General features: G+C 40.2%; 3 protein-coding genes across 6 annotated transcripts in view; 1 reads left to right on the top strand and 2 right to left on the bottom strand.

The window, feature by feature from the left end:
• The window catches only part of LOC121327925 (homeobox protein PKNOX1-like), a 109,419-nt gene extending 12,823 nt beyond the window's left edge, over nt 1-96,596 (top strand). The window contains exons 1-11 of one of the 3 annotated variants that reach the window (XM_041272279.1): nt 21,003-21,019; nt 44,479-44,516; nt 53,885-53,991; nt 54,208-54,379; nt 56,045-56,215; nt 64,179-64,293; nt 69,328-69,425; nt 70,269-70,397; nt 78,054-78,130; nt 94,842-95,014; nt 95,562-96,596. In XM_041272279.1, coding sequence (XP_041128213.1) covers nt 53,885-53,991; nt 54,208-54,379; nt 56,045-56,215; nt 64,179-64,293; nt 69,328-69,425; nt 70,269-70,397; nt 78,054-78,130; nt 94,842-95,014; nt 95,562-95,752 — 1,233 coding nt within the window. In that variant the 5' untranslated portion in view covers nt 21,003-21,019; nt 44,479-44,516 and the 3' untranslated portion in view covers nt 95,753-96,596. Of the gene's footprint in view, nt 1-20,913; nt 21,020-44,478; nt 44,517-53,884; nt 53,992-54,207; nt 54,380-56,044; nt 56,216-64,178; nt 64,294-69,327; nt 69,426-70,268; nt 70,398-78,053; nt 78,131-94,841; nt 95,015-95,561 lie in introns of those variants that run through there. The other 2 variants (XM_041272280.1, XM_041272278.1) reach the window with 2 other exon arrangements.
• A 21,778-nt stretch (nt 96,597-118,374) lies between these two features.
• Nucleotides 118,375-239,130, bottom strand: LOC121327900 (cystathionine beta-synthase-like protein). Its single transcript, XM_041272224.1, has 16 exons — nt 239,029-239,130; nt 213,781-213,989; nt 213,091-213,197; nt 205,630-205,764; nt 195,755-195,834; nt 194,786-194,920; nt 191,206-191,275; nt 190,375-190,466; nt 187,126-187,251; nt 165,710-165,794; nt 157,675-157,780; nt 157,266-157,343; nt 156,784-156,918; nt 145,578-145,686; nt 131,845-131,929; nt 118,375-118,815 (listed from the first exon to the last, which is right to left on the bottom strand). The coding sequence occupies exons 2-16, from the start codon at nt 213,981-213,983 to the stop codon at nt 118,706-118,708; spliced, it is 1,656 nt and encodes a 551-aa protein (XP_041128158.1). The 5' UTR covers nt 213,984-213,989; nt 239,029-239,130; the 3' UTR covers nt 118,375-118,705.
• A 17,985-nt stretch (nt 239,131-257,115) lies between these two features.
• Nucleotides 257,116-280,904, bottom strand: LOC121327474 (serine/threonine-protein kinase SIK2-like). Of its 2 annotated transcripts, none has more exons than XM_041271543.1 (14): nt 280,717-280,904; nt 274,985-275,204; nt 274,710-274,826; nt 273,085-273,148; nt 272,825-272,986; nt 272,174-272,298; nt 270,424-270,547; nt 269,656-269,876; nt 269,216-269,368; nt 268,920-269,042; nt 268,541-268,766; nt 260,888-261,172; nt 258,912-259,143; nt 257,116-258,713 (listed from the first exon to the last, which is right to left on the bottom strand). In XM_041271543.1, exons 2-14 carry the CDS (start codon nt 275,135-275,137, stop codon nt 258,359-258,361), a joined length of 2,340 nt encoding a protein of 779 aa, XP_041127477.1. In that variant the 5' UTR covers nt 275,138-275,204; nt 280,717-280,904; the 3' UTR covers nt 257,116-258,358. The 2 variants fall into 2 exon arrangements, with proteins under 2 accessions (XP_041127477.1, XP_041127478.1); XM_041271544.1 differs by having other exon boundaries at nt 268,541-268,763.
• Between the last annotated feature and the right edge of the window lie 7,454 nt (nt 280,905-288,358).

Below are 288,358 nucleotides of genomic sequence, written 5' to 3'. Positions count from 1 at the left end.
TTCAATAAAGAAAAGGCCCAGGTTTAAAATAGTTAATTATAGCTTCATTAAAGGCAGGTAGCGTGGAAAGAAATAAATTAAAAAATAATGAAATACGCAATTAATTTAGCTTACGTACTCGGAAAGCTCCGCCTTGAGCGCAGTACCTTAGGTCTTAGTTTTTCAGCATAGAAGAATGCAGTGCTTTGCCATTGTTGCTGTCTTATTTGCGTTATTATTATTATTTCTTATTAATACTGGCATTATGATATTTAAGGATACTGACTCGTACATGATCACACGAATTACAGCAAAACTTATTTTTTTCTTCGTTGGAGCAGCCGCTATGTTGAGTTTCAGCAGAGACATGGAGTGAAGTCCCATGATGAATAAATTCGCAAAAAAATGAATAATAATCTGCATCATATGTCTTATTCAATTACTGTACACTTAAATGTGCATTTTTGACTAATGTACTGATTACATTATGTTTATGACTGGGCTCTGCACTAATGTGATGTGCATTTTTACAGAGGGAAATCAGAGAATCAGCTGCAAGACAGACACAAATATACTTATGTTAATGCTGTAAGAATGGTCTCAAAATAATAGGTTTACCTTGCGAGGCTGGAGGCTTGATTTGAGGTTGATATTTATGATAATAATTTGCGAAAGTTAGTAAACTGAGTGAAAAGGTTGTTGCCAGTTACTGTGAAAAATGCGCAAATTTTAGACTTAGAGGGAACGCTGCACTGGACAAGTTAATCTCTGGAATCATGAAATCAAGAACATTTATACCATGTTCTCAGCTTCTCCAAAATCAATCAATTGACACGTATGAGAGCTGCAAACAGGGGAACATTAACTAACAGAAAATAGTGTGCCAAAATAGACATGCTTAAATGTTCAAATAAAAAAACAACAACAAAAAAAAAACATTTCAATAAAAAGTGAATATAATACAATATTTAAGTCAAAAGTGCCTATTTAAATTGACATGATCAACCCCGCTACATTACGAGTTAAATTTCATACAAGAATATATTCAGTGTTATTAAAAATAATAGTTAGAAATAAAACACCAGGCAAGACATCGTAATGTAAACGTTTTTGTTGAATTATTAAAAAAATACATTAAAAAATCTTAACCTGTCTTGTTTGAATGAGAATTATAAATACGAACGGTTAATATATGTATATGTACACGCACATTATGTATTTTCTATGTAGAGTCTATCTTTTTACTCTGTGAGCAGGTCAGTGTTTTGAGCATTTAATATGCAGCCCTATAAGGGCAGTCGGGATTGGCTCATTGTGGGCAGCGTTACAAAGTACCATGTACTATACACTATACACTGATTGGCTATGTGCCAACACGTTGAATCAAAGGCATAAAATGGAAAATTGGTTATATGTTAGTAAGAAATCCACTATGCGTTGCATTTTAAAATAGGCATTGTGAAACAGTCACGTGATGAGAATGCTACCCTTTCATTGGCACTTTCACAAGACGCTGCCAAACTTTCTTACACGTTGTGTCAATACGTTTATGGCCCCGATGGCTTGCCATACACGTTTGCCTATGAGAGGATATTACGAGTGCGAAAAAAAAGAACTATCAATTAGGCATTGCACTTGGTGTTTTTTGTGTGCATTTGTATAAGACTGACTTTGTTAAAGAAGAACATTTTGGTGACGTTGGTGTTTTCGTGTTAAGACCGCCCACACAGCATTTGACAGGCTGCACAAAGTGTCAGTTTATCAACCGAGATGATTATTGGTTGTTAGTTGCTTTGAAAGTTAATTATATTCTGTAGTTACTTTGTAAAGCCCAGCCACGCAGCATTTCACAGGCTGCACAAAACGTGACAAAGTGCAGGTTTGTGAGATGATATTAAGAGAAGTAAAAATTCAAAGAACCTATGGTGCATGGCGAGTGGTTTTTGAAAAATGTGATATTATGTGATAATAAACGAGGTATGATATTAAGTGAAGTGATATAAAACGGGTTCATCTTTACTTGTGTCTGTTAACGTTATTCTATACATTGTTAAAGGTACAGTAAGTGTTATTAATACCTGTTCGATTATCCATGTAAATCGATTATACAAACCTGTATCGGTCCCAATTAGTTTGGATAATTGACTCTCTACTGCAGGGGTCTTCAACCCTGGTCCTGGAGAGCCCCTATCCAGCAGGTTTTGTAGGTGTCTTTACATCATCAGTGGCTAAAGATCTGGAACACCTGTTAGTCTTGACTAATTAAGCCAATAATTGGTTGAATTAAGTTGAAACGAAAACCAGCAGCCACAGTAGCTCTCCTGGACCGGGGTTGGAGACCCCTGCTCTACTGTATGAAGAAACTATTTACAGGAACATAAAAACAAACCAAAACAGAACTCTGGATGACGAAGCAAAAATAAGAAACATTTCTGGAGTAGACGGCTACTCAAACAACTAGTAATGCAGCTACAATTGGCTCCCTCACAACAAGGATACCATCTCAAACACTAGCCAGCCTACAGTGTTCCCCAGAAAAGTTTTATATACCCACCTAGTTCTGGATCCTCCCCTTTGGAGTAAACTAATACTAAAATAATTCAATTTAATTAATGAAGCTTCTTAACCTGATTCAGTGTTGCATATCTCTGCATCACTGATAAAATACCCTATTGATATAAGTAAATATTCCTGGTTTAAAATACATGTCATATGCATTCAAAATACTAAAAGGTATTGACTGTGTCGACCCAAGGGACTTTTTCAGCCTGAAAAAAGAAACAAGGACCAGGGGTCACAAATGGAGATTAGACAAAGGGGCATTTAGAACAGAAAATAGGAGGCATTTTTTTACACAGAGAATTGTGAGGGTCTGGAACCAACTCCACAGTAATGTTGTTGAAGTTGACACCCTGGGATCCTTCAAAAAGCTGCCTGATGAGATTCTGGGATCATTAAGCTACTTAGAACCAAACGAGCAAGATGGATCCTCTCGTTTGTAAACTTTCTTATGTTCTTAAAACTGGATAGGAACAGGTCGATATGTGGGGCATGTTGTCCATATCATCCATTGTAAAAACTAATCATTTAATATATTTTTTTCTCTTCGTCTATGATTTTGCCATTTGTATGTCTTAGACATTTTACCTCTTTTTTGAATGTTCTTTTCTGTTATAATATTGGAAAAGCTTTTTGGAATTTGTTTTAGCCCCCTTAGCAATGCTGATTTCTATCTCTTTTGGCCTTTCTAGCTTCCTTTTTGACTTGTGTTTGACTTGTGTTTGCAGCTCCAAGTACTCTTTCTGTGTACTTTGTTCTTGGTCCTTTTTAAACACTCTGTAAAGTGACTTTTTTCTCTGAATATTTTTTTTTAATTGATCTATTAAACCATTTTGGCAGTTTTGTTTTAGATTTAGATTTGTCTACTTTTGGGATGTAATTGTTTTGCGCCTCTAGTACTACGTTTTTAAAAACAGCCATCCTTTTTCTGTGGATGTTTTCTGAATTTTACTCCATTCTACTTCTGTTACTCTCTGTTTCATACCTTCATAGTTTGCCTTTCTAAAATTGTAAACCTTAGCTTTCGTCATTACTTTGTAGGTTTTAAAAAGCACTTCAAAGAGACCATGTGGTGAACTGAGTTTGCCAATGGTTTTCTGAAATCTGTTTTAGTTATTCTGTCTTCATTATTTGAAAAGACTAAATCAAGGCCTCCCCTCTAGTTGGTGCCTTGACAGATTGCGTTAGGAAGCAGTCATAAACAAAATAACAACAATATGTTTACAATTGTAGCAATATAATATAGATCACAACATAACATCAATAGATTTCAAAGCAGACGCACTTCAAACCCTCATTAATGCTACGTCTTTATCTAACACATACACATCAGAAAACATCATATTGTCATATACAGTATCTTCCCCAGTTTCAGGCACGGGTGTATAATAATAATAATAATAATAATAATAATAATAGTAATAATTATAAACCTTTATTTATATAGCGCAGTTCATGTACAATACAATTCAAAGCGCTTTACATAAAGAAAAAAACAATAATACAATAATAAACAGTAAGAAAAGAGTACAATTATAAAAACTGAAGTAACAATAAAATTCAGAATAAAACATAAAAATTAAATGGAAAAGCTATATTAAAAAGGTATGTTTTTAATCGAGATTTGAAGATTGCAATTGAAGGTGAATCTCTGATAAAAGGGGGTAAGGAGTTCCAGAGTGTCGGTTCATTAAAACAGAAAGCAGCCTCTTCCATCCTTTTACTATTCACCCTCGGAATACATAAAAGGCCAGCATTTGCAGATCTCAGAGTTCGTTCAGGCTGATAAGGAATTAGCATATCATTTAGATATTGTGGAGATAGCCCATTCAGTGCTTTAAAAACTAGTAATATAATTTTAAAATCAATTCTGTAATCCACAGAAAGCCAATGCAATGATGCCAACACAGACGTGTGAGCCCTTTTTTTTGTTCTAGTTAGCATTCTAACAGCAGCATTTTGCACTATCATAGCATGACTTGTAAGTCCAGAAAATAAGGCGTTACAGTAATCTAATCTAGAAAAAATAAAAGCATGTACTAATTTCTTTGCATCATCCAAGAACAAGAATGATCTAACTTTTGCAATGTTTCTTAAATGATAGAAGGACATAAGAACATAAGAACATAAGCTAGTAGACACTCTAGTAATGTATTTTATATGTGGTTCAAAGGGAAGTGCAGAATCAAAAATAACCTCCAGTTTTTTCACTTCAGATTTTACATTTGATTTTAGATTAGAAGCTAAAAGACTTCTGTCTTATCAGAATTTAACTGTAAGAAATTCTGCGACGTCCAGCTTCTAATATCGGCTAGGCATTTGAAAAGGACATTGATAGCTGTTGTGTCACCTGGTTTAACAGATATATAAATCTGTGTGTCATCTGCATGGCTGTGGAAATTCACCCCATGTTTACGAATAACCGCCCCGAGTGGCAGCATGTATAAAGAAAATAACATGGGACCAAGAATGGAACCCTGCGGAACACCACATGTAATATTAGCTAGTCCAGATGTTGATTCTCCTAAGGCAACAAAATACTGTCTATTCATTAAATAGGATATGAACCAGTTTAGGACATTACCAGAAGGGCCCACCCATTCTCTTAAGATGATTAATTAAAATGTTGTGATCCACAGTATCAAAAGCAGCACTCAGATCTAAAAGGATCAGTGCAGATAAACACTTAGAATCTATACTTACATGTAGATCATTTACCACTTTGACAAGTGCAGTCTCAGTGCTATGGTTAGTGCGAAATCCTGATTGAAATTTCTTGAAGATGTTATTATTTCCAAGGAAACTATTAATTTGTTTAAAAACGACTTTTTCTAGTACCTTTGATAAAAAAAGGAAGGTTTGAAATATGTCTAAAATTACTTAGAACTGAACTATCCAGATTCGATTTCTTAAGTAAGAAATCGAATCTGGATAGTTTTAATACTAATTACATTTTTTAATACTAATTACATTTTCAGTACATGCACCCCGGGTAAAAGAGAAAACATTTTTTTAAAGGGGGACAGTTACTATTTTTATAGGATGCACTGATTGTTTAATCTGCTTAGGTAACTGAGACCCAAACAATGGTCCACTGAGTCACAGATTGTTACAGTAATATCCAATGTTTTCTGTTACTCTTAGTAGCCCTTTCCAATTTGGGCGGAGACCATCTATTTTGAAGAACCCCGGTCTCTCCCAAAAACTATCCCAATTATCGATAAAACCCATTTTCTCAGATGTACACCATTTGGATAACCAACTATTTAGGGAAAATAGTCGACTAAATGCTTCACATCCTCTGTTAGTAACAGGTAAAGGTCCAGAGAAAATTACATTCTGACATAATGACTTAGCCTTTTGATACAGTGAAATGTATTTTTTCTTTAGAATCTCAGATTCTCTGAATCCTGTATCATTTGTTCCAGCATGAGTGATTAGTGTGGAAATCTGATTGTGATTTTCAGGTTGGCCTCAATATCAGAGGCCATTGCTCCTGGTAAGCAACATAATGCCACCTCCTGAGAATTTCTGAGGGTTAGGTTGACATTTCTAATAATAGAATCTCCCACTATGAGCATCTTGTTGTAAGGTGTCTCACAGTCCTCGTGTTGGTGAAGAGTTTGAAATCTTTTCCCAACTTCATCTGAAACATCCTCTAAGAGTGACTCATTTTTTTTGGAGGTAGTGGGCTCCTGATTGACTAGGGGCCCATTCTCTCCAATGTCCTCTGAACTGTCAGAGTCCAGATCAGTAACTAGTAAGGGCTGGTACTGATTGGACATGGCAAGTTCTGGAGAAGTCGCCCCTGTGCGGCATGCTCCTCCTTCCTGTCTGTTTTGGCCAACAGTCACCCATCTATCTCTCTCTGTCTGGTTGGAATCTCTCCTCCCTACTAGTGGCGTGCACACAATCTTTCTGTAGGTGTTTATTAAGTCTGCTAATTCTGCTAAATCTTCATTGAAGTACATGTCAGCCAATTGCTCCTCAAGGCCACTTATCCTGGATTCCGGGTGTTCTGTTAGTTGACATTGTTTACAAACAAAATCCCCTTGGAAATCTTCCTCTGAAAAGTCAATCATTCTGCAAACAATACACTACAATAGCCAAATTTTTTACAGTTTTGTTTTCCTTAGCCACTCAGTTGGAATATTAACCTATAGATTATGTTAATATTAGAAACCCAGGAATAAAATAATAAACAATTAAAATGCACAACAAACAATAGTAGCAAAATAATAAAATAAAATTAAAAATAAAGTTCCAGCCTTGCTTTTCAAGCGGTAAAACAGTCACTGAGTAGCTGTAGATGGTGGATTACAGGTCGCTGTAAGCCAGAGCTTTCCTGCCACCTGAAGCTGAAGGATCCTGGAAATAGAGGGGTGGATGGAGGTGGATTGCAGGCCTCTGCAAGCCCAGAGCTTTCCTTTCACTTGAGGCTGATGGATCCTGGAAATTGAGGGGTGGATGGAGGTGGATTGCAGGCCTCTGCAAGCCCACAGAACATAAGAAAGTTTACAAACGAGAGGAGGCCGTTCGGCCCATCTTGCTCGTTTGGTTGTTAGTAGCTTATTGATCCCAGAATCTCATCAGGCAGCTTGTTGAAGGATCCTAGGGTGTCAGCTTCAACAACATTACTGGGGAGTTGATTCCAGACCCTCACAATTCTCTGTGTAAAAAAGTGCCTCCTATTTTCTGTTCTGAATGGCCCTTTGTCTAATCTCCATTTGTGACCCCTGGTCCTTGTTTCTTTTTTCAGGTCAAAAAATTCCCTTGGGTCGACATTGTCAATACCTTTTAGAATTTTGAATGCTTGAATTAGGTCGCCGCGTAGTCTTCTTTGTTCAAGACTGAACAGATTCAATTCTTTTAGCCTGTCTGCATATGACATGCCTTTTAAACCTGGAATAATTCTGGTTGCTCTTCTTTGCACTCTTTCTAGAGCAGCAATATATAATTTATAGCGAGGTGACCAGAACTGAACACAATATTCAAGATGAGGTCTTACTGTACAGTTTTAACATTACTTCCCTTGATTTAAATTCAACACTTTAACCTTTGACCTAATACTGATCCCTGTGGTACATCACTGGTTACCACACTCCATTCTGAGGTTTTTCCTCTATTAAGTACTTTCTGTTTTCTACATGTTAACCACTCCTTAATCCATGTACATGCGTTTCGTTGAATCCCAACTGCGTTTAGTTTGAGAATTAATCTTTTGTGCGGGACTTTGTCAAAAGATTTCTGGAAATCTAAATAAACCATGTCATATGCTTTGCAATTATCCATTATCGATGTTGCATCCTCAAAAAAATCAAGCAAGTTAGTTAGACACGATCTCCCTTTCCTAAAACCATGTTGACTGTCTCCCAGTACCCTGTTACCATATAGGTAATTTTCCATTTTGGATCTTATTATAGTTTCCATAAGTTTGCATATAATAGAAGTCAGGCTTACTGGTCTGTACTTACCTGGTTCAGTTTTGTTTCCCTTTTTGTGGATCGGTATTACGTTTGCAATTTTCCAGTCTGTCGGTACAACCCCTGTGTCAAGAGACTGCTGCATGATCTTGGTTAGCGGTTTGTAAATAACTTCTTTCATTTCTTTGAGTACTACTGGGAGGATCTCATCCGGCCCAGGGGATTTGTTTATTTTAAGAGCTCCTAGTCCCTTTAACACTTCTGCCTCAGTTATGCTAAAGTTATTTAAAACTGGATAGGAACTGGATGACATGTGGGGCATGTTGTCAGTATCTTCCTTTGTAAAAACTTGTGAAAGTAATCATTTAATATATTTGCTATTTTTTTTTCTTCATCTACGATTTTGCCATTTGTATCTCTTAAACATTTAATGTCCTCTTTGAATGTTCGCTTGCTGTTGTAATATTGGAAAAACATTTTGGAATTGGTTTTAGCTCCCTTAGCAATGTTCATTTCTATTTCTCTCTTGGCCTTTCTAACTTCCTTTTTGACTTGCGTTTGCAGTTCTGTGTACTCTTTCTGCGTACTTTCTTTTTGGTCCTTTTTTAATGCTCTGTAAAGTGCCTTTTTTCGCTGAATTTTTTTTTAATTGATCTATTAAACCATTTTGGCAATTTAGTTTTACATTTAGATTTGTCTACTTTAGGGATGTAATTGTTTTGTGCCTCTAGTACTACATTTTTGAAGAACAACCATCCTTCTTCTGTGGGTGTTTTCTCTATTTTACTCCAATCTACTTCTGTTAGTCTCTGTTTCATACCTTCATAGTTTGCTTTTCTAAAATTGTAAACCTTAGCTTTAGTCATTACTTTTGGGGTTTTAAAAAACACTTCAAATGAGACCATGTTGTGGTCTGAGTTTGCCAGTGGTTCTCTGACCTCTGTTTTAGTTATTCTGTCTTCGTTATTTGAAAAGACTAAATCAAGGCATGCCTCCCCTCTAGTCGGTGCCTTGACAAATTGTGTTAGGAAGCAGTCATTTGTCATTTCCACCATTTCTATTTCATCCTTCGCGCTACCCACCGGGTTTTCCCATTTTATATGGGGGAAGTTGAAATCCCCCATTAGTATGGCTTCTCCTTTGCTACACGCATTTCTAATGTCATTGTATAACAGATTATTGTGCTCACCGTCTGAATCTGGCGGTCTATAGCATGCTCCTATTATTATGCCCTTTGAATTTTTGTCCGTTATTCTGACCCATATTGATTCGGCTTTATTTTCTTTGTCCAGGTTTAACACCTGGGCTTCAAGACTGTTTCTTATGTATAGTGCTACCCCTCCTCCTCTTCTGTCCTGCCTGTCTTTCCTATACAGTGTATACCCACAAATATTATATTCGTCCCCATCACTCTCAGACAACCACGTTTCTGTAACACCTATCACATCATAGTTACCTGTTAGTGCAGTAGCTTCAAGTTCTAGAATTTTGTTTCTGATACTTCTAGCATTTAGATAAATACATTTAATGGTTGTCTTACCTGAGTTGTTGTTCTTGTTTTGATGCGGTCTCCCTTCTGTTTTTTTGTTGATTTCTCCCCTCTTCCTTTCTAGTTTAAATGCTTCTGAACCTGCTCGAGGATCTTTTCTCCGAGTAGACTGGTTCCCTTGTTATTTAAATGCAGTCCATCCTGTCTATACAGATAGTCCTCGTTGTAGAATGTGGTCCAATGATCAAGATAGGTGAAGCCTTCCCGTGTGCACCACGTCTTCAGCCATGCGTTTTGATTAATTATTTCCAGCTGTCCATATGGTCCTTTGCAAGGTGCCGGTAGTATACCAGAAAATACCACAGTTTTGGTTTTCTCTTTTAATTTCCTTCCTAGCTCTCTGAATTTGTTTTGCAGGGATTTTGGTATGTCTCTTCCAATGTTGTTTGTACCGATGTGGACGACTACTACCGGTGGTCATCTCCTGTTCGTTCTAGGAGCCTGTCCACGTTCTCAGTGATGTGCTTGACTGATGCTCCCGGAAGGCAGCACACTGTTGTAGTAAGGGGGTCCAAACTGCGAATTGAACTTGCTGTGTTTCTCAATATGGAGTCCCCAACAATCATGACCTCCCTTCTTTTTGCTGTCTGGTCACCACTGTCAATGGGATCCTGGATGTTGTTCCTTTCATTCTCTTGTTGTTGGTTCTGCTCATCAAAATTCTGAAGTGACTCAAATTTGTTGGTTGTTTTGATTTCTGGAGGTTGTGTTTGATGAAGTTTCTTTTTTTCCCTGCTTCTGCCTACCTGAACCCAGCTGTTCTGACCTTCTATCTCCCTGGTGGCTTTCAGTCTGTTAGGGGTGATGCAGACTTTTCCACGCCTGTACATCTCCCACTCGCTGTCGCTTCCACTCGCTGTCGCTGGGAACACTGCCTCGTTTAACTGCCTTGTTCTGCTGTGCTGATGGCTCCTCCCCTCGCCCGTGTCTCAGAACGGCGCTGAATTTGAATCAGCTGCTCCGAGTTTCAGCTTGTTTGTTATCAGAAAAACACACGCGGAAATTGTGGGATAAGCTGAGTGGTTAACGGAACTTGTACACTGTTCTTATGGGAATGTGAAATACACGCTTTTTAGGTACACCCCATGGAATTATGCACAAATATCAAAATTCTGCAAAATTATTTTCTAAATTTAATTTTATGCTTCCAAAAAAAAATTAAAAAAAGACAAAATAAGATAACATATAATGCAGAAACAATGAGAAAAAAATGATGACATGACATGATTGAAAATTAAATAAGTAAACAAATAAATGTATAGGCTAAATCATCGTATTAGCATTACCTACAAGTGTACAGCATACAGTAAATGAACAAAAGTACCTGCATTAAATACAGGACTATATTGAAAGAGGAAAGAAGAAAATACATTAATAAATGCAAAAACTAAAGGGAAAGACTTTGGTCTCAGACTATTGCGAGAAAGTGTAGTCAACAATAATAGGAGTAAAGCCCGGCTTACACTGCATGATTTTTGCAATCGGGAGATGCAGCACCAATCACACTTACCAGTTGAGCTAAGATTTCTCACTGTAGATTGGGGATTGTAATCTACACACACTACACGAGATATCTTGTCGCGGACTGCGCCTATTTTCATTGTAGAAGCGTAGACACGTACAGTCATGCATTTTGAATAAGTACTATGTGTATATAATAGGACTGTGGATATTGCTAATTCCAGCATGAGAACTTATTCTTCAGGACCATAGACTGCACAAATGCTCAACATTGCGATAAAAAAACATTCATAACAGTTGTAATATTATAGCAATGCCAATATTTATTTCCTTGATGTCTGTGCTCTGAACCAACTCGAGTCGAGGTGCATTCAAAATAATAAAATCTAATCTGTTCAAAAAATGCAACACTCGCTTATGGTACAAAATATGTACTGATTCAGAGATTGGCGTGGGAGATTGACCGTCAAGCAGTCTTCATCAGAATATCAAATTCAGGTGAATAATTAGAAGATTTTTAAACTAATGAATATTTTGTACTACGAGCAAGTGATGCACTTTTGAACAGACTATACAACTTTAATAGTGGGCTACTACAAGTTTGTTATAGATTTAAATATGCAACAACGTGATCTACATTCTCTCTATTTCTCAAACACACAGATGTGCACCCCTCCTCGTATTTTGAATAAATTAGCAATACAAGCATACAGTAGTGGTTTGAAAGGGATATCGAATACGAGTGACTGTAGAAATTGATTGCCATGAGAGCACACACTACCACACACAGTATCTGCTTCGACGTTAACAAGTTATAACAATTATTTACTTACCAGGTACCTGAAGTTCCAAAGCAGTTTCCCTCCATCTTTGTTCCTTCACTGAGCGATCATGATAGAAAATGTCACTTATGTCAAAGAGACACGGGTGTTCCTGCCACATCTCCACCATCCTTTACTCAATTTTGAGGCTCCACACCTTGCAGGGAACAACCTTTCTCATCGTCGCCACTGTTGCTAGCTTGTCCTATTGCCTACTGGCAGCACTTGTCAAGAAATCGGCCCGTAGCCCCTCACACATTTCACGAATTGCTTTGTTGGGGACTAAAGTTTTTTGACATGTTAGAAATTTGTCAGGATGTCGTAAGAGCGTCATGAGATAACAGAAGCCATTAACAGGGCATCGTAGACCCTCTTACACTTATTGACCATTTTGTCCCAGATTTTAAGAAATTAGGCGCCGACTCCTCAGCTTGTTGGCGATCAGAAAAAAAGTGCAGTGTAAGCCCGGCGTTAAGAAGTGGGGGCTGTAAGTTTTAAGGTGTAAATCTGATTTTGAAGAATTGCATGGTGTCTCTAATCCAATGGACATGAAAGGGTGGGGCAGCCCTCCTCCAGTTAATCAAAGTAAGGCAGTGGGCCAAAAGAGATGTGAAAGCTAGAGTGCTGGATTGGAGTTTGGACAAAGGAAGCCCATCACATCAAATACCGCTGTCAGTGGTGTGGGGTTAGTCAGGTGCTATAAGTGGTGTGTGGTCAATGGTCAAATAAAAAATTTGGGAGAAGGACTCAAAGACATAGTTCCAAAATGCGGCTTGCCTGGGACAGGTCTAAAACATGTGGATCAATGAGGCTGGAGCCTGCTTACATATATCACATGTAGGATCAATATTAGGATAAATGTTTGCCAATTGGACCAGCGGGTAAAATCTTTTTTTTAATAAGTTCCAGTAAGTGGGTGAAATTAGATTTAAAGAGATCTATGTAGGACCTTGTTACAAAAATTGCTAGATATGTACATTTATCATGAGTAATTTTGAAAGGTAGATCAGCAAATTGAGTGTGTTGCAGCGGGATTGATTGGAAATAATTCAGTTTTATGTAAGTTGAATTTGTATCCAGAAAATTTACCAAATTGGTCCAGTGTAGACAGAACATGAGGAAGGGATGCTGAAAGGTCAGATAAAGAAGGGGATCATCAGCATACAAAGATACCTTTTGCTCCAATCCTCCGCGAACCACCCCACTAACACGCTGATTACTGCAAAGGGAAGCAGGAAGGAGCACAATTGCTATGGCAAATAATAGAGGGGATAGTGGTCATCCCTGACAAGTTCTACGATGCAAAGAAGAGTATCCCCGGTTCATATTGTTGGTACGAACCGAGGCAACGGGGGATGTATATTTATCCAAGAAATAAAGTTTTGACCAAATCCAAATTTTTGAAAGGTAGCAAAGACTTCTCAACGTCTACTGAAATAAGTACTTCAGGGTCCGGGTGAGTGGAAGATGTATATATAATATAAACAGACGTCTTAAGTTAAAAAAGGAGTGGCGGTTCTCGATGAAACCTGTCTGATCTAAAGAAAGAATAGAAGGAATAATTGATTCAAGCCTGCAAGCTAAAGCTTTAGCTAAAATCTTGACATCTGCATTAAGTAATGAAACTGGGCGGTACGCGCTGCCGGTAGAGAGGATCCTTATTCTTTTTTAACAGTAGGGATATTGCGGCTTGATAAAGTGTAGGTGGAAGAGGTTGTGACTTAATTGATTTGGCAGCATACTGCTGATCCAGCTGAAGAATAAGATCAGTTAGCTCTGGCAGTCTCTTCTTATAACGTTTGTTCTTTTGAGCAGTGAAAGAGATGATCTGACCATGCAGATAAGCTTTCATTGCCTCCCATACAGTTGTAATGGGGACTCCTGGGAAGTTATTCATATCAAAAAAATAAGTATGTTCTTATGTTCTTATGTTCTTATGAGCCAAAAATACAGAGGCTTTTGCATTACAAAAGAAAAAGCTACTGTTGGACAGAATTACATTTAAAACAAAAAGCCACAGTGTTGCATTTATTTAAGGTTTACAGCAGTAATAAACAGAGGTATTTAGTTACTGGGAAACTGTAGAGTTTAAAAGTGAAAGAATTAAAAGTCTGTCCCATTGTCGCAGGTGGCTTGAGTGATGCGTGTGTGGGTGGTGATGTCAGATTCAGGAAGGAACATACAGGCAGGCAGTACTGGGGTTGAAACTGAGACGCAATGGCTGCGCTCAGTGTTTTAATGAATGAAACAATTAAAACAAATTAAACAAAAACAGCACACAGCACTTGAGGTCAAAATAAATAGAAAAACAAAAGGACTAAGACTAAACAGTGGACGAACAAACAAACACAGTGAGTCAGAACAAACACACAAGTATCGTGCTGGTCCTTCTAGCATGAAATAGCAATTGTAATAGTTTAATTCTTATTTTTAATTCTGCTCTCTACACCCATTCTCCACTCATTGAACCCACAACCCCGAGTGAGTGAAACACTATCTTTTGTGCAGGTGTACTGAGACTCGATTGCTAATCATTCAATTTTGAATCTCGATACATCTGCATGTGAACTACTTTGTGCACTTCCCCGTGCTCACATACAAATACGCTTTTAATCTGCACATGAAGTAGACAATTGAGCTTTTCCCGACTGGGTGCCGCACACTGCTAACATGGTTTTAGGAAAGGGAGATCGTATCTAACTAACTTGCTTGATTTTTTTGAGGCTGCAACATTGATAATGGATAATTGCAAAGCATATGACATGGTTTATTTAGATTTCCAGAAATCTTTTGACAAAGTCCTGCACAAAAGATTAATTCTCAAACTAAACGCAGTTGGGATTCAAGGAAACACATGTACATGGATTAGGGAGTGGTTAACATGTAGAAAACAGAAAGTACTGATTAGAGGAAAAACCTCAGAATGGAGTGTGGTAACCAGTGGTGTACCACAGGGATCAGTATTAGGTCCTCTGCTATTCCTAATCTACATTAATGATTTAGATTCTGGTATAGTAAGCAAACTTGTTAAATTTGCAGACGACACAAAAGTAGGAGGAGTGGCAAACACTGTTGCAGCAGCAAAGGTCATTCAAAATGATCTAGACAAGATTCAGAACTGGGCAGACACATGGCAAATGACATTTAATAGAGAAAAGTGTAAGGTACTGCACGCAGGAAATAAAAATCTACATTATAAATATCATATGGGAGATACTGAAATTGGAGAAGGAATCCATGAAAAAGACCTAGGAGTTTTTGTTGACTCAGAAATGTCTTCATCTAGACAATGTGGGGAAGCTATAAAAAAGGCTAACAAGATGCTCGGATACATTGTGAAAAGTGTTGAATTTAAATCAAGGGAAGTAATGTTAAAACTGAACAATGCACTAGTAAGACCTCATCTTGAATATTGTGTGCAGTTCTGGTCACCTCGCTATAAAAAAGATATTGCTGCTCTAGAAAGAGTGCAAAGAAGAGCAACCAGAATTATTCCGGGCTTAAAAGGCATGTCATATGCAGACAAGCTAAAAGAATTGAATCTGTTCAGTCTTGAACAAAGAAGACTACGTGGCGACCTAATTCAAGCATTCAAAATTCTAAAAGGTATTGACAGTGTCGACCCAAGGGACTTTTTCAGCCTGAAAAAAGAAACAAGGACCTGGGGTCACAAATGGAGATTAGACAAAGGGGTATTCAGAACAGAAAATAGGACGCACTTTTTTACACAGAGAATTATGAGGGCCTGGAATCAACTCCCCAGTAATGTTGTTGAAGCTGACACCCTGGGATCCTTCAAGAAGCTGCTTGATGAGATTTTGGGATCAATAAGCTACTAACAACCAAACGAGCAAGATGGGCCGAATGGCCTCCTCTCATTTGTAAACTTTCTTATGTTCTTAAGTAATCTGTTCAGACATAAATTTTCATCAGAAAGTAGCAGGCTGCTAAACGCCAAGGAGCCCTGGGCATATCCTGATTCGGAAGATTTAGTTCTAATATGAAGGGGCGTGATCAGATAAAACTATGCTGTGATACGTACAAGAGCGAACAGAGAACAGCAGTTCATTATCCAGAAAAAAAGTAATCAATACGTGAGAATGTGTGGTGAACAGGAGAAAAAAAAAGATTATTGTTTACCTGTAGGAAATAAAAAGCACTTCTGGTCAGAAACCCTGTAATCTGAAAGAAAGGATCGGATGGCTAAAGCAGTTTTAGAAAGTGAGGTAGTTTTTGACAATCTAACGTAGGATTTAAGCAACAGTAAAGTCCCCACCCAAAAGTAAGTGATGTGTATTTAAATCATGAAGTTAATCAAGTGAAGTTAAACAGTGTGTAATAAAATCCTTGTCATCCCAGTTTGGGGCATAAACATTGGCCAAAATCATGGAAGTATTAGAAAGTCTGCCCACAACAACAACAAATGGTATGTTTTTTATGTACTAAAATTGCGTCATGTTTGAAAAATAAAAATAACTAATTAACATTTAAAAAAATACTGAAAGTCTGTCAAGTCTGCGCAGATAATTTGATACCCCGTGCCCGCGTTGAAAAAAAGGGGAGAAGAGAAAAGAGAAAAAAGAAATATATACACATGTATACAGTATAAACAAACAGACACGTAAATATACAAAATAAAAAACAATAATAAAAGGGAGTATTTAGCATCTAAAAATGACTGAAGATAGACAATCCGTATGTGTAACACAGTAACAGTTTGAAATATCCACAGTGGTACTAATAACGATATAGAAATAAGTAAGGTACGTTCTTAGAAGAATAATATTCTAGTTCACCTAATCATTTTCAAAAAATATATATTTTCATTGACCAAATAGTTAATTGTACTGTATATATAAGAAATGAAAAAAAAAAAGACATTTAAGTAAACTGCCAGGCAAACCGTGTGTTAGGCACTAAAACCAGGGCTTTTATAGAAAGCTTCAGCCTCCTGTTTGTACAGCCTTGTCTTTATGTCCTTAAAAGCTGCAGGGCTTCTGGCGACATCTGAGCTAAGGTCTGGAAATATAAAGATCTTTTGCTCCCGAAAGGTGAGGGTTTCCTGCTTCCTCGCCAAGCGGAAGACAAGCTCCTTGGTCTGACATCGATGGAAGTGGACGATCACGGGTCTGGGCATTAGCTGAGGAATCTGCTTCGGTGCTAGAGAGCGATAGGCCCGATCCAGCTCCGGAGCCGATCCCAGTGCCTCACCCCCAAGTAGCTCCAAAAAGTAATCAGACATAAACTTAGTAGGGGGCAAGCCCTTAGCCCCCTCTGGCAGACCGATGATTCGGAGAGTCTGACACCTACTACGATTTTCCAGATCCGACAACTTCTCCCTGATGTCAGCAATAAGTGTAGCACAGGAGGCCTTCAACTCAAAACCCGATCCCCAGTGTCGTCAGCTGAATGCTCGAAGCTATCAATGCGGTGGCCATGTGAAGTAACTGTGGTCTAAATGACATCGAGAGATGTTTTTAGAGGCAAACGAGTTGTGAAACTTTGCATAAGATGAGTGGGAAGGGCTGCGCGGCGCTTTTTTAGCTCGGAGACCACGATGCACATAGAAACCAGCGCGGGCTTGGCAGAATCAGCAGGCCCCGTGGTTGCGGAATCCAAAGATAAAGAATCTGTCATCCCACACTTAGGTTTTATTTGGCTTTGACATTGTATGGCCAGTGTACAAATAAGCCGAAATAACCGAAAATGGCTGTTTTGCCAAAACGTTCTTCTTTCTGTTGGAAATAATTACCTCTTAGTTACTGTGCAATGGTTTTCAATTATTAATCTGATTCTTAATTAGTTCTGTTACATCTTTATAGACTTTTAATATACAGTGGCTCTCAAAAGTGTTCACCCCCTTTCCACATTTTATTGTATTACAACATGGAATCAGAATGGATTTAAGGAGTTTTTGCCACTGATCAACACAAAAAAGTCCATAATGTCAAAGTGAAAAATAAAATTTACAAATTGTTCTAAATTAATTACAAATATAAAACAGAAAATAATTGATTGCATAAGTATTCACCCCCTTTGCTATGACGCACCTAAATAAGCTCTGGTGCAACCAATTGTCTTTAGAAGTCACATAATCAGTTGAATGGAGTCAACCTGTGTGCAATTAAGGTATTTCACATGATTTAATTGTTAAATACACCTGTCTCTGGTGGTGGGAGGTCCCACAGTTGGTTAGTACATTTAAAAAAGAAAGCCATTGTTGAAAAAAGCTCGCATCAAATCTTGGCTAGAGTTTGCCAGAAGGCATGTGGAAGACTCTGAGACCAAGTGGAAGAAGATTCTATGGTCTGATGAGACCAAAATAGAGCTTTTTGGCCTCAACACTAAGTGCTATGTTTGGCACAAGCCTAGCAACGCACATCATCCTGAGAACACCATCCCTAACATGAGCATGGTGGGGGCAGGACCTTTCTATGTCAGGACCTGGAAAGCTTGTGAAGATAGAGGGCAACATTGATGCAGCAAAGTACAGAGAAATCCTAGAGGAAAACCTGCTGAAGTCTGCAAGAGACCTGGGACTTGGGAGAAGATTCATCTTCCAGCAGGACAATGACCCCAAACATACAGCCAAAGCCACACTGGAGTGACTTAAAAACAAAAAGGTCAGTGTCCTGGAGTGGCCCAATCAGAGTGTGGACCTCAATCCAATTGAGAATATGTGGAAAGATTTGAAAATTGCTGTTTATCAAAGGTCCCCATACGACTTGACGGAGCTTGAGCAATTTTGCAAAGAAGAATGGGCAAAAATTGCAGTGTCCAGATGTGCAAAGCTGATAGAGACTTATCCAGATAGACTCATGGCTGTAATTGCTGCCAAAGGTGCCTCTACCAAATGTTGACTCAAGGGGGTGAATTCTTATGCAGTCAATTTCACTGAACAAAAATATTAACACAACATGCAACAGTTTCAAAGATTTTACTGAGTTATAGTTCATATAAGGAAATCATTCAATTGAAATAAATTCACTAGGCCCTAATCTGTGGATTTCACATGACTGGGAATACAGGTATGCATCTGTTGATCACAGATACCTTAAAAAAAGGTAGGGGCGTGGCTCAGAAAACCAGTCACTGGTGTGACCACCATTTGCCTCATGCAGCGCGACACATCTCCTTTGCATAGAGTTGATCAGGCTGTTGATTGTGGCCTGTGGAATGTTGTCCCACTCCTCTTCAATGGCTGTGCAAAGTTGCTGGATATTGGCGGAAACTGGAACACGCTGTCGTACACGTCGATCCAGAGCATCCCAAACATGGTTAATGGGTGACATGTCTGGTGGCTATGCAGGCCATGGAAGAACTGGGACATTTTCAGCTTCCAGGAATTGTGCACAGATTCTTGCGACATGGGGCCGTGCGTTATCATGCTGAAACACGAGGTGATGGCGGCGGATGAATGGTACAACAATGGGCCTCAGGATCTCGTCAAGTTATCTCTGCATTCAAATTGCCATTGATAAAATACAATTGTGTTTGTTGTCCGTAGCTTATGCCTGCCCATACCATAACCCCACCGCCACCATGGGGCACTCTGTTCACAACGTTGACATCAGCAAACCGCTTGCCCACACGATGCCATACACACTGTCCTCGCCAAGCGGAAGACAAGCTCCTTGGTCTGACATCGATGGAAGTGGACGATCACGGGTCTGGGCATTAGCTGAGGAATCTGCTTCGGTGCTAGAGAGCGATAGGCCCGATCCAGCTCCGGAGCCGATCCCAGTGCCTCGCCCCCAAGTAGCTCCATAAAGTAATCAGACATAAACTTAGTAGGGGGCAAGCCGGGATTCATCCGTGAAGAGCACACTTCTCCAGCGTGCCAGTGTCCATTGAAGGTGAGCATTTGCCCACTGAAGTCAGTTACTATGCCGAACTGCAGTCAGGTCAATACCCTGGTGAGGATGACAAGCATGCAAATGAGCTTCTCTGAGACGGTTTCTGACAGTTTGTGCAGAAATTCTTCGGTTGTGCAAACCCACAGTTTCATCAGCTGCCCGAATGGCTGGTCTCAGACAATCCCGCAGGTGAAGAAGCATGTGGTCTGCGGTTGTGAGGCCGGTTGGAGGTACTGCCAAATTCTCTAAAAAATTCTCTAAAACGATGTTGGAGGCGGCTTATGGTAGAGAAATGAACATTCAATTCGCTGGCAACATCTGTGGTGGACATTCCTGCAGTCAGCATGCATCTGTGGCATTGTGTTGTGTGACAAAACTGCACATTTTAGAGTGTCCTTTTATTGTCCCCAGCACAAGGTGCACCTGTGTAATGATCATGCTGTTTAATTAGCTTCTTGATATGCCACACCTGTGGATGGATTATCTTGGCAAAGGAGAAATGCTTACTAACAGGGATGTAAACAAATGTGTGCACAAACTTTGAGGGAAATAAGCTTTTTGTGCTTATGGAAAATTTCTGGGATCTTTTATTTCAGCTCATGAAACATAGGACCAACACTTTACATGTTGCGTTTATATTTTTGTTCAGTGTATTTTCTGTTTTATATTTGTAATTAATTTAAAAGAATTTGTAGATTTTATTTTTCACTTTGACATTATGGAATTTTATTTTAGTTGATCAGTGGCAAAAACTCCACTTAAATCCATTTTGATTCCATGTTGTAACACAATAAAATTTGGAAACGTCCAAGGGAGGTGAATACCTTTGAGAGCCTCTGTAAAGGTGCAAATACTATGTCATGAACAAATATTTTAAATAGCTTAAGTGCTCTTTTTTTGTTTTATAAAGATTGTTAAACTACCAGAAATTTCGTATTTTGGTCATTGTCATATTAATTAGTGGCTAATGTTCAGTAAATGCTTTTCTGAATTATATTAAGTGTTGGGTGCCAATACTTTTGTCTGCGACTGTATCCTTGTATCCAGAATAATATTGTATATTCTACCTTATGTATTCTGGTTAATGATATATACTGTTTAAAATGGAAAATGTTTTCTGAAATCAAGCGTGGCAAGTGTACAGAATACCAGTTAACCATGCATGTTAACATAGTCTGTTACTCTTTGTCAAGTATGATTATACTGTGCCTCTAAATCTATTTCCTAGATTTTATTGGTGTTTTTTTTATTTAATTTTTTTTCAGTATACGTGGTGTTCTACCTGATGATGCTTCAGTGTGCATAGTATCTTCAGTAACCATGATGGCAACACAGTCAGTATCCGTAGACAATTACCAGGAAGGGCAACCGGTAAGTTATATTTTCTGTCTTGTGCATATTTATATTATTAGAGAAGTTGAAGTAAGTGTAAAGTCATTTTACAAAAATATGGAGATTTATACTGGGTTACGACCCCGACTGAAGATGTCGTTAGCAAAGGGGGGGCTGGTTGTACTAACGAGGTCAAACACTAGACCACATTTTACTCAACATTTTAAAACTAATAAACAAACAATACCATAATGAACATTCTTGTAGTATGTTGCTTAAAACATAATAATACAATATATTCATAATAAAGTTGAGTTCTTATCTATAAACACTAACATGTTTAAAGCTTGGGACTTGCTGTCTGTAGCTTGGTGTTGTTTACATCATCGTCAGAATATTTTAAGTAACGAAGCTGAAAACCAGGATTGAATCACTGATAATAGGGTCACAGGCAGTGATTCCGTGAGCACTCTGGGGCTCAAGCACCAATTGGGGGAAAATAAGGTCCCACATAGTGCAAATAAATCACCTGTTCTGTCAAATTATAGTGTGGATGCTTCACAAGCAGAACTATTATTGCAGCATTTAAAAATATAAAATCCATTTATAGTCTCCCAGCTGCCTAGAAAAGCTCTGCGTTTCCCTCATTTTTCTTTTGTATTTGTTTTGCTATCGTTAGTATCTATAGTAGATACAGCGTCCGTCAGTTCTGGCAGATTCTACTGTACTTGCTGAAGTGTTTTTCTCCCACTGCTAATTAAAATAAATAAATAAATAGAAAATAGCCACCTAGCAAGTTCATCTACAGTAAAACGTACTGTCTTTAAATTGTGTGCGGGAGTACATTCTAGGGATGTGCTTTTAGTAAATTTTTATGAACGTTTAAACGCTTTGCAATGTAAGCGTTTAAACGTTTAAACCATATCTACACACACATACTCTTTATATTACATTCTGATACTGACAGCCCTGGTTAGTATTTTCTAAGATAGAGTTGTTAGAATAGTGCATTTCTTAAAGGTTCATGTAATAACAACAAAAAAGGAACATACTACGTTTTTTTGTAGATTTTTTTTTTGTTAAGTAAATGTACCAAAAATTATGTGGTTTAAAAAAAAAAAAAATGTAAAGAGAGACAAACATCACCCACTGTACAGCGCAAAAGCGAGTTGTGCTTACAATTGAAAAATACTTTCACTTCTGGAAAAGGTAATTGCCAGGGATAAAATAGCACAATATTTTGGAATTTTAAAGAGCACTGTGACTGATATTGAAAAGTCTGCCTCTGATTTAAAAGTTTGCGGGCTTAGCGGTGGGACTTTTGAGATCTATTGTTGCTGGAAACGAGTACTTGAGCATTACAATTTCCAAGTACTCATATCAAGCGCCACTCTTCTCTACATACTGTATTAGTGTACATAAACCTCCCAAACATTGCCACCAGTCATATTTTAAATGCCAAATTAACACAAAATCGAGTCATATATTAAGTAATTAATATAATGTTTGCTTTTTTGTGCAGTTAATTGTATATCGTAAAATATTCAAATTCAAAAGTAATAACCATTATATTGCTCTGTACGCAGTCAGAGACAGCATAGCAGCAGCAGCAGGGGGGCGTGGCCGTGGCCCCTGTATGTGTGCCATTATTTGATAGAAAAATATCCCAGGAGTAAAGAAAAAGTTGTGTAGCTCTTACTTTACCCCAGTGAATTCACTACAAAACAAAGGATGCCAAATGGCAGTTCAAGTTAAATGTTGTTTTTTTATTTGCCGAAATAAATAGTGCATAAAGTTGACAACACTTTTTTTTTTAATTCCTTGCCATTGCTGTTTCTTCACAGTAAACAGTGGCCATCAACACTTTTTCATAACGCAATAACATGAGGTTTACTTGTGCCTTTTTCTAGCCGAACAAGCAAATGAAAACTGAAATTTAACTTTAACACTTATGTGGCAGAGCTGGGTTTATTATGTTCAGGTGGCTGGGGTTGATTAAATGATTAACTTAATTAACGATCAATCAGCACCCAGCCACCTGACATAAAAGGAGGCCTATACTTCTCATTTGGGAGGAGGGAGCTGAGGAAGCAGGTTGGTGGTTTTTGGTGGTTTTTGGTGGTTTTTGGTGGTTTGTATTTTGGAAATTTTGAATCCAGTGAAGGCATTGCCCATCCTGGAAACCTTATTTTTTTGTGAGATTTGCTTTTTGGTCTTGCTTTATTTGTGTTTGAACCTTTTTGTTTTGTCTCTGGGCCTCTATCCACTCGCCAGCCTGCCACAACTTAAAATAAAACAAACGTGGAAATGGTATTGTAAAGTGAAGGGAAAAAACTCAACATTCTCGTTTATTACATCCCACGTAGAAAGTCGCCTTATAAAAATAATTTAAAAAACTAGAAGTACCAGGCAGTTTTACGGCTCCGAAGCCCCAGTATCAGAACCCGTCTAATCGTATTTACTTCTCAATGTGCCAAGTTTAAAATCAGCAAATTCAACAGTTCCACAGAAGATTTTAGAACATAAGAACATAAGAACATAAGAAAGTTTACAAAAGAGAAGAGGCCATTCAGCCCATCTTGCTCGTTTGGTTGTTAGTAGCTTATTGATCCCAGAATCTCATCAAGCAGCTTCTTGAAGGATCCCAGGGTGTCAGCTTCAGCAACATTACTGGGGAGTTGATTCCAGACCCTCACAATTCTCTGTGTAAAAAAGTGCCTCCTATTTTCTGTTCTGACCGAAGATAGAATAACTAAAATAGAGGTCAGAGAACCACTGGCAAACTCAAACCACAACATGGTCTCATTTGAAGTTTTTTAAAACCCCAAAAGTAATGACTAAAGCTAAGGTTTACAATTTTAGAAAAGCAAACTATGAAGGTATGAAACAAAGACTAACAGAAGTAGATTGGAGTAAAATAGAGAAAACATCCACAGAAAAAGGATGGTTGTTCTTCAAAAATGTAGTACTAGAGGTGCAAAACAATTACATCCCTAAAGTAGACAAATCTAAATGTAAAACTAAATTGCCAAAATGGTTTAATAGATCAATTAAAAAAAATATTCAGCGAAAAAAGGCACTTTACAGAGCATTAAAAAAGGACCAAAAAGAAAGTACGCAGAAAAAATACACAGAACTGCAAACGCAAGTCAAAAAGGAAGTTAGAAAGGCCAAGAGAGAAATAGAAATGAACATTGCTAAGGGAGCTAAAACCAATTCCAAAATGTTTTTCCAATATTACAACAGCAAGCGAACATTCAAAGAGGAGATTAAATGTTTAAGAGATACAAATGGCAAAATCGTAGATGAAGAAAAAAAATAGCAAATATATTAAATGATTACTTTTCACAAGTTTTTACAAAGGAAGATACTGACAACATGCCCCACATGTCATCCAGTTCCTATCCAGTTTTAAATAACTTTAGCATAACTGAGGCAGAAGTGTTAAAGGGACTAGGAGCTCTTAAAATAAACAAATCCCCTGGGCCGGACGAGATCCTCCCAGTAGTACTCAAAGAAATGAAAGAAGTTATTTACAAACCGCTAACCAAGATCATGCAGCAGTCTCTTGACACAGGGGTGGTACCGACAGACTGGAAAATTGCAAACGTAATACTGATCCACAAAAAGGGAAACAAAACTGAACCAGGTAACTACAGACCAGTAAGCCTGACTTCTATTATATGCAAACTTATGGAAACTATAATAAGATCCAAAATGGAAAATTACCTATATGGTAACAGGGTCCTGGGAGACAGTCAACATGGTTTTAGGAAAGGGAGATCGTGTCTAACTAACTTGCTTGATTTTTTTGAGGATGCAACATCGATAATGGATAATTGCAAAGCATATGACATGGTTTATTTAGATTTCCAGAAAGCTTTTGACAAAGTCCCGCACAAAAGATTAATTCTCAAACTGAACGCAGTAGGGATTCAAGGAAACACATGTACATGGATTAGGGAGTGGTTAACATGTAGAAAACAGAAAGTACTGATTAGAGGAAAAACCTCAGAATGGAGTGTGGTAACCAGCGGTGTACCACAGGGATCAGTATTAGGTCCTCTGCTATTCCTAATCTACATTAATGATTTAGATTCTGGTATAGTAAGCAAACTTGTTAAATTTGCAGACGACACAAAAGTAGGAGGAGTGGCAAACACTGTTGCAGTAGCAAAGGTCATTCAAAATGATCTAGACAAGATTCAGAACTGGGCAGACACATGGCAAATGACATTTAATAGAGAAAAGTGTAAGGTACTGCACGCAGGAAATAAAAATGTACATTATAAATATCATATGGGAGATACTGAAATTGGAGAAGGAATCTATAAAAAAGACCTAGGAGTTTTTGTTGACTCAGAAATGTCTTCATCTAGACAATGTGGGGAAGCTATAAAAAAAGGCTAAGAAGAAGCTCGGATACATTGTGAAAAGTGTTGAATTTAAATCAAGGGAAGTAATGTTAAAACTGTAAAATGCACTAGTAAGACCTCATCTTGAATATTGTGTGCAGTTCTGGTCACCTCGCTATAAAAAGATATTGCTGCTGTAGAAAGAGTGCAAAGAAGAGCGACCAGAATTATCCCGGGCTTAAAAGGCATGTCATATGCAGACAGGCTAAAAGAATTGAATCTGTTCAGTCTTGAACAAAGAAGACTACGTGGCGACCTAATTCAAGCATTCAAAATTCTAAAAGGTATTGACAGTGTCGACCCAAGGGACTTTTTCAGCCTGAAAAAAGAAACAAGGACCAGGGGTCACAAATGAAGATTAGACAAAGGGGCATTCAGAACAGAAAATAGGAGGCACTTTTTTACACAGAATTGTGAGGGTCTGGAATCAACTCCCCAGTAATGTTGTTGAAGCTGACACCCTGGGATCCTTCAAGAAGCTGCTTGATGAGATTTTGGTATCAATAAGCTACTAATAACCAAACGAGCAAGATGGGCCGAATGGCCTCCTCTCGTTTGTAAACTTTCTTATGTTCTTATGAATGCCCCTTTGTCTAATGAACCTTTTTTTTTTTTTTTTAAATGCATTAACAAACAAATGACATTTTTGAAAATGTAAATTTTACCGACACAGGCACGATGGTTTTCAAGTTTGGAGTTAAATCGGTTGAACCGTTTTTAAACTGAAGCAGTATTAAATATAAGAAGAAAATATCTGAGTGGCAGCCATATTATTTCATAAAACATAAGCATTTTGACATATTGTATTCTGCCATCACCGGAACGATGCCTACCAAGTTTGGAGTCTGTTGGTCAGATGGTTTTCAAATAAAAGCAGTCTGCTGTTAAGGGCTCATTTCGGTGAAATTTGTGGCAGCCATTTTGTATCAGCAAGCAGGTTTGTATGGTGACAATATATGCCAAGTGTCAGCTCAATCACTTCAACGGTTCCAAAGAAGAAGATTTCGTGAGGTTTCAAGAAGAAATACGTCTTACGGCCATTTTGGTTTAACACCAGTTTCTTAAAAGTCAGTTGTATTGCCACAGTGTCAAGGATGATGCTTGTGAAGTTTGGAGTTAGTCAAATAAACCGTTTGTCAACTGAGGCAGTTTTATATTTCAGACTGAAACATACACCTGACGGCCATCTTGTTTTGTAAAATAACCATTTTGACATATTTGTATTCCATTGTTACTGTGACAATGACTACCAAGTTTGGAGTTTGTTAGTCAAACTGTGTTCAAATAGCAGCAGTTTTTTGGTTCAGAAGGCAATTCTCACTCTTCTGGGATAAAGATGCTCTTTATGTCCAGACAAGCTATTGAGAATTATCTGTTATCAAGACAGCTAAATTTGGATTCTAGCCTTAAACGCAGAATGATAATTGCTTTATGAAACCCACATCAATTTGTATAAATCACGTACAAACAGTTACTATAGTGTTCATTAACTCAAAACATGAATTGAAAGCAGTAATACTTTTCTTACGTTCCACTTAAAACAAAACATTAATTTTACTTTAATAGTTCATAAGAGGATAAAAACACTACTCATTGAATACTTAACGGACGTGCGCTGCCTTCTCCAGCTGTTCCTTGTCTTCAACAATACAGGCGCTCGAGGGCTCTCCTGCTGGCAAGGATAGGTCCAGGTTCCGGGGTATGTCTTCCTCTCGCTTCGTCTCCACTTAAGGGGAAGGAAGAAAATGGCTTTGCAAAGAACAAGAGTCATTAACTATTTAGGTGTTTCACTGAAACAGCAATTCCTCCACCAGTTTCTGCGCTGTTCGTCCGCTTATGTCTGGGATTTTCCACTGCAAAACTCTGGCACTGCTAGCTCAATAAATTGAATATATTTCATAAGAACATAAGAACATAAGAAAGTTTACAAATGAGAGGAGGCCATTCGACCCGTCTTGCTCGTTTGGTTGTTAGCAGCTTATTGATCCCAGAATCTCATCAAGCAGCTTCTTGAAGGATCCCAGGGTGTCAGCTTCAACAACATTACTGGGGAGTTGATTCCAGACCCTCACAATTCTCTGTGTAAAAAAGTGCCTCCTATTTTCTGTTCTGAATGCCCCTTTGTCTAAACTCCATTTGTGACCCCTGGTCCTTGTTTCTTTTTTCAGGCTGAAAAAGTCCCTTGGGTCGACTCTGTCAATACCTTTTAGAATTTTGAATGCTTGAATTAAGTCGCCACGTAGTCTTCTTTGTTCAAGACTGAACAGATTCAGTTCTTTTAGCCTGTCTGCATATGACATGCCTTTTAAGCCCGGAATAATTCTGGTCGCTATTCTTTGCACTCTTTCTAGAGCAGCAATATCTTTTTTATAGCGTGGTGACCAGAACTGAACACAATATTCAAGATGAGGTCTTACTAGTGCATTGTACAGTTTTAACATTACTTCCCTTGATTTAAATTCAACACTTTTCACAGTGTATCCTAGCATCTTGTTAGCCTTTTTTATAGCTTCCCCACATTGTCTAGATGAAGACATTTCTGAGTCAACAAAAACTCCTAGGTCTTTTTCATAGATTCCTTCTCCAATTTCAGTATCTCCCATATGATATTTATAATGTACATTTTTATTTCCTGCATGCAGTACCTTACACTTTTCTCTATTAAATGTCATTTGCCATGTGTCTGCCCAGTTCTGAATCTTGTCTAGATCATTTTGAATGACCTTTGCTGCTGCAACAGTGTTTGCCACTCCTCCTACTTTTGTGTCGTCTGCAAATTTAACAAGTTTGCTTACTATACCAGAATCTAAATCATTAATGTAGATTAGGAATAGCAGAGGACCTAATACTGATCCCTGTGGTACACCACTGGTTACCACACTCCATTCTGAGGTTTTTCCTCTAATCAGTACTTTCTGTTTTCTACATGTTAACCACTCCCTAATCCATGTACATGCGTTTCCTTGAATCCCAACTGCGTTCAGTTTGAGAATTAATCTTTTGTGCAGGACTTTGTCAAAAGCTTTCTGGAAATCTAAATAAACCATGTCATATGCTTTGCAATTATCCATTATCGATGTTGCATCCTCAAAAAAATCAAGCAGGTTAGTTAGACACGATCTCCCTTTCCTAAAACCATGTTGACTGTCTCCCAGGACCCTGTTACCATATAGGTAATTTTTCCATTTTGGATCTTATTATAGTTTCCATAAGTTTGCATATAATAGAAGTCAGGCTTACTGGTCTGTAGTTACCTGGTTCAGTTTTGTTTCCCTTTTTGTGGATCGGTATTACGTTTGCAATTTTCCAGTCTGTCGGTACCACCCCTGTGTCAAGAGACTGCTGCATGATCTTGGTTAGCGGTTTGTAAATAACTTCTTTCATTTCTTTGAGTACTACTGGGAGGATCTCATCCGGCCCAGGGGATTTGTTTATTTTAAGAGCTCCTAGAACCTTTAACACTTCTGCCTCAGTTATGCTAAAGTTATTTAAAACTGGATAGGAACTGGATGACATGTGGGGCATGTTGTCAGTATCTTCCTTTGTAAAAACTTGTGAAAAGTAATCATTTAATATATTTCCTATTTTTTTTTCTTCATCTACGATTTTGCCATTTGTAGCTCTTAAACATTTAATGTCCTCTTTGAATGTTCGCTTGCTGTAGTAATATTGGAAAAACATTTTGGAATTGGTTTTAGCTCCCTTAGCAATGTTCATTTCTATTTCTCTCTTGGCCTTTCTAACTTCCTTTTTGACTTGCGTTTGCAGTTCTGTGTACTCTTTCTGCGTACTTTCTTTTTGGTCCCTTTTTAACGCTCTGTAAAGTGCCTTTTTTCGCTGAATATTTTTTTTAATTGATCTATTAAACCATTTTGGCAATTTAGTTTTACATTTAGATTTGTCTACTTTAGGGATATAATTGTTTTGTGCCTCTAGTACTACATTTTTGAAGAACAACCATCCTTTTTCTGTGGGTGTTTTCTCTATTTTACTCCAATCTACTTCTGCTAGTCTCTGTTCCATACCTTCATAGTTTGCTTTTCTAAAATTGTAAACCTTAGCTTTAGTCCTTACTTTTGGGGTTTTAAAAAACACTTCAAATGAGACCATGTTGTGGTCTGAGTTTGCCAGTGGTTCTCTGACCTCTGTTTTAGTTATTCTATCTTCGTTATTTGAAAAGACTAAATCAAGGCATGCCTCCCCTCTAGTCGGCGCCTTGACAAATTGTGTTAGGAAGCAGTCATTTGTCATTTCCACCATTTCTATTTCAACATTCGCGCTACCCACCGGGTTTTCCCATTTTATTTGGGGGAAGTTGAAATCCCCCATTAGTATGGCTTCTCCTTTGCTACACGCATTTCTAATGTCATTGTATAACAGATTATTGTGCTCACCGTCTGAATCTGGCGGTCTATAGTATGCTCCTATTATTATGCCCTTTGAATTTTTGTCCGTTATTCTGACCCATATTGATTCGGTTTTATTTTCTTTGTTTTCAATTTATATCGATTTCAAATGTTCATCCAACTCTTTCTCCGGTGATTAATCGGGGGTAAGTTAGAGATTTGATTACAAGTACTCTTAGGATTTTAGACGTCTTACGCAGTGGACTCCCACACTAAGGCAAATACTTGAATAGTTATCTCATATTGGAAGGTCCAAAAACTGTATTTCTGTCCAGCTGGTCACAGGCTGGATCTCCAGATTGTCACAGTTCAGAGACTGGTTTGTGTATCCAGAACCATGGATTTTATGTCGGGAGCCCTGTTTGAGTGTCTCGCTCATAATTTTGTAATGTTCTCTTTACCCCTGTGATTGGATAGTTTGGTTATTTTGGGCGGTGCCTGAGTCCACGTGGAGTGTTTTGTCATTGGTTGTTCTAATTCTGACACAGCTTCTTGTTCTCCATTGGTCCGCTATTCCGCCCCCTGTCGATTTATGTGATGGACTGCTTGCCATATTAAATTTGACTAAGTTTCCCCAGGAGCACACTTCCTGGGAAGACACTTTTTGAAGGGTGCTCAGAGGTTAAGACCGCCTAGAAAGGACCCTTTCTCTTGCTGGCGACTTAATATAGTGCTGGATGCACTTACAAAACTGCCATTTGAGCCCCTACATTGAGCAGATATGAGATTCCTGTCTTTAAAGAGCATTCCTGCTTGCTATTACCTCCATTAAGCGGGTAGGTGAAATGCAAGCATTCTCAATGGTGAAAACCTGAACTAAGGTTACTCTCTGCTCTAATCCTTGGTTTTCTCCCTAAAAGCATTTCTGCTTTCCGTATCAACCAGTCAGTGGAACCGAAGGCCTTCCATCCACCTCCTTTCTAGTCTGATAGGGACAGAAAGTTCCATACGTCTGTCCAGTTAAGGCACTGGCATATTATGTTGACCGCACCCAGAGTTGGCAGCAATCCGAGCAATTGTTTATTTGTTTTGTGTCCAAGTTCCACAGACAAGCCCTGTCTAAACAACAGCTGTCGAGGTGGATTGCAGATACGGTCAAGATTGCATACGATCCAGCCAACCTGCTCCCACCACAAAAGACCTTGCAACCTCTTGGGTGTTATTCCAGGGTGTCAACGCTGCAGTATGGGCCGTGCCTCAAATTCATATCAGGGGCCCTACCGACTGAATGTCGTAGATCAGCAGAACCCTCATTCTGCTCTTTAACACATTTTTATTATGTTCCACTTTAAGTCTGGGGTAGTTAGTCATACAGGCCTTTTAGGACACCCGTTTAGGACCCCTTGTGTTAAATGCTTAGGTTACTCAGTGTAACCTTGCAGCATATACACTGGATGAGGGTTCTCCCTCACTGTACTGTGGACTGTATGCAATGGACTCTTATCGGTCCTTAGGCAGAATGCTAAAGGCAGTCTGTTTCTTTTTAATACATCCCCATAACTCTGGCCTTTTGTGGCTCCCAAACGTAAAATTGTAAAGGAGAGGAGAAAGTTAATTTAGTTGTAATGCCCACAGATTGTGGAACTCGTTGCCCTGTTCTATTACAGGTGCTTCTTCGGTCAGTATTTTTACGTCATGATTAAAGACTTACTTTGTAGTTTAGCCTTTTTAACTTGACTTACAAATATAACCGTTTTCATCTATTTTATTTGCATTTTGTGTTTTATCATTCTTATTCATTTCTTGTTTTCTTCAATTGTTTTATTTAGATTTTTTTATTGTCATTATTTGTTATTATAATTCAAATTGAAGGACAGGGTTAAATATTTTTGTACATTTTGTAGTTTTAATTATAATGATGTACAACATTTAAAAGTGTAAATTATGTAAATTATGCAGAAACTGTGCTTTCTGCATACTGCACTTTTGTTTTAGTTCCTGTTAATAAAAAAAGCTTACTGAAGCCTGGTCGAATAGTACTGTAAATGTAATTTTTTTTTTACATATTGCATGAATTTTGGTATTATGTAGCATTATTTTTTGTCAGTGGCACTTTGATGTAAAATGTAAGTGTAATTGTTTTGTAAATTACATGCATATGATCATTAAAATACATTGTACAGTTCTTGGATAGAATTTAAACATGCTTTCAATCAAATTCATTGTTATTAAATCACATGCAGAAATCACTAGACCAGGGGTGTCCAATCCTGGTCCGGAGGGCTGGTGTCCCTCCTGGTTTTTGTTCTAGCTGTGTCCTAAATTGCTTAATTGGACCAATTATTGTTCTTATTAAGTAATTTAGGGCACAGTTGGAACAAAAACCAGGAGGGACACCGGCCCTCCAGTACCAGGATTGGACACCCCTGGTCTAGACAAAGGGAATAAGGATTAATAAGTTCCCTGTAACACATTTATGTAGGGACTATGGGGCAAAGTATGGCAGCAAATATTGTATGTTTAGCAGCATTCTCTCTAAGGCTAAAAATGCACGCATTTTTCACAGTAACTGGCAACAACCTTTGCACTCCGTTTATTAACATTCGCAAGTTATTATCATAAACATCAACTTCAGTCGAGCCTCCAGCCTTGCAAGGTAAACCTATTATTTTGAGACCACTCTTACAAAGCGTTAACATAAGCATATTTGTGTCTGTCTTGCAGCTGATTCTCTGATTTCCCTCTGTAAAAATGCACGTCACATTAGTGCAGAGCCCAGTTGTGACCAAAATGTAATCAGCACATTAGTCGAAAATACACATTTAAATGTCTAGTAATTGAATAAGACATACCATGCCGATTTTTTTTTGTTTTTTTTGTGAGTTTATTCATCATGTGACTTCACTCCATGTCTGTGCTGAAACTCATCATAGCGGCTGCTCCAATGAAGAAAAAAAGCAATGTTTCAGAAAGTCAGAGCTAAAAGAAATTGGATTATCTATATGAGGATGGTGTGATAGTATTCTTAAAGTTTTGCTGTAATTCGTGTGATCATGTACGAGTCAATACCATTAAATATCGTAAACATGCAGAGAATAAGAAAGCAAATAAGATGGTAACAATGGCAAAGCACTGCATTCTATGCTGAAAAACTGAGACCTAAGGTACTGTGCTCAAGGCGAAGCTTTCCTGAAGTAAGCTAAGTTATTTGTGTATTTCATTATTGTTTAGTTTATTTCTTTCCACGCTACCTGCCTTTAATGAAGCTATACTTAGCAGTTTTAAACCATGGCCGTTTCTTAATTGTATCATGTTTTCTGACGACAAAGAAATGAGCTTGAAACTATTTTTCTAGCTATACAGTCCTTAAAGGAAATTGATCACTTTACTGCGTAAAGGATCACTACACTACACACCGTTGGTTTCATAAAGGCATTCTGTTTGGAGACCCAACTCTTTTTAAATCTTGCTCTTCACTGCTTTCCAGACAGCGCAGGAGGAAACGTTTTGAGAACCTGACACCACTGATGGTAATTGGGAAACAACAGGCAGAGGCAGAAGCCCCTCGCGGTCTTTGTCATTGACCTCATTCCCCCCCCCCCCCCCCCCAGGGCGTAAGAAGGCTAGCTGCCACCATTCCCCATTCACGCTGGGCCATTTTTGAGCCCCCAAAAGGTGTGCAAATCCACCAAAGAGCTGGTTTGCTTGATGCCCAGGAAGGCTCCTCAAGCTAGGAAGCAAATGGCGCCCTAGGGCTCAGCAGCCCCAGACTCAGCAGCCTACAGTGCCTGCAGGTTGGGGGGGGGTTCCCACCAGAAGGGCGGGCAGACACAGAGGGGGCATCGCCGACCACCTTTTGTAGAAGGAGCAACTCACCGGCGGCTCAGCAGCAACCTTAGGGGTTTGCTGCCACAGGTCCAGGGCCCTTATTCAAGGAGCCACCTGGATTACTGGTGATCAAGCACCAGAGACAGCTGGGTGCTCACTACAATACAGTATGGCCCATTCTCGACCTCAGACAGCTCAATCTGTTCTTGAGGTGCAGGAAGTTCAAGATACTGACAATAAAACAGCTGTTGCGGTCAGTCAGACTGGATGACTGCGGTTTACCTGAAATGCAACTACTTCCATGTCACGATAAGACCCGGCCACAGGAAATATCTACGGTTCTCTTTTCAGGGACTGTTTACGAGTTCCATGTTCTGCCATTTGGCCTCTCTAGCTCCTCGCACCTTTTTGAAGTGCATGGAGGCTATCCTGGCCCCTCTGAGGCTACAAGGCATCAGAGTGCTCACCTACCTGAAGGACTGGCTCATATGTGCCCAATCTCCAGCAAAGGCAGTAGTCTGCACAGAACTGATTACCGCTCACCTCGAGAGGCTTGGCTTGATGGTGAACATGTGAAAGGCCAGCTGGTACCGTCTCAGGCTACCATCTACCTCGGAACCTGCTTGAACTCAAGCAGCATGATTGCCACTGTGTCAGAGGACAGAATCCAGAGGCTCCACACGTGCCTGAAGCTGTTGCAGCCTGGCGTGTCACAGGAGGTAGTCACTTCTAGAGGCTTCTGGGCCTGATGGCAGCAGCATCTCAGACTCTTCCATTGGGTCTTCTCTGTATGCGTCCTCTTCAAATGTGGTTCAATCGCAAGGTGAGTCAATTCCCCTTGCAACCACATCTCCGTCTGTTGGTGTCTCAAAACTCTATGGAGGCCTTCTCGTGGTGGAAATAGCCAGCTCACCTGTGTCTAGATGTGCCGTTGGGCGAGAGGTGATCACCACAGATGCCTCCAGTTCAGACTGGGGTGCGGTGTGGAACGGACAAGGAGCGCAAGGTGTGTGGCAGCCCCCTTGGGTGGGGATACACATAAATGTCCTTGAGCTGCAGGCAGTCTTTCTGGCCTTGCAGAGTTTATTCCAGGAGGTGAAGGGGAGACACGTGTTGGACAGGACAGACAACACAACCGTGATGGCCTACGTCAACCACCAGGGTGGTCTGCGCTCTCCCCGTCTCCATCGGTTAGCCCACAGAATCTTCTTGTGGGCTTACGAGCACCTGCTCTCCCTGAGAGCGATTACATCTGCCAGGAGCAGAAAATCACGCTGCAGACCTGTCAAGGAGAGTTCCGTGTGGCTCAGAGTGGAGGCTTCACAGGGAGGTAATGAGACTGATTTGGGAAAGGTTCAGGAGAGCAGAGGTCGACGTCTTTGCCTCCCTAGAATCCGCCCATTGTCCCCTCTGGTTCTCCATTCTGGGGAGCGGAGGTCCGTTAGGAGTCGACGTCCTCGCATGAGGACTCTTCTTTATGCCTTTCCACCGGAAGCATTGCTTCCGATGTGCCTGGAAAAGATCAGGGAGGAACGAGCCAGGGTGCTTTTAGTGGACCTGTATTGGCCCAAGAGAATGTGGTTCTCCATGCTGGTGCAGCTGTTGCAACACCAGCCTTGGCAATTGCCCATGTGTCGTGACCTGCTCAGCCAGGCGCAGGGGATGTTGTGGCACCCCGACCAATCGAGCTTACAGCTCTGGGTCTGGCCCCTGAACGGCTCCGGTTCAGCCAGTTAGGCTTGTCAGAGAGAGATGAAATTGCGAGAGCTGCTTCGACGTGTTCTCAGTATGGATACAAGTGGGGCGTGTTTCAAACTTGGTGTTTGCCCTGGATCCTCATAACCCTGATTTTAAAACCAGAGTGCTGACAGCGGCGTCTCAGCCGCATTCAGAAGCACATTCATGAGGTAATTATGCGTTCTGTAGACGTAAGGTTATTATCATAACCCTGGTTCCCTGAAATAGAAATGTATCCATTATAATTCTTTGGATGCTGCGTACATTCTATGCAGTAGGCTGAAAAAAGTTTATGGTGCTGAGCGCCATCTTGCACGCAGCTTTGTCTCCTGCGGGGGTGGAGACAAGCGTGCTGGCGTCGTGGGTGTAAGACGCTGCTTTGGTGGAGTGTGTTCAGTGGAATCGGGTGTAATAGGTTAACCCATGTGTAATGGATACATTTCTATTTTAGGGAACTATGGTTATGATAATAACCTTACATTTTCCTGCTTATTTTAATGCCAGCAATGAGCCAAGTGACGTCTATAAACATTATGACAGGTTTGAAGTGACTTTACTTACTATTACAGGAATAAGAGTCTGATTGAAAAAAAAAAAAAAAAGAATTGTGGTAATATTTATTAAGTTTACTTATTTTAACTACCAACATTATATGTATGTTCAAATGCCATATTTAATTATTAATACATTGATAAAAAATGGGAACAAATGAAAGTGGCCATTTTTGAAAATTGGAATTTGGTATTCCCAACAATGGAACAATTAGTAGCCCTAAAGATGGTTACTACTGAAGGCAGTGCAGATGCCAGTGTTTTATGCAGCAGTATAAAGCAATTTTATGCAGGCCACCAGTTAAGCATGCAGGCTATATCTATGATAACAACTGACAGGGCTGCATAGAATAAGAGGGTGATTCAAAATCAGAGGCAGAGTCACAATAAATGTCTTGTTTAAATTTAAAGTAAATTGTAAAATTATTGAGATACTTGTGTTGTTTCAAAATTGTATGATGCAACAAAAATATACTAAAAAAGTTAATGCGTGGCTGAAGGTTTCTCACTGATAATTGATCCTTTCTCAGTCAAAACAGCAAGTTCTCAGTATCTAAAAAGCTTAGAGGGAATGCTGATGTTTAGATTTGAAAAACCATTGTTATTTTTTATAGATGCGTTTTTTTAATAGATGCATTAAAATCTAGTTATGTTTTATATATAGGCCCTACCACAGGAGGGGAGGATAAAGTGGAGGCTTGAGTACATAGTCATGTTTCATTAACATTTTTACATTATAGTAATTGTGATGAAACATTGTAAGCTAAAGGTTATTGTAAGCTTTAACAATGGATAGACAATTTTATTTTTAAAACGCTTTAATCAAAATAGTAAACAAAGGTATTGATAATGACAAAAGAAAAGGATGCAGCTAACAGCTGACTCGGCTACTGGGGCCTGCTACTTTCTTTCAGGAAATGGCTTAGCATGATTCACTTGGATCACTCTTATTTGTCAACTCTTGCTGCCTACAGTAGCATGGGTCAATTGACAGCCATTAGTTATCAATACAATATTTACTTACATAAATCCTGAGTCCCGAACTCATGTCACCATTTTTTTATTATATCTTTCTAGTGTAAGTAACAAGATGGGCAATATATCACCCCTGAGAGTAAACACCAGTTGTACTAGAATGAAATGGCTGCAGTATTATTTTATATACCACTATTTGGGACCTTAGACTGGGTTATCAGCAGAAACACTTGCCTATATTGGCTATGATTTTTGGCAATGACTGGCCTCATTTTCTGAAACTATGAATGGTTATTTTTTCTGACTTGCTTTTGTGCTTATACAGTGAATGGAGGTCATGATCTTTTTTATCTGTTAAATATTTTCAGCCGTGGCAGGGAAGATGTAAGATTTAACATGCTTAAGTACATTCATAAAGACAAACACAGTAAATGTCACACTAATTTTACATAACAGTGCTGTCAAAATTGCCTTAGATAGGGGAGGTCTGAAAGTTTACAAAACCACCGGTTGGTTAATATGGCAAAAACGCTGGATTTGTTCTTAATGTTACCCGCGAGTCGTTTCCAGTAAAAGCCGTACATGTGTCATCAATGGGCAGCGCATGAAGCTCGCTTACTCGTCTGGCAGACATAATGGCTATTAAAAACGCCATCTTCAGGGAAACAGGGCGCAGCTCTGCTGACACCATGGGTGCAAAAGGGGGACCCATAAGGACCCGCAATAGCAGTTCCAGATCCCACTTGGAGACCATGCTTTTCATGGGAGGATGAAGCCTCCGAGCCCCTTTAAGAAATTGCACAGTTCCAGGAACTGTGCCCCAGGACACACAGAGTCAATTTTGTATACCTTCAGAGTGGACGCAGATTTTCCCGCATCAAACAGGTGTTGTAAGAAGGTTAATATTGTCTCAATAGGGCAAGTCACCGGATCGTGACCTTCAGCAATGTTTGGTAAACTTTCCATTTATATGAATACTAGGCTCTAGTGCTTGGCGCCCTAGCCGACTGTAGTGTCTCTATCACTGCATCTGGCAAACCTTGTCTGGATAGATGGCTCCATTCAATGGCCAGACCCAGAGTTGGAGCTGGGCTGGGTCTGGGTGCCATAATAGTCCCTCCGCTTGGCTCAGGAGGTCCTTGCGTAGCAGGAGCTGCCATGGTTGACCTGACAACATGTCGGAGAGGAGAGCAAACCAGGGGCGCCTCGGCCATCTGGGTGCAACCAGCAGAACCTGTCCTCTCTCATACATGAGCCCCTGTGGCCAGGGGTGACCTAGCGCCTCCACACCCAGGGGGCCCCCATCTCTCTCCATAGAGAACCATAGAGGACAGTGAGTGGACTCAGCTGTGGCAAAGACGTCGACTCATGCAGTACAAAACCTCTCCAAAATCTGTCACCACCAGAGGATGCAGTCTCCATTCCGAGCTGTCTGGAGCTCTTTTGGACAGGAGGTCTGCTGCCTTCTTATCCACACCGGGGAGGTGAACTGCCCTGATGGAACACAAGTTTCTGTGTGGCCAGGACAGGAGTCTGTGCGCTGCGTGCTGAAGGCCTGGTGAACGTAGGCTGCCCTGGTGGTTTATGTAGGCTACCACTGTAGTGTTGTCCATCCAGAACAGCACATGTTTGTGCGCTAGCTGCTGGCGAAAATGAGAAAGTGCCTTTGCTACTGCTTGCAGCTCTTGAGCATTTATATGCGCTTGCTGCCAATGTCCCTTCCACTGACCTCTTATTCCCCTCCCATTCCAGACCGCTCCCAAGCCCATGCTGGAGGCTTCTGTAGTGACCACTTCTCTTCTGTGAGCGGAGCCAAGGGGAGATTCGAGGCGCATATTGCCGGGACGGAGCCCCCACTCCAGTGTCTTCCGGCTTCGTCTGGACACTCGCACCAGGTGGTACCGGGTGCACCTTGAGCGTATTTAGTCAGGCTTGAAGCGGGCGCATTCTCAGCAACCCTAGTGGAAGGATTCTCGAGGCGGCTGCCATCAGCCCCAACAATCTTTGAAACATTCTGACCTGTAGAAGGCCATCCTCTCTGAATTAGGAGAGTGTGCTTTCCAACCACCTAATACTGTCTTCCGACAATGAGGCAAGCATGCTCACAGAGTTCAGTTTGATCCCTGTGGACTGAGATGGTACGAAGTTGCTGTTCTGTTGATGTATGTAGAGCCTTAGCTTCATCACATGATCTATGACCTGTTTGGCGTGTGCCTCGGCGCGTGCTTTGGAAAGCGTGCAAACTAGTCAATTGTCCAAATAGTTCAGGATCCCAATACCCTGCAGCCTGAGTGGAGCTAGTGCTGCATCCATGCACTTTGAAAATGTGCGGGGCGCCAGCGAGAGGTCAAATGGCAGTACGCAAAATTTGTACGCGTTGCCTTGAAAGGCGAAGTGCAGATACTTTATGTGCGCGGGACGGATCGGGACATAGAAGTCGATCGATGTGAACCAGTCGCCCGGCTGGACGGACTGGAGGATAAACTGTGCTGAGGGACATGTTGAGGACCCTGAGGTCCAGAATAGATCTGAAACCACCGTCTCTCTTGGGCACGAGGAAGTACCTGAAGTAGAAGCCACTGAGGACATCGCTTGGGTTTACCAGGTGCACAGTGCTCATCTGTTGAAGATTGGCGCTCTCCTATTGACGGTGATAAAGAGCACACCCTTGAAGGGTCTGGACATAAGCAGAATTGTAGAGTGTATCCATGTCTCATTGTTGATAGCACCCAGGAGTCCTGGGTCCAGCCTTGCCATGGGTCATGCCCGTTGGTCAGTCTAGCTGTGGGGGCTGGTGGCAGCCGGGGCCCCTCAGGGGCGGTCTCCTTTGGGTTTGGGTGGGGGCGGGTCTTTCTTAGGCCCCGGGCTCTGTCTCCAGCTGGAGAACCGGTTTCCTCTGGCCGGCGGTGGTCCCCTTCCGCCGGTTGTTCCTCTGTTTAGGGACAAATTCTGGATGTTCACCTAACCCCAAACAATTCAGCCTGTAAGCGCGTTGAGTTGAATCAAGGTTTTTATTGAAGGTTAACACACAGCCACAGAGGGCTCTGGAGATCCACTCAACCTGCACTTTATCAGTACCAGGAAAAGCGATCTGCCCGAGTTCCCTTTTACATTAGTATATATAGCATTCTCTATTCTTAACATTGCACCAATAATATTCTAGCATGCAGCAGTTAATTTCATAAGATACTTCCCTGTTTTAACCGGGAAAAACAACCCATATATGTCCCTCCCGCCAGACAAAGTTTTATGATCTGTTAATCGCCTTGTTCTGCTACATCGACATTCCTTGCAACCTCTCCCTATCCATCCTGCCCTTATCTTGTCACACCTTACAGTTCGCCCTTCTCCCCACACACTTCCACCGATTCACCCTGCACACCCCCATCGTAGCTTCATACTTTTATTTTAACCCCTTCTGTCTGCTTATTTGTTCTGGAGTGGGGGGCGGCGTTCAGGCCCAGTTGCCCCTGCAGGCTATGAAGGCCACCTTGGGTGCTGGCGGTAGGCAGGAAGGCACGAAAATTTCGAAGCGACCTCACGTGGCCTTGTGCGACCTCTCAAGGCTCACGTCAGTGGTCGCTCCGAATGTCTGCCCCGGTGTAATGGGTGCATCTAATAGTGCTACCTTCTTGGTCTCCACCACTTTGGCCTGGGTTAGCCAAAGGTGCCTTCTAGCGGCTACCAGCGCCGCTAGAGACCTGCCTGATGCCTGACCTAACTCTCCCATTAGGCCGGTTATCGTCCTCGTTACCGCCAGTAGTTCCCCTGTGTCCACCTCTGTTGCCTGCTCCTGCAGCCTCAGCCAACTGTGTCTGGTACGAGACCAGATTAGACCATCTCATCTCCCCTGAGAGGCACCTGCGCCTCTGCACCGGTGGTGGTGAAGGGGAGGGTGACCCAGGAGTACGGGGGAGCTCCCTGGTCACAGTAGCGGGAGGGGTTCCTTTGTGAAGGACCAAGGACCACCAATCTCATTCTCCCCTGACCCAAGGAGAGAGACTGCTGTCCTGTGTTTTAGTTCGTTTTGAGAACTTCTTGCATGGAGAGCAGTGCAGCTTGCCCGCCAGTGCCTTGGCCCGAGTGGTCTGGCCCCAAGCATCTGTCGCAGGACGAATGCTTGTCCTGCCTGGGAAGCTTCGCCACACACTGGACACACTGATGAAAACCAACTGATGACCCCATGGAGCGCACTGACATGGTGCAGGCATCGGTGCAGAGCTTTGGTTAGCGCAGGCGGTGCCGAATGTATCGGCGTCAGTGTTGAGAAAGTGCGATCGGAGCTGCGTAGTCGGTGCCTAGTTCAATCGGCATCGAGTCAATGCTGTTTAGAGTGCGGTCATTGCCGAACAGTGATGCGAGTCAATCGGTGTCAAGATCAGTGCTGAGTCAATCGGTGCCGAGGTCGGTGCCTTTAGGGAGCGCGGTCGGTGGCGAGCTGTATTCGGCGCCGAAGATGTTCTCACCGGTGCCGAGTCAATCGGAGCTGGGGTCGGCGCTTGAAGGTGTTCCAAGCCGGTGCCGAATAATTGGCGTCGGGGCCGAGAGCAAGCGCAGCCGCGTAGGAGAGCCTGAGGCTTGAGAGGGGCGTGTAGGCCCAAGCTGGAAGGTCGCTGAGGCCGAATAGTTGGCGTAGAGGACGATGCCGTGAGCCTGCAGGGTCACCCTGCAGCACCACAACAGCTCAAACAACGGTAACAAAGAACTGCACAAGGCAGTGAAAGGGAGAGAGTAATGGCTGCTTGCCAATCTCCAAGAGGAGTCGAAACCAGCTCTAATCAGTAAACTGATGCGAGACTAAGGCAAGAGCACTCTCAATAAACGCTTGAAAGCATGATTTTACCGTGTAGTTATATAATTTGAAGGTTTAGAACCAACAAGTTAGCCAAATTCAGACAAAGAGAGCATGAGACAATCTGTGACCTGTCTCTGTGAAGTGAGAGAGAAAATGGTGATATGCTACTGTGAGGATGACCCTCTTCACCAGGAGGTGGGAGGGACATCCTCCTCACAGCAGGTCCCTGATAAGGCAGCTTTTTTATATATGCTCAGTGATTGACGGTCAGTGAGGGCTCTTCCCATTCGGTAATGGTTGTCATTCCGTTGAAAGGGAACTTGATTGTGTTTAATGAGACAGATATATTAACATACTTGTACATTAATCTTAACCTCTAAGGAAGTCAGTTATCTTCCCACAGTAAATATCATGGGCTGCTTTTATATTTAACACACATAATAGAAACACAATTATTTAGATTACAAAACATCACTCTTGTACAATTGCAACAAAGTGCAAAAACATGTTTATTAAATTAATATTTCTACATTTGTAAGAATTGCGTAAGTTGAAAGGTAACAACATACCAGAAATGGGACTGTTTTATTTGTTTGCAGTAAAATTAGCATTTTTGTTGCATTCTTTCCAATACTACAACAGAATAACCGGGCAAATCATACGTTGCATTGTTCAGAAGATATAAAGCTTGATCTAAAGAAATCTAACGAGAGGAGGCCATTCGGCCCATCTTGCCTGTTTGGTTGTTAGTAGCTTATTGATCCCAGAATCTCATCAAGCAGTTTCTTGAAGGATCCCAGGGTGTCAGCTTCAACAACATTACTGGAGAGTTGGTTCCAGACCCTCATATTTTAAAAAAGTGCCTCCCATTTTCTGTTCTGAATGCCCCTTTGGCTAATCTCCATTTGTGACCCCTGGTCCTTGTTTCTTTTTTCAGTTTGGAAAAAGTCCCTTGGATCGACATTGTCAGTACCTTTCAGCTCACCACTACCACCCCTGCGCTTGACTCGGGAGAGGCGAAGACAAACACACGCTGTCCTCCGAAGCATGTGCTATTAGCCGCCCACTTTTTTACACGCTGCAGACTCACCGTGCAGCCACCCAGAGCTACAGCCCTGGAGGACAGTGCAACCCTGGGCAGCTTACACGCAAGCCCGCAGGCGCACGGCCAGATCACAGGGGTCGCTGGTGCGCGGTGAGCCGAGAACACTCTGGCTGACCTAACTCTCCCTCTCCCTGGGTGGCGCTTGGCCAATTGTGCGCCGTCCCTTCGGAGCTCTCATCCTCTGTCAGCAAAGGAATAGCCTGGACTCAAACCGGTGATGTTCAGACTATAGGGTGCTTCCTGCACTCCTGAGTGCTTTTACTGGATGCGCCACTTGGGAGCCCTCCACCTTTGGAGTTTTTTCCACAAACCTCTGCCAGTTATGGACCAAAAATATTTTAACTACAACCTACAGCATTCCAACATTTGTACATTAGATATTGGGAACTGTTTCATTTTATGACTACCCCTACCTCATATAGTATTCACTGTGTCGTGAGTTACCACCGCTGGTGTTACTGCAGTAACTCGAGTAAATCTGTACTAAGCAACCTGAAACTTAGTAGAAGGTCAGATAGAACTAGGAATGCACCGAATCCAAGTTTTTGAGATTCGGCCAAATACCGAATCTGTCTCGATAGATTCGGCCCAATACCGAACCGAATACCAAATCTACATAAACTGGCAAGAAAACTGAAGGAAACTGTGAATCTAAAACAGACTGGCAGCTACTAACAAGGGACGCGCATAATCTATAGTTTCAAACCTTTTAGTTTATAGTATTTTTATTACTGAATGGAAATATATCTGTGAATAAGATTTAATTTTGAAATTTACATAATTTGCCGCTAGCCCCCTCCCCCCACAATAGAAATGTCAAAATACAGAACTGTTTACCGTTACAAAAAAGGAGAGCACCATCGTTGCCATAACCAGTGGTGTATTCGAGCCGGAGCACTCCGGAAAAACATTCCGGTACTTTATTTCTATAAGCAGAATCTTGACTTAAGAATTAACTAAGAACATTTACCATTTGTTTTATGAAAATGCTTATATAGAGCCAGACCGCACTAATTTTAGTGGCAGGGCATCAATGAAGCGATATTTTCTATCTTTCCAAAAGCACTAGGAACAAATAAATCTGTGTCCGTGATTCCGTACATACCAGTTTTAATGGTACTTTCAGAATCCAAGTCTCTGAATAGCGCGTATTTTAAATGTGTGTAGTCAAATCTCCCACATAGTTGTCTGCACAATTGGAAAGGTTGTGGGGCCCTGGCTTCTAACTTGGCGCCTTTTTTTGATCGCTTCGCTCCACTTTATCACTCCACTTGAAATGCTCTTTGTATTACTTGAAGTGACTGAGACACACACACACACACACACTGAGACACAGAGGCAGACACACACACACACTGACACACACACACACTGAGAAACACACAGACACAATGAGAGTAATAAGTAGAGTAATAAGAGAAAATATTTGAAAGTAAAATAATGGTAGAAGGTACTTTTGGACAATATTGAAAATGTAAATCTTGTATTGTTTTAGTTGCAACTGTACATCCATGAATGGTGAAAACAATATGTCTGTTTTGATAGGTATTGATATATTGATATTTACGCAGGTACAAAACAACAGTGTTATGAATGATTAAAAAAGGTACAGATGCATGTCAGTGCTAAAGGGTAGTATACTAACACATTTGAACCCTTAGTGGTCCGTTTATTCAGCACTCGTCAGGCACGTCAGGTCCAATTTATTTTCACATGTGCTGTTTAAATTTTTTTTTTTTCCCACAGTAAAACAGGTTCAAAAGGCATTGAATCGCAAAAAAACAGTAAGTACGTATCTACAGCCAAGCCCCACCCCTTGTTTGCTGTATTTTTCACATACCTCTTTATAGACGATAATGGAAGATAACTGGTCATTCCTGTTGTCCACAGTAATTTTGCTCTTCTGCACAGCAGTAAACATGGCATTGTGACACTTTGTAACAGTACTGTCTGGTTTGCACTGCAATCATTCTTCCTGTTGACTGAATAAGTTCACTTATTGTGACTGAAACCATGCAAGATACTTGAGGATAAATTTCAGATAATTTGATGAGAAACTGCAACATCTTGGTGCTCATCTCTATTGAAGGATTCTCCTAAGAAGTGACAAATATCCCCAGTAGTTAGAGATGCAGTGCATGGCAAGTGATCATAGTGGTAAACAAAGCTCCTGATAGCCTCTTGTTGACTGTGTTTTAACGAATCCTTCAGAGGCTACAAGTGAAGAAGGAACTGCAATCTTGCATTTGTATAGCATGAGGTGAAGTTGGGGTTGCTCAAGCTTCTGAATGGATGTGTAAATGCAAGTGTTCTCTTAGAAGATTGAGGCTTTTGCTGATGCTCAACATTAGTGATGGCTCGGTGAATGAAATGCACTCAATCTTTTGCCTTGTGTTAAAGCTGTAACTCTGGAAAGTGCAACAAAACTTTGTCCATAGGAGGAAATGGAGTTAGCAAGATCCATCCTAACTGTTTTTAGGGTCTTACCCTGGCATTTGTGAATGGTGGATGAATGAGCACCAATGACTAAGAACTGCTCTCGAACAATGTAGAAACGTGATTTCAAATGTTGAGCGTAAACGTTCAAAGGTATGGGTGACTCCATTCTTAAATGAGTTTGGTTGGTTTCACTTGTCTCTGTGACTGTCTCTCCTGCACTGCTCTGTGCTGCTTGTCTGCTGAATCAGGAAGAGAGAGTGCACTCACACACGCAGTCCTTTTGTGCTGGTAAGCTGACCTCTGCCCTTTAGGGGGTGGAGCCGGGAGGATCATTAAAGTAGCAGTCCCTTTCATTTTAAACACATAGTAATGCAGCTAATAAGGACAATTAAATGGTATTCCTTTCTCAATGTACAAATACATTTTTTCATCTGCAATCGGAAAAAACAGCTAGTTTATTTTCTTATTTTTTATATATATATTAATATTATAATATCGTTTTGTCTGGATCGGGAGTGGAGTGGAATGAAAGAAAGAGCGGAGCAGAGCGGCGGATATTATTATGAGCGGTGAACGGAATTGTCACCACTCCGCTTCGCTCACATTCTCTGAACACAACGCAGACATTAAAATACATAGGGCCCGATTTTCCCCTTGGCGTAAACGTTCGCAAGTGCAGTGCAACACGTGCAAGGATGGGGAAAATACATTAGCACGCGCTGCCAGCACTTGCCCTCGTTCGCCTGGGGCATCCGATTTTACCCTGAAGGAGATGTGAGCTTGACAGTGTTTTCTCACGGTTTAATGAGCTAAAATGGGTGGAGTTTGAGGTATCGGTTTCAAAATGCTATTTTTGCCTCTCATCTGTGCGCTATTAAAAAGTGCAAGTAAGACACGATCACATCAGTCAGTCATGCTTTTCAAGATGTTTACATCAAGTAAATTGTGCATTGTTAAAAGTTTCCAGTGATTACATACGTTTCTCTGAAACCAGATACCAGCAAGAGCAAACAAAGAGATTTGTTTAATATTGCTGGTTTCCCACGCGTATTGGGTGCAATAGATTGTACTCATGTCCAAATATGTACACCTTCTGAAAATGCAGTAATTTACATTAACCTTAAAGGATTTCCTTCTTTAAATGTCCAGGTAGTATGTGATGGAAAAATATAATAACTAATGTGTTTGCAAATTAACCAGGATCTTGTCACTACTGTTTCATCCTTTCTCAGTCATCGATCGCAGTACTTTGAAGGACATGACATGTATGATAGCTTACTGATAGGTGATAATAGGTACGGTCTAAAAAAATGGCTGATTACACCAGTTCTTAGTCCACAAACAGCGGGTGAAAATGCATATAATGAAGCACACAGAAGAACTTGTAGTGCAATTGAAAGGACATTTGGAATGCTTAAAATGCGCTTTGGTGTTTGGACAGGAGAGGTGGTGCATTGCAATACAGTGCGAAGAAGGTTGCAGAAATATTTGTAGCATGTTGTGTACTACACAACATAGCAACTACCCGTGGATGCTTGTTAGAAATTAGTGAAACCAGGTTAAATGCCATAAATCAACAGGTGGTTGACTTTGATGAACCAGTAGCAGCTCCGGAAAGTGGCAGAAATGTACGCAACATTATCATTGCTGAGCACTTCACTGAAAATGAATAATGCTTAACAGTTGAAAATCAATCATGCAAATATTGAAACAGATATATTACACATTTGTTATAACGCAGCTCAGCGTTTTCTTGGTCGCCCTGGTCTTCTAAGCAGTAATGGGGCCTCAGCTTCATTCTGATCTTGAGCACAAGAAGTAGAAGCATTAGAAGTAAACAGGATAGGATCTGTGTTTGTTTCTGCGGTTACTTGTGTGCATGGTGGCCTTGAAGAATGTGATGCATAATATGTTCTCTCCAGATCTGACCTCTCTCTTTCAATTTTAACTTTTTCCCCCATAAGTTTTATGGAACTTTCCATATACAAGCACATTCTATTCAGTTTTTCATTTAGATATAGTAAATTCTTATTCACTTCAGCAAATCCTCTTTCCCTCATTGTTCATTTCCTCTATAGGTGAACGATCACGATCTGGGGAGGACTCAGCTGATAAATGAGAACCTATAGAATCATGCTCTTCTTCTGGCGTAATTGGACCTTGTTGGTCTGGCCCATTTTGAGAATCGTCTGCTCCAGTTGGGCTTCCAAGATGTTCAGATGATGCTGTAATATACTACCAAGTACAGTCAGTATGTAGCCTATGCCATTTGGTATTAGTAGCTATATTGTCACTTTAATTATTCAGTCCATATAGGTTAGCTAATGTTGTATCTGATCTACAGTATGATCTCCAAATGAAATAATTTATTATTACAGATTACACAGGATATGATACAAAATAATCAAAGTAGACGTGTGCACTCACTTTCAAACTGTAAACATACTTGTTTTCAATTGTTTCACAAATCTATAGTAAGTTTTACAGTAAGTGGCTGCTTACCTGACACGTGTGATAGGATTACACCAACATGCTTCCCACACCTGCAATGCTCTCCCGTGGAATATTGACTTCAGCGCATTCCACTTCTGCTGTTAATTGCAACGAGGTTGATGGTCCTCCACCTGTAGCCGCGCTCTCTGTTTATGAGAGCTAATTTTGACTTACTACGATACAAAATCTCATACTATCTTTTTCTACATTCTGACCAAGTCCGTTTAACAGTTGAAGTGGAATTTATTATTTTTGCAACCTCTTGCCAAGCTTTTTTTGCCGCCTTATAATTTGGACCTTCTTTACCAGAACCAAAATAAATCTGAACTACGATTCTGCATCTCCTCCAACAAAATTTCTACATCTCTCTCTAAATGTCTCTGCTTCCTTGTTCTCAACGTTATGTTCGCTGTGCCCTCTAAAGCCATTTTCCCTTTTGCACACGGATGCAGCGCTGTATCGACCATTTATGTATGTAAGTGCTTAATTACCATGTGATTGACTAAGTTTCAACCCCCGAGATTTGATTGGGAGGCGTTAATGTGCGAATGTGCAACTGCTGATTGCCCTGATGGGAAAATAGCGGGAGCTTGCAGATTCGCACACCGTGGGCAGCTTTGTGTGCGTTGCACACAGCTTTGCATCCGCACACGCTTTTGCACATGCCCTGGGAAAATCGGCCCCATTGTCTTTAACACAGGAGTAACACATCACAGGAGAGTTGAAGTGAGTAAACTTTGTATCCCTTATATGAGAAGTGTGTAAACAATATATTGCCCAAACTCACAGTGGGTAAACACCGTTTACCTGCATATGCCCTTGACGTACACCACTTAGTAAAACTCCATAGAAAAGTTTAAAGTACCTGCTATTGCAAGGCAGCCTCCCATCCAAATACTAACCATGCATGCATATTATTATTTTTTTAGCTGACACACTTATCCAACTTACAGTTGTGACATACATTGCCCATTTATACAGTTTGAGATATTTAACTGGACCAGCAGCAATGTGTCCCACACCTGTGATTGAACTCACAACCCTACAGTCAGAAGCACAGCACTTTAATTGCTACTCCACAGATGCTGCAAGCGAAGGATCATTAGTGTCTCGTTGTATAACTAAATCTCGGCAGTTTCCGACTAGTTTTTCTAACACGTATGAGGAACTAAAATTTATTTATTTATTTATTTTTTGCATAAACCTTGTACTTTGTATATAGGTATTGTGGCAGAGCAGAGCTCTGCCCTTTATAAATTGGCAGTTATGGGGTTAAATTCCCCTGCCTGCCTGGGTTTATTGTGTTCAGGTGGCTGGGGTTGATTAGAGTAATTAACGATCAATCAGCACCCAGCCACCTGACATAAAAGGAGGCCCCGGCTTCCCATTAGGGAGAGAAGGGAGCTGAGGAAGCAAGCTGGTGTTTGTGCTTACTGTTTTTTGGTTTTTTTTTTTTGTAGTTTCTGATCCAGTGAAGGCATCGCCTAGCCTGGAAACCTTTATTTTTGTAAGTCTTGTTCTGTGTCTTTCTATTTGTGCAGCGTTTTGGTTTTTTTGGGGTAATTTTTTTTATCCTAAAAAACCAAAACGCTGCAGTACTGCTCTGAGCCTCCTGGAGGCGCTATATCTCACTTCTGACACCAAGTGTGATAGGCTTGCGAGTGGATATAGGCCCAGTAACAGACTGCAGTTCAAAAAAACAATACTTTTATTAACAATTTAACGCAAAATAAAAGGGCACAAGGGCCAAAACAAAGGTATTTAAGCACAAATAGAAAGACACAGAACAAGACTTACAAAAATAAAGGTTTCCAGGCTGGGCGATGCCTTCACTGGATTAGAAACTACAAAAAAACCACAGAACAGCAAACACCAGCTTGCTTCCTCAGCTCCCTCCTCTCTCTAATAGGAAGCTGAGGCCTCCTTTTATGTCAGGTGGCTGGGTGCTGATTGATCGTTAATTACTCTAATCAACCCCAGCCACCTGAACATAATAAACCCAGGCAGGTAGGGGAATTTAACCCCATAACTGCCAATTTATAAAGGGCAGAGCTCTGCTCTCCCGCAGCTATATACATGTCAATTGCTGTGGATAAATGCATCACCCAAATCAATTAATATGACATTTTTCTAGCTTGCTATTTCTTAATTTATTTATATATTTATAATACTGTAGCAAGCATGAGAATTGTTGGAGACAGATACAAAGAAACTCGCATTTAATGCAGTTTATTATGCAGCTAACAGCAAATCAGCACCACACACACCCACATAGACACAGACAACCTTTCCCCACCCCAGAGCACTACTCTGCCTCTCAAGGTGACATCCACATATTACACAAATAACACCGGAAGGGTAATAACAGTTACATTGTAATGCATTTAACAATATTGGATCTTTACAATAGCTAGTAATGAAACACAGCGACAATATTTCAGCTTTCCCCTACCATATTTCTCACTCCCAGCATCCTCTGCTACACATTAACCTATGTAGAAAACTGGCTCTGAGTACGGCACCCCATTCGCCAATAGGTGGCATCGGCGAGTTAGTCCAGCCGTACCTGTCAATACTCTGCGTGTGCTAAAGAATAGCGGTTGTCTGTTCTTGACTTTTTCTAAATAGATATATTAAATATCCTGACAGCGTTTGAAAGTCTGAATTGCAAAAATAAAATGAAAAACATTATAAGCACTTCTACCTAGAACCGCAAAAGTATTCATTTTGACGGCGTGTTACGATACGTGCTTTTGTCAAATAACCTACAATACGCTATGTTGTATATGTATACAAGTCTGTTTGTTATCTCTATCTCTGCTGAGTTTACAGCAGTATGTATTTGAATAAAATATTGCTCTTGAAGTCTAGATAGGTGTTATTCAAATGTATTGTAATCTCATCAATTCCTTGGAGAGCTGCCGTCTGGCTGTCTACATGAGCATATAGTCTGCTGTCTTGTAATATTACTATTACAAGAATTTTTCAAGAAATCTTGATATTTTTTCATTTTGATTTGAGAGCAACTACAGATATGTTTGCATTGGCAGCAGGAATTTGTAACGACTTCACTGAAAACAGCATTGCCTGTTTCAAGCTAAACGTAAAACAATACATGGACAAGCAGCTGTTTCTAACAAAAGCACGGTGTCAGTGGACACAATACACGTCAAACAAGCCTGTCAAATTTGGGATCAGGTTTTGGCTGGCAGCGGACCATACCCCTACCTGTGCAAAAATGAAACTCGTCCAGCTGGTCAGAGACTGGGTGGCAATGTGATACTTAGGCTGATGTAACCGTGCTTAGGAAAAGTGATGAACGTTACCAATGACAATTTTTATTTCACTGTAATTAGCAAAACAGTTGAAGAAAAAAAAAACACAGCCTAGTTGGAACAGTAAACAAAGCAAGAAGAGAGTTCTCCGTGAAAGCAATCACCGGTGTCCAGTTGCTGTATCTTACAATGTACTGGACATGGCAGCCGTCAATTTCTTCATTTTGTACAGTGTATGCACAGTGGACAATATCATCTTATGATGCTAGCCATGGAGCTTTGGCAGAAACATTTCAGTCAGAAAGCTACAAAGCGGCAGAGAAACGCAGCTCAACCTGTATACAGTGCGCATCAAGTGACACATGCAAAAGAAAACAATGACAGGTAACTAAATGCAAATGCAAATGCCCAGTGTGAAAGAGCAGTATTGGTAAATGCACACGACAAGCTGATAAGCGTTACATCTGTGTGGATTGTGCTAATATGGGGGCTATTTTGAAGTATGTTTCCTTGAATGCACATTCCTGTTACACAATGTGAACGGAGTTATGTTCTTTTTTTATAAGTAATGATTTTGATTTTACAGTTCTGTATGTAGGTCTACATATAACCAGTTTACAGCTGGTTACACAATATGTGTTTCTGCTATGCAAATGATAGATATAATGTTCATAAATAAATATTTGGAGTTGTATCTGATAGTTTGCATATCATTTTTATATCGAAGCTGTTTAAAATGTACCTGTGAAAATGGCTACTGCTGGCGGTTCTAGGTAGTAGCATAAACCCTGTGGTTCTAGTGTTAAACAAGGAACTATATTCAGTGCAGGCAAATTGTTCCCTCGAGTACTGATCCAGGGTCAATGAGAGAAAAACACAGAAAACGATTTTCAGAATATAATAGTACAAGGTTATGGCTAAGGTTAAAGTTAGGGTTAGGGTTTGGTTAGGTAGAATTAGGTACAGTTTGCCTTCCCACTATTAGGACTTAATGACAAGGTATTTTTTGTTTTTTGTTTCTCTCACTGATCCTAGATCAGTACTTAGGGGAACAATTTGCCCGGCGTACTACATTCTAAATTTTCAGCAAAAGCTGATCAGGCATGGATGTAAGCTTAAAAAATTTACTCATTTCAACAACTTCCAGGTGGCGCAGCGGGCTAAAGCTGTGTACTCTTCATGTTGCAAGTTCAACCACAGTAATTAAAAAAAAAAAAAAAAATATATATATATTTTTTTTTTCTGCGAGATATGCTGTTCTAAAACATAAATACATTGTTTAATATAAATGGTGTGGATATCAAACTGCTTGCGTTCCCTGCTTTATTTTGACCTTGACCAACGTGTGGAATCACATGATTGGTAGATGTCCAGTTATTTAGCTTTTCTGTTTGAATAGTCACTACACGCTTAAAAAAGTAAATGGAAGAGGAAGAAGACTAACAATTTTACCTTAGTTTGACGACTTATATCTCATTGTGTAAAAGAGGTATTTACACTTTTTTTTACAGATGGTAATTCTAAGTGATTTAGTTTTGCTGCTGCAACATGGTGAAAATACCAAAACTCTTGGAGCTGTATAGAGACTCATGGTAGTTTCAAACATGTTTTTCTAACTTGTACGAGGAACTATCGTTCCTCTCAATTCCAGTCATTTGTGTTAGAAAAATCTATATTTTAATTGGCGTTTCGGTACTTTAAGATTTAGGACTTCACCACTGGCCATAACCCACTATTTTCATTAGTGACGTTTCAACCTATGTGCGTAACATACATCAAATAAGCTATGAAATAGTTTTAAAATATTTTAATAAAACACAGCAGTTCCCAAATGTTCAACTTGTATTGGCACATTGCAATAACATAAAATGTAATTTACTAAAGCATATGTTGTCCAACAACGTCTTGTGCATCTGACAGTTGTAAAGTTACAAAAAATGTATATTTCTGTGCACCAATTATTTTTTTTTATCTCAGTATAATCTCTAGAACACATTTGACAGGCAAAGCAACAAAGCACAAAAGTCTACATCAGTTTGCTGTTCCTATGTATTACAGGTTTACTGCATAACTTTACTCCATGAAAAGGTGCTGTTGCATACAGAGGTTTGCATTCAGCAGCTGTGTGTGTTTAGTGCGTTGGCCACCAGTAATTTAGAGAGTTGAGAGCTGCGACAGAGTTCATAAAACATGTTCTTGCTATTAAATACTGTACAACAGTTACATTCAATACCGGATATCGGATGTGTTTTATTTATTTAAAGAGGAACTGCACACATTGGAGGGATATATTAAAATGGATGTACGGATGTAGGATTCAGCCGAATCCGAACCCTGCTCAAAAAGTAGGTATTCGGGTCAAATCTGAAACCGAATCCTGGATTCAGTGCATCCCAAGATAGAACCGAGATCCAGAACCATATTAAAAAGTAGCTGGATCACACGTTTCTATATGGGTAGGGTAAAAAAAAAACCATGAATTGGCCGGCTGGTAGGTCCAGGTAACTGTACTAACTGTAAGTCAGTGCACTGAAGGCACTTCACCTTGTATTAGCTTAACCTACACAATAGTTCCTTTGTTTTTGTATTTCTTGTATAATTTTTGGCGGGAATTTTTTTTATTTTTTGTTTGGCTCTCTGGGATATCCTAACTAGAACAGAGGATCTAACAATCCTCAAGATGTACTATTTTGAAAATGTATAACAACCAGTACTATACTCTAACCACCAATTCAAGGGGAGAAAACTAAACTAAACTATGGACACATTTAAACAAATTTATTATTTTGTATTTCTCACAGTGTTTTATGTAACAGCCAAGTCACACCAGCATTCTGGCAATTTCAATGTTATGCAAGTCCTCCGTCTTTCAAAGTATTTCACAAGTTTATAAGCTTGCTACATCATACAGTGTTCATCTCTGTTTGTTTCCTTCCTTCCCCCAGATGCAAGTTATTACACAGGCAGATGCTGAAGCCAGTCCTGGGGGTGGCAGCCCAGCCCCTGCCGAACCACAGACACCAATGGATGCTGATAAAGAAGCAATATACAGGTGCAATACTGGGATTTCAGGAATGTGAACGTTATCTATTTTGTTACTTAATGTTAACGTGGGATATAAAGTTTGCACCAATTAAGGTGTTTGCTTCAAATGGACCAGAAGCATCACACCTTAGTTGTTTCTAGTCAGGTTAGACAAAACATCTCCACAGCAAATCACAATGCGCTTTGTGTACTATAACTTGTTTGATATTCTGTTTATTACCAGGCATCCTCTCTTTCCATTGTTGGCATTACTTTTTGAGAAATGTGAGCAGTCAACCCAGGGCTCAGAGTGTATTACTTCTGCCAGTTTTGATGTGGACATTGAAAACTTTGTCAGGATACAGGAAAAAGAAGGAAAGGCATTTTTCAGTGAAGATCCAGATCTAGATAATTTGGTAAGTGCAAGGTCACCTTTAAATAAAATGATATCTAAGAAGAGAAGTTGATATTCATATTTATTGTAGGTGTCTCCATTCTGTAGTTATTTTAGTGCAAATATGATTGTTTTTAGTTTTTTATGGTGTTTACTGAAAAGAAAAATATGTAGAAAACCAAAAAATGCTTTTTGTGGAAAAACATAAGATATCTAATAATTTAAAAGGTTAATTACTTGGAGTAGTAAAAAAGGAACAGTTGACAATCATGTCTATTATGTTTCATGAGGTAATCAAAAGTTGATTACCTTGACCTACAGCCACAATGTGTACAAGTAAAAATGTAAATAGACATGTGCACAGAAGGTACGTATGGACAAGTGACACTGTATATATCCAGTTTGTGATACTGTCAATTATTTTGGTAAAGAGTGTCCTTATGAAGTTGGAAATGTGTTTACCTAGATATCATCAAAAATAGTCTTCTCTTTATCCTTCTGCCATGTTAAATGTCTGTGCAAGATCATCATCTTACAAAATAAAAATACAAATTAAGACTGATACATGTTTTCCTGTTAAAACATCCTTATATCTAAAAATATTTTTGTTAAGTTTTAATGGGGTTGTAACAGGAGACCTGCACTGACTCTCTGGGCACATTCATAGTGCTGCGGGAAGAGGTAAAGAAAAGTAAAGAAGAAAGTATGATCCATTTGTCTGTTTGCACCATTCTATTAATGTGACACTACAGATTTTGACAACTCTCTTTGTCACCATATGAGTTTGTAGCTGCATTAAAATTGAAGTTTAGGGCTGCCACTTATGTTAGTTAATTGTAGATGTAAAGAAAGCAGATTAAAATGATAAAACATAACACAGAGTTATGTTCCTGTTTCTCCCCAAAATGTGTCTTTTAAGCATCCTCGCACAATTCCAGGAAGCTCTGTTTTATTTATCTATCTATCTATTTATTTATTTATTTATTGATAGATAAACCATTTGAGATTCAGGCTTTTTTACTTGTAACACTAAATACACATATCTCTGGCAAAATGTGTGACTGACTAGTTGTGCAACTTTACCATTTAAAAATGATAAACACCACACAAACATCACATTCATCTCGAGAAATACAGGTTGATTTTACAAGAAGACTTGACTGGCATAGAGACCACTAGGAAATAAATAGTAATACAGCTTGTATATGAAGCTAACATCTGCAGCATTTTACACTCATTTCCACATTGCAACTGATTTGAAGTTTTCCTTGCTTTATGTTATAGATCAGTATGTCATAGGTCCAGGTATCATAGATCGGTTTGTGGTTGCAAGTTGTGATAGTGACAGCAACTTCACTGTAAACAGTACAAGCAGATAGAACACACAGATTGCAGTGGTACAGCTCTACAATCCATTTGACCTGATTTTAAAGTTATGAAAGCTCAAATCCATATGAGCTTGAGTATTGGAAAATTTATCGAAGGGATGTTTTTTTTCTCATTCTGTAAACACGTTGTGATGCAAAATCCCTGATGATGCAGACTGTGATGGAGAGGTATTGTTTGCACCCCTGCTAGGTTCAATAAGTATGTAGAGCTTTCCCATAGACAATGCAAAAAATAATGTCTAAACTTACACAAATTTGAAAATGCTTGTTAAATGTGATATGATCTGTTTCCCCTGTAGATGGTGAAAGCTATTCAGGTCCTGCGCATACATCTGCTAGAATTGGAAAAAGTGAATGACCTCTGTAAAGACTTCTGTAGTCGCTACATTGCCTGTCTGAAGACGAAAATGAATAGTGAAACATTGCTAAGTGGAGATCCAGGCAGTCCTTATTCGCCTGTACAGTCACAGGTAAGCTGTGTGTACATTTGTGCACTTTTATAATGATGTCATGTTGTAATAGTGATCCCATGGATACAGTTGTTAAGCTGATTGTCTCAAAACAAATGTATCAACTATTTACCAACATGTTTTCTAATTTACGCTTTAAACAGTTTTGTAGTTACAGGTCTAACCTAACACTGCAAACTTTGATCATCAAAAGGTCTTGGTGCATGGTATCCTTGATGTTGCATCTAACTTTTAATTTAGGATTTGTCTTTGTGTCTGATTTTTTTCATTTTTATATATATATATATATATATATATATATATATATATATATATATATATATATATATATATATACACACACACACACACACACACATACACACACACACACACACACACACACACACACACACACACAGTACCAGTCAAAAGTTTGAGTACACCTGCTTGAAACCAGGTTTTTCATGATTATCTATGCTTTTAACTGTATAAACTTGTCTATAAACACTTAATATTTCATTATATGATATGTGTACTTATATAAGCTGATAATCATAAGTGAATTGCATTCAAAAATTTTATTTTTAAATGAAAATGTAAATCTTGTCAATTTCAATGAAATGGTCACCCAAAGCAAGGGGATTTCAGTCTGAAGCCCAAGTCAGTTAAAAGTCTGAACTGTGTATAACACGGTGTTAGAACACTGGCCTCAGTATAACAGTGTCTTTGTTAGATGTTCTCTGAGTTAACTAGCATGTTACCTAATTAACCTTTTGTCACCAATTATTGTTAACAGGGGAGGGTCCATGATTACTATAAATATAGGTAGCATAGGCACAAGTTTGTCATTCCAGAATGTAAGCAGAAAATGGCAAAATACTCTCAGTTAAGCAAAGAAAAAATTACTTTAAGAAATGAAGGTCAATCTTTAAGACAAATCGCAAGAACTTTGCAAGTGTCTGTAACTGCTGTGGCCAAGACCATCCAAACGATTTGAAGAAACTGGCACTCGTGAGGACCGAACAAGGTCAGGCAGGCAAAGGGTGACCTCAGAATCAGAGAACAAGTTAATTCGAGTCACAAGTCTGTGAAACTGGCGATTAACTGCCCCCGAAATACAAGCTCAGCTAAATGCTACTAAAAGTACAGATGTTTCAACATCAACTGTTCAGAGGAGGTAGCGTGAAGCTGGCCTAACTGGAAGAATTGCTGCAAAGAAACCATTGTTAAGAATGCAGAATAAGAGGAAGAGACTTGCCTGGGCCAAAAAACACTTAAACTGAACGTTTGAGGAGTGGAAGCCGGTCTTATGGACCTATGAGTCAAAATTTGAAATATTTGGGTCCAACCGCCGAGTATTTGTAAGACATAGAGAGGGTGAGCGCATGAGTTCTGCATGTGTGGTTCCCACTGTCAAGCATGGAGGAGGCAGTGTCATGGTCTGGGGTTGCTTTGCTGGTGTTGGTGATCTTTACCAAGTCCATGGCAAGCTCAAGCAGCATGACTATCATAGCATACTTCAGAGGCATGCCATTCCATCAGGATTACGGCTAGTTGGGCAGTCCTTCATTCTTCAGCATGATAATGACCCGAAACAAATCTCAAAGTTGTGCAAGAACTATCTGGCGAAGAAGGAAAGTGAAGGACAACTCAATCTAATGACCTGGCCTGCCCAGTCTCCAGACCTCAATCCCATAGAACTTGTATGGGACGAACTGGACAGAAGAGTCAAAGCAAAGCTACCCACAAGTGCCCTACATCTCTGGGAATTGCTGCAGAAGAGCTGGGAAGACATGTCGGGTGATTTCCTGCTGAAACTTGTTAACCGAATGCCTCGTGTTTGTGAGGCTGTTTATTAAGGCAAAGGGTGGCTATTTTGAGAAATCCAAGATTTAGAGACAATTTTCAATTTTCTTGAACATTGCTTTGATACTCCTTATGTTTTGTTTTGTATATTGTAACATGTGTTTTCATTTTCACGTATTTACAGAAATGTATACGACGTAAAACATTGTCAATTATGAAAGAAACCTTGTTTCCAGCAAGTATACTCAAACTTTTGACTGGTACTGTGTGTATGTATATATATATATATATATATATATATATATATATATATATATATATATACAGTGCCTTGCAAAAGTATTCAGACCCCTGACCAATTCTCTCATATTACTGAATTACAAATGGTACATTGAAATTTCATTCTGTTCGATATTTTATTTTAAAACACTTAAACTCAAAATCAATTATTGTAAGGTGACATTGGTTTTATGTTGGGAAATATTTTTAAGAAAAATAAAAAACTGAAATATCTTGCTTGCATAAGTATTCAACCCCCACACATTAATATTTGGTAGAGCCAGCTTTCGCTGCAATAACAGCTTTAAGTCTTTTGGGGTAAGTATGTACCAGCTTTGCACACAGTGTTGGAGTGATTTTGGCCCATTCTTCTTGGCAGATTTGCTCCAGGTTGTTCAGGTTGGTTGGACGACGGTTGTGGACAGCAATTTTCAAATAGCGCTGCAGATTCTCAATGGGATTGAGATCAGGACTTTGACTGGGCCACTGTAGGTCATTCACCTTTTTGTTCTTGAGCCATTCCAATGTTGCTTTGGCCTTGTGCTTGGGATCATTGTCCTGCTGAAAGGTGAATTTCCTCCCAAGCTTCAGTTTTTTAGCGGACTGAAGCAGATTCTCTTGCAGTATTTTCCTGTATTTTACTCCATCCATTCTTCCTTCAATTGTAACAAGATGCCCAGCCGCTGCTGATGTGAAGCATCCCCACAGCATGATGCTGCCCCCGCCATACTTCACTGTAGGGATGGTGTGTCTTGAGGCATGGGCAGTGTTAGGTTTGCGCCACACATAGCGCTTTGAGTTTTGGCCAAAAAGCTCTATCTTGGTATGCTCTTGATATGGTTGACTGGTGCACCATTACTCCACTCCCAGCCACTGAACTCTGTAGCTCCTTCAGAGTGATTGTTGGCCTCTCAGTGGCTTCTGTCACAAGTCTCCTTCTTGTTTGAGTGCTGAGTTTTGAGGGACGGCCTTTTCTTGGCAGTGCCTGGGTGGTGTGATGCAGCTTCCACTTCCTGATTATTGATCCAGCTGTGCTCACTGGGATATCCAAACACTTGGATATTATTTTGTACCCTTTCCCTAATCTATGCATTTCTATTACTTTATTTACTCTAACTTCTGTAGAATGCTCTTTGGTCTTCATTTTCCTTCAGATTCACAGCCTTACCAATGATCCTTCAACAGCGGGGTTTTTATCCAGAAAATGTGACAGCAACTGGTTCACAGGTGGAGGCCAATGGTAAGGTAATTGTGTCCTAGTTTTTTTATTTTTCTTAAAAATATTTCCCAACATAAAACCAATGTCACCTTACAATAATTGATTCTCAGTTTCAATGTTTAAAAATAAAATATCAAACAACGAAATTTCAATGTACCATTTGTAATTCGGTAATATGAGAGAATTGGTCAGGGGTCTGAATACTTTTGCAAGCAACCTGTACGTGTGCGTGTGTGTGTGTGTGATTTTCACATATTTCAAACCTAAAATGTTATTAGAGCTTAATCTAAGTCCTAATAATACATAAAGATAACCTGATTAAACAAATCACACAAAAACATGATACTTTTTCAACATTTATTTGTCCACAACTGGTGGCACCCCTCGAGCAGTAATGACTTCAACTAGCGTTTCCTGTAACTGTTGGTCAGTCTCTCGCATCGTTTTTGAGGAATTTTGGCCCATTCCTCCTTACTGAACTGCTTCAACTCTGTGACATTTGAGGGCTTCCTTGCATTGACAGCTCGTTTCATGGGATTTAGGTCCGGACTTTGACTAGGCCATTCTAAAACACTGAATTTCTTCTTCTGCAGCAGTTCTTTTGTAGATCTGCTTAGGATTATTGTGCATGCATGATCCACTTACCTTCAGCTTCAGCTCACTGATGGATGGCCTGACATTCTCCTCTAGAATCTTCTGATGGAATGCAGAATTCGTGGTTTTCTCAATGATGGAAAACCGTCCAGGTCTTGAGGCAGCAAAGCAGCCCCAAACAATCACACTCCCACCACCATGCTTGATGGTTGGGATGAGGTTCTTCTATTCAAACGCAGTGTTTTTGGTTTTCACTAAACATAACATTTCTCATTGAGGCCAAAAAGTTCTACCTTTGACTCATCTGTCCTGAGAACATTGTTCCAGAAGTCATGTGGATCATCTGTGTGCTCTTTGGCGAACTTCAGACGGACAGTAATGTTCTTTTTAGAGAGCAGTGGTGCCAGAAAATCTAAATGTAAAACTAAATTGCCAAAATGGTTTAATAGATCAATTAAATAAAATACTCAGCGAAAAAGGCACTTTACAGAGCGTTAAAAAGGGACCAAAAACAAAGTACGCAGAAAAAATACACGGAACTGCAAACGCAAGTCTAAAGGAAGTTAGTAGCCAAGAGAGAAATAGGGGGCTAAAACCAATTCCAAAATGTTTTTCCAATATTACAACAACAAGAAAACATTCAAAGAGGAGGTTAACTGTCTAGGAGATACAAATGACAAAATCATAGATGAAGAAAAAAACAACAAATATATTAAATGATTACTTTTCACAAGTTTTTACAAAGAAGGATAGGAACAACATGCCCCACATGTCAACCAGTTCCTATCCAGTTTTAAATAACTTTAGCATAACCAAGGCAGAAGTGTTAAAGGGACTAGGAGCTCTTAAAATAAACAAATCCCCTGGGCCGGATGAGATCCTCCCAATAGTACTCAAAGAAATGAAAGAGTGCAAACAAGAGCGACCAGAATTATTCTGGGTTTAAAAGGCATGTCATATGCAGACAGGCTAAAAGAACTGAATCTATTCAGTCTTGAACAAAGAAGACTCCACGCACACACCTAATTCAAGCATTCAAAATTCTAAAAGGTATTGACAATATCGACCCAATGGACTTTTTCGACCTGAAAAAAGAAACAAGGACCAGGGGTCACAAATGGAGATTAGACAAAGGGGCATTCAGAACAGAAAATAGGAGGCACTTTTTTTACACAGAGAATCATGTGTGTCTGGAATCAACTCCCCAGTAATGTGTTGAATCTGACACCCTGGGATCCTTCAAGAAGCTGCTTGATGAGATTCTGGGATCAATAAGCTACTACAATCAAACGAGGAAGATTGGCTGAATGACCTCCTCTCGTTTTGTAAACTTTCTTATGTTCTTATGCTTCCAACCTAGGTTGGGGCACTGTCTGCAGGGCATGTGGGTTATGGGAGGGTCTTCACATAAATGTTTTTGAGATGTTGACAGTTCATCTGGCCCTGCAGCACTTTTCCTGCGAGATACAACGGAGACACTGGTTGACCAGCACTACCAGGGCAGTCTCCTGGTCTCAGTTGTGTTGGCTGAAAACTTTTGCTATGTGCTCACTAACACCTGCTTTCAGTAAGAGCAGTTCACCTGCCAGGGGTGAGGAATTGGGCAACACACCTTCTTTTAGAGGTGGCTCCAACAGTTTGAAATGGCGACTTGACCCGGAGCTTGTGAACCTCACCTGGGAGAATTTCTGGTGCATGGAGATAGATCTCTTCGCGACTCAGAAGTCCACCCATGCTCCCCACTGGTATTCCCTATTGGAGAGCGGCCCAAGACTCTGCTCTATGCTTTTCCACCATCGCCATTACTCAAAAATGTCTTTATCTTGACAATGTCGATCCAAGGGCCTTTTTTGACCTGAAAAAAAAGAAACAAGGACCAGGAGTCACAAATGGAGATTAGACAAAGGGGCATTCAGAACAGAAAATAGGACGCACTTTTTTTACACAGAGAATTGTGAGGGTCTGGAATCAACTCCCCAGTAATGTTGTTGAAGCTGACACCCTGGGATCCTTCAAGAAGCTGCTTGATGAGATTCTGGGATCAATAAGCTACTAACAACCAAACGAGCAAGACCTCCTCTCGTTTGTAAACTTTCCTATATTGTTATTACCGCTGTTTCCACTGTACGTGAAGAAGGAAAGGCAAAGCCGGGCTCTGGCACTGTTAGTAGGTTCGAAGTGGCCCAGGAGTTACTGGTTTGCATCACTGGCACAGCTCCTGTACAATCAGCTGTGAGAGTTGCCAGCCTGTCGTGACCTTCTGAGCCAAACACAGGAGATTCTGGGTGTGTGTGTGTTATTGGGTGGCATGGAGGGAGTTACAATCCTCCCTGCCAAAACGTGTGTACAAATAAGGTGATCACGGGTGTTAGCTTGCTAAGTGTTGGATTTGATGTTGATGAGACGTGGAGGTTTTCATTTTACATGCTGTCTTGTCTTGTTGATGTATTTACTTCAGTATCTTGTCCTGTAGTAATGTATGTGTTTTTATACCCTTTTGTTTTGGCCCTTGTGCCATTTGTTTTGTTCTTGTCTTTTGTGTATTATTATTAGAATTATTATTATTAAACGTGCGCACTGGCATCGCTTTCTGTGTTTGAGTCTCACTTCCTGGTAAGCAACAGCCGTGCCAGTGACTCTTTCTTGTCACGGGCATCCAGACCCAGCAGGCCTGCAGCTGGATACGCTTACAAGACTACCTTTCAAGCCCCTACGTTTTACAAAGCTTTCCTGCTTGCTGTTGCTTCCGCCAAGTGTGTAGGTGAAATGCAAGCATTTTCAACTCCAAAAGCCTGTCAGTTTTTGCAACCTCTTGCCTTGCAACTTGGGCATTATTTCAGGGCGCATCTGTCTCAGACATTTTCAAACCTGCAGTATGGGCCAGCCTCATACTTTTACCAGATTCTACCGACTGAATGTCGTAGCACAGCAGAACCCTGGTTTTGGGATCACACTTTTAACACACTTCATTGTGTTCCACTTTAAGTCCTGGGGTAGTTAGCCACACACCTTAATTGAACGTCTGGCGTTTAAATGCTACGGTTACTCAGTATAACCTTGCAATATATACACTGTACGAGGACCCTCCCTCACCATACTGTAGACCGTATGTCATCGGTCTTTCTTAGCACATCAGGAATAGTTACATTGCATACTTCAAAGGGAATGTTAGTTTATTATCATAACCCTGGTTCCCTGAAATAGAAAAGTAACCACTCTTCAAGGTCGCTGCGTTCACTCCAACAAGCAGCCCTGAAGAGAAAATGTCACTCATCCCTATGAGACAGCTGTTGATATTTCTGGGGAAGGAGTCAACACCTGAGGCAGACAAGGTTCTTAAAGGAGCAGCTTTGATATAAGTGCTCAGGTAATTCGAGCTATAACAGAATATATCCCATTCAGTAATGGTTACATTTCTTTTTCAGGGAATCACGGTTATGATAATGACTTAACAAACTATGTAATCACATTTAACAAATTCAACAGTGCTTTTATTCAATGTCACTTTAATAGTTTTTTTATATTTTTTTATAAATTTAGTCTGAAAAATTGGATTTTAGGGAGTGCATCTGTGATGCTCTCAACTTAATAACCAAATGCAGCTGTTCAGAAGATTCTAAACAAACAAAGATGTGGTTATGTCAGAGTAAGAATATAGTATACAAGAATTTTGCATGATCATATACTTTTGATTCGATATTTATTGAATTTTATTTAAAAAAAAAAAAAAAAAACTGTCAAAATGGTGTTAAACATTCATTTTTAAATATTATCCCCAAAGTCGGATGAAGGCTTACTTTGAAGCTGCTTTAAGTTTTAACTGTATAAAACATATAGAATCAAACACATAAAAGTAGCTGAATTAATAATTTTATTGTACATTTCGTATTACATTTTAGATTTTTCAGACTTGAATGAAGATCAAACATTTGGAATGCAGTATTTGCTGAATTAGAGTAAAAAGACTATTGAAGTGGCAAAATTGTATTTCTAGAAAAAATCATGTAAAAAAGGAGACTAAGCTCAGGTTTCAGTGTTCATGCATTGCTTATTTTATTTTTTCATCTGTTTTTATGCCATCAGAATTCTGGCCCTTTTGCTGGTACTCTCAGTCCCCAGGGAATTGTGGTTCCTGCTTCAGCACTGCAGCAAGGGAATGTAACCTTTGCAACAGTTAACCCAACACAAGTTGTTGCAGGTAAGATTTTTTGTGAAAATTCAAACTGCTATGAAAAAAAGAACAACAAAGTAAAATGCACATAAAGCATAATGTTGTGTGCATCTATTTTAATACATTTGTATTACCACTAGTGGTAGCACTACCATTTCTTCTGTTGAATATACTTTGGTTATTTTCTTGTAGTTTATACTTTGTGTTCTGCATTTGTGGTTTATTCCGAATTTTACCGAAAAATGACAGGATTTTTTTTTTTTTTTTTTTTTTTTTTTTTACTGAACCTCGGTTTTTACTAATTTTATACCTGATTTTTTGTCTACTATTTAATATTTTCCCAGTACTATTTTGTAGGAAATACACAGTATTTAGATTAAAATGCTGTTTTATTTTGCCGACATTGTAATAATCAGACTTACATTACAACCTAGCATACAGTAGGTACGTTTAGACGTCAGAGGATCAAATGATGTTCAAACATCGCACATTGGTTCACAAACACATTATCACTTAAAGTCAATTAAAGTCTGATCATTGTGGTGCTGGACGTAGTAACTAGTTTTATCAAAAACTAAACTGAAATACTTACATGAAAATATAATGTTTTTAGTTGATGAGGAATGGGGAGAAAACATAAAAAAAAGTATACAAAAAGCCAAATAGCAGTAGTGGGCCAGATGAGGCAGAGGATGCATCTCGTTACAAATACTGCTGCATTGAGGTACATGTTTGCACTGACAGAATAAAATAACATACTGAAATTAAGTGGCACATTAAACTAAAACAAGAAAGTGAACTGAGAGACAAGCAATCAATTTCTGCAGCTTTTACACATGCTTTAATAAACTTTGTCAGAGAGCTGTGCTTTGCTGGACAGACACTGTTTATTGCAGAGTGGTATGTATTGGTAACTTTGTGCGACATACTGTCCATCAGCTAAAACACTGCCTAACGCGGACAACCTTAGTCATAAATATTTGACAGAAAATGATGATGCTTTAGTTACGAAACACATTGATGGAAATGTCCAGCGTGGTTTTTGACTTGTCTCTCGATGGCATGGTCCAGTTCTGTCAATTTTCTTTTCTTTTTATGATTTCAAAGCAAAAAACCTGACTTGTGCTGATGTTATGTGCATACCTTCTGCAGATACTATTTCCATCAGCACAGCGATTAACCAGCAGATTACCAGCTAACTTGGTAAAATAGCCTCTACTTGCACAGATTGTGCTTCATCAAACATTCCAGGGACATTAAACTTAAATTAAATTAGAAACCAGAACTGCTAAGCATCATTTTCCACATGTAAACTGTAAAAAATCCTGGGAATTTGTTTCTAAAGATAAAAACCGAAAATGCAGAACACTGTTTATACTTCAATATGGAATATGCAGATATTTCAAAGATAATGAAAATGAAAAGGTACTGCTGCTTAAATAAGGCGACAATTGAGGTCCCCTCGTCACGTTAAAAGATAAAAAAAAACAGTACTATTGAATAACAGTTGACACAGGAAGCATTTATTGGTACACTTTTAAATTCTAAGGAAATTACAAGCTCACCAGTGCCATCAATCAATAATATAAACACACTTACCATTTTACTTTAAACACAAAAAATTGAATCTGTTCAGTCTTGAACAAAGAAGACTACGTGGCGACTTAATTCAAGCATTCAAAATTCTAAAAGGTATTGACAGAGTCGACCCAAGGGGCTTTTTCAGCCTGAAAAAAGAAACAAGGACCAGGGGTCACAAATGGAGTTTAGACAAAGGGGCATTCAGAACAGAAAATAGGAGGCACTTTTTTACACAGAGAATTGTGAGGGTCTGGAATCAACTCCCCAGTAATGTTGTTGAAGCTGACACCCTGGGATCCTTCAAGAAGCTGCTTGATGAGATTCTGGGATCAATAAGCTACTAACAACCAAACGAGCAAGATGGGCCGAATGGCTTCCTCTCGTTTGTAAACTTTCTTATGTTCTATGTACTCCTTTGTAAAATTAAAAAAAAAAATATTCGTACCAGTTTGTCTTTGAGTTAGTCTTTTTTATCTGGATGGCTATTGCCAAACTCGTGACCCGACCTTATCGTTTTCGGCATCTTTAAGCAGCTTGTTCAGTCTTAACAATGCACTGGAAATTGAAGTAAACTGCAGCTACGTTTCAACATGAATGTGACAGTGTGCTTCGTTCAACCTTGAACGATGTACACCAGAAGCAGTTTTATTGAACAAATATGTTTACGTACGTTTAAAGGAAAATTGCCTGTATTGATGATTATATATGATAAGTGTATTGATTTGGTTATCAAACAAACAGAAAAAGCCTTGCATGTTTTTTGCCCCGACCCAAGTGTACATCTATAAATTCTCCGACAGCATTGCAAATTTGTGTTTTTCCACGTTATTCCACAGCAAACAGATTCCTATGATCCCTGGTGATAAATATGCTCAATACAGTAGTATTGCATCACGGTACAATGTAGATAAATAAAATATTCTATTAAGAAACATTTAACTTTTGTGTTTATTATTTTCCTGTTATACCCTTGTTGTAGCCATAGAAAATCATATTTGAGTAGAACTGCTGGTCATGGCTTTGAGAATTGAAATGATTTAATCAACATGGTGGCTTCAAGCGACAAAGATGTTTGGCAGGACTTTAAAATAGTTTCTGGTGAGGAAATACTTCTAATTTAAATTTACTATAATGTGAATGAGTCTATGGAAGACCATCACACTTCAATCATTATGCTGAGAGAATGCAGCAACAAAAATCAGACAAACAAAACTAATTTCAATACATGCACAGTAAATAAAGCTACCTTAAAAAAAAATAAACTGATCATAAAAGCATATGAGTTAAAGCAGCTTCCAGATTTTGTCAGGAGTATCCTGCTTATTCCAGTTTCGCAATGGTTTGGGACCTCAACTAACACTTTCATTTGGCTGTTTTAGTGAGTTTAGCACCATTATTTATTTTTTCATTAGGTCTACATAGAGTAATTCAACAGCCTCGACAGACTCAACAACAGCTTTTTTTAATTACAAAACTTTCAGCTTAAGATGTATTTTTTTCATTAAAACATGTAGGTTAGGGCAGTTGTTCTCAATCTGTGGTCCTCAGACAACTGGTGGTCCACCGGCTCCCTTCAGGTGGTCTGTGGAAAGGTTACATAATTACGTGAAGGAAGTGGCAGCATAGTTTATAGGCCTTAAAAACTCAGAAAATGCATACATAGAGAATATCTCCAAGTTAAAAAAAAAAAAAAAAATAGTTTGAAGTGTCTGAAATATATTAATACGGAGTTTTCATGTATTGAGCATCCTTGCACACAGCACAGCAGCTTGTAAAGTAAGGGAACACTACAGGGCGTGCGTTGTGTTGCATTAACATACTGCTGTAGTTGGGTTGGAGGCACAAAGCAAAGCAACACGACACATAAGCCCTGGAGTGTTCTGCCTATAAAACTGACGCAATAAAAAATAGTGTCTTTATCTAAAATATTGTGTTAGCAGTGTTAGTGACCAAGCAGTTAAAAATGACAGTATTTTTTATTTTTTTGGAGATAATGAAGATACAAAAATGAGGCCAAGTTCACTAATCACGCATTACTACTGACCTGGAGACGCTAATACAAAAATTAATTATTGCCATTTTTAAATGCTTGGTTACTAACAGGCCATCATTGTGCTTTGTCAGCACTGTTTACGGAGTGATTGAGACCAGCACCGAGGAGAACATAGCACAATTCAGTATTCTTGACCAGCCGAATTACACACTGAAACATAGACTATTCAGATTTTCAAGACAAACAGTTTTTAAGTCGATTTACCATTTATTTATATGTCATTAAATCAATAAAAAAACACCAGCTGCCAAAGCATTTTTGTTTTCTTCTGTTTCAATAAGTTGTTGACTTGATAAATGTTTTTATCTCTTGCTTTTTATTTTTTCTTTTTATTCTAGCCACTTGTCCACTGTCATGCCTGACAAAAGGAGTGTCACTCATTTTTTAAAACTTTAAAGACTAGAGACTTCTCACAACAATGTATTTTTTTGCGAGTTTAATATGTTTGTATTGATAATTTATTAATTGAACTGTGCTTCGGCAAAATACCGCACAGTAAAAAATCATCAACAGCCAATCAGCGTGCAGTATCCAAACATTCCGTTTTATAAATAAAGCTTTTAGGTTAAAGCTGTAGATTCGTAGCTTTGACTATGCTGGTACCTCATGGATGTATTGTAATTGCACAGATTATTAATTCACATAAATGAAAAGTAAACTAGTACCGTTTAAAATAACTTTGCTTACAGAAACAGGCCCACCCATCGCATTAAAACAAACAAAGTTGTCTACGGTTATTCTTAGTATTATAGTGTTTTTTTATATGCTTTTTTTTCAGTCAGCTATACTATTTACTGTGTGGTCCGCTGAGAAAAAAAAATTCAGGTGGTCCATGAACAAAAAAGTTTGAGAACCACTGGGTTAGGGTATGCACTGTTTGAGTATGCCTGTAGTACCTTTCATCAACACACCTTAATAGCCAGACTAAGTATAAAGCTGCAGTTATCCCTACCGAGGGCAGTCAGGTAAGTCTTGTCATAACTTATGATTTATGTTACCATATTAAAATTATTAAGGAATGTTAATATGCACAGTTTACTTGCAGCAAAGTATGCGATGAGCTCCCAAAAACTGCAGTTTAGTGCTGAAACTGCCAACGCTTTTCACTGTCAAAACAAAAACGGGTTTTGGTTCGATTTTATCTTTTGTTGTTATTGTTCAGTTTGGAATTGTATGCAAAAGTCAGTTTCGTTTTGGGAAAAGCATAACCGCTGCATCTCTACCGGTACCTCTAACGGTCATTTTCTCAGCACAGGAAAATAGACTAGCAATAATACATCTAAAAGTAGAAATTCAATTTAGAAACATCATTAACATTCCTTAATTTGTAAATAAAGATTTAATGACCTTTTATAGAAAAGGATTCTAATTACTCTCAACTCTCTGCAGCCACAGTAAAACATGCAAAACTGTCTTTTTATAAATAGGTGGCACAGTGTATCACCCTGTGACTGTCGTTACACCACAAGGCCAAGTAGTAACACAGGCTTTGTCACCAGGGACAGTGCGCATCCAGAATACACAGGTGAGTTTCTAAAATACACTTCATACATTTGACACTGGCAGTGTGTGTGTGTGTGTGTGTGTGTGTGTGTGTATTGTACTGGAAGTATATTGTTTATTCTTGAAGTTGTGTTTTAGGGTTTGAATTTACAATATTTGATATATGTTTTAGTTACAATAATGCTGTTAACATCGTATTATACACCCCTGCAGTAGAGAACCTGTTGTGCTGTAACAGTGATTTAGTTCCTTCTTCTGGTTTGGGACATGATCCTGCAGTCATTTTTCACTTATTTGTTTTTCACCATTCATACAGTATTTGAAAATATTTGTTTTACAAGAAGTCTACATGATATAGATTATAAATTATGATAACTGGGAATAGTTATCACAATGTATCTCATGCAACTGCCTGGATTGATCTATAATTGGAAATTAAGAGTGCATTATGCTTTAAATATTGATGTTATTATTTGGTACTAGCTGTTGAAGATAATTTAGCAAAGGCAATATATTTTATTATTTTATTACTCTGAAAGCTTTTCTAAAATGTAGTTGTGTTCTTCAGAATTAATTATCATTTCATGAACTGTTTTAACATATTGTCCTTTACTTTTTACATTTTTGAATGAATTCAAGCTGCAGCTTGAATTATATACAGTCATACCACTGTTTAGTCAGTATTCAAGAGAATAGAAACGCAATTATTCCTATTATAAACCTCACAGATTGTCAGTCAGGTTAATATGAGCTTTAATATCTTAAAGCAGTCAAATATGATCAGGAAAAATGACATAAAATGTATTTTATAAAAGGTCCTACACACATTTTCCTTTTAGTTATCATCTGTTATATCTTTAAATAGCTCCAGCTCCAGTTAAATCAGGATCTGAGTATCTTGCATCATGAAGATATGTCCTCCAAAAACAAACGAGGAGTGCTGCCCAAGCAAGCCACCAATGTAATGAGATCCTGGCTGTTCCAGCACATTGGAGTAAGTACCACTGAAAAGTACCCTTTTTTTATGTTTGACCTTGGTGCTGGATTGATGCACTGGAGACTTCCTCAACAAAGGTCTTGGGCATTACCACTAATTAACCACCCTCTAGGGCAGTGGACAGCAATTAAATTTGACGGTGAGCTAAATGATCCATGGGCAGCCGCAGAGCGGGCCACTTGCAATACTAACCCCCCGCCCAAAAAAATGTGTAGCAGCATGGCACAAGGCGTACCGTCTGTCAATAAAAAAGCTGGTCAAGCCGGTTGAAAACAAACCAAAATGAAAAAAGAAGAAACAATTGTGTTAGTATGTCTTTGTAACCTCCAAATAAATATTAGTAAAATAATGTAGCATCTGTATTGTATCTGTTAAGAGACAAATTAGTTTAGTTCAACATTCCGATATTTTAGAAGTGAAACATAACTCAAAATGGCTCCTAACAATGACAGACTTTATTGTGCAGCTGAAAGACAATTAAAGTGTTCGCTTTGACAACTTCAGCATTCCCAGGTACGTATCGTTCTTGCTTGTGATCTGTTTTCAATCAACCCGATGGTGATTTCTTATCCCATGCGAAGCAGGTGTTCCCACAATCGACGAAGCAGCTCTGCAACTAGAACTAATATAAGATTTGCAGGCATCATTGTTGCTGAAAACTGAATTGAAAAAAAAACTGCTTCTGTTTGTGCTGTCCATGTTTGGATCTATTCCACAAGTAATGCAATATTAAAAACAGATGCATGAAACGGGCTGACACAAGAATCTTTGGAGGACTGCCGTCACGTCTATCACACCTGGTGTTCTAAAGCTGATCGCAGAAGGAAAGTGACATTTTTCTCATTAAATTTGTCATAACGCAGTGAAGCATTTAAAATAAAAATGTATGCTACTTTTGAATTTTGTTTGATGCTATTCTGCGTTCCTGTCTATGTAGGAAACTGACATCTCTCACTGAATTTGTCGTAACGCAATGAAGCATTTAAGAAAAAAAAGTATGCAACTTTTGAATTGTGTTTTATGTTATTCTTTTATCATCACAATCAGCTAGTACTGTACTTCGATACTGGAATCGATATTGCAAAACACTTAATTTTGTGCTTACTCGCATGAAATAGATGAAGGTCATATGGGGAATCCCCCATGACAGCCCCCTTGTGGTAATATTAAAGTGAAGTTTCACTCTTGCTCAGCCCTTGATACCGCTTGCCAAGGAGGTATCCACCATTTGGTGACCACTGCTCTAGGGCATGTGCAACAGTTTTCAGTAGTGCGGCTCTCCCAATCATTGGTCTCTTTGAGAAACTGCCAAGAAGTAATACCAGTTGTGATGTGCATGTTCTTATTTCCCCTTTATGGTACCCCTTGCGGGGGAATGCCTTATGTATGCAACACTTAATACATCATAATCAGCAGAATATGGAAGCGCATATCCATCCATTTGTACATGTTAATACTGTAATTGTAGGTTACAGTGCTCTACCTTTTCATGATGCTGATTGCTCTAATTTCATTTACATTTTTTACAGCTATAGCGGTGCTGTATTTCAAATACCCAAATAACCCAAATTTAAAGTTTAAAAAAACAAGATACAAAAGAAAGGGGGAGGGGGCATGGTAATGTTACTTGTGCTATTAAATGAAATGAAAGCAGTCTAATGAACACAGACGGCTGGAAGTAATCAAGGTTTTTTTTTTTTTTTTTTTTATGAATCGCTGAGTGTTGCTATTCAAAGTTGAAAGACCCATCAGCACACTCATATGACTAGAAAATGGTGGAACTAATCAAAGGTCATCATGTGCATGCCTAGCTAATCATCAAAATGCCAAAGAAAATCTGGCAAGTCACAGTAACACTTTGTTTACAGTCTGACATGGCCAAGTAAACTTGCTCTGGAAATAATAAAGGGAAAAATCTTACATCAACAATCAGTTATATCCTATTAATGGGGATATTTTTCCTAACTCGACAGTAATATTTCATCAGACATTTGAAGGGATTAAACCTGTTTCAGAAATTGAGACTTTATAAGTCAGTTCTGAAATTGTAGTAGTATTGGAAAGCAGTGGGGGGGGGGGGGGGGGGGGGGGGGGGGGCATTATGTTTTTAAATAATATTAGATTTAAATATTCTCTATAACCCACAATATGTTAGGGTTAATTGTGTTGTGCTGTTAAGCTCATTAAAAAATAGAACCTACAGTGTTATAAATCTATTTTTATTCATTGCACAAAACAACATTTAAGATAACTTTTTAAGTTTGCAACACAAATTGACATCTTCTATTCTAGGCATTGCAGGACAAGCAAGGAAAGTGTGGAGTCTCCCCCGGTACCCATATGTGTAATAGTTGGTCTGCCTCCACTATTGAATAAGTTAATAAAATAAAACCAAACAACGAAATATATACGATTTCACTTATTTTAAGATAGTATAGATATGTAGACATATTTTTCCAATGCCACATTATTGTATGTCTAAAACATTGACAAAGTGAATATATACAGTGGAGGCAAACTTAACGTTATCTTAATTTTGTTTTTTGCAATGAATTTCCATTGTTTTTGTGATGGTACTTCACTCTGTGGGTTGGATCTATCCAGCCCTTGTAAAGTTGGCCTTAAGCCCAGTAATGAAGACCCTGTTGTATTGTATTTGTTTTCTTTCTGTTTTCACTACACTGCCTTATCAGTTTGCGCTGCATATTTTGCACTGTAATATTTATGCTGCCAGTGGAGATGCACTTTGTGTTTTATATTTCACTACAGAACTGCTTACCTAAATGTGATGAATCTTGGTTAAGACATTCTTTAGCACAAATTCTTCAAGATAATCAGAATATGAGAGGCGCCTATCTTTAAATGCATATGTATGTCACTCTCACAGTTTTTGCTAATTCAAAAGTATTCATACCTGACAAGGAAAATTAAATTAATAGCTAGTTGAGGCAAATGTAACAATAACCTATTTTAACCCTTTGTGGTCCATTTATTCAGTGCCTGTCAGGCACACCAGGTCCATTTTATTTTTATATGCGCTGTTTATTTTACATGCAGTGTTTAAAAATAATTTTATTCAAAGTAAAACAGTTTTAAAAGGCACTGCATATTAACAGGACGCTCAGTACCGTATCTCCAGCCCTGCCCCACCCCTTGTTTGCTGTATTTATCACATGCCTCTTCATAGTCGTGCATACTGATAAATCACCTCCTGATCACTCGTTTTATCACCAAACTCCTCAGTAATCGGCCTGTGGCATAGCACAGCTCTGCCCTTTAGAAATTGGCAGGGATGGGGTTAAATTCCCCAACCTGCCTGGGTTCATTGTGTTCAGGTGGCTGGAGTTGAGTAGATGATTAGTTTAATTAATGATCAATCAGCGCCCAGCCACCTGACATAAAAGGAGGCCTCTGCTTCTCATTTGGGAGGAGGGAGCTGAGGAAACAGGTTGGTGTTTGTGGTTTTTGTGATTTGTGAATTCTACATCCAGTGAAGGCATTGCCCAACCTGGAAACCTTTGTTTGTGTAAGTTTGTTTTTTGTACTGTTTCTTTTTGTTTAAATCCCTTTATTTTGCCCTTGTGCACTTTTATTTTGTGTTTATTTATAATAAAAGTATATTTTTTTGAACTGCAGACTGTCTCTGGGCCTCTATCCACTCACCAGCCTGTCACACGGCCCAAGTCATTATTTTATTACTATAACATCTCAAAAAGCTTGGCAAATGTCTGTGATATCCTTTGAGTGCTGGATGAGGACGCAGCTATCTTGTTTCTTTGTCTGTGGTACTACATGTATTGGCCAGATCCTCCCCTTTTTCTTTCAGCTCCTATCGGTCTCACTTGACCATTGAGATGTTTTCTCTGCTTTTTCCGGAGAAATAAACGACTAGAGACCTGTGCTTAAGGTGTTTTTGATGTCTTACAGGGTCCGACATCGGACTGGAAAGGGAAAATTGTAATGTTGGACCGGTCGACATATGACTGCAAAGGGTTAAATGATTAGGATATTTGTCAATGAGCTTTTGGCATGATTTTTACCATTCTTCAACGCAAAATTGAACATTCTTAAAGTGTATAACAGGATTAGGCATAAGATGATTGCTGTCATTACCAATAACTTATAAGTAAATATGGAACATAGTACAGAGCTATCTGAAGATATTAGGCAGAATATCATTTATTGTCATAAAGCTGGAGAAGGAGGCAAAAAGATTCCCAAGCATTTGAGTATCCCAATTTTGACTATTGTTTCTATTATCAATGAGTACAAATCTCATAGTTCTGACACAACGCTGCCTCAGTCTGGAGTTAAAAAGGTTCTTTCATCAAGAACAAGTAGAATATTTGCGAGGAAGGTTAATAACAATCCGAGACTGACTGCCAAAGATATTCAAAGTGAATTGACTGCAAGTGGGACTGGGGTTTCCATTTCAACCATGTTGCAAGGACAGTTGCTTAAAGTTTGCAAAACGGTATTCAATGATTGATATGAATTCTGGTCAAAGGTTTTGTGGAGTGGTGAACTATTTGGTCATGCTAATAGTCGTTACATTTGGAGAAAATCTGGTGAGGCGTACAAAGAAAAGAACACCATACCTACTGTCCAGCATGGAGATGGTAATATCCTTCTGTGGGACTGTTTTTCCTCTAATGGCATAGGAAATTTTGTTCCAATACATGGTAAAATGGATTCCATAGCAAACCAAAAGATTGGCGAATCACCTGAAACCCTCCTCTACAAAACTTGGTGTGGCAGGCAGGCCCGTGGATAGAGGCCCAGAGACAGACTGCAGTTCAAAAAAAATACAAATTTTATTATAAATAAACACAAAATAAAAAGGCACAAGGGCAAAAATAACGATGTTTAAACACAAATAACGAAACAAAAAGCAAAACTTACAAAAATAAAGATTTCCAGGCTGGGCAATGCCTTCACTGGATTTAGAAAATTGAGAAATCACAACCAACAAAACACCAACCTGCTTCCTCAACTCCCTCCTCCTAAATGAGAATAGGCCTCCTTTTATGTCAGGTGGCTGGGCGCTGATTGATCGTTAATTAAACTAACCAACTAATCAACCCCAGCCACCTGAACGTAATAAACCCAGGCAGGTAGGGGAAATTAACCCCATCCCTGCCAATTTCTAAGCTCTGCCACACACCTCCCCCCATGTACAACGTACACCGGCCGTAATCGGCCAAGCGATGCGGAGAAGCAGGCAACCCCAGGCGATCCAAATGCGTCATCCCTGAGTGGAGCGGGTGTGGCATTCCTGAGCAGTGCAAGGCAGGCATCCTTGGGCCATAGCTCCTCCCTCTCTGGACTCTGGGAGCGGCGTCTCCTCCCTCTCTGGGCTCTGGGAGCGGCGGCTCCTCCCTCTCTGGGCTCTGGGAGCGGCGGCTCCTCCCTCTCTGGGCTCTCGGGAAGCCATCTCCACCCTCTTTGTTGGAGTGACTGGGGCATCTCCCATGTCTACCGCCAGGTAATTAACCACCATGAGGGCAACCTCTGGGAAGGACGCCGGGTGGTGTTGTTCCTCCCACTGTTCCCACCTCTCCCCATGTTGACGCCACAGCGTGTTGATAACTATGGGGAGATCGTGGACAAGGTCTGCCTCAGGGTGCATCAACCAGTCCCAGATCTCCTGGGACGGTGGTGAAGGTGGTGGTGCTGGAGGTAGTGGGGTGGCCCCTGGTGCCCAGGGTGAACACTGCACTTCTTTCTGGGCCTGGTTGTAGGGGCATCCTGCCCAGTTGTGGCCGTCCTCCTCACACCGGCCACACCAGTTTTCCGGTGGCACGTCTGGGCAGGACCGCCAACGATGGTCCTCCTTCCCACACCAGGAACACCAGGGGAAGAGGCTGGCCGGGTCCTCCAGCGGTGGCTGCAGCAGCTTACATTTCTTCAGCTGCTGCATCTCCTTCTGCCTTTGCCGCTGTCTGCTCTTCTTTCCCATTTAAAAAAAAAAAAAAAATTATTCCAAAAATTCAAAAAAAATAAAATTAAATACTGCTCTGAGCACTATCCCACTTCTAAAACCAAATGTGGCAGGCTGGCGAGTGATAGAGGCCCAGAGACAGACAGCAGTTCAAAAAAAATACAAATTTTATTATAAATAAACACAAAATAAAAAGGCACAAGGGCAAAAATAACAATGTTTAAACACAAATAACCAAACAAAAAGCAAAACTTACAAAAATAAAGATTTCCAGGCTGGGCAATGCCTTCACTGGATTTAGAACATTGAAAAATCACAACCAACAAAACACCAACCTGCTTCCTCAATTCCTTCCTCCCAAATGAGAAGTAGAGTCCTCTTTTATGTCAGGTGGCTGGGCGCTGATTGATTTTTTAAGTTAATCATTTAATCAACTAATCAACCCCAGCCACCTGAACATAATAAACCCAGGCAGGTAGGGGAACCCCATACCTGCCAATTTCTAAACGGCAGAGCTTTGCTCTGCCACACTTGGTTTAAAGCTCAACTGGACATTCCAACATGACAATTATCCAAAGCACACATCAAAATCTGTGTCAGAATGGTTACATTTGTCAAAGTCCCGATCAAAATCCAATTAAGAATCTTTGGTATGAGTTGAAGAAGGCTGTGCACAAAAGAAGTCCTCAGAATTTGAATGAACTGGAACAATTTTGCGTTGAAGAATGGTCAAAAATCACTAAAGAATCATGCCTAAAGAGGTTATTGTTGCTAAAGGTGCCTCAACTAGCTATTAATTTCGGTGTATGAATACTTTTGAATTAGCATTTTTTGGAGTTTTGCCAAAAAAATTGTAGACGTCTATTTCGTGTAACTTTTTTCATCATCCACAAAGCAAAACTTCTGCACAAAAGATTTTTCATAAAATTCTTTGTTTTTGAGAAATTTCTAGAAATTATACATTTCCATTAGGGTACGTAAACTTCTGACTACAACCCTAACCTTAACCCTAACAGGCTGTAGAAATTCATATACCAATATAGCTTATACAATAATACAAAGACAAGCCCATATAAGGTATTTCTCCTTTTACCCAGAAGTTTGTTCACTCTTGCTTACACAGCATCTCTCAACAAACTTTAACTCAAAAAGTGCACAACAGAGACTTGACTCGGGAGCCCTCTTTTTTAAATAATACCTTATATATATATATATATATATATATATATATATATATATATATATATATATTTATTCAGACTTTACAGAATGTGAATTTCATACATTTTTGTAAATCCTCCGTAAAATGAACATTGTTAAACCATATTAAACTTGTGACAAAATAAATTGGTTTAATCTGTAGTATTTTTGATGTGTGGTCTGTTGGTAGTTCTATCTTGACAGTTGGATGTCTTTAGTCAGTATGCCACATCCTCAACAATAAATAACTTTACAGAAAGACTACCCTAGGATAACTAAATAAATAAGTTCAGTGTCTTATCATGTCTTTCCTAGACGTGTATACAGGTACGGAGTGCTGGGTTACTGAAGACTATCAGATTTTGTCCACACTATGACTATCCATTTGTTCTGAGATGCTATTATTAGATGCAGTGGACTGTTTTTGCTACCAACTCCATACAAAACTAGGGTGGTTTATATGTTACTGATCAACCTTGTTGTATAAGATAAATTACTTTTTTTTTTTGCAGCACCCTTATCCAACAGAAGATGAGAAGAAGCAGATTGCTACCCAGACTAATTTGACACTGCTTCAAGTTAATAACTGGTAAGAAAACATAAATGTTCATTTAAAAACAAATATGTTTGTGATGTTGCTTAACTCCAAGAACAGCAGTTCCCTTTCAGGTAGAGAATATTAACCATTACAGAATGGGTGTTACCCTTTAAGACACCCGAACCTGAAAACTTTATACCAAAGTACCGTGACATAGTGCTGCTCCGCCCCAGTGAGCATAAAGCCACTATTTACTCTGACAAAATTGTCATTTTCCTTTTCAGCCTAACCTGACATCAGAGAGTTAATAAGTATATCCTTGTGTATATTTTCACAGTCTTTTAACATTTACTTAAAAAGTGCAGAATTATTTACTGAATCACTAAAGTAATTTTGTGTTATTTCCAGCCAAGTTTCTGTTTTTCTATATTTTCAACTAGCTCCGGTGAAGTCCCTCTGTGACTTTCTGTGCCGTGGGAAGCCTGCGGCTTTATTGTCGTCTTTCCCAGGATCTTAACGCACTAAGTTGCTGACTTGTTCAGCTGAATTTTATATATTAAGAATATTATTGTAAAAATATTATTGTTAATAATTGTTAATTATTAAAATTACAGTATTTTACTGTGTGTTTCACTTTGCTTTAGCTATCGGTTGTATTATATACTGTCTATTTTAGAAGCTTGTTGTTGTTTTAGTGCCGCTGTCCAGCAGCACTATCACAAAGGCATGTTTGCAAGCAGGCTGTTTCTTGTCTTGCTTTCTGCTGACTAGAGACTAGCCAGTGGCTTTGTGCAGGTGGGAATCTCTGCTACTCATCACAAACAGTAACTGCGTGACTAGTAGTTTTCAGTGGCTGACTTGCAGGTGGGTACATGCCACTAGCAGTAACTGCGATTATCGGCCCCGTTCTCGCTTGCGAGTTCGAGGTTACTGCTTCAGTGTTGGTACCAAGTGCATTGAGTCAATAGCAAGTGTCGATACCAAGGCCCCCTGTTGGCACCGAGTGTCGGCTCTGAATGCCCCGTGTCGGTGCCAAGTACAGTGTACCGGGTCGGTACCGAGTGACATGAGTCTCTTTCAAGGCTGCCTGCAAGTGACTGACACGAAAAATGTACTGTCTGTCTGGGTCCCCAGCATGCACATAGGGCCTTCACCTTTTATGATGTGTGTGCTCCCTTCTCCAAGAGTACGCTGGAGAATCAAGTAGCACGTCACTCGAAGCGTTCCTCCACTCCTACACTGCATTCAGCATCACCAGTGAGTGAGGCTGGACTTTCCTCCAGGGGCTGTGTGCCAAGATGGGGAAGGAGCAGCGCTAGAAAGAGTAGAGCCGAGAAACCAAGTTCCTCCTCTTCTTTCTCTTCCGAATCCTCTTTACCTTCCCCTCCTCCAAAAGGCAGAAAGAAGAAAAGCCGCCGCTCACGTTCGGCAAACAGGTGGTTCTAACTGAGCTGCTGCAAGAGCGCTCAGTCCCACCAGTAATACTGGATCCCCCGGCACCTACTCCCCCTGCACCCTTCCGGACGGGGGGACCGCAAGTGTCCAGCGCCCAGACGGGGGGATCGCGAGCGTCCAGCGCCCAGACGGGGGGACCGCGGGAATCCAAAGCCTGAGAGGCAGCTGTTCCCACCATCACCACCAGCAGAGGAAGAATGCCTGCTGGTTTCCCCTTCTGAGGCAGAGGGAGAACTGCACCAGTCCCCTGCAAGAGAGGCAGAGCCACACCAGTCCCCTGTAATAAATGTAGACTACACGCCGCTCCCACCTCCGCCGCCAGGAGACTACACACCTCCGCCTCCTCCATCGGCAGGAGCAGAGCAGCGCCTCCGCCTCCTCCATCGGCAGGAGCAGAGCAGCAGGAGCTGCCTCTGCCTCCGCCACCTTCACCGGCAGGAGATTACACACCTTCGCCACCTCCACTGGCAGGAGCAAAGCAGCAGGAGCTGCCTCTGCCTCCTTCACTAGCAGAGGGTGAATGTCTGCTGGGTACCTGTCCACCAGCAGAGGGTGAATGCTTGCTGGGTCCCTGTCCACCAGCAGAGGGTGATTGCCTGCTGGGTCCCTGTCCACCAGCAGAGGGTGAATGCCTGCTGGGTTCCTGTCCACCAGCAGAAGGTGAATACCTGATGGGTCCCTTTCCATCAGCAGAGGATGAATACCTGCTGGTATCACTTCCCCCACCAGCAGAGGATGAATACCTGCTGGTATCACTTCCCCCACCAGCAGAGGATGAATACCTGCTGGTATCACTTCCCCCACTAGCAGAGGATGAATGCCTGCTGGTATCATTTCCCCCAACATCACGAGGAGAGGAGCTGCCTCTCCCTTCAACAGAAGGACCAGGACTAGATGCTGGTGGTCCTCAGCAGCCCTTGCCTAGGCTGCTGAGGGAAGCAAGGGGAAGAACCGGCCGGCCGCAGTGGCCGAGAAGAGGGCCAACACCCGCACCCCAGTTTGTCCTGACTCCCTGCCTCGCTTCCCCCAAGGATGCCTGCTTCTCTTCCCCCAAGGATGCCCGCCTCGCTTCCCCCAAGGATGCCCGCCTCGCTTGGCCCAAGGATGCCCGCCCCGCTTGGCCCAAGGATGCCCGCCTCGCTTGGCCCAAGGATGCCCGCCTCGCTTGGCCCAAGGATGCCCGCCTCGCTTGGCCCAAGGATGCCTGTCATACTTTGCCCGGGGTTGCCTGTCGCTCCGCATCGCCTGGGGTCGCTGGAACTGCTTCGCCTGTGGTTGCCAGCTGCCCCGCATTGCCTGGTGTCACTGGAAGTGCTTCGACAGGGGTCGCAGTCTGCTCTGCTTGGCCGCAGGGGTCAGTGTGGCCGGAGCCCCACCTGAGGGAGCTGCCGGCTATGAGAAAGGGGGGAGAGGTCAGGAGATCACCTTTCCTTGCAGCAATTTCGCTGCAGGAGTCTGGGGGCTGGAGTCCCCCAGAGGGAGCTGTCGGCAATAAAGGGGGGGAGAGGTCAGGAGACTACCTTCCCCCGCAGCAGTTTCGCTGCCGGAGATCTTGGGGGAGGTCTGGAGACCACCAACCCCAGCAGCAGTTTCGCTGCAGGAGATCGTGGGGGAGGTCAGGATAACTGCTTCCACTGCAGCACTTTCGCTGCTGGAAGTATTGTGGTCGGAGCCCCACCAAGGAGCTGCCGGCTACGAAGAAGGGGGAAGTCAGGAGACCACCCCCCAAGCAGCCTTTCCACTGCCAGGACTATCCTGGCTGGAGCAGCCAGACTGAGGGCTATTAATGTCTCTGCTGACGGCATTTCCGCTGTCAGCTGTGAAGCTGCAGGCATTGCCACCAGCAGCAGAAGAATGGCAGGAGTATGCCACCCCGCTGTCAGCATTGTTGCTGACAGCCTTACGACCTGTGGGCCCCTTGAAGCCTCCGGTCCTGGCCCAGGACTTTGTGCTGGACTTTTGGGTTTTTAAGTGGGGAGGTGGCCATTGAGGCCATGTGTACTTTGCACAGGGGGGGGGGTATATGTGACAAAGTGTCCACCCCATGTGTATTTTCTGTTATATGTTGCGTGTGGTGTGTTAAATGTGGTGTATAGGCATTGGTACACAGGATATAAATGGGTCTGTGTTTCACGTGTATTTAAAAATGTATAAGTGTATTTAGGCACAGGATTGTACATCACTTCACATGCATTTAAAGTATTTAAGATGTGAGCATGAGGTTGCACATAATTAATTCACGTGCTGGGATTCAAGTGAATAATTAATTGGTAATTGAATCCCAGCACAAAATATAGATTATGTATATATATGCACGTTTTACTCAGTCAGGGTTTTTTGGGTGTTCGGTGAGTAGGGAACTCGAGAGGGAGGAGGAGAAACCAACTTGGAGTTTGATATCGATTGCTATTACGTGCTGGTGGGACCAGTACGATACTTGTTTATTTAAACTCGCAGTGTTTGTTAGTGTGTCTGTCTGCTCACCGTTTGTTAAGTGTTAGTCATTTTTGTTTGTCTATTTAGTTTGGTGTAAAGTGCCATGTCCTGTCTTCTGTTTGTTTAACCCTTTTATTTTCAATAAACCGGCGCAAGCAAGCGTCTTCATCATTTCACTTCATCAGTCTCTTGAGACAGGGGTTGTACTGACAAACTGGAGAATTGCAAACATAATACAGATCCACAAAAAGGGAACCAAGACCAAATCAGGTAACTACAGACCAATAAGCCTGACTTATCATATGTAAACTTATGGAAACTATAAGATCCAAAATGGAAAATTACCTATATGGTAACTGTATCCTAGGAGACAGTCAACATGGTTTTAGGAAAAGGAGATTGTGTCTATCTAACCTGCTTGATTTATTTGAGGATGCAACATTGATTACGTATAATTGCAAAGCATATGACATGGTTTATTTAGATTTCCAGAACACTTTGAACAGAGTCCCGCACAAAAGATTAATTATCAAACTGAACGCAGTAGGGATTCAAGGAAACACATGTACATGGATTAGGGAGTGGTTAACATGTAGAAAACAGAAAGTACTGATTAGAGGAGAAACCTCAAAATGGAGCAGGGTAACCAGTGGAGTACCACAGGGATCAGTATTAGGTCCTCTGCTATTCCTAATCTACATTAATGATTTAGATTCTGTATAGTAAGCAAACGTGTTAAATTTGCAGATGACACAAAAAAAGGAGGAGTGGCAGACACTGTTGCAGCAGCAAAAGTCATTCAAAGTGATCTAGACAAGTTTCAGAACTGGGCAGACACATGGCAAATGGCATTTAATAGAGAAAAGTACTGCACGCAGGCAATACAAATGTGCATTACTTGTGAGATACTGAAATTGAAGAAGGAATCTATGAAAGACGTAGGAGTTTAGACTCAGAAATGTCTTCATCTAGACAAGATGCTCAGGTACATTGTGAAAAGTGTTGAATTTAAATTAAGGGAAGTAATGTTAAAACAGTACGTTGCATTAGTAAGACCTCATCTTGAATATTGTGTTCAGCTCTGGTCACCTCGCTACAAAAATGATATTGCTGCTGTAGAAAGAGTGCAAAGAAGAGCAACCAGAATTATTCCAGGTTTAAAAGGCATGTCATATGCGACAGGCTAGAAGAATTGAATCTAGTCAGTCTTGAACAAAGAAGACTACGTGGCGACCTAATTCAAGCATTCAAAATTCTAAAAGGTATTGACAATGTCAACCCAAGGGACTTTTTCAACCTGAAAAAAGAAACAAGGACCAGGGCTCACAAATGGAGATATAAGTGGCAAAGGGGCATTCAGAACAGAAAATAGGATGCACTTTTTTACACAGAGAATCATGAGGGTCTGGAATCAACTCCCCAGTAATGTTGTTGAAGCTGACACCCTGGGATCCTTCAAGAAGCTGCTTGATGAGATTCTGGGATCAATAAGCTACTAACAACCAAACGAGCAAGATGGGCCGAATGGCCTCCTCTCGTTTGTAAACTTTCTTATATTCTTATGTCCGGCTCATCAACCAGTCACATCCATGCTCTGTAACCCCTGACCGAGAACATCAACACACATTCTCCCCACTCATTCTCTCACTCCCCCTTACCATGCTAAGTAACAGCGTGACCCATTCCCCTTACAATACATGTAACATAAAAGACAGACGAGACAAACTGAAGAGACAAGAAGTCCTGCAACAAAGCAATTGTCCAGGTCATTACAATGTATTTTTTTTATTTGAAAGTTAAAATATATGAAAATGACAACCTTTACGTACAAAAAATCTTCACTAATATACAATTGAGAACTGTTGAGTGTATTTATTTTCATTTCATACAATATTAAATGGCAGTGTTTATATCTGATAGTGAAAAAGAAAGAAATATCAAGATAAATAAATGTATTATGTATTGATTTATGTATTCATTTGTATCAAATTATTATTTATAATTTAAAGTTATTTATATTATTTAAAAAAGAAAGAAATATCAAGATAAATAAATGTATTATGTATTGATTTATGTATTCATTTATTTAAATATTAATGTATTTATTTATTTATGTTTTACTTTTACCAAATATATAGGCTATCTCAACATAGCTAATTCTCAGAAAAATTAATGTTCCTTTTTGCCCAGTGGGGACCACAAATAGCGTTACTCTCATCAAGCAGTTTCAAGAGGAGGAACTGCACTTTATTGTGCCAATAGGGACGACAATGAATGTTACACTGACAGGAAACCAACATTTTTCAGAGATAAAGGTCAGAATGATAATGAAGATGAATGATTACTTGAAAAATATGCAAAATATAGTTCCAAGAATTCTCAGCTGGCTGACTTCATCTTTCAAAATACTGCTTGTCTCAACTAATCATGTAGCACTGACGGGTAACACAACATGCTTGCCAACTGACGGTTATAATTTCAAATCCCATCCATGCCAGGCCTTTTTTATATTTATGTAAAAAGATATTTTTGCAGGCAAATATTCCATTTTAAAACAGAAATAAATTATGTAATATAAAATGTCACAATAAATGCGTTCCCTAGTATATGTTCATGTTGACGAAACAAGTTAATTGTCATTAAACTCAGATGTCCTGTAATATACATATGCATGGATAAGTGTCTGCAAAAATCTGCAAAAAAAAAAAAAAAAAAAAAAACATTGGAGAAAAAGGAGGACATTTTTACCTTACTTTAGCGACTTATTTCTCTTACTGTATGACAGTCATTGACTTTTTTTTCTACATTTCTCCTAAGAGTGTTGAGAACTACAAATTAAAAGTGAAATAAGAACATAGAAAGTTTACAAACGAGCTTGTTCGTAGCTTATTGATCCCAGAATCTCATCAAGCAGCTTCTTGAAGGATCCCAGGGTGTCAGCTTCAACAACATTACTGGGGAGTTGATTCCAGACCCTCACAATTCTCTGTGTAAAAAAAGTGCCTCCTATTTTGTGTTCTGAATGTTTTAACTGGGATTCTTAAATATTTGCATTAAATAGTGGAAGTTATATATAATCTAAAAGCTAAATTAAAAATGTAATTATTAAAACACAACTTGTATTGTAGTTGGTATTATTGATTTATAATTGAGCTGCTCTTTAGAGAGTTGGACAACTGTCGGAAAATCACAATAAGGAATTTTGGGGCCGACAGTTTGATGAATAGAGGCTAATAACCTACCCTTATTTGTAATGTTACCTTACTGTGTCGTTTCTTTAAAGGGATTCTTCATATTTTCTTATTTATAAAACAAGATTCTGTAAGTTTTCAATAAAAAAATTTAAATTCCTGGATGACGTTTTCATAGCAAAATAATAAAACAAAAACAAGGTAAATTATTCGAGGGTCTAAAATTCATAAATAAACTCCAGCTTATTGAAGTAATGTGAATGTTTCACCGTTCAGGAGGAGGGGTTTGGTGTTTCTGTGTATTATGCATTACCTGCATTATCAAAAATAAACATTTGTTTATTTATATACACCCACCCCTCGTTATATCGTCCCTCGCTATACTGCAATTTGGATATATCGCAGTCCTGGAATTGGCTCCCCATTTTTACAGTCTTAACTGCGCATGCCTTAGCTGCACTATACATAAACAGTTTCACTTAGAATTACTGTTCATTTTATTTCGTACTACACATCACAAACTAAAATATACAGAACAATTAAAAACAAAATATTAATATCGTACTTTTATCATATACACATGCATTGCACAATAACACAAAGCAAATTAAGCATCTACTTTCTGAAGCATTTTTTTAAGCAATGCACAAACAAGTCACAGGGCAGTGACGTCAGCTCCCTATCAACAAGCCTCCTGTGTTTTGAATGGATTTGTGCATTTGAGAAAGGAGAGGAAGATTTGTGAAATTAATGTGAGACTTAAGTCAATGAGAAGAATTAACCTCCGCAGTACGGTGTGCTGCTTTTTATAGGAAAAATGAGAAAAAGCGTGTTGCGTAGAGGATTTATATTGGACTCTGACACCCCCGATAAAACGAGGGAGTTGTTGTACAGTATTTGTTATTAGCCTATTTGTTTTTCTATTGGTCTCTATATCGGTGCCCTCGAAATATAGCGGATTTGTATTGGACCCCGACACCCGTAATATATTGAGTGGGGGGTGTATTTCATTAATTAATTATTGTTTAATAATTTGTGTTTTAAAGGGATGCACCGAATCCAAGTTTTTGGGATTCGGCCGAATACCGAATCCATCTCAAAAGATTCTGCCGAATACTGAACTGAATACCGAATCTACAAAATCTGTCAAGAAAACTGAAGGAAATCGTTGAATGAAAAACAGACTGGCAGCTACGAACAAAGGACTTGCACAGTCTGTAGTTTTGAGCCTTTTAGTTAATAGTTTTTTTTTTTTATTATCGAATGGAAATAAATCCCTGAATAACATTTCAGTTTGAAACTTACCTATTTTACTGATGGCCCCCTTCCCCACAGTAGAAATATCAAAATACAGAACTGTTTACCTTTACAAGAAAGGAGAGCTGCATCTTTTCCGTAATCCACTATTTTCTTTAATGACGTTTCAACCTGTGTCACCTGGTCTGAGAGTAGGGTTGCCAACAGACTCCAGAATCTTGGGACACGTTAAGGAAAGTCAGGTTTTGTAACTCACCTCTCTAAACTGCAATGTATGCAGTAATTGTGCAAACTGTCACTAAATTAATTTAATTGTTTTACTTAGTTGTTACCAAAAGCACACACATGCCTGTGAGGATTGTTTCCATCAGTCAGACCTATACAGCAGCTGATGGGCTTTCTGAGTCTGACTGGGCGGGACTGTGTGAAGCAAGAAATATTAAACAAATAGAAACTTTACCTGCTGTCACAAGGTTAAATGAAAGAGTGCAGCTGAGTGCAAAGTTATGTACAATAATAGCATTGCACTGGATATTGTTTACTGTATAAAAAAAAAAAATTCAAGCATATTAAGCAATTCGTACAAGGTTCCCTCTCCGGATAGAAAAAAAAAAAAAAAAAAAAAAAAAAAATAATATATATATATATATATATATATATATATATATATATATGTATGATTTATCTCAGTATGATCTCTAGAAATCATTTGACAGACGAAGCAACAAAGCACAAAAATCTACAAGAGTTTGCCGTTACTATATATTACAGGTTTACTTCATAACTTCACTCCATGGAAAGTGTGATGTGAGTGTGCTGTTGCATATGGGGCATGTTTGCATTCAGCAGCTGCTTGACTGTTCAGTGCGGGCGCCACCAGTAACAGGGAGTCAGAGCTCATCAAACGTGTTCTTGTTATTAAATACAAGTTACGTTCAATACCAGATTTGTGTCTTTTTTTTTAAATAAAAGCTGCACACATTGGAGGGATGTATTAAAATGGATGTGTGTCTGGGTGACTATAGCATTCTGATTCGTTTCACCCATTCCTGCTGAAAAAGTAGGTGTTCGGGCAAAATCCAAACCCGAATCCTGAATTTGGTGCATCCCTAGTTTTAAATCCCAAAGTCAATTTTATGTAACACAGGGAATGCTGCCCTTGTTTATTGCACCTTCTGCAATTGAACTTTGCTCAATATTTATAGCATTCAAAATTCTAAAAGGTATTGACAATGTTGACCCAGGGGACTTTTTCAATCTGATAAAAAAAAAACAAGGATCAGCGATCACAAATGGAGATTAGATAAAGGGGCATTCAGAACAGAAAATAGAAGGCACTTTTTGTTTTTACACAGAGAATTGTGAGGGTATGGAACCAACTCCCCGGTAATGGTTGTTGAAGGTGACACCCTGGGATCCTTCAAGAAGCTGCTAACAACCAAACAAGCAAGATGGGCCAAATGGCCTCCTCTAGATTGTAAACATTCTTATGTTCTTATGTTGTATGGTTTAGTCCACTTTAAGCGTACTGACTTCGGGACTAGACAATCCCCAGGAACTGAACAAAATGGGTCCCAATTGCAGCGCACTAATCAGAATTAGTTTAGCTGATCTGATCAAGTGGACCAAATTAGACTGATCAAGAGAACTAACCCATAACCCAGGATATAAGAAATATAAACCAGAATTTTAGACGATTTGAAGAAACATTTTCATGCGCTGTAGTTCAAATATAATTAGACCCCATTATTTTCCCCCTGCTTTTATTGGTTCGTAATATCTACAGACTCAACAGGGTTTATTGTTTTAGATTAAGTGTATTATAGGTACAAAGCTGAAGCAATGTACATTGTCTTTTAAAATAAACTCCCCTCAAAGTCTTATCAATAGAAACACAAGGATAAAAATAAAAGTTTTAGTTTTAACACAATAAAATATAGCACTGCATAATAGGCCCGATCTTCAATCTTTACGCAATCCCCTTGCTAAATTTGTGCCTCGCAAAAAAAAAAATCGTGCTCAAAACGGCATAAAGCAGTTGCGAGACATTAGAATATAGCAGTTTTCTGAGCAATTCGCAAATCTGTTTGTGCTTCGCAAAACCGTCTGCACATTCACTATCAATATAGCAACTGCACACAACAGCCAAGTGAGAATGCAGAATGATGGACAGTAATCATTAGTAATTGCATTATCCCGACAAGCTGCTATCATTGGTATAGCCACAGTATGTACCGATATGACAGCAGACGAGACCACACAATATATCCTGCACACATACATACTTCAAATACACAATTGGCTCCATAGCATGGCGCCGAGTTTTCAAATTAATGAACGGATAACGCCACTGTTTTATTGAATGCGGACAGTATTGTATCACGAGGAAATACTGTATAGGTTTCTTTAAAGGCCAGCTGATTGATCTGACATAGCTATATGTTTTTGAAGCAAAATTTTTAAAAAAAAGGCTTTGGATACTATCTTTTGTTTTCTGAATGATATTTTTTTATATAAGTTGTGCAGTGACAAAGTCTAAATGTAACAAGTTCATTCACCTGCAAAGTAAACATCAATCAAGCATTTTTATATACACAATACACAGAAATGTGTTATGTTATTGTTTCTACTCACCCATTTGAACATCGTGATTAAGACCTGTTTGTAAGGTTTTGAGTGAAATTACAGTTAACAGAACTGTTTGTCCCGCCTCAACTAACTTGTGATTGGACTGCTACAGAGAAAATACACGTCTTTGATTGGTTATATGCCTTCTCACACAAAGTGTCTACTTTGCATTGGTATTTTCAATACCCGTTTCTTGTTATAATCGATCATGTAAATATGCACAATAATTAGTTAAACTTTCCATTCAAAACTGAGTCCAACATTCCAGTAATTAGCAAATTAGTTTTACTGTGTTAACTTAGTTTAGAGATGATGTACCAAACTAATAATATGTTATCAACCTCAGTTGATTATATATTCAGATTAGCTCAAATGGGGCAATGATGAAATTCTCTGCATTTACGAGGCAACTCCTTTTGAGTTTCCACTTAACTTGATAGCATTTGCTCAGTTACTTTCTCAAGCCATAAAGTATTTAATATTAGACTTGTTAAATACTTATCGATTTCCATATACGGATGTCAATCTGTGTCGATGAATACTGCAGTTTTCCAGATCCACAGTTCCATTCCAAGTGTTCTTGTGGTGATTCTCTTGAAATCTTCCAAAAACATAACTGACGCTTTGCATCAGTTTGTTTTGTGCAGATACTTGGAAACAAAGATTCGCTTTCAGATTAATGCAGTATCCTGCTTACTGATTCAGTCTCTCGTAGGACAAATGGCAGGGCCCTTCCTCAGAAGATGATTGTAGCCATTATTCAGAACATTGGTTCTTCTTTGCCTTCTGTGAATTATGCTCCCATGACCGTGCAACTTTGTTCACAGCAGCACACAGAAGCGCACTCACACAGCAGAAGCTCTCAGCTCACATTTTGAAAGTCAGCGGGTTTTGTGATTCTCTCTTCAACCGTGTGATTGGCTAGTCTGGTTATTTTGGGCAGTGCTTGAGTCCACGTGAAGTGTCTTTCATTGGTTGTTCTCGTACTGACATGGCCCCTTGGCTGTATTTACGACAAGGACTGATTCCCATCTAGTGTGAAGACACCTAGAATTGTTTGGCTTGTGGCGCCAAATGAGTCATTCAGCGATCGTGAAGATAAGCCATGTGTCCAGTTTTTAGTTTAGTGCGCTTTTTAAAAGCATTCTCACTCAGTGGGGGAGTTGGAGACCAGAAACCAAGAAGACACAGAGAATGGTTTAAGACTCCTCCTGCATGTTCCAATTCTGTTACTTTCATGCACAGAATGATATGATGACCCCCCTTCTGATGCTATATATGTTATTATGGAAACAAAAAAGATGCTTATTTCTTGTATGTTTTTGTTGCAAATTGACTATGGTGATGCAGTACATAGGTTTGCATCACCATCAACTTTAGGTAAACTGGACTCTATATCATGCATCATTGAGGTACAATACAAATACAAGATTTAATACTCATTATACTCATTATCATTATACCTCATATGATTTGGTAGGCTAGACTTCTTTGGCTTTACGCAGTTTGAAGTACTGGTATATTCTGGTATATAAGGCTATTCAATGTAAATTATATGAATATACTTATTTAAATGAATACCTTATAGCTTCCCATAGTAACCATAGACTCAGGTCTCATTCTTTTTTGCATTTTAAAATCCCCAATGTGCATACTGAGGCTGGTAAAGGATCCTTTGCTTATTATGCCCCATGGTCCTGGAATGAGTTCCAGTCCAAACTAAAGCTGCAGACCCAGATATCTTTATTGCAGTTTAAGAGTGAACTGCATGATTTCATGACTGAGACTTGTAATTGTTTTAAATAGTTAACTACTTTTGTGTATTTTGATTATTATTTTAATGTGATTTGCCTGTGTCTTAATTGTATTTTATTGTGTATTTGTTCATGTCCGATTGACTTGCTGCTACCTGCTTGGCTAGGTCTCACTTGTAAAAGAGGTTTTAATCTCAATGTGACTACCTAGTTAAATAAAGGATAATAATACATTTATATATATATATATATATATATATATATATATATATATATATATATATATATATATATATATATATATATATATAGCTCCTGGTATTTACTGTTGATCTACTAAATAAAAAAATAGGAAGCTATTGCATAGTCGCCAACCATTTTGCGGTCATGCAATTACTAATATATTTGTGCACAGTTTTTGCAAAGGCTTTGTTGGGCACACAAGCCGTCGTCTTATATATTATAGATTATAAAACGATGACTCGTGTGTCTAGAAAAAAAATACTGGTTTTCTGGTGTCTAGAAGGGCTAGTATTCCGATAGTATCCTAATACTAAGTGGGTATTTGGTATCACGTTTTTGGAATACTGGTATCCAGAATACGGACTGATTCATTCAGAATACATTGTTTACATGGCTATTCAAATTTCCCACTATTCCGCCTGTGTCAGGGTTGCTGTTGCTGGGTGTGCCTTGCGTCATTCACATCCACATGTGTCGACAGCTGCTTGCTACCCACGTTTCCCATTGTTGCCTGTTTGTAGTCAGTGCTGGAAAGGTAGTGTGCGCAGAGTTAACGCAGTCCTTTTAAATCCTTATTCTGCGTATCACAAACCTAGTTTTGTGCTTGGCGCATACCTTCGAATACCAGGATCACACATATTGTCGGCCACTCCCCCCATATTGCGCGATGCATACATTTTATTTCTGCACAGCGCAGAATGGATTGTGATGCGCAAAAGGACGTTTCGAATATGGCAACTTGGCACAATTTCGGCACAACGGCCATTCGCGGTGTGCAAATCTTTAGAATATCGGGCCCAATATGTGAAAGCATTTTAAAGCAAAATATACAAGGAGTATACAGGACTGGACTTAATCCACTTAATATGGATCTTTACTGTGACCACAAGGGTCTGGGTTAGTAAGCTACAATCAGTACTGAACTTGATCTAGTTTAACTGATGATCCCAATGAGATAATCGACTTTTGGTACGCTGCACTTGGATTAGCAGAGGTACAAGAAAGTGGATCAAACTCGCCTTAATCCCCCTGCTGGGTGCATCAAGTGGATTAAATTTGGTACGCTCTTATATGTCAGGAAGCAATTTCATAAACTTTTTTAAACCTAATTTTAATTAAAAAAATAAACTGACAGTATTTCAAACTGTTCATGACAAATGAGGCATTTTGACTGAAATGCTTTTAACATTGTAAAATATATCTTAGCCCACATTTAATAATAATAATAATAATAATAATAATAATAATAATAATAATAATAATAATAATAATAATAATTAATGTCATGCTCTGCATATTATACCACATTGAAATGTCCTGGCCGGAGTATAATGGGCATTAATAGAGAAAAGCTCCTGATAATATCACTTCAGCTATTATCACACTCTGTAAAATATCAATCACATTTATAAGAAAGTAGAGGACTAAACTGCATATCACACTGAGCTCAATGTTAAAGTCAATGTGCCACTAAGCATATCACCAAAATAGTTCAGACATTTTGGACACTCATCCAGGACCTGGAAAATAATATCCTTCATGAGACCTCACATCATGGAGATATTGTCCTAAAGGACAATAATATCCTACATAGTTCTGACAAGACTTGGACACTAACATCACTTCTTTTTTTTCTTTCGATACCCAGGACCCCTTTGTAAGCAAGGCCTCGGTCTCGTTGGGTATATCTCCTGGCAAATAAATATCTAACTGAACATTTAGCATTTTAGTAAAGTAGCTGCATTTACAAAAATATATTGAAATGACCTAGTCCCAGTTGTGTCTTGTTTATGTTGCACATTATTATATCTTTATTGCACTATTAGTATATAGAATTAACTAATTTTGCTTCATAAAGTCAGTTGAAACCTGTTGAGTATTTAGAAAAGTGAAACCCACAACTTGCACATTAGATCCTATTCCTACCGTACGTTAAAAAAGATATATCCAAAAATGAATACCACTGTTTTAAATATTATTAACAGTTCTCATATCAGGCATGTGCCAGACTCCTTTAAGACTGCAGTAGTAAAACCTCTTCTAAAAAGCCCACCCTTGATCCCACTGATCCTAATAATTACAGACCTATTTCCAATCTCCCTTTTCTGTCGAAAGTGGTAGAAAGAGTATGGCTGGTCAACTCAATATATTTCTTAATGTACAGAATATTTCTGAGAATTGTCAGTCTGGCTTCAAGCTTTATCATAGTACTGAAACAGCACTAATCCGAGTAATGATGTTTGGCTTGTCTTCTGACTTGGAAAAGCGCTGCTTTTGACACCATTGATCACTTTATTTTAATGATCGTCTTGAATGTTTGGTGGGATTGTCAGGTACTGTCTTGTCTTGGTTCCGGTCCTATCTCTCAAACAGTTTTCAGTTTATAAAAATTGCTTGAGGGGTCCTTCAGGGTTAAAGTCTTGGCCCAATTTTATTTTGTTGTTATATGCTACCCTTGGGTGAAATCATTGGTAGACATGGAGTTAGTTTCCACTGTTATGCTGATGATACTCAGCTTTACTTGTCCCTCAAACAGGACTATGTATCTGCTGATAACATTTTCAATACCTGTCTTGCTGATATTAAGAACTGGATGTTTTATAACTTTTTAATGTTAAATTCAGACAAAACAGAAGTGATGATACTGGGGCCTCGGAGAAAACATGAAGATACATATTTGATTGATGTTTTATCTGATGGATTCTGTACAGATTTTAGGGCAGAAGTAAAAAATCTAGGTGTTATATTTGATGCATTTGTATTTGTTATATTTCTTTTGAAGCACACATTAAAAATGTCACAACAATTTCCTTTTTTCATTTAAGAAATATTGCAAGGCTGAGAGGTATTCTTTCCAGGCAGGATGAGGAGATTAATGCATGATGTTATATCCTCTAGGATTGACTATTGCAGTGGTCTCTTCATTGGGACTAACCACAACGTTATTTCTTGCCTTCAACTTGTACAAAATGCTGCAGCTAGAACTTTAACTCGGGTCAAGGGGAGACAGCATATCGTCCCAATGCTGGCATCTTTGCATTGGCTACTGGTTAGTTTTAGAATAGATTTTAAGGTGTTGCTGCTAGCTTATAAGGCTTTAAATGGTCTTAAAGATCTTTTGGAACCCGATGTCCCCAGTCGCCCGCTTCGATCACTGGATGCTGACCTACTGTACGTATTATTCAGAAAAAACCTTCAGGTGGTAGATCTTTTACTTATATGGCACCTAAATTATGGAACAACTTGCCCATTACAATTAGAGAAGCCCCTTCACAGTCAATGTCTTCAAGTACTGACTAAAAACCAATTTCTATTGCCTGGCATTTTCATCCAGTTGAGCTGATATCATCTTGCCCCCATATTGTTCCCACTGTTTTTCTTATTTATTTTATTATTATTATTTTTTAATCTGGATTAAAATCATATTTTTATAATACAGTTTATATATTCTATTTTGTTTTTATTCTGTTCTTTTTTTTAATGTTTACTGTTGTTCAGTAATATGAATTGTTTTTGCCTTTTAAAGCGCTTTATGGCGACCTGTTGCAAAAGTCGCTATATAAAAATTGAATTGAATAATGTTACAGTTACGTACCGCTTTGTAGTTTTCCATATACTGCGAAAAACTGACAAATTAAAATGTTGTGACACTTTGAAATATAACATGAAATACTGTACTACTATTAGGCTTCTGGTAGACTTTTTTTTTCTCTCAAACCTAAAATTCTAGGTGATGTAAAACATTTGGCCATGGCTGTATTTTTAAATCCATGCTTTATTTATATTTTTTTCATTAAGGTTCATCAATGCCAGGAGGAGAATCCTCCAGCCCATGCTGGATGCTAGTTGTTCTGAAACTCCAAAGACAAAGAAGAAAACTGCACAAAATAGGCCCCTTCAGAGGTTCTGGCCTGATTCTATTGCATCTGGTGGCACCCAACAACATTCCTCAGAAATCACAATGTCTGAAGGTATGTAGACAATATGACAATAGAGGTGAAAATATTGACGCTTTGGGGATAAAGGTTTTCGGGAGGTGAGTGTGTGCACAGTGTCCTGGGTGGTCCAGGAAAGTTGGGATACCAGTGATTCAGCAATATGGCTGGGTAACTTATTACATACACTCTCCACTCTCTCATTCCTTCAAACACTGGCCTGAGTCCAGCTCATTGCTGAACTCTCTTCAAGAATGTCTTTTTTGTATTGCAGGACCAAAATTGAACACAGTAGATGTGCGAGCTCCCCAGTACATTATGCAACTTATCATAACAGCCTTTGATTTGTACTCCACTCTTTTTACTGTACAATCAATCATTCTGTTTGTCTTTTTATGAAGGACTCACTAAGGGAGTATTCCTAATTGTTTGAGTTGTTGTTTCGGGTTCTCAGTAAAACAGTCATTAGATGCCTGCAATCTTACAAAAGTTTGTAAGCGTTTTTGATCCTAATATTGCAAATTGGTTCTGTTCTCTCTGTTTATGTTTTCCTAGTAAAATGTATATATTTTTTATTTTTAAGGAACTATGGTGGCTGTCGGTGTGAATGTGGACAGTCTCCATTCTCTCTCTTCAGATGGTGCCACATTAGCAGTGCAGCAGGTCATGATGGGCGGACACAGTGAAGATGATTCTGTGGAGAGTGGAGAGGATGACCTTTCAACAACAAACATAAGTGGGCTTGGATTGGAAACAAGCGATTCACTGCAGTAGACCCAGCAGAGTAACAAGGAAAGAATCTGAAAATATATTGTGAATAAAAATAGGACTTGCAGTATGTTTTTTTGTTTGCACAGCAAACATTTACACAGGGCGTTTTATTTCTGAAATGTTTTATACTTAGTTACAGAGGGGTGCACTTTTTTGTATTTCTAATACTAAACAAACAAAAGTGTTATAAGGAGTGCTTAAATAAAAAGCTTTGAAAGATGGACAATACTGATTTCAGTAGGGATGGAAACACTTATATATAACTGTAGTTATTTCATACATTTAGCATGCCTGTATATCACTAGCTGTGCTTACAAAGCAAATAAACACAGGGCCATATTTGCCCTATGTTGTCCACAAGATTTAAAACAAATAAAAAATTAAGCTATTTTTATAAAATGAAGCGCAGAAAATAATGGGTTTGTTTTGTTTTTTAGGAATTTATGTATAAAGACAAAAAAATGTAAAAGAAGCCATCCTTTTCAGGTTGAAGTGGATGTTTTTAAAATAAATAAAAAATCTAACAGCTAATTAAATCAGTTTAAATAAGCCTTAAACTAACTGGCTAAGAAGTCTATATAGCCAGTTTATAAAACTGAATTTTTAGTGTTGAAATTAATTTTAAATAACAAAACCATGGGGATTCAGTAAATGTTTCTGCATTTCAGTGTGTTATTGGCTTTACAAGATACAGGAGTACTTCAATCTATTTGTAATTTTTCTCAGTAATTAGATATTTGCATTTTTAGTGTAGGTTTCATGCTCTGTAATATGTATTTTCCTATTACTTGTCCAGTAAAATTGCCAAATTAGTTTTTTGTTAAATAAAAAATGCATTTACACACAGTTTGATGTCTATATTGTTGTGTTTTGCCTTTTTCTCCTTGTATTATAATTTGTGCAATTAGGAGATGCGTGAAACACAGATATGAGAGTGTCTTCATTTTGTACATTTTATTGAAACATATCTTGAACATTGACCACATTCTAAAACAAGGAGTATCTATATAGGCGGGAAGGACTGCACTTAAATAAGGGAACCGATCTACTCAGAAAGGGTCCTTCAGGAGGTTCAGAAGCATTTAAACGAAAGGAAGGGGGAAGAAATCAACAAAAAACAGAAGGGAGACCACATCAAAACAAGGGCAACAGCTCAGATATTAAATGTATTTATCTAAATGCTAGGTATCAGAAACAAAATGTTAGAACTTGAAGCTACTGCACTAACAAGTAACTAGACAGGTGTTACAGAAACTTGGAACTTGAAGCTACTGCACTAACAAGTAACTAGACAGGTGTTACAGAAACTTGGTAGTCTGAGAGTGATGGGGACGAATATAATATTAGTGGGTATACACTGTATAGGAAAGACAGGCAGGACAGAAGAGGTGGAGGGGTAGCGCTATACATAAGAAACAGTCTTGAAGCCCAGGTGTTAAAAAAACAACGCTGAATCAATGTGGGTCATATTAATGGACAAAAATTCAAAAATAAACAAATCCCCTGGGCCGGATGAGATTCTCACAATAGTACTCAAAGATGAAAGATGTTATTTACAAACCACTAACCAAGATCATGCAACAATCTGTTGGCACAGGGGATGTACATACAGACTGGAGAATTGCAAACATAATACCGATCCACAAAAAGGGAAACAAAACCGAACTAGGTAACCACAGACCAATAAGCCTGACTTCTATTATATGTAAACTATAATAAGATAAAAAATGGAAAATTACCTATACGGTAACAGTGTCCTGGGAGACAGCATGGTAGGAAAGGGAGATCGTTTCTAACTAACCTACTTGATTTTTTTGAAGATGCAACATCGACAATGTATAATTGCAAAGCATATGACATGATTTATTTAGATTTCCAGAAAACTTTTGACAAAGTCCTGCATGAAAGATTAATTCTCAAACTGAACGCAGTAGAGATTCAAGGAAATGAATGTACATGAATTCGGGAGTAGTTAACATGTAGAAAACAGAAAATACTGATTAGAGGAGAAACCTCAAAATGGAGCGAGGTAACCAGTGTTACCACAGGGATCAGTATTAATTAGGTCCTCTGCTATTCCTAATTACATTAATGACTTAGATTCTGGTATACTAAGCAAACATGTTAAATTTGCTTAAAATAAATCTGGTCACCTCGCTACCAAAAGGATATTGCTGCTGTAGAAAGAGTGCAAAGAAGAGTGACCAGAATTATTCCGGGCTTAAAAGGCATGTCATATGCAGACAGGCTAAAAGAATTTAATCTGTTCAGTCTTGAACAAAGAAGACTACGTGGCAACCTGATTCAAGCATTCAAAATTCTAAAAGGTATTGACAATGTCGACTCAAGGGACTTTTTAACAACCTGAAAAAAGAAACAATGACCAGGGGTCACAAGTGAAGATTAGACAAAGGGGCATTCAGAACAGAAAATAGGAGGTACTTTTTTTACACAGAGAACTGTTGAAGCTAAATAAAGTAATGTTTTTGAAGCTGACACCCTGGGATCCTTCAACAAGCTGCTTTATGAGATTCTGGGATTAATAAGGTACTAACAACCAAACAAGAAAGATGGGCCGAATGGCCTCCTCTCGTTTGTAAACTTTCTTATGTTCTTATGGTATATAATTCAATCACAATAAAAATAAAATACTGTATTTTGGTTTTTTGCGTTCTTCCAGGCTATCAAAGTTTGTACACATCAGGGGTTCTCAACCCTTTTGCTTCTGGCATATATAAATACAAGTAACTTTCAGGTTAACGTGAGAGAAAGCAGTAACTATAGAATTATGGGTAATCGGGATTTATGCAAATATCAGAATTACAAGAGCAAATCAAATTATGTGAATGTCACCAAAAGGCTTCTTGTTACAAGGCTGGCTGAGTGGTGATGTCAGACCCGGAACAATAACACACAGGACCGACAGAGACATGGAGTTAATAACGCATTTAATAAACAAAATAAAAGATTGAAACAAAACAGCACACCAAAAGAGGACACGGCACTTGCGGCCAAAATAAATAGGCAAACAAAAACGTACCAACTAAACTAGTGGACGAACGGTAAACAAATAAATACCGTGCTGGACCTCCAGCACAACTTAGCAATTGTAATTTCTTTATTTTATTTTAACCCCAAGTGAGTGAACACATGCTGCTTTTATACAGCTGTACTGACTCGATTGCTAATCAATCATTCAATTGGAGTGCAATAGTGCAACTTCCCGTGCTCACTTATTATTACGTTTTACCTCCATGTGAAGTGCTGTGCAATCCTTGTGCCTAAATACAAATATACATTTTAAATCAATCACTCATGTTTATAACCCATAATTTATCCCATGTACCAACTACAATACACCAACATTAACACACTACACGCAACATACAACACAAATAAATAGCCCAGGGGTGAGGAACTTTGCCACATATACCCCCCCCCCCCAGCAATCCAGGTGAAAGTCTTTGGCCGGGAAGGGAGGCTTGACTGAAAATGCTGTCAGCTGACAGCATGGTTGTATACTCCAGCAGCAGAAAAGCTGCTGTGTCCCGTTGCACCACTGGCAGCGGATAAACTGCCAGGGGCAATGCTGTCAGCAGACTTGGTCTCCGGACCTTCTCTCCCTTCTTCGTGGCTGGCAGCTCCCTCTGTGGGGCTCCAGCCACAGTACTTCCTGCAGCAAAAATGCTGCCATGAGAGCAGGTCTCCTGACCACCTCCACAATCTCAAGCAGCAAAACTGCAGCTGGGGTTGGTGGTCTCCAGATTTGTTACCCCCTCTTCACAACCAGTATGAGTCAAATTTTCAGCTTTGCCCAACACCTGGTCGTCTAATGGTTAGACGGAGACCTGGAGAGGCCTACAAGCCACAGTGTCTCGCACCCACTGTGAAATGTGGTGGAGGATCGGTGATGATCTGGGGGTGCTTCAGCAAGGCTGGAATTGTGCAGCTTTGGCATGAATCAAGCCAAGTACAAGGTTGGTGAAAATACAATATACAGTCTCCAATCCTGTTCCTGGAGGGCCGGTGTTCCTCCTGGTTTTTCTTCCCTGTACCCTAAATTACTTAATTGGACCAATTAAGCTTCTAATAAGCACTTACAGTGCCTAATAGAAAGTCAACACTCCCTTGAACTTTTTTTCACATTTTGTTGTGTCAGTGCCTCAGAGTTTCATGTATTTAAATGAGGATTTCCACTTATCTATACACCATACTCCACACTGTTAAGGGGAAAAACAAGTTTTTATTCAGAAAAAAAAAAAGATTTATTAAAAATACAAAACTGAAAGATCATAACTGGATAAGACTCCACCCCCCTGAGTTAATACTTGGTGGAAGCACCTTTGGCACCAATTACAGCTGTGAGTTTGTTGGGATAGGTCTCTACCAACTTTGCAAACCTAGATTTGGCAATATTTGACCATTCTTCTTTACAAAACTGTTGAAGCTCTGTCAAGTTCCTTGGGGAGTGTTGATGGACAGCAATCTTCAAGTCATGCCGCAAATTTTTGATTGGATTTAGGTCTGGGCTACTCAAGGACATTTACCTTTTTGTTCCTTAGCCACTCCAATGTAGCGTTGGCTGTGTGCTTTGGGTCATTGTCATCCTGAAAGGTGAACTTCCGTCCCAGTTTCAGCTTTCTGCAGAGGGCAGCAGGTTTTCCTCAAGGACTTCTCTGTACTTTGCTCCATTCATTTTCCCTCCTATCCTGACAAGTGCCCCAGTCCCTGCCGATAAGAAACATCCTCATAACATGATGCTGCCACCACCATGCTTCACAGTAGGGATGGGGTTCTTTGGATGATGTGCTGTGTTTGGTTTGCGCCAAACATAACGTTTTGCATTTAGACCAAAAAGTTCAATTTTAGTTTCGTCAGACCACAAAACTTTTTACCACATGGCTACAGAATCTCCTGAGTTTTTTTTGCATACTTCAAACAGGATTCAAGGTGGGCTTTCTTGAGTAATGGCTTCCTTCTTGCCACCCTACCATACAGGGCAGATTTGTGGAGTGCTTAGATATTGTTGTCACATGCACACTTTGACCAGTCTTGGCCAGCCTGTAGCTCTTGCAAAGTTGCTATTGGCCTCTTGGTAATCTCTCTGATCAGTCTCCTTCTTGTTTGGTCATCCAGTTTGGAGGGATGGACTGATCTAGGCAGGTTCTTGGTGGTGCCATACACCTTCCGCTTCTTAATAATCATCTTGACCATGCTCCAAGGGATATTCAAGGCCTTTTGATATTTTAGTATACCCATCCCGATCTGTGCCTTTCAACAACTTTTTACCGGAGTTCTTTTGAAAGCACTTTGGTGCTCATGGTTGAGTCTTTGCTTTGAAATGCACTACCCAGTAGAGGGAACCTACAGGAACTGCTGAATTTATCCTGAAATCATATGAATCACTACAATTTAACACAGGTGGAGTCCACACAAATTAGTGTGTGATTTTGAAAGTGATTGGTTACCTGAGCTAATTTAGGATTGCTATTACAAGGGGGGGAACGACGACACACACACTTATCAACCAAGCTATTTCTCGATAACATTTTCTACATATTATGTAAAAGATGTATAAAGGTTGTACCCCTCAGCTATCACTATATATATATCTATATATATATATATATATATATATATATATATAAACTTTGATTTAAAGGAAATAGCATATTTGTAAATGTTAGTCAGGCACAGATTTGTTTTTTTAATCTTCACATTTTCTATTGACTGATTAATCGTCCGAGCTACGCGATTGATTAATCAAACCTGTTTGTTAGTGATATGAAATTGCATTGAACGACAGTTACAAGTAATACAAAGTATTAACATAATGCTATTTACTGCACATAATGCCAGCTAATGTTTAAACACAAAACTGTAATTTGACAGTTTGAAAATATTTGTTTATATGCAGTTGGAAGTTTGCCAAAGTGAGAAATTAAAATGTTTTAATATGTGGTGCTCAGGATGGGTAAAACGTATATACCGTTATAGTGCTTTTAAAAACACTTTAAATGATTGAATAATTGCATTGTTTGACAAAGTTTAATAAAGTAACATTTTAAAAGTAAAAAAATATAAATGTCCACAACTGGACATTTATTTAGCTTTCTTCAGCTAAGTTTTAACACTCATAATAGCAAACACTAACTGCATTCACTGTACTTAAATCGCAAATTCACAGCTTTTCAGACAAACAGTTTTCAATATTCATTTTCTGATATTGTTGAAAGAAATACATTGAAGATAATGTTTTAGTTAAAACTAAGCTAAAACTCTGGCCTATACTTTGAATTCTGTATATTGTGCTTGTTCCCCAGATCCAGAACAAGTAAAGCCTAGCAATTATCTTAACTGAAATGTGTAATCATTGTTTACTTATAAATGTTACTCTACTTCTTTATTTAAAAAGCAGCTAGCAAATCTGTGCCATCTTTGTTAATAAAATAGAGCTACACATTTCAGAACATAGGAGAATTAACCTTGCATTGTGCAGGTCAACTTCACACAATGTAAGAGCAGTCATCGCTTTGCACACATATGTGTACTAAAGTATTTCTGATTATTTTATTGGCATTACAACAAATGTACCCATCCAAAAGACTTGTGTGAATAAAGGTTTATGCAACAAAATATATTTCCATTGATATCATTCCAAAAAGGTGATAAATTAATAAAAATGTGCATTATAAATATCATATGGGAGATACTGAAATTAGAGAAGGAATCTATGAAAAAGACCTAGGAGTTTTTGTTGACTCAGAAATGTCTTCATCTAGACAATGTGGGGAAGGTATAAAAAAGGCTAACAAGATGCTCTGATACATTGTGAAAAGTGTTGATTTAAAGCCACTATGCGGCGACCTAATTCAAGCATTCAAAATTCTAAAAGGTATTGACAATGTCGACCCAAGGGACTTTTTTGACCTGGAAAAAGAAACAAGGATCAGGGGTCACAAATGGAGATTAGACAAAGGGTCATTCAGAACAGAAAATAAATAGGAGGCACTTTTTTTACACAGAGAATCGTGAAGGTTGGAATCAACTCCCCAGTAATGCTGTAGAAGATGACACCCTGGGATCCTTCAGAAGCTGCTTGATGAGATTCTGGGATCAATAAGCTACTAACAACCAAACGAGCAAGATGGACCGAGTGGCACTTTCTTATGTTCTTATTGCAGTTTGAATATGGCAATTATTCAACTATGACGTGAATTTTCTTTGAAATGAAATATGAAGATATATATTTTTTGAACAAATGTTTTTTATTTGTTTTCCAGAAAATATAGTAATACGTGAACATGAACAAATGATACAAACGAACAGTGGAAGCTCTAAAACATACAAGCTAATGCAGTGACAGGAATACAAAATTAATTAGCAATCCAAAATAATACTAATCATATACTGAATATATTAATTTTAAAGTAGTTAATATCACCTGTATTTGTATCTGTTACCTTATTTCTAACCTATTTCCCTTCCTAATATACCTATTACATACCTGGGGTCAATTACAATTACAGTACAGTGTAATTGTAGTGGAACCTTGACACTTGCATAAGTGTACCATATCACTGATAATTACAGTTCAATTACACATTTATTACTCATTATTATTGTATTTGATGACTTTTGGTGACTCCATTTGTTTGAAGGTATTGACTGTTAAGTATTTGTACCTGTGATTATCACTTGTGATTATCAATTGAACAAAATAGTATTGTTATAATTCTGCTGTAATTAACCCCAAGTGTGATCTGTAGCGTGCAATTCTGCTGTAATTAACCACAAGTCTGATCTGTAGTGTGCAATTCTCTGTTGCTTTTTTGCTTAAGTTGATATTTGCTTCTAACTTAATGTTAGAAGAAAAATAGCTTCTAAAATTATTTCCAAAAGCTAAATGAGACAAAATGACAAGCAGAAGTATTTAATACAAATTCTGGATCTTTTTTTGGGGTACTATTTAATTTCATCTTTACATTTCCTTCCAATTAGCTTAGAGGAGTCTTTCAGCAGCTATTTTTCAGAAACAGCACTTCACATGAATTCCAAAATCCATGCAACGTTTCAATTGCTCGTGTATCAGAGACTGGAAGACCAATAACATGTCCACAGGTATTGGACAAGGGGAAAGTGGAATTGTAGATGAAACCTATAACAGTCTGGTTGGATCCCTGCAGGTGACAAGTGCTCGAAGTCCTGTGACTCTTTCAGTGAGATTCCATCATCATGTTCTGAAAGATGTGTACAGAAACATTTTAGGCATTTTTCGATTACATTTTACATTTTAAATGATGTGATTACAATTGTGTTACCACATTTGGTACCTTAATCACATATTTTTGTCATAATACTTTAAATCTATGAAGAAAAATAAACATAACAATGGAAAACTGACATGAAAAGTAATTACACATATTAAAAGTGCCATACTTTTGTCTAAAGCAGTAACTCTAAACACAAATGTATACACACAGTTACTATTAACTTTAATGCAAAATCTGTTCCATGCAACCAAACAATCCTATTTCTTCCTTGGACTTGGGGACTGAAGTTTGACACTGGATGAGTGTTGTGTGAAATTTAATTACTTTAAATTTAAAAGGAAGTTGATGTGGAAGTAAATAAGACAGTTACTTCACAGAGTAATTTCAAAAGGTAATTTATTATTTCACACACACACACACACACACACACACAGTTACATATACAGATGCTATACTGCGAATAACAAGGTTACATACAAAGATTATATTAATACAATCCATGAGATGCAACTGAACTAATTCTTACCCTTCCAAGCAGATCGGGAGAGCCCTTCAACCCTGGTAAGAGAAAGCAGCTGTCTCCAAGAAATTACCGAGCAGGACTGCGCACTAATCCTCACGGCTGACTCTCATCAGAGCAGGGGAGAACCCCGTCCTTTATAACTTACCAAGTTAGGCTTTTGCGTGCGAGAGAGTAATTGGCCAGATCACTCCCTCGAGGCTCAGCCCTCTGAATAAACCATCCCTTTCCCTAGAACATTCTAACAAAAACAAGTTATATAAGCGTGACAAAAACAAGTTATATAAGATACGGGGTTATTATAGGGCAAGGGCAAAGATGAACTCGAACGCATTTCTAGAACTTTCTAAAACACACTTTTTTTTTATTACATTCGGTGCTTCGGTTGAGATTCATCTGTGCACTGCCAAATACATTGTTCGCTGTGTAATTCTGCGAAGATAGATACATAAACATATTTGCCATACACATAGAAGAAATACAATTCCCAATAATATTAAGATGGGATGGATTAATATAGTTAATGTTCCTTTAGCCTTTGGTGACCATCCCTCAAATATGGACCACCATGCATCTTGTGCATTACGTTCAATAAATTTCCCTAACCCTAAGATGGTATTTTGTGCCATTATCGTTCTAATTTTTAATACAGTAGCATTGTGTTGATGTTGTTTTGCTAAGTCAACTAATTCAGACGATCGATTCAGCAATACTTGATGTTTTTGCAGGGAAATGTGAATTCCTGAATGCAGAACTTCCCACTGGATCCTGGTGAGAAGCTCTTGCTGAGAATGATTGGTTAACAAATAAGTATCATTTCCCCAATGCCAAAGATATATGTCTGATAAACACCCAGAATAAGGCACATAAGTAAGTTGTGGATGGGCATGCACCGTACTTACACATAATTTATGAGGGCCAACTTCGTGCAAAATTTCCCTCAACGGCTCATGTCTCCATTCACACAACCCCTGTCCGTCTGTAAAACATGGGTTAGTATATCCTGTCCTTAATAAGCAAACCATGCCTTGGTCTGTCTTGTCACAATCTAGTAAATCATATGTCTGATTAGTATGTGTATCCAACCACATGCCTGTAACCTGAAGATACCAGTGAGCTCCCCCAGCAATTATAGGATGCACATAGTACTTACATACAGGCGTCACTCTCGTTACATTATGCGTAACATATCTCCCTATACACATAGTTTTGTTACACATAGTAGACTCTTTTACCACATTCACCCATAACTCTGAAATATTCCAAATTTTTTATATTCATGATTACTTTGTCGTAGAATCAATGATTGTACTTTGGTACGTTGATGAGATGCATATAACATTTGTAATGTACATTCTGTCCAGTTCATCCACTTGGTAATGTTCTGCCACTGTTGTAGAGTTACGTTAGTTATGTCCATGACCAGCTCGGATGCTACTCGGTCCCAGTACGCTTGATACACATGCATGAGCGCACCGTCGGGCATCCACTGTACAATTTTATCCAGGGCCATCCGAGTATTATGGCCCACATTTTGCAATTTATGTGCTGTTACTTGTCCGTCAATTGTGTTCATGAGTCCTAGTCCAGTCCCTGTTCCCCCCAGTAGGGTATCATACCAGGCACGTTTAGTACGCCAGGTACATTCAGGAAGTGGAGGAAACTTAATCGTAAAGTGCACATGAGTTGAGACTAGAGGATGTGCCATACGAGTACATGTATGTATGAGGGGTATTACATGAGCATTCATATTCTTTGGTCGATCAGGCATAACCCAGATGTCATACAAATATGTGGTGCGATTAGTTATCTTGGTAGCGTTCATTATCCATATCGTCTTATTAGGACATATTTGATCAGTAATGTTTTGTAAGCATGTAAGTGAGGTACGATTTGCCACATAGAGGGAAACGTGACTTGACACATTCACACAGGGACCTGCCGTCACCACACACGCCGGTCGATTGTCGACATTGCAATTTTTACAGCACCACAGTGTCCCAGTGACGTTGGCGAATGAACACTTTGTATTACCATTGCAGGTGAAGTTATCTTGGGTTCGGGTTTTGGTGTAGTTATTCCAGCTCAGCGTGACCCGATCCAGCTTTGTTAATTGATGTCCTGGAGACCAGGCCTGCAGCATCCCCACCACTGCCAATATCGCCTTCGTTCACCATACCCAGTGCTTCATGGTGAATCTGCAAACAAACATACACACTCACAACTCATTAGTTTTCTCTTATATAACATTTAGTAGCTGGGACATGTTCCCAGCCCTCTTCACCAGGTTTCATTATTGCTACCGTATTATCTTTTCCTACTGCAATCACATCTGCCGATTGTGGCGGTCCTTCCGCCTGTTGTACCCACACTTTAGCTCCATTAATGTCCGTGGACCCAAACCCTCCTATTCCTCTAGCTGTGTTAGTTAAGGGTTTATTCTGTGACATCATTCATATTACATGGTTTTATTAGTAATTGTGCTATCTTGTCTCCTTTGTTTAGGACAATTGGGACCTCTGACGTGTTTTGCAATACCACCTGTAGAGGTCCTTAATAATTTCTGTCAGTAATCCCTGCCATCACAATCACTCCTTTTAATGCTAACCCTGATCAAGGAAGAACATGTCCGTAAGTTCCCTCCGGACATTCCAATCCTAACCCTGTGTTTATTTTCACTACTTCATGTGGTATTAATGTACAAGTCTGCAAGCTTTTTAAATCAAGCCCTGCTGATCCTGGGGTGCCTCGAATAGGAATTGACGCTTCTGGGTCTATCTTCCACATTTTAATGGGGCCCTGTTCACACTGTGTCATCTTTATCACGGGGTGCACTAAGAGTTGCAATGGAGTTTGTCCTGCTGCCACTGGTCGATTATTTAATATTTGAACTGCTAAAACCAATCGATCCTTCCATCCTCTCAGCGTATTGTCACTACTTAATTTTCTTAATTGCATTTTCAATAACCCATTCATACGTTCAATTAATCCCGCTGCCTGAGGATAATATGGGGTATGATATATCCATTCAATATGTTGGTCTGTTGCCCACGCATGTACTTTAACTCCTGCAAAGTGCGTACCATTATCTGACTGTATTTGCAATGGCGTCCCATAATAAGTCTCTACTAACTTCAAACATGCGAGTGTACTAAATTGATTAGCTCGTCTACACGGAAAGCACACCACAATTCCCGTAAACGTGTCTACTGCAGTACAAACATATTTACATCCTTTAGATTCTGGCAGGGGTCCAATAAAATCTATCTGCCAGATTTGGTTCGGTTCTTTCCCTCGTGCAATTTGACCTTGAATGATCTGTGGTAATCCCTGTTTTCGGAAATGCTGACAAGTATCACATTGTAACACAGCCGATTTTACTTCATCTATTGACAAATAAATTCCTCGCTGTCATGCCCATTCACGTGTAGCTTACACTCCCCAATGTCCCGATTTTATGTGTGCCCATTCAGCTACATCAGGGCACTCTGTCGGTTTCTGTACTTCAATTGGCATATTATGTACAATAGAATCTACCGTTGCATTGTGAAGAGCTTCTGCAGAAATCGAATGGGTATGTGCGTCTACATGTGTAATTGTCACCTGCATAGTTTGGACCTTCTCCCATATTTTTTCCCACAGTTCTTTTCCCCACACTTTAGTTTTTATTTTCCATCCCTGTTGTTGCCAAGTTGGCATCCATACACACAGCCCATTTGCTACAGACCAGGAATCAGTATAATTCTGCACTCAGTAATTCCCTCCTGATCTAAAGCCAACACTACTGCCTGTAATTCTGCCCATTGACTGCTATGTCCTGTCCCTACCTTTTCTAAGATCTGTTCTGTTTCTGGATTGAACGCCGCTGCTTTCCATTTTCTTTGTCCAGCGATAAACTTTGCTGAACCATCGGTAAACCATGCATGTTTCTTTTGCTCTTTACTCAATGCATCATAAGGACATCCCCATTTTACCGGTGATTCTATTAAGGGTTTATCCTCTATAGTAAGCTCTCCTGTTTCAGGTATCTCTGCTATCTGTTCATGCAATACTGATACCCCCTTTGGTCCTTGCTTGGCTCGGTCTGCCACATACCATTTCCATTTAATAATACTGCTTTCCTGAGCCCCTCCTATTCTGTGCGTAGAGGGGTTGCTATTTACCCATGTTAAAATTCTTCCTCACCATACGCTTACTTTCCTCATCTTCATCATCCTCATCGGATGCCGACTCCTCTTCCTCTGAGGTGGAGGATACCTCTTCCTTTCTCTTTTTATGCACATCGTGGTTTTGACAAAAACATTCAGCAGTAAAAGGTCTGACTTGTTTAAGTAACCCGTGTTGTTTACACATTTTAAACAAATCGTCTGTCGGTTTTCCGTCAATATTTTCCTTTGGCACCCCTGCTTGTATTAATTTAGACCACAAATCTTTTCGAGGGATTCTTTTACCACCTCCCCCATTCCCCTGGTTCCCTTGGTAGTTACCACGGAATGTCCACTGTGTATTCTCTTTCTTTTCTTCCTGTGTGCTCCAGTCTCCTAAGTCACCCAGTTCTCTAATTTTAACTACCACTCTCCCTACCTCTGTGCCCACTTCTGATATTAATAAAGCCAGTATGGCTCCCTTATATGGTGGCGGCGCGTCTCCTATTACAGCAGCGCGTACACCAGCAGTCAAAGGGAACTCATCTACTTCATGCGCGTGTCCGGTATACACAGCTTCTCTCATAGTTAACTCCCGTAAGCGCTGTATGCATTCACTCAAAGTTCCCCATGAACCCCTCATTTCAGGCCAACTTTGCAATGTAGGATATTTTTCATTTGCTCCTTCTGCCATTAAAGTAAGGAGATTAGTATCACCATTATTTCCATCCATTCGGTTATGGAAACCTCTGCACCACTGTCTAATAATGAGATCTGTGCTCAAGTCCAAAAACTCAGAGTAATCACCGACATCTACACGTACATTTCCTGCTCCTGTATCGTATAACCGTAACAACCATTTATCAATTGGTTCACCTTGCTTTTGATGATATCGTTCTCTGATATCAAGTCGCTCTTGTTGTGTGTAATCCTCAGTAGACAATTGAGCAGTGTTGTGTATTTTGTGTGCATGTTAATTTTTAGTTTGCACATTTAACTTTTTATTTACTTGTGTTTTACACCGTTTGCATGTCATTTTTAAATTGCTTGTTTTGCACTTCTGGGTCACCGCCTGTATCATATACTTAGTATTTTGCTTAAAAATATTGTTAATACTTTAAAACTAATCAAAATACAGGTATATCCAAGTGTAATACCCACACAAATGCCCAAAAATTAGGCACCCGCCCAAAGCCATTTTTTCACGCACAATAAAAAAAACACAAGCCCAATTTGACATCACTGCCTCACGGTAGCCACAATGCGCTGCCAACACCCCGTCCACGTCACCTGTGTCCCCTGCCGCTGGTTCTCGGTCTCCAGGAGAGGCACCGGGGTCAGGACCAACTCGCCCACAAGAACCCACAAGGGGAAAGATGGACATGAGAGGGGCTGGTGTTTCAAGGGGGGAGGTGGCTGATTGTGGCCAGGTGTGCTGTGCACATGAGGGGAGGTATGTGGCCGATTGCGGCCAGGTGTGCTGTGCACATGAGGGGAGGTGTGTGGCAGGGTGGAAACCCTGCCGGTGTAATAAGTGAGTGTGTGCGGGAATGTGGCTGGGGACATAATGGAACAATTGATGATTAATTAAGCTCCAGTCACAAATATATAAAAAGGGTGTCTGAGTTGGTGTTAGTGTTGTTAGGTTGGGATTATTGTTGGAGATGTGTGCTGTGTTGTAGGGTGCTGGCACAGTAGTGTTTTTTTGTTTAATTTAACTATTTTTGGCCACTGTGCCTATTTGTTTGTCCTGTCTTTTTTGTTTGTTAATAAATGTACGCAATGGTGCTTAAACCCGTAGCTTCTTGTGCCTGAGACTCACACCGTGAAGGAAACAAGCCTTGCCAGTGAGGCTATGCTGAGACAGTGATACATAGCAACAAGTGATAAGACAGAAGCCAAGCTGATACCCTAGAATTTCCTGGTATTGGCGGCCCAATTATTTTTGTTACTGAAACAACGATATACTAACGTGTGTAAACACTCTCAAAGACATAGAAAGAGCAGGCTTTGTTTCTGTGAGATTGCCTCAGTCAGAAAACAGAGGAGCAAGAAAGTAAAACTGAAAACACCAGCTTCATTAACTCAGCTAAACACACCAAATAATTCAATAAACATGGAAGAAAACTTAAAATTGGACTCAGGGACCATATTAACCTGGATCTTTGAATAAAGGAAAAATGTACAAATCGATGAGTTAATAAAGGACTGAGTTGTTTGAAAGGACATCTCAATGTGAAGTGGAGTTTTCATATTGAAAAAGGCCTGAACAAAGGGACATCTCCTAAAGCCATCACTGTATTGGACCAGCTCTGCAAAATAAATGGAGTAATCTCCATTAAACTAAAGAACACAAAAGAGTTACAGAAATATACTGGGCCATAATTGCAAAGAGCTTGATATTTGTGAAAAAACTTAAATGTACTATTTTATGTTATTTTGATATTAATCTTTATTACCGTATCGAAGATTGATAATATTTCTGAAAGATACAACAATGTTGTGTAATTTAACACTCAATTGTTTGTCTTTACAGTCTTGAACTCGATGGAAGAAATTTATAAAATAGTGGAAATTAAATTATACCATTACACATATTAATAAATTGTATCCTTCATTTGAGTATTTAGCACCAATTCTTCCCCTGTATCAAAAGACCTTTTCAGCTCAAGGCCAACTTCTCATCTCCTTTAATCTAAAACAGATCAGATTAAAGGAGTGCATACCACTTTTTGACTCATATCAAACAAATAACACATCGTTAATATTGCTACTTTCCCTATGTTGGAAAAGGTCAGACTTATTTACTTGTACATGTAAATATCACAATGCTATTAATAACAAAAGTGATATTAAATGTCTGCTGGGGCACACTCCGGGGCACTCTACACTTATACCATAATTCAAGGTAACAGATTAAGGACACATTCAGTAAACGGTAACCAATTTTTAATAAAACAAAAAGTAAAAAATCCATTTCTAGTAATTTAATAATCTTTATAACAAAACAAATAACTTCATTTAAACTATTCATTCGTAACAGAAGTATTGGCACCCCTGCTTTAGTGTTTCATTGGTCCTCCTTTTGCTTTTATTATGGCTTTCAGACGTTTCATGATAATACATCTTAGTGTTGAAATCTGGGCCTGCTCAGACAGACTGGATACACAATGCTTGACTACAGCTTGCTTCAGGTCAGTTTTACATAGTAAAACGTTAGGTTATTACCATAACCCTGGTTCCCTGAAAAGAATGACAACCATTACAGAATGGGAAGAGCCTTCTAACCCGTCAATCACTGAGCATATATAAAAAAGCTGCCCTATCAGGGCCCTGCTGTGAGGGGGAGGTCACTCCCACCTCCTGCTGAAGAAGGACATCCTCACAGTAGCATATCGCCATTTTCGAAATCGAAGGTCAGCTGGGGACACGACCTGAAAGGGTGTGGTTGTCATTCTTTTCAGGGAACCAGGGTTATGGTAATAAACTAACGTTCCCTTTCAAGTGGAATGACAACCATTACTGAATAGGAAGCTGAACCAAAGCTGTCGTGGCTCCAGATTACCAATAGTACAGCCCCACGGCGATTGCCTCAGAGCCCTCATGATGCCTAAAGGCATGCCGCCTGCAACACCCCAGAGCCCAGGGAGGGCATCACAGCAGTAAAAACGCGCAAATGTCTGACTACCTGTCCATGAAGCAGCATTGAGAGCCCATGAAGTCGCTTGGCCCCTGGTAGAATGGGCCGTAATGTCCCCCGGCATGGGGGAGGCCGTCTGTTCATACGCCAAGCGTATGGCATCTGACACTCAGTGCGCTAGACGTTGCTTCGATAGGGCTTGAGCAAGTGATGTCTGCAATCCTCCTCTCACATGCAGGGGAGGTCTGAAAGCTTCCAAAACCACTAGTTGGTTAATATGGAATGAAAAGACCACCTTTGGCAAAAAAAGGTTGGGTTAGTTCTTAATGTTATACGTGAGTCATTACCAGTGAAAGCCATACATGTGTCATCGATGGACAGCGCATGAAGCTCACTTACTCTTCTGGCAGACGTCATGGCTAATAAAAACACCACTTTGAGGGAAATAGGGCGCAGCTCTGCTGAGGCCATGGGCTCAAATGGGGGACCCGTAAGGACCCCCAGCACCAGCTCCAGATCCAACTTAGGGACCATGCTTTCGTCGGAGGACGGAGCCTCCGGGCCCCTTTAAGAAATTGCACTACCAGAAAGTCAATTTTATCATGTCACACTGATAAAATTGACTCTGTCTGCTGGGGCACACTTGCGACAGCGAGTGCAAGCGACAGCGTGGGAGTACTGGCGAGGAAAAGTACAGAGCAGTAAGGAGAAATTACAAATCTTTAATTGCTTTAATCAGAAAACACAGAATATTGGGGAAACGCTACAGCTCAAAGTCAAACAGCCGCCTGTGTTTTTCTGATGATAAACAAGCCAGCGCTGTTCTGAGACACAGGGGAGGGGAGGAGCCAACAGCACAGCAGAACAACGCAGCTATAAATGAGGGAGAGAGTCCCAGCGAGAGCGAGTGGAAGCGACAGCGTAAGAGAAGTACAGGGCGTGGAAAAGTGCAGAGCAGTTTAGAAGCAGTTTGAAAGCCGGCTGATGGCTGCAGAAGAAACTAAACTTCAAAAAAAAAAAAAAAACAACATCAACATGGTCTTCAAGCCAGTAATCTGTGACACCTGCATGATGTGGGAAATGCGAGAAAACCCAGCGGAGCTAAACCAAGTGTGTGTAAAGTGCCGCGCAATCCAGGACTTGCATAAACTAGTAAGTATGCTAGAAATGAAGCTGGAAGAAATGAGACAGCAACAGGATATTGAGGAGCTGGCACACCCACAATTCATGGAAGTCTGCACCACCCCTAACAGAATGAAAGCCACCAGGGAGATAGAAGGTCAGAATAGCTGGGTTAAGGTAGGCAGAAGCAGGGAAAAAAAGAAACTTTGTCAACCACCAGAAATCAAAATAACCAAGAAATTTGAGTCACTTCAAAATTTTGAGCAAAACCAACAACAAGAGAACGAAAGGAACAACATCCAGGACCCTACTGACAGTGGTGACCAGACAGCAAAAAGAAGGGAGGTCATGATTGCTGGGGACTCCATATTGAGAAACACAGCAAGTTCAATTCGCAGTTTGGACCCCCTTACTACAACAATGTGCTGCCTTCCGGGAGCCTCTGTCAAGCACATCACTGAGAATGTGGACAGGCTCCTAGAAAGAACAGAAGACGACCCGGTAGTAGTCGTCCACATCGGTACAAAAAACATTGGAAGAGACAGACCAAAATCCCTGCAAAACAAATTCAGAGAGCTAGGAAGGAAATTAAAAGAGAAAACCAAAACTGTGGTATTTTCTGGTATACTACCGGCACCTTGCAAAGGACCATATGGACAGCTGGAAATAATTAATCAAAACGCATGGCTGAAGACGTGGTGCACACGGGAAGGCTTCACCTATCTTGATCATTGGACCACATTCTACAACGAGGACTATCTGTATAGACAGGATGGACTGCATTTAAATAACAAGGGAACCAGTCTACTTGGAGAAAAGATCCTCGAGCAGGTTCAGAAGCATTTAAACTAGAAAGGAAGGGGGGAGAAATCAACAAAAAAACAGAAGGGAGACCGCATCAAAACAAGAACAACAACTCAGGTAAGACAACCATTAAATGTATTTATCTAAATGCTAGAAGTATCAGAAACAAAATTTTAGAACTTGAAGCTACTGCACTAACAAGTAACTATGATGTGATAGGTGTTACAGAAACTTGGTTGTCTGAGAGTGATGGGGACGAATATAATATTTGTGGGTATACACTGTATAGGAAAGACAGGCAGGACAGAAGAGGAGGAGGGGTAGCGCTATACATAAGAAACAGTCTTGAAGCCCAGGTGTTAAACCTGGACAAAGAAAATAAAGCCGAATCAATATGGGTCAGAATAACGGACAAAAATTCAAAGGGCATAATAATAGGAGCATGCTATAGACCGCCAGATTCAGACGGTGAGCAAAATAATCTGTTATACAATGACATTAGAAATGTGTGTAGCAAAGGAGAAGCCATACTAATGGGGGATTTCAACTTCCCCCATATAAAATGGGAAAACCCGGTGGGGAGCACGATGGATGAAATAGAAATGGTGGAAATGACAAATGACTGCTTCCTAACACAATTTGTCAAGGCACCGACTAGAGGGGAGGCATGCCTTGATTTAGTCTTTTCAAATAACGAAGACAGAATAACTAAAACAGAGGTCAGAGAACCACTGGCAAACTCAGACCACAACATGGTCTCATTTGAAGTGTTTTTTAAAACCCCAAAAGTAATGACTAAAGCTAAGGTTTACAATTTTAGAAAAGCAAACTATGAAGGTATGAAACAGAGACTAACAGAAGTAGATTGGAGTAAAATAGAGAAAACACCCACAGAAGAAGGATGGTTGTTCTTCAAAAATGTAGTACTAGAGGCACAAAACAATTACATCCCTAAAGTAGACAAATCTAAATGTAAAACTAAATTGCCAAAATGGTTTAATAGATCAATTAAAAAAAAAAAATATTCAGCGAAAAAAGGCACTTTACAGAGCATTAAAAAAGGACCAAAAAGAAAGTACGCAGAAAGAGTACACAGAACTGCAAACGCAAGTCAAAAAGGAAGTTAGAAAGGCCAAGAGAGAAATAGAAATGAACATTGCTAAGGGAGCTAAAACCAATTCCAAAATGTTTTTCCAATATTACAACAGCAAGAGAACATTCAAAGAGGAGATTAAATGTTTAAGAGATACAAATGGCAAAATCGTAGATGAAGAAAAAAAAATAGCAAATATATTAAATGATTACTTTTCACAAGTTTTTACAAAGGAAGATACTGACAACATGCCCCACATGTCATCCAGTTCCTATCCAGTTTTAAATAACTTTAGCATAACTGAGGCAGAAGTGTTAAAGGGACTAGGAGCTCTTAAAATAAACAAATCCCCTGGGCCGGATGAGATCCTCCCAATAGTACTCAAAGAAATGAAAGAAGTTATTTACAAACGCTAACCAAGATCATGCAGCAGTCTCTTGACACAGGGGTGGTACCGACAGACTGGAAAATTGCAAACGTAATACCGATCCACAAAAAGGGAAAAAAAAACTGAATCAGGTAACTACAGACCAGTAAGCCTGACTTCTATTATATGCAAACTTATGGAAACTATAATAAGATCCAAAATGGAAAATTACCTATATGGTAACAGGGTCCTGGGAGACAGTCAACATGGTTTTAGGAAAAGGAGATCGTGTCTAACTAACTTGCTTGATTTTTTTGAGGATGCAACATCAATAATGGATAATTGCGAAGAATGGAGTGAGGTAACCAGTTGAGTACCACAGGGATCAGTATTAGGTAATCTGCTATTCCTAATCTACATTAACGATTTAGATTCTGGTATAGTAAGCAAAATTGTTAAATTTGCAGACGACACAAAAATAGGAGGGGCAAACACTGTTGCAGCAGCAAAGGTCATTCAAAATGATCTAGACAAGATTCAGAACTGGGCAGACACATGGCAAATGACATTTAATAGAGAAAAGTGTAAGGTACTGCACGCAGGAAATAAAAATGTGCATTATAAATATCATACAGGAGATACTGAAATTGGAGAAGGAATCTATGAAAAAGACCTAGGAGTTTTTGTTGACTCAGAAATATCTTCATCTAGACAATGTGGGTAAGCTATAAAAAAAGGCCAACAAGATTCTCGGATACATTGTAAAAAGTGTTGAATTTAAATCAAGGGAAGTAATGTTAAAACTGTACAATGCATTAGTAAGACCTCATCTTGAATATTGTGTTCAGTTCTGGTCACCTCGCTATAAAAAAAGATATTGCTGCTCTAGAAAGTTTGCAAAGAAGAGCGACCAGAATTATTCCAGGTTTAAAAGGCATGTCATATGCAGACAGGTAAAAGAATTGAATCTGTTCAGTCTTGAACAAAGAAGACTACACGGCGACCTAATTCAAGCATTCAAAATTCTAGAAGGTATTGACAATGTCGACCCAAGGGACTTTTTTGACCTGAAAAAAGAAACGAGGACCAGGGGTCACAAATGGAGATTAGACAAAGGGGCATTCAGAACAGAAAATAGGAGGCACTTTACACAGAGAATGTGAGAATCAACTGTGGGTTTGGCCATTAAACAGAGCTGTCAATCCAGACGAGGTCTACCAGACGCAGTGGTAGAGACAGTACAGTCTGCAAGGGCGCCTAGCACCAGAGCCCAGTATACGTATAAATGGAAGGTTTTCTAAAACTGGTGCATTGCTGGGGGTCACGACCCTGTGACCTGCCTTACTGAGACAATTCTAACCTCCTTACAACACCTGTTTGATGCGAGAAGATCTGCATCTACTCTGAACGTCTACTTGGCAGCAATATGATAAGAACATAAGAATGTTTACAAACGAGAGGAGGCCATTCAGCCCATCTTGCTCGTTTGGTTGTTAGTAGCTTATTGATCCCAGAATCTCATCAAGCAGCTTCTTGAAGGATCCCAGTGTGTCAGCTTCAACAACATTACTGGGGAGTTGATTGCAGACCCTCACGATTCTCTGTTTAAAAAAGTGCCTCCTATTTTCTGTTCTAATGCCCCTTTGTCTAATCTTCATTTTGGACCCCTGGTCCTTGTTTCTTTTTTCCGGCTGAAAAAGTCCCTTGGGTCGACACTGTCAATACCTTTTAGAATTTTGAATGCTTGAATTAGGTCGCCACGTAGTCTTCTTTGTTCAAGACTGAACAGATTCAATTCTTTTAGCCTGTCTGCATATGACATGCCTTTTAAGCCCGGAATAATTCTGGTCGCTCTTCTTTGCACTCTTTCTAGAGCAGCAATATCTTTTTTATAGCGAGGTGACCAGAACTGCACACAATATTCAAGATGAGGTCTTACTAGTGCATTGTACAGTTTTAACATTACTTCCCTTGATTTAAATTCAACACTTTTCACAATGTATCCGAGCATCTTATTAGCCTTTTTTATAGCTTCCCCACATTGTCTAGATGAAGACATTTCTGAGTCAACAAAAACTCCTAGGTCTTTTTCATAGATTCCTTCTCCAATTTCAGTATCTCTCATATGATATTTATAATGTACATTTTTATTTCCTGCGTGCAGTACCTTACACTTTTCTCTATTAAATGTCATTTGCCACGTGTCTGCCCAGTTCTGAATCTTGTCTAGATCATTTTGAATGACCTTTGCTGCTGCCTGGCAACATGTTCTGTAAATAACTTCTTTCATTTCTTTGAGTACTACTGGGAGGATCTCATCCGGCCCAGGGGGGTTGTTTATTTTAAGAGCTCCTAGTCCCTTTAACACTTCTGCCTCAGTTATGCTAAAGTTATTTAAAACTGGATAGGAACTGGATGACATGTGGGGTATGTTGTCAGTATCTTCCTTTGTAAAAAACTTGTGAAAAGTAATAATTTCATCTACGATTTTGCCATTTGTATCTCTTAAACATTTAATCTCCTCTTTGAATGTTCGCTTGCTGTTGTAATATTGGAAAAACATTTTGGAATTGGTTTTAGCTGCCTTAGCAATGTTCATTTCTATTTCTCTCTTGGCCTTTCTAACTTCCTTTTTGACTTATGTTTACAGTTCTGTGTACTCTTTCTGTGTACTTTCTTTTTGGTCATTTGGTTATTCCTTAGAACATGTGGCACGAATCACATCCTTAAGTCATGTGGGTAAGATCAGAGCTGCAGATAAGCTGTGCACTGAGGGTTTACGCATTGAAAAAATCTCAAATCTCCATATATTTACATTTAATGTGTAAAGAATTCCTGTCTGGGAATTATAATAAAAATCTCATTGAATCCACTCACTTGCAATGTGTGTTTGTGACTGGTGAGTAAGACAGACATTAAGAATGAATGAGTGTTAACAAAGCAAACAAAAATTAAATTCAGCTTTTTTTCAGCAGGATGTTTTCAAAAACGTTCAGTTCTCAGTGTGCCTTTTCTCCTTTGAGGCAACAAAGTTGAGCATGTCGATAGCTGTAACAACTCCGAACACCATCTGTTTTTTGTCAGAAGATCCATCCACAAGGTCTAGAAACAGAAAGGAAAGGAACCCAAGGTTAGAGAGAGCACTACCAGGTGGGGGATCTGGAAATATCCTTATGCTGCTTAAACAAATACCAACCAAATCTGCAATCATGAGCAAAGCTAAACATTACATGTTCTGGGCTGTATTTTACATCTATTGAATTTTAGGTTATATAGGTTATATTTAGGTTAGATTAGCTTCAAAATATGTGTTGAAATCTGGAATATGGCTTCACATGCATTCTGAATCGGTTGCGGCTGAAGATAGCTTTGCTGTTGTTCCTTGATTCTAGGAGACAAATTTCAGAGGTTAAGGAGTTAAACACTTAAATTTAAATATATTAATTAAACTGCCAGTAACCGAGGTAGGTCTGTGGCCTACAGTTACTGAAGAAGCAATATATAGGAATGCCCACCTATATAGCTTCACGCCTAGCCAACACAGCCCTAAGACTGGAGGAAGCCTGCTGTCAGAGCTTCGTAACGGTACTGCAAGCAGAAACCAGAGTGGCAACGAAACACTGTGGGAAGGACTGCGAATAGTCAGACCTGAAGTAGAGCTGACCCCCATGACTAGAAACTTAATTACCTTATTTGATACAATAATTACCTTAAGGCTCCAGCCACATTCCCACGAGGGTTCTTATAAGACCGGCTTTATCGTCAGTCTTAAAGAGCAAATCAGACGGACTGCTTTGTCCGCCTGCATAGTAATAATAATAATAATAATAATAATAATAATAATAATAATAATAATAAAACATACATAAATAAATACAAAGGGGTGGGTACTTTGCCACACATACAAATATATCTTGAAACAGCAAAAGAACATCCTTTGGTCAGTGTGACTTTAAGGGCAGGGTCAATCGCTTTCTCACGATAAAAATAGCTGTAAAACCCCATGTAAACCTGAGCAGAAATCGCGCTTGTGGCTCATGAGGTTTCAGCAGTCAAGATCCCATTTAACTGGCAGAACCTCACGTTATTCTTCAGCAAAGCCGTACCAAACCACACACACATAAACATACACACACTCACACCAAAGAATCCAAAAGACGCTGCAAATGTAAACATCTCGTATAGCCTATTAATGTTTGTATAACTGCATGTTGTCAAGCACAACTAATTGAACTTTTAGTCTCATTATTATTATTATTATTATTATTATAATTATTAGTATTTTAATTCTATAATTCTTTTATAATGTCCCAGGAATGACAGAGCTCCACCTTCCACCGCCAGAACTGGAATGAATTGTTAGCATCAATTTGCATATTGTGCAGTAAGTAATGGATATAGCTAACAAAACACACAAATGTACCACATCGCTTTAAATAAAGACTTTAGTTTGAACTTTATAATATTACAAGACATCCACGTTTCATTATAATGTATGTGTGTGTGTGTTCAGCGGATCCTGCGCCTGGCACTTTTAACACAGCTGCAGACCAGCAGTGACTGGCTTCTTGGAGCAGAGGCAGGGTATAGGGACAGTAGATGTGTTCAGGAACATTAGGATGCTCAGCCTGGTACTCTGCCTATAGAACAGCCAGCACATGAAGCTGCTCAGGAACCTCGTATGCATTTTTACATATCCCCCTGTTCTCAATCTTATATTCATATAGGCCTAAGGATCATACCATTTTTTATTTTATTGTAGTGTAACATCCACCCCCCCCCCCCCCCCCCCACATTTTCCACATACATTTCCGACATAAGTCGTGTGGTTGACTACTTTAAGCTTAATATACCACTGTTTAGATGTTACGCCATACCTAGATGTTCGGAAACTTTGGACTAGCCTACAACTTGACCTTACTTTAGTAGCATATTTAGTTTTTTTTTATATCCATTTTTTTATGTGTTTGTGTTGTGAAAGGTCCGAACGAGACACAAACCAAATATTCTTGTTAATTGCGTGTAAGATACTCTTAATAAGCCTACAACAAGTTCATGAAATTCTCTTTTTGTTGACTTTTTTAATTTAAACGCCGAAAGAAGGGCAACTCATGAAGCCTCCTCACTCATCTCAAATCCGTTATTTTCCTAAGTACCAGACTCATAACACCGAGCTTCGACATTTTAAATATCCCCTGCCCCCAAACTAGGGGGACTAGTAATTGTGAATTGAGTAATATCTGAATTGGTCCCCGGATCCCAAAATCATGTTAAACAGTGCACATTGAATAACTAATTTCCTGAACAGTAGCAAGCAAAAACTTTCCTAAATCAGAACAGCATAACAACTAATTTCCTGAAAAGTACAGCAAAAACTGTCATGACTTGTCCATGTAAACGCAGTCAAGGTCAACAAATGTAAAGTGTTACATGCAGCTCACAAAATGATCCAAATCCTACAGTACCAGACTCAACAAACCTTCACCCAGCATACATTATTAATATTATGATGATGCAAATATTTTTGGCCAGCTAATTGTGTATTTATTCATGTATCTGAACCCCCAGCCAAAATCATGTAAACCCAGACATATTTATATTTGAGACCCCGTAACAGTATCCAATATTGAAACTGCTTGCCATAAAAAAAAAAAAAAAACTCACTTGATCTATTTATTATCAAACAGAAGCCTTTATTAATTTAACTGTAGTTGTAGTTTTGATGCAGCATGACCAGCTGCAGATAACCCATTCTCCATTTTTGTGTTAGTTTCTACTAGAAAGAAATAGAAACGTTCTCTCCACCGTACTTTAAATTCATGTTTCATAATATCCTTTGAGACATATTGACTTGTCTTACCAGGTTTCTTTTGTTTACCTTCAATTATTTGAACTGCGGTGCATTTACAGCTAAAATATAAGCCTTTCATTGGCAAGATAGCCAGTCATGTGACTTTTCTCATGACTTTTCATTGGTTGACTATTTCAATAATGTAACGATGCTTCAACAAAATCAACTCTCATTAATAAAGTTGCTTGCACATCACTCTACAAAAAATGCCCTTTCTACAGTTTTCAAGCAAGTGTCAGCTTTAGTCTCCCTCAACCTAACCTAACCTACCAACTTAGCTATCTGTTGACTGAATTTTTGAAGGTAAATCTATATAACAAATACAATATTCTGTGCTTGGAAGTCGGGATGCTTTATAGTGCTATAGCAAGGCGATCAATAAGGAATACAATATTATCCTTTCTTTATCTGCATTAGTGCAGGATCAGTACAGATATATCTGCAGACCTTTTGTTTAGCATATTCCATCTGTAGAGTTGAAATAAATTCTGTGTATTTGCTTTAGAGCCATATTGTTTGTGGTAAATAAAGCAAATTATAATTGGTATTGTTGTTTTTAATATAAGACCCAGTTTTTGTAAAGTATGTTGTTGAAGCTGACACCCTGGGATCCTTCAAAAATCTATTGATATGATTCTGGGATCAATAAGCTACTAACAACCGAACGAGCAAGATGGGCCGAATGGTCTCCTCTCGTTTGTAAACTTTCTTATGTTCTTAATGACATATATTATATGTCAATTAAAACACTCAAATTGCTCCCCAGCCCCCATAATTATCAAAAGAGTTATTCTTAAAATCACCTATAATACTACTACTACTACTACTAATAATAATAATTGATATTTCTAATTTAAGTTCGGGAGGAGGGTCAGACACCAATCTCTGCGTCACCAAATTGAATAGTTCAATTTACACATTAGCTAATTAAGATTGTTAGCACTATAAATACCCTCTTCACTTTCCTCTCAGTAACGTTTCGATTTCATCATAAACGTACGCATCACAGTCAATATTCTGGATTATTCTGTTTCGTCGGATGTTGATCTGTTTGCAGAGCCGAGATCCACTCAACAAGTTCAACCAGCCCTTCCCGGGCCAACTCCACGACAACTTCGGTCTCCGGACTATGTCTGCTTCACCTGTCTGCCGTAGCTCCCGCCTGGCCACTCGTTCTTCCGCAACTCCTGACATCAGAGCCTGGATGATCCCCAGGCTCTAGCATTATCTTCGTAGCAACAACATCTTTTAAATTTTTTAATTGCTAGCACATAAGGATAATTTGTTTACTTTATTTCTCTCCACTCTGCAGCATCATTCCGGTTGCAGGTGCTGTGACATCAACACAGATCGTTGCTTTACAGCTCACTCTCAGTGTTGCCAAGTCTCACGACAAAACAAGTCCAACCCATGCCAGTATGGGCGTTTCTACAAATTCCAACATGTGACAATCAAGAAACAAGCCCAGTTCCTCCTCACTGCAGGCAGGCACGTCCAGCAGGCCCCTGCAGTGACCTCTCTGGCCACTATGGGCATCCAGCAGGCCCCCAGGTGGTCCCTTCTCCCTCCCCTCATTGCAGGTGTCCAGCAGGCCCCTGCAGTGACCTCTCTGGCCACTATAGGCATCCAGCAGGCCCCCATGGTGGTCCCTTCTCCTCCAACTATAACATTTCATCTTCTCTCCCCTCACTGCAGATGTCCAGCAGGCCCCATAGTGGCCCCTTCTCTGAGATGCTTTTCTTATTTCAGCTCATCAGCTGTTTATTCAAAACACTTACCATTTCTGAGTTCATTCTAGCTCTCAGCCAATTCAGGGACATCATATGCAAGTTGGTTATTGTATGGTGATCATTTTAGACTTCTCAGTTTGATTCAGAGGTTCCCATTTCTTTGAATGCTACAAAGTATTTTCTGTGAAAGTTGCTGCCCATCTCCAACAATAGCACCACAGCATCTACTGGACCAATACATATTCTCCTGTTTTTCACAGGTCTTCAGCTTCTAGTATGCTCGGCATGCGGTTCAACTGCTCACCCCACTGACCCTCCACCCCGTCCCCTCATGTCCCTCCCTCGCAATCCGCCTCATCTTTTCATCCCCACCAGATCAAAAGACGGTCAGGGCTGCAATACTGCACACTCTAGAGGCTGCCTGATTTGTAATAACTTCAACAAAGGAACCTGTACTATTCCACCTGCAACTTCCTTCATTTCTGCTCACCATAACTCCACCACATCCAACATCAATAGTTTTAATCCCTCTCGAAGATTTCTCCCCGCAATATCCAAAAATCGACCACGCTATATTAATCAAAATTGCTGGGAAAGCCAGCCATGGGTTTAAAGCCGATATATCAAACACATTTTTAAATTATGCCCATTGAGCCTGCCCTCAGGCACCTCTTTGGAGTACAGTGGCTTTTCAAATTGAAAGGCCTGAAATTCAGCTACAAAAGCAGCCCATAGATATTCAATACCCTGTGCTGTGCTGGATCCTCCTTAATAACTACCGCATTCCTTTTGTGCTGAATCTCCTGGATGATTTTCTTCAATTTGATTTTCCCCACGCTTCCCCTGCCCAGAAAATAACGATCCTCAAATCATTATTTTTAAATCTCGGCATCCCCCTAGCATCAGAAAAGACCTTGGGTCCTCTCACTTCCATTGAGTTTCTAGGCTTCACCCTGGATTCCCAATCTTTTTCAGCCTCGGGGAGCAATCGCATTGTTTCTATTTCCACTTTTCTGTCCGGTCGCCCTTATACAAACATAAGAACATAAAGTTTACAAACGAGAGGAGGTCATTCGGCCCATCTTGCTTGTTTGGTTGTTAGTAGCTTATTGATCCCAGAATCTCATCAAGCAGCTTCTTGAAGGATCCCAGTGTGTCAGCTTCAACAACATTACTGGGGAGTTGATTGCAGACCCTCACGATTCTCTGTTTAAAAAAGTGCCTCCTATTTTCTGTTCTAATGCCCCTTTGTCTAATCTCCATTTATGACCCCTGTTCCTTGTTTCTTTTTTCAGGTCAAAAAAGTCCCTTGGGTCGACATTGTCAATACCTTTTAGAATTTTGAATGGTTGAATTAGGTCGCCACATAGTCTTCTTTGTTCAAGACTGATGATTCAATTCTTTTAGCCTATCTGTCAAATGCAAAATTCTGTCTCTCCTAGGCCATTTAAACTATGCAATGAGGATAACTGTTCAAGAAAGAGCTGTCTCCTACTTTCTCTTGATCCCTTCTGTTGATTCCCTTGACGTCGTCATACTCATGGATCCTTTTTGCTGCAAGAAACACTGTCTGTGGGAGCTCCTACTAAAAATCTGGAACAGCATTACTTCTATGTTGAGTGTCTCCTGCTGCACAAAGACATTTAACTGTTCACAGATGCAGCTCCCTCTCCCACATCTTTGCCAATCAGGTGCATCCCCTCATGGCAGCAGTGGACAGAAGCAGTCAGAATGATGTTGTCAAAGAGCTCAAGTTTAAAAAGCAGCAGTCACTGAGGCAGAACTCTAAGGCCCTGTTGACATTAGAGCAAAAAGATCGACAACCAAGTTCAAAACCAAATTTACCTGAACCCTAACCCAACAGTGTTAGAGTGTCCAGATTGCCGTAATGAAACCGGGTTAGTTTAAGCCAGCTGTTGTTAAAAAACACTTTGCTGGATGACTGTATCCCAGAAACCCCTGTAATGTACACACATTCTTCTTTCTTTTTTCCCCCTCGTAAATGTTGTTGTTTATTTTCATTGTACACAGGAGCAGAACGGAGGAGTTACGAGAAAGTGCCTCCGTAATCAAAAAGGGGAATCATTTTTATGGGGTAAAAAAACGGCATAGTAAATAAATCAGATGGGCACTTGCAAAGGGAAAATCTGGGGCGGATAAGACGTTCTTTAATTTAATTAAAAGTCGGAATAAAGACCTTTAACTTGCTAATAACAAGGTTCTAAAATGCTAATGTGGCCAGGGCCTAAAAGACTTCTTAAAATAGCGTACAGGCAATGACTACTGTACCTGAACCAAGTTTGTATGGTAAAGTTTATTGATTTGTATATTATTTTTATTATCAGTTTTACTATTTCTATAATGTATTACTACTGTACTGTATTTTTTTTTATGAATTAGTTTATTTTACTAATTACAGGACAGTATTATTTCAGTACATTAGCTACATGTTTTTTTATTATTTTTTATAATTCACTTAGCTGATCATCTTTATCCAAGGCAACATCGAATTACTGTATTAAAAAATTAAAATACATAATGTTACATACTGTTTAGTAGTGCACAGTACTAATTATATTATCTAATATTGTTTCTTCTGTAATATACTACATACATTGTATATGTACATTAATCAGTTAGTTCTGTACTAGGTTTTGATTTCTGTGCTGATTTGGCGGGTATGTGCATGTATCTGGTTATTACATACCTCTGTTATAACATACTGTTTTTATGGTCCCAAAGCAGTACGTTGTATCAGAGTTTCACTGTGTAAAAACAGGCTTACCTAACCAAACAGTGGGTAATAAAAGTGTTAATAACTTCCAGTCAGAAGTATCAGGAATGGACAATGTATATTAGAGTTAGTATATTTTATAAGCTATACTGGTAATCTTTCCTTGACTACTAGTGCGGTCAGCTCTGTAGTGTTCAGTGTGTGCAGCTGAGACGTGTTTCAGTCGGCTCGCCCAGTGCTGAGTGGATCGGGAGGTCCGGATTGGCGGGGGGCGGGCCCTGGAATGCTGCGCGGAGTTAAGAAAGTGTTTGCACCACAGTTCGAGGCTATTGCAAAGCCACTGCCACACAGACAGGCACTTAGCAAAAGCCTGTTTATTTACATCAAGGAGGAGAGTGGCCGCTTTGCATGAACTGCATATTGCTGCTCAAAGAAAAGCGACCAGAATTATTCCGGATTTAAAAGGCATGTCTTCAGGCTAAAAGAATTGAATCTATTCAGTTTTGAACAAAGAAGACTATGCGGTGACCTAATTCAAGCATTCAAAATTCTAAAAGGTTGACAATGTCGACCCAAGGGACTTTTTCGACCTGAAAAAAGAAACAAGGATCAGGGGTCACAAATGGAGATTAGACAAAGGGGCATTCAGAACAAGAAATAGGAGGCACTTTTTTACACAGAGAATTGTGAGGGTCTGGAATCAACTCCCCAGTAATGTTGTTGAAGCTGACACCCTGGGATCCTTCAGAAGCTGCTAACAACCAAAAATGAGCAAGATGGGCAGAATGGCCTCCTGTCGTTTGTAAACTTTCTTATGTTCTTATATCACATTCTCCCCCATCTTCAATCACCATGATGCCCTGTACAGTATATCACATCCTCCCAGTCTTCAATCACCACGTTGCCCTGTATAGTATATCACATCCTCGCCCTGTCTTCAATCACCATGATGCCCTGTATAGTATGAACACACGGTATCAATACAATTATAATTATCTTTACATTTTTAAAGACTATCTACCAACAGTTCTGCACAAGTTTGCACTCAATTTTGAATATCTTTTTTTTCCCTGGACCTACTGCATTTGATAAAAAAAACAGCGGCTTTGGTACCGAGCTGTGAGAAAAAAAAACAAGCAAAGCAGATGCATAAATAAATAGTTTATAACACTATTTCCAGGATTTTTATTTTTTATTTTAAATAAACGTGCAGCACCTATTTATGTTTTTGTAATATATATTAAATCTTAAAAGCAAGGTGAGTCGTTTATTCCAAACCTCGGGTCTGCACTGACTGAAATCTAAAGCAGCTTTAAACCCATGATTAGGATGAAAAACATGTTAAATATAAAATGAAAATAAAGATATTATTTATAATAAAAATTACATTTAAAATCAATGCTTTTTTTTTTTTTTTTTTTTTAGAGATTTTAAATAGCTTTAAAACCAGCACTGTTTTTTTCTATTTTTCAAATTGGGAGCACAAGCACATGCTTCAGAGAGTTTGTCATACATATGAGTTTGTCATACATAAAGTTCTAATACTTTAAACTCCATAAAAATGACAAAAAGCACAGTTTATATATGTAGATTTTGGTAGGAAAATCAACATCATTTTGTGTTGAATTCCAATATGTTCACAATACACATCTTCAGCATTGCAATATATTGCAGTACAGGTCCCTCAGTCCCAATACCCACTTGGTTGAGCAGTGAAAGGTCACATTATCACATTGTTTGAATGGAATGAGGAAAGCTGACGTCTAAAAGTTCAATGCTAGATATAAAACGGCAGATTTACAGAAAATAACACTCAATATTGGAGCAATAGAAGAACCACTCTAAATGACTCAAAATCAACACAGTAAAGGAAATATAAAACTAACTTAAAATGACTTTTGAAGCTACTTTTTAATGTACCATCGTCAATTCACGTAGCCCAGTTCTCTCCATGATGTAGGTCATTACAAATTAAATAAATCCCTGCTCAGCACGAGGCATGTTTTACGGTAGTAACATGTTTTACACAAAAAGCTTGAACAACATTTGTAAATCCAGCTTAATTAAAAAAAACACATAGGTTACTAGCTTCCCTCTGCTTTCTTTTTTTATATAAATATAAAAAAAAAAATCAAAAAGAATGTGTTTAACCCAAAAAAGTTTTTTTGTAGTACCGCTTATTTTACGATTTGTAATTTAATATTTGTACACCTAAAGTGCTGAATGCCATTTCAATCTATATATTTTTGTAAAGATAGTAAATGCTTCAAGCTGTTCTTTATATTTTGAAATGTGACAAACATGGCATGCTGTTCGTGTCCATGTGTTTGGGGTTGGTAATGGCTGGTAAGTAAAATCTGGTTAAGAACATGCTGCACACATCAAATACTGCCAGCCAGAGTTCCAAGCAAGGACCCACAACCCCAAAACGTTTTCTTAGTAATTGCTGCTGGTTTTCAACTGTATTTAAATTCATGTGTTACAAAACAAAAATATTGTTTTATGATTGCTTCATAAATATAATGTTACTACAGATTAGATATCATAGTAACAACAGCATATGTAAGCAATAAGACCCGACTCCAAGGGCATTACCAGGCATTACACGACCCGAGTCAGAGGGCATTACACGGCATTACACGACCGTTTGGGTAATGGGGCCTGAGACAAAGTCCAGGACGCTATTGCAACCAAATGGTCGTACAATGCCTGGTAACTCCTGATGTGAAGGATCTTACTGCTTATATACTTCAATGTTACAGCAGAATTATCTATATTTTTTATTGATTTTAACAAAATTTATTTAGGTATTATTACTGTTATTATTACTGTGCAGGTATTAGTAATTGAGTAATTGAGTAATTGGTAATTGAGTTGAATATTTCCAGATCAAGCAGTTATTAAAAATGCTATTATTGAAAAGGTTTTTTCAGTTTGTCCGACAGTACTTCTCTCTATACTACTTACAGTGACTGTACACATCTCAGAGGAGCTTGTATTTTCCGGGATGTTTTGATTTAGTCATCCCTCAATTATTAAATCTTATTAAAAAGGCTGAAATTTACTTTAAAGTGACATTTTGTTAATAGTTCATGGAATAATTTTGTTTGATTTGTTTTTGTGATGCGGTTACAGAGATTCTAAGGGCATATATCAGGGATTACATCCCTCTAGCTCAGTGGTCCTCAAAGTAATTTTGGCACGGGCATAAATTGATCTTACTTGGCTGTTTGCGGGCACGCTGACTATTGCATAGGTTCTTATCTTACACACTGCCTTCTTGCGGCCTTATTAGAGTGAGCCAAGAATAACCCTACTGAAACTCTATATTATATATATATATATATATATATATATATATATATATATATATATATATATATATATATATATATATATATATGAGTTTTAGTAGGGTTATTCTTGGCTCACTCTAATAAGGCCAAGTCTCAGGTAGTAACTGTGCGTGCTGCGCTTATTCTTTAAATAATTTACATAAAATATGCAATGCAAACAGATAACTGTGAATAAACTAAAATAAAAAAGTGTACATACTGTCTCATTTTGTTTCTATTTGACAAATATGTCAACACTACTCTGCTTTAAATCGCTCATCTCCAGTACATTATTAAGAGAAAGTAGATTCGTAACTAAATATACTACGGTGTTTCCCTTGTCTGGTGAAATAAAAAAAATAGATAGAAAATTAAATTCTAAATACTGAAATGTATTATTTTTCTCAATAACAGTTGGCGAAATTCAGTGCTTACCCACCTCCTAACAACCTAACACCCGCCTCTGCTCACAAATTTTGGACACCTGTCAGAACTTTCATTTTCCCATGGCTACTCACTCACGTTCAATTTTCATGCGGAATACCGTGAACGACCTCTGCTTGCTTATTATTGGACAGCTGCATAAAATATATAGATATTTGACTCTCCTACTGGTTAACCTTACTGTCAGTACCTGCACGTGAAACAGACACAGTTTATGTCCCACCCAGCTAACTTATGATTGGGCTTCTGCGAGACAATGCAGATATTCAATTGGTTGATCGTATTGCAAAAGCCATTCAGGAAAAAAAAAAATGTTGCGTAGGTAGAAGCACAGCACAAGCGAGCTGCGCTGTCAACAGACTGCTGTGACGCTTCTGTTGGAAAACGTATTTAAAGCTTTCTTTATTTTCACATGCTACAACCCGCCAGAAATGTGTTCATGACCCATAATTTAAGAACAGCTGCCGTGGGCATAAGAACATAAGAACATAAGAAAGTTTACAAACGAGAGGAGGCCATTCGGCCCATCTTGCTCGTTTGGTTGTTAGTAGCTTATTGATCCCAAAATCTCATCAAGCAGCTTCTTGAAGGATCCCAGGGTGTCAGCTTCAACAACATTACTGGGGAGTTGATTCCAGACCCTCACAATTCTCTGTGTAAAAAAGTGTCTCCTATTTTCTGTTCTGAATGCCCCTTTTTCTAAACTCCATTTGTGACCCCTGGTCCTTGTTTCTTTTTTCAGGCTGAAAAAGTCCCTTGGGTCGACACTGTCAATACCTTTTAGAATTTTGAATGCTTGAATTAGGTCGCCACGTAGTCTTCTTTGTTCAAGACTGAACAGATTCAATTCTTTTAGCCTGTCTGCATATGACATGCCTTTTAAGCCCGGAATAATTCTGGTCGCTCTTCTTTGCACTCTTTCTAGAGCAGCAATATCTTTTTTATAGCGAGGTGACCAGAACTGAACACAATATTCAAGATGAGGTCTTACTAGTGCATTGTACAGTTTTAACATTACTTCCCTTGATTTAAATTCAACACTTTTCACAATGTATCCGAGCATCTTGTTAGCCTTTTTTATAGCTTCCCCACATTGTCTAGATGAAGACATTTCTGAGTCAACAAAAACTCCTAGGTCTTTTTCATAGATTCCTTCTCCAATTTCAATATCTCCCATATGATATTTATAATGTACATTTTTATTTCCTGCGTGCAGTACTTTACACTTTTCTCTATTAAATGTCATTTGCCATGTGTCTGCCCAGTTCTGAATCTTGTCTAGATCATTTTGAATGACCTTTGCTGCTGCAACAGTGTTTGCCACTCCTCCTACTTTTGTGTCGTCTGCAAATTTAACAAGTTTGCTTACTATACCAAAATCTAAATCATTAATGTAGATTAGGAATAGCAGAGGACCTAATACTGATCCCTGTGGTACACCGCTGGTTACCACACTCCATTCTGAGGTTTTTCCTCTAATCAGTACTTTCTGTTTTCTACATGTTAACCACTCCCTAATCCATGTACATATGTTTCCTTGAATCCCAACTGCGTTCAGTTTGAGAATTAATCTTTTGTGCGGGACTTTGTCAAAAGCTTTCTGGAAATCTAAATAAACCATGTCATATGCTTTGCAATTATCCTGCATGATGCATGCTGGCCTGGCTTCGTGGGCACGACTTTGAGGACCACTGCTCTAGCTTAACCATATTTAGAATGTGTGGAATCTTTCCATTGAAGTACTGTTCCACTGTTATGGATTTGTTAAAATTCTAGAACTTATCTTGTGAAAAGACTTCATCCATTGCAGAGAACACAAAGCACAATTCTAAAGTGCAAAACAACCTCTATACATTAAAAAAAAAAATACTAGTCTAATTAGCATTTTTACTACGGATAGTCTTTCAGAACAGGATAATACTATACAGGTTTGATTCAAACTAGGCAGGATCAATCACTGGGGTGTGACCAAGGAAAACACCTGCAGTGAATCCAGCTATGCATCACTGACCAGCTGGGATCTGTTAGTGTACTTACATTGAATCTGCTCATGAACCACAAGAGCAAAGTGATCCGTTTCCAGGATACAGGACAGTTTACCCAGGTTATCATTCAGATGGATCTGCAGAAGGCAAAACATAGAATGGTTGATTTTATTGGCTAATCAATTCAGTTAATATATAACCTTTTTTTTCTATTTTAAAGTGTTTGTGAAGGTCTGATTTGTCTTACTATATAGAGCCCTTTTCATGCTGAGGGTTACAACGACCACTGGTGTCCTGTAACTATTAAACAAATTAGGGCTCTGTCAATTTTCCAAGCAGTGCTGAGTTATACAAGTTATATATTCACAGCTATAAAAAGCAAACATACTACAGTACGCAGAAATCCAACAGAGGCCAGTGTCACACAATTATTCAACAGTGCACTCATCAGTCAAATGTGCCTATTGCATAATGTGCTTCTACAGTAGGAGCAACACAAAGACACAAAGTATGACAACTTCCTATGTAAGAAGGGGTTGTGTCATTGGGGCAATTTCCATGGAAAAAGAAAAATAAGTTACCTTTTTCTAACTCTATTTTGGTAGTAATTTGGTGGTGTTTCCATGCAGTTTTCTTTAAGCAGAGAAATTCTTGATCCAAATGCAAATAACCTAATAAATATTACAATACGGGAGGGGATATTTAAATGTTTGTGTCCGAGTTGCAATTTGGCCTTGCGTGACGACATATATCATACAGCTTTCTTAAACTGGGCTTCCACAGAGTTTTCAGGTTGTGTTAAAACACTGAAAGTGCAGCCTGCCTCACTTGGCCACAAAAAAATGTAATAAAAAAAGCACAGTGGGGAAAAAAAAAATCCCAAACATAGCGTTATACAAATAATTAAAAAAAATAAAATAAAACCTTCCATAAGAAAGCGCTGTGTACTATACTTGTATTTGCTAACCATTTTTGGCTGCATATCTGTTTATTAGAAACCTATTATTATTATTATTATTATTATTATTATTATTATTATTATAATAATAATAATAATAATAATAATAATAATAATAAATTAGTCATTTAGTAAATGCTTTTATTCAAAGTGACTTACCCAGAGACTAGGGGGTGAACTATGCATCAACAACATGGCTGCTGCAGAGTCACTTACAAATAGAACCTGTTTCACGTCATCCGAAGCATATGTAAAATTTACATACATAATATATACACGTTTTCCTACAGAACCGTAGCTTCTGCAAATCTGACTCTTGTAGTCTACAAATGGAGCTAAAATGCCAGCACTTTAGGTTAATGATATAAAAATGATCCAGTCAAAATATCTGGTACAGTAAATTTTTTAAATGTTGGTAGTAAATCTACAATTGGCCATTCTTGCCCTTATTTCCTTGTTGTTAGAATAGAGTATATTAGTCGATTCAAGTTCAACACATTTCTGAGAAGATACTGATGTAATCCACCAGGTCTTTCTGGAACTTCATTTTGTAGTAAGTCTTGCAGCAAGCTGATAGTAAGACCCATATTTGTCTTTTTTAACAAATTTGTGGAATCAGGTTGTTACCTTTCAATGTGAAGACGTCCGCCGACGAATACTTTTATAGTCTTAGAATAGTCTTAGGTAGGTATTCGCATTTTACGTCAGCCAATAGGCCCCTCCGTGGAGTGACGTCCTCGGTCCCGCCTGCTGAGGAAATAAGTAGTCGCTCCGCAGAGCTCACTTCCTCTTTTGCCTCTCACGACGGCAAGGTACGCTTCTGTGTCACTAACCCAAGTGCATTTTTCGAAAAGAGCTCTTCTCAGTCGACTGCAGTTCCCTTGCATTAGTGCTGACAGACGGCTTGCCGCTCTCGTGGAATCAGCAGCTCTATTTTGTGTGTCTTTTTCCTTCTTTTTACAGTCTGCTTGGTTTGTGTCACAGGCCGTCTTTTCTTGGCTGTCAGTTGTATGAGTGTGACTGCCTGTGCAGTATTGTTGTGTGCGTGTGTTGTCTTTCAGCCAACACCTTCAGGGAGAACACCGTTCCTCCGCCGGGGCTTGGATTGCCTCAGTGGGCATATCGTCTAGGTGCATGTGCTGTGCAGGGTGCTCTGGTGCCTTGGTGCACATGCCACCTCGGTGCACGGTGTTCGCTACACTTGCCGCACACTGCACTCTGACAAGCTGGGCCTGGCGGGTTTTCCCCCAGTGGACTCCACCGTTGTGGCCTTGGTTAAAGCTCCGCCAGTGGGGGGCTTGCCCAAGGACCTGCGTGCCCGAGCACGCAATGCAGGGCCAGTGACACATTTGAAGCAGGCTTATGCAGCTGAAGCACAGGTGGCGAATACAGCAAGTATCCCGACCACCTATTTGGATGGCATATTACGGGAAGCCCCACCCCCTGAGCTGGTGGCTAAAAGTGGAAGAGAGTACACAGAAAGAGTGGAATAGAGAGTACACTGAAAGAGCAGAAGAGGGAGTACACTGAAAGAGCTGAAGAAAGAGTACACAAAGAGCGGAAGAGAGTACACAGAAGAAGTGGAAGAGAGTAGAGTGGAATAGAGTACACTGAAAGAGCAGAAGAGGGAGTACACTGAAAGAGCTGAAGAAAGAGTACACAAAGAGCGGAAGAGAGTACACAGAGTGGAAAAGAGTGTACACTGAAAAAGCAGAAGAGGGAGTACACAGAAAAAGAGGAAGAGAGAGTACAGAGTACATAGAAAGAGCAGAAGAGTGTACACAGAAAGAGCAGAAGAGTGTACACAGAAAGAGCAGAAGAGTGTACACAGAAGGACCTGTATTATTTGTGTTCGTGATAATATTTTATTTATTTTTGTATTTAAATAAATGGTGCACGCCGCGCCTTTGAACTGCAGTTACCTGACCTGTGTGTGCTTCCTCAGTCTGGCTGACGTCACGGCAACGCCATTTCCTGTCACAGGCCCCTAAACTGTGGAATGAATTGCCAGTCTGCAAGGGAGTGTGACATGTTGTCTTGTGAAGTGACGTCAGACCCGGAAGAAGCACACAATACTGCGAGTGAATGCGCTGTTGCACAGTTTATTATAAATAAAAGGTTTAAACAAACAAAACACTTCACACAAAAAAACGGCACGGTGGCCAAAACAAACAAAGCAGAACATGTAAACAAACAAGTATTTTGCTGGCGTAGAACAGCACGCGTAGCAATCTTTTTCTCTTGATTATTTTGCCTTACCTCACAACTCTTGTTCCGCTTCTGAACACAACAAAATTGTGTCACCAGTGATCGACCTACTTATACAGTTGTGGCTGGAGCCTTATTGTATCATATAATCACTTATTCAATTCACGGCCAGCCACATTCCCATGTGTTTTTGCAGGGAGGATTCAAACTTCCTCCCTCACCCATTATTACACACACAGAGACAGACATCCCCGTACTCACATACCACCATACCGTTTTAATCTGCACGTGAATTGATTGTGCAATCCCTATGCCTAAATGCAAATACATTTTAAATCACCCGTGCTACATAACCCAAACTTCGTGCACCACTACACATAAAACATACAAATATGCACATAAAACATATAAACACGGTTTACTATTGTCTTTTTACTGTATGTTGTTTTACTATTATTGTCTTTTTACTGTATGTTTTATTGTTTTTATTATTTTAATCTACTTATGTATTTTATTGTATTTACTACAATTTTGTGGGTTGTACTAGTATATAGTAGTAGTTTCTGGCTGATAGTGGTATGTAATTTACAATATAGAACAATGCTACAACAAATGAGATGCTAATAGTTCTATAGAAATTGTTAAAATATAAATTGTGTTATATGTCATAAATACAGTACCGTGAAAAAGTATTTGCCCCGTCTGATTTTCTGCATTTTTGCATATTTTTGACACTGAATGTTATCAGATCTTCAACCAAAATCTAATATTAGATAAAAAGGACCCTGAGTGAACAAATAACACAACATGTTGATACTTATTCATTTATTTATTAAAGAAAGTTATGCAACACCCAACGCCACCGGGTGAAAAAGTAAATCGCCCCCTGTAACAAAGTGCCCGCCCCTGTGTATATTATCTGTTATGTGTTGCGTGTGGTGTGTTTAAATGTTGGTGTATAGACATTGGTACACGGGATATAAACGGGTCTGTGTAACACGAGTGTTTAAAAATGTATATGTGTATTTAGGCACGAGGATTGCACAGCACTTCACGTGCAAGTAAAATGTAGTAATATGTGAGCACGGGGAATTGCACTTTATTAATTCACGTGCTGGGATTCAAGTGAATAATTAATTGGTAATTGAATCCCAGCACAATAGTATATATAGATGCACGTTGTCACATACTGGGGGTTGGGTGTTCGGTGAGCGGAGAACGGGATTGGAGACGGAGGAAATAAGTAGTAGTAATAATAATAATAATAATAATAATAACAACAACAGAAAGTATCTGCTCACCGTTTTTGTCAGTGTCTGTCCGTGCACCGTTTTGTTAAGTTTAGTCTGTTTTTTGTTTGTCTATTTATTTTGGCGTAGAGTGCCGTGTCCTGTGTTTTTCGTGTTTGTTTAAACCTTTTATTTTGTAATAAACCGGCGCCAACAGGCGTCTTCATCATTTCATTTCACATCATCGTCTTTGTATATTTCATTCCTTCCTGGTTCTGACGCCGCCCACTTCGGCCGTCTTTGTGACACGTGGTGTCCTGCGTGGGATTTAACAGCGCCTCCAAGCGTCAGACCAGGAGAGGTTTTTTTGTGTGGAAGAAAAAAAAAAAAAAAAAAAAGGGGCGTCTTTGGATTACAAAAAAAAAAAAAAGAAAGAAATGGGGAGAAGCAGGAAAGAGGATAAAGAGGTGAGGGACAGGGAGGAGGAGTGCCGCCTAAGGGCCAGACATCCCCGGCGATGTAACCAGTCCTTGCCGGGGTGCCTCCTCTGCAACCAGGACCATCTCTTTGCCAATTGTCCCTTCCGCTGCCCCTACCAGGAGGGAGAGGAGGAACTGCCACAGAAGAGGAAGGCAGAGGACCCACCACTGTCTCCAGAGCCGCACCAGTCTCCTGCAAGCGAGGGAGAGCCGCACCAGTCCCCTGTAACAAGGGGAGACTACATGCCGCTCCCACCTCCACCACCAGGAGACTACACGCCGCTCCCACCTCCATGGGCAGGAGCAGAGCAGCAGGAGCTGCCTCTGTCTCCGTCACCTCCACGGGCAGGAGCAGAGCAGCAGGAGCTGCCTCTGCCTCCGCCACCTCCACCGGCAGGCGCAGAGCAGCAGGAGCTGCCTCTGCCTCCGCCACCTCCACCGGCAGGCGCAGAGCAGCAGGAGCTGCCTCTGCCTCCGCCACCTCCACCGGCAGGCGCAGAGCAGCAGGAGCTGCCTCTGCCTCCGCCACCTCCACCGGCAGGCGCAGAGCAGCAGGAGCTGCCTCTGCCTCCGCCACCTCCACCGGCAGGCGCAGAGCAGCAGGAGCTGCCTCTGCCACCGCCACCTCCACCTGCAGGCGCAGAGCAGCAGGAGCTGCCTCTGCCTCCGCACCTCCACCGGCAGGAGCAGAGCAGCAGGAGCTGCCTCTGCCTCCGCCACCAGCAGAGGGTGAATGCCTGCTGGATCCCCGTCCCCCAGCAGAGGGTGAATGCCTGCTGGGTCCCCGTCCACCAGCAGAGGGTGAATGCCTGCTGGGTCCCTGTCCACCAGCAGAGGGTGAATGCCTGCTGGTATCACTTCCCCCACCAGCAGAGGGTGAATGCCTGCTGGTATCACTTCCCCCACCAGCAGAGGGTGAATGCCTGCTGGTATCACTTCCCCCACCAGCAGAGGGTGAATGCCTGCTGGTATCACTTCCCCCACCATCACGAGGAGAGGAGCTGGAGCTTCCTCTGCCTCCACCTCCATCAGGGGGAGAGGAGCAGGAGCTGCCTCTCCCTGCACCAGAAGGGCCAGGACTAGATGCTGGCGGTCCTCAGCAGCCCTTGCATAGGCTGCTGAGGGAAGCACGGGGAAGAACCTCCCGGCTGCAGTGGCCGAAAAGAGGGCCAACACCCGCACCCCAGCTTGTCCTGACTGCCAGCCTCGCTTCGCCCAAGGATGCCAGCCTCGCTTCGCCCAAGGATGCCCGCCGCTCTGCATCGCCTGGGGTTGCCCGCCGCTCTGCATCGCCTGGGGTTGCCCGCCGCTCTGCATCGCCTGGGGTTGCCCGCCGCTCCGCATCACAGCCGGAAGTACTGTGGCCGGAACCCCACGAAGGGGAGCTGCCGGCCACGAAGAAGGGGGAGGAGGTCTGGAGAGCGCCAACCCCAGCAGCAGTTTCGCCGCCGGAGATCGTGGGGGAGGTCTGGAGACCTGCTCCCTCTGCAGTTTCTTCCCTGCAGGAAGAACGGTGGTTGAAGCCCCACCAAGGGGAGCTGCCGGCGCCGAAGAAGGGGGAAGGTCAGGAGACCACACCCCAAGCAGCCTTTCCGCTGCTAGGACTACCCTGGCAGGAGAATGCTACCCTGCTGACAGCATTACGACCTGTGGGCCCCTGGAAGCCTCTGGTCCTGGCCAAGGACTTTGGGCGGGACTTTTGGGCTTTTAAGGGGGGAGGTGGCCATTGAGGCCATGTGTGCTTTGCACAGGAGGGGGTATATGTAACAAAGTGCCCGCCCCTGTGTATATTATCTGTGTTGTGATGTGTTGCGTGTGGTGTGTTTAAATGTTGGTGTATAGACATTGGTACACGGGATATAAACGGGTCTGTGTAACACGAGTGTTTAAAAATGTATATGTGTATTTAGGCACGAGGATTGCACAGCACTTCACGTGCAAGTAAAATGTAGTAATATGTGAGCACGGGGAATTGCACTTTATTAATTCACGTGCTGGGATTCAAGTGAATAATTAATTGGTAATTGAATCCCAGCACAATAGTATATATAGATGCACGTTGTCACATACTGGGGGTTGGGTGTTCGGTGAGCGGAGAACGGGATTGGAGACGGAGGAAATAAGTATAGTAGTAATAATAATAATAATAATAATAATAATAACAACAGAAAGTATCTGCTCACCGTGTTTGTCAGTGTCTGTCCGTGCACCGTTTTGTTAAGTTTAGTCTGTTTTTTTGTTTGTCTATTTATTTTGGCGTAGAGTGCCGTGTCCTGTGTTTTCGTGTTTGTTTAAACCTTTTATTTTGTAATAAACCGGCGCCAACAGGCGTCTTCATCATTTCACTTCACATCATCGTCTTTGTATATTTCATTCCTTCCTGGTTCTGACGCCGCCCACTTGGCCGTCTTTGTGACACCCCCTTAGACTCAATAATTGGTTACGTCACCTTTAGCAGCAATAACTGCAACATAACTCTTCCTGTAGTTACTGATCAGTCTCTCGCAGCACCGTGGAGGAATTTTGGCCCACTCCTTCATGCAGTACTGCTTCAACTCAGTGACATTTGTGGGTTTTCAAGCATAAACTGCTTGTTTCAGGTCCTGCCACAACATCTTAATAGGGTTTAGGTCTGGATTTTCACTAGGCCATTCCAAAACTTTAAATTTCTTGTTCTTAAACCATTCTGATGTAGACTTGCTTGTATGTTTTGGATCATTGTCTTGCTGCATAAACCAGCTGTGCTTCGGCTTCAGCTCACGGACAGATGGCTTGACATTCTCCTGTAGAATTCTGATACAGAGCAGAATTCATGGTTCCTTCAATGACGGCAAGTAGTCCAGGTCCTGATGCAGCAAAGTATCCCCAAATCATGACACTACCACCACCACGCTTGACCGTTGGTATGAGATTCTTACTGTGGAATGTAGTGTTTGGTTTTCGCCAAACATAACAGGTCCCATGTTGGCCAAAAAGTTTTGATCATGGCATGATGTGCCTCTTGTGTTGACAACGTCACTCTGATGGTAAGGGCCAAAGTTAGTCAGATTTATATTGGGCAGGGCTGGCCCAAATCAGGCCTGACTGTTAACCAAAGTATTCAAACAGCTGACCCTAATTATCTCTTTAATTGGGTTGAGTTAACTAGGGGGACAATAATTTTTCACACCTGAAGATTGCATGTTTGATTATCTTGCACAACAAACAAATGAAAGAAGCACCAAACTTTGGTGACATTTTTTCTTTCAGACTCCCTCTACATCAGTAATCCTCAAAGTGGCGCCCGTGAAGCCAGGCCATTGTGCCCTTGGCAGCTGTTCTTAAATTATGGATCGTGAACACATTTCTGGCAGGTCGTGGCATGGAAAAATAAAGAAAGCTTTAAACACGTTTTCCAACAGATGTGCTACAGCAGTCTGTTGACAGCGCTGCTCGCTTATGCTGTGCTTGTACGTACTCAACATTTTTTTTTTTTTTTTTTGAAGGGCTTCTGCATTATGATCAACCAACTGAATATCTGCATTGTCTCTGCGGTAGCCCAATCATAAGTTAGCTGGGTGGGACATAAACTGTCTGTTTCAGTTAAAGGTACACAGTAATTTTAAACAATAGGAGAATCATATCTGCCTAGTTTTACACAGCTGTCCAATCATAAGCAAGCAGAGGTCGTTCACGGTATTCTCTATGCAAATTAAAGGCGAGTGAGTAGCCAATAGGAAAGTGAAAGATCCGACAGCTGTCCAATCATTCGTGAACAGAGGCGGGTGTTAATATGCCGTGTAAGCACTGAAATTTCGCCGAGAAAAATAACAAAATTTCAGTAATTTTCTATCTCTATATTTTTTTTATTTCACCCAACAAGGGAAACACTGTAGTATATTTAGTTACAAATCCACTTTTTCTGAAGAATTGTACCGTAGATGAGCGATCTTTAAAACAGTAGTGTTGCCAAATTTGTCAAATTGAAACAAAGCGAGACACTATCTATCCTCTTATTTTAGTTTACTCATGGTTATCTGTGTAAACATGCTATTTAAAAATATTTGCATTGCATGTTTTATGTAAATTATTCAACGAATAAGCAGCACGCACCATTACTGAGTGAACCAAGAATAACTACTGCTAAAAACGCTTCAAAAAAAATTAAAAAAACAAAAAAATAAATACACACACACACACACTGTGTCTTGCAAAAGTATTCAGACCCCTGACCAATTCTCACATATTACCGAATTACAAATGGTACATTGAAATTTCGTTCTGTTTGATATTTTATTTTTAAATACTGAAACTCAGAATCAATTATTGTAAGGTGACACTGGTTTTATGTTGGGAAATATTTAAGAAAAATAAAAAACCGAAATATCTTGCTTGCATAAGTATTCAACCCGTGCTATGGAAGCTCCCAGTTTGCACCCATGAAAGACATTGCTCTAACGAGGACACAATTACTTTACCATTGGCCTCCACCTGTGAACCATTAAAGTTGCTGTCACATTTTCTGGATAAAAACCCCACTGTTGAAGGATCATTGGTAAGGCTGTGAATCTGAAGGAAAATGAAGACCAAAGAGCATTCTACAGAAGTTAGAGATAAAGTAATAGAAATGCATAGATTAGGGAAAGGGTACAAAATAATATCCAAGCGTTTGGATATCCCAGTGAGCACAGCTGGATCAATAATCAGGAAGTGGAAGCTGCATCACAGCACCCAGGCACTGCCAAGAAAAGGCCGTCCCTCAAAACTCAGCGCTCAAACAAGAAGGAGACTTGTGAGAGAAGCCACAGAGAGGCCAACAATCACTTTGAAGGAGCTACACACAGAGTTCAGTGGCTGGGAGTGGAGTAATGGTGCACCAGTCAATCATATCAAGAGCTCTGCATAACACTGGCCGTATGGGAGGGTGGCAAGAAAGAAGCCGTTACTCAAAAAGTACCATCTGAAAGCACATCTGGAGTTTACCAGAAAGCATGAAACTGACCCAGCTGCGATGTGGGAAAAGGTTTTGTGGTCAGATGAGACCAAGATAGAGCTTTTTGGCCAAAACTCAAAACGCTATATGTGGCGCAAACCTAAAACTGCCCATGCCTCAAGACACACCATCCCTACTGTGAAGTATGGTGGTGGCAGCATCATGCTGTGGGGATGCTTCTCATCAGCAGCGACTGGACATCTTGTTACAATTGAAGGAAGAATGGATGCATAATAGTATGGGATGCATTTTCTGACGGGGTGCAAAATGTGATTTACAGCAACGTCATTTTCTGATGGGGACGCATTTTCTGACATTACACCGGTGTGTCTAATATTAAACTACTGTACCAGTGCCACAATGGGCCACGGTTATTATGGCTCACACAAACTTAACTGTCAACAACCCGATTATTTTTTCATGATCTACTGCATTCAGGTCATGTTGCTCGGTAGAAACACAAAATCACTGTTCTAATAGTTACTCTCAATACTCTTAGTCATTTTGAATGTTAAACTCAAGCTTTCAGACTCTTGACTGACCACCTCTCAACCCAGATGCGTGTACACAAAGAGAAAAAAAAATAGTGGTTAAAGTTATCAATATTCAGAATATGAAAACGTCACAGCTATACTGCTTCACTGATCACAGAATAACCATCTCTATAGAATTTCCTTAATCCCACACTCCCAAGCAATTGATTGGTCAACATTCAGAATAAACCTGCCCCTGGGATCTGTAGCAAACAGCTACTGGTTAGAAAGCAGAGTAAACTTAGCAAGTCTTCTGTTTGTTGTAACTGCAATGCTATAAAAATGCAGGTGTCTTTGAGACTGGATTAAGTAGGACAGTCAGAAAAAAACTAAAATGATACACAACAGGTTTGAAATTGCACATTGTTGAATTTGCTGAAATGCATGGCAATCACAATGCTAAAAAATGTGTATGGTTATGGTTCTGATTACCAAAACTAAATTAATGTATTTGTACAGCTGGAAATCTAATGCAATTTTACTACAGTGTATGCAACACTAAAATGTTTTCTTTACTGGTTATTAGATGGTGCACTGTTTAGTTTATTGGTTTTATTGCTTTTTTAAATTGATACATTTTTTTAATTGATGCAAGCAGCACTGTTCGATACTTCTCTTTTAAATTTGAATGCATACAACCAATTTGTAAAAGCCAATGCAGCTGGAACTGTATCTGGGATCAAATCAAAACTTTCACAACCTGCTAAATCGCACTTAACAAAACTCTATTTAATAGCGTTTTCTTTGCATGAGCAGAAGAAATAAGATACAAAAAAAAGAAAAAGCTATAAAATACAGTTTTGTTAAGTGTGATTAGCAGGTTGTCAAAGTTTTGATATGGTCCCAGCCCATATCTGTCGAAGTATGGTTTTGGAAAGAACTGTTCAATAAAGCAAAGATGATATCTTCTTGACAGAGGCGACTCCTTGGGGTAGGCCACGGAAGCACTGCCACCTCGAAAATTAAAATAAATAAGTAAATCCCATACTGAGTGATCACATACATTTACTTTTATTTGCATAAAGATCACTTATTTTTCAAGACAGATGCTCCACGACCGTTGTTGAGAGCAATATCAGTTGATGGAAAATCTTACTTGTGCTGTACTGCTTCCGTTACAGTCACAGGAAGAGTGGAGGGTAAGGGAGAGTCTGTCTACTCCTGCAGAGAGATTAGCCAATCATATTCCTCCTACTTTCATCTGGCAACATCACACATGTTAAAAAAAAAAAAAAAAAAAAAAAAAAAAAAAAAAAAACACGCACAGCTGAGGAGGCAGGAGGCGGGTCTTCCACTGTGTCTACCAATCATTGGTGTTACTGCCTGAACTAACGTGCATTGAGTATATGGAAAGTGGCAGCAGAGAGAGAACAAGAAGTGATGAATGACATAAGAACAAGAAAGTTTACAAACGAGAGGAGGCCATTCGACCCATCTTGCTCGTTTGGTTGTTAGTAGCTTATTGAAACCAGAATCTTATCAAGCAGCTTCTTGAAGGATCCCAGGGTGTCAGCTTCAACAACATTACTGGGGAGTTGATTCCAGACCCTCACGATTCTCTATGTAAAAAAGTGCCTCCTATTTTCTGTTCTGAATGCCCCTTTGTCTAATCTCCATTTGTGACCCCTGGTCCTTGTTTCTTTTATCAGGCCCTTGTTTCTTTTTTCAGGTTGAGAAAGTCCCTTGGGTCGACACTGTCAATACCTTTTAGAATTTTGAATGCTTGAATTAGGTCGCCGTGTAGTCTTCTTGATGATACCGTTAACTCTTCATCTCATTTTTCAAAATAAAAAAAAACTAAAACATACAAATAATGTAATTACATTACATCTCACGATGAATGATTAGATTTTGTACTGCAGCACGACTTTTGTAAATTGCCTTTTGCGCTCCAGTTAAAAATAAAAAAAAGTGAGGGTCGGCCTAACCCAAAGCTCAACATCATACATGTTGCAGGTCCAAGAAAAGATTAAAATGCTCCTTTTCTGAAGAGGCTCACAGTAAAACCGAGTGGCTGACAGGATCAGAGACTCAGAACAAATTATTTTGTTGGCCTTGTTTGTTATTTGACAAGGACAGCGCTAACAATCCCTGGAATAAGAAAGGCTTTTCTGATTTAAAAAAACAAATTTAGTAATCTCTGCTTAATAATAATAATAATAATAAATAATAATAATAATAATAATAATAATATTATTATTATTATTATGATGTTGGTATTATTGTCTGGTTTCACGATTGCATATTCAGTTACAAGCGCTTTGCTTTGTTGGTGTATCAAACAAGAAGAAGTGTTTAGGTAAACTGAAGCATTTGTAATGAATAGCATTGTTTCAAATGTAAAAACAATAGCGAAAAAGTCGGACCCGCTGCCAATATTTGATGCCTCCCCAGTTTTTAGGGCCACCAGTGATTACTGGTTCTTAAAGTGTTTAGGTACTTGATAAGCTAAAATAAAATAGGTTAAAACAGATAGATGTGATGTGGGCTATACAACTTGGCTTTACATTCTGATAAATTATTACTTTTTAAATCCATTCAAGTACCATTTTCAGCAGTACACACTGTTACTACTGGAACTTACGGTGCTTCAGTAGTATTATATCTAATTTACTTGAACCAGTTAGAAATTTTGAAAAATGAAAAAGTTTCTAGCAGTTTAACTAAAAACACTAAAATTATTAATTGAATAAAATGTTTCAAACAAGGGCAATTTCGAAACTAAACCTGTATATCTATTTATTTATGATGTGGAGCATGTAGGAAAAAAATCAATTGTAAAAAGTATTTTAAAAATATAAAAAAAAATTAAAACTGAAGTCTCAAAGGGGGGAGCGACTTTTACGTCAGTGCAACCTATACAATGATTTTTACGGTATGTATTTATTGAAAAGGGTATTTATTTATTTATTAAACATTAAAACAACTTAAAGCACTTTTATGAGTCAAACTGCAATAATCTGAAATGTTGAATAAATGGTGTGAAGTTAAAACAAACAAAAAACACAACCCTGAATGAAGAGGTCTCTGTATGCTTACTTTGTCCTATTTGGTCAAAAAACCTTGCCAAAAAGTGCTTGGTACAGCCTTAAGTTACTAGAAAGTCGCACAAAGTTACATAACAAACAAGATTTATCACTGCTGAAGTCTGTTAACCATTATGTATGACTTCTGGTCAATTGTATGGTTTTTTAGCATGAGACGCACTTCCTGTAGTGTGAGGAATGTGCTAGTATGTGTGTGCTATGTCACATAAATAACGACTGTGGAGAGAGAGTACTGACTTAACCCCTCCCCAATTTAAACAAGTCATTCTAATAGTAAACCTGGTTAAAGTTTCACATATTTTTCAAATTTCAAAGACATTTCACTGGTCACATTCTGGTTAATTCTAGCTACATTTTACCTTTTTAAACTGTTTGTACAGGACTTTGCTGACCGGATCAGATGGTTGAACTTTGCCAGCGAGCAAAGAAGCAAGCATGTTTCCCAGTGTAATCATTCCCAAAATAAGCCTGGAGAAAAAATGCAGAGAAACAGAGAAAAGGTTGATGAGCAATGTGTTAACATAAGGAAATCTACTGAATTAGTAACTCTAAAAGTATGGAAAAAGTCTTTGGTGGCAACTTGATGGCAGCATTGTTAAAAAAAAATAAAATAAAAAAAACACATTTAAAAAGGCTTACAAACTGATTTATTTAAGACATAACTTTTTTGCGTCTTCCACAGTATTTCTAGACAAAATTACAATACAATTACAACGTCTCTAAATGCTAGTTTCGATTGTTCCATTTATGACCAACCATGCTGCCACACTTTTCACTTTTTAAGTACAACAAATAATACATTTTATTTTCCATTTGACCAGTTTCATAATTCACTGTATGGTAAAGTGCAATTGTTTTCATTCTAGAAAAAGTTACTTTTGAAAGCAAAATAATAAAACATAAGAAAAACCAACAATTAAAGAACATCAGACCCATAACAGCCATTAGGTTATTATCATCATCAACTGGTTCCCTGAAATAGAAATGTAACCATTACCGTATGGGTACTACTCCGCCAGTCTGTGACGCAGTCATGGTCTGCCCCTGAGAGCACAAAAGCACAGTGCTCACAGATTTCGGCGTCAATTTTCCTTCAAGTCTGCTGTAATCACAGATGAAGCAACCTTCAAGGCTGAAAGCTACATTTCTATTTCAGGGAACCAGGGTTATGATAATGACCTAACGTTCCTTTTCAACTATGAAATGTAACCCTTACCGTATGGGTGAGTGTAACCAAAGCTGTTGCAAGGGCAAGATTGCAGAATGACTGGAATGCTACAAGACTAAGCTGAGAGGCTGCCTTGTGCTTTACCATTTGAACCCCAGCAACAAACAGATATGGTGAAAAACTGTGGGAGAAACTCACCTCTATGCCTTTGTTGTAGGGCTGAGTGAGAAGCCACCCTTAATACTCAAGTTCCAAAACCAGGGTTTTGAGTATCCAAGACATTAAGTCTATAGAACCTAGTAAAGGTATGGGGAGTAGCCCACACCGCTGCACTGCAAATTCTCTGACAGATGCACCCTTGAACAAAGCCCCCGAAGTTTCCATGCCCCTGGTGGAATGGGCAGTGAGCTTTTCTGGAGTGGGCAAGTTGGCCAGCTCATAGGCAGTCCTGACCATGTCTGCTATCCACTTGGACGCCTCTGTTTAGACAGAGCTTGACCATGGGACTTTGCTCCATAGTAGTACGCCAGGGCCCAAAATGGGCTGAGCGTATGGATCTGTCACTATCAGACTACACTTCTATAGATTAGTTGACATGAACTGCAGAGATAGTCTTCGGGAAAAAAGGCAGAATTGGTACCTTTGTCCTGGCCTCTGTAAAATAAGCATGCTTTTGAAATAGAAAATGCATGCATCTCACTCACCCATTTTGCGCAGGTGACAACATGCAAGAAAACCACTTTAAATGATAAAAAATTTAGCTCAGCTGAATGTAGGGGCTCAAATGGAGGCTTCATGAGTGCATGAAGCACCACCTTTAGTCTCCAGCGAGGAACAATGTCCTTGTGAACAAGAAAGAATTAATCTTGGTTATAAATCTCCCTCCCGAACTGTGAGGGCGCTGTGTAAAGGGAACAGAGCGCCCGACTAGATGGTCTGAGAATTAATTCCCATAGGTGGAGGTCGGCCATTTAGAAAGGGGATGGAGCTACGGTACACCAAGTCATCAACCAGGAAGGGAAGCGATGTGGCAACCTAAGATTGGAGGAGAAACGGTTGCACTCACTAACCAAGAAGGCGTGAGTGACTGTACATAAGGGGACATAGTAAGGTGATCTGTTCTTTTGTTATGGTTAAGCTGAACCGCGAAAGGAGTGTGTGATTGTTTTGCTTGTTTTGTCGTGTCTAAAATCTACTTGTTTGTTATTATTAGATGGCTAACACAATCTGGAGCTGTCGCTTAAGGCCAGCACCGAACCCGGACAACACTGCACCATCGTACATGAATAAACTGTATTCCACCATGAGCACTTAGCATTCATTCTGGACTTGAATGTAGAAAACAGAAAGTACTGATTAGAGGAAAAACCTCAGAATGGAGTGTGGTAACCAGCGGTGTACCACAGGGATCAGTATTAGGTCCTCTGCTATTCCTAATCTACATTAATGATTTAGATTCTGGTATAGTAAGCAAACTTGTTAAATTTGCAGACGCAAAAGTAGGAGGAGTGGCAAACACTGTTGCAGCAGCAAAGGTCATTCAAAATGATCTAGACAAGATTCAGAACTGGGCAGATACATGGCAAATGACATTTAATAGAGAAAAGTGTAAGGTACTGCACGCAGGAAATAAAAATGTACATTATAAATATCATATGGGAGATATTGAAATTGGAGAAGGAATCTATGAAAAAGACCTAGGAGTTTTTGTTGACTCAGAAATGTCTTCATCTAGGCAATGTGGGGAAGCTATAAAAAAGGCTAACAAGATACTCGGATACATTGTGAAAAGTGTTGAATTTAAATCAAGGGAAGTAATGTTAAAACTGTACAATGCACTTGTAAGACCTCATCTTGAATATTGTGTGCAGTTCTGGTCACCTCGCTATAAAAAAGATATTGCTGCTCTAGAAAGAGTGCAAAGAAGAGCGACCAGAATTATTCCGGGCTTAAAAGGCATGTCATATGCAGACAGGCTAAAAGAATTGAATCTGTTCAGTCTTGAACAAAGAAGACTACGTGGCGACCTAATTCAAGCATTCAAAATTCTAAAAGGTATTGACAGTGTGGACGCAAGGGACTTTTTCAGCCTGAAAAAAGAAACAAGGACCAGGGGTCACAAATGGAGTTTAGAAAAAGGGGCATTCAGAACAGAAAATAGGAGACACTTTTTTACACAGAGAATTGTGAAGGTCTGGAATCAACTCCCCAGTAATGTTGTTGAAGCTAACACCCTGGGATCCTTCAAGAAGCTGCTTGATGAGATTTTGGGATCAATAAGCTACTAACAACCAAACGAGCAAGATGGGCCGAATGGCCTCCTCTCGTTTGTAAACTTTCTTATGTTCTTATGTTCTTATGTGGCTTTGTGTTGTTCTACTGTGTTTATTCTTTTCGAACTGTGTATTTCAGGACTGCAACCCATTGTTTTGAAACTGCGCAATACACATTGCTGTGTATTGTCTGGGATTATTCTTTGCGGTCGACAGACCAGGATTACAAAATAAAACCCGTCTTCTGTTTCCTAATCACATCACCACTTTGCCACAGTCCTTCATAGGTGGCCAAAACCACCGAGCCCTTTTATAATATTGCCCTGCCAGGAAGTGAGCTCCTGGGGAGACAGGCCGAATTTTTGACATATCAAGCTGAAATAGCTGCCAGATAGATCTTTAACATGGAGGTCAAATAGGTCCTGCAAAAAACTGACAAAAAACACCCTGGAAAACAACCCTGTTGGAAAGTCCCAGACGGCACAAATGCAGCCGTTCAGCAGCCAGACCCACACCTGGGCTTCAAGACTGTTTCTTATGTATAGTGTTACCTCTCTGCCTCTTCTGTCATGCCTGTCTTTCATATACAGTGTATACCCACAAATATTATATTCGTCTCCATCACTCAGACAAGTTTCTGTAACATCTATCACATCATGGTTACTTGTTAGTGCAGTAGCTTCAAGTTCTAACATTTTGTTTCTGATACTTCAAGCATTTAGATAAATACATTTAATTGCTGTCTTACCTGAGTTATTGCCCTTGTTTTGATGTGGTCTCCCTTCTGTTTTTTTGTTGATTTCTTTCAAAACTCCACCTCTCTGTTTATTCTGTGTTGGTTCCTGGTTCTGGTCTGACGTCACCCACTACAGCCGTCTTTGTGACCAACAATCATGACCTCCCTTCTTTTTGCTGTCTGGCCACCACTGTTAATAGGGTCATGGGTGTTGTTCTTTTCATTCTCTTGATGTTGGTTTTGATCATCTAAATTTTGAATTGGCTGAAATTTGTTGGCGTTTGTGTGTATGCCAGTACTTCAAGATCCTGTTCCAGCTCCATTTCTAGCACACTTACTAGTTTAACCAAGTCCTGGATCGTGCGGCACTTTAAGCACACTTCGTTTAACTCTGCTGGGTTTTCTTGGATTTCCCACATCATACAGGTGTCACAGATTACTGGCTTGAAGACCATGTTAATTTCTTTTTTTTTTTTTTTTTTGGAAGTTTAGTTTATCTTCTGCAGCTGTCAGCCTGTTTTCAAACTGCTTCTAACTGCTCTGTACTTTTCCATGCCTGTACTTCTCCCAGCTGTCACTGGGAAGCCTGACTCGTTTATATCTGTATCTTCTGGTGACATTGCCCAGCACTACACCTAGGCGTAGATGGGTTGGCTGTTTCCACCAAGACAGTGCCTTTAGACAGTGATGGGACATTGTCAATAGGTGGCTGAGGTTCAATGTGGGCTGAAAAACTCTGCTGTTGAACCAGGCCTGCAGAGGGCACATGCGCAGGAGACCCAACAGTGAGTAGCCAGTCTGAACAGTAGTAAGCACCCAGATGTCTGTGGTACACTGACAGCAATAGTCCAGATGGCTCCCTGAGAAGGAGCCCTGGGCCTGTGGTAACAAATTCTTAGGGCTGCTACTAGCCTGTAGCTTGGCATGTGGCTTCTGTCTCTACCGCAGGGCGTTGGAAACTATTAAAGCCTCTGCGGCAAGCAACCATGGGCCGGTTCCGAACATCAGCTCCGGCAGCAGGCACAGACGGCTGTGCCATTTTTTGAGGTTGCCAGTTTACTGCTGGTTTATAAACTGGAGGTGGTCACTTGGGAAGCAGGTGAACCAGCTCCTTCGTGGATTCTGGCTCATGGTGAGAGCGCTGCAGCATCTTGTCCACTGTGGGACCAAGCGTATGCCCTCGAGTGCTTCGGACTTCCAACAGTAATGCTTTGTCCCTGTCAGGCAAGCGTGCCTGGGAAAGCCAAAACTTCGTAGCCAGGATTCTACCTATAACCTATAAGTTGAGCTTGGATACACAGAGCAGTTTCTTGTTCACCATGGACAGCTCATCCAGCTGCTGTGGCGAGGGCCTGTGGTTCCCAGAAAGGGACCGCAGCAAATGCGACTGGTAGGCTACCAGGATGCTTTTACAATTGCCTAGCCCTGTGGCAAACACACTGGCTGAATAAGTTCTCTTGAGGATCACTTCATATGCCCAGCACTTCTTGTTAGGGATGGCAGCATCCTTAGAAAAGAGTGCTAAATTAGCCTGGACCAAGTCGGCAATAAAACCGACGGAAAATGGGCCAGGCCCAGCTTCTCAGCACCATACACTCTATATAGAACATCCATCACCAGGAAATAACATGAGCTGTTGGACAGTCCCAGGAAGACTGGATTTCAAAAAGAAAATCTGGGTGAACTGGGGGTGGGGGAGGTGGGAGAGACAGTAGGCTTGTCATCAAAAATCGACTGCCTTGTTTTCCCTACTTTAGCATTGGGTCGGTTCTGGTATGGTCCGGGAACAGGAATGGCACTGGGACCGTTGCGGAGCAGTGCAGGTGCTCTTAATTAGTAAAAACTATATTACAGCAACTATCACACGTAAAAACACAATAAATGCAAACTGTATACAGGTAGAAGCAAGATTTCCATTACATGAGAATAGAGTTGAACTTCATGCTGATTTGAACCCGGCTCTCGCCAAGATAAGCACCAACTAAGACGTAGCTTTGCAGTAAACTAATAAGAACATAAGAAAGTTTACAAACGAGAGGAGGCCATTCGGCCCATCTTGCTCGTTTGGTTGTTAGTAGCTTATTGATCTCAAAATCTCATCAAGCAGCTTCTTGAAGGATCCCAGGGTGTCAGCTTCAACAACATTACTGGGGAGTTGATTCCAGACCCTCACAATTCTCTGTGTAAAAAAGTGTCTCCTATTTTCTGTTCTGAATGCCCCTTTTTCTAAACTCCATTTGTGACCCCTGGTCCTTGTTTCTTTTTTCAGGCTGAAAAAGTCCCTTGGGTCGACACTGTCAATACCTTTTAGAATTTTGAATGCTTGAATTAGGTCGCCACGTAGTCTTCTTTGTTCAAGACTGAACAGATTCAATTCTTTTAGCCTGTCTGCATATGACATGCCTTTTAAGCCCGGAATAATTCTGGTCGCTCTTCTTTGCACTCTTTCTAGAGCAGCAATATCTTTTGTATAGCGAGGTGACCAGAACTGCACACAATATTCAAGATGAGGTCTTACTAGTGCATTGTACAGTTTTAACATTACTTCCCTTGATTTAAATTCAGCACTTTTCACAATGTATCCGAGCATCATGTTAGCCTTTTTTATAGCTTCCCCACATTGTCTAGATGAAGACATTTCTGAGTCAACAAAAACTCCTAGGTCTTTTTCATAGATTCCTTCTCCAATTTCAGTATCTCCCATATGATATTTATAATGTACATTTTTATTTCCTGCATGCAGTACCTTACACTTTTCTCTATTAAATGTCATTTGCCATGTGTCTGCCCAGTTCTGAATCTTGTCTAGATCATTTTGAATGACCTTTGCTGCTGCAACAGTGTTTGCCACTCCTCCTACTTTTGTGTCGTCTGCAAATTTAACAAGTTTGCTTACTATACCAGAATCTAAATCATTAATGTAGATTAGGAATAGCAGAGGACCTAATACTGATCCTTGTGGTACACTGCTGGTTACCACACTCCATTCTGAGGTTTTTCCTCTAATCAGTACTTTCTGTTTTCTACATGTTAACCACTCCCTAATCCACGTACATGCGTTTCCTTGAATCCCAACTGCGTTCAGTTTGAGAATTAATCTTTTGTGCGGGACTTTGTCAAAAGCTTTCTGGAAATCTAAATAAACCATGTCATATGCTTTGCAATTATCCATTATGGATGTTGCATCCTCAAAAAAATCAAGCAAGTTAGTTAGGCACGATCTCCCTTTCCTAAAACCATGTTGACTGTCTCCCAGGACCCTGTTACCATATAGGTAATTTTCCATTTTGGATCTTATTATAGTTTCCATAAGTTTGCATATAATAGAAGTCAGGCTTACTGGTCTGTAGTTACCTGGTTCAGTTTTGTTTCCCTTTTTGTGGATCGGTATTACGTTTGCAATTTTCCAGTCTGTCGGTACCACCCCTGTGTCAAGAGACTGCTGCATGATCTTGGTTAGTGGTTTGTAAATTACTTCTTTCATTTCTTTGAGTACTACTGGGAGGATCTCATCATGTGATCCATCTGCATCTCCATCCGTTTGCATTGTTTTCCATCTGTAGATATCCTGCTGTCTGGTGTTCATTGCTGAAGTGTAATGCTGGGTCCAGCGATCAGCTCATTTTGCCTCCCCAGCGCATCAGCACACACAACGGCTGCAATGCTGGCTCCGGGGATCAACCCAGTGCGGTCTCCCCAGCGCATCAGCATGACAACTGTCTGGATTGAGATAAGTAGGGTACATCTCTGGGGTCTTCAAGTGGGCACCTTCCATCCTCAGTGTTTCATTGACTAGCCGACGACACTTCAAGAGGGCTCAACAATGATTCTGGCGAACCTGCATCACACCCCTCCATACCCCACTCAGCTCAGCCCAGCTTACTTACCTTTACATCAGCGTTGGTTTCTTTCTATTGTGCTTGAGATCCCAATCCAGAATCTTGTCTCAACCACAGCCAGTTTCTGCTCCTTTCTGCTGCTTCAGATAAGTTCTTCACTGTGCGACGCAACTCTTGGCCACTGACCCCAACGTCTCTGAGAAACCGGGTTGTAGAGTGTGTCACAAATCGTCGACAACCCACCTCCACCGGGTAAACTTGGACTCTCCATCCTCACTGTTCCGCTTCAGCCGCTAGTTGAGAGTAACAAAGCTTCTTCCTTTCATATGCCTCATCCACAGCATCCTCCCATGGCACTGTTAACTCAGGTGAACAAGGCATGCTGTTCCAGACCACAAGACAATATCAGGTCGAAGGTTAGTGGTGGGAAAATAAGCCGTTGTCCAACATCTGGTAACAGCTTCCAGTTGTCCTAGATGTGTATTGTTTTTAATACCTTTTCTTGGTGGTTGCTCCCCCTGGACGGAGGAATGTTGTTTCTTGTGTGTCATATATTGCTGGAACTGGTGGCAACCTGTTGGTCATGCTGAGCTTTGTCTTCCACTGCTAAGGTCAGACATCGCAGTACCTGGTCATGACGCTAAGTAAACCATCCTTGGCTAAGGCCCACTGTTGTACAGCAGAGCTTTGCTCTGTATAAGACTGGCAGGGATGGGGTTAAATTCCCCTACCTGCCTGGATTTATTATGTTCAGGTGGCTGGGGTTGCTTGTAGTAATTAATGATCAATCAGTACCCAGCCACCTGACATAAAAGGAGGCCTCAGCTTCACACTAGGGAGAGGAGGAAGCAAGCTGGTGTTTGTGTTCGCTGGTTCACTGGTTTTCTGGTTTGCTGTTTTGTGTTCTTGAATTTCTGATCCAGTGAAGGCATTGCCCAGCCTGGAAACCTTTATTTTTGTAAGTTTTGCTTTGTGTTTTGTTATTTGTGTTTAAATATCTTTGTTTTGGCCCTTGTGCCCTTTTATTTTGTGATTTGATAATAAAAGTATTATTATTTTTGAAGTGCAGTCTGTCTCTGGACCTCTATCCACTCGCCAGCCTGTCACACTTGGTTTTAGAAGTGGGATATATATATATTTTTTTGAAACTTTTTGGGACAATTTTGTTTTTTAAAGATAAATAAAATTAGAAAAAAATGGGAAAGAAGAGCAGACAGCAGCAAAGGCAGAAGGAGATCTAGCAGCTGAAGAAATGTAAGCTGCTGCAACAACAGCCACCGCTGGAGGATCCGGCCAGCCTCTTCCCCTGGTGTTCCTGGTGTGGGAAGGAGGACCACCGCTGGAGGTCCTGCCCAGAAGTGCAACCGGCAGACTGGTGTGGACGTTGAGGAGGACAGCCACAACTGGGCAGGATGCCCCTACAATCAGGCCCAGAAAGAGGAGCAGTTTTCACCCTGGGCATCAGGGGCCACCCCACTACCTCCAGTAGATGATATCACTGACATGAAAGGCAGCAGGCTTTGCATCTTCCAGAGCTTCCTTTGATGCCCACTTTCTTCCAGTTTTCAACATAGCTGCTGCCTCCCTCACACATTCGTCGTGTGACTACCAATCGAAACCTTAGCGCACTTAAACTCAGTTAGAGCTGAAGCAATGTGGAACTCCTAACCATTTCCTGACGTATGAACTGATTAACGCTTACAGCTTCTCTACTGTTGTCCAGAAAACCTCACACAGCAAGTGGCCACAGAAGTCTTGGCAGTAAACCAAACTAAAAGCACCAGAGTTTAAGCTGTCTATGCTCTTCAACCCTTATGCTTGTTCTCGAACTTCTCCCACGTGAACTGTATCCTTTAGATCCTCATCATACCATCTCCCACCATTAATATAGAACCTCTTATACACTACTTTACCTTTAATTATACAGATGTTTCTTGATTTAGTGGGCTTGAATTGCATTCGTGCCCATTCAATGTTTAGTTTGCCCAATAACCGATTAGTGCAGGCTACTACTGTAGTCATTGTTGTCATGTCATCCATGTATGCTCTAATTGGTGGTAGTCGCATTCCAGAAGCCAAGCGTTCTCCTCCCACTACCCAATTTGACGCCCTAATAATTACTTCCATTGCCATGGCAAAAGCCAGTGGAGAAATGGTGCACCCTGCCATTATTCTAATTTATAGACATTGCTATGTAGTGGTGAATTCTGAAGTTGAAAAACAAAATTGCAAATCTCTGAAATAGGCTTTCGCTAAGTTTGTTATTTTCCTCAGTACACTGAAAAAATCAAATGGTGCCCAAAGAAGCTCATGTTGTTCTGAACAGTATATATTAGCTAAATCCTGAAATGTCACATGCAGCTCCTTCCTCTCCTTTTTAGCTGTTTGAATTTTCTGCCAGTTCACACTGACGTGCTGTAAGCATCCTGGGAAACCTGGAATACTGGCTTTCTGTATTGAAGTGTCAATGAAGCAGTTCTTCAATAGGTAAGCTGACAATCTGAGCAACAATGCTAAAAAAAATCTTCCTGGATCACTTGAAAAATGTTTGCATTTTGGCTGCCCCGACTTTTACAGACAGTAGCTGATAACCTTGCTAGTCATTGTTATAAGTTCTACTCTGGCTGTGAACTGAGGCCAGCAAGTGTTCTTTTGTCATCTCGTGCCACTTTCCTAACATGAAGCCTAGTCAATCAGACTGTCATTATGGCATTTTGCGTAGGTTACTCATTAATTCATTTTTATATGCTATGGTAACATTACTGTAATAGAACTATTATTATTATTATTATTATTATTATTATTATTATTTATTTATTTGTTTATTATTTATAAAAATAATTTTAATTTCTCTTGAAAAAGAGAAGAAAAATAATTACACATTAGTGGAGGACAAATTATTATTATTATTATTATGGAGACAACATCATTATAATAACTACTGCTTGAATAGCATATTTGTAGACTAGATATTTTTTAGATTTTATTTTACCTATATTTATCCTTTTATTAAATTGACTGAGGTCAGGACCACAGGTCTTGAAAACACATTTTTTAATGAAGTTTTTCAAGCAAAGTAAAATTGTTTATAATTGCAAAATGCATGTCTCACATTATGACGGTTACACTATGACACTGGATCTTTCAAGTGTGACTAGTGATCTCAGTTAAATAATAATAATAATATAATAATAATAATAATAATAATAATAATCTTTATTTTTATATAGCACCTTTCATAGTGGAAAACCATCACAAAGTGCTTTACAGGAGACTAGGATGTGTAAACTATGCATCAGCTGCAGAGTCACTTACAAGAACGTCTCACCCAAAAGACGGAGCACAAGGAAGTTAAGTGGCTTGCTCGAGATCACACAATGAGTCTGTGGCTGAGCTGGGATTTGAACCGGGGACCTCCTAGTTACAAGCCTGTTTCTTTAACCACTGGACCAGTATAAGCTGTAGTAATGCAGCAGCTACACACAAGTAGTTCCCGAGAAACCTTGGCAGTCAAACGTTAGTTTTAGATCATGGCAATTCAACACATACCCCGATTCATTCACGACTGGGGCCTGGTCAAAGCCCTTCTCTTTGAGAATCTCAATTGTTCTCTGGCAGGTGACAGAGGGCAGCACAGTTAGAGGCGCAGAGAGGTTCAGCTCCTGGATTTTTAAGTTCCACCACCTACAGGATCAGGAGACAGAGCTGCTCAGAGATATGTTGTATTATACAATTGTGTGATACAGGATTTTACGTGAATATTTTGTGTATTTTGTATTATATATATATATATATATATATATATATATATATATATATATATATATATATATATATATATATATATATATATAATATATAATATTTTCATCACTTGTTTTTAAAATGAGTCTCAGGGGCATAAAGAAAGAGAAATAACATTTTTCATAACGGTTTGAAACATGAAGCAAAACAAATACTGGTAATGAAAAAAAATAAGAGTAGGGGTAGTAATTCATAATCCCAGTGCTCTAAAAGTGGATGCTCTTTACCAGGGCTTTTTCACCATGACATCTTCCTCCTTCAGGAACCCCTTCTGGATCATCCACTTGTCATTCAAGAACTTAGACCTTTAAAAAGCAATTGAACACCTGTGTGTCAATACAATGGAAAAACTAACTCACCATAGCACACATGCTCAGAATAGAATAGCATTCTTTATAGAATAGCAATCTTTTATAGAATAGCATTCTAATTGCCCATAAATCTTATATATATATATAAACAATGGATTGTGACAAATGTATGTATAGCATAAGTACCTTCACAAAAACTGATAGGAATGCATCCCCTTAGGAATAACTGTGGAACATCTCACAACTTTAAAAACATGGCCATACAATATTATTTCCCATTGTATAAAAGAAACTCTTCAAGCCCCGTGGGTCCAGCCTCACTCACATGTAGTTGCGGATGGAATCAGGCAGGATGACTACGCAGCGCTGGCCTTCCTCCAGCTCCTGTGCTGCTTTCACTGCTGCAGCCATGGCAGTCCCAGAACTACCTCCTGCACAGGAACAGGACATTGACATTACTATGCCCGTCCTTGAAAGGTGTGTAATGGGTAACTTAGCTAGTGACAACAATTTAATTACAGCACTGCTATTATCCTAGTGGCTTTAAAACAGTACAAAATACCAAAACAAATAAACCTGCCATTAAGTTAACAGACTGCTTAGCTATTATTATTTTCACTGTTTGTTACTGGAAAAGTTACAACGGGAAATGGGACCAAAGTCAAAATATTAAAACATGAAATCCTTTACGAAAGACTAGGATACAGCATGGTGCGAATGACATTCTACTTGGATGTTCTGTTTTATCACAGAAAAATTATTACAGATTATACACTTTGTGGGAAATTTCATAAATTCCATGAATACAATATGGGCAACTGTGTAAACAAGGGAAACGTTAAGTTACCATCAAAACCCTGGTTCCCTGAAAGAATAAAATATAATAACAATATCTTGATTTTTATATAGAGCATTTCATAGTGGACCACCATCACAAAGCACTTTACAGAGGTAGGCTGTGATCTGTGCATTTATATGCAGTCATTTATAATAGGTTGATTTAACATCTCATCCGCAGGAGCACAAGGAGGTTAAGGGACTTACTCAGGGTTACACAGTGAGTCAGACAGTGGCAAAGGTGGGATTTGAACCAGTGACCATCAGTGGCAGAGGTGGGATTTGAATTGGTGACCTTCTGGTTACTAGCAATGGACTTTAACCTTTGGACCACACTGCCACACTGCCACACATTGTCTCAAGGGTATTTATCCTTAAAGACGCTGTAACCTGAATAGCTATAACAAAGACTGCTCGTCGGAGCCTGTGACGCAGTCATGCCCGCCCCCGAGGGCATAAATAGACTGCAAGCACAGATCAAATTTTTTCCTTCAAGACTGCTGCAATCATAGACACAGCGACCTTGAAGGTTAATGGTTATATTTATTTTTCAGGAAACCAGGGTTATGATAATAACCCAACGTTCCCTACCAAGTACGAAATGTAACCACTCCCTCATGGGTAGAAATACCAAAGCTGTCGCAAGGCAATTATTGCAGACAACTGGAATGCCACAAGCTCGGCCAAGGCCACCTTGCGCGTTACCATGAGGAACTGCAGTACTAAAAGCTAGGACTAAAAATCAAGGGAGAACTCACCTCAATGTTTTTGTTTGAAGGGTCGACCCAGAAGCCACCCTCAAAAAAAACTGGGTTTTGTAGATCTATGACATTCAGCCGATAGAACCACGTAAAGGTATGGGGAGTGGTCCACAATGCTGCATTGCAAATGCCCTGATAGATGCACCCTGGAACAAAGCCCGTGAAGTTGCCATGCCCCTGGTGGACTGGGCAGTGAGCTTTTCTGGAGGGGGCAAGCTGGCTCACTCATAGGCAGTCTTCATCTGTCATCCATTTGGATAGTCTCTGCTTAGACAGGGCTTTACCATGGGACTTAGCCCCATAACAGCAAAAAAATAGTTCAGACTGCCTCCAATGGACAAAAGTGTATGGAGCTGCCACTCCTACCGTCTGAAAAGGAGGCGGATGAACTCTTAGCGGTCCATTTATTCAGTGCTCGTCATGCACGTCAGGTCCAATTTATTTTCACAAGTGCTGTTTCAATTTTTTTTTTTCCCCAGAGAAAACAGGTTCAAAGGGCACTGAATAGCTAAAAAACACTCAGTACTGTATCTCCAGCCAAGCCCCACCCTTTGTTTGCTGTATTTTTCACATACCTCTTTATAGTCATACATACTGATACATCTTCTCCCGATCACTCCTTTTATCACCAAACTCCTCAATAATGCAATCCAAGTCATTATTGTGTTACTATAACATCTCACAAACCTCTGCCAATGTCTCTGATATTCTTTGACTGCTGGATAATCAATTTTAACATGGAAAGCTGAAATCGCTGCCAAATAGACCTTTAGTGTAGAGGGGGATTCCCCTTATCAACAGGTCCTGCAAAAAATGTAGTATAACTGCCATGGGACATATCGTGGGGTCAAAGCCCTTAGGCAAGCACCTCGTCTGGAAAACGCCCCATTTATACCCAGGGAACGTGTGGATGCTGCTCTGGCATTCGACAGGGTGTCAATAACCCTGTTGGAATGTCCTGGAAGGCTCAAATGTTGCTGTTCAAGGGCCAGACTCTGAGCCGCAGGCTTGATGGGTTTGGTGCCACTAGCATGCGTCTCCCCTGAACCTCCTGTAAAAAATATGCAAGGCTAGAAACACTGCCTGTAGCTCCAAAATATTGATATGGAGACCCTGCGCTCCCGTGCCATTCCACACAGCGCCCCAGCAGAGGCTGTACAGGCCCATGATGATAACTTTCGTCTGGTGAGACACTGCCCAGTGCTCTACCTAAGTGCAGGTGGGAAGGCTGTGTCCACCAAGAAAACGACTTCAGACGTTGACGAGACACTGTCACCAGGCAGCCATGGTTCAATGCAGGGTAAAAAACCGTGTTGTCGAACCAGGCTTTGAGAGGGTGCTGAAAAGCTATAGAGAAGCGGCCATTCAGTATACGGAAATAGGCATCTTTGAGGTCCACCTTGGTGAACCAATTGCCTGGCCTGAATGACTGCAACTTAGCTGTTGCATCGTTACATTTTGAACCTCCTTCGGCTCAGAACAGGTTGACTTGCTTGAGGCCGAGGACTGGTCTGAGGTCACCATCCAGCTTGGGTATGCAGTAAAACCCGCCCTCCAATTGTATGGGATGTACCATATGAATAGCCTATTCTTGCAGCAGAGTTGCTTACTTCCCGAGATGCCACAGCGGTGTCCTGTGGGTTCGTGACTGATGCTGCAGTCATGCCCCGAAAAGGAGGGGAACCATGATTAATTCTCAAACTGAACGCAGTTGGGATTCAAGGAAACACATGTACATGGATTAGGGAGTGGTTAACATGTAGAAAACAGAAAGTACTGATTAGAGGAAAAACCTCAGAATGGAGTGTGGTAACCAGCGGTGTACCACAGGGATCAGTATTAGGTCCTCTGCTATTCCTAATCTACATTAATGATTTAGATTCTGATATAGTAAGCAAACTTGTTAAATTTGCAGACGACACAAAAGTAGGAGGAGTGGCAAACACTGTTGCAGCAGCAAAGGTCATTCAAAATGATCTAGACAAGATTCAGAACTGGGCAGACACATGGCAAATGACATTTAATAGAGAAAAGTGTAAGGTACTGCACGCAGGAAATAAAAATGTACATTATAAATATCATATGAGAGATACTGAAATTGGAGAAGGAATCTATGAAAAAGACCTAGGAGTTTTTGTTGACTCAGAAATGTCTTCATCTAGACAATGTGGGGAAGCTATAAAAAAGGCTAACAAGATGCTCGGATACATTGTGAAAAGTGTTGAATTTAAATCAAGGGAAGTAATGTTAAAACTGTACAATGCACTAGTAAGACCTCATCTTGAATATTGTGTTCAGTTCTGGTCACCTCGCTATAAAAAAGATATTGCTGCTCTAGAAAGATTACAAAGAAGAGCGACCAGAATTATTCCGGGCTTAAAAGGCATGTCATATGCAGACAGGCTAAAATAATTGAATCTGTTCAGTCTTGAACAAAGAAGACTACGTGGCGACCTAATTCAAGCATTCAAAATTCTAAAAGGTATTAACAATGTCGACCCAAGGGACTTTTTCAGCCTGAAAAAAGAAACAAGGACCAGGGGTCACAAATGGAGTTTAGAAAAAGGGGCATTCAGAACAGAAAATAGGAGACACTTTTTTACACAGAGAATTGTGAGGATCTGGAATTCACTCCCCAGTAATGTTGTTGAAGCTGACACCCTGGGATCCTTCAAGAAACTACTTGATGAGATTTTGGGATCAATAAGCTACTAACAACCAAACGAGCAAGATGGGCCGAATGGCCTCCTCTCGTTTGTAAACTTTCTTATGTTCTTATATCCCCTACACCCCCACTGCCACTCTAGGCAAAGCCCCAGCCGAGGCTGGATGCATCTGCTCAAGCAGCAACGCTGTTGTGTAACAGGGTGGGAGCTGCAGAACCTGTATAAAGTACGTACTGTAACAGGCTGGTGCAGTATACAGTACTTGTGTTGTCTGAGACAGCAGGTTTTTGTTACAAGCAGCAATGCCGGCCGCGATACAGTATGTTACATGCAAAGTACTGTAAAATAGATAAAAACAGCGCAAGTCAAGACTCAAAATTGGTCCTCTGGTCCTGGACCAGGGATGATATCACTGTTCTGAACCAAAATTCCACCTTTGAATAGAGTCTGAATGTGATGAACCGATCGGTTCACAGCCACATGGTGCCTGAGCACTAGTGTTGTGCTGTACAGTACCATGCAAGGCATGGTTCCATGAGTGTTCTAGTCGGTGGTGGTACACTCAGTCCGATAACTTCGGTGCGGTTCGGTGGTACACTCTGTGTGGTACACTTGGTAACAGTGCTATTTGGGTACCTCAGTGCAGTAACCTTGTTCGCTGTTCGTTACCTATACCGGGTCAGGAAAGGAGCAGGTATGTGACCTACAGTTACTGCAGAAGCAATATACAGGGGTGCCCAACTATACAGCTTTAGGCAAACCAACACAGCCCTAAGACTGGGGAAAGCCCGCTGTCAGAGTCGTGACAGCCTTCGCAATGGTACTGCATGCAGAGACCAAGGCGGCACGAACCACTGCGGGAAAGATTGCAAGCAATCAGACCCAACGCAGGGCTAACCTAGCGACTGTGTAGTGAATCAGTGTGGTAACCTCGTTCATTGTACAGAATTTGTATCGGCAGGAATGGGGTAGGTCTGGAACTACAGTTACCACAGCAGCAATCTATAGATCTTCGTTAATCCAACAGTCCAAAAACTGAACCTACTACAGTGCCGTGAAAAAGTATTTGCCCCGTCTGATTTTCTGCATTTTTGCATATTTTTGACACTGAATGTTATCAGATCTTCAACCAAAATCTAATATTAGATAAAAAGGACCCTGAGTGAACAAATAACACAACATGTTGATACTTATTTCATTTATTTATTAAAGAAAGTTTGAAAAAGTAATTGCCCCCTTAGACTCATTAACTGGTTACACCACCTTTAGCAGCAATAACTGCAACCAAATGTTTCCTGTAGTTACTGATCAGTCTCTCACAGTACCGTGGATGAATTTTGGCCCACTCCTTCATGCAGAACTGCCTCAACTCAGTGACATTTGTGGGTTTTCGAGCATAAACTGCTCGTTTCAGGTCCTGCCACACCATCTCAATGGGGTTTAGGTCCGGACTTTGACTAGGCCATTCCAAAACTTTAACTTCTTGTTCTTCAACCATTCTGATGTAGACTTGCTTGTGTGTTTCGGATCATTGTCTGCTGCATGACCCAACTGCACTTCAGCTTCAGCTCACGGACGATGGCCTGACATTCTCCTGTAGAATTATCTGATGCAGAGCAGAATTCATGGTTCCTTCAATGATGGCAAGTCGTCCAGGTCCTGATGCAGCAAAGTATCCCCAAATCATGACACTACCACCACCATGCCTGACCGTTGGTATGAGGTTCTTACTGTGGAATGCAGCGTTTGGTTTTCGCCAGACATAACGGAGCCCATGTTGGCCAAAAAGTTCCACTTTTGACTCATCTGTCCATAGAACACTGTTCCAGAACTCTTGAGGATCATCCAGGTGCTTTTTTGCAAACTTGAGACAAGCATTCATGTTCTTTTTAATGAGAAGTGGTTTCCACCTTGCTACTTTGCCATGAAACCCATTTTTGCCCAGTGTGTTTCTGATGGTGGCGTCATGAACACTGACCTTAGCTGAGGCGAGAGAGGCCTGAAGATCCCTGGATATTGTTCCAGGGTTCTTTGTGACTTCCTGGACGATTTTACGCTTTGCTCTTGGAGAAATTTTGGTAGGACGGCCACTCCTGGGAAGATTCGCTACTGTCCCAAACTTTCCCCATTTGGACAATATGGCTCTGACTGTGGTTTGGTGGAGCTCCAGAGCCTTAGAAATGGCTTTGTAACCCTTTCCAGACTGATAGGCATCAACAACTTTTTTTCCCGGAGGTTTTCGAGAATTTCTCTTCATTGTGGCATGATGTGCCTCTAGAACCTGCGTGCTGACAACTTCACTCTGATGGTAAGGGCCAAAGTTAGTCAGATTTATGTTGGGCAGGTCTGGCCCAAATCAGGCCTGATTGTTAACCAAAGTACTCAAACAGCTGACCCTAAACCCTTTAATTGGGTTGAGTTAACTAGGGGGGCAATAACTTTCACACCTGAAGATTGCATGTTTAATTACCTTGCACACCAAACAAGTGAAAGAAGCATCAAACTTTGGTGTCATTTTTTCTCTCAGACACCCTCTATATACTACTACAACCCACAAAAAGATCTGACCAAATTCAATGTGAAAAATATGCAGACAGGGGGCAAATACTTTTTCACTGCACTGTATTAGTACATTTGGCCCATCTTGCTCGTTTCGTTGTTAGTAGCTTATTGATCCCAGAATCTCATCAAGCAGCTTCTTGAAAGATCCCAGGATGTCAGCTTCAACAACATTACTGGGGAGTTGGTTCCAGACCCTCATGATTCTCTGTGTAAAAAAGTGCCTCCTATTTTCTGTTCTGAATGCCCCTTTGTCTAATCTCCACCCCTGGACCTTGTTTCTTTTTCCTGGTTGAAAAAGTGCCTTGGGTCGACGTTGTCAATACCTTTTAGAATTTTTAATGCTTGAATCAGATCGCCACGTAGTCTTCTTTGTTCAAGACTGAATAGATTCAGTAAATTCAATTATTTTATCCTGTCTGCATATGACATGCCTTTTAAACCTGTAATAATTCTGGTCGCTCTTCTTTGCAAACTTTCTAGAGCAGCAATATCTTTTCTATAGCGAGGTGACCAGAACTGAACACAATATTCAAGATGAGGTCTTACTAATGCATTGTGAAAGTTTTAACATTACTTCCCTTGATTTAAATTGGGGAGTTGGTTCCTTAAAAAAAGTGCCTCCTATTTTCTGTTCTAAATGCCCCTTTATCTAACCTCCACTTGTGACCCCTGGTCCATGTTTCTTTTTTCAGATTGAAAAAGTCCCTTGGGTCGACATTGTCAATATCTTTTAGAATTTTGAATGCTTGAATCAGATCGCCACGTAGTCTTCTTTGTTCAAGACTGAATAGATTCAGTAAATTCAATTATTTTATCCTGTCTGCATATGACATGCCTTTTAAACCCAGAATAATTCTGGTCCCTCTTCTTTGCACTTTCATGGTTACATGGAACACACATGAAACCATATGTGCTCTATCCAAAAATGACCTTGCTGCGGCCTTTGACCTCTCTAAGGTCAAATATAAAACTATGTTATAATTCCTTACAGAGTGTAGGTTAATGGTTACTATGGAACACTGATAGGAACCAATATATGCTCTATCCAAAAATGACATTGACTGTGACCTTTGACCTCCCCTTAAGGTTAAATGTAAAACTAGTTTATAACTCCTTACAGTGTGTAGATAGGGACATGGTTACTATGGTTTTTAAAGTTATAAAGTATCGAGAGATAATGAACTAATGCAGTAGTTAAATTGAAACCGCTCCACAGAACCGATCCGTTGCTGACACTTCCTGCAATGCTACAGCTTGCCAAAATGTCCAACTGGTACTGAGCTTGAACGTTGTAAAAAAACTGCCTGGCAGTTCTAGTTATTATTACAAAGAATTTACCACAGTACACTTTTAGAAAGGCATTCAGGCAGGTGTCATGAGAGCTTACCCTCATAGCTCTCCGACCTAAACACCACCTGCTAATCATCTCCATGGAAGACAGAAGTTCTGTGGTGAGCATGCAGATAGATGGCATGTACCACACAATAGCATGTAGAGAGCATGTACCACACAGTAGCATGTAGAGAGCACTTACCACACAGTAGCCCCTCCTCCTTAATAAGCATGCGGGACATAGAGAAGGACTCCTCATCACTGCTCTTGTACCACTGATCCACCACCTACAGGGGGCACAGTACAGAGGTTAGCCCTGACAGTGCTGGGTTTAGTGGAAAACAACGCTCACATGCCAGTCAAGTTTAGGATTAATAAGGAATTTTTTGGTAAAACAAAAAAAAAAGTAGTTCAGTTCAGAATTTTCCCCTTTTCACTTCTTTGCATCCAATAAATTCAGAATTTTAGAAACTTGTTTCGGCACCAACCTGTTCACTAGAACGTAGTAAGCAGTATTTGACTTGTTTGTCTGCTTACCTCTGTTGCATTAACCGTTTGCGGTCCCTTTTTCCTCCGACATCATCAAAAAGAAGTCAAGCACAGGTCTCTAGCCGAGATAACCTTTCAATGGCCAAGTGGGACTGATAGGAGCCGAAAAATGGGGCGGATCTGAGCAATACACATAGCCCCTGCGCCACAGAGATAACACGGACATAAAACAAACAAGATAGCTGTTTCTGCATCCAGCGCTCAAAGAATATCACGGACATTTGCAGATTTTTTGAGATGCTATCGTAATAAAATAATGATTTGGATCACATTATTGAGGAGTTTCATGATAAAACAAGTGATCAGGAGATGATTTATCAGTATGCACGACTATGAAGAGTTATGTGATAAATACAATGAACAAGGGGTGGGACGGGGCTGGAGATGCAGTGCTGAGTGTCCTGTTGATATGCAGTGCCTTTTAAATCTGTTTTACTTTGAATAAAATTACCTTTAAACAGCGCGTGTAAAATAAACAGCACCTGTGAACATAAATTGGACCTGACGTGCCTGACAGGTGCTAAATTAATGGACCGCTAAGGGTTAAATGGTAAGGCCCAATAAAATGGTGTTTCTCTTACCTGGGAATTCTGCTGTCCTGATTGATTATAGCGAGGGGTCTAGCTAAATTGCGGTAAATTTACGTATTTTTCACGGGTAGGTTGCGGAATAAAATTAGGATTTCACGGACCTGTTTAAACATTAAATAAACTCAAGTAGACAGAACACTATAAAGTCTAAAAAATGGTGGTACTTGCTTCCTTACTAAAACAGAGTACTGCCACTTGTTAAAGGCAAGCATGCAGCATCCCCCTGCAGTTGACTTGCTCATACATTGAGACTGCACGTCTGCATCCACTGAATTGGTATGAAGCGTATGGCAAAGCTTTGTCAAATTATACAGATGTGGAAATCGATTAGAAACAGCCACAAGACTCATTACCCAAGGGCATCTGGCATACTTTAATAAAGGCAGCGAATGCAGCACATTCGTTGTCATGTTATTTGTCCCATCCAATAATTTATTTTATTAGTACCGAGTCAAAACAAAGAAAACGTGGCTATTCGGGTCTACAATTCTAACTGCAAAAAAGTAAGCAACAGGTTGAAGGGAGGTGGCTGTGCTAGATCGTTTTACTACTGATTTAACTTGCAAACAGGAAAACTTTTTGTCTTTCCAGTTTGGTTTTTGAAAGCTGTTTATTTTACATTCTGTTTAGCAGCCTTTGTAGTAGCCTTTGTTTAATGTGTAATTCTGAAGCTAAATAGCGAGCGATCGTATTTTCTCCAGAGTGATACATTAAGATATGCAAAACAATTAGCTCAATTTGCATGTACAGTTTCTTTGGGAAATATCGGGAAACTATCATCAGACGAAATATACTTTCCTTTCTTTGTCGTCCATTTAGAATATTTTACCTCCAATGCTGAAAACTAAACTTTAGCAACCAAAATGCAGCACCAACTTTGCCCCGCCCCCAGCTGCACATTACTGGCCACAAAAAAGCAGTAAAGACGCACTGATAGGCTGATTTAAACTTTGTTATCATTTGAAAAGTAAACATTAACGGCTTTTGGTAATTTTTTTTTTGTAAATGTTATTTGTGGACGTTTTTTGTTTGGTTGTTTTTTGCTTACGAGCAATGCACACAGGACAGTGAAGGAATAAAGGGCTATCTACAGAAGGACTTGTATCGCTTGCGTTGTGCAGTAGTTAGTTCATTTAAACAAGTTTTTTTTTCCCTCTCCGTACTTGTTTGTATGCATTGGCCCCTAAAAGAGGTGAATTTCACAGTGACGCCTCAATTTCAATGCGTGAAATTTTATCTAATTCTGTGCAACAACAAAGCAGCGATGTCCCGGTGGAAAAGAACATTAAAACATCAAAGGACAGGGAGTTTAAAGTGGCAAGATATACAAATAAGTAACCTCATGAAAGCAGCCAATCAGCAGAGTGTAAAAGACTATAACAATAAAAGCGGAATGTAACTGTCACAGAGACGGCCGAAGTGGGCGGCGTCAGAACCAGGAAAGGTAAGGCAATACACAAACCACAGGACGGATGAAATGAAATGAAATGATGATGGCGCTTGCTTGCGCCGGTTTATTGCAAAATAAAAGGGTTGAACAAACAAACAGAAAAAGGACACGGCACTGGTAGCCAAAATAAAACAGACAAACAAAAAAACGGACTAATACTTAACAAAACGGTGGACGCACAGACACTGACAAACACGGTGAGCGGATACTTTCCCCTATTATTATTACTGCTACTGCTACTGCTACTGCTTATTTTCTCCGTCTCCAATCCCGTTCTCCGCTCACCGAACACCCAACCACCAGTATGTGCCAACGTGCATCTATATATACTATTGTGCTGGGATTCAATTACCAATTAATTATTCACTTGAATCCCAGCACGTGAATTAATAAAGTGCAATTCCCCGTGCTCACATATTACTACATTTTACTTGCACGTGAAGTGCTGTGCAATCCTCGTGCCTAAATACAAATATACATTTTAAACACTCGTGTTACACAGACCCGTTTATATCCCGTGTACCAATGTCTATACACCAACATTTAAACACACCACACGCAACACATAACAGATAATATACACAGGGGCGGGCACTTTGTTACATATACCCCCTCCTGTGCAAAGCACACATGGCCTCAATGGCCACCTCCCCCCTTAAAAGCCCAAAAGTCCCGCCCAAAGTCCTTGGCCAGGACCAGAGGCTTCCAGGGGCCCACAGGTCGTAATGCTGTCAGCAGGGTAGCATTCTCCTGCCAGGGTAGTCCTAGCAGCGGAAAGGCTGCTTGGGGTGTGGTCTCCTGACCTTCCCCCTCCTTCGGCGCCGGCAGCTCCCCTTGGTGGGGCTTCAACCACCGTTCTTCCTGCAGGGAAGAAACTGCAGAGGGAGCAGGTCTCCGGACCTCCCCCACGATCTCCGGCGGAGAAACTGCTGCTGGGGTTGGCGGTCTCCAGACCTCCTCCCCCTTCTCCGGCAGCGAAACTGCTGCTGGGGTTGGCGGTCTCCAGACCTCCTCCCCCTCCTCCGGCAGCGAAACTGCTGCTGGGGTTGGCGGTCTTCCTCCGGCAGCGAAACTGCTGCTGGGGTTGGCGGTCTCCAGACCTCCCCCCCCTTCTCCGGCAGCGAAACTGCTGCTGGGGTTGGCGGTCTCCAGACCTCCTCCCCCTTCTCCGGCAGCGAAACTGCTGCTGGGGTTGGCGGTCTCCAGACCTCCTCCCCCTTCTTCGTGGCCGGCAGCTCCCCTTCGTGGGGTTCCGGCCACAGTACTTCCGGCTGTGATGCGGAGCGGCGGGCAACCCCAGGCGATGCAGAGCGGCGGGCAACCCCAGGCGATGCAGAGCGGCGGGCAACCCCAGGCGATGCAGAGCGGCGGGCAACCCCAGGCGATGCAGAGCGGCGGGCAACCCCAGGCGATGCAGAGCGGCGGGCAACCCCAGGCGATGCAGAGCGGCGGGCAACCCCAGGCGATGCAGAGCGGCGGGCAACCCCAGGCGATGCAGAGGCATCCTTGGGCGAAGCGAGGCTGGCATCCTTGGGCGAAGCGAGGCTGGCATCCTTGGGCGAAGCGAGGCTGGCATCCTTGGGCGAAGCGAGGCTGGCATCCTTGGGCGAAGCGAGGCTGGCATCCTTGGGCGAAGCGAGGCTGGCATCCTTGGGCGAAGCGAGGCTGGCATCCTTGGGCGAAGCGAGGCTGGCAGTCAGGACAAGCTGGGGTGCGGGTGTTGGCCCTCTTTTCGGCCACTGCAGCCGGGAGGTTCTTCCCCGTGCTTCCCTCAGCAGCCTATGCAAGGGCTGCTGAGGACCGCCAGCATCTAGTCCTGGCCCTTGTGGTGCAGGGAGAGGCAGCTCCTGCTCCTCTCCCCCTGATGGAGGTGGAGGCAGAGGAAGCTCCAGCTCCTCTCCTCGTGATGGTGGGGGAAGTGATACCAGCAGGCATTCACCCTCTGCTGGTGGGGGAAGTGATACCAGCAGGCATTCACCCTCTGCTGGTGGAAAAGTGATACCAGCAGGCATTCACCCTCTGCTGGTGGACAGGGACCCAGCAGGCATTCACCCTCTGCTGGTGGACAGGGACCCAGCAGGCATTCACCCTCTGCTGGTGGGGGAAGTGACCAGCAGGCATTCACCCTCTGCTGGTGGGGGAAGGGACCCAGCAGGCATTCACCCTCTGCTGGTGGACAGGGACCCAGCAGGCATTCACCCTCTGCTGGACAGGGACCCAGCAGGCATTCACCCTCTGCTGGTGGCGGAGGCAGAGGCAGCTCCTGCTGCTCTGCCCCTGGTTTGTTCATGTGGCGGAGGCAGAGGCAGCTCCTGCTGCTCTCCCCCTGCCGGTGGAGGTGGCGGAGGCAGAGGCAGCTCCTGCTGCTCTCCCCCTGCCGGTGGAGGTGGCGGAGGCAGAGGCAGCTCCTGCTGCTCTCCCCCTCCCGGTGGAGGTGGCGGAGGCAGAGGCAGCTCCTGCTGCTCTGCTCCTGCCGGTGGAGGTGGCGGAGGCAGAGGCAGCTCCTGCTGCTCTCCCCCTGCCGGTGGAGGTGGCGGAGGCAGAGGCAGCTCCTGCTGCTCTCCCCCTGCCGGTGGAGGTGGCGGAGGCAGAGGCAGCTCCTGCTGCTCTCCTCATCGAATGGTGGAGGTGGGGAGGCAGAGGCAGCTCCTGCTGCTCTCCCCCTGCCGGTGGAGGTGGCGGAGGCAGAGGCAGCTCCTGCTGCTCTCCCTCACTTGCAGGGGACTGGTGCGGCTCTTCCTCCCTTGCAGGAGACTGGTGCGGCTGTGGAGACAGCGGTGGGACCTCTGCCTTCCTCTTCCCCTTTCCCCTTCTCTGCCACCTCCTCACCTTCCTCTCCTGCGGCAGTTCCTCCTCTCCTTCCTGGTAGGGGCAGCGCACCACCGGGTGCCCAAACTCCCCACAGGCAAGGCACCAGCCCTGGTCCTCCAGACCACCGAGGAACTCCTCCAGGTCCTGGCAGCCATCTCTCCAGTCCCAGCCTTCCATGTTTTTTTTTTTTTTTTTTTTTTTTGTTGTTGCTGTGGTTTTTTTTTTTTTTTTTTTTTGACAAAACACCTCTCCTGGTCTGACGCTTGGAGGCGCTGTTATCCCACGCAGGACACCACGTGTCACAGAGACGGCCGAAGTGGGCGGCGTCAGAACCAGGAAAGGTAAGGCAATACACAAAACACAGGACGGATGAAATGAAATGAAATGATGATGGCGCTTGCTTGCGCCGGTTTATTGCAAAATAAAAGGGTTGAACAAACAAACAGAAAAAGGACACGGCACTGGTAGCCAAAATAAAACAGACAAACAAAAAACGGACTAATACTTAACAAAACGGTGGACGCACAGACACTGACAAACACGGTGAGCGGATACTTTCCCCTATTATTATTACTGCTACTGCTACTGCTACTGCTTATTTTCTCCGTCTCCAATCCCGTTCTCCGCTCACCGAACACCCAACCACCAGTATGTGCCAACGTGCATCTATATATACTATTGTGCTGGGATTCAATTACCAATTAATTATTCACTTGAATCCCAGCACGTGAATCAATAAAGTGCAATTCCCCGTGCTCACATATTACTACATTTTACTTGCACGTGAAGTGCTGTGCAATCCTCGTGCCTAAATACACATATACATTCTTAAACACTCGTGTTACACAGACCCGTTTATATCCCGTGTACCAATGTCTATACACCAACATTTAAACACACCACAATAACAGATAATATACACAGGGGCGGGCACTTTGTTACAGTAACATTTTGCGCTCCACATCGAATGATAAAAAAGGTGCTGTCACTGTGCTACAAAGCTGCAACTCTGGGACACTGCCTAAAAACGGAACCATGACGGGACTTTCCCTGAAAACGGACCCAAGACGAGAAAGCAAGCTGCAAGCAACGACCACAAGCAATGAGACCGAGGCCCGGCTGCAGGACTGCCTTAAAACTTACTGCGACTGTTATCAGGTAAACCCATCTGGGTCTGCTGTATACCTAAAACCACAGTATCCAAAAGAAACTGTGCCCTGCTACCTGCGAAGCTAATAGATTCAACGAAGAGGACAGAGCAGACGGGCGCAGTTGTGGATCCTCTACCGAGGACTGAAGACTTTGTTGCAGCTGTTTGTTGATTCTATCGAGAATTGAAAGCTGTGTTGCCGAGTGATCTAAAAGTGGGATTGAAGACTTTGTTGCTGAGAGGAGAGTTTGCATTGGACACTTCAACAGATTGAGTTTCCAAACCAGCGGACTAAAAGTCTAAGCTTCAAGGAACCACTGAGTATAATTCCAGTTGCATTTTCCTTTCATAGAACTAAATTAATTAACTGTAACAAATTCACATAGAATTGAACTGTTAATTATTTAGTTTGCACACTTTGCGGGTGATTATAACTTTTAGTGAAACTTGATGAAGTAAATAGAAGTAATCTACCTCATTGTTGTATGAAGAACTTCTTTAAAAGTAAAAACTTGCCATATACTTAATCTGTATAACATTAATAAGCTTAATGTTATATACTCTTAATGATTTAGATTCTGGTATAGTAAGCAAACTTGTTAAATTTGCAGACGACACAAAAGTAGGAGGAGTGGCAAACACTGTTGCAGCAGCAAAAGTCATTCAAAATGATCTAGACAAGATTCAGAACTGGGCAGACACATGGCAAATGACATTTAATAGAGAAAAGTGTAAGGTACTGCACGCAGGAAATAAAAATGTACATTATAAATATCATATGGGAGATACTGAAATTGGAGAAGGAATCTATGAAAAAGACCTAGGAGTTTTTGTAGATGTCTTCATCTAGACAATGTGGGGAAGCTATAAAAAAGGCTAACAAGATGCTCGGATACATTGTGAAAAGTGTTGAATTTAAATTAAGGGAAGTAATGTTAAAACTGTACAATGCACTAGTAAGACCTCATCTTGAATATTGTGTGCAGTTCTGGTCACCTCACTATAAAAAAGATATTGCTGCTCTAGAAAGAGTGCAAAGAAGAGCGACCAGAATTATTCCAGGTTTAAAAGGCATGTCATATGCAGGCAGGCTAAAAGAATTGAATCTGTTCAGTCTTGAACAAAGAAGACTACGTGGCGACCTAATTCAAGCATTCAAAATTCTAAAAGGTATTGACAGTGTCGACCCAAGGGACTTTTTCAGCCTGAAAAAAGAAACAAGGACCAGGGGTCACAAATGGAGATTAGACAAAGGGGCATTCAGAACAGAAAATAGGAGGCACTTTTTTACACAGAGAATTGTGAGGGTCTGGAATCAACTCCCCAGTAATGTTGTTGAAGCCGACACCCTGGGATCCTTCAAGAAGCTGCTTGATGAGATTCTGGGATCAATAAGCTACTAACAACCAAACGAGCAAGATGGGCCGAATGGCCTCCTCTCATTTGTAAACTTTCTTATGTTCTTATGTTCTTAAGATTGTCTGCATTCTCTCAGATGGACTCTGTGCTTGGATGTGTGCGTGTGTGACTGAGTGACTAGCTACGTCACAGCCTACTTGCTTGCTGCTGATGTTAGGAGACAGATGACGTCATATTTCTGACTGCTAGTGAAGCATGAGTGCAGTGACAGGTTTTTGAATTGTGTTTTGTGTTTAGAGACTAAGATTTATGTTATAACTTTTCTTATTTCTGTTTATTATTTGTGTACTTAATAAAATACTACTACTGATTAACCATTCCTTGTGTCTGCGTGTGAATGTGTGTTCATAGTAAATCCTCGATCTTTTCAACACGTCAACTTAAATATTGTTAGTATGAGAACTAATCAACCCATATAAACATTACATTATCAATTATTGAATTGAGTACATCTCATTTGTAATACCGAAAGTTCATATTTTAAAAATACATTAATAACTTAAATAATTACATGGACAAAGTGTTTCATGCAGCATGCAAATAACGTTTGGTATCTGAATGCCAATCAATGGAATAAAAGGGGCTAAATAGTTTAGTTTGTTAACCTGTACCTAAAAAGGAGTATTGCATCATCTACAGGACATTTTACATATAGGAATGCGGGAATGCGGGACTGCGTCAGAGGAAGAGCTGGATAAAATGGCTGCCTTACAGTGAGCTTGCACTACTTCAAGTAACTTATTTTCTTTTAATAAAGTGTTTGGTTCATTGAATTACTTGCTGCTGCCTTATGGGAATCCACCACAAAAAACATAAATACTTCAGTCCCCTTATTTGAATGACTTGATCCTATATCTTCCCGGATGACCACTCCAATCACAGGACGCTGGACTGCTCACTAACCCAAAGATTTTTTTTAAAGAATACAGGTGGTACAGCTTTCAGCTATAGGGCTCCTAAACTTTGGAATAAACTGCCTTGTTCTATAAGGGAAGCACCAACCACTGCTATTTTTAAAACAAGATTAAATGACACATTTTTTATATTCAAGCCTATGTATCTTAAAAATGACTTGTCTGCACCTTGTATAGTTCTGTCCTTACTGTTTTATTGTATTAACCTTGTATTGTTCTGTTCTCACTGTTTTATTGTATTAACCTTGTATTGTTCTGTTCTTACTGTTTTATTGAACTAACCATGTGTTGTTCTGTTTGTAAGTAATGAGTTACCAGTTTCATGGATGTCACTGATGTATTTTTTTCTAACGGGGCAGCGAGGATTTCTGGGGATGGAGTAAATGAAACCTCTCAGTTTTTCTTTATTTGATTCATTATGATTCTTGTGATTCTTGGTTTTCATTATATTTTAAAGTGACATTTTCATCATGGCAAAACACAAATGAGTCTGCTTTTAAATCATGCAGTGATTTGGCCATATTTAGTTGCACATCAAACCAAAACCTTTAACTTTTAAACCTGCGGCAGTGTCAGGTGACAGTGCTGGGGAGGCTTTTAATGATAGGAGGTATCCAAGCCAGATTTGCGATTCCACTCCACAGTGGCAACAAAGACATTGTTTGCATTTTGAAACACTCAGTCACTTATCAAATACACTTTGCGGTTTATTGCTGGACTGTTTAAAAATGGTTAAGATCGGCTAGTAGGGTCACATAGGTTGAGACTGAATACTCCTGTCCCTCAAAGCTACGGACAGTAGCATAAAACCTGCAGTAAATTATTCAGATCAGGCAGAGGAATTACTTTGAAATCAATATTTAATCATTTTTGTTTTAGCAAGTCAAACAGGTCACCCGATGCCCAGGCAGTGGTCTTTTTGTGTATTTTTGTCTTCTTTTTCTTTTTCTATGTCCAGTAGTTGTGCTTCAGTAAGTTCAAGCTGACTAGCAGTACTTACTTTTTTGTTTTTCACCACTTGAATTAGTGTTGGTGACGGATTCAAACTCATCCAAAATCTCATCTAGAGTTGACATCTCACCTTTATTGCAAATTTAAATATAGCTACCAGTTTTTAAATACATTTTTCAAAATTCTGTATTAAATGTGGTTAGTGATGTTTATTAATATAACTGTAAATATGGCTATCGTTTTTCTTTTTTTCAATTCTAGTGATGTATAGATATCTACAAGTGATTCACCCCTTTTTGAAAGAAGTTCCAACCCATGATGTAATATTCACAACCCAATGTGACCAGTTTTGACCAATCAGGAGGAGGACACAGTATTTAAAAGACCCATTTTATAACATACTGTGTTTGTATTTTTAGCAGTATTAGCAAGCTTGTTTTCAAGATAGATTGACGTCTCTTCCTAAACAAAAACACCCCCACTGCACTCTTAGCTTCAAAGACCTCAAGGTGTGAGCAAGCTTTGTTTTATTGTTTTGAATAAGCAAACATGGTCTGCTTACAACAATTAGTCTTTCGAGGCTACTTCAGACTGGCCTGTTTGTGGATTGGAGAAATCTGTTGACATTAACATTTATAGTGGTGTTCTAAAAGTTAACAGAAGAACATAAGAAAGTTCCAGTTTATAATACAAACTGAGCGAATGAAAATATTTAAGAACATAAGAACATAAGAAAGTTTACAAACGAGAGGAGGCCATTCAGCCTATCTTGCTCGTTTCATTGTTAGTAGCTTATTGATCCCAAAATCTCATCAAGCAGCTTCTTGAAGGATCCCAGGGTGTCAGCTTCAACAACATTACTGGGGAGTTGGTTCTAGACTGTGTAAAAAAGTGCCTCCTATTTTCTGTTCTGAATGCCCCTTTGTCTAATCTCCACTTGTAACCCCTGGTCCTTGTTTCTTTTTTCAGGTCGAAAAAGTCCCTTGGGTCGATACCTTTTAGGATTTTGAATGCTTGAATCAGATTGCAGAGTAGTCTTCTTTGTTCAAGACTGAATAGATTCAATTATTTTAGACTGTATATGACATGCCTTTTAAACCCAGAATAATTCTGGTTGCTCTTCTTTGCACTCTTTCTAAAGCAGCAATATCCTTTTTGTAGTGAGGTGACCAGAACTGAACACAATATTCTAGATGAGGTCTTATACAGTTTTAACATTACTTTCCTTGATTTAAATTCAACACTTTTCACTATATATTCCGAGCATTTTGTTAGCCTTTTTTATAGCTTCCCCACACTGTCTAGGTGAAAACATTTCTGAGTATCTCCCATATGGTATTTATATGCACATTTTTATTGCCTGCGTGCAGTACCTTACACTTTTCTCTATTAAATGTAATTTGCCATGCGTCTGCCCAGTTCTGAATGCAGTTCTGAGTCTTTGCTACCTTATCAGTGTTTGCCACACCTCTTACTTTTGTGTCATCTGCAAATTTAACAAGTTTGCTTACTATATCAGAATCTAAGTCATTAATGTAAATTAGGAATAGCAGAGGGCCTAATATTGATCCCTGTGGTACTCCATTGATTAACTTGCTCCATTTTGAGGTTTCTCCTCTAATCAGCACTTTCTGTTTTCTATATGTTAACCACTCCCTCATCCATGTGCATGGATTTACTTGAATCCCTACTGCATTCAGTTTGAGAATTAAACACAAAAAGCAAGCAGGTTAGTTAGACACGATGGCTCTTTCCTAAAACCGTGCTGACTGTCTCCCAGGACCCTGTTACCATACAGGTAATTTTCCATTTTGGATCTTATTATAGCTTCCATAAGTTTCCATATAATAGAAGTGAGGCTTATGGGTTGTAGTTACCTGGTTCGGTTTTGTTTCCCTTTTTGTGGATCGGTATTACATTTGCAATTCTCCAGCCTGTTGGTATAACCCCTGTGTCAAGAGATTGTTGCATGATCTTAGTCAGCGGTTTGTAAATAACGTCTTTCATTTCTTTGAGTACTAGCTTTAGTAATTACTTTTTGGGTTTTAAAAAGCACTTCAAAATGAGACCATGTTGTGGTCTGAGTTTGCCAATGGTTCTCTGACCTCTGTTTTAGTTACAGTGCCTATAGGGAGTATTCACCTCCCTTGGCCATTTTCACAGTTTGTTGTGTTACAACCTGAAATCTTGATGCATTGAAATTGAATTGTTTTTCCTTTGATTTACACAACCTACTCAACACTTTCAATGCGTGAAAAAAAAGGGGGGGGAGGGGGGGGGGGGGTTGGTGGTGAAAAAACAAATCATTTAAAAATAAAAACCTGAAAAGTCTTCATTAGATAAGTATTCACCCCCTTTGCTATGACACTCCTACATAAGCTCAGGTGCAACCAATTGCCTTCAGAATTCACACAATAAGTTAAATGGAGTCCATCTGTGTGCAATAAAAGTGGTTCACATGATTTCAGCTTAAAGACATCTGTCTCTGTAAGGTCCCACAGTTGGGTAGTGCATTCAAAGCAAAGACAGTAAGAACATAAGAACATAAGAAAGTTTACAAACGAGAGGAGGCCATTCGGCCCATCTTGCTCGTTTGGTTGTTAGTAGCTTATTGATCCCAAAATCTCATCAAGCAGCTTCTTGAAGGATCCCAGGGTGTCAGCTTCAACAACATTACTGGGGAGTTGATTCCAGACCCTCACAATTCTCTGTGTAAAAAAGTGTCTCCTATTTTCTGTTCTGAATGCCCCTTTTTCTAAACTCCATTTGTGACCCCTGGTCCTTGTTTCTTTTTTCAGCACCATGAAGACCAAGGAGCTTTCAAAACTACTCTGGGAGAAAGTTGTGGAAAGGCACAGATCAGATGTGGGGTATAAAAAGACACTGAATATCCATTGGAGCACAGTCAAGTCGATCATTAAGAAGTGGAAGGTATACGGCACCACCCAGAATCTGCTTAGAGCAGGCTATCCTCCCAAACTGAGCAGCTGGGTAAGAAGGGCATTGGTCAGAGAAGCCACCAAGAGGCCAATGACAACTCTGAAACATCTACAGCGTTCCATGGTTGAGATGGGAGAAACTGTCCATATGTCAACAATAGCTGAGGTACTCCACATATCTGGCCTGTATGGAAGAGTGGTAAGAAATACGCAATCTCTGAAAAAAAAGCCCATGTAAAATCCTGCTTGGAATTTGCAAAAAGGCATGTGGGAGACTCTAAAAAGATGTGGCAAAAGATTCTGTGGTCCGATGAAACAAAAATGGAACTATTTGGCCAAAATGCAAAGTGTTATATCTAGTGCAAACCCAACACAGCACATCACCCAGGTAACACCATTCCTACTGTGAAGCGTGGTGGTGGCAGCATCATGCTATGGGGATGCTTTTCATCAGCAGGAACTGGGCAGCTTGTCAGGACAGAGGGCAAAATGGATGCATCTAAATACAGGCATATCCTTGAGGAAATCCTGCTTCAGTCTGCAAAAGACCTAAAACTGGGACGGAGATTCACCTTTAAGCAGGACAATGACCCCGAGCACACAGCCAAAGCGACACTGGAGTGGCTTAAAAATAAGAAGGTGAATGTCCTAAAGTGGCCCAGTCGAAGCCCGGACTTGAATCCAATGGAGAATCTGCGGCAAGGCTTGAAGATTACTGTCCATCAACGATCCCCATCCAACTTGACAGACTTGAACAATTTTGCCAAGAAGAATGGGCGAATATTGCACGATGCAGATGTGCAAATCTGGTAGACTTACCCCAAAAGACTCACACCTGTAATTGCTGCCAAAGGTGGTTCTACTAAGTATTGACTCAGGGTGTGAATACTTACCTAACCAAGACATTTCAGTTTTTTTATTTTTCACTAACTGTTGTTTCACAATAAAAAATTATCTTGCCTCTTCAAAGGCAGTTAAACGAGGCAGTCTTCCCAGCGACAGCGAGTGGAAGCGACAGCGAGTGGGAGAAGTACAGGCGTGGAAAAGTACAGAGCAGTTTCGAAGCAGTTTGAAAGCAGGTTGACGGCTGCAGAAGAAACTAAACTTCAAAAAAAAAAAAAAAAAAAAAAACTATCAACATGGTCTTCAAGCCAGTAATCTGTGACACCTGCTTGATGTGGGAAATCCGAAAAAACCCAGCGGAGCTAAACCAAGTGTGCGTAAAGTGCTGCGCGATCCAGGATTTGCATAAACTAGTAAGTATGCTAGAAATGGAGCTGGAAGAAGTGAGACAGCAACAGGATCTTGAGGAACTGGCACACCCACAATTCATGGAAGTCTGCATCACCCCTAACAGACTGAAAGCCACCAGGGAGATAGAAGGTCAGAACAGCTGGGTTCAGGTAGGCAGAAGCAGAGAAAAAAAGAAACTTCCTCAAACACAACCACCAGAAATCAAAACAACCAATAGATTTGAGTCACTTCAAAATTTTGATGAGCAGAACCAACAACAACAGAATGAAAGGAACAACATCCAGGACCCTATTGACAGTGGTGACCAGACAGCAAAAAGAAGGGAGGTCATGATTGTTGGGGACTCCATATTGAGAAACACAGCAAGTTCAATTCGCAGTTTGGACCCCCTTACTACAACAGTGTGCTGCCTTCCGGGAGCATCAGTCAAGCACATCACTGAGAACGTGGACAGGCTCCTAGAACGAACAGGAGATGACCCGGTAGTAGTCGTCCACATCGGTACAAACAACATTGGAAGAGACAGACCAAAATCCCTGCAAAACAAATTCAGAGAGCTAGGAAGGAAATTAAAAGAGAAAACCAAAACTGTGGTATTTTCTGGTATACTACCGGCACCTTGCAAAGGACCATATGGACAGCTGGAAATAATTAATCAAAACGCATGGCTGAAGATGTGGTGCACACGGGAAGGCTTCACCTATCTTGATCATTGGACCACATTCTACAACGAGGACTATCTGTATAGACGGGATGGACTGCATTTAAATAACAAGGGAACCAGTCTACTCGGAGAAAAGATCCTCGAGCAGGTTCAGAAGCATTTAAACTAGAAAGGAAGGGGGGAGAAATCAACAAAAAAACAGAAGGGAGACCGCATCAAAACAAGAACAACAACTCAGGTAAGACAACAATTAAATGTATTTATCTAAATGCTAGAAGTATCAGAAACAAAATTCTAGAACTTGAAGCTACTGCACTAACAAGTAACTATGATGTGATAGGTGTTACAGAAACTTGGTTGTCTGAGAGTGATGGGGACGAATATAATATTTGTGGGTATACACTGTATAGGAAAGACAGGCAGGACAGAAGAGGAGGAGGGGTAGCGCTATACAAGAAACAGTCTTGAAGCCCAGGTGTTAAACCTGGACAAAGAAAATAAAGCCGAATTAATATGGGTCAGAATAACAGACAAAAATTCAAAGGGCATAATAATAGGAGCATGCTATAGACCGCCAGATTCAGACGGTGAGCAAAATAATCTGTTATACAATGACATTAGAAATGCGTGTAGCAAAGGAGAAGCCATACTAATGGGGGATTTCAACTTCCCCCATATAAAATGGGAAAACCCAGTGGGTAGCACGACGGATGAAATTGAAATGGTGGAAATGACAAATGACTGCTTCCTAACACAATTTGTCAAGGCACCAACTAGAGGGGAGGCATGCCTTGATTTAGTCTTTTCAAATAACGAAGACAGAATAACTAAAACAGAGGTCAGAGAACCACTGGCAAACTCAGACCACAACATGGTCTCATTTGAAGTGTTTTTTAAAACCCCAAAAGTAAAGACTAAAGCTAAGGTTTACAATTTTAGAAAAGCAAACTATGAAGGTATGAAACAGAGACTAACAGAAGTAGATTGGAGTAAAATAGAGAAAACACCCACAGAAGAAGGATGGTTGTTCTTCAAAAATGTAGTACTAGAGGCGCAAAACAATTACATCCCTAAAGTAGACAAATCTAAATGTAAAACTAAATTGCCAAAATGGTTTAATAGATCAATTAAAAAAAATATTCAGCGAAAAAAGGCACTTTACAGAGCATTAAAAAAGGACCAAAAAGAAAGTACGCAGAAAGAGTACACGGAACTGCAAATGCAAGTCAAAAACGAAGTTAGAAAGGCCAAGAGAGAAATAGAAATGAACATTGCTAAGGGGGCTAATACCAATTCCAAAATGTTTTTCCAATATTACAACAACAAGAGAACGTTCAAAAGAGGAGATTAAATGTTTAAGAGATACAAATGGCAAAATCGTAGATGAAGAAAAAAAAATAGCAAATATATTAAATGATTACTTTTCACAAGTTTTTACAAAGGAAGATACTGACAACATGCCCCACATGTCATCCAGTTCCTATCCAGTTTTAAATAACTTTAGCATAACTGAGGCAGAAGTGTTAAAGGGACTAGGAGCTCTTAAAATAAACAAATCCCCTGGGCCGGATGAGATCCTCCCAGTAGTACTCAAAGAAATGAAAGAAGTAATTTACAAACCGCTAACCAAGATCATGCAGCAGTCTCTTGTACCGACAGACTGGAAAATTGCAAACGTAATACCGATCCACAAAAAGGGAAACAAAACTGAACCAGGTAACTACAGACCAGTAAGCCTGACTTCTATTATATGCAAACTTATGGAAACTATAATAAGATCCAAAATGGAAAATTACCTATATGGTAACAGGGTCCTGGGAGACAGTCAACATGGTTTTAGGAAAGGGAGATCGTGTCTAACTAACTTGCTTGATTTTTTTGAGGATGCAGCATCGATAATGGATAATTGCAAAGCATATGACATGGTTTATTTAGATTTCCAGAAAGCTTTTGACAAAGTCCCGCACAAAAGATTAATTCTCAAACTGAATGCAGTTGGGATTCAAGGAAACACATGTACATGGATTAGGGAGTGGTTAACATGTAGAAAACAGAAAGTACTGATTAGAGGAGAAACCTCAGAATGGAGTGTGGTAACCAGTGGTGTACCACAGGGATCAGTATTAGGTCCTCTGCTATTCCTAATCTACATTAATGATTTAGATTCTGGTATAGTAAGCAAACTTGTTAAATTTGCAGACGACACAAAAGTAGGAGGAGTGGCAAACACTGTTGCAGCAGCAAAAGTCATTCAAAATGATCTAGACAAGATTCAGAACTGGGCAGACACATGGCAAATGACATTTAATAGAGAAAAGTGTAAGGTACTGCACGCAGGAAATACAAATGTACATTAGAAATATCATATGGGAGATACTGAAATTGGAGAAGGAATCTATGAAAAAGACCTAGGAGTTTTTGTTGACTCAGAAATGTCTTCATCTAGACAATGTGGGGAAGCTATAAAAAAGGCTAACAAGATGCTCGGATACATTGTGAAAAGTGTTGAATTTAAATTAAGGGAAGTAATGTTAAAACTGTACAATGCACTAGTAAGACCTCATCTTGAATATTGTGTGCAGTTCTGGTCACCTCGCTATACAAAAGATATTGCTGCTCTAGAAAGAGTGCAAAGAAGAGCGACCAGAATTATTCCGGGCTTAAAAGGCATGTCATATGCAGACAGGCTAAAAGAATTGAATCTGTTCAGTCTTGAACAAAGAAGACTACGTGGCGACCTAATTCAAGCATTCAAAATTCTAAAAGGTATTGACAGTGTCGACCCAAGGGACATTTTCAGCCTGAAAAAAGAAACAAGGACCAGGGGTCACAAATGGCGTTTAGACAAAGGGGCATTCAGAACAGAAAATAGAAGATACTTTTTTACACATAGAATTGTGAGGGTCTGGAATCAACTCCCCAGTAATGTTGTTGAAGCTGACACCCTGGGATCCTTCAAGAAGCTGCTTGATGAGATTTTGGGATCAATAAGCTACTAACAACCAAACGAGCAAGATGGGCCGAATGGCCTCCTCTCGTTTGTAAACTTTCTTATGTTCTTAAATATTTTCATTCACTCAGTTTGTATTATAAACTGGAAGGACCGTGTGAGATGCAGAGAAAAGCGTATGAGAAATATTCATGAGTGTTTTCTTTCTTTGTTCGTGTCTTTTTAAACACAAATCCAGAGCTGTTGCCACGTGCCAGCACAAAACTGGATCAACACTGCACTACAGTCACTGTTAAACTTGTTATCACGCACCACGAGCGCTACAGCACACACTCTGATTTGGTGATCTGTATTGTATATTGTGGATGTACTAACTGAGTTTATTATTTGGGATTGCAACCCATTATTATTAAACAGTGCAATACACATTGCTGTATATTGTCTGGGACTACTGAAAAATAAAAACACCCCTTTTTCTACACTGGATTATAATTGTCTGCCTGTGATTATTCATGCACAGTCCCATACATAGAACAGTGCTCTCCCGAACCTCTCCCAGATGAGACTCAACAACTCAGGGTGAAGCCCCCACTCTGAGGCGCTGGGAACTCTTCATCAAGCCCAGAAGTTTCTAGGACGCCACTACCATGAGTGCACTGTTGAGCTGAAAGAGCAAACAGGCGGCACCTTACAGCTGCGGGATAGCCGTTTCTCAAGCATGCACCTCAAATAAGGGACACAAAATCTGAAGAAGCTGAGATTTACCAGTGCCTCTTTGGCATGCTCTGGCCCCAGGCAGTAAGAGCGCCTGCCGTGCTTGTCCTCAATAGGCTGACTGGCCTTGCATGTCTAACAGGGCTAGAACCTGGGCATGACACAAGGAGCAAGCAATGCAGTGTACAGCTGCAGTTCTACAGGTGCTGCCTCAATCTGCTTATAGATATTGACCAAGCGGGTCAAAACACGAGCAAAACCAGTTTGGTACTGGTTTGGTGCCTGTAGCACGGAGTCGACGCCTCGCCCTGGTGCCTCAGTCCTGGTTTGGTACTGGTTCGGTGACTGTAGCACGAAATTGCTGCCTGATCCTGGTGCCTTGGTCCCAGTTTGGTACTGGTTCGGTGGCAAATTGGGTCGGTGACCTCAGTACCGGTACAACACGGGTCCATCGGTTCGCAGTCACCGCGGGTGGAAGCGTACAGGAGATGCCCTCCTGTACAAACAACTAGCAAAACCACGCAAACAGCACACAAACGAGACTGGTAATGGTACTAACAGCCTTCGTAATGGTGATGCTAAAGATATCACAAAAACAGAAGCAAGATACTGTGGAAGACATTGTAAGCAATCACAATCGAAGCAAGTAGCACCACATTGCAGACAGGCCTGCTCGTAGTTTTTGTAAAAAAAAAAAAAACCACTGAAGAAAACACTCTCTCAATAATTACATATAAGTTTCCTTATAACAGCCTTAGCTATGTAGCCACAGAGCAAAAGGTCAGCCAACTTACATTGCTGAATCCCTGGGAAGGAGCGACTCAAGCCACTGGATTTATGTGGAGCACAAGGTTGCAGTGGAAAGTACCAAGCAACAGGCTGTAGTGCACAATTTACCCATAATTAGTAAAAACTATTACAGCGACTATTTTAACATCACATAAAATCAGCATACAGACACAATAAATGTGAAATGTATAGCAGATAGAAGTAACAGGTACTTATCTGAACAAGGCTCATCCGTCAGGTCAGGAAAAACGGCGCGGAGATCGTGAGCACAGTAATGCCCTCGGGGACGGGGTCACGACTGCGTCACAGGCTCTGCGAGCAGCTTTGGTATATCTTAATCAGGTTTTAGGAGGTAAATACCCATATGGTAATGGTTACATTTCATACTTGAAAGGGAAAGACTGTCAGGTGAGGCTCAGCTTTTGGTTTATGTACAATACATCTGAGATGGGACAACAGAAGAACAGCTGTTTTGCAAATCACTGACAATAAAAACAAAAACTGATGAGATTAAGTGCCTGGATAATTTTATGTCGAACAATATTCTGGACTGGGGGTAGTGTTATGGTGTGTGCACAGATGGTGCAGCTTCAATGAATGGGAGGCATAATGGGTTGCAAAGAAAATTAAAGATGCAGCACCATTGTGACAGAAATACAATGAGTTCTGGTTGTAAATTGCTAAATAGCAAAAGGAGAAGTCTCTGGTCGGGCTGGCCTGACAGTTAGTTTCCGAGGTCAGGAAGTCGGTCAGCCTGGAAGGAAGCGAGACTCTTGTTGCAGGAACATATTGACCTGGAAGGTAAACGAGGTAGCAGCTGCAAGCAATAGACGCAGCTGCAATCGTTTACCAAAGGGTCATGTGGGATAGCATAAAAGGGGCCAGAGAAACGCTAATCTTTTCTTTGCTTGGTTTAAAATACGAGGACCAAGAAGGACCGGGAGATTGTCCCTTGAAATAGAAAACAGTTTGTGAGTGTTTTATTTGTTTGTGTGTTTAGTAACTGTCTGTGTCTTTTTGTAATCACAAGACAGCTAAGAACGAATCCGGAACTGTCGCCTTAGGCCAGCACTAAACCGGATCATCGGTGCACTTTCCACTCACTGTCTTTAATAAATGATCACCCACACGAGCACTACAGGACGCACCCAGACTGGTGACCGTGTCTTGTATTATTGTGGGGTGGATAAATACTGTGTTATAATTTTGGTTGTGCAGAACCGTTTGTGTAAATACCCTCTGTGCTTTACGCATAGGTGTGTATTGCAGGAGGTTTACTGTTTTGGTCACCAGACCAGGAATTACAAAATAAAGTCTTTCTAACTGGATTACAATTGCCTGCCTGTGATTATTCCTGCACTGCATCACCCATCACCTGTACACAATCAGAAGCCACTTTGCCACAACCGTTCACAAAATTAACACATTGCATGCTTCATAGGGAACACTTACTTGTGAAAGACGCCAGATGACCTTAAAGATGTACTTGACAGAAAATAAAAGTTGTCAACATTATAAAAGCACTCTCATTGAATGAACGCATTTTTCTGGTATTGTGTGCAGAAATGGGGGTGATGCATCATACCCTTCTTTTTCACTCAGAGATTAGATAGCTTACCAAGGGAAAAGGTCTTAATCGAGTTTTTGAACTTCCGGAATCTGTTAAGATGCACTGTTCAGCTGTAAATTCTCAGATGAAAATTGGCTTGCTGACATATTTGATCACCTGAATCAACTTAATATTAGCATGCAAGGGTACTGGTCCACGCTTGTCACACTATCGAACAAAGTGTCAGTGTTCATTGAGAAACTGGATGGGGGGGGACGACGACACGTGAGCATGTTTTCACTTCTTCATGAATTGAAGCCGACCTCCTGGTTTTATGTGCAGTAATGGGGGGCACCTAGATCCCCCTATGTACCAATTTATTTCAGTGACATGGTAAGCACTTCTGAAAGAGTGTGGATCACAAATCCCTTTTTACCAACCAACTGGGATTGTTTGAAATGACCCCCAGAGAGGAGAATCCATTTAGTGAGCTTGGAAACATTTGTGCAAACTATTAAAGGAATGAAATGTGTAAGAAACCATTTATGAACAAAATGGTGAAGCTATATGTTTGGGGCAGGGGTCCACATGTTTGTCTTTTTAAGTTAAGGGGTCCCCGGATTAAAAAAAAAAAAAAAACGTTGAGAGCCACTGCTCTAGACCAAAACATCTCTGCATTTATTTAGAACAAGAGGCCACCTTTCTCCCCTGGAATACCGCTGAGGGTTTTGCATAACCAACACCAGTAATATTTCTTCTGGTTACAGTCTCTCATGTTCCTTCTATTTCCTATTTCACGCCGGTTGATGCAAATCATCGGTTTCCACCTTATCTGGGAAGATGGTGTAACTTAGTGGTGTGCACAATTTTTATATACCGCCTCCTTCTAAATCTGAAATTTCTAACTCTGAAATCTGTAACTCACTGATCTGTCAAGGACAGTGGGAATGAAGTCATAGCCGATCCCCTCCACTTCATACGAGGTCTTATCAGTCTTGTTCATTTCCTCCGGCTCAGAAAGGATAGAGCCCTCAGGATCCACTCCGATAATCTGAACAAAAACAGAAAGCCATTTTAATACCAGAAATACACATTTCAATAGCAAATGGCAGTGCAAAACTCCCAAGATGTAGGGAACTATTTGTTTTGCCAACTACTTTAACCTGATCCATAATAATACACTGTACATCCAAACAAAAAAAGAGAAAAGGTTGTCCTCCAATTCTGAAATTTGCCTTTCACAGGTTACAAGCTTTCAGAAACTTCATTCCACCTCCTGCCATTTACTGTGTAATCCAGCTGTTTCTACACCTGGAAAAAGCAACATGAAGGATAACATAATGCTTGTGACAGATAAACATGTGCGTCCTTTATAAATATTTGTCAAGTACAGTAATTCTATTTTTTCATTCGTTTTGCACACTTGAAAATGGTCACTATTTTGGGGGTTTTGAAAAATACACAAAATTCTAATATTAGCTGAACATCATTTCAGACTTAACAGGGCTTGCAAAATCGCTAGCCCGACGTTCCGGGACAACCAAAAAATGTATCTGTCGGACAACGTGTTTTTTTGGGGTTTTTTTGCTGCTTGCCAGACGGACAATCCGATTTTTCCCCTGGACAAGAAAACGTTCTGTGGTTTATCAAACGGCAGTTTCTCAATCGAGATTCCGCTCACAGATCATCCCGGTAAAGCACGTTTAAAAGAAACCAAAGTATTTCATTGGTAATGCTTGAATGATTTCCAGGGTGACGTACAAATTGCTTCTGACCAAATCCCATGAGGATTGCCCCATCTAACACCCCAGACAACTCTATCTAGTCAGCGTACTTAATGTTACGTTCTTGTTAGCTAGCTAACTAGCGCACTCATTTGTACTCAGTCACGTAGTTAGTTTTCTACCTCTGGTAAATTATTAGTTTATGTTAAATCGTGTATATGTAACGTAATTCTGTGTAACGTTAAGTTTGATAGGTTAACGCAGCCTCTTTATACACGCCATCTATCTAGCTATGTGCGCGTTATGTTAACGTTACTTATCCACATGACGTTCATTTGTATGTATGCTAGCTTCAATGTAGAAATGTATGTATGTTAGTCTAGCAGGTGTCTGTTATTTGACTTTATTTGTGTATGCTTCTCTGGTGTAGTTTCACATCCACCTTTTTTTTATTGCCACACGTCAAATAAATCTGCCAAAACACAAAACGTTTTGTGTGTTGAAGGAGGAGGGAGTTTAGCTGCCTGTCAAGGACGACGCTCACGGGGTGACAGAACAGTGACAAATACTGTAATAATAAAGGAAATCAAAGAATAAAATGGTACTAATACTATTAATAAAATTTAGCTAATGCTTTATCCAAGGTGACTTCCTTAACTTACTCCAGTAGCTTATATTGTTCATTTTGGATTGTCCTTTTACTGTAGCGAACAAAAGGCTTTGGACCCAAACAGGGTTGTTATAGCGAGGCTGTACTGTATTTAGTATTTGGCTTGTATGCTTAATACACAGCACTTAAACATTTTAATATATAATGCGTGCACATTTGTTAGCTCATTTTTGTTATTTTTCACCACCCATAGTGTTCAACATTTAACAGAGAGTATAAAGAAGTTTGGATCAGAATCCAATATCATCCCTTAGAAAAAAGTAACATACTGCAAGTATACTTGTGCCAGAATTGTCTGGTTTTACTATAGTATTGGTACCATTAGTCTATCCTATTTTGGCACAAGTATACTTGCAGTATATTCTTTTTTTAAAATAATGCAACGTAGTTCTCAAATATTGGACATTTCTTAGATTGTATTTTACTTCTCTTTTGCATACCTGCATTGTCTCTTGCTAGATCTGCACCTCCAGATTCTGACAAATACTTTTAGAAAACCAGGAGCAACTTCTGCTCTGGATCAAAAAGCTATAATGCTCTGGGGCTGCCCGTCTATGTGGATAACTATCAAAAAACTAGTAGAAACTAAACTAAAGCACAAACAAACTAAACTAAAACAAATGGAAAAAGTATGGAATTTTCATGTTGAAAAAGTGCATGAACCCTGCGATACTGTACCTATTGAGTACAGTGTACTTTGTACAAATCACAGTCCATTGGTCAATTATGGGCAACTTCACATTTTTTTGGACAACCAAATGTCAACAATGGACTGCCCGAAGGGCAAGAACCATTACCAAAAAGCGAGCCCTGCTTAATTAACACATATTTGTTGAGAGATTAGTTGATTTTAATTAAATAAACAAAATCATTCATGAAAATGCATCCATGCTTGAGATCTTTGTGGAGTTTTGTGCCTTAAAGTGATTGTAGCTAACAAAATCAGTACAAGTACAACATATTTCGTGGTTTATAATGTTATAGGATAGTATGTGTTTCTTTCAAAATTGCAAATTTGAGCCCTGTGTAGCTAATGGAAGTGCAAAATAGGTCAAGTTTATGGAATTATCTTGTTAGCTGCAATTATTTTATTGTATTGGGTTTTACATGCATAATGACTTGGGGGATACTTTAGGCAATGATAAATATAACCCAGTTATCCCCAAAACTGACATCATTAAAAGAATGTACTGTATACAGATTTTGTAAAGATATTAAATGAAATATTTGAAATACAAGTTAACTTTTTTTAATACACACAAAGACCACCAAACTTAGTTATAAGTTTATTTCTGTGGATGTTAGTTTTCCTCTGATAAAGATCAAGCCTACAGTGTTCAACAGTTCCACAAGTACAAAGATTACGTTGACAAGGTAAAGAGAAGGGCAAAAAGGCTAACCCCAGTACCAAATGATATCAAGTTAAAATTATTAAATCCCTTTATTCTTGGGGGAGGCAAAAGGAGAGACATTTAAAAGTTCAGAACTAGATGCTGTACAGCGGGGTAGCTTTAAATCGGTTTTTGCTCATTTGTATAAACTTAGTTGCTGAACTGTATCTTTTTTTAATATTTTTTTTTTTTAAAGAATATGAATTATTTTTTAAAAAGTACTTAAAATATGTACTAAACTCAATGAAAAAAAAATTTCTGTCCTTGTCCCTTTAGAGGAAAAAAAATGGTAAAATGACATCACAAACATTAAAACACACTTAGATATTGCTCTGTAGCAAACACCTCAGGTTTTTACAGCTCTTTGCAAAACTCAAGTTAGCACTCACCTTGCAGTTAGGGCACTTCTCCTTAAGTTTTCTAGCAATGCCAGTGATGGTGCCCCCTGTCCCAGCTCCAGCCACCAGCATATCAACCTTCCCTAAAGTTTATAAAAAGGAGGTATAAATAATATATAGTTAATACACTACCTTCCAACAGCACACATTTATTTCAGACGGCGGCTGAAAGGAAGGCTTCAGAACAGAAAAGCCATGTTCTTATCCTGTGTTTCATCTTGTTGTCTAGCAAATTGTAGGGGTGTCTTGCAGTGCCATAGTTGGTGTTAGCTCCAGTGACCTCAACAGTTGCTAATGGGCTTTAGTGTTAAATAATAAAGCAACTATGGGAAAATATGACCAATAGGTTTCAATGTGCTGCAAAGAGAAAGTGTTCTTTTAAAAGAGCCAACACTTCTTTTGCAGAATGCCATTATACCATTAGTTTTTATCTATGTACTTTATGTATTGTGAATGATGTACTGTGGTCTATGACTATGCAAAATTAATTTATCTTAATTATACAGTGCTTCATCATACCTAAGAATACAGGCTATAAGCACAGGTGTTGCAAAGTGAACACTGAAAACGCATTAGAAAAAAACTTTACATTATACATACAGTATCTTTAAGAACTACAGGAGTTAATGCCTCCCTCATACGATACTCGGAATCTCAGAAAACATCATATGTACTAGCAAGCATTTAACATTCGTGCCAGAAATGTTACCTTTAATTCCAATTACAAAGTAGACCATTTAAAAAAAAGCTTGCAAACAATTATGTATTCACAATCTCTATAAAGCAGTAAGTAAGCTTCCAGATGTAAACATTCAAACCTACCATCACACTGCTGGATAATCTCCTCAGCTGTAGTGTCATAGTGAGCCAAGGGGTTGCTGGGATTTCGATACTGTGAAAAGGCAACAAGAGTTTCAAGGGCACTAGTCTAAAGCCGATAAAAACACCAGGCAACTGTTGCCACGACAAGTTGCATGCAACGTTATCAAGGAGTTTTTTCAAAGTTGCTCAAAATTAGATACTTTTGATTTTGTTGCTTCAACTTTAAACTGTCACGGCAACTTCGGTGTAACAGCCAATCATGATCCAGATGTATGTCATGTGACCTTAAGACGCCGACTGAAAAAAGTAAATAAAACATGGCTACTAAAAAGTAAGTTATCTACATTATGTAAAATTATGTTTCTTATGTTATAGCTTACAGTAGCTAAATTATATCACAGAGCTCAAATAATGATAAGGCCTACTCTGTACTATGAAGCCTTGGGTTAGGGTATATGGGTGAACCTATTAGCGAGAGGGAAGCAGGTACAAGCGAAGGACAACCATAGTCACTTTCTGCCATCTTGTTGGATTTATAGTAATGTTGTTTGTATATGTAGTACGTTTGCAAATCCCTGTAGATCACCTTGATTACTTAACATAACACTAAAAGCCTGTGGACTGCTGACACTATTCACATTTTCCAAGTCACACTGGCTACAAAAAATATCAATTAAAGTAACAATTAAAAAGAAGCTTAAACAACTTCAGTTAGCTATCGTCTTAGTGCCTGTAACTGTACTTTCCTAAATGTACGTGTAAAAAATTCAAAATTTTATTTCAATTTGTAATATGCTTTTGTTTTAGTTCACAGGTTATTATGGGATCCTTCAAATCCTGAATACTAAAACGGGACAAGAGAAGACAATCCCTGAAGGAACTGTCTGAACATCTGGGCACGTGCAATGGATTTTGCTTTACAGGTCTGTATATTTATATTTGAAATTTACGTCTTAATATTGAAGTTTATTGCTATAAGTAACCCAAATTGAGTGATTACTTAAAACTACAAGTGGAAATTCACACACATAACCATTTGTATTTTTGAAGTGAAGTGTTTTATTCACCAGTAAACCTTTATTATCATAACTGAAAACTGGTTGGTGATAAGCACCTAGTAATACATTACCATTCTATACAATTGTATTCATTGTTTGCTAAGGATAATTTGAAACATCTGAACATAATGGGTTAAAAAGTTTTGACAATCCATCATTGATTTTAACAGAGGAAGAAATCAAATCTAAGTGGAAGAACATCAGGATGATTTACATGAGAGAACTTTAAAAAGAAAATAGTAAAAGATCAGGTGCTTGTGCTGATGACCTATACATCCCAAAATGGCTGCATACGAGATGCAGTGCAACAAAGGGCCAAGACAGCCACAGCCTGTCCCAGGCAATAATACACACATACCCTATTCCATAGCAATGAACACCACAAATTGAGCTACAGTAAATAACTGCTGTGTTACTCATGTCAGCATATTTTTGATGGTTTTTACATGCCTTATGAGAAAAGCCCTGAGAAAATCGTGGAAATTTTCTTTAAAATTCAAAGCAGTGTCAAGGGTAAAGTATTGTGTTTCGCTGAATGTGCACGGAAACATGCTATACATTATGTGTACAGATTATTATTACTTTATTAAAAACAGCAAATATGCAGAAAAATGCACTGTTGTAATTAACAGCCTGTAGGTAAAGTGTATCTGCAAACAGCTTGCTGTTATAGTACGTCAGGTGGATGTTCACCATTTAGGTCTTGCAAAGCAAATACAATGTGTAACCCATGCTGATTTTGTGCATCAGACGTCAGTGTGACCCTGACAAACAAACCAGACTGTTTTACCAACTCTATAATCTCCTGCTTATGATACTCGTTAACTTTAGGTAAGTATTCTCGTCTCAGATGTGCTGATGAAAGAATTGCTCCACCATTTGTTACACTGTCTGAAGAATTTTCGTAACTTCTGGCCAATTTTTCAAAAGGGATATTTGTGCAAACAAACTCCTCTGTCAGGCCAAAATTTAATAAGTGTTCTTTTGGAATATGAAATTCACCGTTTTTTGTTTCTTTTCTGTAAAGCAGTGTCAGTACTGCTCTGGATTTCCGCCTCTCTCGTTCAGGGAATACTTGAATCTAAATCAAATGCCTGTTAACACTATGAGTGTCGGTAGTGATCTACAGTAACGTTGCAGGACATAAAGAGCTTACCTCCATCGCTGTGTAAAACTTCTGCTGGACACTGCTTTATGTGATCTTCTGCAGACACGTTTTTTGCCTTTTAGAGACATCCATTTTGTTGTTTACAATGTGTAGTATTTTAATTTCCCGCTTACAATGCATATAGTGACATGACAATCACTTCACAGCACTGTGTGCATGGCGAATATTACACGCAGGCACACAGCAGAGCTGTACAGGTTTGTTATTGTGATTTTTTTGTTGTATAAAATACAAATAACTATGAAATAATGTTTATTTCTTAAGAATATTGTAAAAAAAATCACGGTATTGGGCTAATTCACGATTTCTGCGCAGCCCGTGAAATTGCAATTTTCACAGGGCCTTACTTATGAAATAGCAGGCAATCAAAATGATCAGAAACAAATAAAGACATCAATGATTATGATGACCTTCTTAAACAGCTGTTATGTACCTTAGTGGAGGCAAAAGTAAAAAAGAATTAGATCCAGAGGAAGCGTTTGGAAAGTATGTCACATTTGCTTTGCGAGAAATGCCAATTGAAAAACGGCTGAGGCTCGGTTTCAGGTGCATAAATTGCTACACAGTATTTCTAAAGAAATTAAACTGAAAACAAAATAAACCAGATGTAGCTATAGACCAGTCATCATTTACATACTCCATTGAACAAAAGTTGCTATGACAAACTTTATTTTTTTGTTTCTTTAATAAAACAAAAACAACTGATTATTAATATTTTCATTTGATAACACTATTTAGTGTATAATGTATTTCACTAAAAATGTATTCATATAATCTGCAAACTAATATACTGAATTTGATAATGTAGTCTACGAATTAATATTGTATATACTAAAAATGTTACTTTGTTTATGAAATAATGCATTAATGCATTTTATATGTTTTAATTGAATGTATAGTAATTAATATCTCTAAGGGAGCTTGGTTGGACTTGTCTTTTGAGGGTTTGTAAATTAAATATTATTGGTTCATCTCATCCTTCAGATTCCTAAAAAAATTGCCCTTGGAAGTTGTCTGGTGTTGCATAGAAGTTGAAGCAACTCTTTTGATACAACAGTTGCCAGTAAAAGTTGCCTCATGTTACATCCGCTTAACAATGAAAACAACACACAGAACACTGCATACGTTTTACAGTAAACTCACTACATACTTCCTTCTGATTTCTACTAAAATACTGTAGTTTCTGGTAGATATTTGATTGACTGATTAATTCATAGATATTTATGGAACAGTGATGTTCCTGAAAAATCCTGTGCATTGGTTTAGAATGTCATCAGAAGGGTGACAGACTGCCCAGATGACCTCTTCTACCCAACACCAATCCTGTATACACTACAACCCCACAGTAATGCACCTGGTCAAGAATGTGGGAGTTTGGGATTTCATTCTTCAGCCTCCAGGCAACACCCACATGGGACTCTGGGGAGTCAAACCTGGCACTGGTGGGTGTCCTCACAATCTCTGCTCCCAGGGCCCTCAGTACATCCACCTGCACAGTAAAAAGGAAAGAGAGTCCAGATACAAAACTGGAAAGGGTATGACTACAGGCAGGTAAAGTAGGCCTGCATAAAATATTGCAGGGCCGTTTGTGAGCATTCAGATTAGAAATACATGACAAGGTATGCCATGTTTGTTTTTCTCAGCAGAGCATACATATTCGCCATAAAAAGCCAGATATTAAACTTACATATCCAATGTTTTTTTTTTTTTTTTTTTTTTTTAAAGAAATCCTGGGACTTTAACCTGTGCCTCCAGAAGCAACTAATACTTGGCTACAGAGCCTTTTCAGCTGTATGTTTTATTTTAGCTAACATGACTAACATTCTAGTTGTCATGGTCGTAATTAAGCACTTGGGAAATTTTTTTTTGAAAAATGTAAGTACAGGAGAGTTCAGATTTGCATTCCTCAGTACACCTCAAATCCCTACAAGTATGCCTGGTTTCATTAAATTGAATTTCTCTTCACTTTTTCACTGCTCCTAATGTATAAAACAGAGAAGTAATAGTGTTCAATGTTGAGAGTCTAGTTTTGTTAAAAGCTTAAGTATAATATCATTCAAACAGGAAATACCCAATTTTCCAATAAAGTTCACTCCTGTATAGTCAGGGTAATTACTCCATTTATTCTAACTTGGCAGGAGTAACTACACTGCTACAAAATAATCAATAATTTAGTTTCTGGAAAGGCACCCAGGTTCCGCACAAATCTAATCATGGAGGAAGATAATAATAATAATAATAATAATAATAATAATAATAATAATAGAGGGAGAACATTAAACAAGCATATGAAACAGAATAAACACAAAATGGAAAGACTAACCTTTTCCATACTCATTTTTTCAGGCATGACGATAATACAGCGGTAACCCTTGACAGCTGCAGCCAAAGCAAGGCCAATACCTATTATTTGGTGAAACAAAATGAAGTTTATAAAACTAACAAAGAAACCACAAGGCCGAGCGTAGTGTTTTGGACATCACTAAAAGGATATGAAGTTTAAAAGTAAACTAATACATGTAATTGTCATTAATGCATATTCACACCTTTAACCTCACTGTCCAGGTAGCCGAGGTATCAATAGTGGAGTGAATGTAAAGACACATCCGTTCCAACATATTGTGTCTGATGTTGCTGATATTTTAATGTTAGTTTAAATAAATGCATTACTTGTTCTTTAATTAAAGCCTGTGCTCCTATTTTTATTATACACACACAGCAAAATTGGCCACGAGGATAGGATCAGGATGTCATTTAAAAAATGTAGTGAGCTACCGGGTTATAAAAGAAATGCAAATGGTCCTCTTCAGCAGCGAGACTGGTTTGTGCTATGACGATGCACGGAAAACCTTTGGCACATATGAAGAGAGGTTTCAACAGTTATTGAAAGTAAAACGGCATAGAAGACTGCAATAGAGCTGCATTTCTGTTGGTGGTCAGACTAAAAATCTCATAGTGCCGAATAAGCCAGATGAGACAGAGTTCAGTGCCTTACTTAGAGTAAGTATTGGGATTCCCAAAAATATAACGTTATACGTCCCCACCTGTTGCTACAACCAGGGCCGGCGTAACCATATAGGCAGAACAGGCAGACGCCTAGGGAGGCAAATTGAAGGGGGCGGCAAAAACAGCAAACAATTACATTTTATACTTCATATTTCTTTCAATCGTAAAATGTTCAACATCTTAAATCACTGTTTGTTGTTCTGCAAAATTATTACTGATGTTACGGAACAACAGTACTCAATCTGGAAGTACAGGAATGCTGGGCGGTGCAGGGCGTGGTGATCGTGCAGGGCGCGGTGATCGTGCGGGCGGCGTGATGGTGCGGGGCGCGGTGATCGTGCGGGCGCGGTGATGGGGTGGGGGCGGTGATCGTGCGGGCACGGTGATGGGGCAGGCGTGGTGATCGTGCAGGGCGCGGTCATTGTGCAGGGCGCGCTGATCGTGCAGGTGCGGTGATGGGGCGGGCGCAGTGATCGTGCGGGTGCGGTGATGGGGCAGGTGCGGTGATGGGGCAGGCGCGGTGATCGTGCGGGTGTGGTGTCACGCGAAATATGGTCTATGGGAACAGGCTTGTGGTTGTTGAGTCCATTGCTAAACAAAGAACACGTTGAAGTTCCCTGTGTATTCAAATTGAGCAGGGCATTATTGGATTGAATTTAATTACCCTGACAATGATTCTTATAAAAGGATGTTGCTAACAGAGGATAATCAAAATGTTTTACCGACTTTATATTTCTGAAATTCTCTGATGACTTCTGGAAATCACTAGGTAACACTGCTTGAAGTATTATTAAAATATCTGATTTACCCACTGCTTATTATTGCCTTATTATTGACAGAACAAGGAAAAGAGATCACTTCATCAGTCCCCAAGCACTGAAATTAGAGCGATTGTTGCCATTTAAGCATTTTCATGACACATCAGTAAAGATTCTTTAATTCTCTAAAGTTAATTCTTAAGTCAAGGATCTGCCTATAGAAAAAAGTACCAGAGGATTTGCTGTGCACGATTATACATGATCACTAAACTACACGCTGGATACCAGTTTTATAAGAACATAAGAACATAAGAAAGTTTACAAACGAGAGGAGGCCATTCGGCCCATCTTGTTCGTTTGGTTGTTAGTAGCTTATTGATCCCAAAATCTCATCAAGCAGCTTCTTGAAGGATCCCAGGGTGTCAGCTTCAACAACATTACTGGGGAGTTGATTCCAGACCCTCACAATTCTCTGTGTAAAAAAGTGTCTCCTATTTTCTGTTCTGAATGCCCCTTTTTCTAAACTCCATTTGTGACCCCTGGTCCTTGTTTCTTTTTTCAGGCTGAAAAAGTCCCTTGGGTCGACACTGTCAATACCTTTTAGAATTTTGAATGCTTGAATTAGGTCGCCACGTAGTCTTCTTTGTTCAAGACTGAACAGATTCAATTCTTTTAGCCTGTCTGCATATGACATGCCTTTTAAGCCCGGAATAATTCTGGTCGCTCTTCTTTGCACTCTTTCTAGAGCAGCAATATCTTTTTTATAGCGAGGTGACCAGAACTGCACACAATATTCAAGATGAGGTCTTACAAGTGCATTGTACAGTTTTAACATTACTTCCCTTGATTTAAATTCAACACTTTTCACAATGTATCCGAGCATCTTGTTAGCCTTTTTTATAGCTTCCCCACATTGCCTAGATGAAGACATTTCTGAGTCAACAAAAACTCCTAGGTCTTTTTCATAGATTCCTTCTCCAATTTCAATATCTCCCATATGATATTTATAATGTGCATTTTTATTTCCTGCGTGCAGTACCTTACACTTTTCTCTATTAAATGTCATTTGCCATGTGTCTGCCCAGTTCTGAATCTTGTCTAGATCATTTTGAATGACCTTTGCTGCTGCAACAGTGTTTGCCACTCCTCCTACTTTTGTGTCGTCTGCAAATTTAACAAGTTTGCTTACTATACCAGAATCTAAATCATTAATGTAGATTAGGAATAGCAGAGGACCTAATACTGATCCCTGTGGTACACCGCTGGTTACCACACTCCATTCTGAGGTTTTTCCTCTAATCAGTACTTTCTGTTTTCTACATGTTAACCACTCCCTAATCCATGTACATGTGTTTCCTTGAATCCCAACTGCGTTCAGTTTGAGAATTAATCTTTTGTGCGGGACTTTGTCAAAAGCTTTCTGGAAATCTAAATAAACCATGTCATATGCTTTGCAATTATCCATTATCGATGTTGCATCCTCAAAAAAATCAAGCAAGTTAGTTAGGCACGATCTCCCTTTCCTAAAACCATGTTGACTGTCTCCCAGGACCCTGTTACCATATAGGTAATTTTCCATTTTGGATCTTATTATAGTTTCCATAAGTTTGCATATAATAGAAGTCAGGCTTACTGGTCTGTAGTTACCTGGTTCAGTTTTGTTTCCCTTTTTGTGGATCGGTATTACGTTTGCAATTTTCCAGTCTGTCGGTACAACCCCTGTGTCAAGAGACTGCTGCATGATCTTGGTTAGCGGTTTGTAAATTACTTCTTTCATTTCTTTGAGTACTACTGGGAGGATCTCATCCGGCCCAGGGGATTTGTTTATTTTAAGAGCTCCTAGTCCCTTTAACACTTCTGCCTCAGTTATGCTAAAGTTATTTAAAACTGGATAGGAACTGGATGACATGTGGGGCATGTTGTCAGTATCTTCCTTTGTAAAAACTTGTGAAAAGTAATCATTTAATATATTTGCTATTTTTTTTTTCTTCCTCTACGATTTTGCCATTTGTATCTCTTAAACATTTAATCTCCTCTTTGAATGTTCTCTTGCTGTTGTAATATTGGAAAAACATTTTGGAATTGGTTTTAGCTCCCTTAGCAATGTTCATTTCTATTTCTCTCTTGGCCTTTCTAACTTCCTTTTTGACTTGCGTTTGCAGTTCCGTGTACTCTTTCTGTGTACTTTCTTTTTGGTCCTTTTTTAATGCTCTGTAAAGTGCCTTTTTTCTCTGAATATTTTTTTTAATTGATCTATTAAACCATTTTGGCAATTTAGTTTTACATTTAGATTTGTCTACTTTAGGGATGTAATTGTTTTGCGCCTCTAGTACTACATTTTTGAAGAACAACCATCCTTCTTCTGTGGGTGTTTTCTCTATTTTACTCCAATCTACTTCTGTTAGTCTCTGTTTCATGCCTTCATAGTTTGCTTTTCTAAAATTGTAAACCTTAACTTTAGTCTTTACTTTTGGGGATTTAAAAAACACTTCAAATGAGACCATGTTGTGGTCTGAGTTTGCCAGTGGTTCTCTGACCTCTGTTTTAGTTATTCTATCTTCGTTATTTGAAAAGACTAAATCAAGGCATGCCTCCCCTCTAGTGGGTGCCTTCACAAATTGTGTTAGGAAGCAGTCATTTGTCATTTCCACCATTTCTATTTCATCCTTCGCGCTACCCACCGGGTTTTCCCATTTTATTTGGGGGAAGTTGAAATCCCCCATTAGTATGGCTTCTCCTTTGCTACACACATTTCTAATGTCATTGTATAACAGATTATTTTGCTCACCGTCTGAATCTGGCGGTCTATAGCATGCTCCTATTATTATGCCTTTTGAATTTTTGTCTGTTATTCTGACCCATATTGATTCGGTTTTATTTTCTTTGTCCAGGTTTAACACCTGGGCTTCAAGACTGTTTCTTATGTATAGCGCTACCCCTCCTCCTCTTCTGTCCTGCCTGTCTTTCCTATACAGTGTATACCCACAAATATTATATTCGTCCCCATCACTCTCAGATAACCACGTTTCTGTAACACCTATCACATCATAGTTACCTGTTAGTGCAGTAGCTTCAAGTTCTAGAATTTTGTTTCTGATACTTCTAGCATTTAGATAAATACATTTAATGGTTGTCTTACCTGAGTTGTTGTTCTTGTTTTGATGCGGTCTCCCTTCTGTTTTTTTGTTGATTTCTCCCCCCTTCCTTTCTAGTTTAAATGCTTCCGAACCTGCTCGAGGATCTTTTCTCCGAGTAGACTAGTTCCCTTGTTATTTAAATGCAGTCCATCCCGTCTATACAGATAGTCCTCGTTGTAGAATGTGGTCCAATGATCAAGATAGGTGAAGCCTTCCCGTGTGCACCACGTCTTCAGCCATGCGTTTTGATTAATTATTTCCAGCTGTCCATATGGTCCTTTGCAAGGTGCTGGTAGTATACCAGAAAATACCACAGTTTTGGTTTTCTCTTTTAATTTCCTTCCTAGCTCTCTGAATTTATTTTGCAGGGATTTTGGTCTGTCTCTTCCAATGTTGTTTGTACCGACGTGGACGACTACTACCGGGTCGTCTCCTGTTCGTTCTAGGAGCCTGTCCACGTTTTCAGTGATGTGCTTGACCGAGGCTCCCGGAAGGCAGCACACTGTTGTAGTAAGGGGGTCCAAACTGCGAACTGAACTTGCTGTGTTTCTCAATATGGAGTCCCCAACAATCATGACCTCCCTTCTTTTTGCTGTCTGGTCACCACTGTCAATGGGGTCCTGGATGTTGTTCCTTTCATTCTCTTGTTGTTGGTTCTGCTCATCACAATTCTGAAGTGACTCAAATCTGTTGGTTGTTTTGATTTCTGGTGGTTGTGTTTGACGAAGTTTCTTTTTTTCCCTGCTTCTGCCTACCTGAACCCAGCTGTTCTGACCTTCTATCTCCCTGGTGGCTTTCAGTCTGTTAGGGGTGATGCAGACTTCCATGAATTGTGGGTGTGCCAGTTCCTCAAGATCCTGTTGCTTTCTCACTTCCTCCAGCTCCATTTCTAGCATACTTACTAGTTTATGCAAATCCTGGATCGCGCGGCACTTTACGCACACTTGGTTTAGCTCCGCTGGGTTTTCTCGGATTTCCCACATCAAGCAGGTGTCACAGATTACAGGCTTGAAGACCATGTTGAGGTTTTTTTTTTTTTGAAGTTTAGTTTCTTCTGCAACTGTCAACCTGCTTTCAAACTGCTTCGAAACTGCTCTGTACTTTTCCAATACTTTTTCCAGTAGGTATGGAATGCAATACGGTACTGTACAAATAAGGTACAATGACAAAACAATGTGTTTCAAGTAACCTGCTTATCCTATACTTATATATTATATATAATAGATATTTATAACTATCTCATGCATGGTGGTAGAATCCATTGATTATAAATCTTGTCATTGTAGAGCTGACAGTTACAATGATACCTTTTTATAGCGCTTGTAATTTAGAGATTGGGACTTCAATTGTACCGAAGAGTCTTGTGCAAGAGCTGAAATATACTGTACACATTCATATAATCTCAAATTGTGTTATTGGTAACAATCTCAACAATGTTACTTGCAACAAAAACACCATGCATAGTGTGCACTATTTAATCAGTGCTTGAGCACTCGTTACAGCCAATGGAAGCGGCATTCAATGCACAGCCGATGGAGAACACTGAACTGATGTCAGGCAAGTCGGGGTTCCACCCCTGTACAGCCTGCAAGGCAAAGATCCCGCTTGGGTGTACAACATGCCACCTTGGTCCTCAAGAGAGAGAGAGAGAGAGAGAGAGAGGTGGCCTGCAGCATCTGTGTGGCTTTTCAGCCCCCGGTATGGGAGAATAGGTTAGAGAGAGTCACAAGGGCGAGTTCCGCGTCCTCGGGGGCCAGACCGTCCGCAGCTCTTGGAGCCCCGGAGCCCCTCCATGATCTGTCCCAGGACCCCCTGCTGGACATCCCCGATGTGCAGGCCCCCAGTAGTCGCTCCCCATCTCCGCAGATGAAAAGGGTGAATCGTTAGAAGCAGGCGAGGGACATTATGACCTCAAAACCCAGATGGCCCAGGTCCTGGAGCTCTCGGCTAAACAGTCACCTGCGGCCCCAGCTGCAGTCCCAGATCCACTGCAACCCCAATTGCCATACACCCCCTTCCCAGGGGAGATGGTGGATGGGAAGAAGCATCCCAGCTGGTGCAAGAGGAAATGCTTTCTATAGTGGCCTCTGGGGATGTGGCTGAGGAAGAATTCGGAAGCCAGCACTCCCATGTTGTCTAGCTCAGTTTCAGCACTGATGAGATGCGCTGCAGCCTTGCTGTAGGTCCCCTGGACACCAACAACAGAACCACGCCAGTCCATTTTCTCGGACGCATGAGATGGCTCCTCATCCTCAAAAGTTCCCGGCCTTCTGGGCTTCATGGAGGAGGTACGCTCCTCCTGGGATCGTCCAGCCTCAGGTGCTAACATGCTGAAGTAGGCCGTACCGCTTGCCTCTATAGAAGGCGTGGAAAAGCTGGGCCTAGTGGGGTTTCCCCCAGTAGACTCCATCATCGTGGCCCTGGTTAAGGCCCTGCCGGTGGGTGGGTTGGCCAGAGACCCAGTGTGCCTGAACCTTTAGTGCAGGGTGACAGAAACGCATATCAAGCAGGCATATGCAGCGAAGGAGACGGCCTATATGGACAGTGTACTGCGCAAGGCCCAGCTCCCTGAGCTGGTGGTCATGGAGCTACATCTCCTGTCAGGCACGCTGCTGCAGATCTCTGGTTTCCAGAGGCAAGTTCTTGGCCGGAGCTTGGCTAGCTTGATTGTGGCTCACAGACAGCTGTGGTTGTCGCAAGCCAGGGTCCCTGATTCAGATAAGACTGTGCTGCTAGACGGATGACCACTGGACATCCCTGCACATAAACATGCTGGAGCTGCAGGCGGTCTCCCTTGCTCTCTGCCATTTCCTCCCAGTGCTAAGAGGTACGCGTGTGTTGGTCCAGACGGACAACATAACAATGGTGGCGTATTTCAACCACCAGGGTGGTCTATGGTCCTCGGGGTTGCATCGCATTGCCTTCAGGCTTTTCATGTGGGCTCAGAGGAACTTGTTGTCCATCTGGGTGACGCACATTCCCGGAGCGGGGAACTGGGCAGCGGAGGGAGGGTCCCCTTCAGTCAGAGTGGCGACTCCACCCTCAGGTAGTGAAGCGCATTTGGGAACGATTCGGGAGGGCGCAGGACGATCTCTTCGCCACTGCGGAGATGAAGCATTACCCCCTGTTGTACTCTCTCCACCGCTTAGGCAAAAAGGTCTGGTTAGAGGATGCGTCAATTCTCCTAGTGAACCCCAGGTGGCCTAGGAGAATCTGGTTCTCGACCCTGTGCCAGCTGTTACATGGCCAGCCCTGGGAGATCCCACTGTGCATTGATCTCCCGAGTCAGGCTAGAGCCACTCTTTGGCTATGGGTCTGGCCCCTGAAAGGGACCACTAGGGCTATCAGATGCACTTGTGGGTATTTTGCAGAACGCTAGAGCAGACTCCACAAGGTCTTTGTACACCTACAAGTGGAGGTATTTTAAAGCTTCGTGTCTGGCTAGAAGCCATGACCCAATCTCTTTCCCTATGCCAGTTATCTTACAGTTTCTGCAAGAACTGCTTGATGCTGGTGGGTCACCTTCCACTTTGAAGTTATATTCAGCAGCTATTTGTGCATGCCATGCCCCCCGTAGATTCTCCGGGTGTGCATTTCTTGGCTACCCAATTTCTTAAAGGTGCTTGGTGATTACGCCCTCCCATGAGGACTGTTGTCCCCGAATGGAGTCTTGATATTGTACTGGAGGCTCTCACGTTTGAGCCCATATACACCATAGAGTTGAAGTATCTGTTGATGAAGACAGCCTTCCTTGTGGCTATCACCTCTGCTAAGTGGGTCAGTGAGCTGCAGGCGCTGTCCATGCAGGGTCACTGCACACCAACCCTGCCTTCCACATTAATCAGTCTGTGGAACTGCAGTCCTTCCACTACCCACAATTGCTTCAGCAGAGGATGAGATTGAATTTCCAGGCATTGAGATGCTACATGGATAGGACAAGAGCTCTGTGTCAATCTGACCACCTGTTTGTCTGTCATGGGACACAGATCCTAGGACAACCCCTCTCCAAGCAGCGTCTGTTATACTGGATTGTGGACACAGTCTCGACTGCGTATGATGGTGCTGGCTTGCCCCCACCTGGGAGGAAACCCGCACATCCCACTAGAGGGTTGGCTACATCTTCAGCCCACTTCAGAGGGGCCTCGCTATCCGCTATTTGTACTGCAGCTAGCTGGGCTATGCCGCACACTCTCTCCAGGTTCTACTGCCTTAATGTGGTAGATCCTGCCCTACCTTCATTAGACACAAGGGTCCTTGAGGGTGTAAACTCACAATAACCCTTGGGTTATGCCGTTCTGATGAGTCCATCAGATGCTGCCATTCCTTCTCCCTCGCAACGGCTCTGGTGTACTTTATCCCATACATAATGTCGTTGGTGGTCAGCTTTGAATTGAAAGGGAATGTTAGGCTACTTACCGTAACCCTGGTTCCTTGAAAAGATGACCACCAACTCTGCAAGTTCGCATCGGTCACCCTCACGGGTAGAATGGAAAAAGTGAAACGGCTTCCTCAGGAGACTGTTTTAATCCCTTGGTGGGTGGGACCGAGTGCATCATCCCAGGAAGGTGCCTATCGGCAGCTCTGAGCGCTCTGCAATTACCAGGGTTACGGTAACCTAACATTTTGTTTTGTAGTTCAGTCTATATTTCTAATGGGCTGCGGTATCTTATGTTATGTACATTCTACAAACTACACCCGGACATTTAACAAAACCCTATAGTCAAAACAGTGTGTTTATTTCAAAATGATAAAGTGCCCCCCCCCCCCGATTTCATCATTTTCCCATAATTTCTGTTTGTATTCTTTACCAAGATATTTCTTGTACTACGTATCATAAAGAACAAGATATTCTACACTGCTGTAATCAGATGTCCCCCATCTTGCCTGTGACATGACGCGCAAGTCTGAATATAAAAATAGCAGCTCTAGTGCACTGCGGTTTGAGATCTGTCCTCTAAATCACTGCAAAAACAACAATTAAAAAAATAAATAAACATAAATAAGTTTTCTGTTTCGTGCCACATCATGGATCGGTATTGCTGCGTTACCTACGATCAATAATCCTTACACTATCAGTGCACTGACTAGAACATCCAATTTTTAAAACAAAGCTTTGAAACAGACTTTAAAGTTATAGTGTAAAAAGTAGTCAGGATGTTAATGAAAAAAAATTGCATGTACAGTACATGTTGTAGCAGCACTGGGCACGTGTAATGCTATATTTTTTCAGAACCCCGCTACTTGCTCTTTAAATGGTTCACATGTTAATTGGAGCAAAACTGAACAAAGTAAATCACCAGTGTTCCCAGATGTAGGTTCAATAATGGTGTCTCCTGGTTTCAGAAGGCCATCTCTCTCTGCATCCTCCACCATGCGCAGACTGATCCTGTCCTTCACGCTGCCTCCTGCATTGAAGAATTCACACTTCGCCACTATAGGAATAATGGGGATGGGGGAATAAAAAAAAAACAACAAAATTAACCTACTGTTCCCTTTCAATTCGAATGACAGCCACTACCGAATGGGAAGAGCCTCTCTGACCGTCAATCACTGAGCATATATAAAAAAAGCTGCCCTATCAGCAGCTATTACTCTTTCTCACTACAGGAGGCCTCATGTAGTTGATACACCGTGTGGACAGCTGTTGTGGTGCTGTAGAGAGACTCTGCGGCTTGCGGCGTCATCCCCTACGCCTATTTAAATCGGTCACAGTGACCTATAAAAAAATAAATAAATAAAATAAAAACAGCTCGGGCCTAGCGCCCCTGTCAAGCCTCAGGCTTTCCTAGCACGGCTGCGCTTGCACTCAGCGACTACGCCGCCTGAATCATCGGCATACCTCGGCACTGACCACGGTTTTCCTGCTGACTTGCGAGGCTGAGAAAAACAGTGTCACCTGGCCCCAATTGACCCAGCACTGGTGTAAACATCTTCGTGCTGCCTACAGCTTGGTCCCGAACGTGCCTACCATCGGCAACGACCTTGGAACAGGTCCACTCGGCACTAACTGTTCGGCACCGACAGTGCTTTTTCTTGACGCCGATCCTGGCACTGATTAACATGCCACCGGGGACTATCTAAAAGAGCCATCTACAGCCCGGCACCGACCGCGCTACACAGCGGCACCAACCTCGGCGCAGATTCACTCGGCACCAACAGCACTTCCCTCATCACCGTTCCTGGCACCGACTGATTCGGCATGGGTGAACCCCTTCGGAGCCATCTACAGCCTGGCACCAACCGCGCTACTAGAGGAGAACTAAGCGACGGAGAGCAGCCCTATCCCCAGCACAGTCTCTCTCCTCAAGCCGTGGGAAAATGAGATCGGTGGTCCAAGAGCCTCCGCAGAGGTCGTCTAGGACCCCTCCTGCTACAGTGACCAGGGAACCCTCCCCTTCCCCACCACCAGTACAGAGGCACAGACACCTCTCGGGGGAGGAGAGATGGTCACTGCCGAGGTGGTACCACTCAAGGGGACGCTCACCAGGGGACAGACTGTCGCTGCGCAGGCACCACGCCCCTTCTCCAGGGGACAGGAGGTCGCCACGCAGGCACTGCTCGCTCCCCTTCCCCATGCAGGCGCAGACGATCACCGGCAGTCGCCTAGAGGGCGCCCAAGCTCGGCCGAGCGGTGCTTCGCGGAGCTGGCAGTGACTGTAAAGGCTCAGCAGACCATACTGGAGACCCTTTTAAAATGTCAGGGCAGGCAGCCCCCTACCACCGGGCAGCCCCAGCCCCCACAGTCTCGTTCCCCATCCCCTCTGCCTAGACCCCCCTAGCCCAGACGAGCTGTCCTTCACGGCGTCCAGGTCGAATGTTTCAGACCCAGCCACCTCCGTCAGGCAGGCCACAGTGGGGAGCACCTTGCTGCCCTTGACCCACGTATCACAGAGGGAGGAGTTCCGGGCACTAATGCAGCGTGCAGCTGCAGCCATGGATGTCCCCTGGCCGGCAGAACAGGAGGGAAAGGGAAACCGCTTCCTCCAGCAGAAAGGGCACCCACAGTATGCCCTGAAAAAGGCATACGCGTCGGCAGCGCTGTCAGTGCGAGTAGCGAACACCATGGCCATACTGGTACTCTACCAAAACCAGTTGGCGGACAGGCTGCAGGATAGACCTACAGAGGTAGACACAGGTGGCTAAGACGATGCGGTGGCTAAGACGATGACTGACCAAATGGGGGAGTTAGGTCAGGCATCAGGGACATCACTGGCACCGATGATGGCTGCCCGCCGGCATTTGTGACTGACACAAGCCAAGGTCGTGGAGACCGAGAAGGTGGTGCTGCTGGATGCACCCGTTACACCAGGGCAGACTTCAGGGGTGGCCATTGATGTGAGCCTTGAGAGGCCCCACAAGGCCACGGAGGTAGACTCGAAGTTTTCATGCCTTCCGGCTTACAGTCAGCACCCAAGGTGGCATTCGAAGCCTGCTGGGGTAAAAGGGTCTGAACACCACCCTCCACCCCAGAGTAGGCAAGCAGGCAGAGGCAGGGCCAGCAGCAGGGGACCACCGCAGGCCAGAGGTAACTGGTTTTCCGGCTGGAGACAGAGGCCGGGGCCTAAGAAAGACCCGTCAACTCCCAAGCCCAAGGGAGACCGCCCTTGAGGGGTCCCGGCTGCCACCAAACCCCCCCCACAACCAGACTGACCGACGGCAAAGACCCATGGCAAGGCTGCACCCAGGACTCCTGGGTGCTATCGACTATGATACACGGATATGCTCTACAATTCCACACAGGTCCGCCACCCTTCAAGAATGTGCTCCTCACCATCGTCGAACCAGCGAGGGCGATACTCCAACAGGAGATCGCCAATCTTCAAAGGAAGAACGCTGTACGCTTGGTAAGTCCAAGCGATGACCTCAGTGGCTTCTACTCCAGGTACTTACTGGTGCCCAAAAGAGATGGCGGTTTCAGAAAATTTATGGCCCTCAGGGTCCTCAACTTCAAACTTCAAAACAGAGGAAGTTCAACATGTTGCCAGCACAGCGTATCCTCCAGTCCGTCCAACCGGGCGACAGGTTCACATCGATCGACCTGCAAGACGCCTATTTTCACATTCCGATCCGTCCCACGCAAAGAAAGTCCTTTCAAGGCAACGCATACAAATTCTGCATGCTGCCATTTGGCCTCTTGATGGTGCCCCGCACATTTTCAAAGTGCATGGATGCCGCACTGGCTCCACTCAGGCTGCAGGGTATTCGGATCCTAAACTATCTGGATAATTGGTTAGTTTGTGCGCAGTCAAAACACGCAGAGACGCAGACAAAACAGGTCATAGATCATGTGGCGAAGTTAGTGCTCTCAATACATCAACAGAAAAGCAACTTTGTACTGTCTCAGTCCACAGTGTTCCTGGGGATCAAACTGAACTCTGAGCATGCTTGCCTCACTGTCGGAAGACAGGATTCGGTCGTTGGAGGCCACAGAGAGGATGCTCTCCTACAGGTCAAAGTATATCAAAGGTTGTTGGGGCTGATGGCAGCCACCTCAAGAATCCTTCCACTAGGGCTGCTGAGAATGCGCCCGCTTCAAACCTGGGTGAATATGCTCAAGGTGCACCCAGTCCAAGATCGGTAGCGGCTGGTGCGAGTGTGCAGACAATGCCAGAAGACACTGGAGTGGTGGCTCTGTCTCAACAACCTGCGCCTCGGATCTCTCCTCGGATCCCCCCACAGAAGAGAAGTGATCACTACAGACGCCTCAGGCTTGGGCTAGGAAGCGGTCTGAAATTGGAGAGGAGTAAGAGGTCAGTGGAAGGGACACTGGCAGCAAGCGTACATAAATGTGCAAGAGCTGCAAGCAGTGAGCCTGGCGTTATTCCATTTTCGCCAGCAATTAGCTGCACAAGCATGTGCTGGTCCGGACGGACAATACCACATTGGTAGCCTACATAAACCACCAAGGCAGCCTGCGCTCACCAGGCCTTCACCACGCACGCAGGACTCCTGTCCTGGACGAACAAAAACTTGCTTTCCATCAGGGCAATTCACCTCCCCGATGTGGACAACAAGGCAGCAGATCTCCTGTCCAGAAGAGCTCCAGACAGCTCGGAGTGGAGGTTGCATCCTCAAGTGGTGAAACAGATTTGGGAGAGGTTTCGAACTGCACGAGTCCACTCACTGCTCCCTATGGTTCTCCATGGAGAGAGACAGGGGCCCCCTGGGAGTAGACGCGCCAGCTCACCCCTTGCCACAGGGGCCATTGTATGCGTTCCCTCCGCTACCATTACTACCCCTGACATTAAAGACGATCAGGGTGGAGAGAGCACAGGTTTTGCTGGTTGCACCCAGATGGCCGAGACGCCCCTGGTTTACTCTCCTCTCAGACATGTTGTCAGATCAGCCGTGGCAGCTAACCCTAACCCTAACCCTAACCCTAACCCTAACCCTAACGCGCCAGCTCACCCCTTGCCACAGGGGCCATTGTATGCGTTCCCTCCGCTACCATTACTACCCCTGACATTAAAGACGATCAGGGTGGAGAGAGCACAGGTTTTGCTGGTTGCACCCAGATGGCCGAGACGCCCCTGGTTTACTCTCCTCTCAGACATGTTGTCAGATCAGCCGTGGCAGCTCCCGCTGCGCAAGGACCTCCTGAGCCAAGCGGAAGGGCTATTATGGCACCCGAACCCAGCCCAGCTCCAACTCTGGGTCTGGCTGTTGAATGGAGCCATCTATTCAGATGAGTTTTGCCAGATGCAGTAGTAGAAACACTACAGTCTGCTAGGGCGCCGACCACTAGAGCCCAGTACTCATAAATGGAAAGTTTTCCAAGACTGGTGTCTTGCCGAAGGTCACGATCCGGTGACTTGCCCGACTGAAATTATATTAAACTTCTTTAATATAGGACAGTGTCCTGGAGACAGTTCAACTTCGTGGGCTTTCCTTCATGGCGCCTCCTTGGATGAGTTATGCAATGCTGCTACATGGACAGGTAGTCAGACATTTGTACGTTTTTACCGCCTTGATGTTACAAACCGAACGAGACCTTCTTTGGGCTCTAGAGTGCTGCAGGCGACATGCCCTTAGGCGTCATGTGGGCTTTGAAGCTATCGCTGCGAGGCTGTACTGTCGGTAATCTGGAGCCATGACAGCTTTGGTACAGCTTCCCATTCTGTAATGGTTGTCATTCGAATTGAAAGGGAACATTAGGTTATTACCATAACCCTGGTTCCCTGCTGACCTCTGTTTTCTAAAGAAAATGGCGATGTACTACTGTGAGGATGTTCCTCTTCAACAGGATGTGGGAGGGACTTCCCCCTCACAGCAGGGCCCTAATAGGACAGCTTCTTTATATATGCTCAGTGATTGACGGTCAGAGAAGCTCTTCCCTTTCGGTAATGGTTGTCATTGTCTTTTCAGGGAACCAGGGTAATGGTAATATCCATTTTTTTATATCCCCATTCTTTTCCACACATTGTAATCACTTGGCAAAATGTAATCTTCCTGGTAATCTTAATTCAGATTTAAATAACTTGCGACTTATGTAAATCCAGCTCTTGTGAATGTCATGTTGAGTTCAAAGGATTAGAGCTTGTATCTGGCAAACAATGAAACCACCCACATCCAGTACAGTCTATCAATTGAGTTTTCCTTGCAGATTTGCTATTTACAGAGTGTTGATGGCTCAGCAAGTGGCACACAGTGGAATAGCCATATATTTCAATTCTGCCCGATTACCTAGAAATACCCAGCATTGTGCAAGTATGGGGATATATGAACGGTAAGGTACAGTTTACAATAAAAAACACAATTGCTCTAATTAGAGACCTCTGTTGTGCAAAGCTACATATACATTCCATACCTTGGAAACCCAATCTAATTAATAAATAACACAGTAACTAACAGTCAAAATTGATTCAAACATTTACTAATGTTCATTCATTCTGGTACCCCCATAAAATGACCTCTTATAGAATGAAGATGAACCCTCTTGTGTACAGTAGAAAGTGCCATGTATGCACTGGTTTCCTGTCTACAATATCTTTTTGATCATTTATTCATTCTGTTATGAATGAATACAAACACGATACATTTTCCACAGACTACATATGTGGTTTTTTTGTTGTTGTTTTGTTTTGGGTTTTTTTAATATTTAACTCTTTTTGTCCCCGCGCTAAAAGAAACCAGGATGTGATTTGAAAGAATCATAACATTTTAATCCACAAGGCTGTACTGTATTTGAAAATGTCATTTGTATAAGAAATAAGGGGCCATTGCTAGGGATAACACAATGTAAGAAACTGGATGTTAAAGACTTAGCCATTTAATATTGCAGAGTATTATGCAACACACAGTATTTATTGATATTTGTTTACAATGTTCTGAAATCTCTGGCAATTCTGGAACAGGGAACCAGATCTAAGGTTGAGCCAGTGCTGCCTGCCTAAATGTAGAAAGTTTCAATACACTTGGTGACTACAACCAAGACTTTTACCCCATGGCACTGGCTAGCACTGCAAATCCTCACACTAACATCAGACTTCTGGGGCCATATTCACAAAGCTGAGTTGTCTAAGACTGGTCATAATTCGTCAATTTGGACTTAAGTCTTATTCAGGAACGAGGCTTAACGGAATTTTGGTCTTAAGTAAGGTCTTAACTTTAAGACTGCGGTCCAGATCTGCCATTGAAACTATTTTTTTTCCTGTCATGGCTCCACAGGTGATCGTATCATCCAGATGAGAATTGATTAAGATGCTGATACCGGTTTAACAGACAGTCAGTTTGAAACCCTAACAAATATTTTACATACCGCTATATCTGCATCAACTAACTGAAGCAATGCAATTCCAGCTTTGTTACATGTGATTTTTTTTGTATTACAGTATTAAAATATGTTATTGCAATGTAGATCATACCATTAACATTATAGCTGTACTTCGGCGGTACATCTATGTTTAATTTATAACAAACAGCACCAAAAGCACGGTTTGAGAGGAATGAAGACTTCATTAGCAGAGGTAAGCACACAAAGTAATACCAGTTCCGTTGTCATTTGTGTTTGTTACCTACAGCGTTTTTTGTTTTTTGCTTTTTTTTTTATTTTTTTTTTTAGCAAAAATGTATTTCGAGCTTTCCACAGCTATAAAACAAATATACTGCCTGTGTTCCCTTTTTTGTGTGTCCTACTACTGTTTCTTCACCTGTTTTCCCCTCTGTCTGGTTACTCCATTATTACCAGAAACTATATCCTGTTTCTAAAAATGCTTGCATCTCATTAAAACCAAGTACGTCTTTCTTAAAGGGATATACATCTAAAAGCAAATAGAAAGATAGTCATATAAACAGATACAACAGCTCAGTTTAAAATTATAATTATGTATTTTTTTTAATAGAAAATAACGAAATTCTATAAAATATACACTTGACATTATTGATATTTACATGACATAATGATTTTTCTTAAGTCCCAGTGAAAAAGCTAAATTATCAATCTGTCCCTCAGGCTTTCTCTCGAGTGGAAGACAGTGAAGACGCTGCTTGAGGGCAGAAACACTAAGACCCCCCAGAAATTCGTTTTGTGAAACGGACTAAGACTCACTCATAACAAAGTCATGCAAAAGCAACTTGAGCCCTTTTTTTGGTCTTAGACTTAAGTCAGCTTTGTGAATACGGCCCCTGACTCAAGGAGCAAAGTCTTCAGACAAGCTGGTAGAAATGCCATGAATTGGCTGACTGGTTGTTACATTTTCCTTCCATTATTACAGCATCCTCATGGCCCCAAACTGGTCAGAACTTTCCTGATTACTTACACATTTCGCATTTCAGCTCAAAATGCTTGCCAATCTTGTTGATTTTCACCAGTGGGGTGTCGCCCACTTTCTCCAAAATGTTTGGCATGATGCTCGGAGTTTTTGTTCTGTGGGATGGGAGGCAACAATCACTGAATTTAAAAGGAATGTGTTGACTGTTACTGTATAGTTCTTAAAAAAACATTTCAAGATATATGCTAATCACAGATAAGACTCATTTAAAAAGAATATGCATTTTATTGTTTTCCCTTCAATACAGAAACAAGGTTTGTGTAATTGTTGGGGGGAAAAAAAAGGGTGGAAATAAGATCCTCATTGTACTGTAGGTGTAGGTGTACTGTATATCCTACTATGAGCTTAGTTAATATTGCTACACTTCTTAAATAATAAGCCTAGCTAAGTCTAAAGCATACAATGAAGCCAGAACTGCAGTGTAATCATTCATGAGCTCCTCTTGACCCTATTGTAACCTGTAGTTTCAAAGTGTTTTCCCACACATTGCCCCTATATAGCCTCACAAGCAATGAACATTTTGGGAATTGAGCAGAAGCAAAATATGTAATTAACCCTTTCAGTCCTGGCAGGTCCCGCCTTATTTTTATATGTCTGTCAACATATGCCGTTGGAAATCACGTTGGGAGCTCATGAAAGTATGGCAGGAAGTGTAAGCCTGGAAGCCTGAAAACTCACAATTCTGAGTGAAAGTGAGGGGACTCTGCAATAGGAGCCCCCAGTTTCCAGGTGCACTTGCTGGGGGCATCAGGGCGAATCCACTTCCTTTCCCGTGGACCTTCTCCTTTAGTCTCCTCTCCATTCACTCCATTCTGGATGAATTTGGCTGAGTGGGAGCAGGTTTTGGTAGGGCTTTCAGTCTTGGATGGAACAGAAGTCATCTTTACCTGATAATTCAATAAATCATTAGCTTTATTATTACCTTTTTCAACAACCTTAATACCTATTCCTGGTATAGCGGTGCATGTGGACTAAAATAATTTTATGTTTGAACTCTCTCCAGGGCTACAATATGGTATTTTTTAGAAACATCAAGACCAGCATATGGGGCAAGCTCACAGTCTTACTCTTGAACTCAATCATATATTGAATATACACAGGGCTTCTGTTTCTCAGTTTTTATCAATTTCATTTTTCAGTGCTTATTTTTAGTTATTTTCAAGTTTTATGTAAATGTTTTTTTGGGGTTTTTTTTCCTGGGGCTTTCAATTTTTATATACTTTTCTATCAAAATATGTATAGTAGTTAAGTTAATCGACAGTACTTGCACACTTACGTTGTACTATCTTTCCTTTGCTGTCTTCCACAATGAAATCTCTATGGTCACGGGCACATTCTTCTGGGGTTCTTGTGAGTAGGCATTATTTTTACATTTCGCTACAGCAATTCTGTTTTAAATTTTCTGTATCCCTTGAACAAGCCTCCACTCCTAACTGTAATCTGGTTTTAAATCTTGCAAGCAGAATCTTCAATAGAAATGTAGGAATGTGCTGAAAGTTGATAAGTCAGTAAGGAATGCAGGGGTGTGCAATTCATATCGCCCAACGCCCGGGACAAGATTTGTTTGAGGGACAATAAGTTTTGCTGTTATACCTTGCCCACTGGACAAATAGTTTTATTTTTCTTATGTTCATTCTGTTGCTAGAATGATACTCCAGGTACACTACCGTGAAAAAGTATTTGCCCCCTGTCTGATTTTCTGCATTTTTGCATTTTTTTTTTTTTTTTTTTTTTTTTTTTTTTTTACACTGAATGTTATCAGATCTTCAACCAAAATCTAATATTAGATAGAAGGGACCTTGAGTGAACAAATAACACAAAATGTTGATACTTATTTCATTTATTTATTAAAGAAAGTTATGCAGCACCCAATGCCCCCGTGTGAAAAAGTAAATCACCCCCTTAGACTCAATAACTGGTTACGCAACTTTTAGCAGCAATAACTGCAACCAAACGCTTCCTGTAGTTATTGATCAGTCTCTCACAGCGCCGTGGAGGTATTTTGGCCCACCCCACGCAGAACTGTTTCACCTCAGTGACATTTGTGGGTTTGAGCATAAACTGCTCGTTTCACGTCCTGCCACAACATCTCAGTGGGATTAGGTCTGAACTTTGACTAGGCTATTCCAATAACTTTCATTTTTTTGTTCTTCAAACATTCTGATGTAGACTTGCTTGTGTGTTTCGGATCATTGTCTTGCTGCATGACCCAGCTGCACTTCAGCTTCAGCTCATGGACGGACGGCCTGACATTCTCCTGTAGAATTCTCTGATAGAGCGGAATTCATGGTTCCTTCAATGATGGCAAGTCGTCCAGGTCCTGATGCAGCAAAGCATCCCCAAGTCATGACACTACCACTGCCATGCTCGACCATTAGTATGAGGTTCTTACTGTGGAAGGCAGTGTTTGGTTTTTGCCAGACATAACGGGGCCCATGTTGGCCAAAAAGTTCAATTTTTGACTCATCTGTCCATAAATCCTCAGAACTCTTGAGGATCATCCAGGTGCTTTTTTGCAAACTTGAGACGAGCATTCATTTTCTTCTTAGTGAGCAGTGGTTTCCGCCTTGCTACTCTGCCACGAATACCATTTTTGCCCAGTGTGTTTCTGATGGTGGAGTCATAAACACTGACCTTAGTCAAGGCAAGACAGGCCTGCAGATCCCTGGATGTTGTTCTAGGGTTCTTTGAGACTTCCTGGACAATTTTACGCCTTGCTCTTGAAGAGATTTTGGCAGGATGGCCACTCCTGGGAAGATTCACTACTGTCCCAAACATTCTCCATTTGGACAATATGGCTCTGACTGTGGTTTGGTATAACCCTTTCCAGACTGATAGAACTTTTTCTTTTTGGAGGGCTTCTGGAATTTCTTTTGATCGTGGCATGATGTGCCTCTAGAACCTGTGTGCTGACAACTTCACTCTGATGTAAGGGCCAAAGTTAGTCAGATTTATATTAGAACGTTTACAAACGAGAGGAGGCCATTCGGCCCATCTTGCTCGTTTGGTTGTTAGTAGTTTATTGATCCCAGAATCTCATCAAGCAGTTTCTTGAAGGATCCCAGGGTGTCAGCTTCAAAACATTACTGGAGAGTTGGTACCAAACCCTCACGATTCTCTGTGTAAACTGTACTCTTTGTGCCTCCTATTTTCTGTTCTGAATGCCCCTTTGTCTAATCTCCATTTGTGACCCCTGGTCCTTGTTTCTTTTTTCAGGCTGAAAAAGTCCCTTGGGTCGACATTGTCAATACCATTCAGAATTTTGAATGCTTGAATTAGGTCGCCACGTAGTCTTCTTTGTTCAAGACTGAACAGATTCAAGTCTTTTAGCCTGTCTGCAAATGACATGCCTTTTAAACCCGGAATAATTCTGGTTGCTCTTCTTTGCACTCTTTCTAGAGCAGCAATATCCTTTTTGTAGCGAGGTGACCAGAACTGAACGCAGTATTCAAGATGAGGTCTTACTAATACAGAAAAACAGACACACTTTCTTGAGCAACTTGGCCTGGAAATTCTTATCTAGTCAATACAATCTTGTTCATTTCTTCCACACTAGTTGACAAATATACAACACTTGCTCGAAAATCGACGCTCATAATTTTTTTAAAAGCCAGCGTCGATGGTGTTATGAATCCTGTGACATTTCCTTTGGATTTGATTAAGCTAGAAAACGCGTCTGCTGAGACCACAAAGGGAGACATAATAAAATGTTTGCTGCGCTATGGATTCACTATGGAATTACTGACTGGGGTATTTGTCAGTTTTTGTACTAATGGTGCAAATGTCATGTTAGGAATCAAAGCTCGGGTAGGCAAACTGCTACAAAAAGACTTCCCCAATTTCATTTTATGGCATTGCCTTAACCATAGGTTTGAACTGGCAGTTGATCACGCTCCGTGTGTTACTGGGGATACAAATGATTTCAGGGCATTTTCAGACAGCTTGTACTTAAGAACATAAGAACATATAAGTCAGTCACCACAAAAACGCCCTTGAGCTCAGGGCACATGCCAACGAGTTTTATGTTGTACTTAACAAAATCGGCAGAGTTTAAAATGTATGATGGGTAGCATCAACATGGAGAGCTGTCTATGCAGACTTACCCAGCATTAACTAAAAATTTCAAGGAAGCCTCACAAGACCAGTCAAGGGATGGACAGGATCAAGCAAAATTCCAAGGCCTGCTTTCAAAAGTGTCTTCGGTCAATTTAATGTTAGCTGTGCTCACTGAGCTCAAGAATCTGTCTGAACTCTTACAAAAACGAGAATTTACCATCCCAAAAGCAGACAACCTGATGAAAATGTACATGCAGAGAATAGAGAGCCTACATAGAATCCCTGGATTGCACACTGAACAGGCAGAGAGAGCCGAAGAGGCTATAATGTTCCAGAAGACAAAATTGACAGGCACTGGGAAAAGTCGCATAATTAATTCTTTGCAATTCATTTATGCCGTTGTTGACAACATGAAGTGTAAGTTGTTCACCACCATCTCAAAGAACAAGGCTAACGAAAACACAACAGAAAGCAGGGAAAGAGCTTACCACAACCTTATTGAGAATGTGTCAGTTTTAAAACTTGAAACATGGTAACACCACACAGAGAATCCACGACATGAAGAAAGTGAAATTCGCGCACTGTGTGAAACTCTGAAGGTCAGTCACCCTTAAACACAGCTAGGATTTGTGGAATTTAAGTCTTGTGCAGGAAGAACCGTTCCTGATAAATTAAAGAAACTAATCCTCATTGTAGACACTCTTGCAACGAGCAATGCTGACTGCGAAACAGGTTTCAGCGTTGTGAACAATATAATCATGGACAAACAGACTGCATTGACCACTCGTCATGTAGCGGATCTACTTTTCCTTTCAAGCGTTGGGCCTCCCTACACTGAGTGGAATCCTGTACAATACGTAACATCATGGCTGGGCAAGGGACGACGCTCTGCCCATTCAACCGAGGGCATGGCACGACGACAACAAACAAAGCCACAGGATAACGTTCACCACTACGCACCGCTGTGGAATTGTCTTTGATTTGGTAAGTTGCTTTCATGAATTAAATAATACCATACCTTCTAATATTGAATTAGCTATCTGATTTGATATCAATTGTTGTAGTAGCTAGTTAATACTGTTGAGGTTTTTGTGTTTTTTTTTTTTTGAGGGGGGGGGGGGGGGGGAGACTGCTGCATGATCTTGGTTAGCGGTTTGTAAATTACTTCTTTCACCATTGCCTACTAGGTCGGGATTTCACAATTTCCTGTCCCGATGCATAGGAGAAAGTCCCGATATTTACCCATTAACAAAAAAAAATCAGTTATGCACAGTTAGTTAGTGAAAACCAGGAACTGTGCTGACATGTGGGGCTGTTGTCATCTGCTGATCACTAACTTATACACTTGTGAAGAACGCTTCATTATGTCTATTTTTACTGTTTTTTTTTCTTCCTCTTGATTTGGCCATTTGTATCTCTTAAACATTTAATCTCCTCTGTTTAAGAGATACAAATGGCAAAATCGTAGAGGAAGAAAAAAAAATAGCAAATATGTTAAATGATTACTTTTCACAAGTTTTTACAAAGGAAGATACTGACAACATGCCCCACATGTCATCCAGTTCCTATCCAGTTTTAAATAACTTTAGCATAACTGAGGCAGAAGTGTTAAAGGGACTAGGAGCTCTTAAAATAAACAAATCCCCTGGGCCGGATGAGATCCTCCCAATAGTACTCAAAGAAATGAAAGAAGTTATTTACAAACCGCTAACCAAGATCATGCAGCAGTCTCTTGACACAGGGGTGGTACCGACAGACTGGAAAATTGCAAACGTAATACCGATCCACAAAAAGGGAAACAAAACTGAACCCTTAACTACAGACCAGTAAGCCTGACTTCTATTATATGCAAACTTATGGAAACTATAATAAGGTCCAAAATGGAAAATTACCTATATGGTAACAGAGTACTGGGAGACAGTCAACATGGTTTTAGGAAAGGGAGATCGTGCCTAACTAACTTGCTTGATGTTTTTTGAGGATGCAACATCGAAAATGTATAATGCAAAGCATATCAACATGGTTTATTTAGATTTCCAGAAAAATTTTGACAAAGTCCCGCAGTCAAAAGATTAATTCTCAAACTGAACGCAGGCCTGGATTCAAGGAGTGTCATGTACATGGATTAATGGAGTGGTTAACATGTAGAAAACAGAAAGTACTGATTAGAGAAAAAACCTCCCAAAAGCAGGTAACCAGCGGTGTACCACAGGCATCAGAATAGGGAGCCTCTGCTATTCCTAATCTACATTAATGACTGATTCTGGTATAGTAAGCAAACTTGTTAAATTTGCAGAAGACACAAAAGTAGGAGGAGTGGCAAACATTGTTGCAAGCAGCAAAGGTCATTCAAAATGATCTAGACAAGATTCAGAACTGGGCAGAGAACATGGCAAATGAACATTTAATAGAGAAAAGTGTAAGGTACTGCACGCAAGGAAATAAAAATGTACATTATAAATATGAAATATGGGAGACACTGAAATTGGAGACAGGAATCTATGAAAAAGACCTAGGAGTTTTTGTTGACTCAGAAATCAGTCTTCATCTAGGATTTGTGGAATTTAAGCTATAAAGAAAGGCTAAACAAGATAATCCTCGGATACATTGTGAAAAGCTGACTTGAATTTAAATCAAGTGAACAATATAATGTTAAAACTGTACAATGCACTCGTAAGACGGATCTCTTTTCCTTTGAATATTGTGTCCCAGTTCTGGTCACCTCGCTGTAAAAAAGATATTGCTGCTCTAGAAAGAGTGCAAAGAAGAGCGACCAGAATTATTCCGGGCTTAAAAGGCATGTCATATGCAGACAGGCTAAAAGAATTGAATCTGTTCTTTCTTGAACAAAGAAGACTACGTGGCGACCTAATTCAAGCATTCAAAATTCTAAAAGGTATTGACAGTGTCGACCCAAGGGACTTTTTCAGCCTGAAAAAAGAAACAAGGACCAGGGGTCACAAATGGAGTTTAGAAAAAGGGGCATTCAGAACAGAAAATAGGAGACACTTTTTTACACAGAGAATTGTGAGGGTCTGGAATCAACTCCCCAGTAATGTTGTTGAAGCTGACACCCTGGGATCCTTCAAGAAGCTGCTTGATGAGATTTTGGGATCAATAAGCTACTAACAACCAAACGAGCAAGATGGGCCGAATGGCCTCCTCTCGTTTGTAAACTTTCTTATGTTCTTATGTCTATTATATGATAATGAGTGTTATTTGGAGTATGAACCCGAGAGTCCCGCTGAACAGTTTCCAAATGTTGGCAAGTATAAGTGCTAGCTTCATAATACATATTTCACTGTTAGGGATTAAGTGTATATGTGCATAATGAAATGCTAAGTATTTTAATGACCCCCCCTTCAACAGCCATGCGACCCCCTTTTGTTGTGTTATACAAAGACATTAGAAATGTGTGTAGCAAAGGAGAAGCCATACTAATGGGGAATTTTAACTTCCCCCACATAAAATGTGAAAACCCAGTAGGGACACTACCACCGAAATTGAAATGGTAGAAATATCAAATGCCTGCTTCCTATCACAATTTGTCAAGGCACCGACTACAGGGGGGAGCATGCCTTGATTTCATCTTTTCAAATAACGGGAGACAGGGGGGAGCATGCCTTGATTTCATCTTTTCAAATAACGGGAGACAGAATAACTACAATAGAGGTCAGAGAACCATTGGCAAACTCAGATCAAAACATGGTCTCATTTGAAGTGCTTTAAACCCCAAAAAATAAAATGACTAAAGCTAAGGTTTACAATTTTAAAAGGCAAACTATGAAGGAATAAACAGAGACTAATTGAAGTAGATTGGAGTAAACTGGAGAAAAAAGGATGGCTACTTTTCAAAAATGAACTACTAGAGGCGCAAAACAAATACATCCCAAAAGTAGACAAATCAAAATCTAACACAAAATGGCCAAAATATTTTTAATTGATCTTGTTGGAAAACATGGAACGAGAATTGATTAGCAGTTTGCTGTGCATGCGGACTGGCAGAGCTATACTGGTGTTCTTTTCTAAAAAGAGACTAATATTGCAGATAGCAGCCTGTTTGGTTCAAATTGCATGTACTGCTAACAACTGATGACATTGACTGCAAGCTATAACAGTGTGTGGAACAGAAGGGGCCAGGCTCTAAGACTTTTGGAATGCCCAGCATTGATTGCCTTTGGAAGTAATTTGAAAAATGGCACTCGAAAGACTGGAGGCTTAACAAAACAGATTGAGACACTGCAACACAAGGATAATTGGTCTACCTGAGGGAACAGAGGGGAACAGATCGACTGTGTTTTTCGAGAGATGGTTATTTGAACTACTGGCTATGGAAATAAAACATGGGAGAGTTAAGACCGATCGAACACATTGCTCACTGATTCAACGACCCTGAGAGGGAGAGAGGCCCAGAGCAGTTATCATACTGCTACACAACTACATGGATACAACTGTATGCATTTGACTTAAATACTGCTATAATGAGTCATTCAAAGTTACAATCAAACTGGACAAATCGTATATCAGCACTACAGACATTCTTGCGCATTCTTTTTCAGAGGCAGTAAAAATCCAGTTTCTAAAACAGCCACAGAAATAGAAATCTATGTGACGAACTGGCTTCTTAAAGTTAAAATGTCTGTAAAAATGTCTGAAAATAAATAAATATTAACCAATAAATGGCGTGTTTGTTATATAAACAGTTATTTAAGCATTGATGTATTTTATGTTATGATAACCCACCACTCCTATGTGCAATTTAATGCTAATGTAGCCCCAGATAATACATGCTGGTACACAAGGTGATAAATTCATTGTGCCAACGTTGTGCCGATGTGCAAAAATACATTCGCCCAATGTTGGATTTTGTAATAAAACTGGTACTTGTATTGATTTTATTGTTAACCTTAAAAACAGTCTGAAGCATTTTTGAGTGTGTTGCAGGCCAACAGTATGAACTTATTTTTTGGTATTTACAGGTTGCATTTTTTTTTCATTTTAACACAGTATTTCATACAAACATGAAGTTGGCTTCTTCGCCAGCTTCTTGTTCAGCCAGCTTCTTGTTCAGCCAGCTTCTTACTCTCATCCCGCACATCCCCATTTGGACAGTGCGAAACAATGCTCACACACTCCTGTGTGTGTTTGTGCAATGAAAGAACACTATGCCAGTACATTGTAGGTAACTGGTTAAAACAGTTATAGTAATTAGGCTGCTAAAACTGTTTTCAATTTTCTACAAATATAAAACCCCATCAGGTTCATAATCCTTTATGTAAATACCCCCCACGTTATTGTCCCCACTTAGATAGTATTGAGCGACAGAAGTCCCCACTTGGATAGTACAGAATGACACTCACACACCAGTGTGTGTGTGTTTAGGTATAGCAGGGTTGTCATAGCTCCAGAATTTACAGTCACTTTAACCCAGGTGAAGTCTTTTAACTCGCCTCTGACTGCAAATGAATTGATTTTGTTGAACATGTAACATGAGTGTAACTTGCACGAGTTGTTGCTAATGCAATGTAATTGTTTTGCTAACTATTACTAAAAGCACACAGCTGTCTGGGGATGAGAATTACTTCCTGTGAGGATTGTTTCCATCAAATCAGACCTATACAGCTTGCTGATTTGCTGTATTTTTCTGATTGAGGCAGGTTTTGCTGTATTTTTTTTTAAACTTAACCCCCAAGGTTAAACGAGAGAGTGCGGGTGAGCACATAATTCTCTATAACGACAGAATTGCACTATTTTGATACGTATTGTTTACCATAACATTTCAAGCAATATGCTTTTAATACATGTTATGATGTTCTCTGGATAGAATTGCCACCACAATGAAACAAATGAACACATTTATTGAAGCCGCTCACGCAATTCACACGCACTTGTTGATTTAACAGCAATTCATTTGTGGTTGAGTGGAGAGGTAAAATGAGCTTAAAACATAATGTTCTACATACTTATATACACTGTACACACACACATACACATCTAATGCTACCAAGTGGGCACAATGATTCTCTACCAGCCAAGTGGGGACCATGACTTCCCAACATTTCTTTAAATAAAATAAATTTGATTATATATCAAATTTATTTTATTTAAAGAAATGTTGGGAAGTCATGGTCCCCACTTGGCTGGTAGAGAATCATAGTGCCCACTTGGTAGCATTAGATGTGTATGTGTGTGTGTACAGTGTATACTATACAATAATTATACGCACACACACAAAGTGCAAAAGTTTTAGGCAGGTGTGAAAAAATGCTGTAAAGTAAGAATGCTTTCAAAAATAGACATGTTAATAGTTTATATTTATCACTTACAAAATGCAAAGTGAGTGAACAGAAGAAAAATCTACATCAAATCAATATTTGGCGTGACCACCCTTTGCCTTCAAAACAGCATCAATTCTTCTAGGTACACTTGCACACAGTTTTTGAAGGAACTCTGCACGTAGGTTGGCCCAAACATCTTGGAGAACTAACCACAGTTCTTCTGTGGATTTAGGAAGCCTCAGTTGCTTCTCTCTCATGTAATCCCAGACAGACTGGATGATGTTGAGATCAGGGCTCTGTGGGGGCCATACCATCACTTCCAGGACTCCTTGTTCTTCTTTACGCTGAAGATAGTTCTTAATGACTTTTGCTGTATGTTTGGGGTCGTTGTCTTGCTGCAGAATAAATTTGGGGCCAATCAGATGCCTCCCTGATGGTATTGGATGATGGATAAGTATCTGCCTGTACTTCTCAGCATCGAGGAGACCATTAATTCTGACCAAATCCCCAACTCCATTTGAAGAAATGCAGCCCCAAACTTACAAAGAACCTCCACCATGCTTCACTGTTGCTTGCAGACGTGTACGCCCTTTGGCAAACAAACTGCCTTCTGCTAGCCAAATATTTGAAATTTTGATGATCATTAGCATAATTGGTATAATTGTTTAATCATACACCTGACTATGTCTACAAAATCCCTGACTTTGTGCAAGTGTACCTAGAAGTATGGATGCTGTTTTAAAGGCAAAGAGTGGTCACACTAAATATGGATTTGATTTAGATTTTTCTTCTGTTCACTCACTTTGCATTTAGTTAATTGATAAATACAAACTATTAACATGTCTATTTTTGAAAGCATTCTTACTTTACAGCATTTTTTCACACCTGCCTAAAACTTTTGCACAGTACTGTTTGTATGTATATATATATATATATAGTGGCTCTCAAAAGTATTCACCCCCCTTGGACTTTTCCACATTTTATTGTGTACAACATGGAATCAAAATGGATTTAATTAGGAGTTTTTGCCACTGATCAACACAAAAAAAGTCCATAATGTCAAAGTGAAAAATAAAATCTACAAATTGTTCTAAATTAATTACAAATATAAAACAAAAACAGAAAATAATTGATTGCATAAGTATTCACCCCCTTGAGCCAATATTTGATAGAGGCACCTTTGGCAGCAATTACAGCCATGAGTCTGTTTAGATAAGTCTCTACCAGCTTTGCACATCTGGACACTGAAATTTTTGCCCATTCTTCTTTGCAAAATTGCTCAAACTCCATCAAGTTGGATGGGGACCTTTGGTGAACAGCAACTTTCAACTCTTTCCACATATTCTCAATTGGATTGAAGTCCTGGCTTTGACTGGGCCACTCCAGGACATTGACCTTTGTTTTTAAGCCGCTTCAGTGTGGCTTTGGCTGTATGTTTGGGGTCATTATCCTGCTGGAAGATGAATCTTCTCCCAAGTCCCAGGTCTCGTGCAGACTTCAGCAGGTTTTCCTCCAGGATTTCTCTGTACTTTACTGCATCCATTTTGCCCTCTATCTTCACAAGTTTTCCAGGCCCCTATGCAGAGAAGCATCCCCATAGCATGATGCTGCCACCACCATGCTTCACGTTAGGGATGGTGTTCTCAGGATGATGTGCGGTGTTAAACTTGTGCCAAACATAGAGCTTAGCATTGAGGCCAAAAAGCTCTATTTTGGTCTCATCAGACCATAGAATCTTCTTCCACTTGGTCTCAGAGTCTCCCCCATGCCTTCTGGCAAACTCTAGCAGAGATCTGATGCAAGTTTTTATTTTTTTTCAACAATGGCTTTCTTTTGCCACTCTCCCATAAAGGCCAGTTTTGTGAAGCACCAGGTCTATTATTGCTGTATGCACAGTGTCTCCAAGCTCAACCGTGGAAGACTGTTTTAGAGTTGCCATAGGCCTCTTGGTGGCCTCCCTGACTAGTGCCCTTCTCGCCCAGACAGTTTTTGAGGACAGCCTGTTCTAGACAGATTCACAGTTGTGCCATAATCTCTCTATTTCTTAATAATATACTTTAATGTGCTCCAGTGGATATTCAATGCCTTGGAAATGTTCTTATATCCTACCCCTGATTGGTGCTTTTGAAGAACCTTATTCCGGATTTGCTTTGAATGTTCCTTCATCTCCATGATGCAGTTTTTGTTAGGAAACGTACTAACCAACCCCGGGACCTCCCAGAGACACGTGTATTTAACCTGAAATCATGTGAAACACCTTCATTACACACAGGTGGACTCCACTCAACTAATTATGTGACTTCAAGACAATTGGTTGCACCAGAGCTTATTTAGGAGTGTCATAGCAAAGGGGTGAATACTTATGCAATCAATTATTTTCTGTTTTAAATTTGTAATTAAATTTAGAACAATTTGTAGATTTCATTTTTCACTTTGACATTATGGACTTTTTTGTGTTGATCAGTGGCAAAAACTCCTAATTAAATCCATTTTGATTCCATGTTGCAACACAATAAAATGTGGAAAAATCCAAGGGGGGTGAATACTTTTGAGAGCCACTGTATCTGCACACTATACTCCACACTGTTAATGGGAAAAAAAGTTTTTATTGAGAAAAATTATACATTTAAAAAACAAAACTGAAAAATCATAATTGGATAAGTCTGTTGGGATAGGTCCCTGGATAGCTGCAACTCTGTCATCCGACAGGTATGCGTGCATCGTAGTGGAGTGCAGCCGGAGCCCCAGGTACGTGGTGCACTGCACTGGTGTGGGCCGAAACTTTGCATCGTTTATGGTGAGGCCCAGCCTGACCAGAAGGTCCGTCACAACCGACGTGTGGGCCAGTGCTCCCTCTTGTGACTGGGAACAGATCAACCAGTCATCGAGATAGTTTAATACTCTGATCCCCTGCAGCTGCAGGAGAGCCAGGACAGCGTCCACACACTTTGAAAACATACCTGGAGCGAGGGAGAGGCCGACTGACAGCACAGAAAACTAATACGCACTTTCCTGAGATACTTTCTGTGCTCTGGACGAATGGGAACATGAAAGTATGCATCCCTTAAGTCCACTCTGGTGAACCAGTCGTCCGGCTGGACGAACTGGAAGATGTGATGGTGCGTCAGCATTCGGAATCTCCTTTCTTTTAAGAACCCATTTAGGAGACTCAGGTCTAAGATGGGGCGAAAACCGGCGTCTTTCTTGGGCACCAGAAAGTGGGAGATGCGCGTCTCGTAGACCCCAATCCCCTCAAATTTTTAGTAGCTCAGAATTACTCTGCATGCAAACACGGCAAGTCTCTTTTCACTAACCTGTTTTCGTGGCCATCAACATATATATTATATGTTAACGTAATTCATTTGAATCTAATTTTTTTCAAGCATTTACAGAAAAGTATACAACGTAAAACATTGTCAATTATGAAAAAACCTAGTTTCCAGCAAGTGTACTCAAACTTTTGACTGGTACTATTATATAGATATATATATATATATATATATATATATATATATATATATATATATATATATATATATACGCACACACACACACACACACACACACACACACATGTATAGGGTACTGTGGCAAAGTGCCCGCCCCTATGTGTATTTTATGTTGTATGTTGTGTGTTAATGTTGGTGTATAGTCATTGGTACACAGGATCTAAACGGGTCTGTGTAACACGAGTGTTTAAAACATATATTTGTATTTAGGCACGAGGATTGCACAGCACTTCACTTGCAAGTAAAAAGTAAAAATATATGAGCATGGGGAATTGCACTTTATTAATTCACGTGCAGTTCTTCCGTGACACCAACTGAATGATTGATTAGCAATCAAGTCTCGGTACAGCTGCACAAAAGCTGCATGTTTTCACTCACTTTCGGTTCGGTGAGTGGTGAACGGGATTGGAGACGGAGGTAATAATAATATCAATAGTAGGTAAAATAAAAGCTCACCGTGTTTTGTCTGTATAGTCCGTTTTGTTAGTCTGTTTATTTTGGCGAATGTGCCGTGTCCTGTGTCTTGTTTGTCTTTGTAACCTTTTTATTTTCTGCTTGTTTAAATTATAAAATGCTGAGAGGTATCAATCGCTCAGCTCCACCCAACTCCACCTCTCTGTCATTTATTTCCTGGTTCTTGTCTGACATCACCCACTCCAGCCGTCTTTGTGACACATACCCTTTGGACTTGCACTGCTTTGTTACTTGTTTTAAGCAAATAGTCACTTTATTTCAATTTGAACAGCATGTGGTCTGAAATTTTATTTTGTTCACAAAAATTAATTGGACCTGACCAGCCTGACAGCTGCAGATTAAATGGACTGCAAAGGGTTAACACTTCACACTCTGCAGCACCTTAAAAGCACTAGTGTAGTACCAGTTTGCGTGTGCACCGTGTGTATGCTGGGCCCCGTGCACACCGAGTATCCTGTTTACACTGGGTACTGTGCAGCACTGCGAGCTATACGCTAGGTTGAGCAGTCTTTATGCAACACTGCTTGCACTGTGCATTCCAAGCGGCGTGCATACCAGGTACAGTATACTATGTGAACTGCATACCATGTGTAATGACTCACATACGACAGACAGATAAGAGAGCGAGCGGCCTAACAAGCAAGCGGGGAGGCCGCTGAAAGACAGAAAAGCGGCAAGCCGGCTTTCAGCACAAATTCAGGGAAAATACAACCGACTCAAGAAGCTCTTTTCTGTCAACACGCTCAGCTCAACACAGAGGTCTTACCGTACCGTTTGGAGAGGGACAAAGGGAGTGACGGTTTTATTCCCTCGGTAGGTGGAACCGAGTGAGTCATCCCAGGAAGGGGCCTTTCGGCAGCTTTGGTATAGAGATCTCAGCAAGGGCAGGAATATCCCATACCTAATGTAGTGGTGGTCATCTTCGAATTGAAAGGGAATCTCCCGAGTGCTTTTTTGCATATTTCAAAACAGTATTCAAGATGGGCTTTATTGAGTAATGGCTTCCTTCTTGCCACCCTACCACACAGGCCAGATTTGTGGAGTGCTTCGGATATTGTTGTCACATGCACACTTTGACCAGTCTTGGCCATAAAAGCCTGTAGTTCTTGCAAAGTTGCCATTGGCCTCTTGGTTGCCTCTCTGATCAGTCTCATTCTTGCTCGGTCATCCAGTTGGGAGGGATGGTCTGATCTAGGCAGGGTCTTGGTGGTGCCATACACCTTCCACTTCTTAATAATCGTCTTGACCGTGCTCCAAGGGATATTCAAGGCCTTTGATATTTTTTTATACCCATCCCCTGATCTGTGCCTTTCAACAGCTTTGTCCCGGAGTTCTTTTGAAAGCGCCTTGGTGCTCATGGTTGAGTCTTTGCTTTGAAATGCATTACCCAGCAGAGGGAACCTACAGGAACTGCTGAATTTGTAGAATATTTTTTTCACTTGGAAGTTGTGGGGTAGGATGTGTAGATAAATGAAAAAAATATATTATATATATATATATATATATATATATATATATATATTATTTTTTTTTTATTTAAATGCATTTTAATTCCAGGCTATAAGGCAACAAAAGGTGAAATTGTTTAAAAGAGGCTGTAGCCTTTCTATAGACACTGTATATGCCCATATACAGGGTGACATATTCAAAAATGCAAATACATAAGCTAACATCACAAACAGCTATTTAACCATAAATGCAAAAATAAAGCAACATTGCACAATACAACATACACAAAACAACAATTAACACTATCTCAAAGACTCAGCAACGTGTATTTAAAAAAAAAAAAGATATGACTTGAGAAATGTGTTTTTGTTCCACCATTATATTAAATTAGTTGTTATAAATAGTACCAATAACTGAATCACGGTTAATAATACACCTGCCGTACATTGGGCAAACGTGGTATTCGATGAATTGCTAATGTAAAAACAATATTGGAACACCGTTGGCAAAATGTGATATTTACGTTGCCAAACAACGTTGTGCCAAAAAATACGTTCTGATGTTTACTGGGCAGTGTTTATCTTCTCCTGCTCCAGTTTGCGCTTTGCACCAGCTCGCGGTCGGCTCTTTTGGCTGAAAGCTTCAGAGTGTTCAACGGCTATTTTTTAAAGTCATCTCTGTTCTGCCTGTGGTAAGCCATTTATCTCATTTGAAAATAATTGTTCATTTTTTTTAAATGTAAAATTGTATTTATTTGTCATATTGCAGAGTTGACCATTGATTCTTGAGCACTGGATGTTCGTACCACAGAAAATGTCATTTACGAACACTTGAGGCAGGTTCATTCCCTTGTCTTCTTTGTAAGAGGTTATATAATAATATGTCAAATCTTTAACTTGCATATAAAAAGATTTTTATAATAAAAGTATTTATGTATTATGTAGCCTCTATAAATCGTGCTCCATTTTTGTTTTTACATATAATTATCAGTTTTGTTCAGAAAATCGTGATTTATGCTGAATTATGGCATAATTAATTCTGAGGAAAATGTACCTCACTCCATTCAAATGAACGACGACCTGAAACTGTTTAATTGAAGTCTGTGTGCTGGCTACATTTCTAAATCAGCTCGGAAAAAACTGAAGCCAGCTTCAAATCAGACATTTTGAATACGAACCAGGGTTATTTCAAAGTATCTTAGGCAGATTTAATCGATGCCGATTGTTATCAAATTAAAAAATATATACTGGATGCTTCTCTTTCTAAAATAGAAAATAATGAGAAACAGTTTCACAGCAAGTCAAGTTTAATTTACTTCCAACATATTGAAACTATGTGCTAATGTACATGGACAATGCAGCGATAAAAAATACATATACCTATTGATTAAAATGATCCTATGCACAGCGAAGACGAAGTGATGGGAAATGTTCTGTAAAGCCCTTGCTACACGAGATTTACTGGCAACTTTTACCGCCTGCGACCAAATCCTGTGAGGATTGCCCCATGTAACAGCCCTGACAACGTATTGTCAACATTCTGGCAACTGCCTGTCAACGCGATTGCTTAAGTGGACAGCAATCCTACTACAGGCAACAGGTTCCAGGCAATATCCAATCAGAGCACTGGTGTGTATCACGTGATTCTGTCTGCTACAGTGAAAACAATAGTTAAAATGGACACGAAGGTTGGTCAACACAGCTTTAATTTGGTAGTATACTGATAACAACCAATGCTGGAAGGGTTACTAAAAGGTTTTTAAAACTTCTTAAAAACTTTGGTCCAACTGTCGTTAACTATATGGGAATACAAATGTAGCTGCTGTAACTCTGCTAATTGATGTCCGTATTTTACCTTTTTTAAACTGTTCTGCAGCACTGTGACAATATAACCATGAAAGGACGTTTTTTGTTATGATTGACTGTCACAAAGACGGCTGGAGTGGGGAACGTCAGACCAGAAACAGGAACCAGGAAATAAACAAAGAGATGGAGTTTTGGGGAAGCTGAGCTCAGCGTTTAATAAATGAAAAGACAGTAAATAAAAAGGTTGTAACAAAAACAGCACACGGCACGTAAGGCCAAAATAAACAGACAAACAAAAGGGACTAATACTTGAACAAACAGTGGACTAACAAACAAACACGGTGAGTGAAAACAACGGTTATACATATTTTACTTTTTTTTAGTTTTCTCGTTTTTAATTCTCTTCTCCACACTCGTTCTCCACTCACTGAACACACAACCCAGAGTGAGTGAAAACATGCTGCTTTTATGCAGCTGTACCGAGACTCGATTGCTAATCAATCATTCAATTGGAGTCGCAGTACAACTGCACGTTAATTAATAAAGTGCAATTCCCCGTGCTCACATTTTACTTGCACATGAAGTGCTGTGCAATCATTGTGCCTAAATACAAATATACATTTTAAACACTCGTGTTCACAGACCTGTTTATATCCTGTGTACCCATGACTATACACCAACATTAACACACAACACGCAACATATAACATTGAAATACACACAGGGGCTGGCCACACTGACAAAAAAAAAAAATAAATTGTGTCTTCTGTACATCCCTATGTAATGTGTATACAGTAGCATGTCATTTAATAACCATATCTATATATATATATATATATATAGATATATATATATATATATATATATATATATATATATATACATACAGACACATGCCCTATGTGTGACGACCTGTCAAAAGTTTTAGAACATCCCCATTTTTCCAGTTTTTATTCAAATTTAAGCAGTTCAAGTCCAGTGAATAATCTGAAATGGTACAAAGGTAAGCGGTACACTGCCAGAAGTTAAAAAAAAAAAAAAGAAAAAATTTAGGTTACCAAAAACTGAAAAATAATGGACATTTCAGAGTTATACAGAAAGGCCTTTTTCAGGGAACAAGTAATGGGCTAACAACTTACAGCTGTTCTGCAGCAATGGAAGTAAATTATGACTTGAAAGTTGATGTTAACAATTCCTACAGGTGTCCCAACATTTTTTCATTACTTACAAACCCTCTGTCTGTATAAAAGCAGTGTTGGAACAGACTGTGTTACTCACCCTCTTAAGCATTATTTGGACAGTATTGTACTGCAGGAAGTAGTATACTGCTATCATAATAGCGAGAAAAAGGCAATTAACAAAGGAAGACAGATTGACCATTATAACCCCTATATACCATTATAACCCCTAAAAGTGTAGGTCTTTCCTTTAGAGAAATTGCAAAGAAAGCCAAGGTGTCAGTGAATACAGTTTCCTACACCATCAAAAAGCACTTGGAAACTGGAGGAAACTCTGACAGGAAGAGGTCTGGCAGACCCAAAGCCACAACAGAATGAGAAGACAAGTTTCTGAGAGTCAACAGCTTGCGTGATAGGCGGCTCACAGGACAACAGCTTCAAGCACAGCTTAACACTGGTCGAAGTAAGCAAGTCAACTGTGAAGAGAAGACTTCGAGCTGCAGGTTTGACAGGTCAGTGGCTAAGAAAGCCATTGCTAAGATGGCAAAATAAGAAAAAGAGGCTTGCCTGGGCGATAAAGCACCGCCAGTGGACTACTGAAGACTGGAAGAAGGTTTTATGGGCCGATGAATCAAAATTTGAAATCTTTGGTTCATCACGCAGGGTTTTTGTACGCCGTTGAGTAGGCGAAAGGATGGTTCCTCATGTGTGACACCAACTGTCAAACATGGAGGAGGAAGCATGATGGTCTGGGGCTTTTTTGCTGGATCCAGAGTCGGCGACTTGCACAGAGCGAGTGGCACCCTGAACCAAAACTGCTACCACAGCATTTTGCAGCGCCATGCAATACCCTCTGGTATACGCCTAGTTGGTCAGGGGCTCATCCTACAGCAAGATAATGACCCAAAACATACCTCCAGGCTCTGTCAGAACTACCTTAGAAGAAAAGAACAAGACAGTAGGCTTCAAATCATGGAATGGCCTGCACAGTCTCCAGACTTAAACCCCATCGAGCTGGTCTGGGATGAACTGGACAGAAGGGTGAAAGCAAAGCAACCTACAACTGCAACACATTTGTGGGAACTTCTGCAACAGTGTTGGGAAGAGCTTTCCGAACAATATTTGATTTCCATTGTAGAAAGAATGCCACGAGTGTGTTCAGCTGTTATATCTGCAAAAGATGGCTACTTTGAGTCAAAAATTTTGATTAAATTTTGTTAAACAAAATTATTCCATGATTTCTTTTTTACCTCCAATTGTTTATTTGTTCTATGCTTTAGTACGCTGAGACATTAAACTGCGTAAATTTCAATAAAAACTGGAAAAATGGATGTGTTCTAAAACTTTTGACCAGTAGTGTGTGTGTGTATATAAATGGCATCTGCCAATAAATAAATACAATATATCATATTACTGTATATTGTATTTGTTCTCAACTCTGCAACTGGTTGTATCATCGCTTTGAAGCTCATTTAGTAAACTGTGAAAGCAGCCTTTTCCTGTCGCTGTAAGAGCCGCTTCTTAACCCAAACGATCTTTTGTTGGTGTTTGTGTTTTTCTTCATCTTGTAACAAATTCATTAACAGAAGTGCATTTATGGCTCGGGCAGGGATTTAGTCACGGTGGTTGCGGGTGTCACAGATTCCGTGTCTTTCTAGTGTCCGCAATGTTTGCTGATGTGCGTGACTTACAGGATGTCAGTAAATTGTGTTCAATCTGTATGTGATTTTATTGGAAAGTGTTTCTCCTTAACATTAAATTTCACATTTTAAAAAATATGCATTTATTTTTTATTAATTTGAATAAAGAATTACATATTTTGAACTAGCTCCATCACCGTACTTCCTGTCCTTTTTTTTTTTTTTTTTTTTTTAAAAAAGAAAAAAAATCGGAATCAAACTAAGCTCTTCGTTTAAATACTTTGTGAAAGTTATGTTAACAGTTCATAAATTCAGTGTGTGTGTGTGTGTGTGTGTGTGTGTGTGTACGTGTGTGTGTACTATACTAACTGCCAGCATTCACTGCGGGACATACAATGAAATTTCATTTGCTCGTCTCGTGCTTCTTTGCTGAACCTGTGCACACCAACGCCGCAATATGCTTTTATTAAAGACAGTTATTTTATTTATTTTTTTATCCCTGTGACTTTATTCTCCCTCTGTCATTTATCTCTGTGATTTTGAATGCATTGACCATGACTGCTCTATGAATTACATCCAAATTTTCCGTTACACACTCCCAGCCCTACTTATGGCCCTTTTTTGTTTAATGGCTGCCATTTCAAACTGTTAATTTACTGTTAATTCCAGAACCATGTGATGTAGTTCTTAAATATGACTGGATATTGCTTGGATTAAAGGTAATTTGTATCCAATGTGAGTTGCCTGTTTGTTGTATCATGTACAGGTCAAATCCCCTGTGGTGACGTCACTGGCAACACGTTGCTACAATTTATGTTGCCAGCGCATTGACTCGTGTAACACGTCCTTAAGGTTTGGTATTTTATCGCTCCATTCATGTCCTGTGTGCGTGTGTGCGTGTGTGTGTGTGTGTCTCTTCTGCTTGACAGCCTCAGTCGCGGCTGTGGGTGTGGCCTGTTGCCTGTCAGAATGCAGAAGTCTCCGCACTTGCTAGGCAAAGACGAGGTTCAGGCTGTCAGGGTTGTCAATACTAAACAGTGATTTGGGGAATCTTTAATTGTGGAACTATGTTTAATTATTGAAATGTGTCTAAGATGCTGAAGGTGTGTGCATAGAGTAATACTGACTGTTTGATAGCTATGTCTGTTTATTTCCTAGCTTGACAATTTACTTTTTTTTTTTAGTATTTTTTCTGCAAAACATTAAGTGCCGGCACCTGACATTTAAGAAGTTGTGGAAAACAAAATTGTTCTGGAGCTGAAACACCACAGAAAAAAAGAACGTTTCACTGTTCAAATGGATCCAAAACTAACTGATGCAAACCTGATAAACAGTGATGATTATGAGAGACATGTGACAGAGCTAGGTAAGGAATGGGCCAAACCATACCTCAATAAACATCACTTTACAATACTCTTACAGGAAACACATGTGCTTGTCCACAGTCCCTAGTGGTGACATGACATCAATCATGGACAAGTTCCTATTCTTTGAACAGGGAAAATCTGTAAGTTACTAAAAATAAACCAAAAACAATTTAGCACACAGCCCATATATATTGTAGTGATTACCCAGCATGTGCTAGAAAGCACAAAGGAGATAGACTGTAACTCTCCTAGTCCTTTTGTTCCAGTGAAAGATAACTGGCTATGTCTCTGCAGTGCTAGATTGAACAATCTGAAATGTTTTCATTCAATTATGTTAAGAATCATGTATTCCTGTATTATGTTTTTAAAAATATGATGAAAAGGGAACAAGTATTGTTTATCATAGTGTAGAAAACAAAAGGTCTTAATCAAGAGTATGGTGATCTCTTAGCTTAACGTACAATAGAGTGATTTTTGTTTTCAATTTAACGAACTACTTAAATGCAATAATAATTTTAGAAGATTACAGGTTTTTTATTATATATATATATATATATATATATATATATATATATATATATATATATATATATATATATATATAAATATCTCGACTATATATTTTGCTGTATTTATTTTATTTTATTTTTGATTTAATTTATTAAAATGTCTCATACAACTATTGCATTTTTTATAATGTATCCGATATCTGTATTTTAAGTTTTAAAATAATTTATTTAATGTTTTTAACTTTGAATATTAAACCTACTAAACTGACTAACTGTATTAATAAACACAAGTTTAGAACATTGTGTATGTCTGTTTTTTGTTTTAGATAAGAGGTACTTAATTAACAATAAACAAATAAAGCAAAAAGTTAACCTTTTTGCCACTAGGTTGCAATAGAAAGAGGTTGCAGCAACCTAACTGCATGATAAATAGTGGAATAGCTGCAATAACGCTGCAACCTTGGAGGGTTTCAGTAATGTTGCGGCAGCTTTCATTTTTTTGTAAAGGTATAGCCAGCTAAAACATCTGGCATCCCCCAGAAAAAAGAACGGGGAACCAGTGCTTCCAAATACAAGATAACTTGAATTTCATTTAATGTTAACCCTTGAAAGCCAGGGGTGCCAGATATTAGGCTATATCTTAGCATAAAAAATACAAGCAAGATTCACAACTACAACAAATTAATTTACGTTAATACAATGCACTAAAGCTATTTTATTCAAACCACTGTGCTTTGAAAAGTTAATAACGATCTGTATTTAGGCGAGAAATAAAGGAGACTTGTGTAAATTATTTTACCCAAGAATAAAAACAGCACACAACGATGACGTGTTAGAATTAAAGTCTCCATGCCATCTGTGTCACTGCTGCCCGTGCGCGTGAAGTGAAAGAAAGCCCAAAGAGCGGGGACAGAGATTCAGGATATTTCACAACAGGTACTGTTTTGATCCCCAGTCCTCACTTAAAAAATGGCTTTAACGTTAACAGAATGCATTAAGCTTCATTAATTTACTGAACTTAAATATGAAAAAAAGGAACCATCAGTTTACACATTTAAATGCACAATGAAAACCACACCATTTTAGGTTACTTGAAAACTGAACAGAAATCGTTGTACATGGACCTTAACATGTTTTAACAATTGCAAACGTAATACCGATCCACAAAAAGGGAAACAAAACTGAACCAGGTAACTACAGACCAGTAAGCCTGACTTCTATTATATGCAAAATTATGGAAACTATAATAAGATCCAAAATGGAAAATTACCTATATGGTAACAGGGTACTGGGAGACAGTCAACATGGTTTTAGGAAAGGGAGATCGTGCCTAACTAACTTGCTTGATTTTTTTGAGGATGCAACATCGATAATGGATAATTGCAAAGCATATGACATGGTTTATTTAGATTTCCAGAAAGCTTTTGACAAAGTCCCGCACAAAAGATTAATTCTCAAACTGAACGCAGTTGGGATTCAAGGAAACACATGTACATGGATTAGGGAGTGGTTAACATGTAGAAAACAGAAAGTACTGATTAGAGGAAAAACCTCAGAATGGAGTGTGGTAACCAGCGGTGTACAACAGGGATCAGTATTAGGTCCTCTGCTATTCCTAATCTACATTAATGATTTAGATTCTGGTATAGTAAGCAAACTTGTTAAATTTGCAGACGACACAAAAGTAGGAGGAGTGGCAAACACTGTTGCAGCAGCAAAGGTCATTCAAAATGATCTAGACAAGATTCAGAACTGGGCAGACACATGGCAAATGACATTTAATAGAGAAAAGTGTAAGGTACTGCACGCAGGAAATAAAAATGTACATTATAAATATCATATGGGAGATATTGAAATTGGAGAAGGAATCTATGAAAAAGACCTAGGATTTTTTTCTTCCTTCTAATGTTTCTTTTGAAATGTCTTCATCTAGACAATGTGGGGAAGCTATAAAAAAGGCTAACAAGATGCTCGGATACATTGTGAAAAGTGTTGAATTTAAATCAAGGGAAGTAATGTTAAAACTGTACAATGCACTTAGTAAGACCTCATCTTGAATATTGTGTTCAGTTCTGGTCACCTCGCTATAAAAAAGATATTGCTGCTCTAGAAAGAGTGCAAAGAAGAGCGACCAGAATTATTCCGGGTTTAAAAGGCATGTCATATGCAGACAGGCTAAAAGAATTGAATCTATTTAGTCTTGAACAAAGAAGACTATGTGGCGACCTAATTCAAGCATTCAAAATTCTAAAAGGTATTGACAGTGTCGACCCAAGGGACTTTTTCAGCCTGAAAAAAGAAACAAGGACCAGGGGTCACAAATGGAGTTTAGAAAAAGGGGCATTCAGAACAGAAAATAGGAGACACTTTTTTACACAGAGAATTGTGAGGGTCTGGAATCAACTCCCCAGTAATGTTGTTGAAGCTGACACCCTGGGATCCTTCAAGAAGCTGCTTGATGAGATTTTGGGATCAATAAGCTACTAACAACCAAACGAGCAAGATGGGCCGAATGGCCTCCTCTCGTTTGTAAACTTTCTTATGTTCTTATGTTCTTATGTTAATGCTGTGCTCGTCTTTGCACATCACAGTCCTTTAGTCTTAACAGTCTCTTAGTTTAACTGTTTAGCTGTCACGTCGCTTAAGTTGACTACATTCAAACAAATATTTAGTCCAGTTACTGACGCTTCGTAGAACATGTTACCTTGTTGTTTTAAATCCCTATGTAAAGTTACGATGATCAAACACCATACGTTGTTTTAATTTTGAGTCTATTTAACGTAACGTTTACATTGTTACTTTTTTATTATTCATATTCATATCGAAAAAACTCCAACCCCCTCGATTATATATATATATATATATATATATATATATATATATATATATATATATATATATATATATATATATATGCGCGTGTGTGTGTGTGTGTGTGACTGGAGGTGTGAAGTGTACTGTGTGGTTGCAAATACATTACATTTTGCTGTGAAGACACCGTTTTTGCATAGCTGTCATGGTTGTTTTTGACCCCCATGGCAGCGCAACCTGCTTGGGTAACGTAACTGCAACTCTAAAATGGTTCGTACAGCACACAACCACGTAACAACTGATCACACTGCGCTACAGACTGAAGTGGAAGTGTATGCACTAGTTGATTCTTTTTCATTTATATGATACCGGTTATGTGACACTGATGCTTGACACTTAATATTTCCATCCTCCCCTAACATACTTAACATTATCATATCATTTTGGCAGCCCTGAAGATGCTACCTAGCAGCTATTTCATCAGACAGTCGCAGTAGCCATTTTACCCTGCTGACTGTACCTACCCTGAACAGATGATTAACCAAGTTTAGGTTAGAATATGCATGCTATTGTACAGTCATCATAAACTAGGGAACAGAAGGCTTTGGGGTTAATTTGAACAACCTTAGCTCCGCTTGATGCCACAGAACATATTCAGCACTATGAAATCACCGTATTACACTTAGAAATAAATGACTTATGTAAGACAGGGCGATTTCCTAGAGCTGTAAACTCCTGCAACAAGGGCCCTGGAAACTAGTTTATGTTTTAAATGAAAAACCACCTAATAAAGTTTATAGTACATGGTTATAAAAAGGCAATGGTCGACAGGTTCGTATTTGTAACTTACCGTATATCTGCGTGATGATAATTTCAGAGATGCATGCGCTCAATGCCTAGAAGAAAAATTGAAACAACAGCTGAGGCACATTTGGTTTGGGGAAGGACAATAATATCCAATCGCTTCCGATGTATCCTTGTTTGGAGTGTGTGTTGATTGGCTTCGGCAAAGGTGGGGGCTTGTCACTCTTCTCCAATCAAAGACCCGTTCAGGCTATATTTGCGCAATCGTTCACAAGTCTGATGCAGGTGATGCAAAGTAATTATAGGTTGAATGTTTAGGGTTGAGTTACACTTTTTTTTTTTTTTTAATGTTCTGCTATGTTATTACGAATGCATCTGATTCTTAAAATGCCAAACTCCTTATTGATCGATATGATGTTTTGAAAATATAGCTTTTATAACAAACGGTACCAGTAAAAAATGTTTAACGCGCAACAACTACTGTATCGATTAGTAGATATGAGCATAATCACGTGTGAGCACCATAACTGTGACGTTTACATGTTTTACATGTATGTAGATAAACGCTTATCGAATTAAGGTATAATTAAGGCTAACAACTAAAAAAAACTCGGTTATGTCGTTCTTGGAAAAACCAATGTCTACACAATCACACGTTGTACTACTACAATAACTAAGCAACACAACAGCTTTAACCACATTATATATATATATATATATATATATATATATATATATATATATATATATATATATATATATATATATATATAGTCTGCATTTCCCCCTTTATCTGTTTTCTTTTATTACTGGTATGTAAGGAGTTTTGCCTATGAATTTCCCTGACCTTGTAGCTCTTTAGCTTGGCATGTGGCCTGAAATACACCCATGTCGGTGTGACCGGCTTTTCATAACTCAGAGAGCAGCTGTGGCCTCAGGACAGAAGATAACACATTTGTTTACGAAATACATTGTTTCTGCTTAATAAGCTGTTTTGAGCCTATACAAACCATTTACTGTTGTTAAAAGTGACCTGCTATAACTAGGTAAGTGTCACAGAACGCATAATAACACACTGTTGGAACACGTAGGCTTTTTCTGATAACTATTACGCACCTTGTGTGGAGCAGTGTACACATTGTTCCAGTTAATTAGCACAAGCTCTTAGTGTTTCATCAGCCTTTGTTCCTTTTCATTATACATGTTACTTATCAATGAATCGTTGAAAGTGTAAACTGTGTGTGATTTCCTGTAAGCTCTGAATCAGTGCTGTATTCCCTTTAATTTGCTTTCTTTGCTTTTTGCGTTCATGTTTGCATTTTGATTCTTGAATAAACAATTTTTGATTAACTTTACCTGGAGAAGAGTAATTATTTTTAAGAAGAAATCGAACCTCATACAGGTGTGTTTCATAAATTAATATTACAGCTCCCTGTGATGCAATATCAAGCATCGCCTACAAAGCCACCATTAATTGTAACAGTTTTGGGAAGTGAAACAAATACTAAGTAATTTACACATTATGAACGCACATTTGTCTTATCAAAATTACAGACTTTTTTTTTTTGCGAGCATTATTCTAATCTGTGCTACTGCTTCTGTTCACTGTTCAGATTAAAAAAAAAAAAAAAAGTTGTCCCAGATTTTTCGCTCCACATGAAAGTACACACTGCATTAAATATTCCTAACTCGGTTGGAATTACTAAATGAAAACAAAAAACATTAAAACCACAAGTACTTTTCTTTTTCAACAATAGAGTGTTAGAGGACATGGGAATATACCTATTATTTCCATACATTTTGGGGGTAGTTAACTGCATATAACAGAAGTTCCCTTTCAATTCAAAGACTACCACCAATGATATTATATGGGATATACCTGCCTATTGGGTAGGTAATTGCTGAGCTGTCCATACCAGAGCTGCCGATAGGTCCCTTCCTGGGATGATGCACTCCGTACCACCCAATGAGGAATTAAAACCGCCATCATGATGAAGGCATTTCTCTTTTTCCCTCTCAAGACGGTATGGTAAGACCTCTGTGTTGAGCTGAGCGTGTTGATAGAAAAGAGCTTCTCGAGTCAAATCGAGTCGATTGTATTTTCCTTGTGTTCATGCTGAAAGCTGACTTGCCGCTTTCCCAGAATCAACGACTCTGAAAAGACTGAACCTTTTGCCTTTCTGTCTTTCAGCGACCTCCTCGCTTGCGTGGTAGGCCACTCTTTGTTATCTGTCTGTCGTGTGTGAGTGACTGCCTGTGTAGTCACCCTCACGAGTGGCTGTCTTTCATTCTTAAAAGTACACAGTTCCTGCACGGGGCTAGGCCTTGCCGCATCCCCGCTGTTGAGTGACTCTTCCAGCCGTGCTCTCCTCCATGAGGCTAGGCCTTGCCACATCCCCGCTGTCAAGTAGACCTCGCCAGCTATGTAGGCCCGCCCACCTCATCTGCTTCAACTTGCCCACCGTGGCTTCGTGTCCCCCTGGTGCATGCTACACCGCGCAGTTAGTGTAGGCACAATTGCATAGCTGCCCCCGGTGCTTTGGTACCACGGCGCATGCATAGAACTTGGTACTTTGGTATTTCAGTACACAAGATGCTCATTGCATATGCCATATAGTTCATGGTGCACATAGTGCTCTAGGTGCTAGGTGCCCACTGCTACAGAGCTAGCGCAAGAGCACATGGTGCTGCATGATGCTTGGTGCCCACTGCTCAACAATACTGCAAGAACGCACGGTGCTGCAAATTACATAGTGCATGTAGTAACACAGTGCTCGGTTTGCACGGTGCACATGTTGATCTCCTAATTGTGACAGCGTTAGTGGATGGGGGCACAGTGCTAGGGGCTGACCGCTACACTAGTACATGGGCATACGAGGCTGCATGGTACGTGGTGTATGCAGTGCCCACAGTACTCGATACGCATGGTGTTCGGTGCCCTCCGCTACAGTGCTGCACTATTAATCAGTGCTTGAGCTCCATTACAACCAATACAAGTGGTGTTCGGTCCACAACTGATGCAGAACACCAAAATCATGCAAGGCAAGTCAGGGTTCCACCCCTGCACGGCCTGCAATGCAAATACCCCGCAGGAGGATAAGCATACCCTCTGTGCGTGGTGCTTGGGTGTCCAACATAGCACCTTGGCCCTCGAGAGGGAGGTGGCCTGCAACAGCTGTGCGGCTTTTCAGCCCCAGATGAAGGAAAATAGGTTGGAGAGGGCCATGAAGTGAGTTCCACGTCCTTGGTGGCCAGACCATCGGCAGCTCTTGCAGACCCAGAGCCCCTCCTCCATGACCTGTCCCAGGACCCCCTGCTGGACATCCCGATATGCAGGCCCCCCCGTAGCAACTCCCCATCTCCACAGGCGAAAAGGGTGAACCGTTCAAGGTAGACAAGGGACATTATAAACCTCAAAGCCCAGATGACCCAGGTCCTGGAGCTCTTGGTCAAACAGTCACCTGCGGTCCCGGCCGCAGTCCCAGCCCCAATTGCCATACCCCACCTCCCCAGGGTGGATGGGAAGAAGCGTCCCAGCTTATGCAAGAGCGGCCTCTGGGGATGGGGCCTCCTCACCTGACAAGTAGGTAGGAGGGGAGCTCCAACTCACTGCTGAGGAAGAACCTGGCTTTGAGGTAGCCTTGGAAGCCCCCTCGGAAGTAGGTCCCTGGATGTCAGCAGCAGAACCACAGTGGTCTGTCTTCCGGACGCAAGTGATGGCTCCTCGCCCTCAAATGTTCCCAGCTTTCCCAGACTTCATGGAGGAGGTATGCTCCTCCTGGGATCGTCCGGCCTCAGGTCCTAGCATGCTAAAACAGGCCGCACAACTTGCCTCCTAGAAGGCGTGGAAAAGCTGGGCCTAGTGGGGTTAGTTAAGGTCCCACAGGTGGACGGGTTGGCTAGAGACCCGGCGTGGCTGAACCCTCAATGCAGGGTGACGGAAAGGCATCTTAAGCGGGCGTATGCAGCAGAGGCGCAGGCAACTCGCCTCTCAAACACGGCAAGCATGTTCACAGCCTATATGGACGGTGTACTGTGCGAGGCCCTGCTCCCTGAGCCAGTGGCCACGGAGCTACGTCTCCTGTACAGCACGCTGCTCCAGATCTCCAGTCTCCAAGGGCAAGCTTGTCTCCAAGGGCAAGTCCACCATGCTTTTGTATTCTGTTGTTTTTAAATGTACATCAAGTGTTGTTGGCAAATAATAAGTTGCCTTACAAATGAATAAATTAATTTGCTACATAAGTTAACAGTTGCGGGGACCAGCACAGGCATTACATTTACTGGATCCGAGGATGACCCAAGCCCCAGTCCATTATTTGTCAGGCGGTTTTGTCAAACATTGCCCCAGCACAGCCATGAACAGGGCTCAGGCAGCCTGGGTGCCTGAGCAGCCCGTATGAGGGTGTCTTGCTATAGACCAGATGGGGGTGGTCATGCCATCCGGGGCTTTCTCTTCATAGGGTTGGGCCAGGTGAGCTAGCATGTGTTCAGGTTACATCTTCTCCAGTGTGAGACATGGTGAGCTCGAGGTAGGTTGGGGCAGCTGAACCTGCTGATGCAGGGCAGTCGGGGTTTGGCCGCGGACAAAGGCCTCCATGGCCAGGTCCTCCTGAGTAGCTGGCAGGAATTCGAGGTACCCTCTCCGGGCCAGGTACCTGACGTCAGCCGTAAGTATGCCCTGCTCCTCTCCTGGGCCTTAGGTTCGGTTAGCCAGGCGTAGACGCAAGCCAACTTTCTCAACTCTCCCAAAGCAGCATTCTAGAGCTGTGGCTAGCATGTCATAATGGACAATCTCACCTGGACCCAGGTCCAGCAGAACCTGCAGCGCTTCCCCCTCCAATGCAGCTGCCAGCTGTCCAGCCTTCTCGGTAGGCCCACAGCCATTAGTGAGTGCCGCCATTCTGAACTTGGCTTAGTAAGCCTCTCACAATTTCCCATCATTGCAGCCTGTCTTCACTGCATGCTTGTCATCTGGCATCCTGTCACTCCCGCACTGCTCATTCTCTCTCCAGCGATCGGTGCAGGCTCATGTCGGGGCTTCATTCGACAATGATGACGCAATGGCCTTTAGCTTGCAGGGCAGTCTGCCAGCCTCCTAGCTCTGCCATTTTGTCCCCTCTCTTTTCCTCGGCCTGTGGGCTCTCACCTCTCTCTCGCCCCGCGCTGTCTCCTTCCCACATGGTTCCTGCCTTCTGGTCGCTCCTGACCCTCAGTTCAGCTACCTCTCAGCCTGCTTCACTTCTTGTGGCAGGCATTGCATGATCCCACTTCTAAACACTAATGTACCATTTGTCAGGTTCGAGTGAAGCAAGACTCAGGCAGCAAGGTGGGATTGAAAATAATACCAGTTTATTTTCTTTAGAAACTGATGGAAACAACGGATCCCTGTTCGGGCCAGGATTCATGCCAAAATAATTAAAAAAAAAACTACTAACTCACTAACTTCTGTTTGATTCACTCTCTCTTTCAAACAGCCTTCCTTTTTCTAGCACTCACTCTAGGTCTCGTTCCCACTCTTCAGACTCACCACAGGATTCTCCCAACCACTTCACAGTGCATGCCCCTTTTCTCTCAGCCTGTATCTCTGCCCCTCTTGGTCTCTCAGCATCTCTTCAGGATCAAGTCTTGGCGTGGTCTCTAGCTGCAGGGGCTTGTCACACCTATATATAGCCTCGGAGGCGGCCCCGCCCACCACCCGGATCGACCAGTCAGATCCATTCCCTGTGACCCCCCAGCTCCCGCCACTTATGGAGAGTGGCGAGGAATGATTCTTGCACCCCTCTGCAGCAGGCGATACCTCTTCCCACCCATACACACACACACATTGTCCCTTTACCCTCCTTGACCCGTTCCCTTACAGTACATGTAACAGATAGGACAAGACAGACAAACAAGACTGACAAAAAGTCCTCCAATGATGCTTTCGCCCGGGTCGTTATAATATGTAGAACATTTGGGCTATGTAGGTTTGTCGTCTTCAGTTTCTTAAAGTTAATATTACAATTTTGGTCTTAAGTGATTATACATATAAATAAAGCACATGCTTGTTTCTAATACCGTTTATCACAAAAAACTCATTGAAGAGCAGTTGGGAGGGGAGATAATTTAGCACAAATAGGCTCTCTGGTGCTAAACTTTCAAAACAGTTTCGTACCAATTTTCAAAATTATTTGCATCCCTGCATTGAAGTTTGAAGAAGGGGACACAACTCATTTGCATACCCTGACAGTTGGTTAGATACAATCTCTCGGTAATAATCCCTGATGCAAATCACATCTAAACACTTACAAACACTTATAAATGGCGTGTTAAATACTGTCCAGTAATATTTTTAATGCCTGTTAATTACCATATGGGCCAGAATGTTCCATTCATACATCAATTGAGAGGAAGGGTAGTTCATCGTACAAGTTAGAAAAACTTGTTTGAAACTACCGAGTCGCTATACAGCTCCAAAAGTTTTGTTGTTTTCACCATGTTGCAGCGGCAAAATTAAATCACTTACAATTACCATCTGTACCAGTACAAAAAGTCTGAAACTTTCTTACATCAAATGTGAAAAAAAACTGTAAATACCTCTTATACACAATGAGATATAAGTCGTCAAACTAAGGTAAAATTGTTATTCTTCTGTTTACTTTAAGAGTGTGTAGCGACTGTTCAAACAGAAAAGCTAAATAAATGGACATCTACCAATCATGTGATTCCACATGTTGGTCAACGTCAAAATAAACCAGGGAACACAAGCAGTTTGATATCCACACCATTTATATTAAACAATGTATTTATGTTTTAAAACAAAACATATTACAGAAAAAAATAAATAAATAAAATTACTGGGATTTGAACTGCACACAGCCTTAGCCCACTGCACCATTTGGCAGTTGTTGAAATGTGTTAATTTTTTAAGCTTACATCCATGCCTGACCAACTTTGGCTGAAAAAGGTTCTCGATTCTAGAAATGCTCTATTTCCTGTTTGATAATATCTGGTTTCCTGTTTGGTAGAATGTAGTTCCTCGTTTAATTAAAAATAAATAAAGGAAACATTTATTTGGTAGAAATAGATAAATGATTTAAACAAATGCATAGAGGAATAAATACATTTAGAAATAAATATTTTTAAATAAATGTAGAAATGAATACATGTTTATATTGGGCACAGCTGGACTAACTCGCCGTTGCCACCTGTTGGTGAATGGAGTGCTGTACTCAGAGCCAGTTTTGTACACTTAGCCAAGTATGAATGGCTGCATCCCCACACACCCAGGTTGAGAGGGACCTCCCTCTCAGCCGTCCTTCTTAAGACTCCAGATGTGACGTAGTAGACATGCCTTGGCTGTGACATTCCCGGATGTATGCCCTAGCTAGTTTTTAAGGAGAACTTAAGAAATGTGACAGATTTAGTCATATCAGCCAACCTAGCTAGTTTACTAGCTAACATTAACAGTCCTTGACTACAATTTGAGTCATTACTAACGTTAGCCAGCCTCGCTAATTAACATTAACGTTAGCTTATTACAGCTAGCGTTAACTAAAGCATAAGTTACTCTAAAGTACGGTGCTTAAAATGAGGACAACATTATGACAACAAAAGTAAAAACATCATTATTTTTTTTAAGTCTCAAGCTCCACTCTGTTCAACTAAAATAAATATGACCAACACAATATGCTAATATATGTACATGTTCTCCAATAATCTTTTTGTAAATTGATTGTCTATGGCTAACGTTAGCTAATGCAAGATAGTTCCGTTAACTTAATGTTAGCAAGCAACCTAAATTATATGGACAGAATATGTTATGGCAAATTTGAGCGGCACTGAGAAATCAAAATATGATGGAAAATAAACCAAATAAAAGTTATAAATTCTAAGGCCGGGCTGGCTATATTAGCTGTCATTAGCTGGTTATTGTTACTTTTTTATTTATTAAAAAACAAACAATCATAAGAACATAAGAACATAAGAAAGTTTACAAACGAGAGGAGGCCATTCGGCCCATCTTGCTCGTTTGGTTGTTAGTAGCTTATTGATCCCAAAATCTCATCAAGCAGCTTCTTGAAGGATCCCAGGGTGTCAGCTTCAACAACATTATTATGTCAAGACATGCGATGCATTGCATCCAATTTCTCCACAGAGCTAGCTAGCTGCCGTTTATTTCAATCACATGTCTTATCGCTTACCTTTTTCTCTCTATCTTGCATCTTTTTTTTCTTTAATTGCACCACCTCTTCTGATGACATCTGCACCCCTAATACTGATCGGGGGGAGGGGAAAGATGCTCGTGTAGAAAGGCTGAGAAGGACCCTCTCAGCCTGGATCTACAGGGACACAGCCATACCGTTCTCCACTTAAGACAGTTAATGTGTAGCAGAGGATGCTGGGAGTGAGAAATATGGTAGGGGAAAGCTGAATAATTGTTGTGTTTCACTATTAATTATTGTAAAGTTCCAATATTGTTAAATGCATTACCCTGTAACTTATTACCCTTCCAGTGTTATTTGTGTAATATGTGGATGTCACCTTGAGAGGCAGGGTAGTGCTCTAGGGTGGGGAAGGGCTGTCTGATTATGTGGGTGTGTGTGTGTGTGTGTGGACGGTGCGGACTTGTGGCTAATTGCCTAATAATTTGAATTAAACCCGAGATCTTTTGCGTATCTCCAATAATTCCCATGCTCGCTACAGTATTATAAATAAATTAATAAATAGCAAGCTAGAAAAATACATGTCAAATTAATTGATTTGGCTGATGAGTTTATCCACAGCAATTGACATTTATACACCTATGTAGTGACTTTGCTAGTGGGTGCATCAATTGGCATCTCAATTAACCACCTTCATCTGCCTTCGGTATAATGACTTTGTTAATGGATGCTGTCAATTGCACCCTTTCATTTGATTAACAGTACCTGCTGCTAATAACTGTTAATGAACTGTGGGGGTAGATAAAGAAGGGCTGACAATGGCTGAAAGGGGTAGCAGGACAGGTGCTGTATATGCACTACACTTGTAGTGAAAGAACTGATGTTTGAACTTTATGAAATCACAGAATATTACGTTTAAAGTGGACTGTGAAGTCAGGGATCCAGACACCCTGAAATGGGATGTACCTGACTGTCTGTGATATTCATCAATCCAGGTTTTTGTTTTTTTTAAAGTTTAGACCCTCAGGAATAAGAATCAAGAGGCCTGCTCTGCCAAAACTCTTGCAAAATATGAAAAAAAAAAAAAAAAATCACTATTTCAATGATGTCAACTTTTTTCAAAAAAACATGACTGAAAATAAAAAAAAAATATTAGAAAGTCTTATTTTGCAGGTGTGACAGGATAGCTGGGAGGACAGAGACTCGGAGACAGTAAAACTGCAGTTAAAGCACTGCTGCACTGTTTTAATCAACAAAAAAAAATCAAAAAGACAAACAAAACACTGCTCACAGAGCCAAAAATAAAAGGTCAAACAACACTGTTCAGGCTGGGCAGAGCCTTCATTGAACTTTGTAACACAAAACAAATTTAGAAACATTCACCCCAAAACACCTCCACCAAACAAAGGAATTTCCCCCTTTTTTATAGTATGTGGCTGGAGCCTAATTATCAATTACTCAATTAGCTCCAGCCACATTTTCACATGTATTTTTGCAGGGATAGGAAATTAACCCCATCCCTGCCAACCACCACCAAATCACCACACAACAATATTTACAGACAGGTTTTCCCCCCTTGTGCGTAGCACACATGGCCCCACGGCCACCCCCCCTTTGAAAGCCATCCACCCTCCCTCAAGTCCCCGCTATTGTCCTTCCTCTCCCATTCTTGAGGGAGGTTAGTCCATAGTCCGGCGCCTTTCTGGCGGGACCGAGACCTGGCGACAGGGGACCCAGACGTAGTGGATGGGGCGTCAGGAGCGCAGGCAGGCGAGCAGTCGACTGGAGCCCCAGGCAGAGGTGCGAGGTCAGGTAATTGTGGAGCGACGTCTGGGAAACCAGGGGGAGAGGCGTAGGAGACCAGGCGACCTCCTGTGCCTGGTGGTGCCACGACCTGGGAGTCAGGCCCAGCGACCAGAGGTCCAGACATGCAGCCTGGGTGTCTGGGAGCCCAGGTTGAGGGAACCAATCCCCAGGCGCTGGGCTGTGGAACAGGGGTGGTGGTCGGGGCTGTGGTGGAGGTGGTCTCCTCACCTCCCCCCTCACCCTTCTTCATAGCCGGTAGCTCCCCCTTGTGCAGCTCTGGCAACAGTATTCCCTGCTGCCATGAAGGGCTGGCAGCAACCCCAAGCATAAGAACATAAGAACATAAGAAAGTTTACAAACGGCCACAGTATTCCCTGCTGCCATGAAGGGCTGGCAGCTACCCCAAGCATAAAAACATAAGAACATAAGAAAGTTTACAAACGAGAGGAGGCCATTTGGCCCATCTTGCTCGTTTGGTTGTTAGTAGCTTATTGATCCCAGAATCTCATCAAGCAGCTTCTTGAAGGATCCCAGGGTGTCAGCTTCAACAACATTACTGGGGAGTTGATTCCAGACGCTCACGATTCTCTGTGTAAAAAAGTGCCTCCTATTTTCTGTTCTGAATGCCCATTTGTCTAATCTCCATTTGTGACCCCTGGTCCTTGTTTCTTTTTTCAGGTCGAAAAAGTCCCTTGGGTCGACATTGTCAATACCTTTTAGAATTCTGAATACTTGAATAAGGTCGTCGCGTAGTCTTCTTTGTTCAAGACTGAACAGATTCAATTCTTTTAGCCTGTCTACATATGACATGCCTTTTAAGCCCGGAATAATTCTGGTCGCTATTCTTTGCACTCTTTCTAGAGCAGCAATATCTTTTTTATAGTGAGGTGACCAGAACTGAACACAATATTCAAGATGAGGTCTTACTAGTGCATTTTACAGTTTTAACATTACTTCCCTTGATTTAAATTCAACACTTTTCACAATGTATCCGAGCATCTTGTTAGCCTTTTTTATAGCTGTCTAGATGAAGACATTTCTGAGTCAACAAAAAACTCCTAGGTCTTTTTCATAGATTCCTTCTCCAATTTCAGTACAATTTCAGTATTTCATTTACAATGTGCATTTTTATTTCCTGCATGCAGTACCTTACACTTTTCTCTATTAAATGTCATTTGCCATGTGTCTGCCCAGTTTTGAATCTTGTCTAGATTATTTTGAATGACCTTTGCTGCTGCAACAGTGTTTGCCACTCCTCCTACTTTTGTGTCGTCTGCAAATTTAACAAGTTTGCTTACTATACAAGAATCTAAATCATTAATGTAGATTAGGAATAGCAGAGGACCTAATACTGATCCCTGTGGTACACCACTGGTTACCACACTCCATTCTGAGGTTTTTCCTCTAATCAGTACTTTCTGTTTTCTACATGTTAACCACTCCCTAATCCATGTGCATGCGTTTCCTTGAATCCCAACTGCGTTCAGTTTGAGAATTAATCTTTTGTGCGGGACTTTGTCAAAAGCTTTCTGGAAATCTAAATAAACCATGTCATATGCTTTGCAATTATCCATTATCGATGTTGCATCCTCCAAAAAAAAAAAAAACCCCGAGCAGGTTAGACAGACATGATCTCCCTTTCCTAAATCCATGTTGACTGTCTCCCAGGATACTGTTACCATATAAGTAATTTTCCATTTTGGATCTTATTATAGGTTTCCATAAGTATGCATATAATAGGAGTCAGGCTTATCGGTCTGTAGTTACCTGGTTCAGTTTCCCGTTTTGTGGATTGGTATTACGTTTGCAATTTTCCAGTCTGTCAGTACAACCCCTGTGTCAGGAGACTATTGCATGATCTTGGTTAGCAGAAGGGAGATACTTACAATAACTGGATATAAAGGGAGATACATACAATAACTGGACATTTCAGATCCCAGTGGGAAAATTATGAAATTGCAACAGGCCTAGATGAGAAAGATGCAAAAATAAGAGTTGCAACACTTCTGACTGTTAAGGGATAAGAATGCCACATGTTAAAAGGGCACTTAAACATGCCAGAAGCTGATAGAACAAATCCAAAAAAAAAATACTCTATGCAATTCAGATACATTGAGCCAACTTGAAACGTAATATTTGCATATTTGCAAGCAACGCAAATGGATGGGATGCAGATGGATCACATTAGTTTACTGTAAAGCTATGTCTTAGTTGGTGCTTATCTTGGCAAAAGCAGAGTTCAAATCAGCATGAAGTTTAACATCTACTCTAATGTCATGGAAATCATGACAGATTTCTCTTCAATACGTATGAACAAAGCCAAATTAACAAATATTATATTCGTCCCCATTACTCTCAGAAAACCACGTTTCTGTAACACCTATCACATCATAGTTACCTGTGCAGTAGCTTCAAGTTCTAGAATTTTGTTTCTGATACTTCTAGCATTTAGATAAATACATTTAATGGTTGTCTTACCTGAGTTGTAGTTCTTGTTTTGATGCGGTCTCCCTTCTGTTTTTTTGTTGATTTCTCCCCCCTTCCTTTCTAGTTTAAATGCTTCTGAACCTGGTCGAGGATCTTTTCTCTAAGGTGATGCAGACTTCCATGAATTGTGGGTGTGCCAGTTCCTCAAGATCCTGTTGCTGTCTCTCTTCTTCCAGCTCCATTTCTAGCATACTTACTAGTTTATGCAAGTCCTGGATCGCGCGGCACTTTACACACACTTGGTTTAGCTCCGCTGGGTTTTCTCGGATTTCCCACATCAAGCAGGTGTCACAGATTACTGGCTTGAAAACCATTTTGATGGGTTTTTTTTTTAAGTTTAGTTTCTTCTGCAGCTGTCAACCTGCTTTCAAACTGCTTCTAAACGGCTCTGTATTTTTCCACGCCTGTACTTCTCCCACTCGCTGTCGCTGGGAATCTACATTAATGATTTAGATTCTGGTATAGTAAGCAAACTTGTTAAATTTGCATATGGCACAAAAATAGGAGGAGTTTGGCAAACACTCTTGCAGCAGCAAAGGTCATTCAAAATGATTTAGACAAGATTCAGAACTGGGCAGACACATGGCAAATGACATTTAATAGAGAAAAGTGTAAGGTACTGCACGCAGGAAATAAAAATGTGCATTATAAATATCATATGGCAGATACTGAAATTGGAGAAGGTATTTATGAAAAATACCTTTTTTGAGTTTTTGTTGACTAATGTCTTCATCTAGACAATGTGGGGAGCTATAAAAAAGGCCAACAAGATGCTCGGCTACATTGTGAAAAGTGTTGAATTTAAATGAAGGGAAGTAATGTTAAAACTGTACAACGCATTAGTAAGACCTCATCTTGAATATTGTGTTCAGTTCTGGTCACCTCGCTATAAAAAAGATATTGCTGCTCTAGAAAGAGTGCAAAGAAGAGCGACCAGAATTATTCCAGGTTTAAAAGGCATGTCATATGCAGACAGGCTGTGTAAAAGAATTGAATCTATTCAGTCTTGAACAAAGAAGACTATGCGACAACCTTATTCAAGCATTCAAAATTCTAAAAGGTATTGATAATGTTGACCCAAGGGACTTTTTTGACCTGAAAAAAGAAACAAGGAACTGGGGTCACAAATGGCGATTAGACAAAGGGGCATTCAGAACAGAAAATAGGAGGCACTTTTTTACACAGAGAATAGTGAGGGTCTGGAATCAACTCCCCAATAACGTTGTTGAAGCTGACACCCTGGGATCCTTCAAGAAGCTGCTTTATGAGATTCTGGGATCAATAAGCTACTAACAACCAAACGAGCAAGATGGGCCGAATGGCCTCCTCTCGTTTGTAACCTTTCTTATGTTCTTATGTTCTAAGAGCACATTTCAAGTAGTGATGTCTCATCGGCAGCTAAATAAAGCATGTTTTGGTGTTGTTACATTACAAAAGATTCTCTCTGCATGCAAGCTTTTGTTTTTGCTTTACTATCAAATTATAATAAGATTTAAAATGATCAACTGTACAACTGTGCAACACTTTAGCAAGGATAAATGATAGACCTCATTTAAAACATAACAAGCATTTCACAAGCTCTCATTCCACACTAAGGCCATAAATATAAAATTCAACCCTTCAGTAACATGAGAAAACAAATCACTCTATGCGTATGTAAATATTTGACATAGATTGACATATTATTATTTGTTTATTTAGCAGATGCCTTTAAACTAATTAAGCATAGCTTATGTTTCTGTGTGCTGCCACACAAATAACTGCTTATATCACAAAATGCAAGCACTGTAGTATAAACATGCACCATTAGGAAATTATTATTATTATTTAGCAGATGCCTTTATCCATTATACCTGCATCACCCAGATACTGATAGTCTCAATAAGAAGCGCCACAACTGAATAAGCGCTTCTCCAGATAAATGCTAAAATATAAATAGATATGATACTGTAACAAGGGTGTTCTGTTACTGTGTGGTTATCCGCTGACAAATGAGAGCGGCACAGAGGGTTTGACGTTGAACTACTGTATGAGCATAAGGAGACCAACTGCCTGGAGCTGGATCGGGACACGGACCAAGAGTGGAAGGAGCCACTGCCGTGTCCAGAGCCGTCGCCACTGATGATATTTCTGGGGCAGGTTCTCCTGGTGAGGAGATCATTTTTTGGGGGGACAAAGGCAAGTCGCATTTAACCCTCTGCAACCACAAGAGGGGCTTCCATCCCGTGAGCTGGAGAAGAAGCTGCCTGCCCGAGAACCAGAGAGGGAGATGCTACCCACCCTAGATCCAAAATGAGAGGTCCACCATCTCGACACCCAGAGGGACAGAAGTCACCAGCGATTAAGGCAGTGCAACAAAAGTGTAACTCAGCAGACCCTACAGATGATGCTGAGGGGAGCGTGTATGAAGCCAGGCATCTTATCGCTGCCAGCATCACTGCCAGAGTGCCTTGTGCTGCTGCCAGCACCACTGCCGGAGTGCCTCTCTCCAGCACCACTGCAGGGGGCCCCTCACAAGCAACATCAGCAGCAAGTCCAGGGCTTGCATGTGCCAGGGCCGTCCTCTGAAGAGGAGCCCCAGAAGGGACAATGGGGACATTGGGTGTAGGGGGTTGGCTGAGGGTTGAACGGACACTCCAAACAGAAGTCCAAGGGCCACCATGGGTGTTGACCGGGTGCCCTCTTACAGAAGTCCTGAAAATAGTGTGGAACTAGTGTTGGGGCCAGCTGACATCAGACGGCAGGGTTGTGAATGGTTAAGAACAGCCTAGTGCGTCTGGTGTTTGATAGAGGCTGGCTGAGCCCCAGCATTACCTCCCACCCACCAGTGTGTTAATTGTGGAGAGCGTGGGTGAAATACATGGAACAGACCTGGTGGTGGGGGGTTCCATTCTGAGTGAGGGTATGTGGTAGGACTGGGGCCTGCCACTGGAAATAATATTGTTTGGTGTGATTATAAACACAATTTATTTGATTTATAAATCAAAAAAGAAGGTTAGACTCCCCTCCCTGCCTAACTGAAACTTGATGTGCAGCAGATGGTCAAGTGTTAATTGACTAATTGCTTATCAATTAACCCTGGCCACATACCTTTAAAAAGGGGCTGAAAAGCTAGTCCTTTGTTCTCCACAAGCCAAAGAGGTAGGATTGTGAAATCTGGGAAGAAGCCACATGACTGCATGTATATCCAGGATTAGCAACCAAAAGAACAACCACCTAGTGGTCTGGTGGATCTAGTGAATGGAGCTCCCTCACGACTGTGTGTCTAACCAGTGTGTGTGATACAGGTTATAACAGGCTGTGTACTGGGATAACTGCAACCAAGAACGACTGTGTGTATACAAGGGTTCTGGAGTGTTTATGGTAGGGATTAATTTAGGGCTTTTAATCCCACCAGAGTGTGTTTAGTTTTGTATTTGGGAGAAGGTTCCTAGTGTGGGACCACTTTGTATATTCAAGCATTCAAAATTCAAGCATTCAGAATTCTAAAAGGTATTGACAGTGTTGACCCAAGGGACTTTTTCAGCCTGAAAAAAGAAACAAGGACCAGGGGTCACAAATGGAGTTTAGACAAATGGGCATTCAGAACAGAAAATAGGAGGCACTTTTTTACACAGAGAATTGTGAGGGTCTGGAATCAACTCCCCAGTAATGTTGTTGAAGCTGACACCCTGGGATCCTTCAAGAAGCTGCTTGATGAGATTTTGGGATCAATAAGCTACTACCAAACGAGCAAGATGGGCTGAATGGCCTCCTCTCGTTTGTAAACTTTCTTATGTTCTTATGTTCTTATAGTGGGAATAGTGCATGGCCCAAGCCTGGCCGCCTTTTTATTTATTACCTTTGTTTTGAAGTGTTTTATTTTGCATTTATTTTCATATCCACTGTGTTTGTGTGTCACTCTGCACTAGGGGTACCATTGTAGGAAGCTATGTGGTCAAAGAAACGGGCTTCTAACCAGGAGATTCTTGGTTCAAATCCCAGCTCAGCCATTGACTCATTGTGTGACCCAAAGCAAGTCACTTAACCTCCTTGTGTTCTGTCTTTGGGGTGAATTGTTGTTGTAAGTGACTTTGTAGCTGATGCATAGTTCACACACCCTAATCTCATATCTTGTAAAGTGCTTTGTGATGGTGGTGCACTATGAAAGGCGCTTGTACCGGGGGAAAAGCAGCCCTGTGCAGTATTTATTTTTAGAATGGGTCTCCCCTTCCGCCCCTGTGTTATTTAGTGTTTGTTCATTTATTTATATATATATATATATATATATATATAAATGTCGGCGAATGGTGTGTGTTTTTGTTATTGTATTTATGACGACGTAGCCGTATGTTTTGGTTTTTGTTTTGCAGCGTGGATGGGAAACCCAGTGCAGAACCTCATGCAGAACCTCATGCAGATGGTGGCCATCTCCCGAATTAATAAGTGATTAATTTGTTGCTAATCGAGGGATGGTCACCTGCAGCTCTCTTCCCTGAATGAGAGCAAGGAGCGAGAGAAATTTAAAATAATGCTAAGGAGGAGTGAAGGCAGTTGCCCAGCCTGACTTTAGTTTTAGTTATTATTTTGTGTTTGTGATTTGTTTTATTTAAAACCTTTATATTACAAAGTTAAATATTTAATCTGCCCAGTTTAAGTAAGTAAGGTTGTTTATTAGTAATCATTTTGTAACTTGAAATTTTATATTACTTTGTATTACTTTTGGAGTAAAAATATTTGTAAATCATCACCAGAAACATGGGACCAACAGAAGACCCACTCTGAATGATTCACAAAAAGTAAAGGGGAGCGTAAAAAAATTGTTTTTCTGTAGACAAATTAGATCTTATTGAAAACACTCACTTGTGAAAAAGTAAAACTAACCTCTTCCTTACCATTCAACCTCAACTGAAACATGACCCAGATACACTGAATGTTTAGATTCCAGAATTTTATTTCAATAAATACCAACATAAAATAATAAAATCAAAACACAGGTGACATTTAGCATAATTAACAAAAATGATTCATATGGTAATTGTACAACAAAACCATTTCAGAAGTCATAGATCTATAACACTGCACTGTGAAACCTCAAAAATGTGTCTCCAAAATATGTAGGGTTTCTGCTATAACCAACAATTTAGAATCTTTTTAAATTATTGTTTAATATAGAAATTTCTTGTTTTATATTTTGCTAATTCAGATGATTATGTAGATGCCAGTTAGTACAAACGTACAATTAGATACAATAAATGAATGTCTTGCTTTACTGTAATCCTTTAGTGTCTTTAAACATTATTCTATTTCATTACCAAATCCATTCTACAGTAATATAAGATAAGGTAATCCATTCTATATATATATATATATATATTGATATATAAATATGAATAAGATATATATATATATATATTATATATATTATTTCACATTCTTGTTTAAGTAGCATGTAAAATGATATCTAAAAATGTCTTTATATAATCCCCAACATGTCAGAACCTATTCCTAATTTTAAATTATCTGGCGATGTATCTTGCAGTCTGATACATTTTTAATACTGATTATTAAGGAGATTGTTTTGGATAGCACTTTCAGCTACAGAATTCCATTCTGAAAGTCATTTATTTACAGAATGGTAGATAAATGATATTATACTTCACTAGCAGCAATACTACACTCTTACACTCAATATGCAGACAGATGGGCACTTTGGCTGTGCTGATCACTTGGGTAGAGTCAGGTATGGTAAGTGTAGCTTTGTAATCCCATGACCAACACAAAAAACTGATCTTGTAGAATAGTCATCTTGCCAGCCTGGAATATTGGTTCCACCTCATACAAAATGCATCCAGTTCGTACTGTATATCAGACTTGCTGTTTTTAGACACATATACCAGCTGTGCAGTTGGCACTAGGTAAAAGCTAAAAGACTTGGTGTAGCTTTGTCTTGTCAAATACAGTTGATAATAGCCAGCTTTAACTTTTTTTTTTTTATAACTGTAAATACCCTTAAAACTAAAAAACAGTGGAACTTCAGTTTCCTATATAAAAATGTCAGCTAACAAAAGTTTTTCAATGAACACCAACAAGGTCTGTGCTTCATTATAGATTATTGCACATGCCACAAAGCCTATTGTTCATTTTTGGAAGAGCCGGTATTTCAAATAATAAAATGCCTACAGCTTAATAAATAGCTACAATAAAGCTGAGGTAAAACCTGGTTGATATGAGGAATTTTATATAAGGGGGTATAATGGGATAGGATTTAGTGTAAAAAATACAGTTGGAACATAATCTACAATCTCTTTGCTAAAGTAAACAGGGATTGAGATCATCATTTCCAAAAATGCTGGATAGACAGTTCAGACTGTAACACTATAGGCCATCTAAGGCAAATATAAGGAACATTTTTACCCTGGTATATTCCCTTCTAAATGACCCTCAATGTTCCCTTCTTTTGCAGTCCCATTTTGGACATTCTAAAATCAAAGTTGTTATGTTCTGTTTTTCTTGCATAGATGTGGTTCCCAACAAACTATATTGTGAGCATTGATTCCTGTATACCAAGATGCAGATTAACAGTCTATCCTGTCCCATATAAGCAATGGTTTGTGTCATAATAAACAAGCCAGTCCAGCTGTGTTTAATCTCAAAACAAATAAATGGTCAATTTATGTAAAACACTTCCAATGTGCATAAAGCACAGGCGACTCAGTTTCTGGTAAGAAACGGTATCTTACCAGAACACAAAACCGAGTGCAGAGTTACCTGTGCCATAAAATAATTGAGTGAAGGTGGAAGCACTTTAACTAAACACATCTGTAATTTGAAATACAAAAAATGGGTTCGAGGAACACCACATTTTGCCTGTCCTCAGAGCAACTCTGGTTCAGCTGGCCACCACACTGTAATTATGATTATTAACACCCTGTTGCTGGAAAACTAACAAAACATCAGCTATCCCATTACACTGAAACGTGGTTGTTGAGTTCTGTTACCATTGATATACAAGTTTGTCTCCAGCAGGTGGGCTGTAGAATAGACTGAAGAGACACTGGCCTCCACGAGGCATGCCTGTTGTTGTTTCTGCTGCTGCTGCAGTTGGTGATGATGATGGTTGTGGATCCGAGAGGCAGCAGCTCCGCAGGCTAGTTCAAAGGAATGATCTTGCTGCAGCTCAGCTAATAAGGAGATGGTTTTCTTCTTGACCATGCTCTCAGGCAGATAGGCAGCAGGGGTCAACAGGACTGAGGGAGTGATAGAGTGCTGACTGACAAACTGGGTTGGCTGTTGGTGCTGAAGCTGTAACATTCTGCAAAAAATCAAAAAGTATCATAATTTGTTACAGCATACACAGAATACAACATATACACTGAATTTAACCACCAGACATACAGTATTTCAGAATTCTAAATGGGTTAGCTTTTGGGTCTGGAAATGAATACAGTCGTAATACTTTACCCTTATTGCCTAGAACCCATTTAGCCGAATTGCCTTTAATTGTTCCTACCTCTGCTGATGCAACAATTCCTCCAGTATTATCCTGTCCCTGCCACTCCCTGTGCTGCAGAGGCCTGCAGTGGTTTCCAGTTGAGGGTTTAAAAAGGGACGAAAGCTATTCCTTCCAGATCTGAATGATGGAAACTGGCACATCTGCCGGGCAAGGCCCTTGATCTTGTTGAGCCCAAGGAGGCCCTTCGTCCTAGTGTTTTTCCGCAGCTGCTGACGGAATGCCTTTAGACCTAGATATCCAAGATGCACAAATTAGATGATCAAATATCATTATATACACACACACACACACACACACACACACACACACACACACACACACACACACACACACACACACACACACACACACACACACACACACACACACACACACACACACACACACACACACACACACACACACACACACACACACACACACACACACGGCTTGCAAAAGTATTCAGACTCCTGACCAATTCTCTCTTATTACCGAATTGCAAAAGGTATATTGAAAATTCATTCTGTTTGATATTTTATTTTTAAACACTGAAATTAATTATTGTAAGGTGACATTGGTTTTATGTTGGGAAATAATTTTAAGAAAAATAAAAAACTGAAAGATCTTGTTTGCATAAGTATTCAACCCCTGTGCTGTGGAAGCTCCCAGTTTGCACCTATGAAAGAAATTGCCCTAACGAGGACACAATTACCTTACCATTGGCCTCCACCTGTGAACCATTAAAGTTGCTGTCACATTTTCTGGATAAAAACCCCTCTGTTGAAGGATCATTGGTAAGGCCGTGAATCTGAAGGAAAATGAAGACCAAAGAGCATTCTACAGAAGTTAGAGATAAAGTAATAGAAATGCATAGAATAAGGAAAGGGTACAAAATAATATCCAAGTGTTTGGATATCCCAGTGAGCACAGTGGATCAATAATCAGGAAGTGGAAGCTGCATCACAACACCCAGGCACTGCCAAGAAAAGGCCGTCCCTCAAAACTCAGCGCTCAAACCAGAAGGAGACTTGTGTGAGAAGCCACAGAGAGGCCAACAATCACTTTGAAGGAGCTACAGAGTTCAATAGCTGGGAGTGGAGTAATGGTGCACCAGTCAACCATATCAAGAGCTCTGCATAACACTGGCCTGTATGGGAGGGTGGCAAGAAAAAAGCTGTTACTCAAAAAGTACCATCTGAAAGCACATCTGGAGCTTGCCAGAAAGCATGAGAGTGACCTAGCTGCGATGTGGGAAAAGATTTTGTGGTCAGATGAGACCAAGATAGAGCTTTTTGGCCAAAACACAAAGCGCTATGTGTGGCGCAAACCTAACATTGCCCATGCCTCAAGACACACCATCCCTACAGTGAAGTATGGTGGTGGCAGCATCATGCTGTGGGGATGCTTCTCATCAGCAGGGCCTGGGCATCTTGTTACAATTGAAGGAAGAATGGATGGAGCAAAATACAGGAAAATACTGCAAGAGAATCTGCTTCAGTTCGCTTAAAAACTGAAGCTTGGGAGGAAATTCACCTTTCAGCAGGACAATGATCCCAAGCACAAGGCCAAAGCAACATTGGAGTGGCTCAAGAACAAAAAGGTGAATGTCCTACAGTGGCCCAGTCAAAGTCAAGCTGGTACATACTTACCCCAAAAGACTTAAAGCTGTTATTGCAGCGAAAGGCGGCTCTACCAAATATTAATGTGTGGGGGTTGAATACTTATGCAAGCAAGATATTTCAGTTTTTTATTTTTCTTAAAAATATTTCCCAACATAAAACCAATGTCACCTTACAATAATTGAGTTTGAGTTTAAGTGTTAAAATAAAATATCAAACAAAACGAAATTTCAATGTACCATTTGTAATTCATTAATATGAGAGAATTGGTCAGGGGTCTGAATACTTTTGCAAGGCACTGTATATATATATATATAAAATAGATTTTTTTTATCAGAACATAAAACAAACCTACACCTTCTTAGTACCTACCTTGGGTCAATGAGGTGTCTGAGGCTCTTCTGCCCTCTTGGAAACTGACGGACAGACGGTTTGCGCCTCCTAGGCAGCCTTGGGCCTGCAATAAGGGTGTGGCAGACTGCGTGTTGGCAAATGGAGGGCTCATACTGGTAGCAGCTCGGTTAGCCTGTGAGGCCTGGTGGACAACGTGGCCTCCTCTTGCTAGCATTGGGCTGTCACTGGAGGAGGAACAGGAAGTGAGGCAGCTGGCAGAGCAGATCCCATCTGAGGTTCTCACTGAGGAGGAGACAACTATACCTGCAGGGGGGAGGTGAGAGGAAACAAGGTGTAATATTTTGCAGGTCTCTAGCTAGGTCAGTGTTACAATCAGACCTTAAGCCATGGGATCAGGGAGCCAGTTTGTGGCTTGGAACTTAGTTTCAGGAGACTACAGTGGCTTGCGAAAGTATTGACCCCCCTTGGTATTTTTCCTATTTTGTTGCCTTACAACCTGGAAATAAAATTGATTTTTATTTGGATTTCATGTGATGGACATACACAAAATAGTCCAAATTGGTGAAGTGAAATGAAAAAAATAATTCTAAAAAATAAATAACGGAAAAGTGGTGCGTGCATATGTATTCACCCCCTTTGCTATTAAGCCTCTAAATAAGATCTGGTGCAACCAATTACCTTCAGAAGTCACATAATTAGTTAAATAAAGTCCACCTGTGTGCAATCTAAGTGTCACATGATCTGTCACATGATCTCAGTATATATACACCTGTTCTGAAAGGCTCCAGAGCCTGCAACACCACTACAAGGGGCACCACCAAACAAGCGGCACCATGAAGACCAAGGAGTTCTCCAAACAGGTCAGGGACAAAGTTGTGGAGAAGTACAGATCAGAGTTGGGTTATAAAAAAATATCCGAAACTTCGAACATCCCACGGAGCACCATTAAAGCCATTATTAAAAAATGGAAAGAATATGGCACCACAACAAACCTGGCAAGAGAGGGCCACCCACCAAAACTCACGGACCAGGCAAGGAGGGCATTAGTCAGAGAGGCAACAAAGAGACCAAAGATAACCCTGAAGGAGCTGCAAAGCTCCACAGCGGAGATTGGAGTATCTGTCCATAGGACCACTTTAAGCCGTACACTCCACAGAGCTGGGCTTTACGGAAGAGTGGCCAGAAAAAAGCCATTGCTTAAAGAAAAAAATAAGCAAACATGTTTGGTGTTCACCAAAAGGCATGTGGGAGACTCCCCAAACATATGGAAGAAGGTACTCTGGTCAGATGAGACTAAAATTGAGCTTTTTGGCCATCAAGGAAAACGCTATGTCTGGCGCAAACCCAACACCTCTCATCACCCCGAGAACACCATCCCCACAGTGAAGCATGGTGGTGGCAGCATCATGCTGTGGGGATGTTTTTCATCGTCAGGGACTGGGAAACTGGTCAGAATTGAAGGAATGATGAATGGCGCTAAATACAGGGAAATTCTTGAGGGAAACCTATTTCAGTCTTCCAGAGATTTGAGACTGGGACGGAGGTTCACCTTCCAGCAGGACAATGACCCTAAGCATACTGCTAAAGCAACACTCAAGTGGTTTAAGGGGAAACATTTAAATGTCTTGGAATGGCCTAGTCAAAGCCCAGACCTCAATCCAATTGAGAATCTGTGGTATGACTTAAAGATTGCTGTACACCAGCAGAACCCATCCAACTTGAAGGAGCTGGAGCAGTTTTGCCTTGAAGAATGGGCATAAATCCCAGTGGCTAGATGTGCCAAGCTTATAGATACATACCCCAAGAGACTTGCAGCTGTAATTGCTGCAAAAGGTGGCTCTACAAAGCAGTGACTTTGGGGGGGTGAATACTTATGCACGCTCAAGTTTTCTGTTTTTTTGTCTTATTTCTTGTTTGTTTCACAATAAAAAATATTTTGCATCTTCAACGTGGTAGGCATGTTCTGTAAAACAAATGATACAAACCCCCCAAAAATCAATTTTAATTCCAGGTTGTAAGGCAACAAAATAGGAAAAATGCCAAGGGGGGTCAATACTTTCGCAAGCCACTGTAGGTTTCAGGCCACTGCATGGCACACAAGGGGAGACTTGTGCTGCCATTTCAGCCAAACTTTGTTTTAAATTGTACAGTGTCCCATAGCATTTTAAAATAGTTTTTATATTAAGCATTTAGTAATTTTGTCATCTTAATTCCTTTAAAGTTTTATCAGCATAACAAATTTGTATACCCTATCAGTTGAAATGTCAATCAGTTACAGTCAATTTATATGACATAATTTACATTTCCTCACTTTGTTTACAAACAAGACACCTACTAATCAAAGTGTTGTTGTTAATGAAATATTAAAATGTCTCGTTATGTATTAAACCAGGGGTGTCCAGCATGTTTGGCAAGAAGAGTCATATTTATGAACAGTTTGCATTAAAGAGTCAGAAAACCACAAACATTTACATTTTAAAATGTATAAAATTAAATTAGACTACTTACTGTACAGACCGTAAAAATCTAATATATTAGAACTAAAACACGTAGGAAAATGAAATAGCTAAATTGAAATAGCAAGATAAGAAAAGCAACAAAAAGATAAGTTTTCATAACATATGACATCACATTTTCAAAATATGCATGCATACTGCAAAGTTGGTAAACTATGCATTGGAAAGAACTCTTGAAATTTGGGTAAGCTGCATCCTTTCTCATCAAGTAAATAAACCCTGCTTCACAACCGACCATTGCTCTGCCACCAGCTTTTCTTTAGGAATATTCCACTTCTCAAAGTACTGGTCCAAGTGTGTTTTTATAATCCATAGCAGTAGTTCTGTCATGCAGTGGCAACAGGCCCAATATACTCGCCACTTCCAACATTCAAATTCTTAAAAGGTATCCGTGGCTTACTGGTAGCTGTCAATTAAAAAGATTATACTGCTGGATCTTTTGCTCAGTACAGAAAAGGCAATATGGAACAGCATTGGCTATAGCAATCTAGGATGTCTACTGAAGTCAGCACAAAAACTCGAGCATTCCAAAGTCAGTTGCGAGCCACTGTTACACTCAAAACTTTTGGACAAACCCAGACTAATGAGCAAGTAAAAAAAAATTGTGAGGTTCCGAAACGCTTGAGTGATTCTGTTGTTTACCTGGGCAAGCAGGAACTGGCATTTCAGAGGGGACGATGAAGGCACCAATTCCTCAGAGGTAATTATGTGGAATTACTTTCTCCGATTTATGACTGCGACAGCAAGTTAAGTATTTGTTTGTCAATAACCACAGTATTGTCTGGTACCCCTGACAATATTCAGAACAAATAAAACCAGAAGTACAGGAAGCCAAGTATGTCGCTGTATGGTAGATTACCGAAAAAGAGAGACAAAACCAAACCAGGTAACTACAGACTAATAAGCCTGACTTCTATTATATGTAAACTTATGGAAACTATAATAAGATCCAAAATTACTTATATGGTAACAGTATCCTGGGAGACAGTCAGCATGGTTTTAGGAAAGGGAGGTCATGTCTAACTAACCTTGATATTTTTGAGGATGCAACATCGACAATGGATAATTGCAAAGCATATCAAATGGTTTATTTAGATTTCCAGAAAGATTTTGACAGCCCCGCATAAAAGATTAAGTCTCAAACTGAATGCAGTAGGGATTCAAGGAAATGCATGCACATGGATTAGTGAGTGGTTAACATGTAGAAAACAGAAAGTACTGATCCAAAAAGGAGCAAGGTAACCAGTGGAATACCACAAGGAACAATATTAATTCCTCTGCTCTTCCTAATCTACATTAATGATTTAGATTCTGGTATAGTAAGCAAACTTGTTAAATGTACAGATGGCACAAAAATAGCAGCAGTGGCAAACACCGTTGCAGTAGCAAAAGTCATTCAAAATGATCTAGACAGCATTCAGAACTGGGCAGACACATGGCAAATTACATTTAATATAGAGAAGTATAATGTACTGCATGCAGGCAATAAAAATGTGCATTATAAATACCATATGGGAGACAATGAAATTGAAATAATCTATGACTCAAGAAAATGCTCGGATATATAGTGAAAAGTGTTGACTTTAAATCAAGGGAAGTAATGTTAAAAATTTACAATTAAATTAGTAAGACCTCCTCTAGAATATTGTGTTCCGTACTGGTCACCTCGCTACAAAAAGAATATTGGTGCTCTTGAAAGAGTGCAAAGAAGAGCGACCACAATTATTCCTGGTTTAAAAGGCATGTCATATGTAGATAGACTAAAATAATTGAATCTATTCAGTCTTGAACAAAGAAGACTACGCAGCGATCTGATTCAAGCATTCCAAATTTTAAAAGATATTGACAATGTCGACCCAGGGGACTTTTTCAACCGAAAACAAGGACCAGGGGTCACAAATGGAGATAAGATAAAGGGTAGTAGTAGCTTCAGTATTTTTTATAACCTTGCTTAAAAACAAAACTTCTTAACTATAAAGCACTTTTATGAGTCAAATGGCAATAATCTGAAATGTTGAATAAATGGTGTCACGTATAAAAAAATTAAATAAAAGAAAAACACTGAATGAAGAGGTCTTTAAAACACCTTATACCGTATGCTTTTTCTCCCCCTATTTGGTCAAAGAAGCTTGCCAATAAAGGATTAGAACATAAGAACATATGAAAGTTTACAAACGAGAGGAGGCCATTCGGCCCATCTTGCTCGTTTGGTTGTTAGTAGCTTATTGATCCCAAAATCTCATCAAGCAGCTTCTTGAAGGATCCCAGGTGTCAGCTTCAACAACATTACTGGGGAGTTGATTCCAGACCCTCACAATTCTCTGTGTAAAAAAGTGCCTCCTATTTTCTGTTCTGAAGGCCCCTTTGTCTAAACTCCATTTGTGACCCCTGGTCCTTGTTTCTTTTTTTCAGGCTGAAAAAGTCCCTTGGGTCGACGCTGTCAATACCTTTTAGAATTTTGAAAGCTTGAATTAGGTCGCCACGTAGTCTTCTTTGTTCAAGACTGAACAGATTCAATTCTTTTAGCCTGTCTGCATATGACATGCCTTTTAAGCCTGGAATAATTCTGGTTGCTCTTGTTTGCACTCTTTCTAGAGCAGCAATATCTTTTTTATAGCGAGGTGACCAGAGCTGCACACAATATTCAAGATGAGGTCTTACTAGTGCATTGTACAGTTTTAACATTACTTCCCTTGATTTAAATTCAACACTTTTCACAATGTATCCGAGCATCTTGTTAGCCTTTTTTATAGCTTCCCCACATTGTCTAGATGAAGACATTTCTGAGTCAACAAAAACTCCTAGGTCTTTTTCATAGATTCCTTCTCCAATTTCAGTATCTCCCATATGATATTTATAATGTACATTTTTATTTCCTGCGTGCAGTACCTTACACTTTTCTCTATTAAATGTCATTTTCCATGTGTCTGCCCAGTTCTGAATCTTGTCTAGATCACTTTGAATGACCTTTGCTGCTGCAACAGTGTTTGCCACTCCTCCTACTTTTGTGTCGTCTGCAAATTTAACAAGTTTGCTTACTATACCAGAATCTAAATCATTAATGTAGATTAGGAATAGCAGAGGACCTAATACTGATCCCTGTGGTACACCGCTGGTTACCACACTCCATTCTGAGGTTGCTTGGCTTGGCCTTCAGTTATAGAAGAAAGTTGCACAAGGTTATGTCAGAGGGGATCTGCACTGCTGTAAGTGTAATGTATGACTTCAGGACATGTTTCCACAAAAGTCTTTGTCAATTATACGGCTCTTTGGCATGAGAAGGCGATTTACCCAGCCTTAAAGTCGTAGAATGTTTTAGACACCACCTCCTACAGTGTGTGGAATCTCAGTGATATGTGCTGCTGCATCACATAAATACTGACTCTGGAGAGAGAGTAACAACTTTCTAAGCTGTGTGGCCATATAATAGTTCATAACTCTTATGTACAAACCACACAGCCCGAAGTGGTTTATACCGCTTATAACATGCCTAACTGCACCGTGTAACAATTTTTTTTTTTTGTTGTTCCTGGGTAGTAAGTGTTATTTCCTAATTGCTTATGCTTCAAAGTACAGAAAATGGCTATTATTCCCCACAAACTTTGCTTCTGTGACCAGGACAGTGATATTTCAAAATATCACTATTTCCAATGGGAAAATGGGCAAATGTGTGTCTTTTCGTTCACATAAAGTCAGTAAAAAACAACATATGAATCCAAATTAACATGTATTTATACTAAAGTAATACAAAAATGACTACAAAAGATTTAGAAGTGAGTAGTTTTTCGAGATTTACGATTATACTGTATTTACAGTATAATCCCAAAGGTTAAGTATGTAAAGTTTCATAATCATATACAGACATGTCATGGTTTACTAAAGATATATGATTTTCAAGCAGCTTCAGGTTTCTTTGTATTTTTTAATTGAAAAAAAAAATATCGAACACGAACAAAGACTTTTTTCTAATGAGAGTAGATTAGACTCTCGTGGAAAAGGTTACTTTGTCGAGATGTACTGAGCATGCTCATAACCAAAATTTCAAATCCCTATAACTGAGGAACAGATTCATATTTTTTCACCAAACCAGAAAAAAGGCACTATTCTGGGCCATTCCCCTTGTACCCTAAAAAATGTCAAACCGTTTTGGAGCTGGACTGACAAAAAAAAAAAAAGAAAGAAACAGCAAAAAATCATCTGGATCTTGGAATCTCCATATACCCTGCAAAGCTTGTACTTTTTTTTTTTTTTTTTTTTTTGTATTGAACATTTTAATGCTATTGTGCTACTTTGGATGTTTTTTCACACGGGACACTGCAATGTCTTGCTTACAGAGATTATGTAAAGCCCTTCATTTTAGTGGACTGAAGATTTCATGTGTTTATATATTTTTTAAATGTAGCAACTTTTATTCTGTTGTTTTTTACATGTGGTTTTTCATGATGTGCTTTTGCACTGCACACTGTAGCTTAAAAGTTTAATGTTTGTTTTGTGAAAATATTCGAAATGACAAAACAGTGGACATACTGCGGCAGCTTTTAATTACATTTCACCTGTCAATAAACATGTTAACTGCACTTCTTGATTCTTTAGCGTGACTGGGTGCTGTACTCTACCTCTGAATTTTAAGCATGCCTTCTTGTAAACATAGTCTACCTACTGTTAAAAATACCCCCTCTGCAATAACGCTTGTAATTCCATCCCTGCCGGAGTCAAAGCCCCCCACACAGACATATAAATATTACAAATGAGTGCAAATGTTGAACTTATTTAAGCACTTGAACCCGAAGGAGCGCTATTAGAATATGGACCCGTTCAAAAATAAAAAATAGTTTATCTTGATTTTATGAAGAACTACTTTGTGTTGCTAACCGTTCACCTCAGTGTTCAATGAGTAATGCGGTTTTCTCCTCAAACATCAGTGGTCGTTCAGGTTTTTTCGGTTTAATCCAAGTGGACCCTGTAGTCAACTTCCAGTTGTGGTGTAAACAGCAACTTCATACAGTACTGTATTTAATTTAAAAAGTTAATGCTCACCAAAGAGTGCTTTTCCAATGTGAAAAAAAACTTCACACAAGTGTTTTTACTGAACATTGTGTTTTTAAAATGCATTTGAGTAACCATATCCCTAACCCTTCAGAAGCATGTTACTTACAAGGTGGGCTGCACTGGTGGAAGTGTGTAGAGACCTCGGCCAGTGTGTGCCTCCTGCTTGTATTGTTTGGGATATGGGGGGTTATGAGTGCCTGTACCCCTTCTTCTTCATCCATGTCTTCCTGTCGCACCTCCTCACTGATGGTGGTCTCTAGCATGCTGTTCGGTGAGATGGATCGATTGCGCAGCAACCCACTAAAACTGGCCTCCACTGGGTACACAGCCTGCTGATTAAACACAAAGCAAGGGAAGCATTGATAAAAAATATAAACAATACACATTTCAAGTGTAATACAATTATATAAGGCTTAGAACGAACTTAAAGTTTTCCTATAAAACAAGTTATGTTAAATCAACTTAAATTCCAACACTATGCTCACCTGGAACAAGCCATTAGAATCACATTCCATATCTGTGTGAAAGGGAGATTTTGGTACGATTTGGCTGGCTGGACATTTAAGAGCCGTTCTCATGCAGTCATTGCTTAAGGTTTTCTGAGGTACCTGTGAATAAAAGGTTTATTCCTTTAGTTTGTAAGTCAAAGCGTCAAGGCTATACATCAACGTGATTCTACTGTGGTCTATTTCTAATCTACAGCAGTGAATTAACTTAAACCCTATGATACCTCAGAACTGTTAAAAAAATATATAAAAATAAGTTACTGTCCCTTTCTTACTTCTGCTGTGGTGTTCTTGTGGGTGCTCCTGGATTGCCGCTGTTCAGTTCCAGACTGACTGTTTATGATCTGGTTGTTTCGATGCTCCTTTACTGTCTCCAGCAGAAGGTAGTAAATTGCAGCAAAGTGGTTGTAGCTGCTGTTTTGTAGTGACTGAACAAAAAAGAAAACACACAACAATGTCACAAGTTGTAACGATCCCTATAGTACATTGCACTGTATCTCATTTACTTTGTAAACTTCACATTATTATCTGTGTTGTGTTCATCAACACCAGATACAGGTTGTTAACCAGACAAATAATTTTCACCTGTTCATGACTTAAATAAATAAAGTGTATCAGCAATAACTAAACTCATTGTTATGCTCCAATTTAAAAGGACCAGGTTATAGCTTTATATACACCAGGTAGTGCTGGCCACGAACAGTGTTTCACTGACCTCAACCGTCCTCTGCCTGTCGATGCCCAGGGTCTGCATGATTCCCAGGACCTGCTCATTGTAGTCACCCAGGTTGGAGTTATAGTCCTCGACAGAAAAGTGGTTAGTCTGCTGCTGCACTGAAGGGTCCGCCAGCATCCAGCGGTGCTGCTTTATCTGGGAAATTGTGATGCGTTTTGCTGGGTCTACCACAAGCATTCTGCAAATAAGGTTCTCACAATCTAAAACAGAATAGGATGCAGGGATTCATTTTGTAGTATTTAGAGCAGTTTCCATATGTATTATTATTTCTTTGTGTCATCACAAAAAATATTAAAGACTAAACATAAGATTGCAATAACCTGATCATTACTATTGCCACAACTAATAAGTGTTCTGAATGCAGTATTACATCATATTACATCATTGCTCGTTTGGTTGTTAGTAGCTTATTAATCCCAGAATCTCATCAAGCAGCTTCCTGAAGGATCCCAGGGTGTCAGCTTCAACAACATTACTGGGGAGTTGATTCCAGACCCTCACGATTCTCTGTGTAAAAAAGTGCCTCCTATTTTCTGTTCTGAATGCCTTATTTCTTTTTTCAGGTCGATTAAGTTCCTTGGGTCAACATTGTCAATACTTTTTAGACTTTTGAATGCTACTGAACTTGTATTACTATTATTATTATTATGTGTGGCTGCTTTGTCTGAGTCATACAGTATCACTGCAGGTTAAATGCATGTAGCTGGTTGACACAACCAAACTGTGTGAGGGAAGACAGACAGATACCTTGTGACATAAAGAAAGGAATGCGAAATCGACCCTCCAGTACTCTCTGCCTCAGTGCTGGCAAGCTGGCTCCATCAAAGGGCAGGGACCCACAAACTAACACGTAAAGCACCACACCCAGGCTCTGTGGAAAGAGAACACAAGGATTGCAATATCTGTGTTCCTGGGCTTCAGTATAATCACAAAGCAATTCATATCTGACTAATTCCTATTCCTTTATAAAAGTTGTCCTTGGCAATTTAGTAGGATTTCTAATTGTAGGCTGAAAAACAAACCACAAAATGTTTTTAGGTTGTCCTCAGCTTAATAACTTTTGATATCCATGACCTACCTCCAGAGCAAAGCAATGTGACTACAAGTCTTTCCTCAGATATCTAGAGAATATTATACCTTCTAGTTTAGTTTTGTTTGTGTAAACTGCAGTGCTTGCTGTAGAAAATGCTGTATTCCTAGTCATGTCTGCGCAGGTTACTGCTATCCTTTGGATAGAAATTTGATAAAAAGTCATTCCCATAATTTATTTTTTTGCTGTCCTGATGAAATTCGAAAGGTGTACGTCTTGGCCTTTTTCAGGTGAAATTATCTGGTTTCTTCCACTGAACGCAAAATATGACCTTGTGCACTTTACATTGCTTGTTGTTAGTGATAAATATGGCGGTTGTTGTTGACAATAAGCTGAGGTGCACAGGCAGTGGGGACGTAGGTAGCAGTCTCATAAAAACAATATTAGCCATGTACATACGTATGTACAAAACAGCACAGTGGCCAAAATAAGCAGACACAACCTTCTAACAAGTAGAGTGCTGGTGTAAACCCAGCACGAGTAGCAATTGTTATTTATAGATCTTAATTCTCATGTTCCTCCTCTGTGAACAACTAACCTGGATTGAGTGGCTGACCCACTCTTTGTATATATACACACACACACACACACACACACATATATTTATTAGGCTGAATTACAAAAATAGGTCTTAAGCCTTGATTTAAAAATAGCCACTGTGGGTGAACTACTAACATGATTAGGCAGAGAATTCCACAGTTGCGGAGCCCGAACACAGAAAGCAACAGCTCCTTTCCTTCTGAACGAGGCTGATAGGGGGACAACAACTAAGATAAGTAATCACGTGCCAAACCATTCAGTGCTTTAAAGGTAAGCAAAATTATTTTAAAATCAATTCTATATATTACTGGGAGCCACTGCAAAGAAGCCAGAACTAGAGTTATATTTTTTGTATTGGTGAGGACCCTTGCAGCTGTATTTTGCACAAGCTGTAGACGTGATACGGCTTGGCATCTAAGTCCAACAAATAGATCATTACAGTAGTCCTATCTTGAAGAAATAAAGTCATGGACTACTTTCTCTCTATCAGAAATAGACAGAAAATATCACATTCTGGCAATATTTGTGAGATGGTAGAAACAAACTTTTATCATCTTTTTGATGTGTTAATCAAAACTTAAGGTAGAGTCAAAAATAACACTCAAATGTCTCACTTCAGATTTCAAATTAGGAGTTGGGTAACCCAAGTTTATTTTTGACAGGTCAAGTTGTTGTTGAGCACCCACTATCAAAAGCTATCAGCTAAGTTTTGCATGTGTTTAGCTGGACAGGGAATTTTAACCCCATACATGCTGTAAAACAAGAAGAAACATTGTGTTTTTAAACACCAAACAATACATTTAAAATCATAATAATACAACAAAAATACAAATAAAATACAGGTGCGGGGTGTACCCTGTCACATACCCATATGTCCACCGGGGGTCCTTCATACTCCTTTCCTTCAAATACTTCTGGGGCTGCATAGGGAGGGCTCCCACACCACGTAGAAAGAGGGTCACCCAACTTATAGAAGTTCCCAAAGCCAAAATCTGTAAAATAAATAATATATATATATATATATATATATATATATATATATATATATATATATATATATATATATATATATATATATATTATAATATGTATATACATATGTATAATTATATATATATATATATATATGCATATTCTTCTGTCCCACGGTATATTTCAAATATTTGATCTGCAATGAGTTTAATTTAGCATTTCTAATCGAAACATTATACATTATAAACATTATCTATTTTATTTAAAACACAAGGATAATAGCTGCAACAGCATATTGTTTTTGAAATACAATGTTCAATGCATTATTAAATCTGATTATTATAACAATTACAACACAGTCTATACACAAGAGACTTTTTTATACTTAGAGAAAAAAGTTTATATTTTGTTCATCACCAGTTTATACAGAAAATTAGTCTGTATTTATAAACAATTAATGTGCCAGTAAATATATAGGACTTCTATGCATTTATTGATTTTTTAATGAACACCAGCCATTTACCCTAAGCTAAAAGCTACCCATACCTGCCAGTTTAATATTCATATCTGCATCTAACAAGAGGTTCTCCATTTTCAGGTCTCTGTGAACGATGTTGTGCCTGTGACAGTAATCCACTGCTGTTAGGATCTGCCAGAACTTCTTGCGCACATCACTTTCAATCATGCGCCCATAGGATGTCAAATAATCTGAAGAAAACAAGAAAAATGTAACTTCACTGAACTTGTTAAGAATGCTTTAGGGTTTTATATCAAATCAATTTTAAATAAGTGGAAAAATGTCTTACCGAACATTTCTCCATTTTTAGCATATTCTGTTACAATATACAGCATATCTTTAGTCTCCATCACCTGTAAAACAGGACAAAACAGCCTGTTGGTATGCAATATTTTTTTTAGAAAACAAAATACAAATCTGTAATCGTCTTTACAGTGAAACTGTATGTAAAACTGTGTCTGTACATTCTTCAGATCACATGCATTTTTTTAAAGGCTCAATCTAGAAAATAAAACAGAATGCAATATTAACATTTTCACCTTCAATTTACACATCTTCACTGCTAGAAGGTTAGAGTTAAGAACCAGCAGCTGCTAACACTTGTGTGTCCGTGTACGGACATGTGGAAGGGAGGGGGAAGGGAGTGGGGGAGCCGCTAATGTAAATGTCTTTCCTGGAAAACGAAGTCACTTTTGGTAGCACAGACTACACCACTGTTTGAGGAAAAAGATCTAGGAACAACGCCACAGGGCAATATCTGGCAGATGAGGGCTTTGATGAGAGGGAAACCTGTTTACAACAAGTTTGCGACCTATGTGTATGTATTAGTGTTGATGATGTTTTGCTATTTAAATTTGACTGTTTTTCAACTGTCAGAATCGATTTGTGTTTTCTATTGTAGATACTGTGCACAGCAACTATTAGCGACAAAAACTGTGTTTAAGTATTGACACAGCATAAAATGCAGAACATTATGAGTTATCTTTATCATAGTTGATGAGTGTTTTGGTATTGGTTGTGTGTTTTGGTACAGAACATTTTTAAAAGCATTTTTAATCCTAAGGTTAGCTGCAATTAACATATATGTTGTTTACTGTGCTGTACTAAAAGTGATGTTCCAGGCTTCACAAAACTGTCAATTCTTATTAAACCAACACACTTCCTACACACTTCCTTGTAACTCCCAAAGTACAAAAAGCCTGGATGATTACATACTGTAAACATGCCCCTTCATCTAACTGAATCAGATATTTTCATTTCAATTCATGCTCATCATCAGAAACTGACTAACCCACTTCTGCCTAAGGCAGTAGGAAAGCTGATGAAGTCAAAAGTGATCATTTAATGACTCTCAATCCCTCCCATCTAATAATAATTTGCTAGTTATGAATTAATCACAGCCAGTGTAATCCATTGTCTGTTATAATCTGGATCAGTAAGATATAGCAATACGTAATACTGGGCCCTATTCACAAAACTCTGAGGACTGTTTTGTTAAGATCATTTAAATAATTACATTATCATATTTCCACTGTTAGACTTCAAGTTTATACCCAATCCTTAACAAAAATAAATAAATCTAAAATTATGTAATGGAAAAAAAAAAAAAATTAACAAAAAGTGCTTATAGTGCGTTTTACTGTGCTATACTGAGAATTGACCATATTAAAGAAAGGTTTATTCCATTTTATTGATTCTTAAAACTAGCCAGTCAGAGAACCAGCAGTACATACAAACTGTTACTGACTCCAACAATAACAACCAAGGTATATAGAAAATGTATCAAGATTATTGTGCCTATAGATATTACAACATAATATCAAAAGCTTTCAAGATACCCTGCCTTATAATATGTGACCAAGCAATTCTAATCTCTGTGATTAAAATGAAAGCAAAATCAGCTTTAGCGCTCACCTGGTAAAGCTTAATAATGTGCGGGTGATTCAGCAGCTTCATGATTTCAACTTCTCTGTATATCTTTTCGAGGTTTGAGGGGTCCAGTCTGGTTTTGTCAATAATTTTAATGGCAACCTGTTAATGTTAGTGATATACAATTACGGCACTTTGGAAATACAGACAATAAAAATAATTCTCAGTCTACCGTCTTCAATTTAACATTCTTACATATTTAGCCGTGTTAAAATATGTCAAATTGCCATGCACACCAAAACACAAAAAAAACAATTTACCTGAGTTTTGGTTACTTTGTGCCTGGCCAGTTTAACAACAGCAAAATTGCCCTTTCCAAGCGTTTTAATTATTTCGTAAAATCCGACTTGGAGCGGTCTTCCTTGGGGCTGGCTGGTAGCAGGCACAGGGCTACATTCTGACATGATCCCCATGATGTAATCTTTTAATATTCCAAACTGACAGCTGAGGGGTTGTTTTTTTGCAGCGTGTGCGCTTATCCTACAAATTTTAAAAGATAAGTAAATATTTAAATAGAATAAGGACTGTGAGGAATAGAACAATTAAATGAATCCTTTGAAATTTATTTAAAAAAGACGAATATGTAAATAAATATACTGTTATATATGACCAGAAATGGAACACTTACAATCATGCTAGATAGATAGATAGATAGATAGATAGATAGATAGATAGATAGATAGATAGATAGATAACGACTACCTCTACTGTAGGTTACGGTAAACGTCTCAATATCGGGAAATCTTAAGATTTATTGGTAAATGTCAACATTTAATAAGCAAAACGGTTTATGTCTCAAATAAACATGATAACGCTTTATTTCTGACATTTACTTGTAAATCTTAAGAATAACTAAGTGCCTTTGGCTAATGACCGAATGTCTCGCTTTCATGCATTGTAAAGCTTCAGTCCTGTGTAACTACAATGTGCCAAAAAAGTATACCATGCTGCAATAACTAAATATATCTAGCACTGCCTGTCTGTGGCATTTTGTGTGATAACCAAAGTGTGATTTTCTTTTGAAAAAACTAAGGTCCTAATGGCTGGGTTTACATGTAGGTGAAAATCGACTCTCCGGTCATGACTGTGTCATGCGAATACATAGTGAAACAGCAAAAGAACGCCCTTTGGTCAGCAAGACTTTAAGGGCAGGGTCAATCGCTTTCTCACAATAAAAACAGCAGTAAAAACCCATGTAAACTGGAGCAGAAATCGCGCTTGTGGCTCACAAGGTTTCAGCAGTCAAGATCCCATTTAACTGGCAGAACCTCACGTTATTCCTCAGCAAAGCCGTACCAAACCACACACATTAATGTTGTCAAGCACAACTGAACTTTTAGCCTCATTAGCCTATATTATTATTATTATTATTATTATTATTATTATTATTATTATTAGTAGTAGTAGTCCTATTTAAGGCCCGTTTGCCGGGACTACACCAGCTGTCCAAAGACAGCTGGAAAAAAATTCAAATTAGCACCCTTGGGGGTGCTAAAAAGGACAGACCTTAACTAATTCAACGAAAACTGGTCGAGAAAGGACTGTAAATTAAATATTCAAAGAAAACGGGGAGGTGGTAGAGAGCACGCCCCCTAGAGTCCACTGGTCGACAAACGATGCCATGTCGCCAGCAGACCCCGCGTGGGCGTGCTCTAAATGAATCCTTGAACGGACGAGGGCCCTGAACATGGCTCCGCAGTCAAAGAGACATTCCCCGCTCATCTTACGCTTCCTGGTCTTGTAAATGGCCAGTTTAGCAAGAGCCAGGAGCAGATTGACGAGGAGGTCTCTCTTTTTATTGGAGCCACGAACAGGGTGCCCGAAGATGAGGAGGGTGGGAGAGAAATGCAGCCAGAACTGCAGCAAAAGATTCTTCAAAAGCAGGAAGAACGGCTGCAGTCTGGCGCATAAAAAATAAATGTGAGCCACTGACTCGGACTGACTGCAGAAAGGACATGCGGCGTCCGAGTTGGTAAATTGACGCAGGATCTCTCCCGACTCGAGCGCTCCGTGCAGGACCCTCCATCCCAGGTCCCCAGCTCCCCTGGAGACCAGCGGGGAATACAGGGCCTCCCAATGGGGACTGACGCCCTCCGGCGGTCGGACGGTCTCCCGCCAAGCGGTGTCTCGGCGGGAGACGAGGGCGGGGAAGTGGAGGGTGTGTACAGGGTCCTCCTCGACGCCGATGGCAAGGGGGTCGAGGAGAACTGTGAGATCCTGCTCAGGTTGTTCTCGAGGGCGGGCCGAGGGGGGGCTCGGGCCTTGGGTTCGATCAGCAGGACTGGAGAGCCGGGGGTAGTGGGGGTGGGGGTAGATGGCTCGCCGGTCCTGAGAACTCCCTCGAGATACCTGACAGAGTCTGGGTGCAACGCTGCTTTGCACTCCCGGATCGCTCGGCCGGCCGTCCGGACGGTCACCCGAGCCACCCTGGCAGCGAGCGCCTTGGGCGTCAGCCACGCCGAGCGTTCGCGATCCAGGAGATCCCAGACTCTGGTCACCTTGGCCGAGATCAGCGCGCGCCGCACCGAGGGGTCTCCAACGTCTGCGCACCTAGGTGGGGGTTGTGCAGCAGGGGCTCCAGCAGGAGTCCTTGGCCCTCGGTCGGCATGGCGTCTCGGCCGACGTTGAACATGCTCCAGGTCCTGAGCAGGTCCTGGTAGAAGACCGGCAGTTCGGGGAGACGGATTTCCCGGAGGTCGATCCAGAAGAGCTGCCGGTCGTAGCCCAGATCGTGCAGCTGGCGCAAAAGGAGGGACGCCAGCGTAGTAGTAGTAGTATGTTCTTTCTATAATTCTTAAAATGTCCCAGGAACAAAGGAGCCCCACCTCTTCTTCCACCATACAGAACTGGAATGAATTGTTAGCATCAATTGGCATATTGTGCAGTAATGGATATAGCTAACAAACACATAAATATACCACATCGCTTTAAATAAAAGACTTTAGTTTGAACTTTATAATATTACAAGACATCCACGTTTCATTATAATATGTGTGTGTGTGTGTGTGTGTGTGTGTGTGTGTGTGTGTGTGTGTGTGTGTGTGTGTATTCGCCTAGACGTGGACCGTGAAACAAGCAGCTGCAGACAAGCAGTCACTGGCTTCTTGGAGCAGAGGCAGGGTATAGGGACAGCAGATGTGTTCAGGAACATTAGGATGCTCAGCCTGGTACTCTGCCTATAGAACTGCCAGCACATGAAGCTGTTCAGGAACCTCGTATGCATTTTTACACATCCCCCTGTTCTCAATCTTATATTCATATAGGCCTAAGGATCATACCATTTTTTATTTTATTGTAGTGTAACATCGCCAACACATATCTATCTTTTAAGTAGTAAAACTTGTGCATGTGCATGTGTGTATGTGTGTTAGAAATGTAACGAGACACAAACAAGTAATGCGTGATAATTCGGAATGTGCACGACAACAAGTTCATTCTTTTCTCTTGTTAATTTTTTTAAATCTTCATGGCAACGCATGAAACTCTCCTCACGATATTCAGAGTCGTTCTTTTCCTAATTACTAGGCAGATATGGATATTTAAATATCCCCTCCCCTAAATTACTATTAATTGAGTAATCTGCACTGGTACGGCCTGGACTTTTTTTCCTAAACCAGAACAGAATAGAAACTAATTTCCTGAAAAGTACTGCAAAAACATTGTGAGGAAAACTGTCATGACTTGACCATGTAACGCCGTCAAAGTTATTTTTCTTCAAACTACTGCGTATTTGGAGTACAATATCCTTCAACGCCATTTTGAATTGCTTTATACACAAATTTACTAGAATATTGGTTGTTCTATATAAGTGGATCACAATATTGTTCAGTGCCACGTTAATCTAGTTTAAATTGCTCAATTGTGCATTACTGGAAGCTCATTCATGATTATTTTTTTTATGTAAAATGTCTGTGCAGAATACATATGTTGTTTGATATTAATGTTTTCTCTTAATGGTTAATGTGAATGCAGAAACATTTTTGCATTTACTTTTTATTTTAAATAATGGTAATTACCTTTTATCTATTCGTGGCATGCTGTTTTTTTTTTTTTTCCCGATGAGGAGACTCCCTAAGCCTAATTCTCCAAGTGGAGTCTATCCTGGGTTTTTTCTTATTTTTTTTTTTATCATAGGGATGTAGTACGGTATACTGTAGTTGTGCAAACATTTTAATAGTTTGTAGATTTTTCCTTTTTGTTACTGGCTTTTGGTGTATATTATGCATGTGTGTATGGAAATATTGTTAAGGTGTTTTCGTAGTGTTTTGGTATTTTGGACTGCAGTGAAGTTCAACGGGAGGTCAACATGTTGATTTGGCTTCGAAAGTGAAGGATCTTGAAAAGGTCAAGAAGGAGGTTAATTTGATTATCTAGCTATAGCCAGCATAACACATTCAAGGCAACATGCATATAAACCTCATTTAATACAATTATTATATAATCTATTCATCTGTTTAAATGAGGGAATACGATCACATGTAAAAGGTCAAGAAGGAGGTTAAACTGAACAAGGTAACTACAGACCAGTAAGCTTGACTTCTGAATTTAAATCAAAGGAAGTAATGTTAAAACTTTACAATGCATTAGTAAGACCTCAACTAGAATATTGTGCTCAATTCTGGTCAACTCACTACAAAACGGATATTGCTGCTCTAGAAAGAGTGCAAAGAAGAGTAACCACAATCATTCTTAAAAGGCATGTCATATACAGACAGGCTAAAAGAACTGAATCTATTCAGTATTGAACAAAGAAGAAAGAAATTTCTGAAATTCTAAAAGGTATTGACAATGTCAACCCAAGTAACTTTTTCAACCTGAAAAAAGAAACAAGGACCAGGGGTCACAAATGGAGATTAGACAAAGGGGCATTTAGAAGAGAAAATAGAGACAATTTTTTACACAGGGAATCGTGGGAGTCAGGAACCAACTCCCCAGTAATGTTGTTGAAGCTGACACCCTGGGATCCTTCAAGAAGCTGCTTGATGAGATTCTGGGATCAATAAGCTACTACAACCAAACGAGCAAGATGGGCCGAATGGCCTTCGATCGTTTTTAAACTTTCTTGTGTTCTTAAAACTATGAAAATAATGTAGATTCTGTAAACTTAAATCTGCTTATTTTTTTAAGCAATGTTAAGGTCTGTAGCAATTTATGAACACAACTAATGGTTCTGAAATGTGTATATTTAAAGCAGGCACACATCAGAAGCCTATTCAATACTTTGTTGCTTCGCTTTGTACTGTTGGCTATGCCGTCATCAGTGTATATATTGAACAAAGAAAAATAACTGGTACATAAACTGGCACATGTATTAAAAGTCTGAAATAAAAACGTACAATTTTCTCACCTACACGGTCACGTTTTGGTATGCAACCACACACTGACGATGTACCACTTTCTGGCCCTATACCAGTAAAATTTAAGATTGACAAATTCAGACTTTTACCGTAACACATACATTTTATCCATGTGACGTTTGAATAACAAAAATCCACTAGTGCTTAACTGTTAAATTTGCTGTGGCACGCTAAGTTTACATAACTCGGTCATTGGAAAATTAGGAAAGCAACTGCGAAACCTAATAAACTTGTTAATAAACCGTAAATGGAATTCTATTGCTTTATCAAAATCATTTCATTCTGAACCACCTGAAAATCAAATCCAGACCAAATAATGTCTCTCTTCTGTGGATGCGCATAATTACAATTTACAGTAAGTTACATATCTAAAAAAAATAAACACTTAAAATCTGCCAAAAGGCTATAGATTTATTATAAGTTATTTTTTGTGAAAAGGTTTTTTTAGAGCAATCAGCTTTAAATCAGCTACTAACTTTTTTTTTTTTTTAATGGTCTACCTTCTATATTCAGAATAGCGTTTAAATGACATACTTCTTCATAATAAAACTAAAATACAGAATTAGTTTCGCCCCTGAACACACTCTGCTGTGTATTCACATCCAGCATGTAATAAATGTCACGACATGACTTACCTTATCTTTTATAAGTCATACACAGTAAACTTTTACAGAACACTTCTTCCATAGATATCAGGAATTTAATCCAGTGCTTCAAATAGAATACAAACACACTTTTACAGTTATTAAAAGTTGTTTAGTTTACTGTGTTTCAGTGGTGGCCGCATTGTACACTTTCTGTACGTTCCAGTAGCAGGCAACAGACAGAAACTGGTAGCAAAAAGGGAAACTCCACCTCCACCCAACCCCCCAAATAACAATTTGTACCTACCTCATTGACGTCAACTCGCGTCAGAACTCTGGACGCCAGACTCTGTGAGAGCGCAAGGCAGAAGTTGCTGGGCAACTGTGCGGGTTGGCCTGCTCTGACGCGCGTGGTGATGGAGCGGTTGCTTGGAGATGACGATGACGCCAGTGTACTCAAGTTGTGTCATCACGTGATTTTCTCTCTCCAGCACTACACATGCTGTTATTCTTATTGTAGATTTGGTGGGATTCTGCTCATCCTGCATTCGACGTTTTTCTTAGTTTGCAAAAACGTTTGTCTATTAACTCATAAAATGTTGTTATGTCATACCAAACAAACACATTACTACATGTATATGCAAAATACATTTTGATATTATTTGTGAAGCCAGCGTTTTAGCCTTTTGTAATTTAATATTATATTCAAGTTAATTTGTAGATAATATCCCCGTGGAGCATAATGAATGTCAAATATTAACTTTGGCATTCATTTTGGATTTAACAAATGCAATAACTCTTGATTTTTAAAGTAGGGCCAAGGAAAGGCTTTAAAAATAATTAAGAGATAGATTTTTTTCTTCATTTTCTTACCATTAAGATTGACCAAAAAAGGTTAACGGTTAAGATTCAGGGTAATACATACGTGTTCTTAACCAGTATTTGTGGGCTGAAAAACACGACTGTGTGGCAGGTGGACTGCAACTGGTAGGATTGTAGGACCCAGGGGAATCCTGTCTTGAAACACATTGGTTTCATTATTCTTAATTTCTGTTTCTTGTCATCATTGACTAATTGTTTTATTGGCAATTTGAGCAAGTTATATAAACCTATATAACCGTTTTGTGAAACTATATTCAAACATTACCTGATTCGAGACACTGCTGCGGTCGCGCCGTAGATAGAACTGGTCGTTCTGCTCACTTTAGTAAGCCTGATTGCATCGCCTACTTCTTTGTATTTGTGTTAGTTTCTTTTTGTGGGTTTGTCGCTTGTTGGTAATTTGTAGGGGCAAGGCTGGCGTATTGATTGTGTCCCTGCTGTGTTTACCCGAGGTAAATATTGTTGTTTTTGCTTTTTTTGGTATGTTATTGTAGGGCATTTTAAGCGTGGTTTGATTCCTGGGGAAGTATTGCGGGTTGTGTATGTGTAATTGTATTGTATAATGGTAATACAGTTAGTTAAGCATGCAATGATTAATGGGATTAAAATACTAATGTATACGAGACTATAAGGATTTGTGCAATTAAAAATGCATTATGTAATTCTTCTGCATTAATAAATGTATAGGCAGCGTCTGAAGGAGGGAAATATATCGCTATAAAACTTAATAGCAGAGACTGTTAATTGTTTGTGTGCGTTTTATTTTTAGCGAGCATCAATCGCTGTTTTCACTAGGCTTTGTTTTCGTTAAGTGTTTTCACTATTTTTTTTTTTTTTTTTTTTTTTTTTGTCACGGGTAGCGTTCTGTTTGACATACTCTAAGCTGCTGCTCACTGCACATTGACCACATGTGAATGTTAGAAATAGTTTAGTTTTGTACTGACGCTAACGATTTTCTGTTACTTTACTACACCGACTGTTTAGTGTTTGCATTAACTGGTTAATATCATTAAGCACTGATTGGACTTTGGGGCTTCGTTGCATTAGGATAAATGTGCTTTTGAATATCTAGTCTACCTATTGGGCAGATTAATACTAATCTGCACTTTGACTTTGCTGCTGTACATAATCAAATGAAACTGATGTATAAATATTGCATTTTGCACATGACTGCTATACACAATGAAATAATTGATCTATGTACATTTATTGCACTTTGTTTTGCACATTGAAGTTGCTTCCTCCTAGGTTTAGATCTAAGAGTATTAACTAAGTGATTGGCCTTTTGCACTTATAGCTGAACTGTCAGTGTTGTAAAGAAACAACTAATTGAAATTGGATATTTCACATGTTACACCAACCTAGTTGTTTTGAGTGGCTAGTACTGCCTCTGTTTAACTGACTTAATACATCAATATAATTGATATTACTGTACTTATTTTGTTTGAACTGCATGATACCTGAGCATTTTTGTTAGTCTTTTGTATTTTAATAAACAGCTTTGGCATTTTTTAACTGCATATGTCTCTTTTAATTGAAGGGAGTCTATGCAGGGGTTTAACATTTACTTGTTTAAATACTCTATTTCCCTTGTAGAATTACTACATCTAGTAAGGGTGGCGTAGTCAACTATATCACTTAAGATGATCCATGGTCAGGGTGCTACATGTGTACATTAAATTGTTTTGTTAACTTTTGAAAAGACGTGCTCCAATAGTAAAAAGTCTATCTGCAGTATTTAAGGAGATTTTAGCTATTATAGTGTTTGCTTGTCCAGTTTGACCTAACGAAAGGTCAAATTAAACAGCAAGGACTTGCTTTTTTTTTTTTTTTTTAAAAAAAGCATACAGTGGTTCCTATATGTGTTTAGTACAAACTATGGGCCTGTCTGCCCTCTTTCAGGAGTCATTTTTAATTAACCAATTATCTTGGTTTAGGAAGATCATAGGTCAATAGAAAAAGTTAGTCTTGCAGAGAACTAATGTGTTCCTATACATGTTCAATAGGGTCATAGTTACTATCTTGTCCCCGTAAGGACTTATAAGCTGTCTAATTTTTGAGGGTCATGACCTGGGACCCCCATCCATAAATCCGATCGACACCAAAAGTAATAGCAGCTTGAGTCAAAGGGCAATAGTTTTGCCAAGTTAAGAGTTGATCAGTTCAAAACTGTAGGAGGAGATGCCTTGACAAAAATCTGTCAGAAACAATGGCAAAATTCTATATCTGGCTCTACAAAGATCACAGGCAAAAATACATTTTTATAGTGCATACAATAGTTCTTATGTGTTCAATACAAACTATGGGCCTATCTGCTCTCTTTCAGGAGTTATGAGTTGCCAATCTTAGTGGTCGTTTAATTAGCCAAATGACCGTTATCGTCAAGGCTAGCAATTTTGGCAATGGTACCTGCCCTTCAGGCAATCCATTGCCGACCATTTGGTTGTCCAAAAAATGTCAAGTGGGCCATAATTGACCTATGGAGTGTGAGTTGTACAAAGTACACTGTACTCTATAGGTATAGTATCTCGGCGTTCATATACATTTTAAACATAAAAATTCCTTACTTGCAGATTTCCATTTGTTTTTCTCAGACTTGTGGTTTAGTTTCTTCTAGTTTTTTGATGGTTATCCACATAGGTGGACAGCCACAGAGCATTACAGCTCTTTGTTCCAAAGCAGAAGTTGTTCCTGGTTTTCTAAAAGTAGTTGTCAGAATCTGGAGTTGCATATCTAGAGACAATGCAGGTATACAGGAAAGATACAATCTAAGAAATGTCCAATATTTGAGAACCATGTTGCATTATTTGTAAAATGAATATTCAAAGTTGTATACTTGTGCCAAAAAGGATAGAATAATCGTACCAATAGTACAATAAAACAGAACAATTCTGGCACAAGTATACTTGCAGTATGTTACTTTTTTGTAAGGGATGAAACTGGATTCTGATCCAAACTTTTTTATACCCTCTGTTAAATGTTCAACACTATGGGTGGTGAAAAATAAATTAAATAACAAATGTGCACGCATTATAAATTAATGTTCGAGTGTTATGTATTAAGCATATAAGTCAAATACTAAATACAGTACACCCTCGCTATAACAACCGAGTCCAAAGCTTTTCTTTTTTTATCATAAAAGAACAATCCAAAACGAATAATATGTTAAGGAAGTCGCCTTGGATAAAGGCCTTGGCTAAATTATTGTTAGTACTGTGTTATTCTTTAATTTTCTTTATTACAGTATTTGTCACTACTAGCACTAATAGTGCTGAGATTGTGAATAAAAGTAGAATTACAAGTACAGTATTTGTGGCACGCTGCACCCAGCATTCTGGCTATATCCTATTCATTGAAGAACACAGTAACACCCCCGCCCCCTCAAAGCTTCATTTTTGCTTCAGTTGCAATTGTTAATTTAAATCTTGATTTCCTTATTTAAAAAAAAAAAAAAAAGTTGCTTTGCCGTATCGATTGCATAGACCTGTGCGAGCCAACATCAGCAGCATTTTTTTTTTTTAAATCGGTATTTAATCGTTAATTAAGGCAATATAGCAAGGATGTAAATACTGTATCTACACTCGGCTGAGGGTTTGGACCCGAGACTGTTCTGCACTCGGTACAATAAGTTACAAGCAAGCACCATACATTTAAAATAAAATTACCGGTACATTTTATTAATCGCATTAAATAAATGAAAAGTAGAGAAGTCAACATGCTACGTGCAAATCTGAGTCAGCGATAATAACTATCTATATTAGTGTTTTTTTTTTTTTTTTTTAAGTCCTGGATTTGGAAATAACATCTTAATAAAGGCAACAACAAGATAACAATGTGAATGTTGGTGAGCAGAGTCCAGTAGCTTGTAATTCCAGTCTGTAAAAAAAAAAAAAAAATCATAGCCTTCATTAAGTGTATACTGTCGTAGTGTCCATTCGACCCTTCTTGTCACTGAGCAGACGCAGTCACGTGACATACCAGTGCTCTGACTAAATAGAATTGCTTGAGTTGTCGGGTGTTTTACACGGGGCAATTCTCGCGGGATTTGGTCACAAGCAATGTTTACGTGTACGTCACCCTGGAAATTACTCGAGCATTACCAATAAAAAAGCATTGATCCCTCTAAACGTGTTTTACCGGGATGATCTGTAAGCTGAATTTCGATTGAGAAACTGCTGCTTGATTAAAGCAGTTATCTTTTTATAATTAAAAAAAAAAATTGGATTGCCGGTCGGCCAAGCAGCTAAAAGAAATACGTTGTTTGACCAGATTTTTTTGGTTGTCCCTGAACGTCGAGCTTCCGATTTTGCGAGCCCTGATCTTGGTCTATGAAGGTCATAAGTCAACGGTAAAAACGTTGGTCTTACCGAGAACCAATTACATTATACTGTAAATTCTTAAAACTACTCGCTTCTAAATCTTCTGTAGTCATGTTTGTATTACTTTAATATAAATACATGTTAATTTGAATTCATATGTTTTTTCTGACTTTATGTGAACGAAAAGACACACATTTGCCCGTTTTCTCATTGGAAATAGTGATATTTTGAAATTTACCTGTCCTGGTCACAAAAGCGAAGTTTGTGGGGAATAATAGCCATTTTCTCTACTTTTGAGGCATAAGCAATTAGGAAATAACACTTACTACCCAGGAACAAAAAAAAAAAAAAAAAAAAAATTGTTACACGGTGTATTCTCGTGGTCGCTACATTATAAATGTATAAATAAGAAATAGCAAGCTAGAAAAATACGTCATTAATTGATTTTGCTGCTGCGTTTTACCCACAGCAACTGACATGTAACTGACCTATATAAAAATATAACGTTTATATAAAACATTATATATATAAAAAATTATGGCCCTGCTGCAAATTTGCTATTCATTTAAATAAAAATGTTGTATTTCTTGCAAGAGTTAGACTCTACCAGAATCATATTTACTAGCGTGCTACACCTAAACACAATTCTACTGGACAGGTTTCCCCTCTGAACCAATTAGCCAACAGGTTGTTCCTCATACACGTTAAAAAAAACTTGTCAAACTGCCCAGATTTACTAGATACTAGTGAGCCTTCACTTGCAGCATCTGTGAGTTAGAGCCCTGTGCTTCTGACTGGAGAGCTGTGAGTTCAATCACAGGAGTGGGACACATTGCTAATGGTCCAGTTAAAAATCAGACTATAAATGGGTAATGTATGTCACAACTGTAAGTTGGCCTGGATAAGTGTGTCTGCTAAAAAAAAAAAAAAAAATACGCATGCATGGTTGTTATTTGGATGGGAGACTGCCTTGCAGTACTAGGTACTGTAAACTTTTCTTTGGAGTTTTACTCAATGGTGTACGTCAAGGGTATATGCAGGTAAACGGTGTTTACCCACTTTGAATTTGGGCAATATATCGTTTACACACTTATGTAGGGGATACAGAGTTTACGCACTTCTATTCGCCTGTGATGTGCAAATCCTGTGTTAAAGACAATGTATTTTAACGGCAAGTGTCTGTTGTGTTCAGAGAATGTGAGCGAAGCGGTGACAGTTCGGTTCTCCACTCATAACAATATCCTCCACTCTTTCTTTCATTCTACTCCGCTCCCCTGCTACAGACAAAATGGTATTAAATATATATAATAAAACTAGCTGTTTTTCCCCCATTGTGTTGCCGATTACAGATGAAAAGATGTATTGTACATTCAGAAAGGAATACCATTTAATTGCCCTTATAAATCGCATACCTTGACCCAAATAAAAAAAAATAAAAAAAAACAATTCAGCAAAAAAGCTGACAAAGTGCTCAGTGAAGTTGTAACGGTGGCTAAGAGATTAGCTGCATTACTGTGTGTTTTAAAATGAAAGGGACTGCTACTTTAATGATCCTCCCGGCTCCACCCCCTAGAGGGCAGAGGTCAGTTTACTGCCTGTGTGAGTGCACTCTCTCTTCCTGATTCAGCAGACAAGCAGCGCAGAGCAGTGCAGGAGAGCCAGTCAGACACAGTGAAACCAGCTCAGCTGAAGTTTATCAAGCACCCCAAAGGGAAATTAGAAGGTTCCAGAGACGGTGTTAGCCAGCAGGGAAGTCCAGGAGTGACAGCTTATTAAAGGCTTTAAACTAAAATGTTCAATGAGCTTGTTGACTGTTGTGGCTGAATTACTGTGTATTACATGGAATTAGCCTTGATCTGGACTGAAGTGATTTTATTTAAGTTATATGATTATTTGCAAACATTGTGTTATGTAAATTATAGGTTAGATTGATTCCAGTAAGCACTGTCTTTGTTTTTTTGTTTTAGAATTAATAAAAGGGCAGTTTTGTTGTAAAGTTCTAAATAAAATTAAGAAATAATTCAGGAGCAGCTGCAAGTTGGAGACTAAACAAGTGAAACTCTGAATGTAATTGGCTTACTGTGGATATCAGTGCACTGAATAGGTTAGTGTGACTTTATGGGTTTAATGTCTCATTGAATATAATCAAGTGTAAAGCTGTGACACCCAGTCTCTGCGCTGAACCAAAACGCACACAGACAAATTGTTTGTTGTCAACTGTTTGACACACGAGTGAGTCTGGGGCTGACGGATCACCCTGGGTGCACTAGTGTATGAACAAGCCTTAATTTAAGAGTGCAGAAAATATAAACCGTGTTCACAGCACTGTATGCTGCATAACTGTAGAACTGTACAAGAACAATAACCGCAGAGAGATGTGCGCATGCACACACACAATGTTTCTCACATTTTTATATGGCACAAATGTAGGTCCACAAATATATATATATATATATATATATATATATATATATATATATATATATATATAT

This window comes from Polyodon spathula, chromosome 15, assembly GCF_017654505.1.
Source record: "Polyodon spathula isolate WHYD16114869_AA chromosome 15, ASM1765450v1, whole genome shotgun sequence".
NCBI classification, from domain to species: domain Eukaryota; kingdom Metazoa; phylum Chordata; class Actinopteri; order Acipenseriformes; family Polyodontidae; genus Polyodon; species Polyodon spathula.
Note: the sequence above shows the minus strand (reverse complement) of the source record. Positions and strands in the feature narration are given on the sequence as shown.

Coding starts and splice junctions, on each gene's coding strand:
- LOC121327900 (XM_041272224.1), bottom strand. CDS start 213,983: ATGACTTCTGTTCCATCCAAGACTGAAAGCCCTACCAAAACCTGCTCC. Junction 195,835..205,629: donor ACCTACATCTGGGAACACTG/GTGATTTACTTT, acceptor ACCAAATAATAG/GTATTGGCCTTGCTTTGGCT. Junction 157,344..157,674: donor GATTCCATCCGCAACTACAT/GTGAGTGAGGCT, acceptor TGCTTTTTAAAG/GTCTAAGTTCTTGAATGACA.
- LOC121327474 (XM_041271543.1), bottom strand. CDS start 275,137: ATGGGGATCATGTCAGAATGTAGCCCTGTGCCTGCTACCAGCCAGCCC. Junction 272,299..272,824: donor TATGAATATTAAACTGGCAG/GTATGGGTAGCT, acceptor TTTATTTTACAG/ATTTTGGCTTTGGGAACTTC. Junction 261,173..268,540: donor CCACCAGTGCAGCCCACCTT/GTAAGTAACATG, acceptor TCCCCCCTGCAG/GTATAGTTGTCTCCTCCTCA.